The sequence below is a fragment of the Pelodiscus sinensis genome, chromosome 5 (genome assembly GCF_049634645.1).
Source record: "Pelodiscus sinensis isolate JC-2024 chromosome 5, ASM4963464v1, whole genome shotgun sequence".
Lineage (NCBI taxonomy): Eukaryota > Metazoa > Chordata > Testudines > Trionychidae > Pelodiscus > Pelodiscus sinensis.
The window spans coordinates 101666079-101954436 of record NC_134715.1 but is presented as its reverse complement, the minus strand read 5'-3'; the positions used below and the strand labels follow the sequence as shown (position 1 = coordinate 101954436).

The 288358-nt window shown below is 42.2% G+C and overlaps 5 protein-coding genes and 1 long non-coding RNA gene across 13 annotated transcripts in view; 4 read left to right on the top strand and 2 right to left on the bottom strand.

Moving 5' to 3' along the window:
* SEPSECS (Sep (O-phosphoserine) tRNA:Sec (selenocysteine) tRNA synthase) overlaps positions 1-38149 on the bottom strand; it is a 42045-nt gene extending 3896 nt beyond the window's left edge. For 2 of the 3 annotated variants that reach the window (XR_012904351.1, XM_075930628.1), the window contains exons 1-10: positions 38016-38149; positions 27406-27560; positions 23797-23915; positions 23548-23706; positions 22018-22171; positions 15651-15753; positions 13575-13704; positions 13349-13440; positions 2671-2764; positions 1464-1554 (exon numbers count right to left, since the gene is read on the bottom strand). Coding sequence is in view for 2 of the 3 variants with exons in the window: in XM_075930628.1 (XP_075786743.1) it covers positions 1464-1554; positions 2671-2764; positions 13349-13440; positions 13575-13704; positions 15651-15753; positions 22018-22171; positions 23548-23706; positions 23797-23915; positions 27406-27560; positions 38016-38129 (1211 nt within the window). In the remaining variant the exon portion in view is untranslated. Of the gene's footprint in view, positions 1-1463; positions 1555-2670; positions 2765-13348; positions 13441-13574; positions 13705-15650; positions 15754-22017; positions 22172-23547; positions 23707-23796; positions 23916-27405; positions 27561-37713; positions 37996-38015 lie in introns of those variants that run through there. The other variant, XM_075930629.1, reaches the window with a different exon arrangement.
* Positions 38039-84643, top strand: PI4K2B (phosphatidylinositol 4-kinase type 2 beta). 2 transcript variants are annotated; one of them, XM_075930632.1, is made up of 10 exons: positions 38039-38176; positions 51688-51836; positions 59290-59490; positions 61241-61372; positions 65211-65364; positions 70420-70487; positions 71316-71415; positions 73057-73190; positions 74458-74517; positions 82896-84643. In XM_075930632.1, the coding sequence occupies exons 1-10, from the start codon at positions 38128-38130 to the stop codon at positions 83067-83069; spliced, it is 1221 nt and encodes a 406-aa protein (XP_075786747.1). In that variant the 5' UTR covers positions 38039-38127; the 3' UTR covers positions 83070-84643. The 2 variants fall into 2 exon arrangements, with proteins under 2 accessions (XP_075786747.1, XP_075786746.1); XM_075930631.1 differs by lacking the exon at positions 38039-38176 and adding an exon at positions 43827-44515.
* A 9653-nt stretch (positions 84644-94296) lies between these two features.
* Positions 94297-113434, top strand: ZCCHC4 (zinc finger CCHC-type containing 4). Of its 3 annotated transcripts, none has more exons than XM_075930625.1 (13): positions 94298-94529; positions 95722-95840; positions 97059-97141; positions 98021-98296; positions 98893-98973; positions 99274-99346; positions 100659-100809; positions 104205-104305; positions 106694-106815; positions 107098-107173; positions 109114-109165; positions 109531-109675; positions 113046-113434. In XM_075930625.1, the coding sequence occupies exons 1-13, from the start codon at positions 94433-94435 to the stop codon at positions 113170-113172; spliced, it is 1503 nt and encodes a 500-aa protein (XP_075786740.1). In that variant the 5' UTR covers positions 94298-94432; the 3' UTR covers positions 113173-113434. The 3 variants fall into 3 exon arrangements, with proteins under 3 accessions (XP_075786741.1, XP_075786740.1, XP_075786742.1); XM_075930627.1 differs by lacking the exon at positions 94298-94529 and adding an exon at positions 94685-94807; XM_075930626.1 differs by lacking the exon at positions 98893-98973 and having other exon boundaries at positions 94297-94529.
* Positions 113435-116177: 2743 nt separating this feature from the next.
* ANAPC4 (anaphase promoting complex subunit 4) lies at positions 116178-153280 on the top strand. 2 transcript variants are annotated; one of them, XM_075930624.1, is made up of 28 exons: positions 116178-116428; positions 120224-120329; positions 125108-125240; positions 127075-127149; positions 127291-127317; positions 127404-127448; positions 128318-128402; positions 129324-129434; positions 130319-130402; positions 130898-130984; positions 131889-131953; positions 132044-132086; positions 132184-132260; positions 132751-132851; positions 132925-132976; positions 136158-136213; positions 137287-137333; positions 142568-142624; positions 143043-143099; positions 143767-143860; positions 144866-144963; positions 145468-145529; positions 145622-145660; positions 145733-145834; positions 146471-146548; positions 148902-149072; positions 150406-150529; positions 151645-153280. In XM_075930624.1, the coding sequence occupies exons 1-28, from the start codon at positions 116321-116323 to the stop codon at positions 151861-151863; spliced, it is 2403 nt and encodes an 800-aa protein (XP_075786739.1). In that variant the 5' UTR covers positions 116178-116320; the 3' UTR covers positions 151864-153280. The 2 variants fall into 2 exon arrangements, with proteins under 2 accessions (XP_075786739.1, XP_075786738.1); XM_075930623.1 differs by having other exon boundaries at positions 137287-137336.
* A 7318-nt stretch (positions 153281-160598) lies between these two features.
* Positions 160599-198656, bottom strand: LOC142829474 (uncharacterized). The gene is made up of 3 exons (XR_012903898.1): positions 198533-198656; positions 170779-170833; positions 160599-161008 (listed from the first exon to the last, which is right to left on the bottom strand). It is a non-coding gene; the product is annotated as an uncharacterized LOC142829474 (long non-coding RNA).
* Positions 198657-199964: 1308 nt separating this feature from the next.
* SLC34A2 (solute carrier family 34 member 2) lies at positions 199965-252920 on the top strand. 2 transcript variants are annotated; one of them, XM_025179010.2, is made up of 13 exons: positions 199965-199986; positions 227155-227263; positions 227373-227507; positions 228096-228224; positions 230188-230331; positions 232399-232510; positions 236054-236249; positions 236895-236990; positions 240009-240129; positions 240835-241002; positions 246752-246868; positions 246952-247076; positions 249179-252920. In XM_025179010.2, exons 2-13 carry the CDS (start codon positions 227158-227160, stop codon positions 249758-249760), a joined length of 2031 nt encoding a protein of 676 aa, XP_025034795.1. In that variant the 5' UTR covers positions 199965-199986; positions 227155-227157; the 3' UTR covers positions 249761-252920. The 2 variants fall into 2 exon arrangements, with proteins under 2 accessions (XP_025034795.1, XP_006138230.1); XM_006138168.4 differs by lacking the exon at positions 199965-199986 and adding an exon at positions 214928-215053.
* Positions 252921-288358: the final 35438 nt, after the last annotated feature.

Sequence of the window (288358 nt, the reverse complement as noted above, 5' to 3'; positions counted from 1 at the left end):
AATAAGATTTTTTTTCACGCTACAAAAAGCAACAAATAACATTACAGATAATACAGTAAAACTCCATTAGTCTGGCATCCAATGCTCCGGCACTCCTGATGGTCTGGCACCATCAGGAACCCGGAAGTGCTCGGGGCAGCCTGACAATTGGAGCTGCTCTGCACCCAGCTTCCCCGATTCAGCCGCTGCTGAAACTGACCAGCAGCTGAATCGGGGATGTCAGGGGCAGAGCAGCTGGGGTGCTGCCGGGTTGGTCCAGTAGCGCCGCCACCGCTCGGGGCTGCGGGACCAACCCGGCAGCACCTCGGCTGCTCTGTCCCAGGCATCCCCAAGAGCAGCTGGGGTGCTGCTGGGTTTGTCTTGCAGCACCGAGGGGCAGTGCTATGGAACCAACCCGGTAGCACCCCAGCTGCTCTGCCGCAGGTATCCCCGATTCAACCACTGCTGAAACTGACCAGCAGCGGCTGAATCAGGGACGCCTGGGGCAGAGCCGGACTATCGGAAGGGAGGGCTATGAGAGGCCTGGGGTGGCATTCCCCCCACCCCAGATCCCTCATAGCATCCCCTTCTGATAGTCCGGCATATTTGATAATCCGGCACCCCCTGGGTCCTAAAGGTGCCGGATAATCGGAAGTTTACTGTAATGTGTTTCCCAGGTATCTGGCACAAAATGAGTTTATAAAATACAGCTGAAGTCATACAGTAATGTCTTCCACAACTAGTGAAAGATGTATTATTATGGAGATATTTAAGAGTAGGTTGGATAGACATCTATCAGGTATGATCTAGACAGTGCTTGGCCCTGCTAAGAAGGCAGGAAACTGAACTCAATGACCTTTCAAGGTTCTTCCAATTCTATGATTCTAAGATTATTGATTTGCACAGTGGTATCTCAGCTACAAGGCCCTAATTAGGAATCAGGACCACGTTATGCTAAGCACCACTGCCACACAACAAAAAACAATGAAGAATTTAGGGCAAGGACATTTTTAAGATTAGTGCTATTAGGTGCTACAGCAAACAGAGAGGTAGCACAATGTAACATAGTAATCAGCATAATAATCAGTGGTCATATCATAGTATACCAATTGTCTAGCCAACATCTAGTATTCTTCAGGGATTCTAATAGTGGCAAGTTTTAAGGAGAAGTTTGACAGTCATTATGTAGTTAGTGGTTCAACAGATTTTTACAGGGAGTTCCTTGCATGCATAAGGACACATGGGAGAAAGAAAAAAAAAAAAAAAAAAAAAAAAAAACAGGAAAACAACTTGTGGGAAAGCTTAACTAATGGACAGCATCAGAATGAAGGATGCATTCTCTAACTCTTTACAACATGCTTCAGATGTGCACCAGAGATACCTGTGAACACATACCTTGGTTAGTTTGCAAAGTCCTAAGAAACCTAACAGTACAGCAAGTTTTAATGAATATGAGAAATGCTTAAAATCTCTCAGATGCTCACCTTGCTCCTGAAACTTGTCTTGTGAAAAGCATAGATCCAAGCTGAGTGACAGTCATGTCACTGTGTTTATCTAGGTTTTCTAGTGTCATAGCTGAAAACATAAATAAGCTGTTTCAATCACTGTAACAAAGCTTGTTGGTTACCAGAAAAGACCCATTGTAAGTTTTTATCTAACAGCGACCCAAGTATTTGGATTAAAACTAAGATGAACGTTCCTGAAAATATATTTAATTCAATTCAATTCAATTTTCCCCTAAATATATCCCTTCATTATCTGATTAGACTGTTTATACAGTTGAGATATTGTGTGGGGGAGAAGTTCCAGTTTTCTATGTTCAGCCGAGTTACTGCTTACAATGAAAACCTTAAGCAAATAAAGAGTCTCAATAACAGACCATTTTACTGAAGTTCAGCACCAACCAGTTGTGGATGAAATAATTATTTTAAATAGTATAAAATAAATGATAACTTATTTATAATGTAGTATTAAATGCTAACATGTCAATCTTTTTTACCCTCATGATCAAATGAAGCATATTTTAATTAGAAGCAGTTGGGTGTACACAGAGACTATCTACACACACACAGAGAGGGCACGGAGTCACTAATGCACTACTTCACTTTTAGGCAGATGTAATTTCACTGATTTCAGTGGACTCGTATTGGCATGAGATTAATGGAACGGATAAGTGAACCATATATAACAGCAATGGGCAAGCAAGGCTAGTGAGTGAGCCGCATGAGTGGCCCACCTTCATTTCAGTCAGCTGCAACATTATTGTAACAAGACAGTCTTCTGGGATAGGGTAATTTTGCTAAGTGCACTTAAATACCTACAATTTGCTGTATGTGCTGATTGAACTGTAGCAGCGCTTTGATTGGATAATGAGGGAATGCACAACTCTTCCAGTCAATGTTGTGTGCAATCAGAACGCATCTCAGATTCTCTGTTCTGCCTTTACATGCATGTCACTTTAGAAATAAGTGTGTGGGGGGGGGGGAACTACTCAAACAGAAACCAGCAGAACTTGGCAATCTTGCACATGGGTAATGGTAACCAAAATATCTTAAGGGCCACACACAGAACCCTAACTGACTGCATGCGGCCCTCCAACTGATATACAAGTTCATCTTGTGTGTGAAAGCATATTGAAAATATAGAAGATTTCAGAAGTGCTGGCTTATTTGAAAGCTGAATAGTAATTACCTAAGGAAATAGGGTTGTGTGGTGTGACTAACAGCCTCTCATTGTAGACTTCTGCTAGCTTCTTCAGCTGACTTGAAAGGTAGGAAAACATTTCCTGGGGGAGAAAAAAAAAGCAATTTTCAACCAATTTTCTTTTTTCTCCGTTGAATAGTTAAATATCATTTTCAGAAAGTTGTCAGCCTCCAGAATATATCATCGGTCCTTAGTTCATGTTTTAAGTAAGGATGTTAAAATGCAGGTAATTGTGTAAATGTGAACAGCTGAAAAAAACCCTCAGTGGTTACATGTACTTGCAGCCAGTTCCCTGGGAACCAGTGTGTGCCACTCCTGGGAAGCTGACTGCCACCTCACACTTCTGCTTCTGTATCAGAGGCAGCAGCGCAGGGTAGCAGCCAGCTTCCCAGGAGCAGGGCAGAAGCTTGCATGTAACCATGAATGTTAACTGATAAGCCCAGGTTTATTGGTTAATGGTTTACAGTTACATGTTCACATGCCTAGTTTTAAGCATCAGCTATTTATTTGAGTTAACGGATCAGACCCTACCCTTGAGCTGTGTCTGGAAGCCCCTTGCTGTGTAGATCTCTCTCCATATGGGGGAAGGCAGGGAAGAGTGCTCAGTTGCCTCCATATCATTGTTTTACCTTCCTGACCAGATGAAGCAACTCCATCTGGGCCAACTTTGGTTCTGAAGAATTTACACAGAAAAGGTGATCTATCCTTGAGGAGATGATTGTAGAAAGGCCCCTCCTAGGACCGTACTGTGCAAAGAGGCACTTCCAAACACAGCAGACCACCTGTACTCCCACATCATCTCTGATCTAAACTGCTCACCACCACAGGGCAGTCACTGCCAAAAAGCCAGTGAGCTAGAGAGAAGCTGCCAAGGCTAATGCTGGTGCAGGATTGCAGCCAGTTTGCTATGTTTTTGGGCAAGAGATTTACTATAGTTCAGAAAAACCTGTTCTCCCCAACAAGATGCTGTGGGGGAAATTGTCTCAAGGAAATCCTTGCAGAAATAACACACAAAGCCATTTTCTATGGTCTTTACCAGGGCAGGGGACAAACTGGATCAGTGACAACAATGCAGCTAGAAAGTTGAGATATTTTTCCTCAATGTATCTTTTGTATTTCTTGGCAAATACTATATTTTACGTTTATTTAATGTCCAGCCTCCTGAAGGAGCTCGGAACACTTCAAATGTACAGAACACATAGCACCACTGGAACTGGGGATGGCAACCAATCAGTGCATAACTCTAGATGTCAACAAGATGGGGTGAGGAAACGAGAGGAAAATTTTGGCCCCACTACACCAGGACAAACCTCTATTCTTACAAAAGTCTTATGGGATCCTTCATATCCAGACAGGATTATAGCTGGCTACTCAAAATATAAGAAGCCGAACCTTCTGAGAAACATGATAATATCTTTGAGCACAAATTCTATTAATAAAGAATCCACTTTTCAAAAATGTGACCCTACATGATACCATGGAAAACAGAGGAACGTTAACATTCCTTTTGTTCATCTTTTTAGCTTCCCAACACAACACTAAAAGAAGCACATTTTGTTCCCATCGATGTCTGACAAGAAAACATCCTTGTTTCTTACCAGCTGAAACAGTTTTGTGATGAGTCAGACTATTTCTACTGGTTAGCATCAAAGATTTGAGTGCAAAAAGACTATTGCAACATTAACTGTTAACCAATCAGAACAGATGTCAATCTTTTTTTTTAATTGATTTAAAGGTAAATAGTTGGTAGGAATCCAGTTGTCCAAAGTGAGGTGAACACCGTTTTACTTTCCCTGATGCTTGCACTGTTTAATCTGGAACAGTTTTAGTGTAGGAAAAAAGTGCAGTTTGGTATCTGTCAGTAGAGAGCTACAACTGCCACCAGCTCCTAGAAGAATACCTCTTTTTCTGCCTACGGACAATAGGTCAGCATATGACCTGCCTTTACATTAAGCAAGAGAGTACTGGTATGGGTATGAATGTATTTTGTGCCATACATTACATTCTCCTCCACAGTCAGCTATGCTATACAATGCAGATAGTTCCCCTTCCATGTCCTCCTTCTGGGACAAGTAACTGGTCATAGTGCAGCTGCTGCTCAAGCTTTTTAGACATCATAGATGGGTGCCAAAACAAAAGTTCAGATGTAATTTCATCAGATAATCCCTTTATTAAAAAGAAAGCCAGAAGCAGAGATGCCTACATGAATTGCCTAGCTTTACTGGCTAATGCATATACGGCATCATGAGAGCACATCTTACAGCTGCTTCAGGTCTTCACCAGCTAAACAATTCAGTGTTAGTTATGCCTTCCTTACACGTCAGCATAGAACATATATGGATAAGACTTACAACAAACACCACTCTTCCCAACACTCCCAATGTACTCTTGAGTTATCATTTTCAACACTTCACATAGCATCAGAGGTGTGTGGGAGTGCCGATGGCAAATAGGTTTTAAGTTTGGTAACCTCATTCCTGGTTGTCAAGTATCAGCTCATTTCCCCTCCTGACTACAAAGATTTTGTTGATCATTCACTTCAGTACAACTGCCCACTTGCTACTCATGTTCATCACTTTAGAATCCTCATCAATTTTAGGACCTGAGAAAGAATCTTCCTTGCTACAGACAACATCATCAGAATCCTCCATGAGTGGACCATCATCCTTCCCTCTGATATGTACCTCTTTGACTGGAACCACTTAGATCTGGTGAACTGAAGATAACTTTTTAGGTAGCATCTCAGATTTTACAGAACAAACTGGGTCAGTGAGCAGTTCTGAGAAATGTGAACACCTTTTCCTGGGCCACTACAATTAACTGAATTGCAACCTCCGTCTTACAGAAATCAAGTGAAAATGGCTCTTCTGAGCGGACCCCTGAATCACGTGAGGAATTCAATTCAGATACACAGAAATAGTGTCAAGGGCACCCACCTAAATGAATCAAGCTACCTTTAAGTTCACTGACCACTACAACATGAAGCTTTTGAGATATCTAGTTACAGCAAAATAAACAAACTTGCAAGAAGCTACTATGGACAGTGAGGAGGAATAGAAACTTGTGGCATACCACTCCTGCTTTGCACTAGCACTTTGAAATCAAACCCAACACTTCTTTGGTTTGAAGACAACAGTTTGCACATTTTGCAGTTGGCTTTAATTATAATATCTTCTTAGAAGCTTAAAAGTAATATTTGTTCTCACAGCCAGGTACTTTTTTTTTTGCTCATATTAGAAGACAAAAGCTATATTCATTTGCTATTCTCTTTCTTGTCACAATAAGCATCACTAATGTGCTCATTTATAATATCTGTATTATTGCCATAATCTGGTTTGTTAATTACGTTGTACTCCCTCTACTAGCTATTTAATTCTGCAGCAGCATACAATACTATTGCAGGGGAATGTATTTACAATGGCTATTCTTAGAATACATTTTATTAAGGAGACTGGTGATGGAAGAAAGTTATATTAGAACAATTAAGACATTTCCCAACAATTTAACACTGTAAGCATGTCTCCTTTGGGGACTTCTCTATAGTGTAGTACATTTGAAAAAGTCCTTAACTTCCAATTTATGTAATTGGGTTCTTAACCTAGCTATTCAGAAGAGTAAATTTTCCTCATTTATTATTAGATATCTACACCATTAAATTAGTCCAGAATTGCTACTTGCATGTGAAGGGACTGGATGAAACAAGGGAGAATGAAAAGGTAGGAAAGGAAACCTGAGTACATGCATTTTCATAAAACTGACTTTAAACCTCTGTATACAGATTTAAATGATTTCCGGTCTGTGTAAAATAGCATGCTCTGCACCTTAGAATTTTTATTTTCCATTTAACTACATCTAGATAATCTATAAAAAGTTAGCCTTTTCAGATTTAGCAATTTTTTTGGGGGGGAGGGGGAGGGAAGGGGAGGAAGGGTGTCACATCTATAGTTGACCTCTATTATAAAACCGCTTTCTGCTGCGTGGAAAATTTATAAGTACCCTAAATAAATATATACAATGAGCTCCTATTTAAAAGAAATGTAGCTGAATACAATTGATTTTTTATGTGATAGCCACTATAACTCAGTTTTTAAAAGACTTATCATACTAAAATGTGTATTGAACTACCTACACAGTAAATGTCAGCTAAATTGCTATGGGGAAAACGAGAGAATGAAAATGTGAAATAACCATACCACAAAACTTTAGCTAGCTATTAATGTAAATGTTATATGAAAATGTGCTGCACTTCCTCTGGCATTCTAGTTTGATTTCTAAACCCTAAAACAAAGAAATATAAGGGAAAACGGGAAATTCAGTTAATCCTAGGGGCTGCATATATTGAAAGTGCCAAATGACATGGTCATGATAGACATAATGGCAAGCTTCACAGAAGTATACAAAACAATCAAGAAACTTATTTTTGCTTACAACTTCAAATCAGTGTTGTTCTGGAGCCAGTTTTGGTAACGTGAATAAAAGGGGCAAGTTTCTCATCTGCTATTAGTACAGCTCCACTGAAATCAGATCTGGCTTGAGGTTTCATATTAGTTAGATCACAAAATGTGAAGAAGTGATACAAAAATCCAGATTATGAATATCATAGGAAAGTCTTTAAAAATGGGATTTATGGTTTCTATTAATAAATCCATCTACTACAATATATACAGTTCAATGCAGATATTCATACTACATGACACCCCCCCATTTTTGGGAGGAAAATTATTTTAGTGGCCATGAATAATTTTGGAATCTTCACATTTTAATGCAGAATTTTTATCTAGAAATAGGTTCTCATGAGTAGCTGAATCATACGACATATTTTTAGTCTACAAGTCTAGTTTTGAGAAGCAATACCAGACTCAAAGGTCTTTTCATCTCTCATGACACAGTGGGTTTAAAAATTATTTGCACTAGATTATGGTAATACTTACAGGTTCCACTGTGCTGGGCCCTGTACTCATCTCTCTCTCTCTCTCTCTCTCTCTCTCCCCCCTTCCCTTCTCCCACAAAAAAAATTATTGTGGGACAACAGAGTGATGTTATCATATCGCTCTGTGTCCCGCTGCCCCTCTGCCCTCAGCCACATGGCCCACTCCCCCGATCCCATCATGCATCCCCTTGGCAGAAACCCTGCACCCACAGCTACCTAACATACCCCTTTGGCCAAGATCCCGCACTCCCAACCTGCTCACTCATACTCCCCCCCCCCCCCCCAAGCTGAGACTCCACACCTCCAGCCCTCTCACTCACCACCCTGCCAAGACCTCACATCCCCAGCCCCCCTCACACATCCCTTCCACTGAGACCCTGCACCCTCAGCCTGCTCCTGCACCCTCCCCCCAGCCAGACACCTACCCCCAGAGAGATGGGGAGTGGCAAGTGTAGCAAGTAGGGGGCACAGCCCCCTAGTACAACATTAAAGATGGTTCACTTCATGTCCCATATTAGCTAACAATTTGGAGATAATGCATCTGGTTACACCCATTACACCTCTACCCTGACTAGACCCCCCCTCCCACTCCTATTTCAGAACGTGCAAAGTGCTTCTCAGAAGATAGCTTCACAACTATCTTCTGCAGTGCCTCTCTGGTAAGATACAGAGATTTTAGAGCCCTTATTCTGTCCTTTTTACCTGGCATAATGAAGTTGGGACTGTATAAAAATCTCATCCTAAGACAGTAGTTCTCAAACTTTTGGGCCCGCAGGCCACCCCACTCAACACAGACCTTTCCATGGACAGCCAGCCAACCACCCATGATGACAAAATGGGTATAGGAGGGGTGGGGGTTTGGGGTCTGGCGAGGAGGTAGGGTGCAGCAGTTGGCTGAGGGTGGGGGGTTTGGGAGGCAGGGAGGGTGCAGCAGTACAGTAGAAGGTCTTGTACAGTACAGTAGTAGGCAGAGTCTTGGCTGGAGTGGGGTACGTGAGGGTAATGGGTGTGCAGGGTCTGAACATGAGAGGGGCACTTACCTGGCTCTGTGTCTCCTGCCACTCCAGCACCCCCTAACTCCACTTCCACTAGCCAGAATCATGGCCAATGGGAGCAGTGAGGAAAGCCTTCAGGTGAGCAATTTCCTGTCTTGTCTCCACCTGCAAGCCAGATCCAGCCTACAAGTCTTGTCCCTCCCCCATCCCACCTGTAGCAAGAAGCCAGCATTGGCACTCCATCCTCATGGCTGGGGGGCTGGACAGGCTGTAAACACATATCAAGTGCCCATACTTGGGCCAATCAATATAAAATGCACGAGGCAACATTTGCCATTAGGTGTTAAGTGTGATGATGGAGGTGACAGTATTAGAAGAGGGGAAAAACTGTTTTCATTCCTTCTTTAGAGACAGCAAAATAATGGCAAAGGTGTCTGTGACCAGTTTTTCCCTCCCAGACACATCCACTACCTTTGTCTCTTAAAGATACATCAAACACTCATGTTCATCTTCTACCAACCTCAGCCACTTGCATCTTCTGCTATATATTGTAGAAAACTTGCATCTTTCTCTGTGTGCCCATCTGAGAGTCCATTTGTTCAAGAACAACTCCTACATGGTAAGAGCTAGGACTACCAAATTTCATATGCAGCTTCCTCTTATCAAAATTTAAAGCTGACTTGGGCAATGCCAGGTAGTCTTGTAGTTCTAGATATGTGCACCCTTAGAGTAAATTTATACTGCAATTAGACATTGGCAACTGGCCTGTGACAGCTGACTCAGGCTAAAGGGCTCAAGCGAGCTAAGGAGCTATTTAGCTGTGGTGTAGATGTTTGGACTCAGGCTGCAGCCTCAGCTCTGGGACCCTGCCATGCTGTGACATCCTATTGCTCAGGTGTCAGACTGACAGAATAGCTACAAGGCAATTAAACAGCCCCTTAGCCTGAGCTCTGTGAATCAGCTGGCACAGGCCACAATAGGTTTTCAGTTGTACTGCAAATATACCCTCACTGCTTTATCCCTGGTAACACAACTACTCCCTCGATATTGCCCTGAACCTCTGGGCCTGCCTATTCCATGCATACTCTTTTCTCTGCAACCAGGTACCCATGTACCTTTTGAGATGGGTCTCTCCAGTGAAAGGCAGAAACTGAGCAGTCTAGCTCTTGCTTCTTTCTACTGCAAAAGATTATCCTCCCTCATTTAAAAATACGGGTTCTTTGTTTTAAGCTGAGATCAAATAACCTGAAGCAACATTTTAGATGAATACGGATAAGGCAAGAAAAGAAAAAAAAAAAAAAAAAACTTTGACTTTTTTTTTATAGCCTCACTTCTTTTTTGAGTAGATGTAGGCAGCACCAATATAGAAAGAAGTATTCAATGTCAAGCTATAAATAGCTCCTACAGAGAGTATAATAGCTCTGCCTCTGCAGAGCACAGACAATAAACTATCGCTGTTAGAGTTATACAGTTCAGGAACAAGCACATTTAAACAAAAAGGGTTCTTATTTCCACCACAAATCCAATAAAAAAAATATTTACACCACACATAAAGTATGTTTATAGCATATAGCCACATTTTGAATAAAAAGACCTGCCTACTGAATCAAGTTGTAAATATCTAATGTTTTATTCACTTTAGAAGCCTAGTTCCAGGAAAATAATGTCATTACTTATATAACTTGCACACAAAAGGGCGTAGATCCAGAAAATAATTTAGATATCTATGTCTTTAGGTTTTACATCCACAATTTAGTTTGTCAGAATTCCTAAACTGTCATCTAAATTCCTAACAATAAGGTTCCCATTGTACCTCAAGTCCCCTTGGTACCTAAAATGTGTCTAAATCTTATGTCTGGAATCTAGCTCATGTCTAAGCGATGGAGGGATCCTCAAAGAAATGATTACCTTCCTTCAATTGTTCTCTGAGATGTGTTGCTCATGGCCAAACCAAGTACGTATGCATGTGCCGCAGGCATAGTGGTCAGAAGTTTCTTCCCCTATCAGTACCTGTTGGCTGGCTGTGGAGTCCCCTGGAGTGACGCTGCTATGACTCTGTACATAGATCACTGCTGACACTCTCTCCCCGCTCCCCCGCCCCGCCAGTTCCTTCTTGCCCAAAGACTCTGACACAGGAGAGGCGGGTGGGTCTTGGAACAGACATAAGGTAATCGTTTCTTGTTTTTCTTCAAATGATTGCTCCTGTTCATTTCAAGCAGGTGACAGCCAAGCAGTTATCTGGTGCAGGAGTCAGAGTTGCTGACTAAAGCACTGCTCTTTCAAAAGCGGCATCATCTCTGGCATGCAAAAGGATAGCTTAGTGAGAGATAAACGTATGAACAGAGGACCAACTTGCCATGCTGCAAATATCCTGGATCAATACATGGGTCAGAATGAGATGGAAAGTGCTTGCGCCCAAGCAGAGTGGGCAGTCAGCAGAGGAGCTGGGATCTTGGCAAGATCATAACAGGTCCTAATGCCAGAGATGTCATTGTGTAAGAAAACTACATGATTAACCAATAAGCCTAGGCTTATCATTTAATCTTGTTGACTACCCGCATTCCCACGGCAAGGGGTGGGGAGCGGGAGTGAGAGCTGGTGCTCATGAAGAGTTGGTTTAAAGTCGGCTCTCCAGGAGCACCGGATCCACCTGCCCCCCAACCCCACCACTGCACTGCATACCAGCTATGAGATGGAGTGACTCCAAGTTGGGATGCTGAAGGCAATTGTGATCCTGTGTGAGCAAATTTGGAAAGAGGTAAAGGGAGGGCCATGTCCGCTGATAAGACTATTAGAGTGGAAAAACAGTGCTGCTTGGACAGTTCATTAGACTTCAGATAAAAGCCTGGAGACCTGTAGCCAGAAGCTTTTGCATATCACAATACCCACAGACATTGTGCAAGGAGATCCTTGATATAACCTTACCCTCGTCCAGAATTGTTGTAAATTCTGAGCAAGAGTCAGTTGGCAAGAGCTCTTTAAAGCTTCCCAGAGAAGCCCAGGAATTAAAATTGTTTCAGCTAAGGACCACCTGTTGATTGGAAATTCTCAACTGGAGACCCCACGATAAACTGATCTTTTGACTAAAGAGATTCAGGGGGGGAGGGGAGAGGGATTGGTGGTGGGGGTTTTTCGCGCGCATTTTTTGACTTGGGCATTTGCCTCTACCTTTCTCTCACATTTGTTGCATCCACCACAAGAGTACTGGGTTGTTGGTGTGTGTAAAAATCCTCGTGTCCCTTAGAGGTAACAAAATATTTCTTCTCCACACCTCTTTGCAGTGTGAGCAGTGGAGGCTGGGGTCTGCCACAGACATTTTGCCATACTAAAATTGTCCAGATAAATGAAAAAAAGCTATCCTAAAAGGGTTCTCTGGGGCAAGAATGTAAACCATGGGGTCAAGATCTTCAACGACTGCCTCTGCATATAGGCCCAAATTGTGAGCCACCCTCCTAAGCCGGACCTGGTGCACTCTATTATCCATAAAAGGTAATGAGTTACATGAACCTGCCACAGACTCATCAGGAAAATAGAAAGATGATGCCCCAATCGGTTCTAGGTCCTCCTGCCCCTTGAGTTCCTGCAAGGCATCCATATCACAAAGGTAGGTGCTGTTTGTGATATTGGGTTGCCCACTGGATGTGGTACCATGCTGCATTTCAAACATGGTGCTGGGTAGCTCTCTCATCGTGCCGGGCCTCAAACCAGTCTCAGTGCCCGGATGGGATGGAGGTACCCTGGTCATAAAGGATGATGTTGGACACCTCCTAATACCACAGACACAGATTGCCACCCCAGACCCCTCAGAGCCCCCCCTTCCGATAGTCCGGCTCTGCCCCAGGCGTCCCTGATTCAGCCGCTGCTGGTCAGTTTCAGCATCAGCTGAATCAGGACACCTGGGGCAGAGCAGCTGAGGGGCTGCCAAGTTGGTCCCACAGCGCCAAGGAGCGGCGCTACTGGACCAACCCGGCAACATCCCAACTGCTCTACCCCAGGCGTCCCCAAGTCAGCCGCTGCTGAAACTGATCAGAGGCTGACTCCAGGAAGCCAGAGGCAGAGTTGCTCTGCCCCCGGCTTCCTGGAGTCAGCTGCTGGTCAGTTTCAACAGTGGCTGAATCCAGATGCCTGGGACAGAGCAGCTGGGGCGCTGCCGGTTTGGTCTGGTAGCGCCAACCCTTGGCGCTGCGAGACCAACCTGGCAGCACCCCAGCTGCTCTGTCCCAGGTGTCCCCAAGTCAGCCACTGCTGAAACTGATCGGGGGCTGATTCCAGGAAGCCTGAGGCAGAGCAGCTCTGCCTCAGGCTTCCTGGAGTCAGTCACTGGTCAGTTTCAGCAGCGGCTGAATCGGGGACAGCTGGGGTGTTGCCCGGTTGGTCCCGCAGCCCCGAGGAGCAGCGTTACAGAACCTACCCAGCAGCACTCCAGCTGCTCTGCCCCCGGCTTCCCCGATTCAGCCGTTGGTCAGTTGGTCCGGCTGCCCGGAGCACTTCCGGGTTCCTAATGGTGCCGGACCATCAGATGCTGGACCATCGGAGTTCTACTGTAGTAGTCAAATCTATTTATAAACAATGAGGTATGTGGTTCCTGAAATACAGTAAAGGATTTCATATTAATTATCTACTTTGGGATCCAGTGATAAACAGGTAAACTGTGTATACTTAAATATGAATGCTCCTGGGCTGAACTGTGTAATTTCACTGTAATTACAATGAAAAAGAAACGCTCTGTGTCAAAGCTTACCTTTCTCTCTTTTAGTAGCTGTCTGTAGCCACTTTCTCCCAGGGACAGTAGCGTAATGAGGACATCTAAGGAAGGAGATGCTGACGCTCTTCCTGAAACAACGGTATACAGGATTATTTTACACAATCCATATAAATGTAAGAGACAGAGAGTGAATAAAGAGAAGTAGATATTTGAGTTCTTTGTAGTTATTTCACCAAGATGAATCAATGTATGAATTATTTACCTGGATACATCTTGCTGATATCCTGGATGAAGGAATCATCAAAGCCAGCAATGACAGCACCACCTACTGGAACCATAAAATTTTTGTCCAAGCTCTGGATGAAAGCATCTATTCTACCTACTCGGGCCCCCTAAAAAAAAAAAAAAAAAAAAAAAAAAAATCAACAAATATACAACTGCCCCACACAGACACACTAGGAACAAATATTTGACAGCTTTCTGTTGTGTTATGTGTAAAAGCAGTTGACAGGGAATTTCATTAATAAAACTCACCAAGAACACAACAGAGCTAAAATGTGAGTTAAAATGGTTACAGCTGCTTTTCTTAGTAGTGTTTGCTAAGGAACTGTAGCAATGCAACCATTTTACTCCTTGTTCATTCATCTGTAACTCTACTATTAATCCCCCTTTCACAACAAATTAAAATACTGAACCAAGTTGAAGTTCTTACATGCAGTGGTACATTTTCAAAGTACAACATGGATTTTAACTATGTAGCTCCATAAAAGTCAGTCACCGACAATATTTCAGAAGTTTACCAAATTGAGTCTCAATTGAGGATTATATTTTATATAAAAATGCTCATGGCGTAGGTATGTTTGAGAAAAACACTTCTCTCTCTCTCTCTCTCTCTCTCTCTCTATATATATATATCTAATCTATATCTATAAAAATTCCCATTAAAACCCAGTGGATGATTGTGGGAGAATACTCAAATACTATCCTTACCAAGATTTCAGTAAGGGTACTTCTAAATTACATCTCTCTTTCGAAAGAGGGATGTAAATTAGACATCGAAATTGCAAATAAAGCCGGGATTTGAATTTCTCATGCTTCATTTGCATAATCGTGCCATGGCATCTTTTTCGAAAAACACTATTTTGAAAGTGAAACCGCGGTCTGCATGGGGGTCTTTCGAAAAGAAAAGCCTTTTTCAAAAGATCCTGTACTCCTGAAAAAATGAGGCCTACAGGGAAATCAGACATAGGTTTTCCATCCTCATTTCTCAAGTGTGTTTTGCCAAAGGCTTTCAGCCACTCAGGAGCATATAGCAGCCATAATCTCACTTTAATTGTTCTTCTTATTAAAAATATGCTTGTGAAGATTAAACAAATTAATTTAATTAAAAGGTTACCATCAACCTGAAATTACCCACTTTTTAAAAAAAAAGTAGTTTCAGGCATTAGACTCAGACTAAGATTCCTTCTCTGTGCCTATGATTTTAAAAAACAAAATAAAAAACACACACATAAAAAATCCCCAGGAATTGTAAAATGTTTTCCTCTATGTATTGATATCTAAGACATCGATAGGAAAAGGGGAAATACAGAAAGTGCTGTCAGATGTACAAAATTAAACATGCTGAAAGATGTATTTTTCTCTAATCTCTTTCAGTTGTAGCCATTTTAGAAGTTATTTGTAACAGCCAGGAAATCATTTCTCAGAAAGATTTTAATTGACAGCATCCCAGTTGAAAATGAAGAATTTCCACACACTTCAAGTGAATGGAATGTTGCCAAAATATCCGAAGACCTCAGAAGTCTGTTCAATCTACACTTCTGAAGGTGCTGCTGACAAATACAAGAGTTTTAACTGCTTTTTTGATTTGTCATTTATACTCGGATGTCCATTTCATATTTTTTGCCAATTAAAAAATCCCAAGTGATTTGTGGAAAAATTATTGTTCTAGATGTTTTCAATGTTACTTGTGTGTTTCTCAATTTGTAGGGTGAAGAATAATCAGGAGCTGATGAAAGTTGTTGCTTTAAGCCCCTAATTAAGAGAAACAATGGGGAGCCAAAATAACCCTTTATTTTAGACCAAACAGGATTTTCTTGTAAAGATTACTGGAGACCAATTCTGCTCACTTTGGCTCAACAATTTTGATAGAGGGGGAATCAACTCTTTAAAAAAAAATACTCCCTGTTCTTTGAATTTGCTCACACACTCAAAATTACCTGGACATTTGACAGAATGTGCCCCCGTTGTGCAATTTGTAGTTCTATATAATTGAATTTTCAAAAGGATAAAATAATTAATATTTAAAAATGTCTCATTTGAAATACAAGCCTCATACCTGCTGGATGAGATGCATACATTTTGAAGACTGAACTCCATATGCATTGTTTACTATGTGAGGAATGTCATAATTAGCACATATCACAGCCAGTTCTTCCAGTCTACAAAACATAAAAGTGCAAATTAGGAAAACACTAATAACTCAACACAGTAAAATTATGGTACAAGTCTGGCAATTTAAAGACTAGTTAGTGCAATAAGGCCAAAATGAGGACAAGTGAAGGAAAGGGAAACTTCTTCACCATTACGTTAGAGTACACTGCAGCTGGGACTGTGCCCCCTACTCCTCTGGGTAGACAGATACATGTTAGCTCTCCTTGAGTTAATGCACTACAAATACTGGTGTAGACATCAGAGCATGAGCCGTGGTACAGATTAGCTGCTAGTGTACAGGCCCACCTAATTCAGTCCCAATTCAGATGGCTAACCTGTGCTGCAAAGTCAATACTGCTATTCTTAGAAAACTCTCTCAAGGAGAGGTAGTATGTCTCTGTCTACCCAGGCTGGAAGGAATGTTCCCAGATGAAAGACACACTTTAGTATTACACCTGTGACTTTAGTTAAATGGAAGCATTTATTTTGTGGTAATCTAATATTCTCAGTTACCTATTCCCACTCTTACCTTTAGGGCTGAGCTCAAATTTTTCATACCTAACTTCAGTCCTGAAAAACTTTTTGGTAAATAGCATTCCCCAGTAAACTTGCAGGCTGCTAATTTTTTAAAGCATATTTCTGCATACTTTTTTTTTTTTAATTATTGCACTGAGCCCGCAAAAGGATTTGACTGATGTTTCAAAATATGTGGGGAGAAACAAAATGTTTAAAGATATTAGAAACAGCAAAGAACAGGGAACCTTTAGGTTTCCGGTTCAAACTAACCCAGCTGGGAAAGGACTAAAGTTGTTACCATCTGATAGCTCTTGAGAGGCTATGTACAATGAATATGTACAATGGGTTGGTAGTCTCAATAGAAACCCTAAGTACAGTAAAACTCCATTAGCCCGGCATCTAATGCTCCGAGACTCCTGATGGTCTGGCACCATCAGGAACCCAGAAGTGCTGGGGCAGCTGGACAGGCTTCCCCCATTCAGCTGCTGCTGAAACTGACCAGCAGCTGAATCGGGGAAGCAGGGAGCAGAGCAGCTGGGGTGCTGCCGGGTCGGTCTCGTAGCACTGCCCCTCGGGGCTGCGGGACCAACCCAGCAGCACCCCAGCTGCTCTTGGGACGCCTGGGGCAGAGCAGCTGGAGTGCTGCCAGGTTGGTCTCGCAGCGCCGAGGGGCGGCGCTACAAGACCAGCCCCGTAGCACCCCAGCTGCTTTGCCCCAGGCGTAGGGATTCAGCTGCTGCTGAAACTGACCAGCAGCGTCAGTTTCACCAGCAGGCTGAATCCGGACGCCTGGGGCAGAGCAGCTGGGGTGCTGCGGGGCTGGTCTTGTAGCGCCGCCCCTCGGCACTGCGGGACCAACCCGGCAGGACCCCAGCTGCTCTGCCCCAGGGGTCCCCAAGTCAGCCGCTGCTGAAACAGATCAGCGGCTGATTCCAGGAAGCTCTGGGCAGAGCAGCTCTGCCCAGGGCTTCCTGGAATCAGCCGCTGATCTGTTTCAGCAGCGGCTGAATCGGGGACCCCTGGGGCAGAGCAGCTGGGGTCCTGCCGGGTTGGTCCCGCAGCCCCGAGGGGCAGCGCTACAGTACCAACCGGGCAGTACCCCAGCTGCTCTGTCCCAGGCGTCCCCAAGAGCAGCTGGAGTGCTGCTGGGTTGGTGCCGTAGCGCCGCCCCTCAGCACTGCGGGACCAACCCGGCAGCACCCCAGCTGCTCTATTGCAGGCATCCCCGATTCAGCTGCTGCTGAAACTGACCAGCAGCAGCTGAATCAGGGACGCCTGGGGCAGAGCTGGACTATCATAAGGCTGGGGCTATGAGGGGCCTGGGTGGCATCCCCTCCCACCCCACTCCAGACCCCTCATAGCCCCCCCTTCTGATAGTCCGGCATATTTGATAATCCAGCACCCTCTGGGTCCTAAAGGTGCCGGATTATCGGAAGTTTACTGTAACTATATTACAAAACCACCAGTACCTCTGACAACAATTGGAGCTCATTTGTATTCTAGGCAGCAGCCCAGGAGTAAACTGGCATGGAGGAAATTATATCCTCTTGATAATAGAAGAAATATGAACAGATCTATGAGGAGAATTGTGCATTACTGCTGCTCATACTACACATACTCTGTGGGAAACAGACTTTGGGCTCCCATTGCTCTAGTCTGACAACTGTGATGAACCACATTATTTTATCTTATAGTTGGCTGCCTGTACATAAACCTAAATTAACAATGTGTTTTGGAACCTGCTGAGTGGTTTGTACAATTTTAAAGCAAATAGCTCAGAAAAACAAATACAGTTGAACATAAATTACTGCATCTTCAGCTGACCACAATATAATAACCAAAGAAAGATGCAGTTGTGGGGTTGATGCTTAAGGCCCTTAATATAGACAAGTATGTTCTTAAGTCTATTGACTTAAGTGCTTCCCCAAAAAGGAACCTAAGAGAAGATGGCCATACCAGTTTGAATATACTTGATCCTAGTAATAGTCTAAAGGCACATGAAATTGGTCATAGTACCATATTTGGATAGTTGACATGTCTCTGTTTGGGTCTTCTACCATCCTGATTTTATTTTACTCATTACCAATAATAGGTCTTCCCTTTACAGTAAGTTGAATCCTCTACTCTTCTCTCTGAAGGAACTATTCTGGACAAAATCTTTTGCTTTCATCTCTCAGATAAACTGTTACTAACAAAAGAGATTTTTCTTAGGCTTAATATATAGCTCTATTGTTGCTGAATGCAAAGATCCATGGATTAGCACTTTGCTGGAATGGATTTGTCACAAACCAGATAAAGTTTCATTTAGCACACAGGCTGTCATGCTGCAATGAATTCCATGTGGGTGGAACTCTGGGCCCCACTGAAGTCTATAAAGCTCTGCATAGATCTAAGGGTTCACGCTACAGAGCTCACTAAAGGCTCCAAGCCTTCTGTATGTTTTAAGATCTATACTGTTAGTACATTAGAAAATGGTTCCCAATTATTCTGATATCTCTCTACAATACCTTGATTCCCCCTACCTCCAATTTGTGAACATTTCTTATATTCTTGAAAATATACTCTTTGTAAAGTTGTATGCTAAATCCAATTTAATGCAATGGTAAAATTGATGTTCCACAGAAATTCAGAGTCTCAAGCAACTACAATCTCTCTTTGCTTCATGTCTGCGTGAATATAAAACTGTAACAGATTAAGCTAGTATTTTAAATAAACATGACATTCCTTTGTACAGTCCACACACACATCCCTTCTGGGTGTAGTGTATTGTCCATCTAGGGGCACTGAGACCACTTACAGCGAGAATAATGAGTCTGCACTACAGCCTTAGCTATGAGGCTATGGCCCTAGTTTCAGCATTTCTCCAGAGCTGGAGCTGTGGGCCACATCACGGGCAGTACCTCCTCTGGTGGCCCTGGCTGGGACCAGAGCCTGAGCTATGTGGTGGGCAGCTGCTCCTCTAGTGGCCCCAGCTGGGGCTAGAGCCGGAGCCACATCATGGGGAGCCAGCAGCTACTCAACCAGCCCTGGCTGGGGTCAGAGCTGGAGCTGCGCTGGGGTGGGAGTTGATCCTTCCAGGCTAGAGCATCTCTGCCTGTGATGAGCCAAGCCCCACAGAGCTGGAGCAGCCCGCTGGTTGACAATAAGGGTGATGTTAACCATTCACATGCCAATTTTGAATAGGAATATAATAGTTGGGGTTTATTATTTTATACTGATTTTGTGTATTTACACACGCATGCATACATGCGCTAAGTTGGCTTTTGTTTTTAAGCCACCCAAGTGGTGGCCTTTTTTGAGCTTTTAAGTAAGAAATTTTTTTACATTTATTTTATAGGAATACCTATCATTTTAAATTTTTATTTTATGATAATTTGTAGTTTTAGTTGCTTTATTATTGACAAAGGGATATAGGGTGTTTCTTTTGGGTTTCTCTTTTTATTTTCACTTATTTTATGTTTAATATTAATCACTTAAGGAAAATAAAAGTTAAACTTTGTGAAAGCATCCGGACATCGAAGAGTTAACTAACGAAGTTAAGGCTGTCAGTAGATGCTTGCTGCCAGATAAAGAGTAGCTGTCAGTTTTGCAACCTTGAATAAAATATCTGAATGTATTGTTAGTGGAATTTTTAAAAAGCTGATTATATATATATATATAAATTTTTAAGTATTTTTTTGAAAATGTGAGGTCCCTTGCTATATTTATTATGCGATACTAAATGTTTTCAAATTTCTTGGCCTACCTTTTTCTAGCTGAAGTTTTTAACTTTTATTTTTAAAATGATTTTAGACTTTCAAGGAGCTTTGGGGGGCATGTATGGAAATTTCAAGTTATGAACAAATGACTCATTTAAGTTGATTACATTTCTAAACTGCTATTCATTTTCATATTGAAGCTTTGACCAAGGTTGGTTTTCTTTCCAGCTGAGATCTCTTTTGGCCTGGGCTTTGATAACTTCTGTATTTTAGCAATGTTTAGCGCCATCTTTTCCTTCCATATTTCAGCTATCTGATCTTAACTAAATTTTTTATTGTTAAACAATTTAAACAGGATTGTTCTTGTACCTGCTGCAACCATCACAATTCACTATAGTTCATTATTTACAGGCTCATTTGTTAGGAAGCACCCGTTTCCTTCAGAATGACTGTAGGGCCTTCCGTGTTGTGTGTGGTTACAAATCACATAATGCAGGAGTGGTCAATAAGCAGATTGTGGAACAAAGACAGTACATGGGCACTTAGGGTCATTCATAATAATAAAGATGCATGGGTGAAAGTATTGATTTAACAGCTCTCTTTATTCTTTGTGACTGGGAAAGGGCTGTTTAGTATTCTTTCACTCATGGATGGAAAATCTTAGGAAACACTGTTCATAACCCTCTCTATCTCTAGTATGCACTAATGCACCACCATCTTATATTTTATTTCCAAGTCATAAGTGACAGAACATTACCATGTATGCAAAGGTGAGACAGTGTGAATTTCCAGACATCAAAGTAATCTATTAAAAATAGATATACATGATGCAGTAAAGAAAACTGCAACGGCAGGTTGACTTCATAAACTTGGTATAATTCCAAGCCAAAATAATTCTTATGCTGAAGTTAATGTACTGTAAGGTTTTTGAAAACATAACAATAAATATTATTACACCTATACTTTAAACAAATTTTACTGAGAACACAAATGAGCCCTCAAATATACAACTGCATGCTGGCAAAACTTAGTATTTGGGGTTTATCATGTATTTCCATATTACAGACACTATTTACATTCACAAAAGCAGGTTTTCTAAGTAATTACCACCATCTCAGCCTGAAAATTTGTCTCCTAATACTAAGTGCATTTAGCCAACTCAATCCAATTTCTAGTTTCCAGAATTGGAGTTTTCAAAGATTTCATAGTGCAGACCACATCTTAATATAGTGTCTCAAAGACTGCATTATCTACCATACTTGATTGTGTGGTTCATCTCCCTTGTCAGTAGTGATTGAGTAACATCTCTGTGGCAATTACAGCAATAACTTTACATGGAAATGTAATATTAGGAAAGAATGTAATGTATGTTAAGCTTATTTGAAAGTGATTTAACAGCTGGGAACAAAGAGCCAGCATCATGAGATCAGCCAGTAAGTGCTCAAACCAAGATAAGCTAAACCAGAACGAATTCCTTTTTATATCAATGCAGTATATCTACATTTCGGAATTGCAATGCTACAGCTACATTAATGTATTTACAGCGGCATTTGCAAAGTGGACAAACACCATAACTTGGGCTATCCAAAAGTGACAAATGAGAAAAAGTCATCTGTGAATAGTGGACTAAAGGAGACAGCAGAACAGACAACTGAAAATGTGACTTGTAACTTAGTAGGGCAGCTCCATTATGATTCCACAGAAGATCACTGTTACCCACTTCTGTGGAATCACAGAAAAACTGCTGGCTACAATTACATTTATATCACCAAAAGCAATAACAAAGTATTATGCTCAGCCAAGTAAGAAAAAGAAGATCTGCCCTATTTCCTGTCCCTCCTTTTCTGCTTCTCTTGATATGCTGTTCTGCAGGAGCACTGTTTCCATCCTCCTGCTCCCTGACCTCCAGGAATAAACTAGAAGTAAACTTTAACTGTGGAATCTATTCAGCTTCATGAACTATTGGTGTAATTAAGAAATTTTAGGACAATGAGCATAAACGTGAAGGTTATTAAAACCTTGGTAATAGCTATCATGCATTACATGAGGATTATTTACCTTTCAGGTACCCTGGGAGCAAAGCAAGATGTAGTAGAATGAACACAGAGAACATTTTCAGCCCCAAGATCCTGGATTTTAGCCTCCACCGCCTTTATGTCTGTGCGCAGCTCATCACCTTCTAATACATTCTCTATCACCACTGGCTCAAAACCTAACCCAGCCAACAAAAATAAGACAGTGTGTATTAAGCAGTAATTGTACACATCTATATCTTCAGGCTAGATGCATGCTTTTTGGCTCTGACTTAATTTCAGACAATTTTCTATTTCTACTCATTTGTTCTGGTAAGAGACTACTTTCATAGGCTTGGAAACATTAAAAACGCTGGTGCATAAATGATTTTGTTATATAGTTAATGTAACAGACAACTTCACTGGTGCCCACTACTCTCTGGAGATCTTGGGCTAGGTAGGAGCTAGTGCCCTTTGCAAATTGAACAACATAGTAGCAACAACTTCAATGAAATCTCCCTTAATAAAACAGATACATTCAGAGAGAAGAGATTACTTTTTTAAATATTCAGGACAAGACAGACAGTTAAAAGGAAATCAGACAAAAGGACTTCCTTTCAAGGTTCCAAACTTCTAGGCTACATCTAGACTGGCATGATTTTCCGCAAATGCTTTTAACGGAAAAGTTTTTCTGTTAAAAGCATTTGCGGAAAGGAGCATCTAGATTGGCATGGACGCTTTTGCGCAAAACCACTTTTCGCAGAAAAGCATCTGTGCCAATCTAGATGCCGTTTTGCGCAAGAAAGCCCCGATCGCCATTTTTGCCTTTGGGGCTTTTTTGCGCAAAACAGTTTTTAGCTGTCTACACTGGCCCTCTTGCGCAAAAAGCATTTGCGCAAGAGGGCTTTTTCCCGAGCGGGAGCAGTATAGTATTTGCGGAAGAAAAAAGTAATTTAAACAACTATCTACATGCAAAATGAGAATTAAAACGTTATTTTCTATTATGGAAGGAAGTCATAGAATTTGTATTTTTTAAAATTAATTATAAATTATTTAAATTCCATCCATACCAAGTTGCCAGTTTAGCAATCCATTTCACATATTAATTTCCATCTATGCAAAGAAGTTTATACTGAACTCTCATAAAGCCTGACCCCATTGCAATCATTCAGAATTTTTCCACTGAATTCTAAGGATGTAAGATCGAGTTGATCATGCTAAATTCTTGAATTTCCACTCTGCAATGGAAGCATCAACATCTTCCCTTCTTGGACTAACAACATGCGTGAGCTCTGCAATGTTGGAATGGATGAAGTGAACCCTGTCCACAAGAACATGGACTAGACAAACCATCATATTTCAACGACTTTGTCACTGTTGTCCTAAACTGGTTTCAGACTGCTGAGATAGATACAGTCATTTACCCTAATTGCTAATACCTAGATATCCAATACTTTCATTGTTTCGGTGACATCCATCTTATGTAAATCACTGAAGTTTCGAACAGCTCAGTCAGTTTTAAGCCTGTGTAGTTAGAATGCTACACTGTATGGTAAATGCACCTTCTTCCCCTTACCTGCAGTTATCATAGATTTAAAGCAGGATTTCTGGTCTATGCGTGGCCAAATAATATACTTTGCCTTTGGTCTCTTGTGCCGCAATGTTAAGAAACACAGTGTTAGACTCATGCCAGTTGCCATAGGAACCACAAAGCAACTGGTCACTGTCCGGACACCTGTATGTAAAAAACAAATCAGGTAGTAGCATTAAGTAATTTTTAACTGACATATACACCCCATAAGAAAAATATCAGGTTCACACCTACCAGCCAGTTTTAGAATGTCCAAAACTATTGAATTAGTAAGCTTGTTCAAAAGGCTAGAACCAGCAGCTTTAGGCTGCACAGCAGAAATATCACCTGACCTTCCAATTCCGTGGATTAACCTTAACAAAAGAAGTTGAAAATATATATTAAGAATTTTTCAAGTCTTATAGCGGTATTTCTTGTTTTTTGAAGAGCATCTGGTTTTACAAAATGTCTTATCCGATGCGACACTAGAAATCAGATAATTATAATATTAACATGAAGCTGACTGAAATATTTCACTTCTGTACAATAAAGACATAAAAAATAACAGCTTATTAAAACAGTAACAGACAAGGACTATAATAGTGATTTATTTATTTACCAGGTAGACTTCCTGGAAGAAAGGGATATGAAATGTCAGCAGTGCTCTATGTCCCTCAGATTATGCTACAAATGACACTTTGCACACACAGCAGCCCTATTTTTGAAGAATAAAAAAGTAGTACTGTATTATACAATATAATATAGATCCACGGGATTTTACAGATGGTGTGTCTGATAAACATTTCACAACTGTAAATAAGTGGTTTCATATGCTTCGTTAAAAATAAATTTTAAAGCATTTATAATAATACATGCTCTGTTTCCCTCCACATCTTGTTTCTACCCACTCCGCATTTTACGATCTCCTCCTACTCAATCTATGGAGTCCTATCTTTCTTTGCATTCTTGCATCTTCCTGGCACTACTCAAATTACATGTATAAAAATGGAATATTATTTAGCACATTTCAGGCTTGAAGGATCACATAACTCTATGAATTACACACTTACAGAAATAACTTCACCCACTGGTGAAATGCAGCAGCTGCATAAGAAAGCTCAGCAACAGCATTCACCTGCTGATTATTTTAATACCATTTTTGTCTTGGGTACAGTGAGAAATATAGCCATATGCATCTGCTTGCTGAAAAGGTAACAGAGCACTTTTAGAATGGTTTTATATCTTAAGCTTTTTTCTCCCACTTACAGTGTAAAGACAGGAATACTTAATTGGTTTGACCATGAAAGAAGTTTGCTTGTAACCCTCACTTTACAGTTACAAAAATGCTGTGCTCCCCTGCTATGCCCTCAACAGATCACCCTTCTCAGTCTATATGTTCCTTATTTCTCTTTCCTCGTCTGGATCTCTACATAATGTGCTCTCTCAGCCCATTTGTTTTGTGTTTAATATGGCTGAGGAAAAAAAAAAAGATTACTCTTAAACCACTGCCTGATGTTTCCCCAAGTCTTTTATTTAATTGGCAGGAGAATGGGGATGGAACAAAGAACTTGTTAGTACAGGGATGGGGAACCTTTTTTGGGTTAGAGGCCACTGACCTATAGAAAAATCAGTCAGGAGAGGGTCAGTGGGGACTGCAGTGCCAGTGCAGGCTCCCCAGTACTGAGGGGTGGAACCCTTAGCCCTGGGAGCCAGATCCAGGCAAGCTGGAGACCGCATCTAGTCCCCGGGCCTTAGGTTCCCCACCCCGTCTTAGCAAAATTCCTTCTCTCTCCCATTACTGAAGCTAGTAGGAATCAAGTGGCACATAAGGCGACAGAGCTGTCCCAGCTCAGCAGCAGTTAAGTGACATCCTCTGCTCTGTCACCTGCAATATATTTAGCTCCTAGACTACCACACTCTTTTAGGGAAGCCAAGTAGCAGCACTTTTTGGAAGGAGAAAGAAGCTCTGAGATGCCCCATATCTCATAGCTCAATCAAACCAGAGACTGACTACCGAATTGAGGATGGAATGGGCGAAAAGATAGCCATGATACCTCCAGGTTTGCTCTCCATTAGAACTATTCTTCCTCAAGAACTGCAGAGGCTTTTGAAAATTGCTGGTTTCCTATGATCATGCAATAAATTTAAAGAACTTCAATTTAGAAGTAATAGTGCGGGAAAATACTATATCTAGTTGCAACCGCAAAAAGGAATTTAGTTCCTTGGTTTTATTTGGAAGTCTCATTATAAAATTGGATTGGACAAACTCAGCTTATTTTGTGAAAGTGAAATTTACTAGAATACTGGTCTCCAATATGTCCTCCTGCCAACTCTTCAGAGATGGGGATTCCAGTAAATTTTATTCTGCTGACATTACACATGACATAACAATAGAACACAAATAATTGGCATAAGCTAGCAACCCAAACCAGTGGAACTAGATAAAGCAATATCCACAATGTCTCAAAAATTCAATATTCAAAGCAGCCATCAAATCTCACAAGACTCAGGCCTTCAAACTATTAAAAGCCCTCCTGTCCCATAACTCTCCCTCCTTTGAAGTAATCAATATTAAGTGACTTGGTTTATGGTCATGTCAATTAATCTCTGTCATGAGTAAATAATTACAATACAGGCAGTCCCCGACTTACGTCGGATCCGCACTTACGAACGGGGCCTTCTCGCCCCGGAGCTTGCAGGCAGCGGTCCCGCCACCTCGACCTCCGGGGCGAGAAAAGCTGCTCCCGGTGCCCCTGGTCTGCTGGGGACCATCTCCAGCAGACCAGGGGCACCGGGAGCAAAGCCACAGCCCCGGCGGGTTCCCGCGCCTCTGAGGCTTTGCCAGAGCAAAGTGTGCCCCCCCGCAGCAGACCAGGCTTTTGTTGTGGATCCTGGGGCAGAGCAGCTGGGGCGCTGCCGGTTGGTCCCGCAGCGCCGCTCTGGGCACTACTGGACCAACCCGGCAGCACCCAGCTGCTCTGCCCCAGGCATCCTGATTCAGCCGCTGCTGGTCAGTTTCAGCAGCGGCTGACTTGGGGACGCCTGGGGCAGAGCAGCTGGGGTGCTGCTGGGTTGGTCCAGTAGCGCCGAGGAGCGGTGCTACTGGAGCAACCCAGCAGCACCCCAGCTGCTCTGCCCCAGGCGTCCCCAAGTCAGCCGCTGCTGAAACTGATCAGCGGCTGATTCCAGGAAGCCCGGGGCAGAGCAACTCTGCCTCGGGCTTCCTGTAGTCAGCGCTGGTCAGTTTCAGCAGCAGCTGACTTGGGGACGCTTGGGGTTCTTAAGTTGAATTTGTATGTAAGTCAGAACTGGCGGTCAGTTTCAGCAGTGGCTGAATCTGGACGCCAGTTCCGACTTACATACAGATTCAATTTAAGAACAAACCTACAGTCCCTATCTTGTATGTAACCCGGGGACTGCCTGTAATCAATATGCCAATATTAGGATGCCAGGGATCTTTTCTAATTAGTTACAACATATTTAAAAGAAATTTTTTAAGCAATATACAAATGAGTTAATGCTGTACTCTATAAACTGAACTTTAAAGGACAAGAAACACAGAAGTTATTTTTTAACGAGGGAAGTTTCTTCTCCTTGCTTTGTCATTTAACCAAATCAAAATTTTGCATTTCTAACAATCACAATTTCCTTAAGAGCAAAATTGTGTGAACACAGTAAAAGAGGAGATGATGCTAACAAAAAAAAAAAACTTTTATAAAACTTTGCTAATGAAACTGATGTAATTGTCTGAAATGAAATTTTGATTTTCTGCTATTTTCAAACTTTGATAACAAAACATGTTGTAAATGGCTTATTTTAATCATTAATAATAAAAGAGTAGAATGAAAATTGTGCCAGACTTACCTGTAATGCCTCCGGGCAACCAGTCCTGATGCCACTCTTCCTTCCCTCTCACCCACACCACAGTTGCCCAGAAAATTATTGCTGTCCATAATAGCAAGCTCATGGAGAAAGAGTTCAATGGTGCTTTCATCCCATCCATCTTCAGGACACTTGCCCTTCAAAAGCAATTATAATAATAATAATAATAATAATAATAATAATAATAAAATACTGCCTAGACGCTGATAATTAAAAAGATTTAAGTAGATTTCTTTATTAATTTTAGTATCTTCTTTAGTGCACTGAGCATATTCAAAGCATTAAAGAAATCTTGTAGTCTCATCTTCCTTGTATATAAAATTGAAACATTTAATAATAAAAGTCAATTAATAGATAGAGCCCTACATGGATACAAATGTCTGTGGATAGACATCGGGATCTGTAGGGTTCTACTCCTAAGAGACACTTGTGAGTAGAGCCCTACGGCCCCAGGGCTCTATTTATCTACAGCTAGGCACTGAGACCCACAGATCTGTAAGCGGGTGTACTCCCAAGAGATAGATATTTGTATCTCGGAGGGCTCTACTATGGGGTCGACTCCCAAGGAGTAGACATTTGTATCCATGCAGAGCTTTTATTAATAACTCCTGTATTCACTGCAATTTAATATTAATGTTCCAGAAAGAAAACATTTAAGATGCATGTCTCAAAGTATAGCATTTTAGGATGCATAAACAGGAGGATCAAACAGCAGTTAGTAAGTTTCTTATGCCCTATGAAGGATATACAAGATGCTTGGTGTACTACATGCAGTTCTAGTTCATTAGGACAATAATACCAATTACGAGACATGAAAAAGATCAAGTAAAAGACGACTAGGGTAACAGAGTAAAGAAACTAATAATGTTTTCCTATGTATTTTTTCCTCTGCTTTGTTACTGTTAAAAAAACCACACACACACACACACACACACACACACACACACACACACACACACACACACACACACACACACACACACACACACACACACTAAAGCAAGGGAAACTGGGTCCTTATGCAGGGTAAACAGTCAGACTGACTAAAAATCTGCTACCAGATGTTCTTTGTGTAGTATATTCACCTTTATAAAGTGCTTACAGATCCTCAGATGAAAAGCACTCTTAAGACACAAGCATTACTACACTGCAACAAATATTGATGTAACACCTATTTTCTTTATTCAGTATGTTTTTAAACATTAAAAGGGAAACTATCTTCCCCTAATCTCCTTCAATAATCTTATTTGTCACAATAGTAGGGAAAAAACATAGACAAATGATAGTGTCCATTTAACTGGTCAAAAAATTAGGTCTGTACACATGAGGAAAGAATAAGGGTGGCACCTCAATATTCAATAGGGACACTCAATTCTAATGATTATTTTTATTCTGTAATATTCTGAAACTAATCAAAATCAAGAGTAATGAGTCATAACACATACTTATACCATATATTGTACAAGAGTAATTTCATTTCAATTATAAAGAATACTTCATAGCATGTTATGTAATGTACAGGGCTTGAAAAATTCATTCAAATAATTTGCCATGGCAGATGGAGAGTTTTCACTGGCAAATATGGGGCCAAAGCCATTAATTTTTGCAGAACCTAATCTTTCTTTTAAGGCTTGGTCTACACTACATGGTAGGTTGACAAAAGGCAGCATGTATCAACCTAGCTGTGGATATGTCTTCACTTAATTTGGCTCCTACTAATAAGAGCCCTGCTATGATGATTTAATACCCCTACCTATCCAAACAACAAAGTCATGGTCAATGTTATCAGGTTGATATCATGAAAGTGTAAGACATGACATTTAGTCATTACTTATGTAGACTACGACTGACCTCCTGCAACTGTCCTACAACACCCCAAACTGACTGTTCTAGTGACCATTGTGAACTCTGCTGCCCAGATATCAGGTAAACAGGAAGTCCTCCACTCCCTCTTTAAAAATCTGCAAAATTCTGAAATTCCTTTTCCTGTGGCCCAGCCTGAAAAGCACCACTAGTACTATGCTGTTGAGTGTAACTGTCCAGCTGACTATGCCAGCTACACATTCCAGATATACTCCCGCCTGGAAAAAACAGGAGACATTGGAGCTACGCATGCACAGCATTTTCTCCATACAGGCCCAGGAGGTCCAGTTAAGAATGTTAAATTACAGGTAATCAGCTATTTGAGTAGTCGATGGAATTTCCATTGACTACTCGATTAGTCAGTAAGGTGGGGAAACTACACAGCTGCAGTGGGGTTAGCTCCAGGCCTGGGAGCTAACCCTGCTAAGGCTCTGACTTTTAAATGTATTAAAAGCCTCCAGGCTCTTAATACCTTTAAAAAGCAAAGGTGCGGGGGATGGGGGAGGGAGGAGAGGAGGGGACCAGAAGAGAGATGGGACAGTTGATTCCTGGAAGCACTTAATACATTTAAAAAGCAGAAGCCCAGCATCTGGGACTGGGCACGAGCTGACTGACAATCAGTTGATTCCTGGCTCGTGCCCATCCCCCATTACACTTTTGCCCTCTCCTTGCTCCCAAGATGCTGCTGGGGGGGGGGGGGGGAGGGGGGAACCGTCTTCTAAGCCACCTCCTGCTCTCCCCCTTGCTGCCTCTCTCTGATAGAGGCAGGAAGTGGTGGGGGAGGGGAGGGAATGACTACTTGAGTCACTCTTCGTCTATCCAATAAGCATATGCTTATCGGGTAATCAACTAGTCGCTTACATCCCTAGCTTCAATCCAGCGGTAGAAATGTGGACATCTATGAGAAATAATCAGCAATACCACATGAATGCCAAAGAGCTGTGACAGGCATAGCAGAAGGCCACAAAAGCCAATGATCCTGTACCAAGCAGAAGATCTACCATTTTTACAAAGAGCTATATACCCGAAACACCACAACCACCACTACCAACCCTGTGGGTTCTCCCAAGAAGTCCAAGTCACAGACCCATGCCAAGAACAGCGAGCAGGAGAAAAACAGACAAGGAAGAAGACAACAAATGTTGGATATAGAATACCAGGAAATCCAGTTGTACGGCAAGTCCAGTCATTCCTGACAGTTGAGAATAGGTGAGCCTGATGCAGGGGAAGGAACCTCTGCAAGTATGCAGTTTGTTTTGAAATTACAGAGACGGAACCTGCAAAATAGAGGACTCATCTGTTGATTCACTCTTTTCCCCTTGTGCTAGAAGAGGCAATGAAGCAACCAAGAGATGCGGAGTTGCTATCTGCTTTTCACTCCTCTCTGGAGTTAGGCAGAGGGAGCTACATGAAGCAGTTTATTACTAAGCACCAGGATGTCTCATTAATTACAGACCTGGATGACACTTTCATGGAGGTACTCTGAAATCCTCAACCAAAGGTTTCTGGGAAGGACTGTCTTATTTCTTTCACCATGGTAGGACACTTTTGCATGCCACTCAGTGATTATTTCAGCAGGCACCATCAGAGTACACAGGCTAACAGCATGTGGGCTTGGGCAGCAAAAGGACACCAGCAGCAGCTGTGCCCTCTCTGCTTCTGTTATCCTCAGGAATGAGATACTGGCTAAAATCACCACCACCTATGCAGACTGGTGGCAGTATTCAGTTCCACTGCATTCTACTACAGGAATAATGCAAGCAAGCTATTCCTCAACTCCTGAAGGACCATATTCACTATGGGCTGGTGGCTGTGACAGGTGTTGTGCTCAATCAATCCCAAGCAGAAGTGAGAATCTATTGCTTACAACTTCTGGGGAACACGAGGAGTGAGTTCGGCATCTTATGTTTTGATTTCCATAATGAATACACTGACAATGGAATCTCTGTATGTTGTACATGCAGCTGATGCCATTGCAGCCTTTCTCTGCCTTCACAGAATGCCTGAGCCAGATAAGGAGAAAGAAGAGGACTTGGGATGACATGTTTCAGGAGATCTTGCAAGCAAGCACAGCTTTAGAGAACTAGCAAGGGCCTGGATGATCACTCTTGCAGGCAGTGTGGAGGGGAGAAAGACACAAGAAAAGAGGGAAATGAAACAGAAAATGCTTGCACTTCTCGGACAGCAAAACAGATGCTGCCAACTCTGGTGCATCTGAAGTTTCAACAATCTTGTGCTTACTTCCCTCTGCAGGCCACAGAGATCGACCTATACTCTCCTTCAACATTTCATGTGACATCAGGGGTCAGCATAGTACCCTTACCGCTTTACCTGAGGAGACAGTAAAGGAAATCACAGCTTTATACATTCTTATCTGTGAAAGCCACAGTTGGTTTCTGAATGCAATGTATATCTGAAATGGAAGTAACTGTTTTACTTCATAAGTTTTGTTTTCTTACATTTTAAATATTTTTTTAAATTGTTTGTTTCTTGTTACAGAATGAAATTCTATTTTTGGAATAAAATTAATATTTATTAGTTCAGAGAATAAATATGGTATCTGGTACTGAGCAGGTGTGAGAGCAACCAATTCCCCATTATTTACTATGTCTCAGAACCTATATCATCATTCACAAACAATATTAACAGGTGCATTGACAACGTTATGTTGTTACGCACATAGTAATTACTGCAAGATTCATTCGGGGACTGCAAATGAGCAAAGCTAGATAGAAAACACTATAGCAACACATGCTACTGTGGCTCACTCTTAACATGTTCTTTCAAAGTCTTTCTAAGCCATACAGGTCTATGTTGAGCAGCTCTAATAGCCCTGTAGCTGGCTATTCAAACTCGGCAGATAACTGCTTCACTTCTGCCCCCCACCCCGATGGAAACTTCCCCTCCTTTGTTTTATAGATATTATACAGGACACAGCAGGCAGTTTTAACCATTGGGCTATTTTTCTCCCTGAGGCCCAAATGTATAAGTAAATAATGCTAGTGGTCCTTCAGACAACCAAAGGAACATTCAACTGTCATTCTGCACTTGCTAGGCTTGTAGTTGAAGCCTTCTTTGGTGCTGTCAAGATGTCCAGTGAAAAGCTTCATGAGCCATGGGAGCAACGTGTAGGCTGGATCACTTAGGATCATTACTGGCATTTCAAAATTCCCAGTGATAATTGCCAGTTGTGAAATAAAGTCCCTGCAGCTTTCTTAACAGTCCTGTGCCTTCCCTGACCAACCTACTGATGTCAGAAGCTTCAGGGGGAAGCCGAGTTAGTCAGTTACAGAAAAAAAAAGCAAATGGTCTGGTAGCACTTTATAGACTAACAAAACATGTAGATGGTATCATGAGCATTGAAAGCTCATGATACCATCTACATGTTTTGTTAGTCTATAAACTGCTACCAGACCATTTGTTGTTTTTCGTCCTACTGATATCAGTAAAGCATTCTCAGTGAGCCATCAACTTGAAAAGTAGCCCTTTCTGTCAATATACTCTGTGGCAAGGTAGTCTGGTGCTAAAAATAAGAACGTGTGTGCAATCTTTTGTCCCACCACAGTTTGAGGACCCCACTGCTGCAAAATATTTCACTATATCCTGCACACTGCAGAGTCAGTCATGCATAGCAAGATGTGGATTAATGCACCTGTACACTTGCATGACAACAGCCCCTGTGGTGGATTTCCCAACTTCAAACTCATTTCTGGCATTTCAAATTTTCACAGTGCAATTGCTACTCCTCAACTATCACTGCAGCTCTCATTTTGGCATACTTATATTGGAAGGCTGAGAGAGCTCAGCACACAGATCCAGGGACATGACCTTGTGCATCCCAAAGTTCTGCAGCTCCTGTTCATCACACCATCCTTCCATAACAATGCAATCGCACTTGTCAGTATTTCTCAGGCCCCAAACCAACACTTCATTTCCAGCTGCACCATGCACCACCAACAATCTTGAATTGCTTCTATGTCCTACAGCAATCTAGCTTCCCAGGAGTCCATGTTCCCTATGGCTCCTCTTGCAGCTCTGAAAATACTGCAGAATCACATGTCCTGTGCTTGTCATACTTATGACAAGAATTCAGAGATGCACAGATTCCATGCTTCTGTCAGAGATGGCGGACAACAAGAAGGGCGTGACAGGATGAGGTCACAGGGTGCTTCCCAGAGTGCTGAGAAGGCCACTGCCACTCACCTTCCTGCTCTCTGGGGCTTCTCACCACCTGGTCCTGCTAGGCCAGCTCTGCTGGTCTCCCCCAGCCAAAGCTCCAAGCTCAGAGCAGTGCTCCCCCTGACAAGCAGGGGGAGCACTGATTCAAAGAGAGTGCAGTTTAGGGCTCAGCTTCCTGCAATACCACTCCCCAAATGGGATCAGAACCACAAATGAATTATTTAGGTAAGTCCCCTTTAACAATGAAAGGGGGAAATGTACACACTGATTGTTCCCCAGATAATAATTATTTACACTGGGCTTGATAGAGTATACAAGTGATTTTATTCAGTATAAGCAGTAGGATTTAAGTAGTAATAAGTGAAAACAGGCAAAGCAAAGTAGATTACAAACTCAAAATAACAGAAAACGCTTAGCTACTGCTACACTAAAACTTCAGTAAAAACTTATTACAAACTCACCCTAAAACTGTTTCCTTCCCAGCCAAGCCTTCCAGACCAGGGAAGTCTCCTTTTCCCTGGGGTCTGTGGTTCCCACCCTTGGGTGTGAAAAGACCAAACACTTCTATGTTCCTATTGTTTTTAAAGATTACCCTATTATTGCATGGGGAGTCACATAGTCAGTACCTACCAACCACAGCTAAGACTTAAAGACAAAAGACATATGATTGCCCAGACACTGAGGTCTCCCAGCACTGAAATCACCCTTATGGCTTTCCATGTACACATTTAAAATCATAAAGTATTCCTCTAATTATACACACAAGAATGATACATACACCAAAATAAGATAAACAGATTCAGCAGATTAAGACATGAAGATTAATAAGTTACATGAAGTAATTTGCTCAAAGCACCTGTGAGTTATGCCCATTTATGTCCATAAGTCCATTTCAGAAAGCATGGGGGAGGGAGATCCGTCACAGAAGGTGTCACACACAGGTTTGTGTAATTTTGAAAAGAAGGCACAAAAATTATGGGATGCAGATCAAATTATGGCCTGGAGAACACACATTATGGGACGTTGACTTCATGCTCCTCGTCAGCCCTCTATGATTTGTTTTCGTCCTGTCAGGCTAAGAACTTCACAAAAAAACCTGCATGGAATGGTGACGAGTTGCACAATTGGAAACTGACCCAGTAAACTACCAATAGGAGATGAAGGGGAGGTACTTGTGGGTGTGGGTCACAAACAGATATGAGACGAGACCAACTGCCCCCCTCTTTCCTAAGCGGTGCACAGTGAGATGCTAGCAGCAGCCAGCTGCTTCTGGAAGGTGTTTGGGACCGTGGCATGCAGGCAGCCTGCCTGAGACCTGCTGCACCACTGGCTGAGAGCCACCTGTGGTAAGCACTTCATGGACAGAGCATGCATCCCAATCTCTTACCCAGGTCAGAATCTCCTCTTGCACCCAAACTCCCTTCCCAGATCCCACACCACCTCCCTTAGTATAGTAGAAATGTGCAGCGTGTGACAATTTACTAAAATTTGTGGAGTGGCAACACTGCAAATATTATGGTCCAACCCGACCTACCTACTAAAAGCAGAGATTTTATAGTTGCAATCTGCCAAATATAAACTGACAAAGTGCTGTCTTCCTTAGGGCTTGTCAGACCCTGATAAACTCCATCTATAAAAGGATGCCCTATTTCTTAATCCATATCTGTAAACAAGCCCTTTAATCTACCGAGTATACCTGAGGCTCACAACTTCACCAAGCAACACAAGATTTAAATTAAAAAGCTCTGGTCAGTTTCACAATTGATTCTCAGACCCTATGGACAATAGTGTAACTATCACAAACCATGTATCAGGCTGAATCTTGTGGAAGCCATGAGCACCAGCAAGCTCACTGGAGTTATTCAGAATAAGCAGAGAGAAGGGACTTGAGAGACACTATTTCAACTTCATTTTAGGTCCCTCTTGGGAACCTCTCTCAATAGCAGCAAGAAAATTCAGAAATGGGAGAAGGGTAGAAGGGAAGACCCAATCTTTACAGTCACTGTGGCTGTGTCTAGACTAGACAGTTTTTCCAGAAAATCAGCCACTTTTCCAGAAAAACTTGCCAGCTGTCTACACTGGCCCCTTGAATTTCCGCAAAAGCACTGACTTCCTACTGTAAGAAATCAGTGCTTTTTGCGGAAATACTATGCTGCTCCCATTCGGGCAAAAGTGCCTTTTGCGCAAAAGGGCCAGTTTAGACAGTTGAGACTTGTTTAGCGCAAAAAAGCCCCGATTGCAAAAATGGCGATTGGGGCTTTTTTGCGCAAAAGCGCGTCTAGATTGGCCACAGACGCTTTTCCACAAAAAGTGCTTTTGCGGAAAAGCGTACGTGCCAATCTAGACGCTCTTTTCCGAAAATACTTTTAACAGAAAACTTCTCCGTTAAAAGCATTTCCAGAAAATCATGCCAGTCTAGACGTAGCCTGTGAGTGATCTGAAAGGGAGGAGAAAAAGTTCCTTCTTGTTTCCAAGAGTTTGGGGCTGGCCACAGCAGATATCAAATGCTTGGAAGAGGCTGAGCCACCCCAAACAGCTTTGCATGACCTCACCCACACCATGCCCCTCATCCAGCTCCTCAGTGCTCTTCTCCTCCAAGGCCAAAACCTTGGCTGAGGATAATGGGAGATGGTCTGTGGCCACGCACTGCACCTGGCACTGGGGGAAGTGCCATGCTATCCACCCTCTCTCCAGGGATGGCAAGGGCATACATCCTAGCCTCCAAGCCTGCTGCGTGCACTCCTCAAGCAGGGAGGCAATGCCACCTATTCAGGGCTCTCAGCAGGCCTGGCAGGGGGGGAAGCAGGCTCCAGCAGGAGGAATAGGGCCTCAGGCCAACCTCCTTGAGCCCAGAGCTCACCTGCTAAAAGCAAAATGGTGTTTCAATTTTATCAAACCCATTTTTTTTTTTTAAAAAAAAGGTTAGTCTGAAATAGGGAGCCCTCAAGTAGGAACTAGTGACAACAAACCAATAAAAATCTGAGAAGCAGATAGAGGCTATACTTTTCATATGGCACTTTAGTCTAAAACATATGCATTGGGCATTCCATTTGTCTTTCGTACCTCTTGCTTGTAAGTATAATTTGTTTCAAGTGGTCATACTAGATTTTGCAAAAATTAAGTGAGTCTACACTAGAAGTGCTACTGCAGCATACCTGCATTGCTGTAGTGGGGAGCATTAGACCACATCTACACTACAAAGTTATGTCGGTCTGTTATTCATCCCATGTGTTTGCACACATTGGCAGTACACCTCCTCACCAGGAGTGTTTATAGTGATTGTACTGTCAGCAGAGGGCATTTTGGGACAGTACCTGGAGACCAGTAATAGCTGACATAAGAAACACAGTGTTTGCACTGACACTGCCTTGACCTAATAACATTCACTGTGATTTTAAGCCACTGAGAGAGGTGGTATTACTAAATCAGCAGGTAGAGGTATATCACATCAGTAGGATCCACTTTTAAGTGAAAACATTTCCCCAGCTTCGTCAATATAAAGCATCTTACATCCACCTAACTACCACAATGGAAAAGTTTCTTCTATCACTGTAATTAATACACCTCTCAGAGGAATTCTTCAGTTGATCTACCTGTGTCTACATTGGGACTTGTTAGTTTAACTAGGTGTTTTAGGGTAGTGAATTTTTCACACCACTGAGCAATGCAATTAGATCAGCCTTCCTCTAGCATAGACAAGCCTATGGTAATAGGAGGGCCCCAGCAAAGCTCTCTGCTAAGAAGCAAAAGTGGCGAGGAGTCCTGTGGCACTTTATAGACTAACTGAAGTGGGTCTTTGCCCACGAAAGCTTATGCTCCAACACTTCAGTTAGTCTATGAGGTGCCACAGGACTCCTCGCTGCTTTTGCAGATTCAGACTAACACAGCTACCCCTCTGATACTAAGAAGCAGGAAGACAAACCTCTAACTTGCCTGGGGTATATACGAGTTAAGTTCAAAATACACAATACTGGAGCAAGATTAGGTGCTTTGTTATTTTGGGGAGACATATCAATATTTCCAGCATGTCTCTTCAGATCTGATTAGATGGATACAAAGGTTCCTTCCGGCCACAAAAATCAATACATCTTCCCTAAGGCCTTGTATGTTCTTTACAAAGGGGCACATACACATCACACAGGAACAGGTGAAAGGCGCTGAGTGCAATGACGAGGCAGCTGCTGCACAGCTGCTGCACTACGCCAAGTTGCTTATAATCGCATCGATTCCTCCAGTTTCCAAGCCCACCTGTCTTCTGGAGCGACACTTAGCCTGCAGGGTCTTTAGGGCAGAGCTGGCTGCTTGTTTCGTGCAGTACAACCGCGTGGCCGGGCTCCTATGCTCTGCGGGGCAGGCTGTGGCTCAGGGAAGGAAAGAGCAGTGCCACACGCTCTCCTCGGGGACGCAGGGAGCTTTGGATGGGCTCCCTCCCAAGGCCCGGCCCCGAGCAGGGAGGCGCGGCTGCCACAGCTCCAATCAGTGCGCGGGGAGGAAAGGAAGGGTGCGCGCTCTCACCCCGCCCAGAGCCGCGGGATAGGAACGACCGTTACCTGCTCCAGCAACGCCCGCAGGCGCAGCTCGTGCGCGCGCCGACCCTGCGCCCCCTGCCGCATGTAGGCCGCGTTCACCAGCCTCTCGCTAGCTCCGAAATTCTCAACGTTCATGTCGAAAGGCGTGGGCGGAGAAACCGACACACACGCTCGCACCCCAGGTTTGTTCGCCTACCGCCACTGCGCAGGCGCAACTCCCTCGAACAAGGGTCGCGACACCACGTGAAACGACTCGCTCAATTCAGCAAAAGCGTGTGCGCGTGCGCGCGGGCAACGCGTGGCCTCTCCCGCGCCCTCTGGGGGTGGTTTAGGGTGCAGCGCTCTTCTCCTGACGTGGCGAGTGTTCTATTCGCGTGCCTCGCGAGGGCGCTGCTGCTGCCGCCTCCTCAGCTGAGCCGACCTGTACGCAGCCCAACCGCCTTAGACCGCCGACTGCAGCCAGGTTCTCCATGCGGAGGTGAGGCGGGGCCCGCCCCACGCGGAAACGCGAGGGCCAGCTCAGCTGCACGCCACGCCGCGTCCTGGCCTGAGTCCAGCCCGACTGACCGAGCGCCGCGTGCGGCGGGGCACAGGGCTGTAGCGTTACGTGAAAACTGCTGGAATCATTCGTGTTCAGCTCCGCTCTCTTTAGTATCTCTAGTCTCTGTAGCTGTCCGCTCAGTCGCGGTGGGCAGTTTTATTCATCAGATTTAGTCACTCTTCGGTTTGAGTCTGAAGCAGATATTTTAAGTGGTTAATTGATTTGAAATAACGAACCAGTTAGTAGGAACATATTTCAGGCTGGGGATTGCTTGCCAGCCCTTCACTGTTTTTGAGTATTGGACATATAGAATTCGCTGGGTGTTTGTGTCCTGCCCGACTTTATAAGCAGGAGGAGAGCCTGCGCAATGTACTGGGCGCTTTCATTCTGGCAGGTGGAGGTTGGAAGGATTAAAAGAAAAGAGAGGAGTTAGGAGAGCTGGAATTTTAGGAGTAACTTCAATCTGTCTCCGGAAAACATTTTCTAGTTCAGAATGTTCTGCTGCTTATTTTTATGCAAAAGAAATAAAGGATTGATTGGTCCCTGAGCTAATAACGCTGTTTACTTTTGAGCAAATGTAACTTACTTATTTAAAACTTACTTTTTGAAGTCTTATCTGTTTTTCCACTCTAGGTTTCATGTTTATATGGTTACATGGGAAACCTACATTGTGACCTCTCTGAACCTATTGAACTGTAGCTTTAATCAGCTTAATTTGTGATGTGGTTGGTGAAGTAAGGGTAAATGTATTTGAATTATTGTTGGCTCACAGTTTACTGCTAATACATTGCTCAAACAGGCTGACGAATATAGAAGAAAGCCATTCTAAAAGAGCTTTCCCCAATAATCAAAATATTTGTGTTAAATGTGGAATATGGTGCTACACTGGATTAATTTTGTTTTCATACAAATAAGGGACATGTATTTATGTTGCTGATCTTTATTTAAAAGTAGCACAAGAGGGCGCCCACCTAAAGCTAAAACACTGAATGTGAACAAGCTAGACTGGGGCTTACCTCTGTTTGTATTTACCGTCTTTTATATTTCCTTTGTTTTAGGGCTCAGACAGCACTGTAAGAGTTACATTATAAATCAGGCAGCAAGAAACATAAATATTTCAGGCTTCACATTCAAATTGATGGAAAAAACATGAAAAAATTGAAATAATCCAAACTTTTCAGCATTTTAAAAAACACAATCCAGAAACATGAGCTAATAATTTGAATTCAATAAGAATAGCTTGTAAATACTATTTGAAATATACTTAATTTATCAGTATGGATATGTTATAGAAACTATAGGTGTTTGAGGCCTGTACCATTGATCATTGTGTGAGCGTGGGTGCTGTTTAGGTTAGGCATATATGAGCAAACCATAGAACTCCAATTACATAAATAGAAAATCCAAACAGTATTAACGTTTTCATGAAATGGGGATTAGAAAGTGAGATATAAAGATGTTTCTTGTTCAGACTGTCCTCCATTATTGGAAGAAAGAAATCCCAAACTTGTTGGGATCTTCTGTAAGGATGTTAAGGAGTAGTCCACTATCCGATAAGCATTTGCTTATCGGATAGTCGAGTCAACTAGCTGATACCACCTCCCCTCCCTTTCTGCCTCTGTCAGATAGAGGTAGCAAAGGGTGGGAAGAGGGGGTACTTCAAAGCAGCGGCGCTGCATGTACCCGAGCTGCAGTAGCACTGCTGCTTTGAAATGCAATGGCAGAAGTTCCTGTCTAGTAGTCGATGGAAATTCCATCGACTAGTCAACTAGTAAATTACTTGATATTTAACATCGTTAATCTTCTGTAGGAGGTTCTGTCTCTCCAATGCTACAGGACATAATTGAGAGCTAATACTGTTTCATGGTTAACTCCTCTATGTGGACAGAAGTGATTGGTGCCAGCTGGAAGGGGGTGCTGAAAAGATGTGGGAGAACAACATGTAGAGGCATCCCATTTAGCAATTAAAATGTTGGTGGCAGTATAGGGGACCTGTATGTCTCCTGCGTGCTACCACAACTCACCTATGTATGTGAAGATGAATTAGACCTGATTATTGACTGTACAGAGTGGGTGGAAATTTTCTGCCATTCTGGTTTGGTAGCTTTTTTATACCCACTCTGCACAGAGTATGCAACACTGTAAAATCAGGCCAGGTACCTTTTGTCTCCATGTAATTGTTTACACTAGGTATAAACTTTGTCTTATGTTCATTTTCAGCAAAAACAAAAAGTGTAATGAACATGTAAACAAATTCTACGAGATTATAGATATTAATAGCTATATAAGCAAATGATACACAAGGGGGTTCCAAAGTCCATGGCCAGCAGTTAAGCTGCCACCAAACAAGTATCCTTCACTTTAGTTGAATAGAGAATTGACTTACTTACACTGTTAATGAGGAGAGAAGTGGGTTGTATCCACAAAAGCTCATGTTACCATTTACATGTTTTGTTAGTCTTTAAGGTGCTAGACTAATAGTTGTTGTTCCAGTTTTTTCCAGTTACAGCAGTGGGCTCCAACCTTTTTAACAACAAGATCACTTTTTCAATTTAAGTGCAATGTAAGATCTACCTCAAACCAATACCCTGTCCCACTTCCTTCCCACCCCTTCTTTAAGGCCCTGCCCCCACTCCACCCTTTCTCCGAGGCCTCACACTGTCACTCCATCCCCCTTCCTCCACCATCCTCACTCATTTTCACCAGGCTGGGATAGGGGGTTGGGGCGCAGGTTCTGGTCTTGAGCCAAGGGTTTGGAGTGTGGGAGGGGCTCCGGTCTTATCTCAGGATGGGGAATTGGGATCCAGGAGGGGTTTCAAGGCGCAAACTCTGGGAACGAGTTTGGGTACCGGAAGACTCATGTCTGAAGCAGGAGATTGTTGGGGACAGGAGGAGGTTCAGGGCTGGGATAAGGATTCAGGAAGCAGGCTCTGGCTGGACACTGTTTAACTGAGACTGCTTTCGGGTGGTGAAGCAGTGGGGTTAAGGCAGGCTTACTCCTACCCTGGCCCTGCCCCACTCCTGAAAGCAGACGGCATGTACAGCAATAGCTCCATGGCATCTTGTGCTGCCCCTCATCCACAGACACTGAGCCCACAGCTTCTACTGGCCACAGTTTCTCAATACTGATCAATGGGGGCTGCAGGAGTGGTGTCTGCAGGCAAGGACAGTGTGTGGAGAGCCCCTGCAATGCCTCTCTCAGGAGATGCAGGGACATGCAGCCCCTTTCAGGAGCAGCAATTACCACAGGGATAATGACTCCAGCCACACCAGGTTAGGCATTTTAGAACTCACTAATCAAAGAATTGCATTTAAGCGTAAGAGAGAAATGAAAATGATTAAATGAGCAGACCAGTCATAAACCCAAAATGACCCACTTTGCAAACAGTAAAAGGAGTAACAACAATCCATATATGTGTTGGGTTGTGAGATGAGAGGGAAGAAAAATTGTGTGTTTGTGAAAATGACAGACACACACAGTGTGGAGATAGGGGAAGGAAGGACACTCTGACATCAGTGATAGAAATGTAGCCGTGTTAGTCTGGGGTAGCTGAAGCAAAATGCAGGACAATGTAGCACTTTAAAGACTAACAAGATGGTTTATTAGATGATGAGCTTTCGTGGGCCAGACCCACTTCCTCAGATCAAATAATGAAAGAAAATAGTCACAACCATATATACCAAAGGATACAATTAAAAAAAAATGAACACACATGAAAAGGACAAATCACATTACAGAACAGAAGGGGGATGTGGGAGGGGGGGAAGGAAGGTGAATGCCAGTGAGTTAGTGATAGAAATGTAGCCGTGTTAGTCTGACATCAGTGCCCCTTCTCCCGCCCATACATTGTACAGCAAGCAGGAGGCTCCCAAGGGGGCGGCTCCAAGGCAGAGGGCAGGAGCAGCATGACAGTTGGTGGAGGGGCAACTGAAGTGACGGCGCTTGATAGATTTCTGGTCAAACCAGTGAAGATCACTTGTCAGAGGCTCCAAAATCTACCGGTAGATCCTGACTTATTGGTTAGTCTGTAACTCAGCAGTCACCAACTCAGTTACCCTTCTGAAACAAGAGGAGAGAACAGTTTGGGATTCAGGAACAAAACAAAATATAGTAGAACTCCAATTGTCCGGCACACCCAATAGTCCGGCACCAACTAGAACCTGGAAGTGCTCTAGCCAGCTGGACAATGGGAGCTGCTACATGCTGCTGCCACTGCTGAAACTGACCAGCAGCGGACTTGGGGAAATGGTGCAGAGCAGCTACGGTGCTGCCCGGTTGGTCCCACAGCACCGCCCCTCACCCCTGTGCTCGGTGCCCAGCAGAACCCCAGCTGCTCTGCTCCGTGCTGCTTCCCCAAGACCGTCGCTGCCGAAACTGATGAGCGGCGGACTTGGGGAAGCTGCGAGCAGAGCAGCTAGGGTGCTGCCTGGTTGGTCCCGCAGCGCTGCTCAGGTGAGGGGCGGCGCTCTGGGACCAACTTGGCAGAACCCTAGCTGCTCTGCCCTGCCACTTCCCCAAGTTGCTGCTGCCACTTGCAGCCCCAGCTGGCCTGTTGCTGGCTGCTGCGCGGGGGGGCGGGGGGGGTTCCCCTGCCTTCCTACAAAACGGTGGAGGGTTCGGCCCACACCATGCTGTTCCCTGCCGACCCCCCTCCTAGGCCTGTCACAGCCCCTCTGCCGGAGTACCTCCTGATACTCTGACATATCCGATAATCTGGCACGTCCTGGATCCCAAAGGTGCCGGATTATCGGAAGTCTACTGTAGTGGAATGTTTCTGTCATCTGAAGAAATGGGTTGTGCCCATGAAAGCTCATGATATTAACATGTTTTGTTGGTCTTTAGGGTGCTACTAAGGTTCTATCTGTTGTTGTTTTTTCTGTTGAAATAGTCAGCAATTAAATAAGTGTTTGTGAAACAGTTCACACTTATTTATTGTCTCAGACTCTGCAAATTGACATCTGACAATAACATCAATTACAATCATTTTATGTACAGTATTGAACATTTTCTTCCCCACCACGAAATCTACAAACTTTTAAAAAATAAACCTTTGATTCTAGGGTGTTGTTTTGCATCAAGAGGTCGATGCTGTTTGTAGGAATTTCATGTCTACATTTCACGAAATGTAGACAGCCCAGGTCTGTAGATTGCTCCCTATCTTCCTGGATGTATTTTTTTGTATGCTGGGGGGGGGGGATGTATTTTTGTCTTACTGGGATGGAGTTCATGCATTGTCTCTAAAATTCACTTTCGAAGCAAGAGAATAAATGTGCACAGAAAGGTATTGTCACGTTCCCAACAGCGATAGGGCGGAGAACCCCCGTGCGTGGATCGGCCCTTGCTCGTGCAGCTCCCTTGGGAACGCAGAACTTCCTGCTGATGTGTGTGCGCTCGGGAGTTGCCGTTTGAAGAATAGAGTCTCTCCCTAGATAGGCTCAGGCTGAAGGGACAAGGTTGGGAGGGGTTCCGCGGCCGAGTCTTTCCCTACTGCACCCTATATTCCTGTAACTGGCCCTTTAAGGGCTCGCGAGGTAGCCTATGTGCTTCTGCCGTGGTACGCATGTGCAGTGAGGATTGCCGAAAGGTGGCGCCGCGGACCCCGTCAGGTTCCTGAGTCCCGGTTGCTGCCTGCGCAATGCGTCCCCCCGGCGGCGTGTGAGCCCCTCGGAGGCTCGCAGGATCTTGCCCAGCCCGCCGAGCGGGGAATGGCGGAGCCGGGCCCTGAGGAGCCCGACGAGCGGCTGTTGCTGCTTTCGGAACCGGCGGTGCAGGATGGCTCCCCCGAGCGGGGGCTCCGTGGCGTGAAGGCAGCTCCTGGCGGGGCCGTGAGGCTCGGTGGGGCCCCGGGGCTCGAGAAAGAGGACGAGGATGTAGACTCGGAGGGGGACGGAGAGGAAGAGCCGCTGCTGGGAGCATCTGTCGCCCGCCGAAACCGGACAGCTGGGACTTCCTGGGACAGGGAGACTCGTATCGCTGCAGGTACAAGCAATCCTGTCCGCACGCACCCCCCGTCCCGGTGGACTGTTCTCCCCACCACTATGCCCTCGGCTTTTACTCTGTATTCCCTAATGGGAACGGGGGGAACACTCCCCCTGTTCCTCAGTTCATGCCTGTTTGGGTTGTTGATCCCTTGTCTTAGCATTTATCCAGTTCACTTTCTCTTTTTTATTTCGAGGTGCTGGCTAGTTAGGGTAGGAGCCGTAAAAGGGGGGGGGAGAGAGAGAGAGAGAGTGTGTGTGTTTTCTCACAATTCTCCTGTGTGTATGCGCACACAGACAGGTTGTCCTAACATCGTGTAAAACAAGTTTGCTCTACTTCCTTTTGCCTGCAGGTTGTGGAGGAGGAATTACTTCGTTTAAATACATTTGTTTTAGAAAGGGAGCCAGGATCAAAATATCGGGAGCTGTTACTAGAACCAGGTCAAAGTTATAATTATGTGATCTGAAGAGGCAGGGGGTTGGGTGTGCTATGACTATGAGATCATCGTAAAGCTATTTTTGCTACTTGCAAGAGGTGCCTAGCCTAATGCCTGTTTCTTCATGGGTCTGCTACAGTAGGAGCAGTGACCGTCCCTTCCCTGGTAGTTTGTTTGAAGGATACCTCTATAGATGAGAGAGCGTAATTGAGTCTCTACATGTGTGGGTCAATTATATAAAAAACTAGTTTCAGTCATTGTTAGTCTAGAAAGGTGAGAGAATATATTGCAACATAATTATTTGGGACTACAGGCAGTCCCCGACTTATGCGGATCCAACTTATGTCGGATCCGCACTTATGAACGGGGCTTTTCTCGCCCTGGAGCTCACGGGCGGCGGGTCGCCACCCATGTCCTCCGGGGCGAGAAAAGCTTCTCCCGGTCTCCCTGGTCTGCTGGGGGGGTCCAGCGGCTTTGCTGGACCCTCCCCCAGCAGACCAGGGAGACAGGAGCAAAGCCGCAAGGACAGTGGGGTCCCCTCCCAGCAGACCAGGCTTTTGTTGCAGGGCGCCTTGGACAGAGCAGCTGGGGTGCTGCCAGGTTGCTCCTGTGGGAACCTACTGGGCAGTGCCCCAGCTGTTCTGTCCCAGGCTCCAGATTCAGCAGCTGTTGAAACTGATCAGGCTGATTCCAGGAAGCTGGGGGCAGAGCAACTCTGCCTCCCTGTTCCTGTAGTCAGCCCCTGGTCAGTTTCAGTGGCAGCAGCTGAATCTGGAGCCAGTTCCGACTTACATACAAATTCAACTTAAGAACAAACCTATAGTCCCTATCTTGTACGTAACCCGGGGACTGCCTGTATCTTCTTCTGAACAGTACTGCAAGGAAGGCTGCTATAACTAACTTAACTTAATCAAACTCCTTGTCTCCATATGCAAGGATCTATGTGAGGTCACTTTCATGTATGTTAGGGTGACCATATTTCCCCATGCCAAATAGGGAACACCAAGGTAGGGACTGCTGCCCTGCAGCGAAGGATGAGAGGTGGCACTTGGGGCTTCAGCCCTGCAACTGGGGAGTGAGTGGTGGCACTCAGTGCTCCAGCCCCATGGAGGAAGGAGAGGCGTCAGTGGCTGAAGCTCTGAATGTTAGTGTTCCTTCTGGGGATGGTACCCTTTCAGAAATGGTGTGCCAAGATTTAACTTCTTCATGGATCTGTATGCTGGTGGGAGGAGGAGTAAGGGGGGAGTAGGGGCAAATTGGGTATGGTGACTGTATTTTCTGAACCAGCTGCAGCTAGGGAGAATGGTTTAATGTAAATTATTCAACAGATTAAGTATTTTAACTTTCTTATGTTTATCAAACTTCATTTTAAATAAAGTAAAATATTATGTCCAACACAAAAGGTTTCAATGTTTTCTTTATTTACAGCAGGTGTGGGGAATCTTTTTTGGGTTTGGGGTCACTGACCTGTAGAAAAATCAGTTGGGGACCACACAAATGAGAAGCAAAAAAACCTGCAAAAACCTCCAACCCTCACTGGTGTGGCCCCTGACTGAGACACCTCACTCTTCTGGCACTCCAACCCCCCTCACATCTTCCCCCTCTTCCAGCCTCATTCCCCTCAACCCCATGATTGTTCCCCCCGTAGCCTAATCCCCCTGCATCGCCCAATCCCCCCTCAGTGCAATCTCTGCCCCCACAGCCTGATCCCCTGCATCACCCTATCTCCCTGCAGTGCATCCCCTGCTCCTTCCCATCCTCCTCCCTCCCCCCCCCAGGCCGCCATATCCCTGTGCCCCCAGTACACTCACCAGCAGGGCAGCAGTACTGGGACAAGGAGCGGGGAGCAGAGTCTCTTTCCTGCCCAGTCCTTTGTCTGCAGGCTGTGGTTCAGGGGCTGAGGCAGGCAGAGCCCAGGGCTGCCCAGGGTTGGCTCTAGCCAGGCTGGGCCCAGTGGGGTGCTGAGGAAGGGGCTCCCCAATCCTTCACACATCTGCAGGGAGCAGCCCAAGCCTGGCACACCATGTGTTCCAGCTGCCCAGCCCCAAGTCTGCAGAGCAGGCCCAGCCCTGTCCCCCTCCTGAAGCAAATAACCCTGTAGCTGGGAGAGGGGGACTTTACCCTTAGCTCCCAGGAGGTTCATGCCAAGGCTGGGAAGAGGCAGCCCCAGGGACGCGCGCATGCCTCTCCTGCTCCAGCAGGAAGCCAGAGCTGTGGCTCCAGAGTGCAGCTGTGCGCTGAGGCTGGAGCGATAGCATGAGCTCCCTGCTGCATGGAGAGGAGGGGCAGTGCTGAGCTTCTGCCTGTGTGCCTCAGGAAGCTGTGCTGGGAGGTTGTCGACCCCTAGAATCCTGCTGAGTGCTGGCGGTTCCTCCCCACTACCAGCTGCAGAGGAAATACGGGACAATATGCCCATTTAAAAAAAAAAAAGTCTGGATGCTGGGAACAGCCCTTAAAATACAGGACTGTCCTGGTAAAAATAGGACGGATGGTCCTTCTAATGTATGTACATCTCCAGTCTCATGTTTTCTTGCTTTCTGTTTTCCTCTTTTTCTCTTAACAGGTTTTCTCATCTTTTTCAAGTCTGGATTCACACTTGTTGTCATGGTGCATCTAGTGATTGGAATTGTGTACCATTCCTGACAACATGGCAAAGCTTTCTCATTGTTCTACTTGAGACTTGATTGTTCAAGGAATTGTTATGTAGCATGTATAAAATATTCCAAAACACAGTGCTGGGATCCCCAGGGTACAACCTAGAACTGTGGGACTACTTTACACCTTAACATTCCAACTTAAGCTGTTTCTCTCTGTGCTGTGCCAGTGACAGCTACCCCCTCCAGATGTTGTAATTAGGGATGTAAATATCTCTTAAAATGGTAAACAGGTTAAACCAATAAACTTATACCAAATAATTGTTGGCAGGCCAGCGCCCCGCCTGCCCAGAAGAGCCAGGCTGCTGTGATGCAGATGGGGCTCCTAGCCGGCCAGCTAGACTCAGCCAGGGCTACTTTGGTCTGGCATGGCTGTCTGTCCAGCTGGTTACCTGGTAAGCATTGTGGTAAGCCTAATGCTCACTGGGTAACTAGTTAACCTTTTACATCTCTGGTTACAATCGTTAAGCCATCAACATGTGGAGCCCCAAGCCCAGTTAAATTGCATGAGTCAGTCACAAACTATACAGAAAATGGCACCAGTCAATTACCTCAACAATATATAGTCTCACTGCACAAGACTTGGACAGTGCAAGCTCATTAATTAGTTTGCCACTTCCACAAAGGATAGTGTTTATGCAACAGCCCTTGTTAACCTAAGCTGAGATTTCCCGAGTATTTCAACCAAAACCACAATTTGAGGATGTAATAGTGTAGTCGATTAACAGATAAACCAATAAGCAAAAGTTTATAGGTTAATGCTATAGACTACATGCATTCCCCTCCTCCCCCAGTCAGTACATTTTTTAGCAGGGTGGCCAGCAGGCTGGATCCAGGACCTACTCCTGGAGCAGCTCTCCATTTAAAGTGTATTAGAAGGCAGGCAGCCTGGCTCAATTCTGGCTCGCGCTGGGTCCAGGAGCTCAAAATGCCCCCACTTCGCGGACAGGGTCTGCTGCCTCTGTCAGATGCAACAGCGCTGGGTGAGTGGCAGCTGGTCTGCAAGGGAAGCTGTTTTTTAAACTGGTTCCCCTTGCAGATCAGTTCCCGCCTGGCACCCCATGCCTTGTATAGAGGCAGCGGTGTGGAGTGGCAGGCAGCTCCTCGGGAGTGGAGCTGGCGCACATTGGCTGCTGACCCCACTCCTGGGGACTAGAGAGTAGTCGAATAACCAATAGGAATTCATGAGGTTAACTGACTATTCAATTAACTGATATTTAACATCCCTACCACAATTCTAGATAAAATATTAAACAGATTTATTAACTATTGAAAGATAGTTATATAAGTAGCAGGCATTGAGATCAAAGTTGGTTACATAAGAAATAATTCTACTTTCTTAAGTAAAGTTTGAATCTCACCCCACTAGATGTTTCAGGCAATTTACACAGGCTGGATTACCTTCCTAGAATAGGATTAGTCTACCTTCCTAAACTGGGACTCTGTTTGAAAACAAAATTTTAACTATCTCCTAAGCGTTGACATGGGGCAGGAGAGAGGCCAAGTGATGATATCACTGTCCTTCTTTTGTACTTTCTCCCATCTGCCTTGAAGATCCTTGCTGTGAGGTTGGGTTTGTTTAGCCCTCATTAGGTTTGTATAATCTTTGGATCCTTCTTTATGGGCAATTAGTATATGTCTGGCTAGTCCTGTTATAACTCTCTCTTGTCAAAAAGTCTCAGGAGTGGCTGTGTTAATCTGTAACTTTAAAAACAATTAATAGTCCTATGGCATCTTAGAGACTAACAAATATACAGGATCATGAGTTTTTGTGGTTAAAACCCACTTCATTTGATCCTATATATATCCTATATATTTGTTAGTCCAGTGGCATCTTAGAGACTACTCTGTCTTCTTCTCAGTTACTCGGTTGTTCCACTAGCTGTGTGCGTTCTTCACTTCATGCTATATTGTAGTTACAGACCTTCTATAAAGGTCCTATACACTTCAAACAAATGGTTTCTCATGCAGCCTTCATCACTACCCCATCTAAGCAACACAAAAGTAATGTTACTAACATCTATCAAATGTCACTCATTCTTTCAACCTCCCCCTCTCCTTTTCCAAAGGGAGCAATGGAGTTGCTGAGTACTGTCCTCATTCTGGAATTTTCTATGGTGTTAGATATTCTGAGTACAAACCATTGAATGCCTTGAAGATAAGGATTAGATTTTTGCACTTAATATGTACAGTAATGTAATACACACCCCACATTCTTTGTAATCACGTTATAATACAAAATCTTAACTCTTTAATAATATCCATGTCTTTATATACATCTGTGCACCAGCGAACTGAATGGTGTGACATCTCCCATGATGAAAGAAATAAGGGAGAGAATCAGAATATAGCGGGGAGACAAAAAGAGGGAGGAGAAGCAATGTTCCCTTTATATTTTTTTCCATCCACGTACAGAATAAGTGATGTTATGCACACCAAGGCATGTGCAGTAGAAACACATGTTGTTGGCTGTGGGCGCTGTGCTAATCAGTTGGGTGGTCAACCAAATGCTCAGCTTACCTACTCTTCAATGTTCCCTGTATGTGGAGGACAAGGAATTAAAACAAAGCTGCAAAAATGGCTATCTTAGATATACAGACCTTTTGAGAGAAAATAGGGGCCTAGTATATTGTATTTGCCCCCTTCCCTTTCATCCCAGTTTAGAGACATCCTCTTATTTCTTCTTCTTTCATCATCAGTTAGTTAGTTGAGCTTACCGCACTTATCAGAAACAAGGAGGTACTTGTATTCTGGAATCAGTGTCCTCATATGGAGCTATTCAGGAAAAACCTGAATGACTCCATGGACAGACCAGCCTTAACTTTTGCATGAGAATTCCTAATTTTGTTCTCTAGCTGTAAGAGTTTTGTGTATGCAAAATATCATCTTAGCCAAAAGTTTAAAAATAATTCTGGAGAACTTGCCAGATATTTTAGCTTTCCAAGCTTTTGATTTAAGCAGATTTCAAAATGTGTTAATTTCCAAACAAGTGCTAAATCATGGAAACTATTTTGTTCACACTTTCACAGAGCTGTAATTTGTGTTAATTTGTATGCAAAAGTTAAGTGATTGCTTTAAAGATTGCATGTTAACAAGCATTCAGAACTTGATTGGTTGTTAATGCTGGTTGGAAATTATCTGCTTAATAGATACCTCATGAACAACACTATCATATTATAGTTTGAGACAGATTTTAAAATTTAAGAAATAAGTATATTAAGCAAAGTTGTTAAATAGACAATATCCTTGAATTTTCAGTGCTGCCTGAAATACTTTACTCGTTTAGTTTGATCCAGCTTACGTAGATGAACAAATGTTAGTAAAAATGATCAAAAAAAGCTTTTGTAGTCTACTCACGTGAAATTCCCTCCCTAGAAATAAGTTCACAAGGATAAAAGTAACATGAGTTGTTTGCACATTTAAATTTATTTTTATTTGTATTCCCTTGTATTTATTCTGGATTAGAATTGGCAAACATTTTTACTAGTATTGAACTCCGATAACTTGATACAAACTAGGCGTAGTGTAATTTTTTAAACAATATATACTTGGTGAAATCAATAGCTAAACTCCCACTGACATCAGTGGGAGCAACATTTCACATTTAGTCTCCAGTGAATGCTAGAGCCTTTTGCTTATTAAAGGAGCAAGTGCTGGTACAAGTTGAACCTGTCTAGTCTGTCACCCTCAGGACCTGACCAGTGCTGAGCCAGAGTATTTGCAGAGCCATGGGAGGTCAACATTGTCTAGCAGCGTTACCAACAACACTTCCACTGCTTACTGGGCTTTTAGAAGACATATAAGGATAAATTAGAACTAAATAACGGCACAGAATGCTGAGAGCCAGAACTGGTGGCTGTAAGCAAACTATAGCATCATGGGAAACTTGGTCATACTCATGGTAAGTGGACAGTGGCTAACTAAAATCATGCCAGACCATGGATGTTGCCGGACCAGAGTGTGCTGGACTAGAGAGGTTCAACCTGTGTAATTTTTTCCTGATCAACATCTGTTGTGTGAACAGTGTCAAATACAGTTCAGTAAGTTTTAGAGGCACTTTTTTTTTTTTTTTTTGGGTTTAGGAAATGCTGCAGAGATGAACTTGTTTTTGGATGATCCAGAATTTGCAGAAATTGTGCTGAGAACAGAACAAGCTGTAGAGTGTGGAGTCTTTCCAGAAAGAATTTCCCAAGGATCTAGTGGGAGCTATTTTGTCAAGGATCCAAAGGGAGTAAGTATATTATTTATCTATCACACACAGTAAATACAACTTGTTTTATTTGAAAAGGTGGATGAAATTGACTTTATCTATGGTTGTTACCCAAACCAGTTGCTCCCTTAAATAAATGGTACCATGTTGTTTTGTTTTATTTTATTTTATTTTATTTTATTTTATTTTATTTTATTTTATTTTATTTTAGTTCATTAAGAGCACAGATGGGGAAATCATTTTGACCAGGTAGCTTGCCTTGTTACTACATCTTACAAAACAAGATAAGCTGAAGATAATTCTTTATTCTGTGTGGTGGAATTTATTCAGACACACTGAATGGCTGCTGCTAATCAAAAGTATATGGGAAATACGTTCTCTGTTGTTATTTGAAAACATGTCAAGGATTCTTACCTTGTGCAAAACTATGATGATCTTTTCTTTCTGTAAGAGGACATCATAAACTTCATAACATTAAAAAACTTGAATGTATTGAAATATTTGATAGCACACTATTTTAAATATCTTTACAGAGGTCTTTCAAGTTTCTCTCTTATTAAAAGATTTTTAAGGATTTTTCTGCTTCCATGCTGATATTTTGAGACTATTCTGCTTCTTACATTTTAGTTTTATTTCTGCCTCTCTTGTTAAATTGTATCTATATGGATAAACAGAAGAAGTGGTCTAAGTAAAAAGGATAACATTCAATAAGGACAAATGCGAAGTTCTTCATTTATGAAGGAACAATCAGTTGCACACATGCAAAATGGGAAATAACTGGGTAGAAAGGAGTACTGAGGAAAGGGACACTAACTCACAGGTATCACAAGCTAAGTGTGTTCATTAGGCATGTCAATGTGTAGACTACATGTTTAACCGATAACCTTAATCTTATTGGTTAATCCTGTCAACTATGCATATCACCCCCCCACGTCCTCCCACATACCTTGCTGCCTCTGTATCAGCTTTTAAGCTTGTTCCCCACAAGCACCAGATCTGGCTGCTCTCTCTCCTCTTCAGCGCTGCTGTCTCTGATAGAGAGGCAGCAGCACAGCGGGTGGGGGGGGGCCACGTGAGAGCTGATATTAGCAAGAGGCCAGCTTTTAAGATGGCTCACCATGCATGCTGGCTCTGCGGACCTGCCTGCCACCCCCCTCCGTGTTGCTGCGTCTATCAGAAGCAGCAGAAAAGGGGGGAGGGCAGGGGAGGCTGTTGTGGAGCAGCCTCTATCCACGGTGGGCCTGGACTCGTGCATTTTAACATCACTATCACAAAACCTCATACCTTTCGTTCCTAGTACAACATGTATTTTTTTTCAATCTCATGTTTTTAATATAAATACCTATTAAGTGTGTGCATATTTTTTTAAAGACATACTAAAACAAAATAACACAGTGCACACAAGTTGCCCACCAACCCCCATTGCAGAGAGGAGGATGAGAAAATGGTCTACACTTGACAGATGTTAGTTATGACACTTACTTTACTTCTGAAAGGTAGTCAGTTACTGTAGTGAAGAAGGTGGTATGAAAACTTCTCTAGAAAAGAGATTGGTATGGACTGATGCATTTAGAAAATTCATCCAACTTCTGACACCAATCTCCTGAACATTGCGATTACCAACAGAACAATTCCTTAAATAACTATCTGATTGTATTTCATATTACTATGATTTAGCTGATCATCAATCTAAACAATTTATTTTGAATGCCTTGATTTTCAGTTGGGTTTGCATAGGGTGTTTTGGGAGGGGGCAGGGTTGAAGGAGATCATTCTCTACATGCTGAATATTGTGCTTGATATGCATGTCCTATTAGGAGTCAAATATTCACTCCTTATTTATACACTACTGACATTTGGCCTTGTTGCCACTGCATTTTGGATCTTTGTACTTTCACGCTTTTGGAAAAATTCTTAGTCTGTTTTGGATTTTAGGAAGGTGGTCATGCACATATGACATGATTAAAGAAAGGGTTTAGCAAGAATTATTACATTTGGCTTACAGTTTAGCCTTGTTCTCCCTGCAGTCTTTGTTGGTCAGTTGAGGGTTCAGTCCAGATCCATCGTATCTGTTGCTGTGCTTCTTGAACCCCTTAGACACTCCTTTGTCAACTATTCCTGCCCCTTTCTTTTAGGCTGGCTTTGAAAAAGAATTTAGGTTTGACATTTCAGTGTTATATCAGCTCACACCAAACTAGTTTTGGATTAGGGATGTGAATAGTCAATTAACCAATAAGTCTAGTCTTATTGATTAAAGTAGACTACGTGCATTCTCCACCACCCCTTGCTGCCTCTATATCGGAGGCAGCAAGGGAGTACAGGAGCTGGTTCCCCTCAGCACTGTCTCTGCAGTGCTGCTCGTTTCCCCATGCTGCTGCCTCTATCAGAGGCTGCAGCACTGTGACGGGAGTAGGGGAGGCTGTCATGAAGCAGCCTCTGCCTGTGGTGAGCCCAGGCTTGCTGCAGGCAGAGTCTGCTCCGCATCCTGCATATAGGGGCTGCTGCCAGAGCAGCCTCTCTTTGCAGCCAGCCCCAGCCACTGTGGTCAGGGGCTGCTTCATGGCAGGGACCCCCTCCAGACAGTGCTTTGTGGACCTGGCAAGAGCTGGGGCTCAGCAAGCCCAACTCAGTCCTGGCTTGTCAGGTACAGGAGCTACCCCCACTGCAGTTTAAATGTAGTAGGAGCTGGGTGGGCGGGTACATTTACTGCAGAGCTGGTAGGTCCCAGACCCAGCATGAGCTGGTACTGAGCTAATTACTCACTTCCTGACATCCCTATTTTAGAAGTTTTCTCCCATTCCTCTGCAGGTAGGGAAAGTCCTCTATTGCTTGTGTTGGGAAATAGGTAGTGAGAGTATCTTGTTTCTTCATTCTGCGTTTTAAAGTATTTAACAGTCTTACAATTGTATTATTGCCTTGATTACCTAGAATCCTAGAATATAGAGAAATTGAAAATTGTGGATTTTTGCCTCTATTTCCTTAGCTTTTTTTTATTTGAGGTGACATGATAGTCTGTTATAATGCTGTTAGTTTATAGTCTTTTGTAATACCTATGGGTAATAAACATAGGAATGGCCACACTAAGTCAGAACAAAGGTCCGTATCCTATTTTGCAGCAGTGGCCAATGCCAGGTGCTCCGGAGGGAATGAACAGAATAGGCAGTCATCAAGTGATCCGTTCCCAGCAGTCTTTCCTGGGTTGCTGCCTCTGATAGAGGCAGTAGCGTGGAGAGGTCAGGCGGCACTGGCTTCTGCTTCCTGTCCCCTCTCCCCTAACGGGAGCAGGAAATGTGAGTAGTCAGCTAGATTAACCTATAGGCCTAGGCTTATAGGTTAATTGTATAGTCGCCTACTTGTTTCCCTCCTAAGGTAAATGAGCTCAACTCTTATTTTAAAAGGGTCTTTTTCAAAAATATTTCAGAAAATAGTGTAGAGTTCTGACGGATAAATGGAAACTTGCATTTTCTCATCATACATTAGGTATCTCAGTTCTCTGAACTCATAGTAAGTGTCCCACTTCTTTGATTTAGAGCCTCTAAACTCTCTCTCACTATTTCACTGATTTTCCTCAGCATCTCCATTACCCTATACAGGCAATCCCTGGGTTACGTACAAGATAGGGACTATAGGTTTGTTCTTAAGTTGAATCTGTATGTAAGTCGGAACTGGCTCCAGATTCAGCCGCTGCTGCTGAAACTGACCAGGGGCTGACTACAGAAAGCTGGAGGCAGAATTGCTCTGCCCCCAGCTTCCTGGAATCAGCCACTGATCAGTTTCAACAGCGGCTGAATCTCAAGCCTGGGACAGAACAGCTGGGCTGCCAGGTAGGTCCCTGCAGGACCAACCCGGCAGCACCCCAGCTGCTCTACCCCAGGGTCCACAACAAAAGCCTGGTATGCTGGGGGGGGGGGCACACTAGCTGCGCGCCCCCCCCCCAGCAGACCAGGGACAAGGGGAGCAAAGCCGCAGCGGCGGCGGCCTGCCACGCCTCTGAGGCTTTGCTAGAGCAAAGCCTCAGAGGCGCGGGACCCCTCCGCCTCCCCAGCTTTGCTCCAGGTGTCCCTGGTCTGCTGGGGACCGTCTCCAGCAGACCAAGGACACCGGGAGCAAAGCCACAGCGGCGGCAGAGTCCCGGAGGTCGAGGTGGCCGGACCGCTGCGCTCTGGGCGGTCCCGCTGCCTGCGAGCTCCGGGGCGAGAGAGCCCCGTTCGTAAGTGCGGATCCGACATAAGTCGGATCTGCGTAAGTCGGGGACTGCCTGTATATTGTTCTGGTTGTTAAAAAGTAATTTTGCATTGAAAATAAGGAACATTGTTAAAATCGCAGGTATGTTTACATCAAGTATAATTTGTTTTGTTGCAGTTGGGGAGAGAATGTGTTTTTAACTGAAAATTGAGAATTAATATATTTCTGTATGAAGTTAGCTTCAGTTAGATGAGATTTTACTGATTTATAACTATTGTTGCACTGAGGGATGCTTAAGCCTAAATTTGCGATCTGATTACTACTAATTAATTAATTAAACCTCAGTGGAAGTTGCAGATACTACCAAACCTCATCTATCATAGGTGTTTGTTGATTAACATACCACGGAGAAATAAAAACGTTACGCAGTTTAAAGGGGCCAAACCATATATTGTAAAAATTTAAAAGGTACAACAAGGAAATAGGTAAACACTCTTAATATCCCAACCCAAGAATCAAAAGGAGGATAGAAAAGTACCCCACAAACACTAGGTATTACACAGACAATAATTACAATTCCAGTCGTCGACGATGGACGGTGATGCACCTGTCTCTCAAGCCTTTGGCTAATTAAAGCCTCTAGCGAGAGACTAGGAGGCGATACCTCGCAGCGATGTCCTCTGCGGTGCTCTCGACCTCAAGCCTTAGGCTCCTTCCAAGCCCTTGCGAAGGAACAGAGAGGCGGTCCCTCATAGACCCTGGGGACGGGTGTGATGCAGGCAGGTGGTGAAGTCCTCCTCCGGGGCCTTCCGCTCCTGGACGCAGGATTCACTGCTGGTAAGTTGCCTGGCGCTGTCTTCAGGTGGATTCCGCTCTTCAGCTGGAACCGGCGATAGACGAGCTACTCCTGTACCCAGACTGGATACGTAAAATCCCTATCTAAACTAACACGACGCCTCCCGTTGCGATATAATACCCCGGCCGCTTGAGCATAGAACCGATGCACTATACTAATGGACAGACTCGATGACGAACCTCTAACTAACCTAGCTACCTATAGACATGGACAGGGGATAGGGTGGAACGCTGCAGAAACGAACGAGCAGAGAGTGAACAAGCGGGAAAGGTGAACCAGAACTTAAGTAGTCTCTCTCCATGAATATTTATGAGCTGTAGCTTTAAACTCATTGGACCTTGTTTGGGTAAACAAAGGTCTCTGATTGGATGCCTGAATAAACAGCTTCTTACTGTCTGGGGTGAGTGTACTGTGTGCAGCAGCACATGGTGACATGTGCAGCTACTTGCGTGCCGTGTGCAACAGCACATGGTGACGTGTGCAGTAGAAGCTAGAACTATCTATGTAACTATTCATGACAGTTGTTACATATTCAGCGTCACTGCTCATGCATATTAATGAGAAGGCGGGGACCCCGTTACACTACCTAATGCTAGTTATTTTGTTGGGGTTCTCTTTTTTCAGTCTTGTTGAACCAGCGGTTGCTTGGAGAAATGAATTAGCCAGGGGAAGTTCAGGCTATTTAAGAGGTCCAGAGGGTCCTGAGCCAAATTCAGCTTTTGAGACCTCTAGTCAAAGTAAAAATAAAAAATGACGACACTGATCCAGAGATAGCTGCTAGTCGTGGTTTGTTTATATAATCAGCTGATCTGAGAACACATTAATCACGGTCTATCTTCGTGCCATAAGAACTTATATATTTTTATTAATATTTATGAATATTTTTAACTCTTTAATGTGACAATCTATATCGATTACCAAAAAAAAGGTGTTTTTTTTTTTTTTAATCAAATCACATCTCTTATTTGCTTAAATTTGCAGTTTGAAGCTGAAAGTGTCATATTTGGTCTGATAGGATGTGCATAAAAACAAGTTGCAAAACTTATCAAAAGCAAAAAAAATTAACAAGTGTCTAAATTTGAGGCCTCTTTTGACCTTGAGGCCCAGGTCAAATGGCCCTGTTGATGATCTTTGACTAAAAGGATAAACCAGCTGAGTATTGGAGTGGATAGTGTCTCAACTACCAGGAGGATATTAATAGATAGATATTAATTCAGAAATACTTGTGGGAAAATTCTCTCAGATAACATCAGTTAAGATTTATCATAATCTTATGTTTTTGATTAGTGTTGTGTGTGACTGTATAGAGAAGAGGTCCCTAAACTGTGGAGTTTGACCCTGTAGGGGAACACAGAGAAACAACTAGGATGGTGCAGCAGGGCCTGGGCCAGTCCTCACGGGGGTGGGAGTTCACCCAGCCCTATTCTGTTCCAGCTCTGCTCTGGCTGTGGTTCTGACACCACCTCCCAGTCTTGGTCCCAGACCATCTACTTCCTGCCCTACCCCTTTTGCAGCCACAGCCTTGGTTCCCTTATCCCCTCTTTGCTCCAGCTTGGGGCAGGGACAAGAGGAGGTGTGACTGAAAAGTTTGGAGACCACTGGTAGAGAGAAAATGAAGACTTGGTCTATGCTTCCTGAACCTTACTGTGGTCAGTATACTAGTTTACCTGAAACCAAGCTTGGAGACATAATTCATCAGATGAATATTTCTATCAGGAATCTTCAAAGTAATCCCTAAGATGACTTAACAAGGATGATTTTAAGATGGTTGTGTCCCTTTAATGTAAATGACTTAATGGTTTGAGGTGGTGTATGCTATGAGAAACTGAGTCTGAAGCAGGTGTACAAGGTAATACAGCTTTTTAAAGAGATGCAAACAAATTTAAAAAACATTCTTTTATATTCTGTCACTAAAAACCTAAAAATCTCTCTAAGTTTAAAGGAAATGTTTTCAGTTTAAGTGGATTAGACAGCTCTTTCATGTGCCATTTTCTTTAGTATAGTTGTCTTTTTGTGAATTTTTCATGAGTTTTGTAGTAAACATCTTAAATAAGAGAATTTGAATACTACTTTTAAGTAATTTTTGAGGTTGACTATATTTCTCCTTTTAATATAAATAAAATTCAAGCACATGTCCATCTTAACATATATGTGAATAATAGTTTTATTTTGAATAATATGTTAGACAGCATTTCAGTTTTACTAGTAAACTTGTGAGTTGACATTACCATTTTAACTTATTGTTCAACTCCCTGTTTAGATTAAAATGAACAAATATATAACGCAGAATGTTATCAGTGATGGCAAACTGTTTTCCAAATCTATAAATCTTAAAATGTAAGTTGTGAATTTTTAAATAACACTGTTGACTAACTTTAACTCTTAAAATTGTGTGAGTACATGGTACTTAACTTGGCATTTTTTTTTTCTTAGAAAACTATTGGAGTGTTCAAACCAAAATCTGAAGAGCCTTATGGTCATCTGAATCCAAAATGGACCAAATACTTTCACAAGATCTGTTGTCCTTGCTGCTTTGGCAGAGGCTGCCTTGTTCCTAATCAGGGATACCTTTCTGAAACTGGTGCCTTTCTTGTGGACACCAAACTAGGATTAGGAGTTGTACCTAAAACTAAGGTAAAAAAGTTGTGTGTGCAAAAAACAAAAGATACAGTATTGGAATGTAAAATCAATGAGTATTTTATCTCTAATGTATGTGAGAGAGAAACTAATATTAGAGAAAAAATTTTAATATGTATTGCATGCACCAATGGAAAAGGGATAGATAGAAACTGAATGGGAAGAGGAATAAATTGTGTTTAACCACTCTAGCATGCTCCTTGGCAGAAACTGTAACTAAACCAAGGCATCCTGAGAAAGGGAACCTACATTTCTTTAGCTGTTAAACCCACCAGCAAAGTACACGCCTCATCCCGTTCCAGTGGTTGGTCCACATAGGAAATAATGCCCACTCTTGCTACCAGTTGTACCTACTCAGGTCATGAGGTCTGCACTGTGGATCATCTTGCTGATGATCAGTGTGGGAGATCATTATGATTTTGCATGATCACATTTTTTTAGTTAAAAAACAGACTAGGAAAGTGCATAAAAACACTAATGTTATTTTAAGGTTGCAAATTCAAGCACTCAGAAATTAAAGATTGGCCTTGCAGCTTTAATTCATCCCCTTTTGCAAATGCATTGAGAGATGGTCTTTAATTATATGATCATACTACTTTTTCTTCAAAACCACTTCCTAATTCAGTTCTGTAAAATACTACCGTCTCTGAAAATGTAGTGCCTAGATTTCTAAAGTTTGGCACCCAAAATTAATGGCCATTTTGGACAATTTTGGCATTAATCCATGGATGGGCAAAATACAGCCCACCCAGCAAATTTGTCTGGCTGGCTCAGCTAATTATCTGATTAGCAGAACTTAACAGCAACATGTGTTCAGCAGCCTCTCTCCTTACCTTGCTCTGTCCTCCAGCCAAGCTGCTTGCAGAACTTTCTTCCTAGCTGTGTGAAGGTGGGAGATGAACAGGAAAAGGGAGTGCTCCCAGTCTCTGTGGCACCTACACAAATCTGTGTTGAAATCTGTCTCTCTCACATTCTCTCTCTTTCTTGACCCCAGTCTTGCTACTTCTGCCAGATGCCCCTTCCTGTATAGTCGCCTGGAGCTGGCCCCTGATGCCTTACCAACCCCTTGAAAAATTATTTCCCATCCCTACATTAATCTCCCCAAGTCTACATTCCCCAGCCATAAAATGGGTTACCACCACCTACTTTCATGGCAGTATTATACAGACATAGTCATTAATGTTTGTGAAGCATTCAGACACTCATGAAGGCACCATAGAAATGCCCATGAGAAACTACCAATTTTGTATGCAGTACAGGGTCTGGATGGTGAGCATAAATAAGATCTGGGGGAGAGACATTGAATTAGAGGATGAAAATTTTTCAATAATTATACATTCATTGAATGAAGCAGAGGTCATGGGAGGAAAAACAGTATAGAATTATATTAGATCAGCATAATTTGGCCTCCTTTGACATGTGCATAAGGTTAGTAACTTTAATTTATCTCCAGATTATCAAGTGCTTAACTTTGCAACTTAAATATTCTTTTAATGTAGCTCTTTAAATATAACAGCAATGCAAAGTATTTATTTTAAAATGGAGGGCTGGTTCTAAGTACTGTCCTCTACTATTTCCTGGCCTGTGTATACTTTTAAATTTTCCATCCTCTCTAATGTTGCATATGTGTAACTGTTGTTAAATATGGTTATTTGGCATATTTGATTTTTAGAAAAACCTTATTGTAGATCTGCAATTGAAGTGACTATCCAAGTTAAAATATGGCTCAACATTGCTTATTTTTAAGGTTGTCTGGCTTGTCAGTGAGACCTTTAACTACAGCACAATAGATCGTGCCAAATCAAGAGGGAAAAAATACGCTTTAGAAAAAGTCCCAAAAGTTGGGAAAAAATTCCATCGAATAGGACTGCCTCCTAAGGTAAGTGCTTTTGAAAAGTTTTACATGATACTATTTTGTTAATGCATTATCCATTCAAGATACTTACTTTGCTAAATCTAAAAGAGGACATTAATAAGTAGTTTAAGCCACAGAAGATGACCGCTTCTGTTCTTTTGCTGTGCCCAGCATTGTGAACCCAGGTCCAGGCCAAACCACCTTTGCGTTCACACATCAATTGAGCTAACTCACGGTCTCATGATCTTTTAGGGTTGGAGGGTTTGAGCCCATATTAAGCTAAGATGTAGGGTCCAAGAAATAGTCTTTTGCTAGGTGCATGCAGCCCAGTTTTGACTCAGGTTCCAGAAGTATCAGTTCCTGAATGCAGAGGAGCAGAACTGGAGACAGCCAGGGCAGAGGCCAAAAGTGACATTATTAGCTAGCTATTCTTGTCTACTCATGGCTGCATGGAGCATGCCAAGAGCAGGGAGCAAAGTGGGAATCAGTTCCTGATTGCCAGGATATTGGGATTCATCCCTCCCCTGCCTGTGTTGACCCAGGAACCCCAATGTTTCCCCTCACTGAAGGTGAGCTGTTTGATCCATGTTCTGTTGTCGGGCCCTCCAGTGCCCTAGCTGTGGCTGTGTGTGTGGGGATACCCAGGAATACACACTCTCAAGGTGGCAAATGGGTTTCAGACCCAGAACTTCTACACAATCTCCTGTGATAGTGGCTTTGGTTTCTCTTTGCTGCTGTGCAGAATTTTCCCAGGACAGAGGGCAAAGCTGATAGTGGGAAGCAGCTCTTGGGCTGCCAGGATATTTGTAGGTCATCCCTTCCCCGGAAGTGCCGAGCCACACTCCATCTACCTTCAGGGTAGCTGCTTAGTCCCTGCTCTACTCTCTGGCCCTTGGTCCCAGGCACTGCCTTCCCTGGGTTACATGTTCAGGCACACTCAGGTAGCATACACTGTGATGGCATTGAGTGGGAGCCAGCCCCAAATCTTGCCTGCAGCATCCTGGGGATCCCTTATTCCTATATCTTAGGGTGCAACAGAGAAGAGGATAAGGGATCTACACGGGGTGATGGAGCACACTGTATCCCAAGCTTTGGGTATGCATTCACCACTCTGCAGTGAGCAGCAGCCAGATTAGAGGGCAGAGAGGTATGTTTTTCCTCTGACATTTACATTTTATGTCAAACTTCCAAGCAAACAAAAGGAAAAAAAAATCAACCAAATGAAAATACTTTAATTGGACTGCTTATTGTAAATATTAAGAATTGCACATTTTATATTCATCATTTATAGCGCTAAAGACCAGTGTCCTAATTATCCTCAGAACAGGTGCACATATGGGCATTTTCCTGCCAATGTGACTCAGCCTAGAGGTTGGGAGCATAGTTCTCAGATTAGATGGTAGTTCAGGATAAAGGCTTCTCAAATTGCACTCATTCTATTGGGATAGCCATCAAAGGAACTAATTATGAAGATTGTGTACTCCTTATGGCACCATAATCAATAGCACCACAACAGTTAACAATTAGGAAACAAAGTGGAGTGTTCCTAAACAGTAGTTTTCCTACAGTGCTCCGTATTCCTAGGGCTACACTCCCAATATGGGGAAGGGAGAAGAAGGTGGAGTGCAAGGCACTTTGAATATATTCACTTTGACTTGGGTGCACAGCAGTGTGAATGCCAGAGCCTTGGGTACAGACAGAAGTCAGAACATTTTTAGCCTAGGGCTACAATACAGTAGATGCTAGGGATGTGAAAGTATAATTGTGTACATGGTTAACCCATGAGTCTGGGTTCATTGGTTAATGTTCACGGTTACATGCAGAAACACCCCTCTTACACCTCACCCCGCACTGCTGCCACTGTGTCAGACAGCAGCGCAGAGGGGGCAGGCAGGGACTGGTATGTGTGGGGAGCTGCCCTGTGCCCCATCCTCCCTCTGTATAACTACTGAAATTTTTAGCAGTTACATGTTAACTTGAATAAATGCATTTTAACATGCCTAGTAGATACTCAAGGCCAGGGTTCCCTGACACTCATCAACTGACTTGAGTCCCACTGATGCTAGGCTTACATCGCTGTGTAGATATACCCTTATTCAGCAGAAGAGCTGCCAGGCTTGGGGTAGATATAAGCAAACTTCTGTCCATACAGCATATCGTATTTTAGCCCTTTATTTAAATGTCTCTTATGAGTTGATGGTACTGCATCATTTTACATCTACATGTTCTACCAAAAGTATTCTAAAATGTACTGCTTCCACTCTGTATGGGTTGTTGACATGTTGTTTCTTCTAGGGTTTTTTCTCCCACTTTTGTAATCTATTTTCCATTCAGTATCCCTTCTTCATTGTGTAATAATTGCATTATCTTTTCTCCACCTTTCTTCTGGTGGGTGTTCTCATCCAACTATTTTGTGTCATTCCTTTCCTCTCTTGGATTCCCCTTGTCTACATAATCCCACCTTAATTTTATTTTCTATAATCTTCTTTCTGCCCAATCAAAACCTCACATACTACTTCCTCACCCATAAATCATACTCATGCTGTTCTTGAATCCCCAGAATCTTACAACAGTGCGCTCTCACAAATCAAGCAAATACACTCACTCACTCTCCTCCGTTGTCTGCTCACATGTAAGCTACCTACGACAATGCTCCAGATGACATTTGTTACACATACATTTCTCAGAAAATGTATCCACCTATATGCATGCATAGCAATATGCAGCCTGTCCTTCTGAATACAAGCACAGCTTCTTTCTTCTGCATGTTTTTTGGGTGTGTGTGTGTGTGTGTGTGTGTGTGTGTGTGTGTGTGTGTGTGTGTGTGTGTGTGTACACGTACACACACACACACACACACAGCCTTCTTTCAGAGTTTTCTTCTTCCTCAGATATAATTGTGGAAATGATTTTTGGGGTCATGAAAAAATACGTAAAAAAGTGTGGTGGTATTGCTGCCAGTTCTCTGATTCAGACATGAAAGGAGCATATTTGTGAGTGTCACTTGTTCTCCAGTAACTTTAGTGTTTTGGATGAGTTTATCATGAAACACTAAGCCAGGTGTCACTCATGTTCACTTTGAGAAGAACAGCAGCTTTGGGAGTGTCTACAGCTACTTAAACTTTTTTGTTGCTCTAAACACGGACTATAACTGCGAACACTCAACCCACTGAACTGTGTTGTGTTTGGTAAATATAGAGCAAATTATTTAGCAGAAGCAGAAAACATGTTTTGACTGAAATAGAGCTGGGACATTTCAGAGATCGAAAAATAAGTTTTCAGAATTTACCAAGATCGTTCCATATAGAAAATGTCTGGTCTAGAAATCAGGATCTACACATACAGTCACTTCAGTTGCTTCCATAATGTCTTCTCTTTTGCTTTGAAACATGTCTGTTTTCCTTTTGCTATCTCTTGTACGGCTCCTGAAGTTGTTCCAGATTGACAATATTGGATTGCTTTTAAGTTTTACCATTATAATAATTTAAGTTGTTGTTTTTCTTTCAGTAAATATAATTTATCAATATGCTTGGTATGTTTTGTGTTTGAGTATTCAAGTATTCTGTTCTGACCTACTGCTTACCAACCTAAGCCTCGAGTGCTATTCTGGTATAATATTCCAATTATAAAAAAATCTGAAGTTGGAAAGAGTTCATTTGTATTTGAACTTATAAAATGTGGTTATTTAAAATCTGGAGCATGGGACTATTTTGTAGATTTAACACTTTCTATGGCTTACTCCAGGTAGTGCTGCCAAACACTTCTTGTGTTCAGAACTCAAAAGGACATTGTCATTTTTTTCAGTTGACTTTTAAACTTCATCTGTTTGACATTTTCTAAATTCAGGTTCTTAAAATTTCAGGTTGGCTCCTTCCAGCTGTTCGTTGAAGGATATAAGGAAGCTGAGCATTGGCTCAGGAAATTTGAAACCGATCCTTTACCTGAGAATACTAGGAAACAATTTCAGTCACAGTTTGAGAGATTGGTTGTTTTAGATTATGTCATCAGAAACACAGGTATTTAATATACTGTCCCTCTGTTGATATCTGCTTGCTTATTTGAATCTGAAATTGAGTGAAAGTAGCATTCTAATATATTTCACAAATCTGAAACTCATTTGCGGATCAACTTGTGAAATCTGTAGTAGCTACAAAAGTGAGGTCTTTGAAATTTATCAAGTATCCTAGTAGCCATTTATGCAATTTTTGGTTTTTTATAAGGCACACCAAAGGGTAGAGCAATACTTAGCTATTCAAGCACGCAACTCTACCAGGGATTAGCCTTTTGATATGATTTGGGGACATTTGGTCTCTGGTTTCTCCTCGATTACTGGCAGAAGGAAGGCTTCCAGGACCTGTGCTCTTAAGTTCCCCTTCCCAAATCCTAGTCAAGTTGTGAGAGGCACACTGCGGTTTCGAGACCACTTAACTCAGAAGAGGAGCAACATCTGCTACCAGATCTTTTTGCTAGGTGGAAAAAGACAGCAATCTAGTTGCACATCTCTTCAGAACTGGTCCTTTTTGGCATGAGCAAGTGCTGGAGGAGGACTATGAATTTGTCTCTCATCATCTCCTGCTGAGCAAACATTTTTCTTTGTACAGGTTGAACCTCTCTAGTCTGGCACCCTCAGAACCAGTGCTGAATATTTTGAATATTTTGAACAGTGCCGAACCAGAGTATTTGCCGAACCATGGGAGGTCAATATTGTCTAGAGCATTACCAACATTTCTGCTGCTTACTGTGCTTTTAGAAGACATTTACAGATAAATGAAAGCTAAGTAACAGCACAGAATACTGAAAGCCAGGACTTATGGCTATAAACAAACTTTATGGGACCGCAGGAATCTTGGCCACACTCAGGATAAATGGACATCCGGATAACTAAAATTATACCAGACCATGGATGTTGCCATACCAGTGTGTGCCAGAATTGAAAAGTTCAACCTGTAGCTAGAGGCTAATGTTCTGTTGCAGGCTATGCAGGTGTCCAGTTTCCTCATGAGCATGAAGATAGTTGGTATGTACATTTCCTCCAGTGCTTTGCCAGTAGAGGCTTGCTTCCTTTTGCTCTTCTACTGGTATTACCACTGCAATTTCCTTTTCCCTTCCTCCCCTATTAGGGATGTAACAGACTCAAAGAAAGCCTGTTGAGAATATATATCACTTTAAACTCCCTGAAAGAAAAAAGTATGAAGATAAGGATATCATTGTGGTTTTTGGTCACTGTTATGGTTTGGCAGGCAATTTCCAAGCTCAATCCCAGTGTGTTCAAACATTTATGGATTTTCATGGTCTGTTTCATATTACTTTAAAGAGAACAAATTAAAAATAGAACATGCAATGTAGCATCCACACAACCAAATTATGTTCAAAACTACCAATTTTGGAACAGCAAAAGGTTCTAAGTTTGGATATTTATGGAAAACCTACGAAGGCTTTAAGTACACCAGCTCTGTCCCCACACAATCCCTTTCTACCCAGCACATTTTACAACATGCTGTTGTGTCTTCCTGGTAGAGAATGGTTACTCCTGGGGGAATTGTGCACCATATTGTAAATATTTTGAATATTTGGGGTGGGGGGAGGGATAGCTCAGTGGTTTGAGCATTGGCCTGCTAAACCCAAGTTTGTGAGTTGAATCCTTGAGGGGGGCCACTTAAGGATCTGGGGCAAATCTGTCAGGGATGGTCCTTGGTCCTGTTGTAAGGGCAGGGGACTGGACTCAATGACCTCTAAAGGTCCCCTCCAGTTCTATGAGATGGTATATCTCCATATATTTTGTCAAAATAAAACAATATAATCATTCCAGTTACAATTATTTTGGTAATTTGTTTAAAAATGCCTGTCAGCGAGTATGTCTGTAACAAAACAGACAACAAAAAAGACTCGGGAAATGTTTTTTTCACAAATAGATTCCTTACTAGGCATATTAATAGCATTTTGAGTAATAATTCATTTAAAGTAAATAAAGAAACCTATTTCTTGCACCCCTCAGAAGCAGTGTAAAGATTGAGGGAGTTGGGCCAATGGAGGAGTGCCAGCCGACGGTCAGGGCAGTGTGTGCGTGTGTGTTACACCCAAGTCTTCAACTGCTGAGACACAAAGTCTCGTTGCAGCGGGCAGCCTAGGAGGCTGGAGGGCACCCTGAAAAGTAGTTTAACGTCCGTGACTTTACTGCTAGGACCGAGGTCCCGTCGCAGAGGGTAGCCAAACAGGCTAACAGACGCCCCAGTGTGTACAGGAAGAGCTTATTACGCTTCAGATTTTAGCTGCTAGAATTTCATAATTCCTTTGCAGCGGGCAGCCTCGGGGAGACTGAGAAGCGCCCCAACTGAATTTTGTCACCTGGGTGTGACACAAATTCAAACGCCCAAGCTCTTCCTATACTATGTGTGTACTATACGCCTAAGACTTTAACTGCTGAGACCGGGGTCCCTTGCAGTGGGCAACCTGGAAGAGGTTGAAAGGCGCCCCAATAAGTGTACAGGGAGAGCTTATTACGCTTCAGATTTCAGCTGCTAGAATTTCATAATTCCTTCGCAGCGGGCAGCCTCGGGGAGACTGAGAAGCGCCCCAACTGAATTTTGCCACCTGGGTGTGACACAAATCCAAACGCCCAAGCTCTCCCTATATCTGTCCCTTTATGACCGGCTGAAGTTCTTTTGTTTGTGTTCGGTTCGGGTACAGCAGCACGGGTTCAAGTCAGAAGCTTGACACGCACTGGCTTATTTATAGGAGAAAGAAAGAGAAAAGAAATAAAGAAACTTGGTTTAGTGTATATAGATATATATATTTTATAAGTGAATGAGGGCACCCCACTTGTTCCCAAAGTTTATAGCTAAATCACCTTACCAAGGGTGATTTACAATAGAAATGAAGCAGTTTGACTTTAAGAAAACTATAATAAAGTAACTAACTTACAACAGAGAGACAATTAGAGTGTACACATAAAGAAAACACATTGCAGGTACAATTCTCACCCCTGTGTTCCAGACTTGGCGTGGCCAGCATCTTTCTCTCAATCCCTCGGGAAGAAGTAGGGCGAGGTTGGGCGTCCCACGGACCTCGGGAGACAATCAATACCTGCCAGCAGGTGTAGGTGATTGGAGCTCAAATTGGGTGGGCAACTCAACCCTCTTTATACCCCTTGGGTCACATGGGCTTCTTCCTGGTCTCAAGTGGCCAATCAGGAAAAATGGCTTTGAATGCCAAGTTTCCCACGAAGGGTGCAAAGCATAATTCACACCTGGGAAGATGCAGACAATGGGCACCTCTGGTATGTGATGGGCGAAGATTCCTCTCCCGAGACAGTGCAGGCGTGTCAATTACTGATACTAGCCATCACGGCGACGGGAGGCCTCCCAGTCGTCAGCTAGCCCATTTACTGTCTGGTTTCTGTTTATGGTAGAGTCAGGGACAGGCACCACACCTGCGTTCCCAGGGCATCAAAGGCTGACTGCCTTTCTCTTGCTCTCTGGGGGGGGAAAAACAAGATGGGGCTCGTGGAAAAACAAGATGGGGTTTTTGTGTCTGGCTACAAGGAGCTGCAGGAGAGGGAAGTAATTACTGGGAAGGAGTCTGAGTGTGAACCTGGAGGGCTGTTTTGGTTGTTTAATTTTTTAGCGGAGAGAAGGATTAGTTAAGGATTCATGGAGTCTCCTCCATGTGGACTGTTGTTAATCCCCACCCTTTTTCATTCAGTCACACACTTCTGCCCTTGTCCCTGTGTGTCCCTTACCCCTTCTCAACCACCCTCACTCTCCCCATCCTCATGTAGGCCTGTACCTCCGTTCCCATTCAGCCCCTATCTCAGTGTTGTCACCCTACTAGCGCCCGTGACTCCCTTTGTGCCCTGCTGTGTACTCTCTTTCCCTCCTCCTGCCAGTATCCTTTGCTGCCTCCATCTGGCCTTATGGGTAGAGTGTTGAGGAAGGAAACCTCTCACCTCTCTCTATGACTGGCTGCTCCATCCAGCCCATGAGCTAGCTGTCCTCTCTTCTCATGCCACATAATCCCTGGTGGGTGAAAGATATAACTGCAGCTTTCCTTTGCCTCCCCATCAGAATCAATTATTTTGTGGCAGTGAGGGAGTGAATCTGTAGGGATGTTAATTCTGTGCTTACACAGTGATGCAGAATTTTCTCAGGAGATCTTTCCTCATTGTGTGCTTAGCTAAATATGGCTATGTCTACACTCGCGGCTTCTTGTGCAAGTATGGCCGTTCTTGTGCAAGAATCCTCAGAGTGTCCACACTGCCCGTCCTCTCTTGTGCAAGGAAATTTACAGTACGGCATGGTAAGAGAGGGCTTCTTGCGCAAGAGCTACACTTTTTTTAAGAGGTGTAAGCCCTCTTGCACAGGAGCTCTTGCGCAAGAGGGCAGTGTGGATGCTCGGCAGGGATTTATTGTGCAAGAAAGTCATATGGCTAAAATGGCCATCAGAGCTTTCTTTCCCAAGAGAGTGTCCACACTGCCATGGGTGCTCTTGCGCAAAAGCACAGCTCGCACATGGCAGTGTGGACATTTTCTTGTGCAAGACTTCTTGCACAAGAACCCTTGCGCAAGATGTGCTTGCGCAAGAAGCCACCAGTGTAGACATAGCCCATGGGTTATAGAAGATGGCTCCTTTCCCCACCAGTAGCCCAGAGCCATATTTCTGCCACTCCTACTGACACTTTTTCCCTTCAGCCTTGATTGGAGAGAACACCCATGATATAGCCATCTTACTCCCAGAAAACAGGCTCAAATGCATTCTGCTGACTTTCCTGATATTACATGGTTTGCTCAGTCTGGGAAGCTAAGCTGAACTAGTAGTGCATAACTCAACACAATATTTGAATTAATAACATGAAAAATGTACATCTTTCCAGTTAATCTGATATTAGCTTTTTCACAAACTCTGAAACAAGTGTTTTTTGATAGAAAACATTTTTGTGATATTTTCCCTTGTTCTTCTAACATGTATCTTTGTTTTACAATAAAAACTAATTGTTTTACAATATTATTTTAAGATCTGGTAAGTGTAAAAGACTTGCAAGTTCTCACAGGAATTTTTGTTTTCCTTTTTTTAAGATAGGGGCAATGATAACTGGTTGGTTAGATATGAAAAGCAAGAGGCTGATATTGATCTTTCAGATAAGGTAAGACTCTTTTTCAAAACAAGTAATTTCACTCCTAAAACTTGAGCAGTTTAGCTGAAAAGCTGATGCACAATGCCTTCACATGGAATGTAATAGTGTATTCCTGGTGAAGTATGTGGATGCATCCTTGTCAAATATTACAGACTGCCATATATACGTCAACGAATGGACTTCATGTGTAACTAAACAAGTGGAAGCAACATTTTGCAGTTCGTGTACTATAACAAAAAAGCTGCGTGCTCACATATAAATGCAATAGATTAGCTCAGTGTTTCCCAATTGGTGCCCCGGGGTTCTGTGAAACGAAAGTAAGGGTTCCGCAAGAACGTGGCATTGCCCTGCCCCCTCTTAAAGAGACAGTATTTTGCAGGGTTTTTTGCTCAATCAATTCTTTTTTTTTTTTTTTTTGCTTGCCAAATTTTACCCTGGGAACTTATTTTAAGCTGAAAAGGGTTCTGTGGCCAAATAAAATTGGGAAACACTCGGTTAGCTACTTCATTGATATGCTCTGCTCATCTAATACTTAATACTTGGTTTTGTTGATTTAAGTGAGATCCTTCAGGCTGTCTTGATATAGCTGATCTTGATTATTTATGCTGTCCATAAAGGTGAATAAGTGACTCCAAACCTTATGCACCTGACTTTTGGCCTTATTTTGAGTATACCCACTTACTGCCTTGACTTTTGTTGTTGTTGTTTAGTGTAAAGCACTTGTAGTGCTGTTTCTAAACCAGCTATATTTAAAAAACTGTAATGCAGTTTACTGCGTAGTTGTGTATACTGTATGCATATTTCAGTTGCTACTAACTTGAAAATGTCTTATCCTAGGATATCCAATGGACTGCTAGTAAAGAACCTGTTGTTCAAATTGCAGCAATTGATAATGGCTTAGCTTTTCCCTTTAAACATCCTGATGAGTGGAGAGCATGTGAGTATTGAGTTCTTTAATATTTAGTTTTAGGAAATCACTGTCTTTGGACTGTAATCCTAGTCTACTTTCACCACAGTAACTTTTGTTTTTATTAAACAATGGTGAATTTTTTTCCCTAAGAAGATAAGCAAAGATAGAGTGTGGCCTTTTACTGTGTTTTTTGGAATGTATTTATGCTTTGTTTGTAGTTCGGATGTGTTGTTTTTTCATCCCACTACAAGTGAGTGGTTACTAATATGATGCATCAATATTAATACATACTTACATAATTGGGGTTAGAAGAACTTGAGGGATGCATCTTTCATGCACACTTTCTGCTTGCTGTCAGAATTTCTTAAGTGCTAAGATTCCTAGATTATTTCTATAAATGGGAATGGCCCTATTTCTTCCTATTACAAAACCAAGCTAGTCTTCATTCTTTTGTAATGCTTATTGAAATTAGTAGACAAATACAAAGTGACACAACTTCAGTCTTATTTTGTTGTACAGAGGCTGGTGTAATATTTACCTGGGATAGTTTTGAAAAAACTTAAGTACAGTGGATGCTGGTTAATACCAACCCCAATCTTAGATTTTGTTTAAAAGCAACATTTTGCTAAGAGTTGATCCCTAATGGGATTTGGCTCTGGCTTTAGGTATGCTGCTTATTAACATTTTCCTGAAGGAAGGCTCTGGCTGCAGTCAGGGAAGTGGGATGTACCAGGGTCTGGCTGCAGGCTGGTGTGTGAGCATGCCCCCAAACTTCCTTCCTTAGCTGCAGCCCTACAAACCTGCCTCCTGTTTTTAGGCAAATTTCAAGCAATGTAACTCTTTGCTGAGAACTGAGATAATGCTAAGTGGAAACCCACTGTATTGTAATACTAAAATTAAGGAGCATTACTATATTTCAGTTCAGTATACATTTTATTAATCTCAACACATAAGATTCTACAGGTTGGACAAGATTGGTGCACTGCTACATGTAGGACTTGAATGTATTTCTGTGTGCTTCAAAGCCTTAGCTCTGGAGTGCAGAGCTGCTTTTTAAATAAATATGTAACTTACATAAATTTCATCTTCTGTTCTTTCACAGATGATAGCAAGGTCTTTTCTCAGTTCTAGAGTTAATATTTTTTATTTTTCAAACTATTTTTAAGAAAATATTTTAGTAAATTAAGATTGACCTTTTCTTAAAAAGGTAGTAGATTTGATTTAAACATATATTCTGGAAGTAGTGTTATTTGATCATAGACAATATTTCAGTCTAAGACAAACTATATAACTGATGGGTAGAGAGAGAAGTCAAGACTATTTTATTTTGGAATAAGTAACATTTTTAATTTTTATTTATTTTCATAAATATTTGTTGATGATACTCTAATTATATTTTTAAACATCTTCCGTTTTCCCTGAAAAACTAACGCTCTTATGCCCCTCTAATTTAATTTGTACTTTGCGGGAAAACACAGTAAATATCATAGTGGCAAACAAATTTGGGAATATGATATAAGTGAATAGCCTTTGGTAACTTTTGAGTGACAACTTAGTATTTTGATACCTAATAGCAAGTTATTTCCTAAGATTTCTGCCCACAGCAGATCATTTCATTCTAACTTCTACCTGTTAATTAATCAAGAAATTAAACTGTTTTCCCATTAGATCCATTTCATTGGGCTTGGCTTTCTCAAGCAAAAGTTCCTTTTTCCCAGGAAACCAGAGATTTGATTCTCCCTCGTATTTCTGACATGAACTTTGTACAGGATCTTTGTGAAGATCTTTATGAACTATTCAAGGTGAATAAGAATTCATTTTTAATTGAAAAGGGCTAGCTATCTAGTATATGTGGAAGGAAAACTTAATTGTTAAAAGTTAATTTAGAAACTTGTAGTATTTATTTATTTCACAGTATATTGTACTATTTATACTTCACCTCTAATGGTAAGATGGCAAAGGGGGGTACATAGACACAGCAGTGATACATTCTTCTCTGTAAATGTATGCCCTGTACTTTGCATGAAATATTAGAAATTGATGGTAATCAACTTGATTGATGGGTAAGAGCCTCCTTTCTTACACTTAAATTTTATTCCATCAATTAAAAACACTAACCTAATAACTAAAACCTTCCTTTAAATCCATTTGCCACTTTAGATGCCTGGCAGCATGCACTTCAAATAAACAGTAATAACTTGATAAAATTAACTTAATGTAATAAGTTGTTAGTCCAGCTGCTACATATTTAAAATACTTCAATGTACATGTGCCTTGAAAGTGATAGAAAAGCCTATAGGTCTCCATTATTGAATAGAATTCAAGACAGAGATTGTCAGCTTTATTTTAAGATATTAAAATTATGTGTTGTCATGAAAACACTCCTTTTATACTCTGTTTATTTGAAGCATTGCACACAACTATAGTTTTGGTAAAGGGGACATAAACAAAGTCTAGTCTTGATGAATGTTCCAAATGACCATACGGAGGAAGGGCATTTAGCCCAGTGCATAACCTGCTTTTCTAAAAATGCAGTTCTGATTGGAAAAGTATGGTCCTGACACACATTCTTTAATATAATTTTGTTTGACTTAAAATGATTGTAGTGTTTTAAATCAAAATTGGCACTAACTAGCTCCCATTGTGCCAGAAATGAAAGGATTTACAGCCCTTTTTCTCACATATGTAGTTTCTGCACATTGAGTTTGAGTAACATTTGTGGGAAGGGGGTTTTAAGCTTGCACTATTACTGCTCATGCTGTTCCTTTTATATCTTAAAGGGTACTGTCAACAAAAATATTTCACTTAAAACTAAAACTTTACTTTTTGAAATTCTTTAACACTGATAGTGTCCAAGTCCAATCTCGCCTCTTTCATGGGCTCTACACTTAATTTTATAATTGCTTTTGTACATGGTATTTCCTTTCTGGTTATGGTTTGTTTCCATCATAAACTTTAGAATTGTACATAAGATCAGTTATATTCTTAGAATAAGATTGTGTTTCCAAATGCATCTAAGAATGGTTAAATGTTTTGAAAGTAACTGCTGTGTGTTTATTTTTAATAAAGACAGATAAAGGATTTGACAAGGCTACTTTTGAAAACCAAATGTCAGTGATGAGGGGACAGGTATGGCTGATTTTTAAATTGCTTATGACCCATTTAAAAAAAGACCATTTAGTGATATATTTAAGATTGTTGCTGTATTTCTTAAGTTGTCTTATTTTTCAGCTATACTAAAACTAACTGCTGTTAAATTGAAAGGGACTTATGGGTAATTAATATATCTGAAAAACCTAGCCAAATGGCCATGAAGATTTAACTTACTATTTCATTCATAGAGGGTGTTACAATTCATTAGGATAGAAATGAGGCAGCAGGGACGTTTATATTGATGTTGGTCTTTGTGTTTTGCAGATCAAGAAATTATATTTCTGATGCTATTAATGTAGCATTTCTAACAAACTTGAATAATTCAAAATCAAATCTCAGTAAAAGGGTTTTGTGAACTTTCAACAAAATATAGTGTGCAACATCTATGCATTTTATAAATGTGAGTCTGTTTGTTAAAGAACTCCTCCTAATTAGTAAGAGTTGGGACCACCAGATTTGTTGTGCAGCTTCCTCTTATCCTAACTTAAAGCAAGGTCAGGCTTTAGTTGTGCCAGGAAAATGGGAAATATTGGGAATGGGGCTATTCTACAGTGGTTCACAAACTTTTTTTATACCATGGACCAGTAAACCCATTCACAGACTTTTGGTGGACTCGTAACATTTTATTTGGGTATTTAGTATGCAAATAACAAATATGCAGATGTGTAGATAAAATGTTACCGGTTCACCAAAAGCCCTGGCCCCCAAGGCTGCTGTGAACAGCCAACTTCAGCCGGGGCATTTGCCACATGGAGGGCAGCTGCTGCAGCTGAAGCCTGCTATTTGCGGTGGCTCTGGGGACCAGAGCTGGGGTACACCCTGGACTCTGAGCCCCTCCAGTGCCAACCCTAACGTCTAGAACTCCCCCACCCCTCCACTACCCACCAGCGCCAGCCACTGACCCCAGAGTCCCCTACACCCAACCCCCCGTGCCAGTTCCCCATTCCAAATGCCTCAGTGCCCCTTAAAGCCCCCCAGCACCACACCCCAGTGCCAGCCTGCTGTTTCCAGAACCCCAATGAACCCAACCCTCCCAGAGCTCCTAGTGCCAGGCCCTAGTCCCCAATATTAACCCATCCCCAGAGCCCCCCTCCCCCCAGTGCCAGCCCTGTCCCCAGAGCCCTCCCATTACTAGCCTTGCCTCCAGAACCTCCCTGTGCCAGCTCCCCACCCTGGATGCCCCTCTGCCCCCTACTGTCAGCCCCCCACCCATTACAGCTCCCATTACTAGCCCTGTCCCCAGAGTCCCCCAGTATTAGCTTCACGCCCAGAGCCCCTCAGTACCAGCCCTCCCCCTCAGTGCCCCCCAGCACTAGCCTCACCCCCAAGTCCCCAGTGCCTGTGCTGCCTCCCAGCCACTACCTGAGTGCTGCTTCGTGGGCCACGGTTGCTCTAAGCCGTGCTCTGCGTGGCCCTCCTGCTGTGCAGCAAACTGCTCGTCCGTGTTGTGGAGGAGACCTGGTCCCTGCATGGTGCTGGTTGGCTAAGACGCAGGACAGGACACGCCTCTCCCAACAGCCGTGGCAGGAAGGGATATGTTGGGTAGTGTACTACCGAGGCCCAGCAGCCAGTGGTTTGTAGCCCGGCATAAGTCCGCGGACCAGAGGTTAGGACCACTGTTCTATAACAATGAAAGGGAGGAGGGAAGGACGCAATATTGACAATGGCCACTGGGAAAGCTATATTTCAGAATGATCAGTGGGAGCAGCCGCACCACCAAGAGAGTGGTCGGATGAGGCTTGCCATCTTGCCTGTCACCAGACCAGGTAAGGAGCCTCCTTTTCCCAAGCCCTTCTCTCCCTCCACCCTGGTCCTTGGCTAACAGTTTAGCAGTTTAGAGGGTAATAGTTTGCTTGCTTACTAGATCATTGGTCGGGGTCACCAGTGTCGTCAGTCAGGCATTTCCAATGGGTTCCTGACAGGTCTTCTGTTCCATCAATAATGATAAACTTTTGGCTGTTTTCATGCTCCCCTGTTTACTGTGTCAACCATGCACAACTAGTCAACATGACAGACTCCGAAAAAGCCCCCCAAAAGCACAAAATCAAATAAGGATCAAAAGCACCAGGCACGGTTTATTGCCAAGTGAAGTACAGTAATTGTTGTCAGCAAACAAACTCACCGCTGAGCCACTACGCATTTGTACTCCATGACAATGAAATAGTTCAGTCAGTACTATGAATCCAGTATTGACCCTGCAGCTAAACAAAGACAGTTCTTTGGGGTACACTTGCATACTCAGGTTCAGACAACTTACACATCACTCCTGACATATCCGGTTGCAACCCTCTGTTGCCTAGTTATCACCTCTTACCGCACAAAAGGGGGAATTCAGTTACTATTCATCATGCTGTCAATTTCTACCCGGTCCTGAACCTGGGTTGGTATGTATATTATCTGTGGAAAGGTAATTGGCACCAAGGTGTTTCTTAACTAAATGTTCTATTGCAATCCCTCTGAAATGTGCCTAAAGCCTGTGCCTAGTACCTGCTAGGTATAAGTGTGTGTATAATATCCCTGTTCTTGCCAGCTTGTGTTAGCAGGCCCTGCCTCTTGCTCACAGCTTAACTCTGCTTTAGATTAACAGAGTCTTGGCCATTGCTGTCTAGGCCTCATACCCGGCCTATAATATGTGGGCTTATGTTTCAGTGCCTCCTCTTACTACAGGAGGGTTGGGGTGGAGGGAGAGGAAGGAACATCCTGCCAGATGGGACCTCTCACTTTTGCACCCCCCAATGTTCCCAGCCTTCTGTACCCCCTATATCCTCAACACCTTGTCCTGACTCCTGCACCCCCCCACACTGCCAGTCCCCCACCCTGAAGAACTCAGCAAGTTCTTCTAGTTTATTAATAAACTGTATTTAGAGAAACTGGCATACAACAAATATCAGCAATTGCTAAACTGAATTTAAGATTGCAGTTAACTTGAGATAAATATGAATGCTGAGGAAACATCACCTGGCCATAATGGTGTTTATTTCTCAAAAAACAGTTTTGTGAAATAGCGCGTCCTAAGTGTGCATGAAACCAGTAGGAATTCCTTACAATCATTCTTTGTATGTTTACACCTTGGGATTTGCAAATTGAAATGCACTTAAAGTATAGAATTCTGTGTAGTTTTATTGAGACGGAATTCTGATCAAAATGCATACTTTTTAATATGATGTTTACATAGTGAATTATTCCAGTTTAGCAGTTTATGTAAATACAGATATCTACTTTCCAGAATTATACATGAAATATCAAAAGAATACATTTCTTTCTACCTGTCTTGCACATCTCTGAAGTGCTAGACAATCTACTCACTTGGCTCGCTTCTCTAGCACGTAACACACAAGTTGTTCTCCTTATGCATCAATTGTTAGTCGGTGGGATCACTTAGGTGATTATTTTTAATATACAATGATCCTCTGAGGCTGAAAGTCCCATCACCGTAACATCAGAATATTACACTTTATACTAGCTGTTTAAGATTTCCAACTTAAAATAGCAACTTCAGTGGAAGTGCTAGGCTGTGTGCTAATTAATGTATGAATTAAACACAGATTTGGTTTGACAGAAATGTCTTATCAACCTTTCTTAGGAGATTTACAAGTTGGGAGGTTAAGTATGTTACATCTATGTACAGGCAGTCCCCGAGTTACGCGGATCCGACTTGTGTTGGATCCGCAGTTACGAACGGTGTTTGCTGCCCGTCTCCCTGGTCTGTCCCGCTGCCGGCGTCCTCAGAGGCTTTGCTCCCCGTCTCCCTGGTCTGCTTGTCTCCAGCAGACCAGGGAGATGGGGAGCAAAGCTGCGGAGCACACGGGCAGCGAACAGCCCAGACGCACTACGGCTGTCCCGCTGCCGGCGTATTCCACGGCTTTGCTCCACGTCTCCCTGGTCTGCTGGAGACCAGCAGACCAGGGAGACGGGGAGCAAAGCGGAGCAAAGCCGCGGAGCACGCGGGCAGCAGGACAGCCGTGGCGCGTCTGGGCTGTCCCGCTGCCCCCGTGCTCCGCAGCTTTGCTCCGGATGCCTGTGGTACAGCAGCTGGGGCGCTGCCGGTTGGTCTGGTAGCGCCGCTCTGGGCGCTACTGGACCAACCCGGCAGCACCCCAGCTGCTCTGCCCCAGGCGTCCTGATTCAGCCACTGCTGGTCAGTTTCAGAAGAGGCTGAATCAGGACGCCTGGGGCAGAGCAGCTTGGGTGCTGCTGGGTTGGTCCAGTAGCGCCGAGGAGCTGACCAGCGCTGAGTTGCTCTGCCCCGGGCTTCCTGGAATCAGCTGCTGATCAGTTTCAGCAGCAGCTGACTTGGGGATGCCTGGGGTTCTTAAGTTGAATCTGTATGTAAGAACTGGCGTCCAGATTCAGCCTGTTGAAACTGATCAGCGGCTGATTCCAGGAAGCCCGGGGCAGAGCAACGCTGCCTCGGGCTTCCTGTAGTCAGCCGCTGGTCAGTTTCAGTAGCGGCTGAATCTGGATGCCAGTTCCGACTTACATACAGATTCAACTTAAGAACAAATCTACAGTCCCTATCTTGTACGTAACCCGGGGACTGCCTGTAGTTACCTTTGACATGTGTGAAGCATTTGACTTAGCATTGTACAAATTGTGTTTAAAAAGGGGCAAAGCATTATAAACCTAGAAAACACAATGAATGGATTTAGAACTGGCTCACTGATAGATTTCAAAATAATTGTCATTAGGGAATCATCATTGGATGGAGGTGCTTTTGGTGGGTTTTTTTGCAGCAATCAGTGATGGACCCAGGGCTATTCAGCATTTTTGTCAATGATCTGAAAGTAAATATTAAGCCACTGGTCATTAAAATTTATGGATGACACAGACTGGAGGAAAAAGCTGGATTGCTTGATATAGTGGGCCCAATCAAACAAAATGGTTTTAATACAGCCTAGTGCAAAGTAGTAGGAATGAGGAATGCAGACCAAATCTACAGAAAGGGGGGCTGGTATTCTGGAAACCATGATTCTGAAAAGTTTTTGGGGTCATTGTGGATAAACAACTGAATGTACTTTCCTATGCAGTGCTATTGCAAAAAAGGCTAATGTGATTGTTGGAGGTATAAGGTGGAAGTTTTACCCCTATACAAGGCATTGGTGAGCTATAATGAGACATTGTATTCAATTCCGTAGTCAGCATTTTTAAAAGAATGTTGGAAAAATTGGAGCAGGTACAGCAGAGCCATAACAGTGATTGAAACTTGAGAAAACAGCCTTGTATTGAGACTTAAACAGAACAGATAGAACTCTATCAATAAGAAAAATAAGATGATTTGATTGGAGTGTAAATACCTTCATAGGAGGAAGAGAAAGAGCCCCTAAATCCAGCAAAGGAGGACATAATCGATGCCCTTTGTTAGATTCATAAGAACCAATTACTTGAATTTGAAGCCAATTTTAAATTAGAAATAGTTTATATTTTCTTAACAAAGTGAGAGTGATTAGTCACTGGAACAAACCACCAAGAGAAATGATAGATTCTTTATCCCTTGATGTCTTTAAATCAGTGGTCCCCAACCTTTAGAGGCTCCCGGGCACCCGGGGCCGTGCGTCCAGGGGCATGCAAGGGACGGGGATGCCCTTGCACCCGGCGCCGGGGCTGGGGCCGTCCGAGCGCCTTGTGCCATGGGCCCCGGTGCTGGTCTGTGTCGCGCGCCTGGGGCCGGCACCTCTCGTGCGCCGCACGCTGGGGGCAGGGCCGGCCCAGGTTGTCGGTAGGCGCGCACAAATGCCCCGGTGGGCGCCATGGTGCCCGTGGGCACCGCGTTGGGGACCACTGTTTTAAATCAAGACTTGGATGACTTTCTGTAAGAGGGATGAGGCACAATACTGGAATAGCTGGGTTAAGTTTACAGCCTCTCTCCGAGTTACAAACGAGTTATGGACCAAACACTTGGCCGTAACTCGAGCTGTTCGTAACTCGGACCCCATTGAGTTACACGCGACCGCGCTGTTCGTAAGTGCGGGTCGTGTTCGTAACTCGGGGACTGCACTTACGACCGCTCCATGGGAGCTTTGGTCGTAAGAGCGAACGGTCGTAACTCGACTGTTCTTAACTCGGGGAGCAGCTGTAATTGGCTGTGATATATAGGAGGCCAGAGGGGGTGATCTAATGGTCCCTTCTAGCCTTAAGATCTTATTAAATTTGATTTCCTTGTGCTCTTGATTTGAGCCTGAAGAGTGTAGAAGTTATGAATGTTAATTTTTGTGATAGCATTGTTCAGGGTTAATCCGACCCCTTTTCACACAAGTCCCTGGCACTGATACCGCTTTCCTGCTTTCCAAGTCAAGTATAGACCTGGTAAATTAAGTAGCTCTTTCTGGAAAAAAAAATTCCAGTAAAAGCATATTTCTCAAAATAAACTATTAAGCCTAGATTCTGAAAGAAATTGTGAATGAAGTTTGGCGTGCAGCCATATGAAAGTCGCATTCCCTTCTTCACAAAGTTATCACTAGGAAGTATTCAGCAAGCACCAAAATCATTCCAGTGAGTAACCTCTTCATGACATGGAGGTAACTTGCCACTAAGAATAGGTTATTTAAACAGAAGAGTTCTGCAAAACCTTTAATTTAGAATCAGTAATAATTTTAGAAAGCCTTTTTTAAAAACAGAGATTTAGCTAAGATTTTACTGTTAAATACCATAGTCTCGAGAATTGTTAAACCCTTTTGTACCGTAATTCCACATTTAACACTTGCCCACTTAACACGTTTTCGCGGTAGCACTCTTTTTCTTTTTTTTTTTTTTTCTTTTTTTTTGGGGGGGGAGAACGTTTTTGAATTACATGACTGTCTCCAGAATAACACGATTTCCCCTGTCAGCCTGTTGCTGGGGGCTGCGCGGGGCTTCCCCCACCTCCCTGAAAAGCAGCGGATGGTTTGCCGCTCACCGCGCCGTTCCCTGTTGACTCTCCCTCACTGAACGCCTTGCCCCCTCTCCTCTACCCTCGCTCGTAGGCTGGCGGCTGGGTTTTCCCAGCCAGCCCATCGCTGGTGGCTGTGCAGGGCTTCCCCCACCTCCCTGCAAAGCGGCGGAGGGTTCGCCATTCGTCGTGCATTTCCCCAGCGACACCTTCCCTCTCGCTAGATGCAGGCAGGTCCCGGCGGACCTGTCAAAGGGGCATGCTCTCAACCCAGTCCCCGTTTTAACATGTTTTCACTTAACACGATCATTTTCTGAAACATATCTATAGTGTTAAATGAGGAATTACTGTATTTCAAGCAATTTTCTGTAGTTATTTCAAGAATTACACCAAAATGTCTGTTGATTCACAGGAGACACAAACTAAGTAGGCCTAGCAGTTACTATCTGCATAAAGAGACATTATTTTCCCTTAAATCATGTATTGTTCAAAGATCCATGTAACTAAAAATTTAGACACTTCTCTTTGTAAAGGCTATAATATCACTAAAGTTAGTGATCCCCTAAAACTTTCCATCTTACACAATTTTTTTTCTATTTCCATTATATTTCAGGGGCAACGAGGGTTCATGAAAGACATGAGGGAATAACTAGGATAACTGCTATTCGGATGGGTCATTAATTTAGCCTGTAATCATTTGCTTGTGATGTGAGAGTTATTTCATAGCTAAAATCTTAGCTGGCAAACTTCTAAGCTAAGAGAATGTTGATGGCTCTCCTATGTGTTAAGATATGGATTTCTTTGGAGATATGCTGGACTGTGTAGACTTGAAAGCATTTCTATATTAATAGCTCATTCTAGTAGTTCAGAAAACTTGCTTTACGAGATATATTTAATACAGTGTTTCGTGCGTATACTCTCAAGGGAAGAGATTAATGCAGGGCTACTCAACACGTGGGCCGCATGCAACCTGTGGTGTGTGTTTGCAGCCCACGGTATGGTTTGGGTTTATGCGGGGCTCAACACATGGCCTGCAGGTGGGATTCTTTTGCACATGGCCTCCACTGGGAACACATGACAGAACAACAAGGCATCTCCCAGACAGGGTGAGCACTGAAAGATGAAAGTGGACAGGCTGGCTAGAACAGATAGGTACAGATAGGGCATTTCTAGCCCCCAGGGAGGTGGTGCCAGGAATACTCAGGCATTGTGTGAAAGAAGCTATCTGCATATATATTTGCTTGTATATGCAACCATACTTAAGTTGAGACCCTCGGTGACTATAGTTTTGGCCCCTGGGGCTTCCCAAGTTGAGTAGCCCTGGATTAATGGAACATTCAGCTGCTGAATACGGTCTCATGTTTTTGAACTGCAAGTAAAATAATGAAATTCTTTTTAGGAAAAAGCTAAGAGTAGCATCTAAACAAACAAGCTGAACAATGAAATTTGATGGGGGTACCACTTACTTTATTTTGTTTTATTTCTGCAGATACTAAACCTTACTCAGGCATTAAAAGATGGAAGGAGTCCAATTCAGCTAGTACAGATGCCACGCGTGGTTGTGGAGCGAAGTAGTACTGGAAGTCAGGGCCGAATTGTTCATCTGAATAATGCATTCACACAGACCTTTCATAGCAGGAAACCTTTCTTTTCCTCCTGGTAGCAACATAAGAGAAAAGTGAATGTCTGTGATTTAGTAAGTTCCTTTACGTAAAAGGCTCTGCAATAATGTAATTCTGCTATATACTGAGGGCTCTGACTGCCAAAACCTCAAACTTAACTTGAAAATTTAAAGATTTAAGAATTGTATTTTGAATGTAATCAAAAGTTTACAATTTTTGTGTCAAAATTGTGAATCCTTATGTCAGGGAATGAGAAGAATTTGTCTATACTGTATTTTTATAGGCTGAATTCATACTAAAGGGAAAACTTAAAGTTTACATATGCTAAAAGACTACTTTTGAATACAACATAGAAAAAGTAATTATTGTTGGATATAAATGTGAAAACATATAGTTATAAACATTCTTTTTATATATGCTTTAAAAAGGAAGCACAGCATGTTACCTTTTCTTTGTTAAAAATGCTATTCAGTGTTACTGCTTAGTGCTTACAGATGTCATAAATTATTCCATAGGTTTTCATAGCCTAGTGAGCTGGAAAATATTAAAATAAAATGGTCATGCATTTAAAAAGTGCATTAATTGCAATTTTTGAAACTTGAAAAATATTCCAAAGGTTTTTTGCAATGGGGTCCAAAAAAGCACATCTTAACATAATCAGAATTAGGGCAGATTTTTGCCCTCACACGTGCATAATTCATTTGTCCTCAGTGGAAGATATGTGCATAAAACTGGGTGAAATTTGGTCTTTAACATTTTAAAGATCATTTGCATATTTAAGTAACTTATGGGAAATTGTCCATGACACGTTACTATAGAGGTAGCATTGACGTACTTGTATAATTCCATCATGACAACAGACTACTGCATAGTTTTATTTAGAATTGAAGGGATAATTGTATGCCACTTTGAATGGAATATATTAACTGACACCAAAGTAGTTCCTACCATTGTTGATTGATAAAAACACTGGAGTATTCATTGTTGAGCCACCCCATTTGCAACATTTCAACCTAAACACTCCATTATTTCCATGGACAAACAAAAGCAGAAAATAGATTACAATATGCAGAGTATGGCAAACACTGTCATTGGATTCCTTGCAATTCTGTGTCTGCCACTTAATTTTTTATTTTGAAGTTACACAGCTTTTAAAAAAAACTCATCTTCCACATCAGTGGCTTATGTAATATAGTAGATGATTTTTATGTCATTGGTGTACTTGAAGGTTAGGACGAGGAGTGGAGGAAGAAAACTTAGTTACAAATATTATTGCTTTTAGGAAGCCTATGGTTTTCAAGTATTTCAGACTTTGCTGTATTTTATAATCCCAAGCAATATTATTAATTCAACAAAATCCTTGTGTATTGTTTTATATAATTTTGGGGTGATGTACATACCGTAGCATGTCCGAAATTCACTTGATTTACTAAAATGTCTAAACCTTAAATGTATAACTTACTGGACTGTGGGCTTTCAAATAAGATTGAGGAAGCCACCTTTATAAGGTTCAAAGGCTTCAGTTTTTATCTGAACAATTTCTTAAATTTTAAAGTATATTTAAGATATTGGGCATACATTCTTAAAACAATAAATGCCAGTCTGACATGGACAATTTTTTGCTTCATGTGTCTTATTTCTTAAGTAGGAAGAGGCTCTTAATTGAATCTTATGTAAAGTCTGCATCCAAAGCACTTTCTATATACAAAATGTTTGTGCTTGTAGGATATTATTAGAAATTTTCAAAATTACACATAACAGGAAAGAGGACAACAAAAACACTTGCAGTGTCATTAGTACTAAACTAGCAAACTTGCATTTGTTTCTAATGAGCACTGGATATATTAGATAGTAACTTTATTTTTGTGCACTTTTCTCTGTTAAGGTTAAACAAGTTTGTACATGCAATGGGTGTATATTGTAATGCTCTCAGGTGTAGTGAGCATTTAGCTGCATTTAATGCCAGAAGTGTGCTATGTGCTTTACTGGCAAAGTCCAAATGCCTACCCTGAAAAGCTTAGTGCAAGTGGACAACTTACAGACAGAGAAGTGGAAGCAAGAGTATAACAATTTTTTGTTTTCAAATTTCCATTTCTTTTAACACTAGCCTTTCGTCCTTTGCTTCTTCTCATTTTAGTAAACTGATGTCAAGTACTATGTATATAAAATTGGCCACATCTTAAGTTTATTATTGTTCTCAAAACTGTGCACGGGTGGGAAAAGTACTCAGTTACTTGAGTAAAAGTACAAAAGTTTACCTACGGTCCACAACTCAGACCCCTCCAACGCATTCTACACAATCTACAACCCATCTTGGAAAATGATCCCTAACTCTGAGGCCTTAGGAGAAAAACCTATTCTTGCTTACAGACAACCCCCTAACCTGAAACACATTCTTTCTGATAACTGTGTGTGACAGACCGGGCCGTGTCTGGGCACAGCTGAGGGCGTCCGCTCAGGGCGAATTGCTCGAATCTGGGGCTCCTTACAGCCCCCAGACTGGTGACCTCTCCAAACAGGCCACAAACCAGTCCCACAGAGCGCTTCAGCAGCCTGCCTGAAGCCTCATGAGCGAAACCCCTCCGACACCCCAGCAATAACCGTGCCCCACATGGCCCCGGACCTCATACACAGGTGGGGGGTCCTAGCACCCAATCCCACCTACCCAGAACAAGTTCTGTCCGGTTCCAGGAAACCAGCCACAGATCTCTGGTCAATTTATCCTTTGGATCTTACCCACAAATCACGCTGGGCCAATCCTTTAGAATCTAAAACTAAAGGTTTATTATCACAAGAAAGAAAAGCATGAGAGTAAGGTTGTTAAAGAATAGTACATTACATGCACCGAATCTCCCAGTTCTCGATGCAGGCTCTAGCAGAGATGTTACAGCTGCTGGTTTAAAAGTTCTTGTTGCACATCCTAGCATCAGGATGGGTTCACAGGTCTTCCAGGCTCTTCGATCCCTGCAATGCTGCCTCTGGGATGAAGTGCTGAGCTGAGAACAAAATGGCATCGACCACATGGCCTCTTTATACCTCCTTCCTGGCCTCTTCTTGTATGCAGCAGGTCACCTGGTCAGAGGCCAATCTGTGTTTCCTGCTGGCTGCTCTCAGGTGACAGCCCCCATTCTTTGGGTGTGTCTTTGGCCCATCAAGTGCCATTGTCCCACAGGGCCTGGCTAATCAGCCTGTCCATAGCAATGCTTAACCACATTCAGAGAAATATTCAGCTTCCACACAGATTACAGATTCCTACCTACACACACAGACATTATACACTCACATAAATAGCGTACATAAGATCAGCAAACAATAAGCTCCCATTCAATACCCCACATGGCTCCCTTTTATACCAATTTCTGGGGCCAACACCCCTACCTAGGGGTGCAGCAGCGATCTGGCTGCTTCCCTCTAATTCGGTAATGTGACACCGTGCCACACAACCACATCATAAGCCTCCAGGAACTCAGCCGTGCAACCAAAAAAGATGCCAACTCTGCCCACATATCTACACTGACTAATTCATCACTGGAGCAAACAGCATAAGCCACAGAATCAAAGGGTCATTTGACTGCACATCCAGTAATTTGATCTATGCCATCAAATGCCAGAAGTGCCCCACTGCTATATATATATTGGACAAACTGGACTGTCTTTGCGGGAAAGTATCAATGAACACAAATCGGATATACGTAAAGGAAACACATAAAAGCCAGCTGGTGCACATTTCTGCTTACCTAACCATACTTTAACAGACCTGCAGGTGGCTGTCTTGTCACAGGCCAGCTCCACAAGCCAAATACATAGGGAAGGATTAGAATCTTACTTCATCCACAAATTCAGTTCACATGCTAATGGACTCAATTGTGATATGGGCTGGCTAGGACACTACCTACTTCATAACCACTGAAGGTGCTAACAGCTCTGCTAAGTATCTCCAGATACTTGATGCTCTGTCTCACACTCCTTCCTTTTTTCTTTTTTTTTCTTTTTCTCCCCCTTCTCCTATTTATTTCGAATTTTCATATCTCCTACTCATACCTCCGGTCATCTGAAGAAGTGGGCTGTGCCCACGAAAGCCCATGATACCATCTACATGTTTTGTTAGTCTATAAAGTGCTACCTGAACATTTGTTGTTTTCTTCTGGAAAAGAAAACTACTTGAGTTAAAAGTACAAAAGTATCACATCTTAATTGTACTCAAGTATGTATATACACACATGCACAGTTGCCAGATGGTTTAAACAAAAATACCAGACACACTAGACATTACATAACAATCTACATTACAATATTTCCGTCAGTAATCATTAAATTCTTTAGAAAATACCGGACATTTATATTTTCTCATTAATATTTTCTCAATTTGTTTCCCAAACAAAAAGCTCAAATACTGGACGGTCGCATTCAAAACCAGACACCTGGCACCCTATACACACACACACGTTTATATACTCGTGCACACACACTCTCTGTCTCTCCTGGAAAACAGTAGATCAGGAGTGGGGAACCTTTTTTGGGTTGGGAGCCACTAACCTACAGAAAAATCAGTTGGGGGCCACAAGGCAACTCCCAAAAACAAACAGAAACCCCTCACTAATGTGGCCCTGAAATCTGGCCAATGGGAGCAGCAGGGAAACTCTCCCACGACCAGTTTCCAGCACCACATTCCCCCAGTCAGGGGAAGAGTGCAGCTCCGTGCTGCTTCTCCCACACATGCCAGATCCAGCCCGCAAGGCCCAGGGTTTCCCACTCCTGCATATAGGGCCTGCCTTATGGAAAATGGCACCCTGGGTGAACTTGCGTTTTGATGCCCCTGCCTCCCTACTCCAGGCATGGTGCTCCCCCAATTTCTCTTGGAAGCTTCTCAGTCCCTTGTTCCCCTGAGTACAGGGCCATTGTCTCTTCCCCCTTGCAAAGGGGTTGTACTAGTCCTCCTTGGTCAAGCCTTTCCTTTAACAGCTTCATTGAGAATGGATTATTTTAGCTTAAATCAGAGGTGGGGAGCCTAAGGCCCGGGGGCCAGATGTGGCCCCCAGCTTGCTTGGATCTGGCCCCCAAAACTCAGGGCTTCTCCATAGCATTGGGGAGCCCGTGATGGTGCTCCAACCTCCTGTCATCCCTCCATGGGACTTAAGCACACAAAATCTACTAGCCTAGGCCCCCCAAGGCTCTAGTGTGTGCGGGGAGTGCCTTTCTTATGCTCAGTTGGAGGCCACATCAGTGAGGGTTCTGTTTGGTTTCTTTTGCTTTTCACTTACATGCAGCCCCTGATCAATTTTTTTTTTTTTTTTTTCCCTGTGGGTCCACGGCCCCTGATCCAAAAAAAGTTCCCCAACCCTGGATTAAATATTCTCTCCAAGATATAACACACAAAAGGCAGGCTGCTGTTTTTGAATCACATCAGACTGTGAAATGTAACTGTGGGTAAAAAAACCTGAGTGGGTGTCTCACCTTTCAGTGGGTTCTCTGAAGAAGCACTGGCAGCTCCCTTGCAGCAGCAGCAGCATTTGCCCTTAATGCCTGGTGTTTTGCCTGCAGCTCATGGCAAGCTTCATGCTGTCAGATGGGGGCTGCATCTTACCCATGGCAAGCCCACACCCATGCAGCCCTCTGACCACTCCTGACTCACCAGGGGTGCCAGTTCAGGTTGTGGTGGAGCTGGGAAAGGCAACTTTAACTGTGATTCCAAAGGATACTTAGGCACCTGAAATCTCTAAGGTTTTGTGTGGGTGTGGGTGTGGGTGTGGGTGTGTGTGTGTTTGGGGAGGGGGTGCAACTTAGAAATTAGCTGATTTCACAGTCCTGAAATATTACCATCAGTAATAATTAAATTATTTACAGAAAGCAAGAAAAATTCTGCTTGAGAATGTTAGTTAAAATTCAATTATATAAACTTCTGAGCTGGGCTTGTTATAAATGAATGAGTGAATGAATAGTTAAATCAACAAATCATGTCTGGTATTAGGATATTGATTTTGAATATCTTGGCATGCAATAGTGGTTTTTGCTGCAGTCATATTGATGCCTGGATGAGAGCCAGAAAGCGAGTGAAGGATGTTAAATATTGATTAACTTGCTAGTTGATAGGCACTTCCGCTTTCCTCCTTTGAAATGTACAAGAACCCCAGTGGGGGCTCTTGCACATTCCAAAGTTGGAGCTCTTGAGTGCAGCCTGGGGCCAGTGAGAAGTCCCACTGACTCTGGGCTCCATGCAGGCGGTTCCACTTTGAAATGCACAGCCCCCAGCGGGGACTCTTGTCAATTTCAAAGTGGAAGCGCCCGCCTGGAGCCTGGGATCAGCAGGGGACTCCCCAGTTGATCCTGGGTTCCGTGCAGCATTTTCGATTTTTTTTTCAGAAGAGCAGATGTGGTTTTTTTGGCATTCCTGTAAAACTTGTTTTACAAGGAAGAAAGGATGTTCCAAAAAAGGTTTTTTTTTTTCTGACATTTGGCCTAGTATAAATGGGCCAAATGTTGGAAAAGCCTCTTCCAAAAAAAAGTGGAAAAAGCTACGCAATTTGCGGTTCGCAAGTTCTGTAACTTTTTCCGGAATAACTGTGTAGTCTAGACATAGCCCCACTGTGACTCATTTCCCTAGGGGGCACATAGGAGAGTTGATTTCAGCAATACTCATCTGCTTTGCACCCACCCATCCACCTGCCTTGCATTGAGGAAGCCCCCTCATCCATCCCAAAAAAGTGAGCAAAACGTCTGAGCCAGCCAGGGAAGCAGGAGGACAGGACCAACTGTTGATGGTAGGGGACCTTTAAATTGTGCCCTCCTTCCAACAATTCAAGTATTAAACCGCACCTCCCCAGCCTGTAGCTCAGTCTTCCTGCTTAGTTCCTCTATGGGGCTCTTAGGCTGTCTCTAGACTGGCCAGTTTTTCCAGAAAATCAGCCGCTTTTCCGGAAAAACTTGCCAGCTGTCTACACTCGCTGCTTGAATTTCCACAAAAGCACTGACTTCCTACTGTAAGAAATCAGTGCTTTTTGCGGAAATACTGTGCTGCTCCCGTTCGGGCAAAAATCCCTTTTGCGCAAAACTTTTGCGCAAAAGGGCCAGTATAGACAGCTGAGATTTGTTTTGCACAAAAGCGCGTCTATATTGGCCATGGATGCTTTTCCTCAAAAAGTGCTTTTGCGGAAAAGCGTCTGTGCCAATCTAGATGCTCTTTTCCAAAAATGCTTTTAACGGAAAACTTTTCCGTTAAAAGCATTTCTGGAAAATCACGCCAGTCTAGACGTAGCCTTAGAGAGAAAGAGGAAGAAAAGGAGGAGGGGCGGGTGGACCCAGACCTGCTCCACACTAACACACACCCAGATGGCAGGGTTGCTCCAAACCCCAGCCACCCAGCACAGAGAGAAGCTGTGCACGTGCACGCACGCACACAGTTCTTGAATCCACAGCAAACTCAGCCGCCCACCCTGAACATCTTCCAGCCCAGCCTCACAAGCCTCTCACCACGGGGCTTTTACAGTGGGCTCTCTGTCCCACGGAGAATGGGGAGCTCCCCCTCGGCATTCACCTTGCTGCTGCTCCCACCACAGCAGAGGATTTATCTTGAGACGAGTAAGTGCTTCTGCCCTTTGCTGAGCTGGCTGCTGGGTTTCCCCTCCTAATTAGCTGGCCGGCCCCATGTAAGGTCACATGAGACTATTCATATGTGCCCCCATCAGCACATCACTTTGGGCAGCCGCCCTGGTTGCTCAGGTCTAGGGCTGGCAATGCCTGCATACATACTGTTTGTGAATGAAAAGGTGTTGATGCAGCTATTAAAAGGCTTCTTCATTGGGTGAGTCATTGTGTTTGACTATTTTTTTAATTGTCACTGTATGATGATTGGATGCTTGCATGTACAGCTGTGATTTAGCAAATCAGAATGCTGGCTTGCACTACTGTCAGTGGGTTGATGAAAGTAGTAACTAAGCACTTCTGGAAATAGTAGTGGAATAAAAAGTACAATATTTTAAAAAAAACTACTTCAGTAAAAGTCGAAGTACTGTATCGCAAAAATAAATTACTTGAGTAAAGTACAAATACCGAAAAAATGTATGAGTAGTGTCATGAAGTATTTCTACTTATTTACTTTCCACCTCTGAAACTATGCCAAGAGTTTATTCTCTAACTTGACAATACCAATAAAGTAGTGAGGAAAAGGATACAAACTGAAGGTATTAAATATTTCCTTTCTATTTTCTCATTTTCAAACATTTGAATCTATCCACTTATCTTCATACCTTATCTTAGGCTGCCACTCAAGCATAGAATTGCAAATAGCCTCCCTTCATTCCATCCCTTCAGAACTTTTCTTAGATGAAGACTTTTATATGAACTCCGTCCATTTCTTCCCTAAGGGTATGTCTACACTACCTCAAGTTTTGTCGAAAAAACAGCCATTTTTCTGACAAAACTCTGAACGTCCACACTGCAATTGTGTTCTTCTGCAAGAAAATCAAAAGAACAGAGGTTTTTTCCAGCATTGGTAATCCTCATTCTATGAGGAAGAAGCCTTTTTGTGAAAGAGCTCTTTCACAAAAAGGCGCGTGTATTCAGGGCCGAGAGAGCTCTTTTGGAAGAAGAGGAAAAAGCACAGGTGCCTTTGTGGCCATTCCGTCCATAGCAATCACAGCTTAAATGCGATATAGCACCCATTCAGTCTGGATGCTCTCTTTCGAAAAAGCAGATCGCTTTTTTAATGCACTTTTGCAGGGTGGACGCTCTCAGAAGAAATTTTTTTGGAAGATCTCTTCCAGAAAAGCTTCTTCGGAAAGAAGCGTGTAGTCTAGATGTAGCTCAAGTCATCTGTCCTGAAACACTGAAGCCCAATCCAGGAGACTGAAATAAGAATAGGTATTCTGAAAGGCTACGTCTACACTGGCCCCTTTTCCGGAAGGGGCATGTAAATTTCACCAGTCGTCGTAGGGAAATCCGCGGGGGATTTAAATATTTAAATATCCCCCGCGGCATTTAAATAAAAATGTCCGCCGCTTTTTTCTGGCTTTTAAAAAAGCCGGAAAAGAGCGTCTACACTGGCCCCGATCCTCCGGAAAAAGCGCCCTTTTCCGGAGGCTCTTATTCCTACTTTGAAGTAGGCGCTTTTTCCGGAGGATCGGGGCCAGTGTAGACGCTCTTTTCCGGCTTTTTTAAAAGCCGGAAAAAAGCGGCGGACATTTTTATTTAAATGCCGCGGGGGATATTTAAATCCCCCGCAGATTTCCCTACGACGACTGGTGAAATTTACATGCCCCTTCCGGAAAAGGGGCCAGTGTAGACGTAGCCAAAATGTTTACATTATTTAGTTATTTATTAAATATGTAACTATCTACATTAATAGTAAGCACCACTAAGAAGAAAACAGTGAGTTCTGTTTCTAAAATTGTTCTGCAAGTTATTAAAACAAAAAACCAAGCACTGCCATTGTTTCCCCTTCTGTTAAGTGTCTCAGTATAAACTCATTTTGCCGCTCCTCTTCTTGCCATTAGTCTCCTGCCAATGAACAGTAAGGAGCAAACAGGAATTCCTCTTGGCTGAATTTATAATTGTGAAAATAAGTGCAGGCAGCTTAACTCTAACTAATTGTATTATTTTAAAAACATTGATGTTTATTTTTACCTGATTATTTCCCTTTCAGTGTTCTGTACCCATATGTTGTCCAAGATAGCATGTACTTGGCATACGTACTGCCTCTGCACAACAAAGAAAACCCCATAGCTGCCCTGCACCAGCTAACTCTCAGACTTCCAGGCTTGGGCTGTAGAGCTGTTCCACTGACATATACATCTCCAGGCTCAGACTGAAACAGATTGTAAGACCCCCACAATGTCCAAAAGCATTCAAGTCTACACAGCAATGAAACAGCCCCAAAGCATAAGTTCCAGGAGCCAGAGTGCACTGCCATTATTTTTCTTTGCTCTGTAGATTTATACTTAATGACAAAGGAAGAGAGTAAGATTTTCCACTTTGTCTTTTTTCTATGCTGTTTTAGTAGACAGTGACTCTCCAAATTTTCTGCATTGTGTAATACTTGAGAGAGAGCAGCTGTCTTGTGGACTCCCAAGCACTTCACTTTTATCATGGGGTGATACATCTGTCACCCACTAGTTTAGAATCAGTACTAAGAAGAAATAGTCTGAGTCAGCAGAGCATTCTGTGATGGTTAATTTTATGTGTTTGTCTTCCAGCTGATAGTCTCCACCTGGCAGTTGAGACACCAGCTAGATTCTCTTGTCCATGTTTAATAACAAAGGTTATACACCCTAAATTCTGCTCCATTTGACATCTGCGCATCTCACTTATTCAGTGGGGTTGTATAAATGTACTTGAGCACACTCTCAACCATTTTGATTGAGAAAAATTGAATGAAGTTCATTCACTCTCATCTGTGTTTAATTTTGTAGGAAAAATAAGCATTCACAGGAGTAAAAATATGTGTGTAGTTGAAGTTGGAAAACAACTTTTGTGTATAAGGATCAGCTGAGCAAGTAAACTTTCCCTGTGGAGAAGTCATATTTCAGACTCGTCCCACCTGTGCAAAACTATCCCATATAAGTCAGTGTGCATGCAAAATGTACTTTAAAGGGTAACTTTTTAAACAGTACAAACAATATGCAAATATGGATGCAGTACTCAAAGAACAGAGTTAGAGCAAAAAATTGGATAAAGGCTATTACAATACAGTTCCAGCTAAACTAGTTCCTATTGCAGTCATAGGCTTCCCCTATGTCACACCTATGTTTGAAAAGCCTGATTTGGCTGGGGTGAAGGAAGAGAAGTGTGACCGTGAGAACCAAGGGGCAGCTCTTGTACAACAACAAAACCAAGGACCAGCTGGACTCTTATCAGGCAGCCCTGCCCTATGATGTAGGACTAGGTTTGAGGCATCCCACCTGTGGTGGGAGAGGCCATGCCCGTGAGGCTCCCCGAGTTGCCTTTCCCTGCCTCCATCAAGGAGGTCATGTTTTTTAAAGACTTGCAAGATTTAAAGAAGCTTCAGGGGGTAGCAGTCTGTACAGGATAAACTGAAAAACAACCACTGGTCGGGTAGCACTTTACAGACTAACAAAACATGTAGATGGTATCATGAGCTGCTTGTGGGCACAGCCCATTTCTTCAGATTAAGTTTTCAAAATGGGGGCTGGGGCTGAGGGGAAAGGAAGAGAAGAAAGGGAGGGGACTGCAGTGGGTAAAACGCTCCAATTGTCTTTCACCTAGGGCTGCAAATCCCAGGTGCTACCCACCTGCGGCAGGCGCTCCTCCGGCCGCCGGAGGGCGCTGCAGCCGCCACACGCAGCGTGGGCTTTGCGTGGGTTCTCTTGCCCCCGGGAGATCGCCAACAGCGGTGCACGCGAAGGCTGTCGGGACGGTGGCAGGGCAGCGGGAGCCGCGGCCTGTGGTTGGCATGGAGGGTGCAGCGGCGGTGGCAGCTGAGAGGAGCCCGGGCGTAGCGGTGCTGCTGGGCCAGGAGTCCGCCCGCCCCGCTCCCTGCTGCCCACACGGTGAGGCGGGGGTCGCGCTGAGCCCGACGGGCTGGCTGGAGGGGAACGGGGGAGGAGAGGAAAGGAAATGGGGGGGCTGGTGGGGGGGGTCAGAGAGAGAAGAGGCGGGGCTAGTTGCAGGGGGCATGTGGGGAAGATGCCTCGGGGAGGACAGCAAAGGGCCTGGTTGCAAGGGAGCCGAGGGCGGCCCAGATTGATGGGCAGAGAGACTAGGGGCCGGGAAGGGGGTGGAGAGACATGGGGCTGATTGGAGCAGAGCGGTGCTGCAGGCAGCACGAGTGAGGATGAAGCTGTTTTGAGTTTTCTTTTGGCAGATTTTTGGCTTTTGTTTCTTGTGCAGTGTTTTTCCTCCTCCACCAAATTGTTCCTTTGCACTTGCGGTTAGCAGAGTTAGGGCACCTGCTGGGATTTGATAACTGAAGTCTGATTTGTGGCAAATGTTGTGTATTTAAATAGTGTTGTTTTTCTGTGCTTCACATTAACGGATCTGTGTATTAGTATGCTCCAAAGTTGCTGTGGTTTTTTACGGCATGTTCTTCTCATGGAAAAAGTCCAGATGAGCCCGGTAGTATAAAAAATTCTTGAGATTGGGCTGCTCTTCAAGTGCAACATATTTATATTGTTTATACTTTTGAAAAAGTTATCCTTTAAACTGCCCTTTTCCTGCTCATTGACTTATGCATATGGATAGGATGGTTTTTTCCCCACACTATTTTAAAATATACACTCCCCCTCCAACTCAGAATTCAAATATTAGGCCCATATGTAGAGGTTCTGCATTAATTGAATTAAAACAGGAAAAAAGTGGAGATGCATGGGAAAATGGAATTTCTCTTGAGTTATTTGCAGCACTAGTACCTGAAATGCATAAATAAATTACTTTTATTTGATCATGAGTCTATTTAAAAGCACAAAGATTCATGTCAAACACACTTTATGCATTTGCTTCAATGTCTAGTCATTGCAATTAATTCATGTGCTTTTATTACTGTCTCTGATTATCCAGCATGTATTTCTGGGCGGAGAACAAGCACGAGACATTTCAGGTCAAAATATTTCAGGAGAAAGTTTACAGATGCTGGAAATATGGCCTCAAAATGAAAGTGGGATTTCTGCCATAAATATATCTAGTGTTGTAGCAAAGGGCATTTTTTTATTTGAATATACTGATCTCAGCCCATTTCTTTTTTAGGTCCCACACTTCTATTTGTAAAGATTAGCCAAGGTAAAGAAGAGGGAAGAAGATTTTATGCTTGTTCAGCATGTAGAGATAGAAAAGACTGTAATTTTTTTCAATGGGAAAATGAGAAGGTAAGAAAATACTATTTAAGATATGGCAAATGTTACATTTCTTTTGATATTGGAACTCAAGATTTCCTTTAGAGAAGCAATATTTACTGTTTCTAAAGTGGTGCAAATTGTTGGACAGAGAATGGGCTAAATGATAAAATACCCCTGTAGTTCTGGGGATACAGTTTCAAATAGGATTTGCTTTCAAAGAACGTATAGCTGAGGTTAAATGTCGCTCTGTATGAATATTACAAAACTCAACACAGTTTGTTGCATCCTTTCCTAATTTGTATGTCTGCTCAGTCAATTTAAAAAGAATTTTAACTTAAGATTGATGAGTGCTGGTGGACTCAGAGGAGACAGATAGCTTAAAACTCACTTCTTGGGGGTGGGGGAAGGGATGATATTGGCGTAGAAGTTTAATAGTCAGATTCTTACACCTTAATCTGCTATTGAAAACCGGCTGTTTGGAAGTGATGAACAGTTGTCTGTCTTGAAAATTGTGTGTGATGGCTATTCCCTGGATTGTGTTGATTGACGTGATGTTGCTTGTGGATAGATATGTCAAGACAGACATTATACATATTTTATAAAGCCACTATTACAGGATTCTTGGTTCCCAGTCCATTAAACTTTACTGCCTTCCATTGTGTCCTTTAAGTAAACTAATATTGTGACTTCTTTGTAGCTGTTCTGCAGCTACATTAAAAAGGTTAACTAAAATCTGATGGGAAGCGTGAATTTCTCATAAGAATAAAATAAAGATTTCTAAATACTTGGGAAGGGCCAGTCATACCTTCAGGACAGTTGGAGGACTTCGATCCCCAACTCTTGAAGTCAATGGCTAAATTCCCATTGTCCTCAGTGACAGGACCAGGTTTACAGGGATTAGCATTCCAATTACACTGCGTTATCCTTTAGCAGTGAACATTTTCTATTTTCTTCTCCTGGTTTTCTTTATTGTAGAAGCATGAAGAGAATTGGCTTTTATCAATTCATAGGATGTTTGAATTCTTTCAGGAAATCATCTTTTCAGTATGTCAGATGCTGCCATGATCTCTCCAGGCATTGTGGGAATCCTTCTGAGTGGTTGGATCTCTTGCAGAAACAGTCAGGTGCTGAAGAGGAAATGTGAAGTCTTCTGGGAATCCATATTTTGTTCAATAGAGACGTGTGAAACTTTCATATGGCATAGTTAGGTTCATATCTCTCCTTTTGCATTTTTTTTTATATATACAGGTGTCAGAAGCTAGACTTTTGGCACGCAAAGAAGTTAACAGAAATTGTCGACCATCTTTGTCGCACAGACAGAACATGGAAAGGTATTGTTACTATGTGAATTTGCATTAGTGAATTTGTCCATGTTAGTTTAGGTACATCAGCTGTGCTAATTATCCCTCCATTATGCTAATTAAAAATATGAACATTACAGACAAGATTTTGGAAAATACGTACCAGTCAACTATGAAGACAAATTATATGAAATGTTTCCTTAAAATATGATCTCATCCAGGCAGGGATTGTATCTTTATATGAGTCGGCATTGCCTACCAGATTGTGGGCACTAAGGTAATAAATAGGTCAGCTCTAGCAGGAGTTAAAATTGAGTGGTGAATGCAGTTAGTTGAGCATATTGGCCTTCATTCTTATATTTTCTAAATAAGCTTGATAGCACAACCCAAAGGAAATATGCACTGCCAAATATTTTATAAGGGTCTTGCTTGTCATCCTACTGCAGAGTTTTTGGAAGAAGTTTTTGCCCCAGTCCGAGGGTATTGCTGACCTATAACTGACTCTTCAAACACAGTGTTGCTGCTACAAGTCAGATGGTCCCAATGCATTCAGTTACTAAGATCCTTTGAACCATTTCTACTAAAATCACAATCTTCTACTATTTGAGTTAAAGGAGTTGCTCTTTAACTGGAAGCAAAAATTGGCATTTCTCTATGTAGACCAGCTTCTGGTGAGATTTGCAACACACTTAACCCTCATGCTGCACTCTTCTCTTGTCAAATGAGGCTTTTCCCAAGCATGCTGCTGAACGTTTTTTTCTTAACCATTGATTGAGGTGCAGAACCTTTGAAATAGTGCTAATACAGTATGTTGTTTACACTGTTATAAAATACCTGGAATAATTTCATGCCTTAATTCAGTGGTTTGGTTTTGTAAAATTGGTTCCTTGTTTTATTTTGTATTTCAAGGTATAAAGAATTTGTTCTGTTGCCGTTATCAAAAAGGAAGTTTTGTCAAGAATGCCAGAAGTTGCTATTGCCAATGGAGTGGGACAAACACTCTGACCATCAGGTACTTCATGATCTCTCTGTTGCCCATTTACAAAGGCCCAGTCAACTTTTGTGTCCACTGGAGAATAAGAAGACAAATGCTCAGTATCTGTTTGCAGATAGAAGTTGTCAGTTTTTGCTGGACCTTATCATTGCATTAGGATTCAGAAGAGTGCTCTGTGTTGGCACACCAAGGTATGGTAACATCAATATATCTTGAAAGAAATGCTTGTTATTAATTTGCTTAGTCTTTTTACTTACATTCAGTGTAAGTAAAGGGTTCTCTCCTTCAGAATGTGACATTAAAATGCCTTCGTGACCTTTGGTTTAAGGTATTTTCAGAGCAGTTCATGAAGTCTTTTTGATCTTATGAAGATGCAGATAGAGAAGTCCTTATAAATATTATAGTGAAGCACCGGCAGCCATCTTTCATTAGAAAGTAGGGTTTTGCTGTCTTTTCTGGTAATGGCACTGAAGTGCACTTGGTTTTCCCCTTCTCACAAAAAAACCCCTTTTTTATTTTTTTGTTTTTAAAAAAATGTTAGAATTAAAAATTCATCTGATAGGTTCCACAATATCCACTGCTTTATTATCACTGATACTGAGTTTTCAGTTAATGAGATGCTTCTTTCTAACTTCAATTATTAGTGAAATTGAAAGACAGATTACACTGAAATCTCCCAAATTATGCTCTTTCATCTGAAAAATAAGTTTTCTGTAGAAAATAATTGGTGATTGTTTTCGAAAACACTCATGATATATGTTAAGCAGCTTTGCTTTAATTACTTCAGGCTTCATGAATTGATCAGATTAAAAGCGTCACAAGAACAGGAGTCCGATGTTAAAAGCCTTCTGCTAGATATTGATTTCAGGTAGGTTTTGCTATGTGTCTGTATGGGGAACTTAGGCAAACTTTTTTCTGTGTGGTCTATTAATTTTTAATTTTGTGCTTTTTAACTCGGGGCCAGGACCCATGAAGTATATTTGTTTTTCAGTTAGCTCAGTGTTTGACCAATATAAGTAAGTACTTTTCTTCTGCACTCAGCCTGCCAAGATAACTCATAATTAAGCAGTAATGGCCTCGTGCTCACAAGTTTTCATCCTAAATCTTCTTATTAACATGTAGAAATTTATGTATATGTATTATGTTACATTCAAAACTTACTTTACAGGTATTCACAGTTTTATACAGAGGAAGAGTTCTGCCACTATAATATGTTTAACCATTATTTCTTTGGTGGAGAGGTAAGGGCCAATCAAATTCCCTGAACGTTTTTTTCAAAGCTATGTATATTGTTCATGTAGAATTTTGTCCAAATTATTGATGTGGTCAAAAATATTACAAAATAGTTACCATAATGTCATGACCAGAAAACTCTACTTCATATCAAAGAATAGTAGTGTCTCATTATACAGAAGCATACCCCGTGCCTATTTTAATTAATACTATTTAAATAATTGTAGTTACTTTTTCTTTAAATACTTATTTTTTTGTTTAAAAGAAATAGTTTTAGTACAGGTTATTTTCTTACATAAGCAAAGAAAGGAAGAAAAAGCATAAATGGGCAATATAAAGGAATGAAACATAGTTAAGAATATGCTGGATTAGAACAGTGGTCCAGCATCTTGTCTTGACAGTGGTCAGAACCACATGTTTCAGAGGAAGGTGCAAGAAATCTTGTAATGGACAATAGTCCATCCACAGGAAAAGTTCCTTCTTAACTTCCCCATATAGTTAGTAATTTACACTCTGTTACTGGTGTGCTCAGTGATCATAGTTCAGCTGTACCTTATCTTTCTGTTTGTACTTGTTCTAGCTCTGAGAAGTGACTGTAAAAACAGCCACACCCTTTTCAGCAGGTTATTTCCTTGGAATCTTCAGAGAGCTATCTGCTGACTACTGCTTTTTTATTCCTGTTAGTCTTGCAGATCTAACACAGTGAAGAGGGAACAAGCTTCCTACTTATGAATCTCTAATATAAAGATTTATTAGAGTCCTGCTGAAGACAGTGTGGTTACATTGGTTCACTGAGAGCAGGATTTAATACAGATGTGCAAGATTAAAATATCTCAGCTTGGCTCTCTGAAATGAAGACAAATACACAGTGCTTACAAAGTTAGAAAAACAGCTTTTTACTGGTATACTAAGCACTTTTGGTCTGGAAATCATTGAAAAGAAACATGCAATCCTACCATGTCTTATTTATGGTCACTTTCAGGAGTAGAACCATACTGTAGTAGAGGGATGGGAAAATACCAGCCATTGGACTGGATCCTGTCCCCCAGGGTTAGCCTCTGGTGGGCCGCTGCCACTAAATGTACTCGTGCCTCTGTAGTTATGGGCGATTTTAGCTCCCATTGGCTGCAGGTTACTGTTCCTGGCCAATGGGAGCTGTGAGAAGCGGTGTCCCAGTCTGTGCTGCTTTTGGTAACTCCCATTGGCTGGAAATGGCAATCTACAAATCTACTGCTAATTACTAAAAATATAAATGGCCAATGCTGTCATTTAATCTTGCTGAGCTCTTTTTTCTGGGAAGGTAACTTGTATCTCTTGTAGGCTGCACATGAAATCTGTAGAAAATTCTTGCATCAAGAGAAAGGTGAAGGAGTCATATTAGTGACTGATCCCCCATTTGGAGGTTTGGTGGAGCCCTTGGCTTTTAGTTTTAAAAAGCTAATTGCAGCATGGAGAGAGGTACAAGGGGAAGGTATGTATTGCAAGCAAATAAGATGGCGTTGATAACTTTATCAACCTGTAATAATAAATTACTGGTTTAAACTGTAACTTACTCTTGAGTGGATGCACACAAATTTTGTAAAATCATAGAATTGGAAGGGACCATGAGAGGTCATGAAGTCTAGTCCCCTGTCCTTATGGCAGGGCCAAGTACCATTTATACTGGGTGGGGAATCATTTTTGGGTTGGGGGCTGATGACCCATGTCATAAGAACATAACAACATAAGAACGGCCGTACTGGGTCAGACCAAAGGTCCATCTAGCCCAGTATCCTGTCTACCGACAGTGGCCAACACCAGGTGCCCCAGAGAGGGTGGACCGAAGACAGTGATCAAGCGATTTGTCTCCTGCCATCCCTCTCCAGCCTCTGACAGACAGAGGCCAAGGACACCATTTTATCCCCTGGTTAATAGCCTTTTATGGACCTAACCTCCATGAAATTATCTAGCTTCTCTTTAAACTCTGTTATAGTCCTAGCCTTCACTGCCTCCTCTGGCAAGGAGTTCCACAGGTTGACTACACGCTGTGTGAAGAAGAACTTTCTTTTATTAGTTTTAAACCTGCTACCCATTAATTTCATTTGGTGTCCTCTAGTTCTTCTATTTAGAGAACTAATAAATAACTTTTCTTTATCAGCCCTCTCCACACCACTCATGATTTTATATACCTCTATCATATCCCCCCTCAGTCTCCTCTTTTCTAAACTGAAAAGTCCCAGTCGCTTTAACCTCTCCTCATATGGGACCCGTTCCAAACCCCTAATCATTTTAGTTGCCCTTTTCTGAACCCTTTCCAAGGCCAAAATATCTTTTTTGAGGTGAGGAGACCACATCTGTACACAGTATTCCAGATGTGGGCGTACCATAGTTTTATACAGGGGCAGTAAGATATTCTGTCTCTTATTTTCTATCCCTTTCCTAATAATTCCTAGCATCCTATTTGCCTTTTTGACCGCCGCTGCACACTGTGTGGAAGTTTTCAGAGAACTGGCCACGATAACTCCAAGATCTCTTTCCTGAGAGATCAAAAACCAGTTGGGGGCTGCACATAAATGAGGAGTAGAAAAGAAAAAAAAAAAAAACACCCAAAACTCTCACGGAGATGCTCCCCGACTGAGAGAGGGAAAAAACATTCTCCATATTCCTCTTGCACACCAGAGGCTTGGAGGAGAGGGGGAGAGCAGGCTAGTAAATTTTGTAGGCTCCAGCCCTGCGAGGGGACAGCAGGAGAGTTGGGACAGCAGCATGGGCTTCCCAATGCTGAATGGAGCCCTGAGCCTTGGGAGCTGGATCCAGGCAAGCCAGGGGCTGAATCTGGCCCCCGGGTCTTAGGTTCTCCACCCCTGATCTAGATCATACCTATGGCTATCTAACCTGCTCTTAAATATCTCCAGTGATGATGATTCCACATCCTCTGAAGGCAATTTATTCCTGTATTTAACCACCCTGACAGTTAGGAAGTTTTTCCTAATGTCCAACCTAAAACTCTCTTGCTGCAATTTAAATCTGTTGCTCCTTGACCTATCATTAGAGATCAAGGAGAACAATTTTACTCCTTCCTCCTTGTAACACCCCCTATTTCCAGATAGAGGTGAGAGATACCATTCCTACCTATTCTGGCCAATAGCCATTGATGGACCTAACCTCCATGAATCTATCTAGCTCATTTTTGAACCATTAAAAGTCCTAGTCTTCACAACATCCTCTGGCAAGGAGTTCCAGAGGTTGTTTTAAACCTGTTGCCTATTAATTTAATGTGGTGACCCTTAGTTCTTATATTGTGGGAATAAGTAAATAACTTTTCCTCATTCTTGAGTGGCGTGGAAAAAATGATTTTATAGACCTCTACCATATCCCCCCTTTGTCTCCTCTTTTCTAAGCTGAAAAGTCCTAGTCTTTTTAATCTCTCTTCATATCGTGCCTGTTCCAAACCACTAATAAGTTTTGTTGCTTTTTCTGAACCTTTTCCAATGCCAATATATCTTTGAGATAAGGCGACCACATTTGTAGGCAGCATTCATGATATGGGCGTACCAGGGTTTTCTGTGGAGACAATAAGATATTTTCTGTTTTGTGTTCTATTTCTTTTTTAATTATTCCTAACATTCTGTTTGCTTTTTTGACTGCTGTTGCACACTAAGTGAATGTTTTCAGAGAACTATCCACAATGACTCCAAGATCTCTCTCTTGAGTAGTTGTTGCTAAATTAGTTTCCATTATATTGTATGTATAGTTGGGATTATTTTTTCCAATGTACATTACTTTACATTTATTGACATTAAAATTTCATTTGCTGTTTTGTTGCCCAATCATTTAGTTTGGTGAGATCTTTTTAAAGCTTTGCCCAGTCTGTTTTGGGTCTTTTTATCTTGAGCAGTTTGTCATCTACAACTTTTGCCACCTCACTGTTTGTTCCTTTCTCTAGGTCAGGTGTGGGCAATAATTTTTTGCCAGGGGCCACTTCAAAAATTACTGAAGTGGCCCTTGGCTGTGCCAGAAGGGGCGGGGCCTCAAGCGGAAGGGGCAGCACTGGGATACTTCCAGGTTCCCCCTCCCCAGACCATGATTGGTCGGGGAGTGTCTTTGCCTGCCCACCCGCCCCCTCCTTCTGCTTAGGTGCCCATGCCCCTGGCTGAAGGAGACTTCCCATGCTCCCCCAGGCCAATTAGGGCCTGGGGACGGGGGAGCATGCAAAGTTTCCTCTGCTCTGTCCCTGCCCTGCACTGCGCTTAAAAGCACCACGTGCTTCTGGCACTTCTAAGTGCTGCTTGCTCCTCACAGGGCGGGGCCAGGGCGGAGGAAACTGCGTGCTCCCCCGCCCCAAGGCCCTGATTGGCCTGGGGGTGGAGGAGTGCACGAAACCTCCTCCAGTTCTGTCGGGAGCACCTGGCACTTCCAAGCACCACATGCTCCTGGCAAGGTGGAGGAAATATTGCGTGCCTTTCCAGGTCCTAATTGGCCTGGGGGCAGGGGAGTGGCAGGGCCTCCACGAGCTGGATCCACCCATTTGGTGGGCCAGATCTGGCCTGGAGAGGCCCTTTTGCTCACCCCTGCTTTAGATCAGTTATAAATATGTTGAAAAGGATTGGTTCCAGGACAGATCCTTGGCTGACCCCAATAATTACCTCTCTCCACTCTGAAAACTTACCATTTATTCCTACCCTTTGTTTCCTGTCTTTTAACCAGTTATCAGCCCATGAAAGGACCTTCCCTCTTCTCCCATGACAACTTACTTAAGAGTGCTCTTAATGGAATTGGTTCCATATGAGCTATTGCTGTGCGCATAATATTTGCTTTGAGTGCATACATTCTTTGTTTCCTTTATTTAACAAAAAAATATATCTGGATCTGTTTATTTTATTATAGATCACAGCAGCAAAGATTTACCAATTTTTTGGATATTTCCATACTTCTTTGAGTCTCGCATTCTTGAATTTTTTCCAGGCTTTAGTATGATGGATTACCAGGTATGACCAAATATAATTTATGTTCTTAATTTACATTACATGTATAAGAAATTTAAAATGAGCTGGATTGGTGATAATCAGAATACTTATGGGCAGAAGTCAGTTCAAAGCTTTAGACTTGCCCAAATGGGGATATTCAGGAAAGTTAATCTGAATTAGCATTTTAAGTGTAGACGTATCCTTTGTTATGACAGCTCTGTTTCAGCACTTCAATGTAGACGCTTACTACAGTGATGGAAGTAGTTCTGTCACTATAGTTAATCTCCCCAAGAAATGATAGTTAGGTCAACAGAACAATTCTTCCTTTGACCTAGCATTGCCAACACCATGCTTTTTAAGAAAGCATAGCTATATGTCTAAATGTGGATTTTTCAGACCCCTAAGGAATGTAAGTTTTCAGCGTAGACTAGCCCTAAGGCCTGAATTTAAAGTGGGATAGTGAAACTGAATTAAACCTATGTGGATATTCCAATTTAGAATTAAAGTAGCCTTAATTCATTTTAGACTGTCCAAAGTAAATATTGCTTCTTTAATTCTGAATAAGTGTATCTGAACAGGAATTTAATGCAGGTTAGCTACTTCATTATAAGGTCCCACCTTTAGTGAAATTGGATTAATTTTTCTATAGTCTGTTCTATCCTACCAACCTCTGTCAGTATAACTGTGTTGCTCAGGAGTGTGAAAAATCTGCACCCCTGAGCGACATAGTAATACCAATCTAACCTCCACCCCATATAGACAGCACTATGGCAGAAGAAGCTCTCCCACTGACAACATAGCTACTGATTTTCGGGGAGGTGGATTAACTGTACTGATGAGAGAGCTCTCCCCTTTGACTTAAAGTGTATTCATAAAAGCACTACAGTGGCGCATCTGTGGAACTGCAACATTTTAAGTGTAGACTTGCCCTGAATGTCCCTTTGAAGACAAGCTCTTTGATTAACTCAAACAGCTGTCATAAATAAATTAATCCCAAATAGACTGCTTACTTTCCCTTAGTGTGGAATTTCTCTTACAAATCTTCACCTGCTCAGTGGGTAACTTTAAATCCTGGACCAATGAAAAGCGGAAAATCTATTTCTCACAACCCATCAAGGCTAAAAATAGGATCTCTGTACCATTGGAAACGTTCTTTTTTATATTCTGTACTAAAATTGAATTATGCATATACTTTTTTTACACTATTGTGTAAAATGACTTAGTCCTAACAATATTGTATTTCTATGGTACTCATCAGTATATAACCTGTATAACACCGTTGATACATAAAATTGTGGGTAGAGATCTCCTTACTTACTGAATTAAGGCAGTTTCCTCATAACAAGATCTGTGTAATTTTTTTTTTTAATTGCTTCTGCATTGCGTTATGGCATATTTGTTTGAGGAAATATTTAAATGAGCTGTACAATACACTTTTAAGATGGAAAAAATACATTCTGCGCTTGATCTCTTGTAGAAATTTGATCCATGATTGTGGTCTGTTGTGAAATTATGACATTGACTGCCGAGAGCCCATGAGAAACAGTGATAAACTGGTTTCCAGCCTGTTTTAGCTTTTTAGTTCAACAGTCTGAGGAGAGAAATGACAATTTTTTAAAAATTGTGTATTAATATAAATATAGTGGTTACTAATTAAAGCAGTTGGGAAACTGGCATACATTTTTGATGAACTGGATTTTACCCATGAAAGCTCATGATATAATGTATTTGTTAGTCCCTAAGGTGCCATAGGACTGCTCGTTATTTTTGGTTCTGTACTTCTAATAGTGTCCAAGGTAGAGTTGTTGGTGTAAATGTGTAATAGCTAGACTATTTTAGCTACACATTTACATGTGGTGGGGAAGGCGGGAGCTGGCTTTTAAATCAGCTTCCCCAGCCCCGGCTTCCTCCTGCTGTCCCCTTCATGCTGCTGCCGTTGTGGGAGACAGCAGTGGGAAGGTGACTCAGAGGGAGCTGATACGTGTGGGGAGCCGGCTTCAATGTCGGCTTCTCACGTGTACCATCTCGCGCCCACTCCCCCACCCTCCACACTGCTACTCCTCTATCAGCAGCAGTAGTGGATTATTTTAACAAAGGAGATGCACCTATCTCCTCCGTGGCAACTATAAAATAATCTTAGCTCTGCAGTGCAGATGGGGAAAGAAAAGATGATGCACTAGATTGTTAGGAAATCCTCTTCCACAGTTGCCCCAGTAGTATAATCAGACTAATTAGTAATCATCTAATTTTGCTACTTGGTTTGTATTGGGGATGGAGTCTAACAAACTTTTTTGTGTTGTCAAAATGGAATAAACATGTTAAATGTCATCGTCACCGCTCATTTAGCATAGGACTCGGTAAGAAATGTAAAGATATTTAATTTGTTCGTCCTGTGCTTTTATTCTCTAGGTAGACTATGATAATCATGCTCTTTATAAACATGGAAGGACAGGCCGTAAACAGTCTCCTGTTCGCATATTCACCAACATTTCCCCCAGCATGATTGTACTTCCTGTGGAAGAGGGTTACAGGTGAGGTGTAAAAGGATATGCTTGCAGTGTGTGTGTGTGTGTGTGTGTGTGTGTGTGTGTGTATATATATATATATATATATATATATATATATATATATATGCGCTCAAGTGACTGCATCCACTATTTTTTTTAAGAAAAACCTAGTTGATTATTCCAGAGCTCAAAATATAGCAAACTAAATTTGCATCCATAATGTAACTTTATTTGTTGAATTGAAAATCCACTCATAAAGTTCTTTGAGCAAACAGCAGGCCAATGCTTTTGTAACTGCTTTTTCAGGTTTTGCTCTGTGTGTCAGCGATATGTTAGTTCAGGGAACCAACATTGTGATATCTGCAATTCATGTACATCAAAAGTAAGTTCCTCTTTCTGGAATGGTATTTTAGCAATTGTAAAGTGATGTTTGTGTTGTTACAAATCTCTTCTGCTATTAATATTAAAAGTGTATCTTTTGTGGCAGAGAGCTCAATATGGGAGTCTTTTGATTGATTTAAACCAGTGTTTCCCAAACTAAAAAAATGCCACGCTAAGGCCCAGTTGCTGAGAGGGGAGCAGAGCAGGGCTGGCTGGGAGGAGGTGTGTGTGTGGAGGGGGGGGGGGCCCAGAACCAGCTGCAGGGAAGCAGGGTTAGGGGTCACGGGGCTGTCCAGCAGAGATCTGGGTGGGCGGCCGAAGCAGGGTTAGGGGTAGCAGGGCTGTCCCATGGAGATCTGGGCAGGTGGGCGGCAAAAGCAGGGTTGGGGGTAGCGGGGCTGTCGGGCGGAGATCTGGGCGGGTGGGCAGGCAGTGGAAGCAGGGTTAGAGGTAGTGGGGCTGTCCGGCAGAGATCAAGGAGGGCGGCGCGGCAGAACCAGGGCTGAACTGGGTGCGGGGGGGGGGCGCTGGCCGGGGGAGATTGGGAGGAGGAGGATTGGAGAACCACCCTCTGGAAGCAGGGCTGGATGGGGGCAGCGGGCTGGGTGGGAGTGGGGCACTGGAAGGGGGAGATGGGGAGGACGGGAGAACCAGCTGCCGGAAGTAGGGCTAGATGGAGGCAGCGGGGCTGGTGGGGGGGTCGTCGGGGGAGCGGGGCTGACTGGGGCAGATCGGTGGGGGGTGGGGGTGAACTGGCCACCAGAAGCAGGGCTGGACAGGGGCAGTAGGGCTGGACTGGGGAGATTGTGGGGGTGGGGAGAGGAGAGGGGGAGCGGGTACATGCCACAGGAGTGAGTCTGGCCCCGTGGATTCCATTTCTCTCCCCCCCCCCCCCCCCTCCCCCCCCCCAAATACCCTCCCTCGAGTAGTTGTAGTTGTGAACTGCCTGGCTGGTAGACACTAACACAGCGTTAGCACATCTACCAGCCAGGCAGTTCGCAGCTACGGACTGATGCACCTAATTATAATAAAACTTACCTAATTATATAAAATGTCCAGTATTTTCTGTCCAGTATTTTCTCAATTTGTTTCCCAGACAGAAGCCTCAAATACCAGACTATGGGGGACAAAACTGGACACCTTGCAACCATATCCTTCCTTGTACCCTCCCTCCTAGCCAAATACCCTACCCCCCAATCTGCTCCTGCAGTGCCCATGCAGTGCCAGGTCCCCCAAGACCTGGCCCAGGCTGGGCAGAGGATGCAGCCAGGTGAAACACTGAAAATTTAGTGTTTCATCTTACATCTTTCAAAATTCCATCTTACAGTCCATTTATCCAATCCATATTCCCTTAACTTGCTGGTAAGAATATTGTGGGTGACTGTATCAAAAGCTTTGCTAACGCTGGCACTGGGAGCTTTAGGAGGACCAGAAACAACTTAGTTGAATATTCATCAGTTGCTTAATTAATATGCAGATGACTGTTACCAGTCCTCCAAAAGCTGGTGAATGGATTTACTGGTCCCTGTGTCAAAAAGTTTGGGAACCCCTGATTTAAACTATGGATCAGTCCCTGTAGAATTTTCTGTGTCCATTACCTCATTGATTTCGGCTGGACAAAGGATACCTGAAGTCTATACATCTGCCCATCAACAGCATGTTGTCATGTTCCATTTTTTTCTCTGCTTGGAAAGGTGGAAAAATATGCTGCCCTTTATGGCACCTCAGTTCTGCTAACAGCTGCCAAAAGAAATCATGGATCCTGAGCATCTGTGTATGCTACTTGTGCACATACATATTCCATATATTTGAAATATTTCAATGTTGTATGCCAGGAAGTTGAGGAGCACAGTACAGTTTAAAAATGATACTGCATATAGTGAAAATATTTTATTAGTAACATTTTAAAATATTTGTTTAAAATTACCAACTTTTTTATAGGATGGAAGACGATGGAATCATTGCTTTCTTTGCAAAAAATGCGTAAAGCCTTGTAAGTACAGAACAATATTTTTCAAGTAATAGAAGTTGACTTACTATATATTTCTGTCCAAAAAAGTCAAAATAAAAAATAGAAATAAAAGTAATAAACTATAAGACATTCATGATTCAGTGCAAAAGTACCCAGTTTCCACAAAATTCAGCTTGTGTGGATGGATTTCACCTGCATGAAAATGTCTTTGTTGCTGAATCAAGGCACAGTTAATTCCTTCAATTAGTTATAGAAAAACTTAAAATAGTTTGATTCTTGCTTCTTGTAGAATCATGATTAAATCTTTATAAGATTTCTCAGCTGAATTCTCTAAACATATTGATGCATCTTTTCAAAATCATAAGTTCCCATTACTTACTTTTCAGCTTGGATTCACTGCAACACTTGCAATCGCTGTGCTCTGCCAGGTCACACTTGTGACAGAGCTAAAACTAGTTGCTTTATTTGTGATGAAGCAGGTCACAAACGCAGCACCTGCCCTAATCTCTCTGTGGCTGAAAGAGCTTGCCAGTAAGTATAACACTGCATATGAATATTTATTTGAAAAACCTCTCAGTTGTGGGATATGATTATTATTTCATGAGAATGATTTGATAGAAGTAGAGAGAAAGTTGTTCAGTAAATTCAGATTGTGATAATCAATAAGTTGAAGTTTTTATTTGAGCTAAGGGTGCAATTTCCAGCTCAAGGAGACACATTTGTGCTAACTTTTATTGAATTAGTACACTAAAACTGTGTCCATTGGAGATGTTAGGCAAGTATTTGGGACAGTTAGCTGCATTCTGCACTAGCTTGATCAGAGTTAGCGTATGCCTCCAAGCTGGGCATCGCATCTCCAGTTCAAAGTGTGGACACGACCTTCGAAGAAACAGGAGCTCCTTGACTTGTGCAGGATCTGGGAGCTCAGCACCCTCCTCCACTCCGATAGAGGCTGTTGCCTCTGTATCAGAGGCAGCAGCACGGGGGACCTGATTTTTAAACTTTCTCCCTTCATGGACCAGCTCCTGCCTGGAGTGGCAAAGGGCTCCCCAGGAATGGGGCCAGAGCATACTGGCTGCTGGCGCCACCCCCAGGGACTACAGAATAGTCAAGTAACTGAAAAGAATTCATGAGGTTAATCGACTATTCAGTTAACCAATATTTAACATCCCTAATGTGGAACACACTAATAAAAACAATTTTAAATAGGTGTCTGGTAGTTTGTGGGAGTGTTTTGAAAAAGGTCTTTTTGAAAAAGATCTGCACACTGAGCATATTTCAGACACATGCCCCTCTCCAAGATAGTACATTAATATGCCCATCATTGTCCATCATTGAAGGGTCTCTCAGACCGGACGACTTTCTGAATCTGAAAACGTAAAGGTAACTATTGAAAGAGAAGGGGAAAGATTTGAGTTTGTCAACAGAATTAACTAACCCAAGGTAGAACGAACACTAAATATCAATAATAAAAGATACAGCTATGAGGATATTGTTTCAGCTCTCTGTCATGGGTGTTAAGGAGGAACTGAGCAGCAGTTGGATCTATGCTGCTTTTATGCTCTTGAGCTATGTCTAGACTACTAGCCTCTTTTGAAAGAGGCTTTCGAAAAAGCCTCTTTTGAAAGAGTGTCTAGATTGCAACCACTTCTTTAGAAAAAGCGAGTTGCTTTTTTGTAAGAGAGCACCCAGGCAGTCTGGATGCTTTCTTTCGAAAAAGACCTGTTAGCATTCAAGAACACCTTTTTTCAAAAGAGCACTTAAGAAAAAAGGCGTTCTTCCTCATAAGATGAGGTTTACCACGGTCGAAAAAATGCCACGTTCTTTTGATTTTTAATTTAGAAAGAACGTAGCACCAGTCTAGATGCAGGGGAAGTTTTTTTTTTTTTTTTTTTTTTAAAAAGGCCACTCTTTTCAAAAAAAATAAAAAATCCTGTAGTCTAGACACACTCTTGGGTGAGGGATTCTAACTGTCCGGTGGTCATCAGTATACAGAATGAGATTTTTGTGTACATGGGAGTTCATATTCCTCTAGATACGCATTTTCCACATGGATGCCACTTCAAGAACCACAATTACTATGAGGTTTTTTGAAGCTAAATTCATTCATTTTTGTCTGAAGCAGAAGAATCAGGATGACCAAAATAACGTACTCTAGTTGAGTAAGGCATGTGTATCTCTTGGCATATGAGAGTGTGTTTTAAGCATTCTTTTTCATAGATGAGATGGCAGAAATTGTGGTTCTGTGGCCTCTGTGATAGAGCCAAAAACTATACTCGCATTTGTGTCCATAACACATTGCAAGCTCATATTTGATTTGCTCTTACAGGTTGCACCTCTGTAAACCGGGACTCTGTGGTCTGGCAACCACAGATGTTCCAGGATCAGGGAGTCCTAATGTGCTTTGGTGGGGGAGAAGCCTGGCATGTGGCCCGGCTGGGCTCTGCCTGGGGGAGCTGGGAAGCCCCGTGGGGTGGCAAGGCATAGGGTCGACAGCAAGGGAGCCAGAAATGGCCTCCCCTGGTCCTGCAAAATCCTTCATCTGGGACTAGTCAGGTCCCGAGAGTGCTGGACCAAGGATGTCCAACCTGTATCGCTGCTAGGCATAGCCCACCATTTCTGTTTTCCAAAAATTTTAATTGTGGAGTAATACATAGCCAAAATGTAGAGAGAGCTTTATTCATATTTATCCCTACCATATTTCTCAAAGTAGTAAAATCTGCATGAAAATGACTGACCTTACTTTTACATGAAACTTTGTTTGCTTCCAGTTTTGGTGAGATCAAATATATATATCTTTCTGGACTATTGTAGTTCATGCAGACCGTAGTTTACTACTGTATTGTCAATATGTTTCTCCTGATATAAATTATTGGATTAACATGGGCTTAAACACCTGCAAATGTATGTTGTGGTTAGTACAAGACTCTATAGTTATTAATTGATAACCTATTACATAGATAGCATTACCATAACAGATGGAAAAAAATACTTGTTAATTATTTAGGTTTTAAATCCTGTGTTCCATACAGATTCTTATGTTTGTACAATTTCTTCAATAGTAAATTGGGCAGTGCAATTGTTGAACATGTAATGTCAACAATCACCATGTTTTATATTTGAGGTGATCAGATGTATACTTTTAAAAGTTTTAAAAGCATTTGAGTCTAAAATTACAATACTGAGTAAAGATACATCTATAGGTGTAAAATAAATTTAACCCCATGTCAATGTTGAAGTAAAAGTAGATTGTAATATCTCTGCAGAGATAATATTACAATCTTGCAAGTCGAATTTCAAAGGGTATGTCTACACTACCCTCCTAGTTCGAACTAGGAGGGTAATGTATGCATACTGCACTTGCTAATGAAGCCCGGGATTTGAATTTCCCGGGCTTCATTAGCATAAGCGGGGAGCCGCCATTTTTAAATCCCCGCTGCTTCGAACCCCGTGCAGCGCGGCTACACGGGGCTCGAACTAGGTAGTTTGGACTAGGGTGCCTATTCCGAACTACCGGTACACCTCGTTTCACGAGGAGTAACGGTAGTTCGGCATAGGACCCTAGTCCGAACTACCTAGTTCGAGCCCCGTGTAGCCGCGCTACATGGGGTTCGAAGCAGCGGGGATTTAAAAATGGCGGCTCCCCGCTTATGCTAATGAAGCCCGGGAAATTCAAATCCCAGGCTTCATTAGCAAGTGCGGTATGCCTACATTACCCCGCTAGTTCGAACTAGCGGGGTAGTGTAGACATACCCAAAGAAATTTACTTTAAGAGCTGTTGTTCTGACTATATTTGAGATTTTAGTCATAGACAAGTCCTTGTATTTGTGTTTACTACAATGTACAATTCACTATAGCTCTGATAACATGTAATATGTTTGTCTATTCCCTTGTTTTCCAGAGCTGACAGAAAGCGGAGGCTAAAGAAGAACAAGATAAAAATGGATAATGTTAAAAGACCATCTGTGAAGCATGCTACGTTCCCACGGAAAAAAATAAAGAAAAAGAAAAACACTCTTGCTTGTTAATACTCAAGTTACCTAAAACTGTGAATGATTTTACAGCCAATTTTTGCTTCCATTTGCTGTAAATGTTAATATGATATTTTAGATAAAGCCGGTTTGAATTAAAAATGTCTGCTTCTTGTAATATTACCTCAGAACTTTGGCAGTAGGAGAAAACTGCTATCCAAGCTGCTCTTTCCATTTGTGAATATGTTCAAGTGTGATATCTAAAACAGCTTATATACTAGTCTAAACCATGACTGCACTAAAAGACAAAATGGAATAATATTGTACAGGACTTGTAAATTATTGGGACAAGGTTTTTAATAGCTTTTAATTAACTTGATATTGACCTGCATTTTTCTCCTTGATATTGACCTGCATTTCCACCTGGCTCTTTTGCTTTCCAAACACCATCTACCATGCCCATGTAATGGATGGCAAGTCAGCCTTTTGTTCTTTATCTACTGGTATGTTGGTTGTTTCGTGGCAGTAATGGAAACCCGTGTATTATTTCTTCTAGATAACTAGATACATGTAGTTTTTAAACTTTTATCCACAGTTGAGACATTATACAATGCAGAGACAACAAAAATGCAGAGGCTGTTCCCCTCCAACTATCCAGTATTTTTAGCATATCAGTGGTAAACTGGACAGTTTATAGATTTAAGGTCAGAAGGGACCATTGCAATCATTTTGTTTGACCTCACTATTACTGGCCATCCAACTTCTCCAAAATAATTCCTAGACAAGTGCCCCTTGTTATGTGTCAAGTATGGGATTTTTTTAATAATTAAACTTAACTGTATAATTTCATTTACTAGTGAGGAGCAGTCTGCAGTTCAAAGAAACGCATATAAATTATTTTTGATGCTGCGGTAAACATGAATATAGAAAATTCAAAGGAAATGAGCAATGCAATGGAATTAAACTTTCTATAACTATATTGGTTCCATTCAAGTAATTGTTCTCTACCTAGTAGGGATATTAGATACACCAAATATTATCAGCTACACGGTTATTCAGTAGTCCCCGGCAGTGGCGCCAAGAGCCAGTGTGCTCCTAGACCCACTTCCGGGGAGACCCCTGTCACCCTTCAATGCTGCATCTGGTGGCAGGCAGGAGCCAGTCCACAAGGACAGCCAATTAAAAACCAGCTTCTGCTTGCCACCCTGTGCTGCTGCCTCTGATAGTGACAGCAGCAGCCCCTGTCCATGGGGGCCCCAAGTTCCCTGTGGACAGAGGCTGCGCCGGCATTCCACAGAGCAGCCTCTGTCTGCAGTGAGTTTAGGTCTGCCATGGACAGAGGCTGCTCCACAGCAGCATGCTCTGCCCACGGTGAGCCTGGGTCCACCACTCCTCTGCGCTGCTGCCTTTGGGGGCAGGTGGACCAGCTCCTCCCTGAGTGCCGCCTCCCCCCCTGCTCCCTCACAGAGGCAGGAGGAAAGGGGGACAGGCAGCACCACAGAGCTCACTTAAAAGCCAGCTTCCCATGTGCAGTGGTTCCCACCTTCTCCCCTACCCCACACACCCTATGCTGTGCCTCTCTATCAGAGGCAGCAGTGCAGGGAGGAGGCCAGCTGCTCCATGGGATCCAGTGCCCATAGGGAGATGGCTTAAAAACCAGCTCTTGTGTCCCCACACCTTTGCTGCCTCTGTCTCAGAGACAGTGGGGGGGAATGTGTGTAGTTGATAGAATTAACTGACAAACCTAGGCTTATTCGTTAATTGTGTAGACGATAGAGATGTAAGCAAGTAGTCAGCTACTCACTTTTCCCACCCCCCCGCAAGGTGGGAAAGGTTCGAGCTTTAATTCGAGCTACCTAGTCTGTGCCGCATGTACCCGTGGGCAGGTAGTTCAAACTATGGGGCATTTAAACATGGCGGCACCCAGGAATGTGCAAATGAAGCCTGGGATATTTAAATCCCGGGCTTCATTTGCAAGTTTGAATGCCTCCATTAGCCACCCTAGTTTGAACTAGGGTGGCAGTGTAGACATACCCTAAGCGAGCACCTGCGGTCACACTCTGATGCATTTGAGCAATATTTCCCAAATTCAAAAGATCTGAGGGTTGGGAAAGAATGGATCCATAGTCCATTTCTTCCTGCCAACAAGGTGTCATCCTTGCCATTGCTGCAAAAGGATCAATTAGTTGATTGAGCTGGCATGTGACAGAGGACTTAAAAGTTTAATTAATTCATCTTCATCTTCCATCCTTCTGGATTAAAACAAAGGATAAATACCCAGAACTCAGCACCCTAGCCCTCAAGGCTTTGCTGCCATTTCCATCTTCATACTTCTGTGAAACACATTTCTCTGGAATGACTGCTACCGAGACCAGACATTGGAATAGGCTTGACGTGAGAAACACACTGGCTGTGTCTAGATGGGCAAGTCTTTCTGCAAAATCATCTGCTTTTGCGGAAAAACGTGTCAGCTGTCTACACGGGCGGCTTGAATTTCCCTGTCAAGTATAAGGCCTCAATTTGGCTAGTGCTCCCAGACTCCTCACCACCCTTCCTCCCCTCCCCCACTGCTGCCCCAGGCTATTGCCTCCAGGCCCTCTACCTTCCACCTCCCTGCAGGCAGGGTAGCCTCAGTCTTCCAAGCTGGTCCGGCAACTATGCAGCTGCAGACTTTCTGGACCTGGAGCTCCAAAAGACCCATAAGCATGCATGGGCTTCACTGTCAGAGCTGACTCCCAGCTACCTTTCCCTTTCCCCCTTAAAGGTACAGAGGGATTTTCGAACAACTACCCAGGCACCTCAACTCACCCTCATTAGTAACCGCCCCTCGCCGCGCCCGGGAAGGCTGGGGCCGGTGTACCGGGACCCCGAGGGGCAGCGCTGTGGAGCTGCAGCATCTCCCTGCTGCACGCGTTGGGCCGCAGAGGGAATTCCGCGGGGCAGTCCCTTGTGTTTCCCGCCACACGTGAGCTGCGGGGCGCGGCGGCGGCGCAGTGACGAGGCGGGGGCCGCCCCGGAAGGCGGGAGAGCCGGGCGGAGCCGCTTCTCGCGGGGCTGTCGCTGTGCTGCGTGCGGCTGGACGGGCTGTGGGCTCCGGGCGCGGAGCGGGCAGCGGGATGGGGCGCGACGTGGGAAGGGCTTAAGGGGGACGGGGAGGTGAGGGAAGGAGCCCGGCCCGAGCCTGCCGGTGCAGGAGCCCCCCGCCATGCCCGCTTTCCGGCAGGTCGGGGAGAAGCAGCTTCCCCAGGAAATCATCTTCATGGCCTGGTCTCCCAAGAGGGACCTCATCGCCCTTGCCAACAAAGTGGGGGAGGTAAGACGGGGCCGGGGTAACGGGGCAGCTGCAGGGCCCGGCTCAGCGAGCTGGAAACGGCGTGTAAGAAAGGCACCTCCTCCGACAGCGCTGCTGCGCTCCGCCGCTGGGGGAGCGGGGTTCCCTGGCTGACCGCCCCTCTTCGCCCGCAGCCCTGCTGCCTGCTCCCTCCTCCAGTAGTGCCTCAGGGTTCGCCAGAGGCGGCTTCGCTCTCCCTGCCCCTGCAGCAGCGCTCTCCCTGCGGCTCCCGGGGAAAGAACTCCGGCCAGCTGGGCAGTGCTGTGGGGAGGCTAGCACTGGGGGAGGCTAGCACTGGGCTCTCTCCACCCTCCCTTGTCATTATTGACAGCCAAACGGGCCTCCTTATTCTACACGCCATCTTCAGCCACAGGAATAGTGCACCATAGCATGTGTGAGGGTTTTTTAAGCCTTCACATGAGAATGACTTAGTATCTTGGGTTTACCGTGTTGGCATTCCCAGTGCTGTACAGCTAAGTTAGCCGAGAATTCTGTTCTTTCATGCTGTCTGCATCTGTGCAGGAAAGACCTTGGTTTGTTGTAGCTGCTTAGTGTGTTGCAAAGGCAGAATTTAGTGGGATAGTGCTGTGAAGAATCTGGCACTGTGCTAGAACATGCTGTATTTTAAACAGTGAGCAGACCTGTGTCACCCTAAAGACTAGCAAATATATCATGAGCTTTTGTGGGTAGATCCCACTTCAGATGAGTTGGAGTGGAAATGACAGAATCCAGAGTATATAAACAGGAAAAGCAGTGTTAATAACGGTAATTGAGTCAGGCTGGATCTGTCCCATTCATAGTCAGTATTCTGTCTATTCCTCAAGATCCATAAATCTGGAAATCCTGGATGTTTCATCATCTCATGCAATAGCACCCTTAAACAGGATAATCTGGCTACATTGACTCTTTCCTCACGCTGCATGCTACCAGCACTCCTATCTATCTTTGAGACACCACTGACTTCCTGAAGAAACTACAGAACATCGGTAATCTTCCTGAAAACACTATCCTGGCCACTATGGGTGTAGAAACTCTTTATATTGGTATTCCATACGAGAACAGACTACAAACTGTCAGGAACACTCTGATGATGCCACAATACACCTGGTGGCTGAGCTATGTGACTTTGTCCTCACCCACAACTGTTTCTGATTTGGGAACAGTTTATACCTTCAAGTCAGTGGCACTGCTGTGGGTACTCGCATGGCCTACAATATGCCAGCATTTTCATGACTGCCTAGAACAATGTTTCCTCAGCTCCCATCCCTTGCCACCTGTCCTCTGTTTATATTACACTGATAACATTTTCATCATATGGACCTTTGGGAAGGAGACCTTTGACGAATTCCACAGGGATTTCAATAATTTCCACCCCACTATCAACTTCAGCCTGGACCAGCCTACACAAGAGATCCACTTTCTTTACACTACAATACAAATAAATGATGTTCACATAAACACCACCCTATACTGGAAACCTACTGACTGCTATTCTTACCTACATTCTTCTAGCTTCCATCCAGGACACATCACACAATCTGTTATCTGCAGCCAAGCCCTAAGGGTACATCTAGACTACATGCCTCTGGCGACAGAGGCATGTAGATTAGGGTACCGGACATAGTAAAATGAAGCGGCGATTTAAATAATCGCCGCTTCATTTTACTATGTCCGGTACCCTAATCTACATGCCTCTGTCGCCAGAGGCATGTAGTCTAGACGTACCCTTAGATACAATCAGATCTGCTCCAATCCCACAGACAAACACCTACAAGATATTTATGAAGCATTTTGAAAATTTAAATACCCACCTTGAGAAGTGAGGAAACGTTGATAGAGCCAGACTAGTACCCGGAAGCCACCTTCTTCAAGACAGGCCCAACAAAGAAAATAACACCACCACTGGACATCATCTATATCCCCTAGCTTAGCACGCCCCAGCATTTCATTGATAATCTTTAATCTGTACTGGAAAATGACCCCTCACAGATCTTGGGAGGTAGGCTGATCCTTACCTGGGGGTGATATAGGTGATAAGACAGTCCCCCTCCCAACCTTAAGTAAATACCAACCGCCATACTCCTCATCACAGATACACTCACCTAGGAACCTACACCTGCAACAAACCCCGTTGCCACCTTTGTGCACATAGGGATACAAGTGACACCATCGCAGGACCTAACCACGTAAGCCACAACATCAGGGGCTCATACAATTGCACATCGTCTAATATAATATATGACATCAAGTGCCATCAATGCCTCTTTGCCATGTATATTGGCCAAAGCAGACAGTCTCTGCCACAACAGATTAATGGACATAAATCCGGGAATGGTAGCACACATAATCCTGTAGGGGAACATATTAACCTCCCTGGACATAAAAGCTCATGATATATTGGTTAGTCTAAGGTGACACAGGACTGTTCATTGTTTTGAAAGTTACAGACTAACACAGATACTTTGCTGCTGTATCTGAGTATCGTTTTCAGTCTTTGATGACTTTGGGGAGCATCCTATTTTCCTAAAGTGCTTTAAAAATTGTTTGCTTTTAATTGTCAGTATTGATTTTCTTCCTGTGTTGTGTTCTCGCACAATTCTGATATTCTTCAGATGTGTTCTGGAAAAGGGAGATTGTTTAAATGTTTAGCCTGTCACCACAAGATTCTGTATTCATCTTGACATTTTTCATGTTCAGATCATTGGGAGGAAAGAGCAAAAAAGCAATAATTGCTGCTGGAGATGGAGTGGGGATATTGTCTCTGTTTTTACTATAAATGTAGTCCTTTGTCCACAATATAATGGTTTTTATATATTGGGCTAAAATACTTTTGTGATAGGAGACATTTTTCCTTACCTTGTCCTTTTTATTTTGCTTAGCAATCTAAGTAAATGGTAATTCCCAGGAGATAGCCTGCTTTTTGTGACTTAACAAGTGTGTAAAATTAATTTATATTTAAAATAATTTTAAAACCAATAAAAGCATTGAAAACTGGTTAGTGATGCAGAAGCTGGAACAACATAATGTAGATCTCAGTTTGTTTCTTGAAGTAATGTAATTCAGAGCTTCTCTTGCCAGTTTGCCATATGCCTTTCCTCATCTTATGGCAGTGCTATCTGCAGATGACTGGTGGGAGGGAGTGTGTGTTCCATCAGAGAAGGGTTTTTTTAATATCTCTGCTCATGCACACGCTCTCTTGCTTTCTCTCTTTTTGTCTGTTTCTGTTTTTCTTAATTCCCTTTCCTTCTCTACAACGTGTTCTTTTTTGTTAAAAAGCTCTTTACGTATCATTGGACCTCTGCGAGGAGGGGAGGAAGATCCACACACTAAGTCTAAGATTTCCCCACTTCCATTTGAAATTACTTAGGTGACCTACAAATGAAAAAAGATTGAAAATCACTGCTTTACACTTCAGTTTCCTCTTGAAGAGCCTTGACTGTGCATGGGAAGATCAACGGCAATGCTTCCACAATACAGATACTATTTGTGGTGGGAAAGCCTCCCTAAATACCATATTATAATTATTATTCCTATTAGTCAGACTGATTGTAGACTTCTCTCTCAGCCTAAAACCTCTTTTCATTGCTTGTAGTAGACAGTGTGCCCAAGAATAATGTATGCGTAAAATGATTGTTTTCTTTATATGAATAGCTTTAGAACTGACTTTCCAAATATGGGTTTTAAGCCTAATAAAAGCATCTTTAGTGGCTGATTTATAAAATATTGTTATAGGGGAAGATGTTAAATTTTCCTACATGTAATCTATCTGCTTTTCAGGTTTTACTTCACCGACTTGCAAACTTTCAACGAGTTTGGAGTTTGCCACCAAATGAAAATACAGGGAAAGAAGTTACAGCCCTCGCTTGGAGACCAGATGGCAAAAGTAATATTAAATACATGATGCTTTTTGCTGCAATAAAAATGGTGTTGGAAACCAATAGATACTTTTAGTAAACACAACATTACCTAACTTGAAAAGAAAATTCCCACTACACAATGTTAAGAAAAGGGTAGCGTAATTTTATTTAGCAAATAAAATAAGTGGGAAAGTTATTCCTCTGATGAATGATGTGATCTATAAAGGATGGCTACTTTTATAGTGACACTGAAGTGACAGGTGACATTTAAAATAAGATTGCAATTATGGGAATATTATTTTTCAGATTGCATGACAATATTCAACTCTTAATAGTGCAGAGATGTTTCATATCAATCATCCATGTGCATATGAGCAGAATCTCTTATTATATTACACATTGGGAATGAATTAGTTCAAAAAATGAATGTACGGTAGTCATATAAGTTCTGATCCAAATGTTTCAGTACTTGAATCAAATAGGGATGTGTTCTTGTGAGAATCTTAGAATTATATTATGTTGCAATAAAATATATTTGTTAAATAAACACTGTGTTTCAAATATATTTTGGCACCAAATTTTCTAAGACTTGTGTTCATGGTTAGCATATTTTTTCTCCCATGAGTAACAGTAAGCTAAGTATGGATCTAGGTTAAATATCATAGAATCATAGATCATAGAATACTAGGACTGGAAGGGACCTCGAGAGGTCATCGAGTCCAGTCCCCTGCCCTCATGGCAGGACCAAATACCCATTGCCCATTGCTTCTTGTTCTGTCCTCAGAGGCCAAGATGAACAAGTTTTCTCCCACCTCCTTATGACACCCTTTTAGATACTTGAAAATTGTTATCATGTCCCCCCTCAATCTTCTCTTTTCTAGACTAAACAAACCCAATTCTTTCAGCCTTCCTTCATAGGTCATGTTCTCTAGACCTTTAATCGTTCTTGTTGCTCTTCTGTGGACTCTCTCCAATTTCTCCACATCTTTCTTGAAATGCAGTGCCCAGAACTGGACACAATACTCCAACTGAGGCCTAACTAGCACAGAGTAGAGCAGAAGAACGACTTCTCGTGTCTTGCTTACAATATACCGGTTAATGCATCCCAGAATCATGTTTGCTTTCTTTGCAACAGCATCACACTGCTGACTCATATTCAGCTTGTGGTCCACTATAACCCCTAGTTATATACAGATCCCTTTCTGCTGTACTCCTTCCTAGAAAGTCGCTTTCCATTCTGTATGTGTGAAACTGATTGTTCCTTCCTAAGTGGAGCACTTTGCATTTGTCTTTATTAAACGTCATCCTGTTTACCTCAGACCATTTCTCCAATTTGTCCAGATCATTTTGAATTATGACCCTATCCTCCAGAGCAGTTGCAACCCTTCTCAGCTTGGTATCATCTGCAAACTTAATAAGTGTACTTTCTATGCCAATATCTAAATCATTGATGAAGATATTGAACAGAGCCGGTCCCAAAACAGACCCCTGCAGATCCCCACTTGTTATACCTTTACACCAGGATTGTGAACCATTAATAACTACTCTCTGAGTATGGTTATCCAGCCTGTTATGCACCCACCTTATAGTAGCTCCATCTAAGTTGTATTTGCCTAGTTTATTGATAAGAATATCATGTGAGACCGTATCAAACGCCTTACTAAGTCTAGGTATACCACATCCACTGCTTCTCCCTTATCCACAAGACTTGTTATCCTATCAAAGAAAGCTAGCAGATTGGTTTGACATGATTTGTTCTTTACAGATCCATGCTGGATGTTCCCTGTCACCATGCTACCTTCCAAGTGTTTACCGATGATTTCCTTAATTACTTGCTCCATTATCTTCCCTGGCACAGAAGTTAAATTAACTGGTCTGTAGTTTCATGGGTTGTTCTTATTTCCCTTTTTATAAATGGGCACTATATTTGCCCCTTTTCAGTCTTCTGGAATCTCTCCTGTCTCCCATGATTTTCCAAAGATGATAGCTAGAGGCTCAGATACCTCCTCTATCAGATCCTTGAGTATTCTAGAATGCATTTCATCAGGCATCTAACTTTTCTAGGTGATTTTTAACTTGTTCTTTTTTTATTTTATCTTTTAAACCTACCCCCTTCCCACTAGCATTCACTATGTTAGGCGTTCCTTCAGACTTCTCGGTGAAGACCGAAACAAAGAAGTCATTAAGCATCTCTGCTATTTCCAAGTTTCCTGTTACTGTTTCTCCCTCCTCACTGACCAGTGGGCCTACCCTGTCCTTGGTCTTCCTCTTGCTTCTAATGTATTTATAAAAAGTCTTCTTGTTTCCCTTTATTCCCTTTATTCCTTGTTTGCCTATATTCATTCTTTGTAATTTGTCCTACTTTCCATTTTTTATAGGACTCCTTTTTTATTTTAGATCATGCAAGATCTCGTGGTTAAGCCAAGGCGGTCTTTTGCCGTATTTTCTATCTTTCCGACACAGCGGAATAGCTTGCTTTTGGGCCCTTAATAATGTCCCTTTGAAAAACTGCCAACTCTCCTCAGCTGTTTTTCCCCTCAGTCTTGATTCCCATGGGACCTTACCTATCAGTTCTCTGAGCTTACCAAAATCCGCCTTCCTGAAATCCATTGTCTCTATTTTGCTGTTCTCCCTTCTACACTTCCTTAGAATTATGAACTCTGTGATTTCATGATCACTTTCACCCAAGCTGCCTTCCACTTTCAAATTCTCAACCAGTTCCTCCCTATTTGTTAGGACCAAATCTAGAACAGCTTTCCCCGGGTAGCTTTTTCAACCTTCTGAAATAAAAAATTATCTCCAGTGCAGTCCAAGAACTTATTGGATAGTCTGTGCCCCGCTGTGTTATTTTCCCAATATATATCTGGATAGTTGAAGTCCCCCATCACCACCAAATCTTGGGCTTTGGATGATATTGTTAGTTGTTTAAAAAAAGCCTCATCGACTTCTTCCACCTGGGTAGGTGGCCTTTAATCCCTTTTAGCCTAGCCCAGAGACTCTCAACACTCCTGTCTCCTATGTCCATCTCCACCTCACTCCAAGTGTGTTCATTTTTAATATATAAGGCAACACCTCCTCCCTTTTTTCCCTGTCTATCCTTCCTGAGCAAGCTGTACCCTTCTATACAAATATTCCAATCGTGTATTATAAGTTTCTGTGATGCCAACAGTGTCATAATTGTACTTATTTATTAGCACTTCCAGTTCTTCCTGCTTATTACCCTTACTTCTCGCATTTTTATATAGGCATCTAAGATACTGATTTGAACTTGCCTCCCAATTTTGCCCTGACCCTCCTTTCTTTCTGCCATTATAGCCCATGCTCCCTCCCATTTCCGACCCATGTCCCAGGTCTCCATGATCTCCACTTACCTGTGGGCTTTGCTCACCTGTCCCTGTCGAACCTAGTTTAAAGCCCTCCTCACTAGGTTAGCCAGTCTGTGTCCAAATAGGGTCTTCCCCCTCCTCCAAAGGTGAACGCCATTTCTGCCTTGCAGTCCTTCCTGGAATAGCATCCTGTGGTCGAGGAAGCCAAAGCCCTCCTGGCAACAACATCTTTGCAGCCAGGCATTCACCTCCAGGATGCACCTGTCCCTGCCTGGGCCCCTGCCTTTGTCAGGAAGGATCGAAGAGAATACCACCTGCGCTCCAGACTCCTTCACCCGTACTCCCAGAGCCCTGTAGTCACTCTTGATCAGCTCAGTGTCACACCTCGTGGTATCATTTGTGCCCACATGGATGAGCAGCATGGGGTAGTAGTCAGAGGGCCAGCTAATCCTCAACAATGCCTCCATAACATCCCGGCAGGCAGCATACCTCCCGAGATGAAATGTCAGGGCGACAGATGGGCACCTCCATCCCCCTCAGAAGAGAGTTTCCGACAACCACTACCCTACATTTTCTATTTGCAGTGGTGGCAGCAGACCTCCCAGCCTTGGGGGTACGAGGCTTCTCCTTCTCTGTTGTAGGGGATGATTCCTTATCTCCTGTATAAAGAAGAGCATAACGGTTTCCTAGTACCATGGCGGGAGGGTTCGGAGCAGGGGTGGAGCAGTTCCTGCTGCAAGAAGTAACCAGCTGCCAGTGTCCACCCTGAGCCGTCTCCTCCTCCACCAGCGGTGTGCTCGCAGTCCTGTGTAGTGGGACAGCTACCTCAGCTGTCTCCTCATGAACACGGTCCAGGAATTGCTCATGGATTTGGGTGCTCTTCAACCTAGCCACCTCCTCCTGTAGCTCTCCCACCTGCTGCCTAAGAGATTCCACCAGCAAGCACCTTTCACATTGGATGATCTCCCTAGCCTGGATATCAGTAAGTGGGAATTGCAAGTTACAGGCCCTGCAAAACCACACCAGGATCTGGGTAGAGGCATCCATGCTCAGGTGCTCTGTCTGGCTACAGGCGAAGGTGGAGGAGACAGAAGCAGTGCTGGCCCAGGTGTTGCTGGTCTTCCCGACCATAGTAGGCCTTCCTCTCAAACTCCCTTGTCTGCAGCCCTCTGTCTGCTTTCGCTCCCTGGTCAAAATATGTGCAAGTCTTTGCAGGATCAGATCATTTGTCGCATGTGATTCAATATGCCATTTTAAAATAAGAAGGTTGACTTCAAGTCTGCTTTTTAGTAAGATGATTTAAAAATAGAATATAAAGTAATGGGTTTTTTAAGTACTACAAGTAGAAAGAGAAAATTGTACATAGTATTTGGAGTCAATGACTGAAGAATTTTTACATTTCCTACCTTGTCATATACTTGAAGTAGGTACAATGTTTTATGTGTTGATTGTTTCACATTATTCTGTTACTTCTCTAGTTTTGGCTTTTGGCCTAGCTGATACCAAACGTGTTATCCTGTGTGATGTAGAAAAACCTGAAAGCTTACACTCTTTCTCAGTGGATGCTCCTATTACTTACATGCATTGGATGGAAGTAACTGAAGAAAGCAGGTAGAGCTCTAAAACTTTCTAATTAAATAGTGGAATATACTAGTTAAGCAAAAAACAAAAGAAAAAAACCCTCAACCTAGTAATTTTGTCACACAGCTCAGTCATTAAATAAATCCCCTTTTTTGTTTCTAGTGTAGGTTTTTTACATATTACAGGTATTGATAATAGTGCTGTTCTAGTGCTATAAATTTGATATTTTTGTTTTCTAGTTATAAGAGCAAGAGCATCCATTTATTAATTTATAGGTTATTATAACTTATTTATTTACATATATGAACTAGTATTGACTTGCATAATTGCTGCTTAATTACATAATGGTTCTGCTTTATTAATATCAAACTTATTGCTTTAATCTGCTTCTTTATGCCTGGACAATGGAAGGCGATAAAATATTTTACTCACATTTTCAAAAAGTTTAGTGATTTATTTTTAATTACTTGATTGAAGGCCCAGAGCTTTTGGAAGTGATATCTTCATTATGTTTATATCTCAAGACTCCAGATTGCCCTCACTGTCTGCAAGGGATGTGCCATTAATTGTAAATTGTGCTTCCATTCACTGTATGACAATTGAGTAGATCTGATATGTGCCCTCCATTGTTCCACATGCCATAGGGGATTTCTGTGTCCTCACAAACTCTTCTTCACTGGCTGTATTAAAACCCCAAGACATTCATTATATACAAATTTTGTTTAAAAGGCATTAAGGTTAGGTAAATTCCTAGGTTACCCATTCCTTTCTGAACCAGCAAGGAAATCTTTTAGCCAAGGATTAATGCCCTCATGGCCCATTTCCACACTAGGCATCTTTATATGTAACTTCCTGCAAAATATGTTGTGGGTGTCCTAAGTGTCTCCTTAAAGTATAACACATACTTTTAATTGCAACCTCATGCTTCAACCATAAACACATAACATATTGGACACTTATGGATATATATTAACCTGAAATGAGTTTGTAAAAAAGGCTTTGCTTTACACTGATGAGTCTTTTTGTTGACTTCAATGGGCTTTGGATGTGGCCTATCGACTAATGATAGGAAGTATTTAACACATTTTAGGGCACAAGAAGTCTTTTTGTGTGCGTGTCTGTTTATACACTGTCTAGCACTGTGAGGTCCTGTGCTCCAGATTTTCCTTATTGCTGTAATACAAATAATAATGATGGAAGATTTGAGATGCAAACCACTGAACCACCAGATATAAAACTGTTCTTTCCCTTCTATGTGGGAAACACAAAGCAAGTGGAGAGGATATCAAAACAAAAGAGATCACTCGTTAGTTATCTTGTATTGACATGATTGCATTTTTAAAAGTCTGTATTTAGAAAACAAAGGATATGCTTGTGACATTAACAACTCTTTTAACACATGTGATATGTTAAGTCCACATTACTACCTAGCATTTATATACAGGCAGTCCCCGGGTTACATGGATCCAACTTACATCGGATCCCTACTTACAAACAGGGTGAGGCAACCCCGCACTAGCTGCTTCCCCCCAGCAGACTAGGGAGACGCGAAGCTAGCGCCCCCTCCCCCCCCCAGCAGACCAGGGAGACGCGGAGCGGCTTTTCTCAGCAGACACCTCAGCTTGAGAATAGAAGACTGAGGGAAGTGAGGTGTGGGAGAATAAAACTGAGCTCTGGAGAAATGTTTGGCTAGAGTTTCCCCTACGATATGTACCAGTTCCGACTTACATACAAATTCAACTTAAGAACAAACCTACAGTCCCTATCTTGTACGTAACCCGGGGACTGCCTGTATAATATATTTAGATTTTTGTAAGTCTGGCAGCAAAGGCAAAGACATTCTTAATCAGTGTTACTTTTTCAGTGTTCTCACTTCATTTTATAATGCTGAGGATGAGTCAAATCTTCTCCTGCCGAAATTACCTGCATTGCCAAAAAAGTAGGTGTTAAATTTCCTAATTTGTTATTTGTCATTTTTCGGGTTTTTACGTTTAATAGTACACAACTGTATTGACATAAATGAGAAGATATTTTTATTGAAAATACTTATTTCTCAAACTTTATTTTGACTTCAATTTAGCTACAGTACTACTGCAAAAATTTTTAGGTAAGAACTGATAACTTTATGTGTCTTTTTACATTCATGCTTATGATTGTGCATGGGTTACCATAATCACATTTTTATATTTTTAGTGAAGAAAAATCAGATGAGATTATGAAGCTCTTGGGAGATATAAGGTAAGTATTGTTCTTTGAAATCTTAAAATAATGGCAACTTTGGATATAAAATAATATGTAACTTTTTTTCTTAATGTTATCTACAAAAGTGGTGTCTCTTGTCAGTTATAAAAGGTAAAGAAGGATTTAATGAAATCAAGTCTTTTTTTTCTGGAGGAGTCCTTTAAGGAGTATAGAAATATTCAGCTCCATCATAGATTCCTTACTCCAAAGAGTTTACAATACAAATGGATAGACAAAGGATGGGAGAGGAAACCTAGGCATAGAAGGATGAAGTGAGTTGGCCAAAGTTTCACAGCAAGTTAGCATTACAGATAAGAATAAATACCAGTCTCTCAGGCCCAGTCCAGCCCATCTGTTGCTGTTGTAGCACCATAGAAGAAGTACCAATAATATTTATTTTCGGTTTTCGTTGCATTTAAAATTGAGTGGAGAAATGCCATTGTGTAACGATTGACCTATTCAGAGTTAAATTAGAGTAAAAGTTGCTGAATATAAAAGAAGTTTTAAAAGAGTAAATATGTTGTCTACCCTTTAGAAAGAAGAAATAGGATGTGTATATAAATCATGTTTATATATCTATACTAATGGCATTGGAGTAAGTAACCTTTTATAGAGCTTTTCATTTCTCTTATTAAACAATATTTTAACATTGTATTTAAGAATTTTGTGTTTTAATGTTAATTATTGTTCATCAAAGTCTGTAGTATGAAGATTACTTTTTAAATATTCTAAGAATAGGTATCCATATGAAATAGAAACAGCCAACTAGTGATTTACAGACTAGGCTTGTCAGAATCCAGTCAAAATGGATTTTTTTCCCTCCAATTTGGACAATTCACTGAGTAATTTCTGTGTCTTGTTATCAGGCTAAATGCCCTTGTCCTGGGAGGCAGTTCTGGATTCATTGAGATTTATGCTTATGGAATGTACAAAATTGCTACAGTAACAGAGGTAAGTGTGGGTTTTTTTATTTTTTTATTTTTAACTTTCTGTATAATTTCTTCCCTTAAAATAAACTTTATTAGTTAAACAAAGTTTTTAATTCACCTTTGGGAGTCTGGAGTAGGGATATTAGATAGCGTGTAATTGAATAGTCATGTAACCACATCAAATTTTAGCGGTTACACAACTATTCAATAATTCCTGGGGACAGGACTGGCAGCCAATGTGCTCCTGGCCCCACTCCCAGGGAGCCCTCTGTCACCCCATGCTGCTGCCTCTCTATCCAGCTCCCCACGCAGACCAGCTCTTTCCTGCTGCCCTGCATTGCTGCCTCTCATACAGAGGCAGCAGCATGGGATGGCAGCAGTCGTTGTCAATGGGAGATCCAAGCTCCCAGCAGACAGGGGCAGCCTTTCCTATTCCCTGCCCCTGGGGTGGAGGACGCTGCTTCAGGGAGCCAGTGCAGGGGGGGAATGTGTGTAGTCGACAAATTTAACTGACAAGCCTAGGCTTATCAGTTAATGGAGTATTTGTTTACAGGTTGACATCCCTAGTGTGTTGTATTGCAACTTCAACAGTTCAATATTATGATTCTTAAAATCCAAAGAAAGGGATAGTTCTGTGTTTGTTTTAATTAATATTCTGTCAGGAAAAAAATAAAATCTTGTATCATTCAAAACAAGTTCATTATCTAATACTGATCATCCAAAACAAAATAGTAAGCACACTTCCCCCCCCCCCCCCCCCTCCATAGCTGAGACTTTTCTTTCAGTTGATATTTACACAGAAATAGAATGCAGTTTCTGTTTGAAATAAGGACATATATTTAGTTCAAAGTTAATGGATCAGTGTAATAATATATCTACTTGTTACCTGTTGGGCTATTGAGAAAATGAAATGCTTTAAAGCCTTTATATTGGACTCTTGCAGGTAGCAGGTTCTTGCCTTGGATTATGCTTGTCTAGTGACTTGAAATCACTGTCAGTCATTACTGAGGTGCAAGTTTCTCCAGATAGTGAACCAGAGATAACATATTTCCAGGTGAGTAAAATGGAGTCATCAAGAGCAAAATAGTGGTGTTTTCTACAACTATTTATTTTTGCTACTTCTATCAAACAATTATAATATATTGCCCTCATTTCTGTTTACGTAATGAAAAAAATATTTCTACATTCTCTCCAAAGGTCATGTCATATTTAATTTTTTTGAAATTTTCTTGTTGACTCTAATTGTTATAATATGTGATTGACGGTGATGAAACTCTGAAGTGTTTGCGTTTTTTGAACAGCAGCCATATTCTAAAGACTTTTTATATATACTGTCTTCCCTCTACTAAATTAACAACTAAAAGTTTCACTATTTGCTAATATAGTGAGTGAGATTACCAAACCTTTCTATATTGACACAATTTAACAATACTACACTTAAGACCTCAATTGCTGTGTCTATTACATTGCTTCTACCTCAGTCAACACACACGCATGCACACAAAACCTAATATCAAATTTTTCAGATGTATAAAAGGATTGATGTAGACAGAGCTTCTTTTGTTTAAAAAAAAAAAAATGCCAGTACTAGCATTTTGTCAACCAAGAAAAAAAAAAAAGGCAACGGTCCCTCTTTAATTGCCGTCTGTCCCGAGTGGGCCTCCGTCTGGTGCAGAGCAGCTGCTCACTTGAGGGGCTGGCTGGGTCCTGTTTCGGAGGAAAGCAGCAAGTGCTCAAAAAGTGACGGTATGCCATACTGGTGCGAACCGTCACAAAAAATGCAATCACTTGTTGTGTTAAATTTAAAAGAGGGAAAACTTGAAATGGAGAATGGGCTTGTGTAGATTTTGCTTTAGTGCACATGATCAAGTCTACTTTTACAGAAAGTAAAAAGACCATTCATTTGATTATAACTGTTTCTTCCCTTTAATATTACAGCTGGACACCAGTCTGCTATCAGTTTATTTACCTGAGGTAACTCGAATGGCCAGGAAATTTACTCATATTTCAACTCTCCTACAGGTACATTTACATTGTTACAACTTTTTTTTAATGCCACAGTTATTAGAGGCATTTATTTGGATTGGATTATTTAACCCTATTAGGGTACGTCTACACTGCAGCACTATTTCAAGATACTTTTGGTATCTCGACATAGCTATTCCATTCCTTGACAGTGCGCCTGTTACTTCAAAATAAATTTTGGAATAATTGGTGTGCTCATCTGACATCCCCGTAAACCTTTCTCCACGAGGATTAAGGCGCATTTCGGAATAGCAGTTTATTTCAAAATTTGGCGCTTACGAAATAAGCTATTTCAAAATTGACTCGAAATAAGCTATGCACTTTGAGCTAAGAGTAGACACACCCTTAGTATAAAACACTCACTAAGGTATTTAAGTTGATTTTTAAGTTAATAGAGCACAGCTTTAGAAATGTAAAGAGAAGATTCTTATGAGAATATATTTAGTCTGAATATGAAAAAATTCACTGCACTAATTTAAATTTGCATTGCAGTATATAAAGTTGTCATTGACATGTATGTGCGAAGCATGGGAAGAAATATTGATGCAGATGGACTCACGTCTAACCAAATTTGTACAGGTATTGTGTATAAGCATTTATTTGGAGAAGGTAGAGAATGAATAGCTTCTTATTTATATTATATTATTTCATATCTCAGTTCTGTTTCTTTCATGTGTAATGAGCAGCTATCACAGGATTCAGAGGGAAGCTATAGTCCATTAGTAATTAATGTTTGCCTGGTGCTTTGAAGTTGAAAAAGCATTGTTTGAGGGCTCAGTAGTATTATCCTGTGACATTCTAGTCCAGTGATGACTATTGTTAAGTTTTATTATTTTAATGTATTCATGTTAATGCAGTAGCAATGGCTGTCCACTAGTATAAATATTGGCTGATTGCTTTCTTATTAGATTTGTGTTTTCTAACCCACTGAATATGCTTGTGTTAGAAACTGACTGGCCCCTCCATGAAAGTGTACAACTTGAGCAATATGTTTACACTCTTAATTTCTGAGTGGCTCAAGTTGAATTCTTTTTTTATAAGCAAATAATTTCCTAGCACAGATTCCAATTATCATAACTATTGATCTGCAGAATCTGCACCTTGGTTCATCTCAACTGGCTTTACGTCAAGTAGGAAAAAGTATAGTAGAGTATGTGCAAGTGAGCTATTTATTAAATACTGCTGGAGTGGCTTACATTTTGTAAGTATTTGAAACACACATTTTAAAAATGATTTGGTACCATAGATTCTTAATTAATAAAAATAATGTTCAAAACTCTTATCATTAATGGTATATATGTGAAAGTAGTGAACTTTTTTCCTATTTTAATCATTGAGTTTGCAGTGATCAAGAGTTTCTCTTCTGCGTTCAATGATGTATTTTGTTTCTCTGTATTTTAAATTAGGTATTTAAAATTCTAATGTTGCAAATTGGTAATTAAATAAAAATCATCAGTTTATTTTAGTAATTTATGATTAACAGGAAAAGAACACAACCACTTCTGTACAGGATGAGTTTATGCAGCTGCTCTTGTGGGGCAAAGCAAGGTAAGTGCTGGGGGTTTTATATTTTAGTTTCAACTTTTAAATGTGCATTTAGATTAAAGGAAAACACTTATTTTAATTTTTGTCACTTAGCCTTGAACTTCAAGCACTTTTAATGAACCAACTAACAGTAAAGGTATGATGATATTTACTATATTTAAATGGTCTATTTTAGTATTTTTCATAAGTGTCTTATTAATATACTGTAATAAAGTATGTCTCTTTTCTATCAGGGTTTAAAAAAGCTTGGTCAGTCCATAGAGTCTTCCTACTCCAGTATACAAAAATTAGTCATAAGTCACTTGCAGAGGTATGTCATAGGGTTTGTACAAATCTTAATGAATTACACAAATAAATGTATTAGTAAGTATTTGTTGGAAAGAAACTGAGACCAATAAAAACATAATCACTTCTTGCCACGATCCTACAAAGTTTAGTTTTATTATTTTGTGACATCAGAAAACTATAAAATGTAGTTTGAACATTAACTTTTGTCTCCCTAAAGCACTGAAAGGGAATAAATATTTGATTGATATAACTTATTAGCACTAGAAAAGCTATAGGAAATGTGCTGTATCTGATGTTTAAGAGCTGTGGGGCTCTGATTTAAAAAATAGTGGTAATACATTTGTACAGAATGCTTGCTCTCTGTAAAATGAGGATAGCGATAGATTTGAAAGATCTTTACAAAGTAAGCATGAGAAAGTGATTTATGAGTAAGAAATTATTCATGTATAAAATGCTTGTCAGTTAAACAATGAGTCTCCACTTAATTGAGAAATTGTCCTTCTTTGTAATAGTGGTTCTGAGGCACTGTTGTACCATTTGAGTGAATTGAAAGGAATGGCATCATGGAAACAAAAATATGAGTCTCTTGGATTGGATGCAGCAGGAATTGAAGGTACAGTAATTGGCTCACTACTTATCCCGCTAATGTTACTTTTGAAAATTAAAAATGATTGTTCTATTTGCAGATGCTATTACAGCAGTGGGCTCCTTCATCTTGAAAGCAAATGAGCTTCTTCAGTAAGTATTTATTTGGAGAGTTGCAACATAATTTTATTTTCAAATATAAGAATGTAATGCGTAGCTAAACTGAATGTTAGAAAAATCTTCAGCGTCATTTTATGTATAAGAAGAATCCACTGCAGCAACTGTACTATCATCTTCTTTTAGTGTTGCCAGGTGTCGGTTTTTTGCCCGGACGGTCCGTTATTCGTGGCCCCTAGCCGATTAAAAAAAAACAGAAAATACTGGATGGGAGGAGTGCAGGGATTTTTTTTTTTTTTTTTTTTTTGCTTAACAACTTTGGTTGGTCTCCTGTTTTGTTGTTGTTGTTGTTTCCCTCAACCAGTTTTTTTCCTGCCATGTTTGGGATTTTTTGTGAAAGCATCTGGCAACCCAATCTTCTTTATTAAAAACATAATTGAAATGATCAAGTGGAGATAGTGGAGTGATGAATAGGGGAACCAAAGTGGATCATAGCAAAAATAGTAGTATAACTGGTACAATTAAGGCATTTTATTCTATGGTGTGAGTATCAATTTTGTAGACACTAGTATCCTTTGGAAAAAACAGCATGTGATCTTGTAATTGGAGACTACCAGGCTTAGTCTACACTGTAGGGTTTTTGCGTAAAAGTGCGTACAGACTTCAAAGCACATCGCAAAAGTAATGTGCTTTTGCACAAGAGAGTGTCCATACTGCATGGACACTCCTGCGCAAGAAAGCTCTGATGGCCATTCACAGCCTGTGCTTTTTCTGATAGGGGTTTCTTGCGCAAAAACCCCTCCGAAGCATCCACACCTGTCTTTTTGTGCAAGAGCTGTAGCGTAAAAAAGAATTATTCCTCGTGGGGAGAGAATTAACTCTACTGGCAAAAGCCCTCTGTTCTGTCAATTTACTTGTGCAAAAATGCACTTGAGATGTAGAGACACTGCTGGTTTTTGTGCAAAAACCTTGTAGTGTAGACATAGCCTCAGAGTGTACATGCACAAGAGGCTAAATTGCAGTTACATAGACAACCTTTGTTCTAGCATTTCCTGTCTTTTAAAGGCTTGATTTTGCAACCTTAATAATGGTTAACATGAATCTTTTAACCTAGCTAAATTTGTGGGTAATATTTTATATTGTTTAGTCCACAGTTCATTTTTCAACAAAATTTAGTTCTCTTAATGTAATGTAATTTCTAAAGAGCAGAGTAGTTTTAAACTTAGGTATATAGTCCCTGTTAATTTTCCTTTCACATAGTTTGTGTATGTGCAATTTCCTAGGTTATTTAAAAAACTGAAAAAAGGAGAAATTCCATTAGGTAGCATCATGTTGATACCCACATGGGTCATCAGCAGGTTTGCAACCTTTAGCTCCTCTGCCACTTGAGGTAATGGATTAACAGCAATAGTATGTATGTATGGACTGTATGTTTAATATGTATTAGGGATGTTAAAATGTGGTTAATTAAGTAAACGTGTAGCTGCTGAAAATTTTAAGTTACATTGTTACATATGGGGTAGGCTGTCAGCTCCCCGGGAGCCGGTCATGGCGATCCAGCGAGCCTGTCCCTGCACTGCTGCCTCTGATACAGAGGCAGCAGCATGGGGGTGAGGAGGCAGCTCCTCTGGAGCCAGCTCCCCGTGCATACTGGGAGCCTGCCTGTAACCATGACAGTTAACCAGTGAGCCCAGGTTTATTGGTTAACCATGTACATGGTTATACTTTCATATACCTAGTATGTGTGGGAGCAGAGTGTCAGGCAGGAGCCAGCTGCCACCTTGCGCTGCTGCTTCTGATAAAGCCAGCTCCCTGTGCACTTTGGCTCCCAGGGAATTGGCTGTTGCCCTTATGTGTAACTGCTTAACTGCTGAAATTTGCAGCAGCTAAAATGGTTAGCCAGTTACACTCATTGGATATGGAAGGCTGAGTGGGAGGATTCTCGAAGTATGGAGTGAGGCTTGGCAGGGGGATCCAGATACAGGGTGTTTGATGAACATGGGAACAGCTCCCCTTACCATGACTGCTCCCCTTGCTGCTCAGGGGTTACGGGTGCAGGAAGCAGGATGCTGAGCTTTCTGGAGCTGGGGGAGGTTTCTGGAGTAGGTTCGACCCAGCCCTGGCCGCTTCTTGTAGGGGAATTCCGTTTCTCCCCCTTACCTCCAGTCCAGCTGGGACTAACAGCTGATCCTGGTTCAGAGTAGGAACCACCAACTGGGATATCCCAAGCCTCATGATAATTTACTTTTCCATCAGCTGTCCTGGGTGCCTGAAATGATATACGTACACTGCTAGGGAGGGGTGTCTGACTATTCTTGCTGGTTCCCTTTACTTCCCTTTCAGAAAGTTACTTTTCTGTGGGGAAACAGAACTGTGTGTGGGGGGACAATTTCTGCACACATGCAGTAGCCAGAATTCCCCCAAGAATAGCATTTGAATCAAATGCTTCCTTCTCCACACTGTTCAAATGTTGATAGGAGGATTGTTGAGAGCACAGCGAGATAAATTTCCCTACTTTCAGCTCCAGTACTTTGCTCTGAGCTGCTAGGAGCAGGAATTACAAAAAATTCTAACTTCACCCCTATAGCCTGGAAGAAGTATGCTCCACTGCCCTGTGGGGTTAGTACATGTACAGACCTATTGTCTGTAGGAGTTTTGAGGCATTGTACATTCACAGTGAGGATGAAATCTTCAGAGATTTTAGTTAGGGTTTAGCAAATCTCTACAGAGCATTTGTGAGCCGTGATCCTTCTCCCCCAAAAAAGTCTAATAATTTGGAAAAATACGGGGTGAATTCTCATGCAGACAGAAAAAGGCACACCCCAGCCACAAGTATCCATCCTTCTTCCAAATGTCAAGTCCCTGATCTTGAATGTAGCGGTGCTCCAGCACATCAAAGAAAATGTCAGCAGCATCTTTTAAACTGATAAATGTATTTTTCCCAAACATTGCTCTTCAAAATGTGTGAACCAATTTGGCTGAAATTATCCAAAACAATTCAGCCTGAGGCAGACATCTAGCATGGAAAAATTCAACTTAAACTTTTAAAGTTTGGCAAAGTTATAAACACCTGAAAGCAATCTTGTAATGGGAAGTGCAAGACCAACGTAATGAAAGGCATTAGTACCATCTCCACCTACAGCACAGTTAGGACTTCCACATAGTCTTGCATCTTTTATTAGATCAAGTCTTTTACTATTTTTATTTTTTTATATAGAGTTATAGACAGTAGTATGAAAAACTTCAAAGCATTTTTCCGATGGTTGTATGTGGGTAAGTGTAATTATATTTTAAATGTCTCATATGTGCTTTATATTTTAATTATTCTCTTTGGAATTGTCATAGCATATTAGGATTAGTGTAAAAATATGTGGCTGTGGCTTAATTTGTGGAATTGGCTTCTAACAAATGTAGTTATGCAGTATTATAAGCTCCTTGATATCTTCACAAAAATTAAATGATGAAAAGAGCCAGTATTGTATTTATATATTGGCAAAAAATAGATTGACTAAATCCAGTTGTGGAGCTGGTATTATGACTTTTTATTTATTTCTATCCTGGAAATTCATGTGCGTTAAAGTGACTTTTTTCCTTTAGGGGGAGGGAGAAATCTCTGGCTATGATTTATCTCCTGTTTATTAACAGTTGCATCACTTGACCCCTCTAAGGCTGTGTCCAGACTCCATGCCTCCGTCGACGGAGGCATGTAGATTAGCGAGATCGGAAGAGGGAAATGAAGCCGCGATTAAAATAATCGCGGCTTCATTTAAATTTAAATGGCTGCCCCGATCTGCCGATCAGCTGTTTGTCGGCAGATCGGGAGAGTCTGGACGCGATGCCCCGAAAAAGAAGCCTTTCTTCATCGACACAGGTAAGCCTCGTGAAACCAGGTTTACCTGTGTCGATGAAGAAAGGCTTCTTTGTCGGGGCATCGCGTCCAGACTCTCCCGATCTGCCGACAAACAGCTGATCGGCAGATCGGGGCAGCCATTTAAATTTAAATGAAGCCGCGATTATTTTAATCGCGGCTTCATTTCCCTCTTCCGATCTCGCTAATCTACATGCCTCCGTCGACGGAGGCATGGAGTCTGGACACAGCCTAAGTGAAGAATAGTCATTTATTTGAGAAATCATTTGCTCCCCTGATTTCAAAATCTATATTAGTATTGAATCATGCTAATAAATAAAATCCAGGAAACTTGCGTGATTCCTTGTTCTTTGTGCTAGTCAATATTTCAATATGCTAGAGTAAACTTTCCTGCTCTGTCATCTGTATCTTAATATTTTACCTTAGGAAAATTTTAATTGTATTGAAAATATGTTTTGCTCTTATAATTTTCCCCTAGCCATGCTAAGGATGTCAGAAGATCATGTTCTTCCAGAGCTGAACAAGGTAGTAGTAACTTCTTCCTTGTCAGATGTTTTTTATAATATTTCAGTGTTAATCATAGAATCATAGAATCATAGGCCTGGAAGGGACCTCGAGAGGTCATCGAGTCCAGCCCCCCGCCCTCAAGGCAGGACCCAGCTCCGTCTACACCATCCCTGACAGATGTCTATCTAACCTGTTCTTAAATATCTCCAGAGAGGGAGATTCCACCACCTCCCTTGGCAATTTATCCCTGCAAGGTGCATGGAAATTTTTTAAAGACACCATAATAGAGACCCAACTTAAATGTAAACTCCAAATTAAAAAAAACATGGCAAGAGACCTAAAAAAGTCACCGTGGTTTAACTACCATGTAAAAGAAGCAGTGAGGGACAAAAAGGCATCTTTTAAGAAGTGGAAGTCCAATCCTAGTGAGATAAAGAGAAAGGAACATAAACACTGTCAAATCAAGTGTAAAAATGTAATAAGAAAAGCAAAAAAAAAAAAAAAAATTTGAGGAACAGCTAGCCAAAAACTCAAAAAGAAATAACAAAATGTTTTTTAAGTACATTAGAAGCAGGAAGCCTGCTAAAAAACCTGTGGGTCCCCTAGACTATCGAGATATAAAAGGAGCAATGAAGGACGATAAAGCCATTGCAGAGAAACTAAATGATTTCTTTGCTTCGGTCTTCACGGCTGAGGATATTAGGGAGATTCCCAAATCTGCGCCATCTTTTGTGGGTGATGAATCTGAGGAACTGTCCCGGATTGAAGTGTCATTAGAGGAGGTTTTGGAACAAACAGAAAAATTTAATGTTAACAAATCTCCTGGACCGGATGGCATTCATCCAAGGGTTCTAAAAGAACTCGAATGGGAAATTGCTGAACTATTATCTGTGGTTCGTAACCTGTCCTTTAAATCGGCTTCCGTATCTGATGACTGGAAGGTAGCTAATATGACACTTATATTTAAAAAGGGCTCTAGAGGCGATCCTGGCAATTACAGACTGGTAAGTCTAACTTCAGTACCAGGCAAATTAGTCGAAATAATAGTAAAGAATAAAATTGTCAGGCACATAGAAGAACATAATTTGTTGGACAAAAGTCAACATGGTTTCTGTAAAGGGAAATCATGTCTTACTAATCTATTAGAGTTCTTTGAAGGGGTTAACAAACATGCAGACAAGGGGTAGATATAGTATACTTAGATTTTCAGAAAGCCTTTGACAAGGTCCCTCACCAAAGGCTCTTGTGTAAATTACATTGCCATGGGATAAGAGGGAAGGTCCTTTCTTGGATTGAGAACTGGTTAAAAGACAGGAAACAAAGGGTAGGAATAAATGGTAAATTTTCAGAATTGAGAGGGGTAACTAGTGGTGTCCCCCAAGGGTCAGTCCTGGGACCAGTCCTGTTCAACTTATTCATAAATGATCTGGAGAAAGGGGTAAGCAGTGAGGTGGTAAAGTTTGTGGATGATACTAAACTGTTTAAGATAGTCAAGACAGAAGCAGACTGTGAAGAACTTCAAAAAGATCTCACCAAACTGAGTGATTGGGTAACAAAATGGCAAATGAAATTTAATGTGGATAAGTGTAAAGTAATGTACGTTGGAAAAAAATAACCCCAACTATACGTATAGTATGATGGGGTCTAATTTGGCTATGACAAATCAGGAAAGAGATCTTGGAATTATCATGATAGTTCTCTGAAAACTTCTACACAGTGTGCAGCAGCGGTCAAAAAGGCAAATAGAATGCTAGGAATTATTAGGAAAGGGATAGAAAATAAGACACAGAATATCTTACTGTCCCTGTATAAAACTATGGTACGCATACATCTTGAATACTGTGTACAGATGTGGTCTCCTCACCTCAAAAAAGATATTTTGGCCTTGGAAAGGGTTCAGAAAAGGGCAACTAAAATGATTAGGGGTTTGGAACGGGTCCCATATGAAGAGAGGTTAAAATGACTGGGACTTTTCAGTTTAGAAAAGAGGAGACTGAGAGGGGATATGATAGAGGTATATAAAATCATGAGTGGTGTGGAGAGGACGAATAAAGAAAAGTTATTTATTATTTTCCATAATAGAAGAACTAGAGGACACCAAATGAAATTCATGGGTAGCAGGTTTAAAACTAATAAAAGCAAGTTCTTCTTCACACAGTGTGTAGTCAACCTGTGGAACTCCTTGCCAGAGGAGGCTGTGAAGGCTAGGACTATAACAGTTTAAAGAGAAGCTAGCTAATTTCATGGAGGTTAGGTCCATAAAAGGCTATTAGTCAGGGCATAGAAATGGTGTCCCTGGCCTCTGTTTGTCACAGGCTGGAGAGGGATGGCAGGAGACAAATAGCTTGCCTCTTTGATGGCAGGAGTCATGTTATTGACTCATTCAATTTGTGATCCAGTATAATCCCCATATCCGTTTCATCAGTGCTGTTGCCCAGCCAAATATTTGCCATTTTGAAGTTTCTATTTGATTTTTGTTCCTTAGAATAGTACCATGCTGTCCTACACGCTAGCCTCTAGCCACGTGTTGCTCTTTGGCCGGTTGAGTATGGCTAGTTTGCTCTAACAAACTGGCTAGTACTTTGCATTGAATTTGGTACTTTATTGAATTTCATCTTGTTGATTTCAAATCAGTTTTCTTAATTAAGCTTTTAAATTCTAATCCTGTCCATTGATGTACTTGCATCTCTTCCCATCTTAGTGTCATCTGCAAATTTAAGTCATTAATAAAAATATTGAATAATATTACATCATAGGACAGACACCAGGTACGTGACCCCATTAGACAGTGATCCTGATAACTGCTGTTTGATTACAGTCTTTCAAACAGTAGTACACCCAACTTACAGTAATTTTATCTAGATCACATTTTTCTGGTTTGTTGTTGAGATTGTCATATTGGAATGTGCTTCTAATGTGTATATATAGAACCTCTTTAGATTGCCTTTTATGGTCCTCACAAGGTACAGTTCATTTTGTTCTTACATACTTGAGCTAGTTTTTTTTTTAACTTAACTGTACTAAAATCAAAGAAAGAAAATAGGTAGGTTTGGCTTGGTTTGTTCTTGACGAATACACAAATGCTATAACTTATTAGCCTATTATCCTCTTATTTGCTTACAAATTGAGTATATTAATTTAATTCCAGTATATTTCCAAATATTAAAGTTGGGCTGACTGATCTATAATTCCTCTGGTTCTTTTTGTTACCCTTTAGACAGTGATGTTTGCCCTTCATTAGTTCTCTGCGATGTTACCCATCTTCTCATGAATAGTTCTGGGATTTTTCAGTTACAGATTGAACCTCCCAAAACTGGGACTCTCTTGTCCGTCAACATCCATGGTGCAGTAGGACCACAGATGTTCCTGGATGTGGGAGTCTTGGCTGGGAACCCCAGTGGCAAGAGGGCCGTTGGCTCAGAGTTCAGCGGGCCTGGACCTGGGACAGGGGCCAGAATCCCAGTAGTGCAGCCAAGGACGTGGCAGCCCAAGTAGTAGAGCCAGGGACACAGCAGCTGTGGCAGTCCCAGTAGAAGGACCGGGGTCACAGAAGCTGCAGCAGCCTGGTAACGGGGCTGGAGATGCTGCAGCCCTGATAGCGGGACCGGGGATGCAGCATTCCAGGCTGCTGGGGCCTCAGCAGCATGGCAGCCCGGTGGGGTGAGTAGGGCTGGCAATGGGCAGGGGAGGTGGGCTGGGGAGCCAGTAGCCGGGGATCTTCTCTGGTCCAGCAAGTTCCTTCTTTCAAGACCGGTCAGGTCCTGAGGATGTTGGATCAGAGAGGTCCAACCTGTAGTGTAAGTACTCTAGGGGGAATTTCATCAGAACCTGCTGACTTAAATACAGTTAACATAGCTACGTGTTTTGCCTTTTCTTTCCCTTTTGGGCTTGTGTTCCTTTCTCCTGGTTTAATATTAATTGTGTCGTGTCTTGTCATGATTTACCTTTTTGTGAAGACTGAAGCAAAATTTGCATTAAACACTTCAGTCTTCTTGATGCTGTCCACTATTACTTGTCCTTATCCACTAAGTAGAGGACATACGCTTTCTTTCCTCTTGATCCTAATATATGTATAGAATCTCTTTGGATTGCCTTTTATATCCTTTGCAAGGTACAACTAATTTTGTCTTTACATACTTTTGTCTTTCACTTCTTTGTAGGAATCTTTTTTTGATTTGCAGGTCATTAAAGCTCTTGAGGAAGTAATATTGACCTCCTTTTCTTTTCTTTTCTTTTCTTTTCTTTTCTTTTCTTTTCTTTTCTTTTCTTTTCTTTTCTTTTCTTTTCTTTTCTTTTCTTTTCTTTTCTTTTCTTTTCTTTTCTTTTCTTTTTTACATCAGGCTTGTTTTCTGTCGAATCTTTAATATTTTCCCTTTGGGACAGCTTTTAGCTCTCCTCAACTCTTTTTCCCTCTGATTTTTCATTTTATGAGTTCATTAAAATTTGTGTTTTTAAGTCAATTTTTTTTCTTACTTGCTGTTCACTTCTTCCTTTTTTAAGAATCACAAAATCTATTATTTCATGATCACTTTCACTCAAAGTGTTTTCAAGTTCACAACCATTTTCTCCTTGTTAGTCAGAATCAGGTCTAAAAACATCCTCCACCTACTGAAAGAAAAATTGTCCCCAATATGTTTCAATAACTTATTGGACACTTCGATTTGTGTTATTACTTGTAAAACAGACGCCTGGCTAGTTGAAATCTCCTATTATATCATGTCCTAGGTTTCGATATTTCTGTGGGTGTTTTTTTTTCTTCTAGAATTGCATTACCTAAAACCACCTCCTTATTTTTTGTTCTGTAAGAGACCCCTATAATGACATTGCCCTGTTCTTTTTACTCCTTTTATCGTCACCCACAGGCTTTCAATTGGTCTACCTCTCGCTCATGTGGACTTGATAACAAGTGTATATTCCTAATGTAGAATACAAAATTGTCTCCCTTGTTCCTATGTGTACCCTTTCTGAGAAAACTATGCCTATATGTACCAGTGCTCCATTTAAGAGATTTATCCCTCCAAGTTTCTGTGATGCCAGTTATGTACTTTAGTTTATGAACTAATACTCTTTCAATTATGTATAGACATCTGAAATGGTAAGCAAAGTCCCCCATTTTGCCTTCTTGTTGCTCTTACGAGCCCCCTGTAATTTTCCCTTTTTCTCCTCCAACATATAGCTGTTAAATTTGTTACAATCCATATACGTTTGAATTATAGTTATTTTATAATATTTTCCCTTTTTATTTCCAATAGATGACTCAAAAAGATATCACATTTGTTGCTGACTTTCTTACTGAACACTTCAATGAGGTAAGGTATTTTAAGTTTACTGAGTGCTTTATGTATGATCCTAATTTGATCTTGTTTCAGGCAGCTAAACTGGAAAGGCTGGTTAAACATCCTTCTTTTTTTAAAGTATCAGAGGGGTAGCCGTGTTAGTCTGAATCTGCAAAAGCGTCGAGGAGTCCTGTGGCACCTTATAGACTAACTGAAGTGTAGGAGCATAAGCTTTCGTGGGCAAAGACCCACTTCATCAGATGCATCTGACGAAGTGGGTCTTTGCCCACGAAAGCTTATGCTCCTACACTTCAGTTAGTCTATAAGGTGCCACAGGACTCCTCGTTTCTTTTTTTAAAGGGTTTCTATATGAAAAGTCATCTAATTCCCCTTATCTCAAGTATTGTCAGTCAATATTTTGTGTTGAAAATTTGTTTTATGTTTTGTTCAGGCACCAGAGCTCTACAATCGTAAAGGAAAATACTTCAACGTGGAGAGAGTTGGTCAGGTAAAGTATCAGGCTATATATTGAGATAAGAAAGACAAGATATATGGACAAGACCCAGCTGGGGAAAGAGGGACAGGAGAACAAACAATACAGTTTTAAGATTATGTGGTTACTAAAGAGCATTCCTTTTAACTCCCTTCTAACTGTTCAGCACACACAGAGCCATTAAGAGTGGATGATATTATTTTACCTCCCTGACTATTAGGAAAGGTCAAATTAAAAAGAATATTAATTGATTTAATATCTTATAAACTATTTTCCTCATATGTGTGGTGTATTTTTTTAAAAAGGGGGAATACTTGAAACTAATGATGGAATGAAGCTGCAATCTGTTTGCTTTATCAAATCAAGGAGCCACTATTATTTATTTCTAAAATTACAGTTTCAAAAAGAAAAAGTTTATAACTAACTCTGATAAAACATTCCAATTTGTTTCGATAAAGCAGCATTTTGAGTAATCTGTTATAACCTGATTTAAAATGGGCAATAAAATATTTTCCAAAGACCTGGGAAGAAGGCCCCAAACCTGGAGTATTTATTTAAAAAAATCAATTAGATGAAGGAATACGTGTCATAATATCTTCACTTAACTGAAAGTCCTTTGGTGCATGTGTCAAATTTATCTTGTTTTTAAATGTTTACTGCATGGATCTGTCATTTCTTCCAGTACTTGAAAGATGAAGATGATGACCTTGTATCCCCACCTAACACAGAGGGGAACCAGTGGTTTAACTTTCTTCAAAATAGCACACATCTTAAAGGTATTACATGCTGCTGTTATACTATGAATCAAAGATACATGTGTAGATTTGAATTACACCCAAAGAATCTCAATGGTGTAGAAACAAACATATAGATCTCAATGCTCTATAAAGTTGTCTCGCTGAAGTTCCCTACTCAATCTAGAATAAAATCACAGTTTTTTGCAAAAAAAAATTTCTCGGATATTATGGTATCCCTCTCCCTTTTATGTTCTTCTCTGCATCTTGTAAATTAAACAGCAAATAGTTGATGCTTATAATAATTGTTTTTGACTGCATCTTGGTGGTCTGAAACTCTCCTTTAATACATGTATGATAGACTATCTTGTAGACTCTTTCTGCCTGTTCACAGTCACGTAGCTTTCTTATGGCAACTATTGCAATTGTTTGTGATGAAATAGGCCTGGAAAGTTGTGTAATATAATTTAGGTATATTTTCATTTGATTTAGTGGCTGGAAATAGCCTGCACAATGTAACCGGCCAGCATACTGCCACCAGCAGAGAGCACTGCATCACATTTTGAGATTGATTGTATGAAACAGTTTCTTGTTAATTTCACAAGTCAGCAAGTATTTGTATATATGCTTGCCTTGTTTTATGCATAGAAATGTAAGCATGATGGATCTAGGAATGTTATAAGATGTTTTGTGATTTATGCTATATTTCTAGTTTATAGTAGTTTATTTTACCTTCAAATTCAGTATTTATTCTTAGGTCAGTAAAATCTTTGAAGAGAAATGAATTAGATAGACTTTAGAAGATAATTAATAACAATCTTAAAAGGGTGTGCATGAAATGTATCATGTGTCAAAGCATGGAAATTCAAGATGAAAATATTTCCATTGTACCCAGACATTGTACCCAGACAGTAGATTTGCTAGGAGAAAAGAAACATTTTTGGTATAGCAGGATACTCCATGATGTATGTATTCCTAGCAAACTCACTTAACTGTATCTTTACAAATAATTGTATTTTTCACCAAAACCTAATTATTTGTTTGCAGAAAGTCCACTGCTATTTCCCTATTATCCTCAGAAATCACTGCATTTTGTCAAAAGGCGAATGGAGGGGATTATTGATCAGTGTTTACAAAAACCAGCTGTAAGTCCTGTTTGTTACAAACTGTATGTATTTGGGGCCAGCAATTACTGTTGTTTTGATCTTTAGAGTAAATTTAGTACTCATTGAAGGTTCACATGACATGCCCTCAGGGTTGCCTTCTCCTACTTAGCCATAAGCAAGGTACTACATGGATGGCAGCTTTCCCTTCCAGAGTGTCTCAAGCCTGTCATGGGACTGAGAATAAAGTTAAATCTCCCTGCCTCTTCTGTTCTATGCCTCTCCTGAGCATCACACACACAACCAGTATCCTTTTCTAAATTAAATTCCTTTTATCTTTCAGGAAACAGTACAGTTGTTTAAATAAATAATTTTTTAAAAGCATGTCACATGATACTAGGTTTTGTGACAAGTACATTTATTCAAAGGAACTGGGCTGAATCAGTCTACTTCAGACAGGTTGTGATTATTTTTTAAAATATAGGGAGGTGTGAGTAACTGAATCAGTCTTTCTACGTTTTAGAATGTTTTAATGGTGTGTTTCAGGATGTGATTGGAAAATCAGTGCATCAAGCAGTTTGCATGCCTCTGTACAAAGGCTCTAAAAGGTATAATTTTTTTCAAGATTATGTTTAGAGTTAATTAGCACAAAATTATTGTTATTATTACTGCCTAACTTTTTTTTATTTTTCTGTTTTAGTGAGGACTCTACACCTCGATTATTTAAATTACCCTTTATGTAAGTATACTATTCTTCTTAATGCAGTCCATTTACCATGTTTTATAGTCTAATTTTTTTTTTGTATTTTAGGTGGAATAACAAATCCTCCAACTTACATTATGTTCTCTTCACCATGTTAGAAAGCTGTGTTTCTAAAATTTACATTTTGAGGCAACACACAGATGTTTCCAGGTAAGAAATGGACTGGGAGTTAAAAAGTTTTCACTTTAAGGCCTAATTTTGCAGGAAAATGTATCTAGATCTAGTTCCAAGCTTAGGACCTTGCTCTATCAAGTCTTCATTGCTGGATTGAGTTATTTTACTTTTCCATGACTGTGTGCTTCTTTATTCAAAAGAAAATGTGTCAGGTATTCTCTGCTGCTTCCTTTCAGTGAGCAGGAATAGTACTATTAAGTGAGTTCTTCATCTTTCTTTATAAACATTCATTTTGGTCATCTCCTCATATCTTGTGATAAACTTTGTATAGTTGTCACTTTGTATATCTGTAAAAATGGGATGATGATTTCATGTTACAGACAGGCTATAATGCTCTTAATTTCATAGAGTAAATCGTGCTGTGCCAGTGGTCAGTAGTTCCTGATGCCAAGATCTGCAGCACAATTCTGTAGCTTCAGTTATTTCATCCATATTGTATTTTTTCACACCCCATCATACTTGAGAATAGACACAACGTATAGACTGCTTATCTGTTCGCATCTAAATTGACTTTGCACTCTGTTCCAGAACTTGGTGTAAATCTTTGTATTCTGATATTTTGTCATGGAACTTTAAGGACAAGTAACATAGTTGGTTTTCTCCCTCCTTTAGGTCTGCTAATAATGGTCTGCTTGCTGTTGATTTTGGAAACTTCTTGAATAGCAGTATAAATGAAAGCTCAGATACAAGGTTAGTACATCTGGGAAACAGGGTAATTAGTAATTTGTCAGATTATGTTTCTTCAGCTATTTACACTTAAGCAACTTGCAGGAACAGGGTTTTTGTGAGCAGGCATCCTCATTGATCTTAATGAAGTAACAGGATTTTGGCCAGGTGGTTTACTTTATGCTTGAATTCAACTTCAAATAATCTGTCATAATTTTCTAGATGGAAAAAAATTAGTCTAGTTCTGAAACTGCTGTTGCCTAAGCATGAAATGCTGACACTTAAAAAACAGTGATCCCAAATAAGATCTTAGAAAGTAATAATAATATGACCATAAGGAGCTGAGAGATATTTTGCTGGTGGTGGAGGCAGCACGTGACACCTCACTCTCGAAGTGCAGAGAGCCACATGGAACAGAGTGGTCTGGGACTGTTGGCAGGCAGGGAAGCCTACTTGAAAGTGCTGCTGGCTGGGAGCTGCTTAGGTAAGCATCTCCTGACCAGAAATGCCTCTACCACCCCACCCCTTCCATACCCTAATTCCCTCCCAGACCCTGCACTTCCTCCTACACCCTTTCCCTAGGTCAGAATCCTTTCCTGCACCCATGCCCCCTCCTGGACCCTGCACCCCAATCCCCTGCTCCCAGGTCACAACCTCCTCCTTCAATCAAACTCCCTCTCAGACCCCATATCTGTACTCCAGTCTCCTACCCCAAGCTCCGTTCTGCACCCAGCCTCTGTATCAGACTCCACACCTCTTCCCTAGAAAAGTGCAGCCCTTGACTATTTACCAAAATCTTGAAGTGGCCGCCTATCAAAAATTATTGCCTTCCCTTGATCTAGACTATGCCTGACAGATGTTTGTCTAACCTGCTCTTAAAAATCTCCAATGATTGAGATTCCACAACTTCCGTATGTAGTTTTTTTCAGGGGTTAATCACCTTGTCAGGAAGTTTTTCCTAATGTCCAACCTAAGGATGTTAAGTATCGGGTAATTGACTAATCGAATAGTCGATGCATTTTTGCATCGACTATTCGATTAGTCGACAGGGCACTTGGCCTTTGAAGTGTAGCAACACCCAAGGCAAAAGCGCCAAAGCCCGGGGTCGGCTGGGGACTCCCCAGCTGATCCTGGGCTCCAAGCAGGGCTTCCACTTTGAAATGCTGCAAGGAGCCTGACACCAGACTCCCACGGCATTCAAAGCGGCAGCGCTGCACTCCCCAGCTGACCCTGGGATCCATGTAGTGCTGCCACTTTGAAGTAGCCCTGTCTTTTCCCTCCTCCCATTGCCGCCTCTGTCTGATAGAGGCAGCAAGGGGGGATGGGGTGGGAAACAACTAGTTGACTATCCTGTCGACTCTCCGATAAGCATTTGCTTATGGGATAGTCGACTAGTCCTTCACATCCCTAGTCCAACCTAAACCTCCTTTGTTGCAATTTAAGCCCAATGCTCCTTGTCCTATCATCAGGAATTAAGAAGAATATTTTTTCTCCCTCCCCTTTTTAACAGCCTTTTAGATACTTGAAAGCTATTATCATGTCCCCTCCCCTCTCAGTGTTCTTTTTTCCAGACTAAACAAACCCAGTTCTTTCAGTTTTTCCTCATGTGTCATATTTTCTAGATCTTAATCAGTGTTCTTGCTCTTTTTTTGGACCTTTTCCAATTTGTCCGTATTTTTCCTGAAATGTGGTACCCAGAACTGGACACAACCCAGTTGAGTTTTAATCAGCACAGGGTAGAATGGAAGAGTTACTTCTTGTGTCTTGCTTGTTGATGTTTGCTTTTTTGCAATAGTGTCACACTTTTGACTCATATTTAACTTGTCATCCCCTATGACTGCTAGGTGTCTTTCTGCAGTACTTCTTGCTAGATAGTTATTTCCCATTTTGTATGTGTGCAACTGAGTGTTCCTTCCCAAGTGGAGTACCTTTGACATTGTACTTAATTTAATTTTATCCTATTTCATCCTCAGAGCATTTCTCTAGTTGGTCTAAATCATTTTGAATTATAATCTATCCTCTAAAGCACTAGGCAACCCTTCCAGTGTGATATCATCCACAAACTTTGTAAGTGTATGGTCTATGCCATTATTTAAATCACTGATGAAGATATTGAACAGAACCAGTCCCCAAACTGATCTTTTCAGAACCCCACTCAGTATGCCCTTCCAGAATGACTACATATCTTTATGATCAATTGTCCATTTCCAGGTTAAGAACATTTCATTTTTGGGCTGAGCCAAAACTTGGATCCATATTATGAAGGATAAATATTGATAACTTTAAGATCTTTCAATATATATTCATTCAGCTTTTTCATTTAATTTTTGTAAAGCTTGATGGAATACAACTAAACAGAGCATCTGTTTTGATATAGCTTCTATGGTTGTGTTGATGCCCATTTTTATGATGATGAAACTATAACCGTGATTCTTAAAGAGAATGCTGAACAAGAAGGGAAAGAGAGAATATTGGCTCAGTTGCCTTTATCTTCAGTGTACATTGACGAGGACGAAGAAAGGGAATTCAGCTGGAATTCTAGTAAAAGGTAGGAAAACATGACTCTGAAAATTAAGAGCTGAAAAGTATATTATATAAGTATCTGATCTGTTTAGTTGTACTTAATACATGTGTATTTAAAAGAGAAAAAATAATGTTTCTTCCTCAGAAGAAAGGAGATGATGTTCACAGTTAATTACAACTTCCGAATCTAATGTTTGTGCATATTTGAGATTGCATGCCACTTATTATAATAAAAGTTTGCATCTCTTTTTTTAATAAATGGGAGAGCCAATTTTGAGAATATATTTAGGAAATACAAACGTGCTTCTGTTTAAGAGGATTTGAGCCGTGCCACTCATGAGGTACGAGAGGCTTGGATAAACAGAGTGAATGCACAAATACAGTGGCACTGAGAGTGATAGGGTAAAGAAAAATTGAGGTAATATTTCTTCCTCATACTCACAGATACAACTACTGGGAGAATTATCACTATCTGTTGAAAGAACAGAAATACCTTATCCTTGGAAGGAAAGAAAGCAGAATCAGTGTCTTCCCATATTTATTTATACTGGCATAATGGTTTCAGAGTGAGAAGAATGATTTTTGGGTACACTGTAAAAAAAGTAAATCTAGTAACAGAAAACTAGATTAATCCATCTTAAGTGTGTATAAGACTGTTGTTTGTGGGGTACCAGTTGTTCTGTGGCACCTTAGGGTACATCTACACAACAGGATTATTTCGGAATAACTGGCAATATTCTGAAATAACATAGTGAATGTCTACACTGCAACCCTTTATTTCAAAATAATGTCGAGCTGGAGGACTTCTTACTCCAACTCATGGTAACCCTCATTTCATGAGGAGTAGTGGAAGTCAAAGAAAGCTGAATTACGGTAAGCTATTTCGAATTGAAGTTGCATAGCTTAATTCGACTTTAGCCCTGCTGTGTAGACATACCCTTAGAGACTAACAAAAATATACACTATATATATTTTTGTTAATCTCTAAGGACATGTCTGCTTATTTTGAAATAACAAAGTGAGCATCCACACTACCAAGCCTGTTATTTTGAAATAATGGGCTTGTTATTTTGAAATGATAAGTCCTGCTTGTGAAGAGGAATAAGCTTGTTTCGAAATAGTTATTTCAGGAGTTATTATTTTAGAATAACTCGTTTAGAAATAACCTGGTAGTGTAGACATAGCCTAAGGTGCCACAGAACTACACATTGTTTTCAAAGTAACATACTAACACGGCCACCTTTCTGAGTCTTGTGGTGTAGTAAAACTTATTTCTGTCATTTTTGTCTGAGTTTACTTAGTGATAGAGTTGTTGCTTACACACACAAATATTGAATTTCTGTTTTTATTACATCTAGACTGGATGAGCAATCTGATGATATTCCTACACGTACTGTCTTTTTGGAGAGTCAGTGGAGAGTACTGGAAAATATGAAAGCTCAGTATGTTGCTGTGAATGGCATTCGGAAAGTTTCTTGTGTGGTAAGTAATATGTTTACAGTCTAGCATCTAAATCATTAAAGGAAATAGTTTGCTGATGCAGTGACTGAAGAGATTGCTGTTCAAAATCTGTTACTCTTCGTAGAGATGTCGATGTGTAATTGACTACATAATTAACTGATAAATCTGAGCTTAGCGGGTAATCCTGTCAACTACATGCACTCCCCCTCCCTGATTTGCTGCCTCTGTATCAGAGGCAGCGAGAGAGGAAGGTGGTGCCTGTGAGGAGCCGGCTTTTAAGTTGGCTTCCTAGGAGCACCAGAACCCATGGAGCTGCTGGCCTCCTTCATCCTCGCACTGCTGCTTCTGATAGGGGGCAAGTGGGAGCTGGTACGCATGGGAAGCTGGCTCCCCATGTATTTCAGCTCCCACAGAGCCATCTGCTCCCCACCCTCACCCTTGCTGCCTGCCACAGAGGCAGCATTACGGGGGAAGGCAGGTGCTGGTGCTTGGGTGGAGCCGGCTTAAAAGCCAGCTCCACTAGGTGGGAGTACAATGAAGGCTGTCTCAGAGCAGCTTGAGCCTACCACGGTCAGGGGCTGCTGCTGCCCCACACCAATGCCTCGGGAGGCAGCAGTGTGGTGTAGCAGCGTGGTGTAGCCAGAAGTGCACTGCCTGCCAACCCTGCCCCAGGGAACTATCAAATAGTTGTGTAACCACTAAAATTTGATGCAGTTACACAATTATTCAATTACATGGTATCTAACATTCCTAACTCTTAGGTACTTAATTTGTTTTGTAAAAAAAAATAAAAAATCCTTATATCTTGTGTGTCTACAAGATCCCTAGGAAAAAAGGAAGAGAAAACCTGCATCTCTTCTCTATAATAAATATAATTTATTATAATAAAATTTAAATGTTTTGCTTTCTTATGTGTAGAGAAATTGGAACAAGGTAATTTAGTCAGATTTACCTTATTCAAAATCTGTGTTAGCAGTAAAGTAGGTTGTTGCTAATTTATTACTTTATTTAACTTCATTTAAGGGAATATCAAGGGTTTGGTAAAGACTGGTTTTTAAAGGTATTAATGAACATTTTCAAATCAGGGGTTTTTTTTTGTTAATTTTATTAATGAAAACGTCTAAATATTTTGATAGCTAAGTTCGAATCTCCGTCATGTCAGAGTATTTGAGATGGATGTAGAAGATGATGGAGAGGCAGAGGAGGAGGAGGAGGAAGAGGAAGAAGCAACTCAGATTGTGGGTGGTGAACATGAAGAGCAGAATCAGTCTGCAATTAACCATGATAGCATGTGTGGTGCCTCTGCTGAGCCGGCAGAAAAAACAGAAGAACATAAATCAAGCCTGGATCCTTGACGTGATACTTGATATTTGTGCCTTCTCTATAATGAAGAAAGGAGAAGAGACTAAAAACAAACTTCAAGCCATTGATACTTTATTCTGACCTTTACTAAATATTATGTTAATGTTATGGATGTTGTAGAATGTCACACACAGCCTAAGACAAAACCTTTTCTTTGCTCCAGTGAATGTTTACTGAATGTTTTTTTCTGTTACAGTTAGTTTGTAACAAGCATAACAGTTTCTCACTGGAGTGTTGCATTATTGAGTATGTGAGGGCAATGGGGTGGCAGGGAGGAACAAGTGGAGTTTTAAAGGGTTGTAACCAGTCTGTGTAGCTGAAAAATTTATCTACCTGTGAATACATTATAGGGGACACATTTTCAGCTGTATACTTAATGTTTATGTCCATTTGAGAGGTATGAACATTGTGTCCTTGAAGCCATAGTTTACATATATATTTGGCTAACACACAGATCTGCAGACTTATATAGGGATGGGTATTTGACTGTCTAGGTTTAGCTAGAGTACATTTCAGAAGTTCAGTTCATATAGGTTGGACCTCCCTGGCCCAGCTCCCTGGGCTCTGATCTTCAGGCTGCGGAAACAACCACGGATGTTGCTGGACCAGACAGCCCTGGACCACAGAGGTTCAAACTGTACTTTTACAGACATTCTTTAAAAAAGCCTGCCCAGCCAGCCCATAAAAGTTGTTATACCCTAACTATGTGTCTGTTACATTACATGCAACAGAAATATATTTCAGTCTGTGGTGTGGTGTGTGAAACAATTTTTGAATATTTTCCCTATATATTTTATGATGGAAAATTATATTATTACAGAGAATATATTTTTCTATTCTGATGTGTTGTGCGTCTCATGTATGCTTTCAGTTTTGCTATATTCAGCTCCTTTACTAATTTATGTTGGAGGAGTGTTATGGAACTCAATGTGAAAGCTGGAAACTTGTTCATAATCTGAAAATGTTTGCCTGTTGCTGACTGGTTGGACTTCTTCCTAAATGCAGCTTAGTTCTTTGAATTAACAGTGATGCTAAACACATAATGCTATAAAATTGTACGAGTGAATGTGTAACTTGAGTTGGAGAAGTTAATCTCTTATGCATGTGCTCAACACTTTTTTTTAAAAAAAATAAAAACTACTGTAAATGGAGAAGTCTTTATAAATTGCCTTTTTTGATATTGTGTTGCTGTCTCTAATGCTAGTGAGTGATTTTAGGAATGATCATTTCCTACTTATCAGTATGTAATTTGATTTTTTTAACTTTATTGGAAGAATAATTTTTCTAATGCAAGTTTTTATCTTTTTTGCTGGCGGAAAGAAATTTGTAAATGTAAAATATGGTTTGAGAGGTTTCACGTCGTCAGAAATTTTTGAGAAAAGAAAAGTGTGTTTTTGCAAACTCAAAAGATACAGACACATCATTAAGCATTGTGAAATTATATGAACAGCATGTGCTCCTCTAATTCAGACTCTTATTTTGTATGTTGTGACTACAAGGTGCCTATTCCTCTGCTCTCAAAAGTGTCTATGCTAATATAATTTTAAAAATTCTAGCCCTTATTGCAGAACAAAACCTGAAAATATAAACCTAATGCTTGCTCAGATTAGATGTTTCACAGTATTTTTTTTTTCTAAAAAGCATGAATTAGCCATGGTCCTCCAATGAGGCCTTGCTACTGAGTCAAAGCCTTGTCACCCACACAGTCGGTGGTAGTAGGTCACCTATCTTTTGTTGGTTCTTCTGCCCAATCTGTGGATGTAATAATTGCTTAAGCTTCCCCTGCTGTCACTTGAGGGGAGCTCTCTTGCAACTCAAGTGGGCCATCAGCATCAAGCGCTAACTCCTCTAATGAGCTGATTTCTGTTCACAAGAACTACAATATCATTGCTACCTCATGCACATAAGAGCTGTTGTAGTAGTTCTCCACGAAAGGACATCCAGAAGAAAGACTGAATCTTCATCTCTTGTCATTGGGACTCTCCTTGGAGTCAGCATAGTTAAATCTCCTGAGAGACCTCTGGCCCACGTAATTTATGCTATGATGTTATTGAGGCCTGCCTCTTTAAAAGAAAACCAGGTCTGTTGGCATTCTCCCCACCTCCAGGTGGTACCACACACAGGTAGCAGCTTCTGTTGGGATCCCAGATAGCCCTGCAGTGATGGCAGCATTGTTCTGTCTGAAGTGAGGAGTCAGTGTGATGGGGCCAAAGGCACTGAGGCAAGAGGCAGTAACCACAGCAGCCACCTTCTGGGGGGACATGATAGCAGTTTTCAGGTATCTAAAAGGGTGTCATAAGGAGGAGGGAGAAAACTTGTTCATCTTGGCCTCTGGGGATAGAACAAGAAGCAATGGGCTTAAACTGCAGCAAGGGAGGTTTAGGTTGGACATTAGGAAAAAGTTCCTAACGGTCAGGGTAGTCAAACACGGGAATAAATTGCCCAGGGAGGTTGTGGAATCCCCATCTCTGGAGATATTTAAGAGTAGGTTAGATAAGTGTCTATCAGGGATGGTCTAGACAGTATTTGGTCCTGCCATGAGGGCAGGGGACTGGACTCGACCTCTCGAAGTCCCTTCCAGTCTTAGTATTCTATGATTCTAGCCTGTGCCCTTGCATTTTGCAGCAGAATGGTGGCAACTAGCAGCAGTGGCAACAAGGAACCCAGCCTTGCAGTTAGAGGAAGCTGAGGTAGGTGAGGGACAGCCTGGGAAGTACCTGCTGAGGGGCATTTCATTTGATTTTGGGGGTTGATTTGTTTGTGAAGGGCTTTTTGATGGAAGGAGAAAGTGCCAAATCTGACGGAGTGGGAGGATTTATAAGAGAGGTTATGGTGGAAGTGGGCGGTCAGTATATATGTAAGGGGAGAAGAGTGATGGGCTACAGCACAAATTTTTTATGTGCTCTACTGAAATGTTTGTACTGAAAGCACCTACCTAATTAGAAGTTGTTGGAGATGGATAGAGGAGCAATAAGGGTAGCCAATGAGGCAATAGCCAGGTATTTGGCATTTGAGAAAATACTTGGAGTATTGACACTGTAGACAGAGCTGTAGCCTTTTGGCAAATGGGAAGGACTGGAGTTCCTCTCTTCTTACAGGCATGGTCTATATGGCAATGGCTCTCAACCTTTTCAGATTACTGTACTCCTGTGAGGAGTCTGATTTCTCTTATGTACCTCCAAGTTAAACCTCACTTAAACTAAATCCTTATAGAATCAGACATAAAAATACACAATTATTGCAGCTCAACGTAACTAACAAATTTCATTCTCATTTTTACCACATAATTAATAAATCAACTGGAATATTTCAATATGTATGAATCCTCTGAAAACCTGCAGTTGTATTAATGTAATTAGATGCATATAAAATCTCATTAAACAGTTTTAACATTATTGATGACTGAATTCTAATTAGTTCTTTTTCATTTCTTGTCCTAAATAGTGGTGTAGTTTTGCTGTGTTATTGTTAAAATGTACTATGTTTCTCTCCAGATGTGGTTTCTTCATAGATTCATGGTTTTTAAGACCAGAAGGGACCATTATGATAATCCTAGCTTAATCTGTATAACACAGGCTATAGAGCAGGTCATTGAGGATATGTCTACAATACAGAGTTATTTTGAAATTGTTACCTGTCCCTGGACCAGCCAAGGAAATAACCCACACAAAGGGTGAGCTGAAGCAGCACTGAAGTTAGTTTATTAATACAGATTCTTAAGAGTAAGATGATACTTACACATGGGGCTCGCCGAGCCATGGCGAGCCCCACTCACCAGCCGCAGTGTTCGGCGATCTGCACATGCACAGATCATTCTGCGCATGCGCAGATCGCCTGAACTCGGCCCTTCCGGGTTGTAATCTACTCACCACAGGTGTAATCTACACAGGTGAGTAGATTACATAGATTGTCAAGCCCTGCTCACACACATACATCACATTCATACTGGCAGTTGAAAGTAGGCTGCAGACCTGGCATAGATAATTTTCAATTTCATAGGTAGCTCGAGCTGGCCAAGCATCAGCTTTCCGGAGACCGATCACGAGGCTTATGGCTATTCCTGGAGTCCTTAGGATCTGCAGGAGGACTACTGCCTCTGATTCAGTCCCAGTTTTCACATGCTGTTACATCCCTTCCAAAAGGAGAAGGTGACAAGCTGGCCGCTTGTCAGCTAATTATCTGTTTGCAGGGTCTTTGTCTGCCTTAAAAGGTCACAGATCCTAAAACTGCCTCTTTGGTTGGGTATTTCTCATTCACACCTCACATACATTCCACAGGTCTCATACATGTTCAAAAGTCTAAAATAAATCCAGTTTCATTGCCTTGAATAACAAGCCATTGCATTGTCTAACATACTAAAGATAACATACCGAGGGCACGATTTAAAACAAAGCCTAACATAAATTGAAACTAAGAAAGCCAAGGTCCGGGAAGAGGGAGAAGCAGAGTAGTATGTCTGGTAAGCTAGACACCCATGAAGAGGAGGGAGAGGAATCGTGTCCAACTGGTTTCAGAAATAACTCCCATTATTTCAAAATAACAAGGTGAGCATCCACACAGCAAGCCCATTATTTTGAAATAATTTCAAAATAACGGGCTTGTTATTTTGAAATAATAACCCCTCATTTTATGAGGAATAATGCCTATTTTGAAATTGCTTTTCCAAAAGAGCGTGAGTGTAGACGCTCAGCTGTACTTATTCCAAAATAATTGGCTTCTCACAGCTGCCCTGGTGGCCACCCTCTCCACAACCGTCAAAACTCTATTGTTTCCTTTCTGCAGGATTTAAAGCTGCAGGCAGAAGCAAAAGGGCTAGCGGCATCTGATAGCCATGTGCCACACAGCAGCACTCTGCACTGCCTGCATTGTTGCCATGGGCAGACCTGAGTGCTCCTTCCAAGCCCCCCATGGCTGCAAGCATGCCGGCAGCCACCTCTGAAGTCCCTGGCAAGGGGCAAAAGAGGACCCCGTTCTGGACTGGTGTGGAGATCCTGGATCTCAGAGGTATGGGGTGAGTAGTCCAACCTCCAGGATCTTCGTAACAGGTACAGGAATGTGTACGGCTGGAGAGCCATCAGCCAGGCCCTGAAGGGCCACACACACACTAGACCAGGTGCTCATAAAAATTAAAAACTGCGTCAGGTCTACAACCAAGCTAGGGAACGAATTTCCCGCTCTGGAGTAGCACCCCAGACCTGCTGGTTCTACTCCCAGCTGTATGCCATTCTACAAGGGGGGCTAGTCACCACCACCTCTTGTCGTGGACTCCAGCCTGGCCACGCCCATCCTTAGCCTCCAGGAGGTCAGGGCTATGGATCAGGAAAACGAGAAGGAGGAGGAAAAGGAGGACCAGGACACCAAGCCCAAAAACCAGGATGTGGTCATCAGCCTGGAGCTGGTACCCTCCTCCTAAGATGTCTCCCACATCTTGGAGGATGCTAGGGAAGGCACTTCAGGTGAGTTCCATTACTTTCTCTATGCATATGTGGGGCAGGTGATGGGCTGTGAGGGGCTGCACATTCCTTGCTCTACCTTCTAAGATGGGGCTAGCACAACAGCCTGTGCACAAGGCTGCACACGGAACACTAGTCCGGAGCACCCAGCCCCCTGAAGCTGGCTCACAAGAACCTGTCGCTCCTTCTCACAAGATTCCTGCACAGGCCTGCCTAACTCCCAACTCTCGGTGGGACACCTTCTCACCACAAGCCACCCCTCAGGAGGCTAGGGTCATGGACACACACAGCAGTGCCACAAATGGCACAGGGTCATGCATGCATTCTTGGGCAGTATACACTCCCAGTCAAGCATGGTGATGCGGAGGAGACCTATCCCTTGCCTGGGAACCTGCTGGGGGAGAAAGAGGAGGGGACCCCAGTACCAGCAGCAACGGCGTCTGCCACTTACATACGCCTCTCCCAACACCCTTCCCCCTCGCAGTGGTCAGGGATAGAAGTTTTCTCTCGGCGGGACACTACCACTGCTGGACTCAGCATGTGTGGGGAATGGAAGGAAACTGAGTTGACCCATTCTCCCCTCCTACCTGCAGGCTCCTGGTCTGGCTGGCAACTTCCAATGCCTGATTGTCCCCATGACTTGGGGGTAGCAAGGCTCCCCTGGGATGTTCATGCCTCTGCAGGAAAGTGCCCACTGTCTAGGCCGTATATGGCCTTGCTTGAAGCACATCACCATCATCTGAACCAAGACCTTTGGTGTTGGCTCAGAGATTAAGGCTACACTTCATATACAATGTCTCCTGGGACAACTGCCCTTGTAACTTTTCTTCATAGCTGGGCCAGCTGCAAGTGGAGTGCATGCAACCCCTCCCATGCCATCTTCCCGATCCTACGAGACCCGCATGCCAGGTGCCGGTGACCCCACAAAACCTGGTATGGGAACACCTTGAGTGTCTCCATTCCTTGAACAGGAATTTCAAGGAGGAGCATCAGGAGTGCTGGGCTGACTGGGAGCTGAGGAGGATGATCTGGGAGCAGCTGTCCTACCAGGATGAGGCCATGTGCTCCTCGAACACAGCTGCCATGGTGAGTCTGGTTATGGCTATCAACTGGTCCACCAGCCATGCCCCCTGCACCCACCATCCCCCAGCCTCCCAGCATAAGCACCTGCACCCGCTCCCACTCCCCCCAAGTCCCTCCAGAACCCACCTCTGCCCCCACCCTCTTGGCTTCTCCTCCTAGCCCCCTCCCTGCCCCAGGTTGCCGAGCAGTGCACATGAGACAGTGGGCCCTCTTGGGCAGCGGAGGCATCCCGACACACCTGTAGCAGGTGCCAGTCCCAGCCTTATCCCTGAGCCCCTCCTCCCCTTCCCAGGGGCTTTCACAATCCCTTCCCAGTTATACATTCCCCAAGTAAAAATGACTGAGTTAATTGTTTCAAAACAAAATGTCTGGTTTATTGTATCTGTGGGGGGTGAGGGAGGAAAGACACACAGAGGCAATGCAGAGGCCCCTTGTGGGGAGGCCTGGGGGAGAGTCTCATGGCTGGTCTTGTCTGAAACTCTCCCTTCAGCTCCTGAATGTGCACAGCTCCCTGATGGGCTTGCCAGATGGCAGCGATGCACAGCTCAACCTCTGCCCTTCATCCTGGCAGGGAAGTCTCCCCCTTGTTCTTCCATACGCTGCAGTCCGACATCACCTGGGGGATTTCTGGTTGCTGAGGTCCTGGCAGGTGACGAGACACCAGAACCTCCCCTTCAAGTGACCAAAGGCACCCTCCCTAACCATACAACACTTGCTGAGCCTGGTGTTGAAGGTCTCCTTCGTGGGGTCCAGGTGTCCTGTGTAGGGCTTCATAAGCCAGGGGAGCAAGGGATAGGCTGTGTTGCCCACAATGCACATAGGCATGTCCACTTCCCCGACCCTGATGTTGTGATTGGGGATAAATGTGCCAGTGTGTGACAGACTGGCACAGTGAAATCCATAGACTTCAACAGAGAAAAGGATTATAAAAGCAGTGTGCATTGCTATGGAACTTTGGGTTTGTCTTGCCACCAACTCCGGGAGAGCATCAGGTCGCGAGCGACAAAGCCCGGCTCCCCCTCTGTGATCAATCTGGCTGGCCACTAGACTGATCCAGAGTCTGGACTAGTAACTATAACATCGTCTGGTGGGACTGTGTGTATGGTATTTGTGTGTGTGAGTGACTGAAAAACATATGCTACTGCTGTATACTCAATAGATATGGCGTACTGCCTTTTTTCCAATAAAAGATCTCGCATGCTTTGTTTAAGCATAATATTTTTGGTGGAGAATGCGGTGCCTCCAAAAAATGTTATGTTTAAACCCAAAGTTCCATAGCAAAGCACCCTGCTTTTATCATCCTTTTCTCTGTTGAAGTCTATAGATTTCACTGTGCCAGTCTGTGTCCAGTGTATTATCTTTTTGATGTTAATCATTCCCAAAATATCTCCAAGAGGCTCATCCTGTAATCAATTGTCTTTTGGGGGTGATAGCTCCACTTTAGAGTCGTCAATCTGCTAATCTGATCAGTCCTTGATCATGGGTATGCACTGATGGTTCTTCTGACGTCAACGAGTCTATCTTCACCCATGCTTCGCCCCTCCTTTCTTGGCCATTTGGCCATGAGGATAACCCTTGCACCTTTATCTCAACACATACATAACACTTTCACATAAACAATCTTTACAAGGACCTTCAAAGAAAAGCATAAACAGCAGTATCTCATATTGGGCTATTGGGCAAAGCAAAAGACATTGTAAATCAAACAATTAAGACTCCAGCCTTCAGCATTCCTCTAATCTCATTAACATATACACAATACCAAACCCTACCTCTTTACTTACTAAACTTTAAAATAAAGAAATGTATATTTAACTAAAGGGCTTAATTAATAAAATGTTAAATGTGTTACTGTATATTACTACATTATTAAACCTAAAATGCAAATATAAAAAGATATAAAACTCTTACTTCTCTGGAAGAGGCTGGAGTTCCTGAACACACAGGCATTCCCAGACTGCCCAACATACATGCCCATCAACTGGCCACAGTAGTCCATGAGGACTTGTGGGACCATGGAAAAGTATCCTTTCCTCTTGAGATAGTTGGAGGCCCGGTGGTCTAGTGGTCTCGCCCCTCAGCCCCACTCCCCACAGTTAGGGAAGCCCTAACTTCCCTAATTCCCCTCCGCCCCACAGTTAGGGAAGCCCTTGGTGGCAAAGCCAGCAATGATGGGCTCCACATCACCCAGAGTGATGATCCTTCACTGCAGGATGACATTGATGGTCTTTGCCACCTACAGAATCATAGAAGCAGAGAATCACAGGGTTGCCAGAGCCTTCAAGAGTTTCTCGAGTCCAAGCCCCTTCTCAGACCAGGAGCAACCCCGAGAATCCTATCCCTGGCAGAGCTTTGTGAAGTTGGGACTGAAAAACCCCTAAGGAGGGAGATTTCACCCCCTCTCTAGGGAGTCCCATTTCAGTAGTTCACCATCCTCCTAGGACAAAGGTAAGAATCATACCTGCACGAACCTGGCCCTGATGGTCTATCTCGCCATTCCAAACTGGTTCTCCACAGAGCGGTAGCTGTCTGACATGGCAAGCTTCCATCGGGTGATGGCAACACACTTCTGGAGGGGGATGGCAGGTTTCATCCAGGTGTCCTGTCATTGGAGAGCAGGGGTGAGCCATTTACAGAGCTCCAGGAAGGTGTCCTTCCACATGCAGAAGTTCTGGAGCTACTGCTGGTTGTCCCACCACCTCATGACAATGTGGTCCCACCAGTCGGAACTGGTCTCCCATTGCCAGAAGTGACAGTGCATGGTGTGCAGAGGAGGGTGGAGGGGTATGTGGTGCATGAGGAGTGCCCAGGCCTATGTCAGTAGGTCCCCCATTCTAGGCTGGTCATCGTTCTACAGCACCACGTGGGCAGCCTGCATAGACTGAGTCAAGAGTTGCAGCAGATAGTATAAGAGCCGAAGACTGCTGTGTAGCAAGTCTAGCTCCATGGTGGAAATCCATTGGTGTATGCAAGGGCAACCAGAGCATGCAGTGTGAGTTCGCTGTCCCTCAAAAAGTCAAGCAATGGAGAAGAGTCTGAGGCGTGGCTGTACAGGGGAGCCCTTTTACGCACCAGCCTCAGATAACCTCAGGAAGCAGCTATAGGAAGTGACTGCTGTCCTGGTGCTCTGCCCAAAGTGCATCTGGGAGGCTTTAAATGCGAGCTCCAATCCGTGTGAATGCACTGTTTTGATATAATTCTGCCATATTTTGATGGGAATTTGTAGTGTGCATGCACTATTTTGAAATAGCTATTTCAGGAGTTATTATTTTGAAATAGCTTATTTCAAAATAAGAGCGTAGTGTAGCCATAGCTTTAGAAAAAACATCTTTTAGAAGGACACACTGAATTATGGCCAGAAAAGGTCTGTGAAACCTTAGATCAGTTTTGGAGAGGCTATCAAATAAAATTGGAGAACAGAAACTTGAGGCACTACTTATTAATGATGTGTTTGATGGAACCCCTGTGCGAGAAAAAGAAATAGTTAAGGGTTAGTTTTTAGGTTTTGCTATTGTTAGTATCAAAAGTGTTGTTGCATTGGTTAAATAGAAACAAATCAGAAATCCGTACAGGCTAAATTCAAACTCTGTTATATATAGCACGCAGAAAGGATAGAAGGGTGTAACTGAAAGCAGAATTTGGCTTTAAATCCCTACTCTCTTTACAACAGCAATCTTTGGTCTCATCTCAGGATTCACAACAAGTGACTAACTCATCTGTCAAACTCACGATAGAAGAGTCCATCATCATTCTTATGAAAACTGTCTAATGTCCACAGATTGATTTAGCTGTGCCTGACTAGTTTATCAATCTTGGTTTTTACTGATATCTTTCAGAGACACGTACAACTTGCAGTTACATGGAGTCAAGGACACAACAACAACAACAACAACAACGTAAAACAGAAGAAAATCATTTGCTGATCTCTATGTTTACATAATGTACTGCGTCAATGACCAGACTGCAATAAAAATACAGTAATAAAACATGAGCACATGTTTTACAATTAAAAAGTTGCTACCATGTTTAAAATGGTAGATTAATACTGCAATATAACAATTAAAGCTTTCAGTTTCCAAGTACACATTTCACTTCCAATGCTCCCAAGTTCCAGCTAAGGCTGTATGCCAGCCTACATGAGTTAATGGAACCTGCGCAACTAACTTGATTTAATAGCTGAGCTTTCACTTTTCTCTTCTTCACCTCTCCCTCCCACCCCCCAGATTGTCTTTTCTTTCACAAGAGACCCCCTTAATACTGTTATTTGCATGACAATAGCACCCAAAACATGTTGGATCTTGTACAAATAGGAACACTCAGGGTATGTCTACAATGCTTAAAATGTTACAAAGGCACAGCTATGCCACTGCAGTGCTTCAGAGTAAACACTCATTGAACTGATGGGATAAACTTCCTTCACTGAAGTTTATCCCTCTCCCTACGAGGTGGTACCTAGGCCACCAGAGGAATTTATTCTTTGATCTAGCACTGTCTACACTGAGAGGTAGGTCAGTGCAGGTACATCTGTCAGGGGTGTTGATTTACCATGAGACACATATTTATGCAATTTTAAATTCTCCAGCATGGACCAGCTCACAGTGCCCTGAAAAGATTACTATCTAAAGAACAAAAATACATAAAGGCTGGTGGCAAGTGACATAACATGCAAACAAAGCACACAAATCTGCAAATAGGCATGCCATTGAGTAACTTATTCATGCAGTTTGTTTTGCTTCCTTTAATGTGGATTAATCATGTGAATAGAGTTGCTAGTTACATTCAACCCTCACTATTCGCCCTGAATTTTACCTTTCTTTCATGTTTATTTGGCCTCTATTTAGCTGCCTTTCTTTTCAACCACATTGTGAATGAATTCCTAAACCTGCTTCATGTACTTCCCCTACCAAAAGTCAAACTTACATCCTTGCAAAATAGCTCACTGAGCTATGCAATCACTAAAGCTATGAAGGGGAAGCTGTGGCCATTAGCAACTTCTGGCTTTGCTGTCTCTTGTCTTTAGGGAAAGCGCATCCCTTTTAAGATCCCAGAAGTTGTAACAAGGCTCATGCTGCACCTGTTTTACTTGGGTAGAGAAAATCTCCCATAGGATTAATATTCCATTGGCCTGATTAGTGGTGCGGAGTGAGAAAAGGCAACAGATTTAATTCAACCATATGCAATTGTATCTTTGTCTCTACTATGTTCAAGTCCAGTTGTTTCTGCTGACAAGAGCACACAAAAGTTCCTTTTGCTTTGCCAGCAGGGGTTGCTATAAGAGCAGCATAGAGAAGTTTGATGCTCTTATCCCATCTGTTTATATGTTTGTTGCAGCAGACAGGATGACTGAATTTTCTTTCACTCTAGTAATTCCCAAAGCAGTATGCAGTGTTATTCGGAACCAATTGTGGATATGCCCCAAAGTCTTTTTGATTGTAAAGTTTCCTCACTAAGTACAACAGTCTCAAACATGCTAACATTCAGACTTGCAGAAGATTTAGCCACAAAGAGATATTATCTTAAATGTTGTGGTTAAATCCCTGTAACTCTAAATATTTAGAAGTTAGCATGTTATGTTTAAACCCAAAGATAGTATGCTGGATTTTTTTACTTTAAAAAAATGTTCTATAACATAACTGTGTGTATTTATTTTTATAATTAGGCCTTTTAAAACCTTGTTTTGCATGCATCCTCTTAAAATGCATAGGGAAGAATAGGCCCTCCAAATTCTAATTAGGTGTAAATTACACGCCATTTCCCCCTCTGTCATCTATTTTCTGACCCATATACATCTGGTGTTTAACTTCTGTGGAAATTGCACCCATTTACAGCTGCATTAAGTCCCATATAATAATTATATATCCCCTTAGTTCTAGACAAGCAAATAATTGTACATAATTCTTGTAGGGCCAATACTCTCCACAGAAAATTATGGATGAAGAGGACTGCCTAAAATTGATCTTGAACAGTTAATCTTTGTCTAGGAAGATGAAGAATATGTCGTTTCATCTTGTTTTAAAAAAAAATCAACATAGTTGTGTCAACTCTCAAAACAGGAGCATCATTCCTAAAAGTACCACACGTGACTGTGATCACACGATAGATTATAGACCTAGTTGAAAATATATTAATTGACAAATGGATAATAGTACATCTGTAAGGAAAAGAATATCCAGAACAGATTTTTTGGTTTGTTGGCAATTTTGAAAAGTAAAAACTCATATCTGGTCAGACTACAAATAAAAGTTTTGGGTGAATAAAAAAAAAATCAAGAAATTGTTTTGGATGGAATGAAATGTATTGCTCAATCTGAAACAGAATGTTTAATTTCCCTTTTGAGCATTTTATTATTATTTTTATTTTAAAAAAATGAAACTAAAGGAAATGTCTTACAATCATTTTGAACCAAAACACTGAAACATTTCATTTTACAAGTGGCAAAATAAACTGCTTAGTTTTTCTTCTGAATATTTTAGAGTTTTACTGAAATAAAGTCTGACTTTATGCAGTTTTAATCTGCATAAAGTCAGATTTAGTGCCACTGAATTTGCATTGAAAAAGTTTCACTCGATTTTATATACAAGGCTATACAGAGGAATAACATGTGGGCTTCTTACTGCATCCCAATGTTTTGCATTCATGCTCCATATCTTTACAACATCCTATCTACAATCACAAGGGTTCTGCTTTCTGGAATATTTACCATTTTTCATCTTATTCTCATTTTATCATCTTATCATTGAGAAAACCTGCTATTTGTGCTGGTTTGAAAAATATTAATATTATTTTAATGCCATGATATGATATATGAAATCCCTCCTATCTTTTAAAGTCATTTCCTTCTCCTCATGTTTACAGTAGTCTTTGGCATTCTTGGGGAAGGAAGACTGCCACTTTTTCTGCAAATGTACATAACTTTGTACTCTACTTCAGGCTCTATCACCCACAAGTTAGAGTCCCATGTTTCTCTCTCTTGAACACCCATCAGTGACCACTCTCCTAGTTCAAAGGTTATACTCAAACTACCTAGAACAGTGGCCTCCAACCTTTTTAAGCACAAGATCACTTTTTGAATTTAAGTCAGTCCAGGATCTGCCTCAAACCCAAGTATCCCTTCTCCACCCCTTCGCTGAGGCCCCACCCTCCTTCCTTTGTGAAGATGGGAGTATACGAGAGGGGGACAGAGACATCAGTGCCTCCATGCTTCTGTCTCCCCCGACCCTGCACAACAAGCAGGAAGCTACCAGGGGCAGCTCTGAGGCTCTGGGCAGGAGCAACATGGCAGTGAAGGGAGGGGCAGCTGAAGTGCCAGGGCTTGATAGCCTCCCAGCCAAACCAGTCAGGATCACCTGTCAGAGGCTCCAAGATTTACTGGTAGTTCCCGATCTACTGGCTGGTGACCACTGACCTAGAATGAAAGGATATTTTACTGGAAACTTTGTTGAAAAACAGGAATTATTATAAAGGCGCAGCCTGTCTGCTAGACATTAGAGTCCGAGTTATGATCCCAAGTGCACTAACAGCCTGCGCAGGCACCCTGGGGGGGCCTGCTCCATGCTCTGGAAGGGGAGTGACCTCAGGTGAAAGCCATCCTTCAGTGCCGCCTTGAGTGTGCCACACCGGCCCCATGCCCCAAGCCTTTGGAGCTGCTTGGGGCACACTGTGTGGTGCTTTGGTGGTGATTTAGAAGGCCCAATAGCAGTCGCAGTGGCCAAGAGCCCCAGGCCCCTTTTAGTCATTAGGCAACTTAGCTCCAGAAATAATATAAAACTTACCTACAAAATATCAATTATTATTTTTTAAATATTTATACAGCATATAGAATAAATGTTGGATATACTTGACCACTAAGAAGAGTTCAGCATTCCTTAAAATATAAATAGGTTATGGATCCTTGGGATGCAAATAATAGTAGCCTCATAGACATTTTACTAATGTTTGTGTGTGTGTGTATCGATATACACACTTACATGAATATAAAGTCTGATAAACCAAGCTGATGAGACTTGTAACAGACTAGTTTAATTAGTAATTTCAGTATTCAAACCAACTAAACTACAGACTTGCTTTTTTCTCTCTTTTTTCCTTCATTCATCTCATGATTATATATTAAAAAATATCAGCAGTAATGTTGAGCGATGGTGTCAGAGTAAGAAGTGTCCCCACATAAATAAATGAATAAAAAGTCAAACAACCAACATTATCAACTGAAAATGGTAGAGCATATACAGTAAGAATTATTTCTAGGTATTTAGAGCAATAGATACGTTTTAGACCTCTTTATTGTCGCTGATACAAAAGTCCAATGTAAACCACAGTGCCATTTTCATATTAAACAAGTTAACTTTAAGGTGGCATTTTAAATGCACTGAGTTGTTATTTTTGCCTAAATTTCCTCAATGTCTATGACCAACTCTACAGATAAAAAAAAGAACTATCTAAATCAGTATGGGTATGTCTACACTAGCCTCCTAGTTCGAACTAGGGAAGCTAATGTAGGCATTCTGCCCCAAAATATTTACCTAAACCCTACATTTTGAGATTCAACAATTTCCATAAAAAAAAAGAGTTATTTTTTTTTTCAGACAATTTTCTACTAAATTTTGTATGTTAGTGACAATGACTTGTTACTAATCATAAGTGGAAACATATATATATAGAGAGAAAAATTAAATGATAATCTGTAGCATATTTTAAAAATTTGGTCTGCGCTGGACATATCAAAAGTCTGAACTTTCATTTGCTCAAAAAGGCAGTCCAAAAAGGCAGTCCATGAAGTTAATCTGAAGTTCAATGTGAAAGAGCTTCACTTTCTTTTCAGTTCAAAGATTAGCTATAAAAAGTTGGACCTGCTCCAAGTTCTTAAGTTAGCATTTATCATATCAGTGAGTGCCAATATTAACATTCACTCTATAACTGCTCAATAAACTGACAAATCTGCTAGTGGAAAGAAAGCATCATGGAATCAGATATACTGTTTATGAGCCAGTGCCTAACTGAAATGCATTATGTTTTCCTTTCTTTCTTTTACTGGTAATGGGGACCCAGAAAGTACTGTGGACACAGCTTAAGTCTGATTAAATTTTTTTTTTGTCTCATCCAAAAGGTGGCATGGCAGCAATTTTGTGCATCCTTTCATTATTCTGGCTCAGAGGACAGTAAATAGTATCCTCTGTTAAACATATTGAAATGTATAAGTTGGCTGGAGGAGGCCATCATATTTCTTTCTGATTTTTTACCTGCTGTTGGTATATGTGAAGACTAAGATTGGAAGAAAACATATTTTTTTCTATTTTTCCACTTACTTAATTTTTGTGCATTTGACAATATGGTACTTTGCAGATTGTTTTACTGTTTCCCCTTTATAATCTGTAGTTTCCAGTGTTTGTGTGTGGGGATATTTCACATGTCAGCCAGGGAAATAGAGGAGGATAATAACATTGTAAAACTATTACAACTAGAATCTGAACTTGGGGTCAAGAGTAGAGCCTGTGACTCGCTGGGTAATTATGGATGTTTTGGTTTACTGGCAATTCTGAAAAATCCAAAGACGTTTTGCTTTTGGTTGAACTGCAGATGAATTTATTTTCAAAATGTTCACTGATTTGAAAAATAGAAAAAAAGTAATGCTGGATTGAATTAAATATTATGATTTGATTAACAAATTTTAGATTTCAGGCATATTGATAAAATCAAAGCAAAAGCAAAACGAAATTCACATAATTCTTTATTATTTACCCGAAATGTGGCAGACTTTAGTGCATGCCCAGTCTAATGACTATTTATTTATTAAAAAAAATGGAGAGGCTGAGAAAATCCTGAACCAGAATATTCCATGTACAGTGGCGAGAGCATACTCTTGCAATCTAGAAAGCCCGTTAGTTCCAATCCCTTCCCCCAAAAAGCAAGGTGGAAATTGAATCTGGATCTTCTATGCTTTAGGGGAGTACGTAATCACTACAATATTTTTGCTTTCGTTGACGTGTTTTGTGAATCTAGTCCTCCTTTGCTTTTGTCAAAGTTCCCAAAATGTAAGTGAAAAATTTTGAGTTGGGTTGAAATGAAAATTTTTATTTTATATTGTATATTAATAAAACTTTTTTTCGATGTTGAAACCATTGGGTGAACTTGATACAAACCAGTGAATAGTTTTGGTTTGATCAAAACTGATTTTTTCAGCAAATAAATTATTATTGATTTTAATAATGATCTAGTATGTCTTTAATGAGTGCTAAATCAGTGCTGTTCATCCAATACACACACTATTACCACAGTTAAACCCTGAATGGGTGTGAACTGCAAATCTTTTGTTCTCTGCAAATGACAAAATATTTATACAGCTGCTATTAAATACAGTTTGTTAATTATCCAAGTACAGTAACTGCATTGCTGTATTCTTGGTACTATAAGTTATTTATTTACTAGCCTGCAGTTAATTGGTTTACCTTAACCAACCTTATAGCTGAGCTTCATGGAATGTTTTACCATTAGGTGCAGCTCTATGCTTTCAATAAAATGCTTATTTTTTCCTCTCCTAGATGACTTTTTTTTTGTCTCAGAGTTATCAATGCTGAGTACAAGGGTCTTGCTCAGCTCCCCTGGATGATTAATCCACTTATTTAACTTGTTTATTTTAATGTATCCATCCTCTATTCATAACATTATGTAAGGATTTTGATGTTACTAATCAATTATACAGATTATGATCAAAGTGCCATATGACAGTAATAGCAGTCAGTATGATTCCATTAGTTCTGACTTATTTTTAGGATTTAATAATGCACTATTATTCTCTAAGCTCCCTGATAAGCTGTTGGTCCATTCTGGGCTCCACAGTCCATTTATCATTGAGGAAATCCCATTACTCCATCATGGAATTGGCCAGAACCTCCTTCACTCCTTCAGGACCCTCTGAATACAGGACAGAAGAAGCATTGCTGACATGGAGACTGGTGATGTAGATCTCCCTCAATGACCAGGAGCAGATTCAGCCTAATTGGCAATCCCAAGCCCAGATCTAGTTCTGATGGTGTCTGAGCACTGTTGGGTCACTGACCAACTTTTGTACAGCTTCTAGGAGCTAGTGACATTCCTGGGTCAGACAAACAAGGATTGAAGTGTCTGGTACGGAAGCAATCAACACCATGGCAACAGGCATCCAAACATTTGGCACGGAAGCCAATAAACATTCTTTGACTGTCAGCATTGACGTTGACAGTGTGCTTGACAAGATCATCCATCCTGCCAAAAATAGAGTCTTCACCCCTTGAACCTCCCTTCACTGGTCCCTATGCAGTTCATGGAACCAGGATATAGATCAGTATCAGAACAGACTGAGTCTTCATTGTTGTCCTCTGCAAAGAACTGTCTGTTCTGACATTGGCCTTGACACTAGAAAACTAAAGAAATCTGTTTCCTCCTCACCTCTGATGGAGGAAGCATTTTCTTTCCTCCTCAAGCTTGATGGAGCGTGTCAATGTGTTACTAAGCTGCTTCTGTCAGTCCTTGGGCCCTTGCAACTATAGCCTGTTTGAAAAGGCATTTAGACATTACTCCCAAAGAAAGGACAAGTACTCATGTGGTACCCTTTGAGGCTTGTACTTTCCTTTCAGAATCCCATGCAGTCCCAGCTCTTTGAGCACTTTGTGCTGCAACTGCTCTGCAGGAACCTATTGCAAGGTCCCTAATAAACTCAGTAAAGGGAGCAAGCAGGAGAACTTGCAGGAGACAGAAACCTGAGATGTCCCAAGAATGATCTTGTCCACTTCACTGAAGGAGGCCATGATCTTAATTGTTCTAATCCAGCCTGATGACTATCAGATATTCAAGAAACTTCTTGAAAATCCCAGTTGAGAGAGTGCAAGAGAAGTCACATACATTTCTCAGCAACATTTGCTTGTTGGTCACTATTCGATTGGCAATGCTTGGCTTATTGAAATGTCCAGAGAGTTTTGGCAGACATCTGCCTCTATAATGGTTACATCTAAAAAAGCTGGCAGGTGCTATAAAGTCCCTTTCAAGGGTTTTGAGGATTTCTTCAGCTGCCTGGCATTAGGCTTTCTGGTCATAGGCATGTCCAAGAGAAGACCACAAATAACCTGGCCTAAAGCATCTACCAAAGAGAAGGAATCAGAAACAATTTGCACCTCTGTGGCCAAAAATTGTATTCCCTAGTGAGTCTACAAATGTACATTACAAATTACCAAGTACTCCTGGCCAAATCTGACTTCCTGAATTGGGACCCTGTTTCTCAATGTGCTGACAATGCTAAAAGAAAAAAAACCCAGAGAGATCAAATTCCTGATACAAAAGGGACAGTTGGATGTATGTTCCTCACTGCAGGCTATATTTAAAATCTCCGAAATAGTGACTCACGTTATGGCTCCTGTGATAATGATGCAGGATCTCCTGATTGCACTTCTTGGGAACACTGAGGGAGAATCACACAACAATCAAGAACCTCTTGTTTGAGGATTGCAACTTTTATAAAAACACTGAACATTGAAAGACTCAGAGTTACCTTGTGTCCCTGGACATGTATATACTGGCTTCCAAAAGGAGAAAATACAAGTCTCAGCATTATTAGTGATAGAGGCAATTGTGATGGGTTTGGTCACAGAGATCCCATTGACACTGTCACTTGATGTGCCAGTCATAACCCCCTGGGCACATGGTGCAAGTGGCAATTCCTTAAAGCAGCATGTAATCTTAGATGCTGATATTTGGCTGTCCGAGAGCATCTGCTCTCCTCTATGGTGGTGGTGAACCCTCAGGAGTGACCCGTCATCTCCCAGATACTTGATCAGCTGGAGAGGCTGCAGCCAGACCCAAGGGGCAAGGCCACTATCCAGATCTGAGCCTGGGGCCCTGCATGGCTGCAGCAGGGCCAGGACTGTGTGTGGAGTCTGGAACTGCTTTTAACATCGAGCTGGAGGTTAAAGGCAAAACAAGGTCTGTGGGGCGAAGTCCTGCCAGTTTCCAGCTGGCACTTGCCATCTGCTTCAGGACCATGCTGGGCAGCCATGCTGCTGCCAGGAACTCAGCCAGCATTGGCCTGGCCCCGCTGAGAGCACATGCCCTGAGCCCCAGGGTGCCCCCTACCAAGAGCACCTTTCCCCAGGTTTTGGTGTCCTGTCCTAGAGCTCCACTTGGCTGGGGAGGCAAAAGGGGTGAACATTTTACCTGCCTCCAGCACTTATGGCATCAGCATTTCCTTGGCTCTGGAGGGGCATGCTGCCGTCTGCCCATCAGCCTGAGCTGGGGGTGTACCCTGGGTCTGCTGCTGGATTCTACACTGCCCCCTTGATTCACAGATGCTGCTGCTGCCTTCTTGGGTTGCCTATTTCCCACCTCCTACTGAGCTCAGCCTGTGCCTCCTGCCACATGGGATCAGTCTGGGTTTTCTGTCCAATAAAATGTGTGTAGAGAGAGAGAGAAAAAAAAAGAGATGCTCCTGCAGAGCACAGCACACCGCCCACCACTCAAGCTGCAGCAGCTCGCACTCCACAGGCTGGCTCTAGCAGCAGAGCAGCAGCAGCAATAGCTGCCCATGAGGAGAGGAAGGGCAGCACTTCTTCCCCATGAGCCTGATTGTGCAATGAGGCTTGGGGCTTTTCTCCACCTCTTGCCCCAGTGGGAAGCCAGTGAGGGAGGACAAGTCTGCAGCACCAGCACGGGCTCCCTGCTGCAGGGGGCAAGAAGGAGGGGCTGAGCTCCAGCCACAGACCACCTGCAAGGCAGTCATGGAGCCCCCCTTGCTGACTTGGGTGTCCATGGGGGGCGGGGCATTGCATTCACAGCCTTCCCACACTACCTGAATACAGGCTGGTATGCCAAGCAGCATCACATAGATATGCTGGTTGTGATACTCCAGGAATCTCTTTCTTCATTAAGTTGCTGGAAGGACGCTCTACACATCTCACTTTTTGCCAACATGATACTGGTGTCATGAGTGTTCACAGTAGGATGGGGAGCTCATCTGGGCTATCTTGGGACCTAACACTTCTGTTCTTCCCAGGAGATGAATCTTCACAAAAATATTGTGGAGCTTGGTGTGCCTGACTTTCCTCCAGACGTGTTGAGGTGCACAGTACAGGTGCTCATGAACAACATCACAGTAATGTATTGTATTAACAAAGAAAGAGGAGTTTGCTCACTGCTGCTATGCCAGGAAGTAATCTATTGTTGGGAATGTTTTTTTACTCATTGTACCTCTCTTTGTGTCACACCAGATACCCTGCACCTTCCCAACAATGGCTAGATTTCACAAGGTTTCCTGTTCATAGTTTCCTGTCAGTCGGAGGATCTCCACCCTCCTGGGACTCAACATAGTTTTAACAAGTGCTTCAAATGCTTGGCTTTCTGTTCTTTGTACCACTGCTTAACCTCAGTCATATAGGAGAGATTCAGGCCCGTGTGGTGTGGCTACCTCATACAGTTTTCCACAAAAATAAATTACTTTAAAACTTCACCTTTATGAAACTGGCATCTGTTTTTGCAAAGAAACTGGAATTTATGGCCTCAACTACAGGAAGCCAGAGAGTATGCAGAATGTATATGTAGCCCCAGCCAATACTGCTACTCGAAAAGATTCTGATCTTATGTCCATGAGTGCATATGCACCAGAAATAGAATACATGAGGACAACCCAGCATGAAGAATCACAGGTGCTGCAGCAAAAATACCCATTCAGTTCAGGTCTATGGACCACTTATTTGTGGATCATCAACCAGACAACTGGTCACAATGCTTGTTTTCTTCCCTTTTCCAGATGATAGTAAGCATTAAAGATAGCCAAAAAAGACATCAAATACTTTTCCATCTTAACAATTGCTGTAATTGTCAAAGAGTTTGGATGGCCAATGTGATCCTAGTGGGATAAGATGGACAACCTCGGTATTAAGTTGTAAATCACACTCTGAAAAGAGTATCAGGGGAGTGTGGGGTTAAGAGGCCTGTCATAGTTTGGAGAAACAAGAAGGGGGAACGTATTGGCTGATTGTAGCCTGAGGAAGCAAAGCGATACTGGCAATCAATGTTTTTTACACAGAATATAACACATTGTAAAGTTTTCTAAGTTTGAGAACTTCTTAGTCTAAAGCTGAAGAAACAATCTTATCTCTTCATTGAGCACGTTTACATTGTGTTTGCAGATACACTGCACTAGCCAAAGTCCTCTGCCAGCATGTCCTGGGCCCAGTAACACTGACACAGGGATAGTCTCTTTTAGTTAGTCTAAAGTCCTCATTGCAACCCTCGTAGGGATATTTTGGCCCTCGGCCAAATGAAATTTGACTGCTAATCTTTATGGCTGGTAACCACACAATCAAAGTTTACAATAATAGTGATAATGGACATCCCTGTCTAGTGCAGCTAAAAAGATTGAGAACAGGAAGCAGTAATTCTTAAGAGCTAATGATATCCAAAAGAAAGGCCTAGAGAGCTCCAATACAGTGGGAAAGCAACCTGAAAAGTCAAGTTTGTTTAGCGTATTAATAAAAAAAGCATTTTAACAAAAGCATAAATTATACTTATAAAGAAGTTTAATTGCAAAAGCTACCAGCCTATCTCCTTTATCTGTTTTAGTTGTAAGAGCTGTGCCAAAGTCCTTGCAGCTAGGTTGGAACTGAGCCAGGATATAAACCATGATAAATTCAGATTTTTTCCATTTGAACTTAGAAGAAACAAATTTAGTTTAGTGATAGAAATGTAGCCGTGTTAGTCTGGTGTAGCTGAAACAAAATACAGGACTATGTAGCACTTTAAAGACTAACAAGATGGTTTATTAGATGATGAGCTTTCATGGGCCAGACCCACTTCCTCAGATCTGAGGAATTCCTATTTGATCTGAGGAAGTGGGTCTGGCCCACGAAAGCTCATCATCTAATAAACCATCTTGTTAGTCTTTAAAGTGCTACATAGTCCTGTATTTTGTTTCAAATTTAGTTTGTGAGTTAATAGGACCTAAATGCTGTTTTCCTAGGTAGTAAAAGGGCATTTGATTCTTTGGACAGCCTGATGTATGCACCAGGAGCACTGAGAAGAGATTTGTTGGTACAAAAAAGATTTAACTTCCTACAGGGATAATCTCTAAAAGACACCCTGAAACAAAATCTGCTCAAAACAAACATCTTGACTTAACTTTTGAGCAGCTTGAGATCGATTGTATCACATGATATCCTGCTATAGAAGTGGTTGTCCACAACTTTGAGGACAATTGTGTCGAGCAGCTGATTAAGCACAGTACGAGGTATGGGAGCAACATTTAGCACAATCAACACAGCTAGGCAAATGCCTCTGTGGCCAGTGCAGTAAATTTTGTTCTTCCTGATTCGGTGTGTGGAATCATGTTAAGACATATTAATACAAATGATGACTGTCTGTGTCATCCTTAAAATAGAACATCATCATATTTATGATGGTATAAAAATGGATGCTGATAATCTCCCATAAAAGATTAGTTTGTAAAAGCAAAGTTTTCAGAAGCTTCTCAAAATCTTGTCATACTCACAGGGTGCAATCCACTGGAGATGGGGTTGAAAATATGATGAGTCCATGTTTATGTTGCCATGCTATATCTGGACAGTTTAGTGGTAAAGTTATGCGGAAATTCAATACTTCCTATTTGTTTCCAATCTAAGATACTTGGGTCATGGAATGTCTCTTATTTTGTAAAGAGCTTAACACACTTTAGACTATGTATAAAGAGTAAGCACATATGCAGTTCAATTAAACCCTTTTTAAACTCAGCAGTTACTTAACTTTTCTTTGGATTCTTAGGGTAGGAATTTCAAAAGCATCTAAGAATGTTTGTGCACAACTCCCACAGAAAGTCACCTATTGAATTACTAGCATTAACTCAGTTTTACTATGATTGTGCTGCTTCCACAGTATATCATATGTGTAAAATAGGATATGTTTAAGAGTTCTGATGTCAAAAGCTTGATGGGGGGGGGGATATTTTCAGTGTAGTCACACCCAGCTGGAACTACATTTGCTCGTGCAAATGACACCAAGATCAGATATTGTGCAATGTGGACCCTGCTAAAACTGAACAGCTTGAATTTCTCCAGTGTATGCTGTTCCTGTCACAATCCTGTTTATCCACTATTCTCCTCTCCCGAAAGATGCAGTGTAGTCCAATCCTCTGACTCCCCATGGGACTTTATCTGAGGAGTGGCTACACCTCTGTCCTTTGCTTGTGTGACTCCAAAACCTTACTGATTAAAATTGTCTAGACTGGAATAGGGACCACTGGATCTCTAATTAATTGTTGCTCAAAATGCAATTTTGATCAACTGAAAAGACACAAAACACCTCTCAGTGGGTGGTTGAACTGATATGACCTATTGTGTAAATACAAGAGTGGTGGCTAGCAAGAGTCTATCCACACCATTCCCCTTCTTTATTCTTCTCCATTCTGTGGCCCTCATCTGTCTGAAATAGTGAACTTCATTCCTTTAGGCTTTGTCTACACTGCAGGGTTTTTGTGCAAGAAGCTTGTTGCGGAAGAGATCTTTCGCAAAAACTTATTGTGCAAAAGCACATCCACACGTCAAAAGCACATTGCAAAAGCGATTTGCTTTTGCACAAGAGAGCATCCACACTGCATGGAAACTCTTGCACAAAAAAGTTCTGATTGTCACCTGTGCTTTTTCTGATAGGCTCTTTCTGTGCAAGAAACCCCTGTTGAGCATCCACACACACCTTTTTGCGCAAGAACTCTTGCGCAAAAAGGAATTATGCCTCGTACAGGAAGGTATTCCTGCATCGCAAAAAGCCTTCTGTTCTTTCACTTGACTGTAGATTTTCTTGCACAAAAACGCACTTGAGGTGTGGATGCTCTGTGGGATTTTGTGCAAAAATGGCTGGTTTTGCACAAAAACCCTGTAGTGTAGACATAGCCTTAGAGTTCATCAACACCGCTTCCTGTACTTGCCAGATGGTTCACTGAAGTGCCAAGCAAATTCTTCCCTCACTTCCGCCTAAGAATAGAGTATGCTTTCTCAGAAGTATTCCTGCCCTCTACCACCTCAGAGATGACTGTCTAAGCTTTGGATACAAATAAGATATTTTTTTAAATAAAACCCAAGACATTACAAAAGAGCTAAGATTAAATAAGGGTTGAAATCAGATTCTTGTAGCCACCTCCCTTCACTGAACTTTGCAGGTACAATAAGAGGCAGGTCCAAATCCCTTTCTGATTTTGGTTTTGCAGAATCAATACCTGATGGATAATTCGCAAAGCCAAAACAACCACCATTGATTTTTGCCCATCTCTAGCTATCTCAAAGTTGGTCTTAACTTTGAATTTTTTGTTTTCATTCAGATGTTGTCAATATTTGGGAATGCATCCAATAGTTGATAGTGAAAACACCATGGTACTGTAATGTGAATGCAAGTTCCTTCCTTATTCTTAGGCCTATCACTTTAATAAGCTATATAACTATTACAGCTGGTTCCATAATCTAGCCCTGTGGATTTTTAGAATTTATGGTAATTATATTAAATTATTTTCTGATAACCCTGTTTTGAAATATAATCTTACTGAAGTGGATAACTAGTTTCAAAGCTATTACAGTCCTTGAAATATAATTTTATGGCATTAAGCCAAACTACTGTTGGTTATATCAGATTTCACAAACTAAATATGATTCTTTGAGTCAGGAGTTGCATGGGGAATTTCCAAAGAAAAAAACATGGGTGCTGAAGGGAGTGGTGCTGGTGATTCAATAGGTGGCATTCTGCCTTATGAGAATTCACTAAAATAAGGCTTTAGCAGATATTGTTGGATTCTGTGCTGCTATAGGTATCTGATTTTGGAGAAGTGAAAATGAGATTTTGACTACTTGTAGTTATTAAAGAACCTGTATAATTTTTTGTTAAACTTGGTGTCCTTGCCAAATTCCAGTTTGGATAATTAATAATAATTTTGCACACATCCAGCAACATCTGATACTCAAAATGCTGCACAGATGCTAATTAGTTTGTCTTTGCAATAGTCTGTGAGTTTGGGAAGTATTATTATGTCAGTATTACAAGTTGGTAAACAACTGTGGTGTGACCTGGATTAACCGTAGTATATGCAAACTTCCTTGTTCCTACTCTTCTCTCTGCTCTTTGAATTATGGTGATGGTCTCATCTGTACTCTGGATTTACAGCCACTGATGGGTCATTACCAATATAGCGGCTGTGGGGAAATCTCTAGTAACTCCTGCTTAACGCTGATTATTTTACTGGTGCAGATAGCAGCTTTTCTTTTATGTACTAAGGGATTGCACCCATATAGCTACTCCAATGTCTGCAGTTGGGGTAGTTCTCCAATATATGCAAGTCTTAAAGGGCCTGTTGAGATTTCTGCCTAATCCTGTTGATGTCTGGAGTATGGAGAGGTGGAAAATGTTCCTGCAGAATTCTGGACTATCCAAGAACGGTGTTGTTGCTGACCAAGCATCCGCTGCAAACATCTTTTGAGGGATGTGCTGATGCAGAGACAAAGTTAATGTTACTTTAGATCTGAGCCGTTCACTGCCATGTGCATGTAAAATGCTGCAGGTTTTCTCTCACCTGAATCTGCAGGACTGATACAAAGGTGATGACAGTATAGATGGCAGAAAGCATGAAAGCAGAAGGGATGATGGAGCTCAAAGAATTTGAGTCTTCCAGTGACATGTCAGATTAGCAGAATTTCTTAGCATTCAATAGGATGTCTGTGAACAAATCAAAACTATGGATAAGTAAAGAAGCTCAGTGTAATTGTATGTACTTCTTCTTACTTGCATATTGGACTCCCATTAGCAAATTATCTCAAATATTTGAAGAGATACTCTCTCACTGTTAGGTCCCAAACATGACCTGTTTTGGAAGCTCTCCCACATTCTTTCAATTGCCAGCACCCTCTTGTTTTAGAACTATTTTCTGTAGGTCTAAATTGAAAACACAAATATATAACTTCCTGTGTGGCAGAGTGTAAACAGATTGCCCTTTTACTAGTACTACTGTATAGGCAATAGTGCAGTAGTCACCAGTTTTTCAACAGACTATTTTTCATAGTAATTTTACTTTGAATCATTGCATTGTTTCCGCCTTAAACTGTGCATTAATTTTAATTTTCCTTGTTTTGTATTCAGTGCTCTTCACAATTTCCTCTTGACTGTATCTCAAGCCTGCTTTCTTGTTATGAGTCCTCTTTGCTTTTCCAGTGGTTAAACTTACTGTTTCCTTCTCTCAGTTTTATCTCTGCTCATTCTACAATGCCACTTGTGTATCTGACATCCTCTTCATCCCAGTTAGCCAAATCACCATTTTCTTCATTAAATTCCCTTCAAAAATTTTTTTTAAGAAGTGAGCTTATAATTTAAAATGAAAAACGCAACATCAGATGCATCCCACCATTTCTCATCCTATGTTTGCTAGGTCTATTTTTCAAATAGAGATATCTTCATTTTGTGTGTTGTACAACATTAAACACATTGTTAGTGCTAAACAAATAATTCTGCTCAACTCAAAATATCATTACAATATTGCCAGGACACTTCCACTTCTTGCCACTTCCCCAAACTAACCCTATAATGAAATGATTTCAGATGACAGAGTACTGTAATTGGATTGTCTGGGATAAATTCTGTATTGCACAATTTTGTGATTCCTCTTGTTTGAGTTAGAACTCATGAACTGAGACTGAATTTGAGATACAGTTCTCTGCAACTTTCCCCCCTCCTCCTCACTTTTCTCTTTGCATTTAAAATCACATCTTAAAGCTGCTCTTTCTCTCTCCCTCGGACACTACTGTTAGTGGAATAATATTACATTTGTTATTCCATTGGCCACTCAGCACTATTCTTGCATTGGGGCTGCTAGTTATCATTCTACTCTGACTTGTCTGTCTATTGATACTTGTTTTCAAGACTATGGTCTTCTGTGCCCTTGTCTCACACTGAGGTTTTTTTAAAGGATGCTCTGTGACTGAATAAAATATAATGAAAAGTTTCTGGTTTATGAGAATGATAATACACTTTAGGGTCTGTTCGTATCATGTAAAATGTTAGTGTTATGTGAAAAAATTCTTAGACTTGTATGGAGAAAGCATGAACTTTTTGATCTTGCATCATACTTTTCATATAAACAACATACCGTAGGTGGTTGTTTTGAATATAGAAGTTGTGTAAGGCCAATGACTGTGTCTTTTACGAGACAAGGAGTGTGGCCATGTGTGAGTCAGTCTTAGTCTCAGCCAGGGTTTGAGAGTGCACTGCAAGAGAAGAGAGCTGAAAGTTGGCAACTCTACAACACTCACTGCTGCCAGAAACAGATGAGAAAATATAAAGATATAATGAGATGAGGGACAGGATCATGCTGTCATGTGACCCAATGGCAAAACTCCCACTGACTCCCATGGGAACAGTATTAGGCTGTACACTCTTTGGGGTAAGGTTAGTCCTGAAGGGCATGGCTACACTGCAGGGCAAAAGTCGAATTAAGAAACACAACTTCAGGTACGTCAATTGCATAGCTGAAGTAGAAATAGCTTAATTCAGCTTTTGAGCTGTCTACTCAGCAGGAAGTCAAAGGAAGAACACTCTTCCTTTGATTTCCCTTACTCCTCATAAAATGAAGGTTACAGAAGTCAGAGTAAGAAGTCTGCCATCTCAAAATTATTTCAAAATAACAGGTTGCTATGTAGCTGCACTCTTTGTTATTTCAAAATAACATCAGTTATTCCAAAATTACACTGCTGTATAGATGTACCCTTAATTGTGTTTGCACAATGCCCATCACAAGGGGGCTCTGATCCCTGACTGGGGCCCTACAATAACAATAGCATAGGAGCTTGTTTTTAGTATCCTTCTCCTTACATTCCTTTAAATTCACAGATGCTCTTTGTTTTGTAACAGAGTGCAGACTAGTAGATACACTGTGCTGTATTAGTCTCCTTTGTTAGAATTTGAAAATATAAATTCTTGTATGGAATGCCAAGTGAGTTCAATGGGAGTTTCGCATGCAGAGATCTAATTTCCATCTTATTCAGGCATATTCTTAATCCCTCGTAAAACACTGCTGCACATACATACATTAAGGGATACAATACTGCTTCTACCGTTTGTGAGCCTTAAAAATAAAATGGAAAATATTATATCTATAAAAATGGCCAAAAACTCCATAGCAATACTATTGTATGGGCTGTTGTTTTCTGTGATATGGCTGTGATACTTCACAGATCTTTTTAAAGGGTTAAGGAAAGGTTAAGGAAAGGTTTGCCAAAATCTTTTGAGTCTGACATATATGAAGACTAATAAAACAGAAGGTAACAACAGTATTTGTTTAAAGTAAAGGTTTGTTAAAAGGAAAGGTTTGCCAAAATCTTTTGAGTCTGACATATATGAAGACTAATAAAACAGAAGGTAACAACAGTCTTTGTTTAAAGTAAATTTCTTCTGTAAACAGCAACAATTGCAACAAATTGAAAATCAAGAATGATTGAAATACATTTGTATTTTTGTTTCTGTTTTGGTCTTCTTATATCTTTAAGCTACATTCATACACTTGGGCCATAACCTTAGTTAACCTCTATTAAATACTGCAATATTGTACACTCAAGTTCCAAAATGCTATAGTTTACAGTAGTGCTAGTTCAGTGTTTTGGACCATGACTGTATTAATTTTTTAGCAAAGAAGGGCCTAGAACACCTTGGACATATAAGGGTGCATCTATACTCCATTGTAGCTGAAAATAAGATACCCAATTTGTGTAGCTCAAATTGTGTATCTTATTTCAATATTATTTAGAAATAGTTTATTTAGTAATTTGGCACTATCTACACAGTGCCAGATTTTGAAATAAGATGCTATTCCAAACGTCCTTTACTCCCCATGAAATGAGGTTACAGGAACGTCAAAATAGCAAGCCTGAAATAATGGGCTTGCTGTTAAGACACAGGATAGCTATTTTGGGATACTTTGGGATACTCCTGCGATGAGGTTTACCTGGGTGGTCGACAAATACCTTTGATGTCGCCACCCGTATGTCCAGACTATCGCGCTGAGCCGACAAACAGCTGATTAGCTGTTTGTCGGCTCAGCGCGGAAGCCATGTAAATTTAAATGAAGCGGCGATTATTTAAATCGCCGCTTCATTTTATTATGTCTGGTAGCCTAATCTACATGCCTCTGGCGACAGAGGCATGTAGTCTAGACGTACCCTTAGTGTCCTTTTTAAAGCTGTAAAGGATATTTCTGAAAATCTAGAGGGAAAATATTTAGCTAGAATAAATTTTGTGGTGGAGCCAAAAAATCTGACACTGCCTCTTTGGGTTGTTTTGAACCCAAACTGATTTTTTTCCCCTCAGGAAATGAAGAACCAAAACAACTTTATCCAGTTTGAGCAAAATGTTTTAAATGTCTTTTTGAAATGATGCTTTTGAAATGACATGTTGACTGGAAGTGTCTCAATGTATCCAAAATAAAAGTCAGGGTTTGCTTGAGTGAAACAATTCATGAATGAATTTGGTGCCACTAAAATGATTTTTTAGGTGAATATATTATTTGCCAGTTCTTTTTGTCAACTTTAGACTTATAACAGGAAAAATAACTGCATTTTTTTCTGACTTTAAAATGTTGATTTTGTCCACAAAAGCATGTGCCCACATTTGAACACATAAGTAATTTCATTCTAACTTGGCAAAACACTTAAGCTTGCACTTAAGTGTATGAGTAGTTCCATTGATAAATGATTTTTGGAATTGGTGTTTGGTGATTTGATAGTGACATCTACAGTAGGCTGTACCTCAGATTGAATAAATCTGTAGTCTTTTAAAAATAATTTAAAAAATCAGTCACTTTTATTTCCAGTATTTTGTTTCTTTTCTTTATGAGAGTTTGTGGAATAAAACAGGGAAAAGATTATTTTTCATAGTACCAATCTAACCAGCAGAAAAATTAATATGGGTGCTGCATGAGGTTTCCAAAGCACTGCAAAAGAGTGACTATTTTTTCAGAGTTAAGATTCTTATAGTTTTATTTTAGCAAAAGCAGAAAGCAAGTTGGAGACATTCAGAACTATGGATGGAAATAAAACTGACAACCTAGGTACCTAATATCTATTGCTATATGAAATATATCTATATCTCTCTCTCTATATATAGTAGTAGTAGTAGTAATATGAGCTTCTTCAGCTGTGCGTGGGTTTTGCCCATGAAAACTCATGATACTGTACAGGCAGTCCCCGAATTACGAACGGGTTAAGTTCTGAACACCTGGTCGTAACTCGATTTGGTCATAAGTTGGAAATACCCTTAAACCCACTGCCCGCGCTATTCGAAAAACTTGATGTATATGGTTCTCAACTCGAAAAGATTATAATGTGGTTAATGAGAGGTTTTTTGTAAGTACAGATGGTTGTAAGCTGGTGTGTCCATAAGTCGGGGAGTGGCTGTATATATATTTGTTAGTCTCTAAGGGTACATCTACATTGCAATGCTATTTTGGGATACCAGAGTATCCTGAAATAGATATCCTGCATCTTCACAGCAAGCATGTTATTTTGGGCTCGCTATTCTGACGTCCATGTAAACCTCATTCACCGAGGAGTAAGGGATGTTTCAGAATAGCGCTTTATTTTCAAATTTGGTGCTGCATAGATAGCACCAAATTACAAAATAAACTATTTCAAAATAGCATCAAAATAAGATACCATTTCAAAATAGCATCAAAATTTGCATAGCTCAAATTGCATATCTTATTTTGAGTTATAGTACAGTGTAGACACACCCTAAGGTAGGTGCCACAAAACTACTTTTTGTTTTTAAAGTTACAGAGTAATATGCCTTCCCCTTTGAGACTATTGCTACATAGACATTATCTGCATTATGGTGAAAGAATTTCTGATTCAGATGTTTCAGCGCTCGCTGTACTGATCATTTCCTGTTGAGACACAATATTGCTGTATTGCTTTGAGTCATTTAAGAAAGTAACAATGCAAGTAATTATTTTTGTTACTGGATATTCAAAAGTGTTCCAGTGTTTGGTTGGAAACTTATGTTTTGGTCTGTAATGTAAAGAATCAAAAATATCTTCAACTTCAAGTATATCAGATGAATTTAGATGATAAAGAGAAAATCCATTTTTCTAAATGCTTTCTAAGGAACTCAAGGAGGGGTTGTTGTTCCCTGACACAATTTCTTCCTGAGTTACACTGCTCTCACTGCAGCCAACATACCTTATGTTACAGTCACAGTTTACAGGTTAAGATAAATAAGTTAAATAATTTAGATCCATACCTCCACACTTCGGAATATAAGCTATTCACTTGCAGGGGAATCAGGAAAGAACCATTCTCTGCACAGGACACAGGTCATGAGGCTAGCTGAATTTTAGAAAGTGCTGTATTTCTAGGTCATAGGCCAATACTGAGAAAAGACAACAAAGTAGTTTGTAGAAATTCTATTAGAGTAGATGGGGGGGGGGGGGGTTTTCTGTGATAAATTTCAATAGAAATAAAAGTGATTTTTTCTTGAAAATTTTCAAGATTTCATTAAAAAAATAATAGTAATAATGAAAACCAACATATTTTCTTTGGCAAAATCTAATTTTTTTCAGTTTTGGGGTTTTAATTTTTTGACAAAAGCCTGAAAAATACTGAAAATTGACATTTCTGGTGAAATTTCACTTCCAACAAAAAACATCAGAATATTTTTGACTAGCTCTAAATTCCATTTTTCATTGAACCTTCAAGTCAACAGGTCATAGAAAAGTGAAAAGAGCGTGGTTTTGTGCGTGTGTGTGTGTGTGTGTTCAGGAAGATTAGTCAGTGACAGTGGGTAGCATCTTCATTTGGTTTGAAACCATATTGATTATTATGATTGACACCACAGATTTAAAGAAGAGAAATAATTATATTAAGAAGAGTACTAAACCTCCTAAAGAGGAATCTGAAATTTTGGATTTGATAAATAAGTGAATCCACTCAAGACAAAAGTTAAGTAAATCTGATCATGTGATATTAAAGTGACTCATCTAGCTGTATAATTTATTCAATAGTAATTCTTATTTAAGATTGTTTATGTAAAAAAAGATGGCAGAGGAAAGGATATATATTCTGTTTTTTAAAAAAATCAATATTCTAATAAAGTGTTAGAGGAAACTGACACATTTTATAATGCTTTACTATTGTCACATGACAATATTGAGTGTTGAATGGTTCAATATTTATAATTTTTCCGAACATGCATTTGGTTACAAATTCAGTGTGTAATTATAATGGGAGGACAATGGAGAGGTGTAGGAAATGGAGAAGTGTGAGAAAACATCACAGTGTAATTATTTATCATGTACTATATATAGTGCCAAGCCTGTGCTAGACAAAGCAGATTTTACAATTCAAGGCACATGCCAACACAATACAATACTGAGCAAACCCAGTATGGGGTGGGATTTTTAGAGATATAATGTTTCATGGAACAGGCATGTCCTTAGAAGATTTTAAAGGAAGCAATGGTGCTATTAATTAGAAGGCTGTTCCTAATGTAGTGGGTAGAATAAAAGGAAGCCCAAACTTGGGAGTGGACAAAAGTGTCAAAGGGAAAAATAGAGACTAGATTGGGCAGAGCATATGGAGTCAATGGTAGTTACAGGAGGAAATGGGAAAGAGACGTAGGTGGGGAAAGAGTTATGCAGAGCCTAGAATGTGAAACCTTGTGCCTTGAGAATGGGAGCTAGTGAAGGAACACAAGAATGACAAAGACTTGACAGACTTAGTGTCACAGTTTTCTGCACCACAGAAGATTAAGTATTTCTACAAAGTTTTGATAAAATACACCAAGGCCAGCTGAGCTCTTGGATTTGTTCTCACATGGATTTGGTAATGGACATTTATTAACACTGATAGACAAGGATATATGGATACAATGCTAAAATTAAAATTCACAGCCTGGTTTTTGTTTAAAACTTGATACAAGCAACAAGGGAGGGAAGAAGCAGGCTTACACAATATAAATGCATGTGTGAATATCAAGGTAGTTAGGCTTCTTGTTTGCTTATTTTATATATTTATGATTTAGTACCAAAGTATCAGCACTGAAAGACTAATAACAAGAAATAGGATCTGAAAAGGAATTTTAGGTTATATGGAAGAATTGATAAGGAAATTCATACCAGGTTCATTTTATTCCAGGCTCATTTAGGGGCTGCCTTTGAAAATTTAACATTTGACCTACAAGAAGAGAGAAGCACCCAAGTATTCTCTTCTGAGTTTAGGATACGTCTCTTAAAAAACATTCTCCAGAGAAAGACCAATAATTGAAAAATGGTTCATGTCAGCTATTTTTCCAATTCTTTCATGTGTGCCTTCCATGAATACCAAATCTTTCTGAGGATGTTGTATATAGCTATGGGATTTTTTTTCCTGGATTATTTTTTCAACATGACAGTAACAAAATGTCAATAAAAAGCATTAGACCTTTTCTTACAATAGCCTCACTGGGCAGGAGAATCAACAAACTTCTGTTCTTAGTCAAGATTGGTATACACTGGTGAGTAACTATATGGAATTCAGTAGAGGGAATTGTATGTGTAAGGGTATGTCTACACTGCAGTGTTTTTCCAGAAAAACAGCTGTTTTCCCGGAAAAACTACACTTACATCCACACTGTTACTGTGTTCTTTCGACAAAAAGTCGAAAGAACAGAGGGGGTTTTCCAATGGTGGTAAACCGCTTTCTACAAAGAAGAAGCCTTTTTCTGAAAGAGCTCTTTTGGAAAAAGGTGAGTGTGGATGCGGAAGAGGGTTTTTTGGTTTTTTTTGTGGGTTTTTTTTGAAAGTAGAGGCCTCCAGGAAATAACACAGGTGCTCTGGTAGACATTCCGTCCAAACTTATCACAACTGTATAGTTCCTGTCTCCTGCCAGCTCTTAAAGATGCAGGCACCCTGGACAAACCTTGTGGCAGGAAGCCACAGACATTGACACCCATGGCCCAGCCACAAGCCCCCTGAGACTCCCCTGGCCCTCACAGGGAGCAGCATCAGGGCTGCCAGGACCCTGCCAGGAGTAGCAAGGGGCATGTGCTCTCCTGGTCCAGAGCAGAGATCCTGTCCCTCCTCAAGCTGTGGGTGGAGAAGGAGACCCTGCAGGATCTCCAAAATGCTGATATCTATGGGTGCATGACCGAGGCCCTGGCAAAGCGGGGACACCTCCCGGACCTTAGAACAGGTCTGGAGTAAAGTCAAAGAACTCCGCCAGGGCTATGCCAGAGCCAGGGAGTACTCCTGCCCCTATTACCAGGAGCTCCACCAGATCCTGGGGATTGGGGAAGATCTCTTCTGGAAAAGCTTCTTTCAAAAGATGCTTGCAGTCTAGTCATAACCTAAATGTTCGCTGTTTAAAAAAATGTGAGGATGTACCTCTCTTGGGAAGACTCTCAGCTCTAGAAAAGGAGATAATCAGCAATACTTTTATTCAGATAAAAGGAAATTGGCAAGTAGGCATAAAATCTTTTGTTTTTTATTTATGCATTATTGAATAGGTGTGTAATGTTTTCCTAGACCCTAAAGATAAAAAATGACAATAGTAGCTGAATGCCAATCAGTGTGAAAGAATTTTTGTTGAAAGAATATCCAATGCAAATCAAATCTGAAGATAGTGAAAGATCTGTTCTTGAAGTGGTATGAATAAGTATTGTTTTTTAAGGAGTATTAAATCAGTGTCAAATGAACTATCCCTAATTATAATCAGCACTAGAAAAACATAAACTAGACTAAATCTGACCTCTTTTGGCTTCTCCTAGCATAGCTGCTGCACCCCAACACTAATACATCTAATTAGGAATTATTTTGGAGCAATTTTATGATTCATGTTATACAGAAGGTCAGACTAGATGTACCCAATGGTTCCCTTCAGATCTGGAATCTATTAATCTATTGCTCTGTTAGCAAGTGTGCACAGAGTGTCTTCAATACTTCACTCATGAAGATAAGGAAATACTCTTGAGATGATCTGTGCTATTGCTTCTCTATCAGTCTAAGATTTTTTTTACTGCACTCCTCACAATAAGAAGTTAAGAGACCTAATGTTGGTGTGATAATTGTTACACAGGAATGGAGAAGCAAAAATATTATTTTTGTTTTGAACAGGATTGAAGGGAAGATTTGAAGAACAAGTTAGAGAGTGAAAGAGGCAAATTTTGATTTGTGCGTAATATTGATAATGGTGAGTGGGAGAGAGAGAAAAGTCTTATCTAGACAGGAAAGCTGTGACCTGGGACCTGTTTTTAAAAAGTATTTAATGATCTAAAAATTCAAATGAATTCACAGTGAGATTTTTAGATATGCCTTGGTGTGAGCAAGGTGCCTATGTGCTTTTGAAAAATCATACTACGAGCCTGCTTGAATCTTATGGCGCCCACATATCTTTAAAAATGTGGCTATGGGATCTAACTAATGGCTTTACAGCCTTGTATTCAATAAAGTTGTTCTTAAAAATCTGTAATTTTCACCAGGTATCACACTGAAGGCCACCTTATCAATTGTGTGATACTGCCAGCTTTGTCAGCTGACATTAACATAGAAGTCGAGTTACTGTATGAATGTACACAGATGGACTGTGTTTGGGTTAGGGGTATGCACATACCAGTATGTTCCAGAGTCTGCTAATTATTGTTGTACACATGAGTAAATTCAGTGCAATTGCATTAACTTCAGTGGAGTTACTGCAGAATTACTAGGTTGTATCTTAGATCAGAAACTAGTGCCACGTTTGTATGTTTGTCTGGTAAGGGTCATGGATAATTCCTTTGATTACCTCTTGATTTTGATAGTTCCCAGTTACAACATAATATTGTATGACTTTATTTATAGTCTTGATTGTTGGAATGCTCTCTTTCCAGTTTCTAAACCTGCATGGGTATGGCCACACAGAATGTGGACCACCAAAGTCACATGAAAGCAATTCCATAATATGATCTAAGAGGATTTATATAAATCATTTCAGAAGTGAAAAGAGAAATGAGACAGTATTGGCAATTAGTACAAATTAAGGGAAAGGATTAGTTTGCTTGCCATAATCATATTTTTAGCTATTGTAATTAGTTTGGAAAATGGTTTTCCTAATCAGTTTTCGAGATTCTTCACGTTAGCGCATTTTCAGTCACATTCCATTTAATTATCTGTAATACAGTTATATGTAACTTTTCCCCTACATTTTGCAGTAGCTAGTAGTATGACCAAAATGTCTAGTTTATACCAAAATTGTGAAATTAATTTTGAATATATATACTGTAATACTTTTAGAAGAATATTTAGAGAATAGATTGATTTTCGCATGCCAACAATGTCTAATCTAGTTTCCTCCTTGCCTTTTAACCTTAATCATCTAGGACCTAAATTATCTATCTATAATAATCCCACTGTGCATGCATTTGAATCTTTAGACTGTTAAATACTTTTAAAATTCATGCCCTGTATCATAGCTTCCCTGTCTAAATGCCTCCCCCTCCCACAGTTTTCAATGTTAAACACAAATCAAACTTTGCCTCTCCACTCACTAACTTGCTCTTCAGACCTATCCACCCGTCCCATTTAAAAACAGAAATAATATTCCTGCCTCTCCTTCTTTGTGTAACAATTTATATCAGGATTAAGTCTCTTAACTTATTATGGTGAGGAATTCAGGAAAAAAATCTTAGACTTATAGAGAAGTGACAGATTCAACACAGACCATCTTAGAGTATTATGACTTTAGGTGAATTATTTAGTTAACTTTAATTAATTGTGATCTTTGGTTTTCAGATGGCAGCAAGAAACTGCACCCTCTACTTTATTTTATTTGAGCATCACTGAGAGATAAAAACATGTGGTGATTATGAGTGAGTTACTTCATCTGTCTGAAGTTCTTAAGGACAACAAAGGTTTTATCCAGTCAGATGGGTAGTATATGTGCATTTCAATGACATTGCTGGCCTACAATTAGTTGCAGTTTAATACTTTACACTTTCCTAGAACTGAGCACTTTGCTAACATGACATTTGCAAGTTTCACAATATCCCATGTGAGGTGGGAAACATTATCACAAATTTACCAATGAGGAAATCAAGATTTATAGATTAAGCAAATTGCTCAAGATTATGCAGCAAACTCATGTCTGAAACAGGGTGAACAGACAGGACTCTTACCCTCCTACTCTAAATTAACTACAAGGTGCATTCTTCCACTGGTAATGACTGAAAAACACTTGATAGTTGATATGTCTCCCAACCATCCAGCTTTTCCAAAAATGCTAATTCCCATCAATAGTCCCACTAATCTATGTGTGCTGATGGAATAAACCTCCCCTATCCAGTGCAACCAGGCACTCCTCTGTCTGACAAAACCAGTTTGTCCTTAGCTGGCTTCTCTTCTGTTTGACAGGGCCAATTCCCTTTCCGCCTACCTCACAGGTTTCACCTGTTCTATTTCCTCCTACAGCCTGCATAGGTAGTAATGGATTCCACAGATTAGATTTGGGATCAGCTGAATGAGGCCACAAAGCCCTTGTTTCTCTATTAGAAATTAATGTTCAGCCACTGCTTTGACACATCAGGGATTGAATTTTTAAAAGTGCCAGACTGTCTGTACTCCGCTGCAACTGAATCTAGTGTATGGGACAACATGTGCTGGGAACAATAAGTAGGATTCACTTACTTTAAGAAATATTATAATTGATTATTCATTAAACTCCAACTAGTGTGCTTAGCATTGAACAAGCATAAATATACAGTTTGTCATGCCAGGAGACTGTAATATAATTCACAGTAAATATATCAGCAGGACACATTTGTTTGTTAAGGCATAGGATTGCAAAAAGTTATCTCAACACATATAATCTCAAACTCTATAGTTTGGAATGTAATATTCCCTCCATTAGCCACTGGTAGAGATACTAACGTGATTGTTTATCTATACTGCTGCAGCCTACTTAATAATGGAAAATTCTCTCTCAACATTTTTTTATTCACTTGAATTTAGTTTTATTCATCTGCTTTTTTTTATCAACAGCAAGATCAAGAAATTCAGTTAATACAACATTCACATTCAGGCCAGACTCAGTTCACATTAACTATTTGATCTTCACAAAACCTCCAAGAGATGTGGAAATGGCATTATTCACAATTTTACAAATGGGGGCTTGAGGCACAGAAATTAAGGTAAAATGTTTTTACTAATGTCAGGTGCCCAATTTGTAATGATTAAGACCTCCACTTGAACTACAAATTTATGCTTTATTTTTCCAATGAGGTACAGCCTCTTCTATCTACCTACTGATTAGGGGATTCTGTGGGCGATGTGCAGAAGCCATGGAATGAGTGCTTTGATCAATTAAAAAAAGAGGCAAAACAAACAAACAAACAACAAAACCCCCAGCGTATTCTTTCTGCAACTTAAGCTCTTATTTAAAATCTAAATAGTTAGCTATTAGGAGATAATAATGGCAGTGTGATGACCTCTGCCAACAATTACCCTTATTCTCTTTAGAGGTATTAGAAGATTTAGTACCCATGTACCTATATGAAAATAAAAGTAAAATAAAATCAAGATTTTTAAGACTAAAGATTTCAAGCCTTTAATGATTGGAAGATGTCCCTTATAAGGGCAATGTTAATTAAAAAAAGAGGTGTTTTCTTCTAAAGTACTTTTGTTTATTTACTGTTCAAACATTCCTTTATCTATACTGTGTGCAAGAATGAGCTGAAAAAAGTTTAGCTGAGATGAAATGCAGATTAATTTTGTGAAATCCAACTACTGTTAGTTGCTGCACGGAGGAAGAATCCTCAAAAAAAAAAAAAAACCCACCCAAAAAATAACAATCCCTCTCCCACAAATGCCACCATCCCATAACCAACCAAGCAAAAAGCCTTGATAATGAAATTAGTTTTCTACTTACAATATATGAAATTAAAAATGAGATTACTTCATTTTGTTCACTCCAGTATTAGGGAAGAAACTAGTTTCAATCCTTGTCTAATTTATACAGTCTAAAGGTGTAAACAAGATGACCATCACATATTAGGATGGACATTAGAAAAAACTTCCTAACTGTCAAGGTGGTTAAACACTAAAATAAATCACCTAGGGAGGTTGTGGAATCTCCATCTCCGGAGATATTTAAGAGCAGGTTAGACAGACATCTATCAGGGATGGTCTAGAAATGGTGTTTGGTCCTTCTGTGAGGGCAGGGGACTGGACTCGATGGCCTCTCAAGGTCCCTTCCAGTTCTAGTGTTCTATGATTCTATGATCAGCAATGTCTTCGGACTTCAAATGGATTAATTGATTCATATAATTAAAGGATATAATTTTTGTTATATTTCATATAACATATTTTTAATAGATGGATGGTAGGTTACATTTTCACCTTTTAAAAAATGAAAATTCAAAGTAGCTCAATTCCAGAAAGATTATTTTTATTGTTTGCTTTGTTTCAGGTGACACAATAAGTAATAAAAGAATCAGCAACCATAATGTTTTGGTTTAAAAGATAAAGCATAATGGACAATAGACACAGGTCTGGAAGCCAAAGGTACTATGTTCTTTTCCCAGCTCTGCTACTGCCTTTCTCTGAAGCTTTGCTCAAGTCACTTAAACTCTCTCTGCCTTATTTTTCCTATCTGTTAGCTGGAAATAATAATGCTTGTGATAGATGTGGCAATTTCCTGCAGAATATCCTGATAAAAATTAAGTTTAAATATCTTTGGATTCCATTGTATTAAATGAAAAGATCATGTATTATTTTGGCCCTGGATGATCAAAGTACTATATTGAAGGACGTGGCAGACAAGAATTGGACAATATATGCGAAGAGGATTTCCTAGGAAATATCTGGGGGAAATTAATGAAAATTCTTTCCTCTCTTCCCCCAATTATGCAAAAAACCCAGCCTTTTTTAAACTATAGCCAGAAGGATCATTGTCTGCTGATCACCTGTTCCTGGAATCTGTAGATCAAAGGCCCAAGTTAGATAAAGAAACAGGCTGAGTTCCCCCAGCCTATATGCTCATTCTGAGGCTAAGCCTGTTGTGAACTTGTAAGCACAGAAACACCCATTGGTGAGGTTTGAAGAACTGACTCCTAACAAAGCCTTTTCAGGAATAGAGGGGGTGATCTCTGGTAGGGGTATAAGCATGTGCATATGTTTGAATTAATTCATGTTTTCACTGTAATGCTTTCACATTAAGAACAAATGTGATTGCTTAGCAAAAGTTGCATGGTAACATATCTATGAGTAATTACACTGTTTATAGCTTCTGGAGACAGAGCAAAGTGCAGATGCTCAGCTGTAGGCAGTCTGGCTTAAGGGGAATAATACAGTATATGCAGGGTCTAGGGAACCGTATTGTACAAAAAACAGTCATGTGAGAGAGATGTGGATATCTAGGAAAGGGGATCTCTGGGGAGCCAAAAGCCCCAAGTGGGTATCCCTAAAGGGACAAAGAAGAGGGAATATAAGCACAGTTGCCTGAACTATGACAATGTTTACTACCTTTGTAAAGTGATTTAAGATCTATGGATAGAAAGTGTTGGGATATGTAAGAATTAGTAGGGGTCTGGAAAGGCAATAGTGGTAGGGATCTGGCCAGTGTAGGCATTGTCCCTTGAACATGTTTTTTTCTCCTTTGTCCTCGCAGCCTGGAAATATAGATAAAGGGTCTGGCCAAAGCAAGTATTGTCCTTTCTGATGTATAAACATGCTCTTCTCTTTTCCTTCGTTCTTGCAGCCTAGAAATATAGATAACCATGCAGTTGCACTGAACAGTGTCTTCTTTATTTGTCTCTTGCTTATTCTCACTTTCTCTGTAAAAATACTTTCAGGGTCACATCCTTTGTAAACTCTGTAATCTGCTGATTCGGGAAGTATGTAATGTAGAAAAGTGCTGATTGGATGGAAAATCCTGTAAACTGTAAACAGGGGCGGGTATAATAATATTCATCACCTGCTTGCTTGTATTTATCGTATAGGAGTTAAAATCCTAAATAAGGATTTAGTAGAAGTAGTGATAGACATGTGAATTAACATACTAAAATGGATAAAAGGAGAGTAACTGGTACCAAATCATTGCTCACTTGGAATGTTGTGTTGGGGCTCTAAGGTGGAACGAGTAGCTGCAGTAAAGAGATTTGTTTTTTACTCCATCCACTCCTGTGTCTCGTGTTTCTTCTCTAATATCTAGCATCACAAACAGGATTTACAAATCATGATTGTTGGTTAGATTCTAAACCCTTACATATTTACACTACATTTTTGTATATGCCTATACATACACACACAGAGACAAATTAGATTGTCTCTTTGCCTGGATTATTTACTGACATTTATTTGGAAAGGGCCCATTTTCCCATCAGAGTGGCTGCAAAGACAACAAGAATTATTTTCTTATAACAGTTTCCCTCTATAGCATTTATACAACATTCAACTGCTCAATTCCCTCCAGACTCTTCAGAGTTAACTTCTCACTCTTTCTCGTTAAGTCATTTGCTTAGCTCCGAAAATGACACTTCTAATACGCACACAATCACCATACCAAGTTACCAACATTCACAGGGATCTGAACTCCCTTTGCCTGTCTTCTTTTCCTTACTCCTCTCGCTATGCCCTCCCTCAGCCAGTTTTTACAGTTCATCTGTGGCATGCCGCTTGTCTAGGTCTGATCCTTTTTTCTTGCTGAATGGTCCCCTTCCTTGCACACAGGCATGTTCCACTACAATTTAGCAAGGAGAGTGGTCTTCTCAATTAGCTCCTGGTTCCTTTTCTTTAAAAAATTCAAATGTCCTATGTTTGCGTACCTCTCTTTGAAGAGACTGAGTGAGGGGGAAAGGAATTTTGCTTAAAGGTGTCTGCTTGACCCTTCCGAACCCTTCTCTGACATAAGGTGATTAAAAATTGTCCAAATTGTACAATTCTCATCCATTCTGGCTGCCAATACACTCTGATGGTTAACAGTACCCTGCTCTTCAGCAATTTGCTACAGAGTTTCTACTTTAGTTCTAAGCTTAATAACTTCCTCCCTCAAGCCAGACAGACTCTCACACAGAGCCTGCACCAGCACAGCCTTCTCTTTCTCCTGAGAAATTTTGAGTGCAAGAGGATTCTACCCACCCCTGGGTGACCAGCTAGATGTTCCCCCAAGGGACACTCCTAAGGTCCCCCCCATTTCCCCACCAATTTGTTAATAAAATCCCTAATAGGTGTTGTGGTAAAGGGCCAGCCAGACTTACTCATGCAATCCATTGAGATGTGGCGATCAGGCACGACTCTCCCTGGGATTCTGTGTGGGGATACCCTATTGGATTTTGATGGTCTCAAGAACCAGTGTCAAGTCAATGGGATTACGTTGAGAAAGTTTCCATTCAATGTGAGTAAGGATATCACAATCAAGATTTACACTTACTCTTCTCTGCCACAATGCATTAGTTTGTACCTGGATTGATGTTAGGTAAAGGCACAACTAGATTTTAAAAATGTTGCCAAGGCGTAGGCACCTAAATCCATGTTTAGGCACCTAAGTAAGATTTAGTTTTCACATGGTAAGCACCCACAGATAAATTCAAGCTGTGGATGCCTACAGTTCTGAAAACAATCAAGCAACTTACTTTAGGCACTCAAACTTGATAAATGTATCCTAACATTTTTTGCATGTATCTGGATTAGAATAAAGACAGTTTGTGTAAAGCTTTTTCTCAGGTAGCTGTTTGCTGAATTGTTAGATGGAAAGCTACTCCCTTTTAGTTGCAATAGGAAAGTGATTGTGGTGACGTTAACAGGCGATGCGAGTGTGTTATGGAGGGGAGAAACAAATTTATGATCAGTGACCTGAGGATTAGGAATCCTGCATGCTATTATTCAAGGCCGAGTCACAGATTAACAGGGTGACCTAGATTAAAAGCATAATAATACTTACCTATCACACAAGCCTGTTATGGTTCTTCATTATGTTATATAGGCATAGGCATAGATCCCCTCATTAGCACTGCACTTAACATTTTGAATATTACCAAACACATATGGCAGGGTTCTCAAACTTCATAGCACCACCTCCCCCTTCTGACAACAAAAATCACCACATGATTCAAAAGCCTGAGCTCCACTACCCCAGACCCCCTCCTACCCACCAAAACTAAAGCCCAAGGTTCTTCAGCCCCAGGGAAAGGACCTATAACTTAAGCCCTGACACCCAGGGCTAAAGCACTCAGGCTTTGGCATCAGCCCTGGGTGTTGAGGCTCGGACTCGGGCTCGGGCTTTGGCTCTGGGTGATGGGGCACAGGCTTCTGCCCCAGGCCTCAGCAAGTATAAGTTGGCCCTGGTGATTTCATTAAAAAGGGGCCCTTACCCACTTTGGGGTCCAGACCCACAGTTCTAGGGATGGGATAATTTTTCCCCATGTGCTCTGTATTCTATATGTCTTTCTTTTAGAATATAAACATTTAGGGACAAGATTGCCTTTATTTTATTGTTGTACAGAGATAAGAATATAGCTGGCGTTAAAATACTAAATAATAGTAATGATTATACGATGAAGGAACATTAAGAGATAACTTGGGACCTTGAACTTTGGATATGTGGTTTTTCAAGTTTGCACGTTACTTGGTCATTTGTATTTGCCATTGTTTGTTTTTATTTTGTAATAAAATGAGCCCTGAATACATTTTGACTTGAGGTGACTTCTTTTTAATAAATAAAGTCTGAAAGACTGTTTAATTATTCTATTTAAACTGAAAAAAATGAAGGAAAGCCTTAGGTGTATGTATTGTTCACAAGGGACCTTTTAAAAAGAATGTTGCAACTTTTTAAGGCTGAAAATAATCTAGGTTTCTGTCAACAGATGATACCAGGAGAGATCTCAGTCTCTTTAAGCCTTCTGTGGTTTATCTACTACCCAAATGGAGATCAGTTAGCCCCTCACAAACTGTAACAAAAATAATAAAATTCAAGTTCTAGATGTAAACTAAAAATGTAGTCCTGACTGACCATATTCAAATTGTTACCCTATTATTTTGGAGAGATCATCTATTACTACATTGCTTTTGTCTGGTTTATATATTTACTTAGAAGACTTACCTGGCATTTCTGGGTCCTTAACTCAAATAATTTTTTTGTTTTTCTCTAGTTAAATCATTGTTCTGGGGTGGGGCTAGGGATATGGGGTTCAGTATACAGGGTGCCCCAGAGATAGGGGACAATCCCAGCCCTCTCTCACTGCAGCAGCTTGGGGTTAGGTGAGACGAGCCTGTCCATGGCTGATGCTGCTGCAGCAGCTCAGAGGAAGGGTGCATGTCCAGACAGACAGACAAACTCTCTCAAATATGGTAGATAGCTGTCCCTTTCTCCACTCCTGCCACCTGCTGCCCCAATGCACTAATAGTGGTCCCGATCCCCATCTCTGGCCCTTTGTTGCTCCCCCTTCCCTTGATCATTATACAGTTTAACTGTTCCTGCTAGCATAGCCTTCCTTTTCTGTTTTAAGAGAAATATTCACATTCTAGGCACATCCCATTGTCCTGGCACAACCAAACCTTTACCTTGCTTTAAGTTATGATAAGAGAAAGCTGCGTACCAAAGTTGGTGAACCCAGCTCTTACTGCTTAAGAGGAGTTCTTGAACAAACAGGCAGATGGACAGCCAGCCAGACACACTCACAGACAAACTCAAATATACAGTAGATTGGTAATACTAACTTCTTCAGCACCCACTGCCAAGGTATCTAGAAGCCTTAATTAGGCAGGACAAAATCCAAATAAGAGAAAAACAAAAACTCTTAGTCGAAAACAAATGAATAAAAATGTTTTTTAATTTATTCACTACAGTTGGGCTTGAGGGAAGGTATTACCTGAGTGTTACAAAGCTATTCTGTGTATCAGAAGAGGCTGGTCAGAATCATGGAAAAGGAAAGGGATAATCTACAGAAGTCTTGTTCGGGAGTGAATATTTGATGCATTATTTTGAACGAAGGAATGCATTAATTACAGTCTAATGTGGGTTGAAAAATAAACAGGGACATTTGTTTTCTTCACAGCATTGGCTGGTGTAAAGCCAAGCTACTCAGAGAGAATTGTAGATTCCTTGCAGATTATTGGTGCTATGAGGAAGAAAGGTGAGAAATATAGAACATGGAGAGATTTCAGATCCCAGTTATGAAAATCAACCTTGCCCCAAAGTTCAAGCCTATCTCCCTGGAAAGCCATACAGCTAAAAACCTACTGAAAACCTCGCAGGGAAGTCTCCTGTAGCAAGCAAGCTGCATGCTGCAAGACATAGTTCCTAAATCCTTAAATAACCTCTTATTAGATCGTGGGCTATGAGACCTACTTCCAGAGTTGTATCTTCCCTGTTTGTTGTTGTTGTTGTTGTTGTTTTGTTTTGTTTTTAAGAATGTGAACTCTTTGGTGATGGGACTTTCTTTATCATCTTTACTGTACAGGGAAAGAAAATTGTTGGTGCAGAAAATAAATATTTATAAGAATAATGAACATTAAGGCTATGCTTGAGGCAGTCTACAGCGTATACATAATGCATATTACACTAACATGGGTATAAATAGCCATGTGGATAGTAAGGCACAACTTAGGAATAAAAACATGCCAGAGCCTTTGGGTATGTATCCTATACAGCTCTCTGCATGCCCAAATAGTGCTATGCTGCTATTTTTACTAGAGTAGATCCTGCTGCCTCAGCAAAAGACTCGGGTTGTAAGTGCCCACAGGTCTCAAATGCAGGCTCAGTGATTTCTAGGCAGCTCACCAGAACCACTAGGGGAATGCCTAGACTACATGCCTGTGTCGGCAGAGGCATGTAAAATAGGCTACCCCACAAAGTCAATGAAACGGGGATTTAAATATCCCCGGCTTCATTAAAATAAAAATAGCCCCATGCTGTGCCAGCTCAGCTGATCGTTGGCACAGAGCGCGAGTCAAGACGCGGATTGGTCGACAGAGGAAGCCTTTGTTGACCGCTCCCTTAAGGCTTGTGAAATGAGGGGGGTGCAGGGTCTGGCAGGGAGCTGTGACCTGGAGGAGGTGGGGAGAGGGGATAAAGAGGGTATTAAAAATCATAGGCATCTGAAATCCAGAAATGTAAAAAAAGTTGTAAAATACAAAAATTCAGACTCATCATACCTCAGAAAATTCAACTTGCCATCAGCTCTGTGACTGCTCTTCACAATCATAAAATGACCATACATCTGCCAACCAGACATCTTCAGCATGTTACAAAACTGTGTTCCTTCAGGACAGAAGTGCTAGAAAACATAAGATATACATTTCCCCTATAACCTACTTGAAAAATATAGCTCCTGCAGCAAAGCCATACCAGCATTATTGTGTCCTTACTATTTCTGCACTTCCCCATGTATGTCTGGGGGTACATTCTATGGTTCTGTGTGTTGAGATGCTCTGGGATTCTTTCCCAGACAGTTGTGTCAATTACAGGAAAACTTGTTTGTCCTTTGGGAAGAATTGTGGGAAGGGCATTATAGGATTGTCAGTATTTAAGTGATTTTTATCCACATCCTCTCTATAAAGTAATTGGATTCCAGCCCATATGACAGAGGTATCCAGGTTCTAAGCCATACTTTAGCCAGGAAACCAGCCTATGCTTTAAGACCCCACAAACCTGAGTTAGAGGTTTTACTTTGTGGATAGTATGGGAGTTTGGGCTAAAATACAGATGAGACCTTGGATTAACCATGGAGTGAAATCAAACCATTATAGTATTTAGTCATTTATGTCTTATTTAGGATCTGATTTAATGCCCATGGAAGTCAATAGGAAAATTCTCGTTTACTTTAGTGGACTTTGCATCAGGCTGTAAGGGAACCTTAAACAGCCATAATAGTTGGTCATGCCAAGACATTTAGATGACAAAAGCAAAATGCAAACAAAGGGCCAATTAAATCTGTTTAAGGGCTTGTTTACCTGGAAAATTGACCAGACTAGTTATTCCAGACTAACTTCCTATGTGCATAATCCTACACTTCAAACCCTACATAAGTTTTAAAATATACATAATGATGCAATACAGTGTTACCCTGGCGTGTGGAATATGAAAATAACCTTAAAAAGATTAGCAGAGGAAGAGGAGGCTATAGAGAATTTTATTGGACTTGTCATTTAGAAACAATTCAGGGCAGATTCTCCAATAAACTGATAGAAGATTTGTATTTAGTGGATCAATCAGATCAAAGTTTGGGGATCAAGGATAGTTCAGAAAATCTTTGTGTTTTACATAATTTGAAAATAACCTAAAATGGCACAGTTTTGCAGACTCTGTAGGTCCTTCGTTACACATCGGCAATAACAGATACTCTGTTTAAATCTTAATATATGCCACAACACACTTGTTGCCTTCAGGTAAAAATTGTCCTGCCAGTACAAGTTAACAAGTAATTCTTGTCTGCTGAGCTGCATCAATAGATGGGTGATCCATTGCTGTGAATGTAGTTAACTGACATTTTCATGGGACAGTCTATTTCTGTGGTTTTTCTAGTGTTAATGACAACTCTAATGGAATGTTCCAACCTTTCCAAAAATAGATTCTTCTTAAGGTCATGATCCTGTAAACTCTTAAACAGGTATGTAACTTTACTTACATTAAGCTAATTAGGACTTCTGCAAATAAATGTATACTGATGGATAAATATTTGCAGAGTCAGGTCTTGAGTTTGGCTTTTGAAAAAGGTTGGTGATTAGAAATCAAACCAGCCCTTTGTTTAGGAAAATTAAGGTTGTAAGGATATAATTTCCTGAGCATGGAAATTATTTTGTAACCAGAATTATGTTACACTTACACATTTCACAATGGCAGAGTTGTGTGATGACCCCCCACAAAGCATTGTTCTAGGGCTGTATTTACAGTAAGATTTAAATAGATGTGACCGTTACTGGCTGACAGCAGAAACACAAACACATAATGTATCTCTTAAAATCAATTGCTGTTACTCAGGGTCTAATAACAATAGCTGACTTTCAACATACAGGGTTTTATAAACCTGTACATCTGTGGACAAGTTTGTGCCAACATATATGCTGAGTGGTATGAAAGGTCCTGATTCTATATTTATGCACGCTTATGCTTTCATTTGCATCAGTGTAATTGTAAATGTGAACAAAAATACTCATGCATAAATGTTTACAGGATTGGGCCCTTACTTTGGCAGGAAGTCCCATTGACATTAGTGCCATTGATTTTAATAATGGAAAAGGTATTTCACTGACATGCTAATGGTCACATTCTGCTCTTAGATACACACATGCAACTACCACAAAAGTTAATGAGAGCGCTGTTTTCAGGAAATTATTACATTAGCAGAGAAAGGGAGAAAGGCTTTAGAATAAGATCGCTACCTACTATCCCTAAATGTTGCTGACTGTGTATGCCTCAGGCAGAGAACAAGGCATTGTGAAGCGCTCCAAATTACAGTGTATGAGCTGACAGAACCCTCCAGTGGTATGGATCAGCGTAAGTGTCAAACATAAAAGTTTAGTTCAGCCTGTCAAATACTTTCTCTGCTTGTGGACATGAAGAGAGTGGATTGCCCTAAATTATTCTATTTATAAGGCTAATTAGTTGTCAGATATGATTGCCAGAAAACTGCTATTAATGAAACCCGCTTGAGCAGGAGCAGTTAAAGTGTGAATGTCCTGGAGCTGAACAGATAGAACCTTGGTCCAGATGTTTATACCTAGGACATACATCTACACTGCACACTTATTTGGGAATAAGCTATTCTGGAAGAAATACTCAGAAATAGCTTATTTCAAAAAAGCACGTCTATACTACAAAGAAGCCTTGAAATTAGTCTGAGGGAGGCTTACCTAATGTGCAGAGCTCGACAATCTATTGAATCTACTCACCCATGATGAGTAGATTTCAGCCCGGTGCCCCGTTTACCGGCGGCGTGCACATGCGCAATGCGGCTCTTGCGCACACACAGTGCTGGGCTGGCAAGCGGCTTTCTCCGCGGTTCGTCTAGCCCTGCTAATGTGGACGTGCTATCTCAATTTAGAGTCCCAGGAGGCACTGGGGAGTAATTATTTTGAATGGCCTTGGGGAGGAGCTATTTCGAAATAGCAGAAGTGGAGCATCCACACTACAGCTATTTCAAAATAGCTATTTCAGAATAGGTGTTATTCCTCATGAAGTGAGGTTTACAGAAGTCAGAATAAGCTGTCCGTGATTTCAAAATGACAGAATTGCTGTGTAGATGCTTATATTATTATTTTGAAATGATGGCTGTTATTCTGAAGTAACACTGCTCTGTAGACACAACCATGTAGATAAGTAATACACTTTACAGGAAGCACAAAGCTCAGGGTCTTTGATAGTGTGTGTGTTTATAAGAGAGAGAGAGAGAATGGATTCTAATCTGTAGGCTACGTTTACACTGCAGGCTTCTTGTTCAAGAACTGTTTTGCATAAGCCCCTGTCCACAATGCCATGTGCTTTTGTGCAAGAGATGCGCTTTTGTGCAAGAGTGTCCATGGCAGTGTGGACGCTCTCTTGCGCAAGAAAGCTCTGATGGCCATTTTAGCCATAGGGCTTCTTGCGCAAGAAACTCTTGTTGCCCGTTCACACTGACTTCTTGAGCAAGAGCTCTTGCGCAAGAGGGCTTATTCCTCATGGGGAGAGGAATAACTCTTGCACAAGAAGCCCTCTCTTCTGATGCTTTACTGTAAATTTACTTGCGCAAGAACACACGTGCAGTGTAGACACTCTGCAAGTTTTTGTGCAAGAACAGCTGTTCTTGCATAAAAAGCCTGCAGTGTAGGCATAGCCTTATTGTTCCCACAGGGAAGTCTCTGCTTCAAATACTGTGGGAGGAAAAAAAGAGCAAAGATGGGGTGATAACACATTAACAAAGCTAGGGTGATAACACACAAAATTTCACTTTAGGTCATCCAATTCTGGGGCTCTATCTACTGCCAGAATCTTGGGTTTTTGCTGAAGTTCTTCACTATCTATCTAAGACGATGTATCTACTATTCATAATTTTAGGGAGTTCTGCACTGACAATGAGATGAATCTACTCTGTGTGATCAAAGTTGTGTCCTAACTGTGAGGTTTTAAAGCTTCAGAATCTTTATTGTTATGGTGAAATTATTGTGCCATTGGACTTAAGAATGGCTAACATAGTTCTTGCCTACTTTTTGCAAGATTGCTCACATAATTGTCATGCTGGAAAAACTCCACCACTTGGGGCTAAGTCAAAGTGATCTATTTTTGTCTTTAAGGTAAAGAGAAGGGTATTTTAGATCTGCACAACCACATTAAGTTTCAGAATATGGACCTGTCTACCCTGGTTTAACGGTTGTAATATTAACTGTTCAAAGTAATTCATCTCTTTCTCTAGATTCAGGTGAATAAACAATTGGAATGTCTGTTTCCCTGCCAAGTAGGCAATCAGAATACCATAGGGCATGTCTGCACTTGAAGCTTGTTGCAGGTTTTGTGTAGCCACATTAAGCGATCCACAACTATTGGGTGAGCAGTTTGTATTCACCATATTGCTACTCTTCATTTACAGTACTTTTGGTTTGTATTATTGCAGCCAGACAGACTGCAAAGCTTTGAAATAAGTGTTCAACTTCTATCCAGATATCCCATGGTGCATTGCTCCATTGATGTACTGTGTGTATTCAGGGTTGTTGCTTTTTTGTTTTTTATTTTGCACTGTGCATTGTAAGAAACTTCTGAAATTTGGGGAGGGTTGGGATCAAGCTAAATGATTCATATGATTCTTCTCCTTTCTTGCCATCAACCATCTTTTTTAGGAGGTGCTGTCACTCAGGTCATATGGCTGAGTAATATACAGGAGGTTATTAAATGGTTTACATGGTTGGAGTTCCCTAGTTGTCTTGAGGCCAGTGATGGGACACAAACCTATTTTTTGCCCTTCCATACCAAGTGTCAGTGTACATCAACAGAAAGGTCATTTTACCATGGTGTTTCAAGGTTTGCTTGATCATACTGGAAAGATCCATTGTGCCAGGATCTTTAGAAAATTTAAACTGTTTTCTGCAATGAGAATAGGAACATTTACTCCAATGGTGACTGTGAGCACTGTTGGTATTGCCGTTCTTCCAGTCATTCTGGCTTATGAGAGATAGAAATTAGCTATTTAACTATATCCTGACTATTTGTAGAATGATATTGGAATGGGCATTTGGAACATTAAGGCTATGTCTACATCACAGAGTTTTTGCGGAAAACCAGCAGTTTTTCTACAAAAACTCACGGCGTATCCATACCTCAAGCACGTTTTTGCGCAAGAGAATCAAAAGAACAGAGGGGTTTTTGCACAAAAAGAGAAAAGAGGAAAAAGCACAGGTACCCTAGTGGCCATTCTGTGAATAGCAATCAGAGCTTACTTTCAAGAGAGCGTCTGGATGCTCTCTTTCGCAAAAGCCCATCGCTTTTTCGATGTGCTTTTGCAGTATGGGCGCGCTCTTGCACAAAAAGTTTTTGCAGAAGATCTCTTCTGATAAAAGTGTCTTGCACAAGAAGTCTGCAGTCTAGACATAGACTAAGAGGTAAATGAAGGAGCTTGTTGTTGGGGTTGAAGGAAGATGAGATCTGCATCTTGTGATAACTGCTTGCTGTGTTTTACAAGAGCAAAGGGAGAAAGCTTTGCAGTTGTATGGGGGAGAAAGTAGACAGATTTGCTGAATGTTTTGAACTGCCAGAAGGGTGACCTCTATAAAATGTTATAACTACTCAGGGGCACAGAGTCAGCAATACATTATGCTCCTAACCTGAGTGTTGGGGCTGCATGTGACCAATGCATTGCTTTTGTATAAAGCTTTAATCATGATCACCTCACAGCCTCATTTGTGTGTAGCAATGCAAAGATTTTATTAAGTTTCATGTGTGCATTTTATTACACTTTATGTGAGGATTTAAGTAGAGCAAATGTGTGGATTCTATGAGAATAAAGCTGGGCATTTCAGTGAAATATATAAAACTCAAAATCATAAATGCAAAAGGTATTTTCAGTGATTTTTATGAATAACAGTGAACACACCAAGTTCAGGGTATAAAATAGTGAAAACACACACACAATTCTGTACAAAGTTAAACTATTTAAAAGTAATAATAATAATTTTAAAAGTTGCATGCAGACAAGTTTGCAGTTTCAAACAAAGCCCTGTGCTTCATTGTTTGACTTTGCATCATCCCCAGAAGCTGTGTCTGTGATGTGCTAGCAATTTTCCAGATCATTGAGGAACTCAACTCCTCTGCCCCATGGTTACCACAAAGAGAAAAGGATCCAATTTGTAGTCTTCATGTCATGATCAAATGTTGCTTTTCTTTCTCTCTCTTTTTTTTTTTTTAATTCCAGGAGAAAATATGAAAAAGACAGAAGGGAAAAAGAGGAGAGTGAGTAATGGTGATGAAGAGAAGAAATATGTTGGGTTGTTTTAGACTGCAGGCTTCTTTTGAAAGAAGCTTTTCTGGAAGAGATCTTCTGAAAAAACTTCTTCCGAAAGAGAGCGTAAGTGCATCGAAAAAACGATCTGCTTTTTTGAAAGATAGAGTCCACACTGAATGGATGCGATCTCACATTTAAGCTGTGATTACTATGAATGGAGTGGCCACCAGGGCACCCGTGCTTTTTCCTCTTCTCTCTACTTTCGAAAGAACTTCCTCTTCCCCATCCACACACTTTACTTTTTCCAAAAGAGCTCTTTCAGAAAAAGGCTTCTTCCTCATAGGAAAAGGCTTACCAATGTTGAAAGACCCTCCCCCCTCTGTTCTTTCAATTTTTTTCAAAAGAACACAATTGCAGTGTGGACATAAATGAAGATTTTTGGAAAAATGGCTGTTTTTCTGAAAAATCTCTGTAGCATAGACATACCCTCTGTCTTTGAAAATGCTGCTCTCCTCAGAGAATCTCATGGCAAACAATAATCTATTAGGCTATGTCTACACTATAGCCCTTTGCGCAAAAACATACGCAAATGAAGCAACACATGAAATATCGCCACACCTCATTTGCATAATTAATGAGGCTCTGTTTTTGCGCAAAAAATCCCTCTTGCGCAAGAGGCGTTTTTCCTCTTTTTTTCAGGTCACTCATCAATATAGCTTTCCGCAGTGCTCACTGCCCCCACTAGCCACTGTGAGTATCATGTCCCTCCTCTCTGCCCCTTTCTTTTTCATGTTATGGGAATCAGTTCTATTACCAGCACTTCCCAGTTTCCTGGCACAACCAAACCCTGACCTTTTGCTAAGTTAGGAGAAGAAGAAGCTGCATACCAAATTTTGCGGCCCTAGCTGTTACCATTTAAGAGGAGTTCCCGAAAAAATGGGCTTGCAGGCAGATAGAAAGAAAAATGGATTTACAGGTAGATAAAAACACTCTGAGATAGATAGATAGATAGATAGATAGATAGATAGATAGATAGATAGATAGATAGATAGATAGATAGATAGATAGATAGATAGATAGATAGATAGATAGATAACTGAAGCATTTTAATATAATTCGTGTGAAAAAAGAATTATACAAAATGTAATTGCTTTGCAGTGTAATATCTAGGGTTGCCAACAGTGTATTTCAAAAATAAGGGACTGTTTTCTTAGTACTCATGCCCTAACCATCCTCTGAATATTATTATTGTTACTATATGGGAAGAGATTCCAGATGACTGGAAAAGGGCAAATATAGTGTCCATCTGTAAAAAGGGGAATAAGGACAACTCAGGGAATTACAGATTAATCATCTTAACTTCTGTACCGGGAAAGATAATGGAGCAAATAATCAGGGAATCCATTTGCAAACATCTAGAAGATAATAAGGTGATAAGTAACAGTCAGCACAATTTGTAAAGAACAAACCCTGTCAAACCAACCTGATAGCTTTCTTTGATAGGATAATAAGCCTTGTGGTTAAGGGGAAATCGTAGATGTGGTATATCTAGACTTACCATTCCCAGAGTGTGGTAATTAATGGCTCACTGTCATGCTGGAAGGTCATAATGAGTGGGTTTTTGCAGAGATCAGTTTTGGGACTGGTTCTCTTATATATCTTCATCAATGATTTGGATAATGGCATAGAGAATACACTTATAAATTTTGCAGATGATATCACGGTGGGAGGAGTTGCAAGTGCTTTGGAAAATAGGAGTATAATTCAAAATGATCTCGACAAACTGGAGAAATGTTCTGAGGTAAATAGGATGAAATTCAATAAGGACAAATGCAAAGTACTCCACTTAGGAATCATAGAATCATAGGGCTGGAAAAAATCTCAGGAGGTCATCGAGTCCAGCCCTCTGCCCAAAGCAGGACCAATCCCAAATAAATCATCCCAGCCAAGGCTTTGTCAAGCCGAGACTTAAAAACCTCTAGAGATGGAGATTCCACCAACTTCCTAGGTAACCCATTCCAGTTCTTCACCATCTGCCTGGTGAGATAGTTTTTCATAATATCCAGTCTAGACCTCCCCCACTGTAACTTGAGACCATTACTACTTGTTCTGCCATCCATCATTACTGAAAACATTTAAGGAAAGCTACATTTAAGGAAAGATGTGGACAAATTGGAGAAAGTCCAGAAAAGACCTTGATTAAAACCTGACATATGAGGAAAGATTAAAAGAATTGGGTTTGCTTAGTCTGGAAAAGAGAAAACTGATAGGGGACATGATAACAGCTTTTGAGTATCTAAAAGGTTGTTTACAAGGAAGAGGGAGATTGTTTTCCTTAACTCCAAATGAAAGGACAAAGATCAATGGGCTTAAACTGAAGCAAGGGAGGGTTAGGCTGGACATCAGGAAAAATTTCCTGACTGTCAGGGTGGAATATACTTGTCAGGGCTGGTCTGGATGGTGCTTGATTCTGCCATGAGTGTAGAGGACAGGACCTGATGATCTCTCAAGGTTCCTTCCAGTTCTATTACTCTATTTTTATCATCATTATTAATAATAATGATAATAAGCAGTACTTACCTACATTTGCCAGGGGTATTTCTTGTTGCTTTTTTGCAGCACTCAAAAACTCACATTGTACAGAGATGAAATAATAGGGATGTCCTATGTAACAAAGGACTGTTGGCAACTCAAATAACACACTGCTGTGTGATATGATGCAGATACAAGGCCAGTAGGTTATGTAGCCTTTACATAATTTACGTAGTCTTAAATTAGCCTTAGGAAGTCTCCTTTGTTATTTTCTGAATACAATATAAACTTACTGGGCCAAATACTACTCTGTGTACTCTTGCAACCCAATCCTGCTAACAGTAAAGTTATGTGGGAAACTAAAACTAGAATATTGCCCTGTTACGAATGATAACATCAAAGACAAATTTCCACTTACTAAAAGAAAAATAAGTTGAATATTCAAGTACAAAGACTACAGCATTAAGAATCTACTCTCACAAGCATATACATACTGAAGTGGAAATCTCAGATAGTCTACCAAAGACAAAAATTAGGTCTAAATATTATTTCCCAGTTCATACTGACGAGTATGTGATTACAGAATTTGACACTTATCAACCTTAATTTAATGTAATTTTCTTTTAGAGCATAAAAAGTTGTATAAATATAATTGAAAAGTATTTTGTATTTAAACGAAACAGGCAATTCAGGATTAAACCTTACCCTAAAAACTGTACTATAGATGTCAAGAAAGAACACTATTTCTCGTTTTTCCATGGCTGACAATAGCTGGCTCTGCACCAAATAACATTTATATCATTATCTATATTGCAATCAGCATGCACTCTTTTTTCTGTAGCCAACAGTTTTGTTTAAGATTGGCAGCTGTGGTGGCTGGAGGAAAGGAGGACATTTTGGTTCAGATGTGTGCACTTTTCAAACATAAGTCAGTGGCAGCAATTTTTCAGAACAAGTTTCAATGGATGTTGTTTCCAAGGACTCTGGAATCTACCGTATTTTCCGGCGTATAAGACGACTTTTTATACTAAAAAACATCCCCCAAAAATTGGGGGTCGTCTTATACGCCGGGTATAAACATACTGTAGCTTCAGCTACTGTGACGGGGTGCCCCCATCCCTGGGTGCGCCCGCGGACGACCCCGGCATTGGGGGGAGGAGAGCAGGAGCCGGCTCGCTCCCCCGGCGGTGCGGCGCGTGCGCCCAAGTCTGCCTGCTGTGTTTAAAAGGCGGCCGGACCAGCTGGTCAGGGGTGGAAGCGGCGGAGAGCATGGGGCCAGCCGGGGCGTCCCAGGGAGTGACCGCAGACGCCAGCTGGAGGAGGATTGCGGCGGGCACGGCTGGGAGCAGGGAGGCAGCCAGGGGGCCTTCCGGGGACAACTGCAGATGCCGGCCGAGGGAGGAGGCCGGAAGAAACCCCGAGCAGCGGCGGCGGGGGCAAGCGGGGAGCACAGAGCTGGCACGAGAGGCAGGCACCGCGGCAGGGCGACCCGGGGTGCCAAGGTGGCAGAGATGGCCCGAGAGGTCACGAGGTGGCGGAGGACGGTGACGCAAGGGGAAGAGAGTTCCAGACCCCCGGACGTGCACTGGACTCGGAGGCGAGGTGGCCCGAGACACTGGCTCTTGGAGCAACACTTCCAACAGACCCAAAGGGGCCGTGAGTAGCCCCCCTGACGGGCACCGGTTCCTCCCTATCCCAGATTACGGGGACTCTCCCCCAACCGGGGAAGTGGATGGCTTGTTGGGCGGTAGGTTGGTCTCTCCCAGATAAATGGGCGTAGACCGCAACCTAAACCCCCCTTTGCAAGCAAGCCTAGAGCAAAGCTAGGGAGTGGGGCCTCTGTGCAGTCAACACGAGGACCCGTCCCCACACGGGTTTGGGGGGGGAAGGGGGAGGCGGGCTATTACAACCTTTGCCAATCCGAGCAGGCTTTGTATGCATTAATAGAATACACCGCTTGCCGGGATTGGCTCAGCGCGGTTGTAACGAGCGAGCCCGTCCGGCTCCCCGCTGTCTCTGCTTCCCCCCCTTTTGCGTAGTCCCCCTCACCCCTTGTGCTACCCCACTTCCCTCTTTCCTGTGCTGCGTGCCTCTCCTTCCGTGTTCCGTGCCTCCTTCCTCTGTTGTTCTCTCCTCCTCCCCTATTCTTCCCTCCTCCTCCTCCTCTGCTCCTTCCTCCTCCGTTCGCTCTCTGTCTCGTTCCTTCCTCCTCCTTGCTCCTCCGTCCTCCGTCCTCCCCCTATCTTTCCCTGTTCCCCTTTTTAAATCCCCCGCCGGCATCCGGTCCTGGTGACGTAAGGCTCCTCCCCCGCCGTGCGTCCGGGTCCGATGACGTCAGACGCCGCGTGGTCAGGCTCCGCCCCCGCCTCACGTGGACGTCCTGGCGTCGCCCCGCCCCCGCTGCGCCGCCCGTTATCCGGGCTGCGGCAGAGGAGCAGGCCCTGCAGGGTTGCCGCACTCCCTGGGTGGCACCCAGGAGAGCCAGCGCGATCGCAGGCTGAGTGCGGGGCGGGCCACCGGGTGGGGTGTGGGGGCGGCGCGACCCGTCACAGCGGTACATACAGTATCAGCACAGGGATGTTCTGTATAGGGGGGTAGTCTTATACGGCGAGTATAAGACAAAACCTATGTTTTACCTGGAAAATTAGGGGGTTGTCTTATACACCCAGTTGTCTTATACACCGGAAAATACGGTAACAACATCCTCAACAATGAGCCACATGGCTCTCCGTTAAAGAAAGTCACATCAGCTTTACCTCATTTATGTAATACATAACAATTCTATTGGGGTAATATCTTGACCAGTATAATCAAATAATATTACTAATGACAGATACAAGTGTTGTGCTGCTCTGATGACTTTGTTGCCAATTTTTAGATAGCTTTAAAAAGTTTTATTTTAACTGTATATGATCTACATTTTTCTATTGGAATGTATTTGCCCGTGTTCAGAAATAAATATTATCCCTTGGAGATAGTTGCATTTATACTTGTCTGCTCTCACTGCAGTCCTGGATATCACTAATTTGTTTGAGGATGTTGTAAGAGTGCTTGTAGCATTTTGTGACATGCCTGCACGTTAGATGTATTTCTCAACTATTTTATAGGCTCCCGGTGAAAATAACAGTGTCTTGACAGAGTTCATAACTCACATAACTTACTGGCAGCCTGTAAATGATCCATTGTTTAAGGTGGGTTCCCTACACAAATACAGAAGGACTTCAGATGAGGTTTGTTCCAAGTAATTTGAATTGTGAGTAACTAACTTCTGCTGAACAGCTAACAGACCTTGTGGCAGTTCAAATGAAACAGAAAATCACATCCATGGATGAATTTGTTAACTCTTCCCTTGCCAGATAATTTTTTTCTCATCTCCTTTTTATATAAGGTCAGTTGATCCAGAAAATGGCATCTGCTTCTAAGTAAACCTTAGATGACAAAAATTAAGAAAATGTGTTACTTGCCATCAATATTACCAGTAACTTTCAGGCAGTAGTGAAAGTAACTTAACATTTTTTACCGGAAGTGTCCTATTGCAACCTGGGTCTCTGCCAGTTCTTTACATAGCTCCCTGATGGCTTTTGCTGCAGTTCAGCCAGCTCTTGCCAGAGCTGAGCACCAGGGTGCACCCGCTTACTTTCACCTCTGCATTCCAGGTCTCTCCCTGTTCTTTATGTCTCATCTCCATTTCCCATCAGACCTTGATAGGACTCTGGGCTCTAGTCTCAGCTGCCATGGGGACATTTCAGCTGGGTCTGCTCTCCTGTTTCTCACAGAGAGAAAGAGGTTGCTGGTTCAAATAACAAATACCTTGATCCTTCACTATTGAGAGGAAAAGGGAATGCAACAGGGTCAGCCACCTCCTCATGGCCATAGGTCACATGCCACACCCTGTATCTGTTTTTTCCCTTCTGGACCCCTGAAGAACTGCACAGCCCACAGTGTTTGAAACAAAATTTCCCATTCAGAGTGTGGGTCTAGTTAATTTAATGTTGTGCAGTATCCAATGGCCGTAAGTCCTTCCCTCTTGACTAAGGGATCCCTACACTCCTTCTGGGCTGTTCCTGTCCCTGGTTCCTTTAATTCACCTTTCATTAGTTCCACTTTGGCTGACAACGAAGTCAGTCACAGAACTCAGTGATCTCTCTTGCCTGGTATTCCAACAAAAACACTACGGCTACGTCTACACTGGTCCCTTTTCCGGAAGGGGCATGTTAATTTCACCTATCGTAGTAGGGAAATCCGCGGGGGATTTAAATATCCCCCGCGGCATTTAACTAAAAATGTCCGCCGCTTTTTTCCGGCTTTTAACAAAGCCGGAAAAGAGCGTCTACACTGGCCCCGATCCTCCGGAAAAAGCGCCCTTTTCCGAAGGCTCTTATTCCTTCAAACTTCAAAGTAGGAATAAGAGCCTCCGGAAAAGGGCGCTTTTTCCGGAGGATCGGGGCCAGTGTAGACGCTCTTTTCCGGCTTTGTTAAAAGCCGGAAAAAAGCGGCGGACATTTTTATTTAAATGCCGCGGGGGATATTTAAATCCCCCGCGGATTTCCCTACTACGATAGGTGAAATTAACATGCCCCTTCCGGAAAAGGGGCCAGTGTAGACGTAGCCTACATTTTTACACCATTTTTAAAATGAATTCAGCCCTTTTTCTCCCAAAGGCCTGTCTCCCTCCACTAATTCAGCCACCATGCTCAGGTTTCCTGGCAGGAGCTCAGTATTCTTCAAAACTCCCCTGATTTCAGAAAATTGACTGCAAGAGCCTTTCTCGCTCTCTGCAATTCCCTGAACTTCCCCAGATACTCCCACTGCCTTCTGGATCTTTGTAGGAACATTTCTCCTTCATTGGGCCTCATTAAGGCTACTAATACAATGCAGATGGGCTGGAGGAGCTCCCTTTTAAGGTACGTCTACACAGCACTGGAAAAGAGTCTTGCAGTTGACAGATTCATGCTAGCAGGATTTGTGTTAGCAGGCTAACTACTTGTGTAGATATGTACCTACCGACCGCTATACTTACCTGCATGCCTCCAGTTTCCATCCCGGACACACCACACGATCCATTGTTTACAGCCAAGCACTGAGGTACAACCGCATATGCTCCAACCCCTCAGACAGAGACCTACACCTACAAGACTTAACATGCATCTGACGAAGTGGGTCTTTGCCCACGAAAGCTTATGCTCCTACACTTCAGTTAGTCTATAAGGTGCCACAGGACTCCTCATTACTTGTGTAGATGTTGGATTGATATTTGGGCTTGGCTGAAGCTTGGGTTCTGATGTCCATCCCTGGCCCCCGGCTTCAGAGCCCAAGGTCCAGCCCAGACAGAAATGTCCATATTGATATTTTTAGTGAGCTAGTATGAGTCCTGCTAACATAAGTCTGTTATTCTGAGCTGTGAGACTTGCTCCCAGCAGCTCTGTGGACATATTGTGAAAGGCCCAGTTTGCCCCATGATGAAGAGTTACAGCCCCTCTGCTCACAAAGTATCATTCTTGGGCCCTAAACACAGGCTGAAATAAGTGTTGTCCCAGTCCCCAGACCACCTACAGTGATCAGCTCCTTTTCCTAAAGCCATGGTGTTCAATACACTAGCCACTAGCTACATGTGGCTATTTGTCCAGTTGAGTATAGCTAGTTGGCGTGAACAATGTGGCTATTGGTCCAGTTGAGTGTGGCTAGTTTGCCATAGCAGTAGCCACTATGGCTATGTCTACACTACCAGGTTATTTCGAATTAAGTTATTTTGAAATAATAACTCCTGAAATAACTATTTTCCAATAAGCTTGTTCCTCTTCACAAGCAGGAGTTATTATTTTGAAATAACAAGCCCATTATTTCGAAATAACAGGCTTGGTAGCATGGACGCTCATCTTGTTATTTGGAAATAAAGGGAGTTATTTCAAAATAACTCCCCAGTATAAAATGCCTTATAGTGGTTACTGCTTCAGAATTGGTTGGAGAGCAGAGGTATTGGGTTCTGGAACAGCACAGTACTAGCCTAGAAGGATTCACCTTCCTAAAATCTGAAAAGGCTGGAATGCTCTACTATAGGGACATTCTGTGTTTGACAACTAGAACAATGTATCATAACTAAAAAACAGTTGTTGGAAAAATAGGCATATATCTGGTTGAACATTCCCCATGTGTTTGAATTCTGCATATCTAATAAGTTTCTCAATACCAGAACTGGGTTTTACAGTTTTTATATATTCACAGCTCACAAAACACAAGAGTCTTCCTATTTTAAGATGTTCTAATATGAGTTGCTCCTTAAGAGGGGAATCAATTAAAATAAATTTGTATGTAAAATTAAAGTGCAGTTCTACTAGGACAAGTGACTATAACAATGGAATTGTGGGTTTCCAGGTATGTTTTCTGTCATTTATTTCTATTTCAAGTGTTTTCAGTTTTACAAGTAAAAAAAAGTAGTTTTAATAATCAACTTAGCAAGCTCCAGATGGGATCTGAGATCAAAGCTGGGTGCATCATAATCAGTAATAAAGGTTATTAGGCTTTTGGTTACACCTATGCAGCTCCCTTGTCTTCAAATTATATGCTTACTCACCCCTGTGCCACCCCAATGCCTGCTTAGTATGGCATAAGTTCAACTGTTTAGAATTTAGTAAATAGTTCTGTTGGTCATGTACAAGAAGAATAAGGTTCCAGCTCATACCTTACCTGTGTTGTCTCGGTGGGCTTACAGGAATTAAAAGCAACAATAACTTGTTTTGTCACCAAACTATTTTTGTCAGGAGTTATGCCCTACATGCATATAGGAAGCAGATCTCTTGGGTAAGATGTTGCTTCACATAATCCCTTGTCCTAGTGAAGTTGCTCTTAAGAGTGAGTAAAGCAAAATATAATTGCAATATTTGATGGTCCCTGGTCAGTACCCAGATTCCCTATAAACCCAGTCCTGTATTGTGTCTCTTTGTCTGAGTCATCTGTTTGTATAGATCATGAATCTTTTATATTGTACTAAGCATATTCATACCTGTCCTACTTTCTAGACTTTGGGATACAGTTACCAGGAGCAGTCTCACATCTTTAAATCTCTGTAAGAATGAGAACCACACCACCAGTGGCGAAAATGCTAATGATCACTGTAGCTTCTCGTTAATTGGAAACACTGACACTGATAAGAATGAAAATGACTCCTTTGTTCTGAAAGGGATTCTTACAGGTTTCCTAATGAGCCTGTTTTTTTTATCTGATTCTCCTTCACTTCTCTTCTTTAGACAGATCAATAGGCAGATGAAACAGATAGCTAGAAAAATGAATAGGTAGATAAACAGACTGATAGCAGTACCATATCCCAATCAGAATCTTTTTGTTAAACTTCTGATATCACAAAATATTTTTGGAAAATTCTTATTGGAAAAATTACTGAATTATATGGTGCCCAGCAATTTGTCAGAGTGGAACAAAGAGCTTCACAACATTCACAGGACTATGTGAGCTACACTTGTTTAATGCTGATGAGACGACATTTCCTAGAATATGATGAGTATGAAACAATTTGAAGTTTAGTAGTGTTGGTTACTGCCCTGCTGGAAAGAGCTGATTGAGATCATTAAATTGCAGGTAGGCAGTGCCTCCAGAGTGTAAGGTAGGAATGTGAGTGTGCGGTGATGACAGCAGACTTTGCTCAATACCTGCGTCTATATATATTGTAGGTTTCAGTAGATACCTGGCTGATCCCTTCACTCCATAGTCTGGGAAGAAAGAAGTGGTAAGTAAAAGCCACCCAGACAAACTCTCCATTTAAAAAAAAACTTCACATTAGTTTGCAAGTCAGAGTCTCCACAAATTTCTTTTGCAGCTCATATGAAATAACAGCAACTAGAGCTTATAAAGGAAAGTGAAAATGCACAATGTAGTATAATTCAGTTCTTAAAATGTTCAGCTTCTATCTTTTAATTTGTGCTTATAATATTTTAAAACAGATGATAGAAATGTCTATTGTGTCATAATAAATATTTTTAGAAAGAAACTATATTTTTATTGCTGAATCATAAAAAGGAATTAAAAGTTACTTTAATGGTGGTAAAAAGTAAGAATTAATTCAGCTACCTGTAGCCTGGGGAAATTATGGTCTTAACCCTTTATTTGATGAGTTTTTAAAATACAGATCAGTGAAGAGTAGTATCAAACATCGGGGAGGAAAGTGTAGAATGTAATCAATAAAACATTATTTAAATATATTCCTTTGTGTTTCATTTTATTAGTATAATAGTGTAATGTTTATGTGCAACACTGTTTCAGTATTAGGCAATTTGTCAAGGATACATTGTTTTAAGGTAATTCAGTTTCATACACTGAGGTAAAAGGAGTACATTAGTCTAATATAGTTAGCTGAATTAATGTGACAGGAAACAGACGTCCACAGATATCAGAGGAACTTTTATTAAAGAGGCTCTTCTATTAGATCAGTAAGCCTTTTAGTATTGCTACTTTTTCCTTTCTTGAGATTCTTTACTATGCGCTTCACGTTAAGTTCTGGTAGGTGCCTGTTATAATTTCACTGTTTATTATTGAGTATCTTTCCTTTTTATTTTTAAGAATTGTAACTTGTTTTATTTAGATATCTTTCTGCCAGGTAGTTCACTGAAACATTTTATGTAGTATTAATTGTAAGCAGCATCTTGTGAACTGTTTGTTCATGAGCTGATGGATTATAACCAAGGATTTTCTTTATTTCTACATTGGCTTAGAAATTCATTTTATTTTTTATCTCATGTTATCCATGATTTCATTTTGACATGCTTTAGATTCTATTTTGTGAGGCAACCAGATGCCTAAGGGCTCAATATAAATGAAAAAATATATCGTGATGTAGCATCCACTCTAAACCTTACTGTTTTTCTTCTATGATGGGTTGTTTAGAACTTTTATTTTTTGGCTAGATTCGGATCACTTTATTCATGCCAATAGTCTCACTGAAGTAATTGTTGCTAAATCAAAGAAAAAACTTATCCCTAGCAAGTGTGAGTCATTGTTTGCATGTATTTAAATTATTACCTGTTCTATCATGGTTATGAGAATAAGGCAGCAGTGTGACGAACTCTTGGACCAGATCCACAGCAGATGTGAATGGGTATAGTTCCAGTGAAGTTAATGGAGCTACATCGATTTACACTGTCTGACAAACTGGCCCCCTTTGTCTTTACAAGTCTTAAGTTTATCTCTAGTTATGCATTTTAAATAAATATCCAATATTTATTCTGAATTACTGCTGAGAAGAGTCAATAGATACTTGGTACTAAGATGTTTAGGTGACGAAATAGTATTGATCACATAGAGTTGACTATCAAACTAGAGGTAAAAATGACATTTTTAAAATGAAATCTCTACAGCATGGTGAATGACTATAAAGTATTGTGTGTATATAGAAAAATAAAAAGAGGATACTTAGTAGAATGCATGAATAGCTTATATTGAACAGATTTTTTGTATCTTACCTTAGAAAAGGTATGAAAGATCTAGAAAGAATTTGCTTTTATGATAGTCCAGCTGCTCATTGTATTTATTAATGGTTATATATGAACTTATTAGTACTTTCTGCACAGAGAAAACACCTTCCATCCATTCCAGTCTGTCCCCCCCCCCCCCCCCCATCTCTAGCATTCCACCTCAATTTTACTCCATCCAGTTCCCCTGTAATTTTTACTTCTCTAAACCTTACTGTTTCCGAGTACTTGTTTCAAGCACAACTTGCCCTTTCACTGAACTGTCATGGATGGAAAGGTACAAACAATACTTTATAGACACATGGCAATTAGCAGTTTGTATCTCCTTATGTTAAATCCAGCAAAAGAAATAGACTTGCAACTGCTTTTAATATAAAATTGAAAATTGAAATTGAAATTGGAAGTGATTTAATGAGACACTTGGGATTGTAATACCAGGTAATTTCATGGTGCCTAGAATTGCTCAAGGTATTTACCAAAGAGTTGAACTGTTGTGAATGTGGCATTGTAAGTTTCCATGCAAACTGTGGGCTCACCCTTTGCTGAAATATGCCAATGGGCCGTTCGTATTTCAATGTTAGTTTAAAATATTCCACTTTTTCTTCTGATGTTCTTTAAGGAAGTCACTGTCTAAATTTATATTTGGGAAACAATTAGAACACAGCGGGCACTGCATCGTAACTCGAAATAAGATACGCAATTTGAGCTACGCAAATTGTGTATCTTATTTCTATGCTATTTCAAAATAGCTTATTTTGTCATTTGGCACTGTCTACACAGCACCAAATTTCGAAATAAAACACTATTCCAAAATGTCCTTTACTTCTCGCAGAGTGAGGTTTACAGGGACATCAAAATAGCGAGCCCAAAATAATGGGCTTCCTGAGAAGACACGGGTTAGCTGTTTCGGTGTCCCGAAATAGCGCTGCAGTGTAGACATAGCCTCAGAAGCAAGGGTTACAACTACAGGATCCTATACTTATGACTTGTGAGGATACATTGCAATATTCACTGAGACGGATGTAATCACATCTTGCATACGTATTATATTTCATATCTTTGAAATACTCCTGTCAGATAGCATGCAAAGAATCTTTTGTCATTCTTCTTTAAAAAAGAAATCATTTCCATTTCAGTGCTTGCAACATTTTAGGTGGGAGCCTCTCAAATAGCTTTGAAAATCATGAATAAAGTACATTATTATGTTAAGGACTATGTAGTTAATTCTCCATTGCCTTACATTTTGTGTAGGCATTTATATCTGTACAGAGCAGATATAAACAGGTGTGTCTAGACTACCTAGTTTTGTCGACAAAAGTGGACTTTTGTCGACAAAACTATACCAGTGTCTACACTATCGCGGAGTTCTGTCGACATAACGTCGACAGAACTCCGCGGTTTTGTCGACGCTGGTATACCTCATTTTACGAGGCATAACACTTTCTGTCGACAGAAGGTGTTATTGCCTGTAACACTGCGTCCAGACTACGGAGTTCTGTCGACAAAGCGGCTTGCTTTGTCGACAGAACTCCATGTGTCTGGACGCAAATTGTCGACGGAAGTTTTGTCGACAGTATCTGTCGACAAAACTTCCGTCGACAAAACGCGGTAGTCTAGACGTACCCTCACTTTGCATAGGTGTAGATAACATAAGGGGTAAGAAAATGAATATGAGGTGATGTGGCACCAGGTTTCACCTTTTCTGCAGTGTCCATTTTTTCTTTGAAATATTGTTTCCAAAGTTTTAGTGTTTCTCCTTGGGGAAGATAGTAAAATTGGAAGTGAATATTGCAGTGATAATCCATTTACATTCTGCACCAGAGAGAAGATCTTTATTAAATCAACTGTGGGTAGCTGGGGAGCCAGAATTATGTTAATCAGCCTGTCTCGTGGCTGCACGTTACTTGCTCAGACATTCACTGTTTCACATAGGAAGGGGTTGGGGATTGGGGAAGCAGACATCTTTTGGTGAGACTTAAGTCCAGCCTCTACATGGTTCTACTTTCAGAGACACTTGATAATGTCAGGCAGTCAGGGTTGGATGCTACTGTGATGTCCTCTGTGAAACAGAGCTGCTGAGGGAAGTTACTTCTAGGAATTAGGATATTATAGGGCATTAGATTGTATTCAGCAACTTGGACATTGACAAGACTTCAAATTAAATATTTTTTAAGCATATATTTAGCTATATTGCATCTCTCGTCCCCTGCCATCCTCTCCCTTCCTCTCTCCCACCCCTATGTGCACAGTGTGCTTCATGATAACGAAATAAATAATATAAAAAAGCAATAATAAAAATAAATGACATCTTGTGGAACACTGATCACCATAGTGTTGTGACGAATCCTCATTATGAAACTTCCTTCTGCCAAACTCTTGCGCTTAGAAGATTTTTTGCTTAGTGGGATGAAGGAGGCTGTTTACCAGGTGGAGTTTTCAAGCCCTTTTGCCTCTGGTGATAACACCAGTCTCATTTTCATTTTACCTCAGTAATAAGGGAGGTCTGAAATCTTAAGTTCCACTTTGAATATGGATGTAGCAGAACAGTTCTGCATGTATTTTGTAAGCGATAAGACATGACCTGCTGTGTGGTAAAACTGCCAGTCCAGCCCTAAAACTGGATTTTGGACATCTTTTTTTATATTTGCATTTGGGTTTTAGAGGATTGCTACTGCTAAGCAATTTGTCCCAAGCTGTTTTAATACTGAACATATACTAATGCAACTTGTCCAACAGGGCCGGGTTGTTCTGATATGCGTGAGACTATGAGAATGGCTCCAGGCAAACGGAAATACATTGTTGAAACAAGCAAGAGTGTTTTTTCCTGCTGTATAAAGATCATTCTCGTGTGCTCTCTAAGTTGCTGTGTCTACACTACTATTAAAACTTGACTAATAGCAGTTGTGTAAAGGCACTGGTGTGGCTATCAGAATATTCTATAATTTTCCTGATCTGTGGAAGGAGGAAGATGTTTTCTTTATGAGTGTCATGATATTATACTTAAGAAAGAGGTGACTGATCATTCTGTCTGTGGCTTTCTGCCTCAGCCATGGTTGAACAGAAATAGCCACTGGAGGAGGGTCTGGAACCTGACTCTCCTTCCTCCCACATGAGTGCCCTAGCTACTGGCTGTCAGGACATTCTCACTCGCTCTCTGGCCCAATGATCATTTAATTATTTACACAAAGTGAATAGCTTCAACAAGAGCATTTGTATGACACCTACCCCTGAGCCCAGTGGTTCATGTGCTCACCAGGAAGGTAGGGGACTTGAGAACAAGCCCCTGCTCCAGATCAGATAGAGTGGAGACTTGGACACAGTTCTCCTGCATACTTGATGATACTCTAATCACTGGCATATTGAATAGAAAGAGGGAAGGTGCAACACCACCCCCTTCTTTTATGTTGGCCCAGGTCTGGCCCTACAGGCAAGATAGGTTGGGGAAAACCTAGTCTGAAACTCCTTCCAGGGCTTATATGTGAGATGGGAATCAGGGCAGAGGTGGCTTTACACACGTCCACAAGCAGAAAAATACGCAACCCAAGGAACTATACTGGCAGACATGGAGGCAGCTAAAGAAATATAGGTACCTACACGGTTAGAGGGCAATTCTGCAGAGGTTTAAAGGATTTGATTTCTGGATTTAGGCATTTAAATCCCCTTATAGATCTATCCCTGAATTGTGTAACTGTTCCGGGCAGGTTTATATAATACAGAACTTAGAATTCCAATGCTCTCCAAAGCTTTCTTTGTGTTAATACTCTCATTAGTGTTACCACAGGTGGAGCTGAATTGATGGTAGCAGCTAAGTGATATTTTAGCACAAGGCTACTCCAGGGGCCACAATGATACTCACAGCACAGCACATGCCGAGGGCTGCAACTTAAGTGTGATTGCATATACACGCAAATATATATGCAAATAGCTTCTTTCACACTGATGGTCATGAATACAAAGCACTTCCCACAATGCCCTGGCACTCCCAGCACCTTCTCTTTGGAGGTTAGAAATGCCAACACCCTGTACCCACCTCTTCCAACCAGCCCGTCCACTTGCGTCTTTCAAGGCTCATCCTGCCTAGGAGATGCCTCGCCATTGTGGAGAGTGTTCCCAGTGGAGGCCATGTCCAAAGGATCCCACCTGCAGGCTGCATGTTGAGCCCCATGTAAACCCAAACTGCACCCCGGGCTGCAAACAAATGGGCCGTGGGCCTCATGCGGTCCACGGCCCACGTGTTGAGTAGCCCTGTTTTAGCACATATTTTCCCCACACACAGTCTTTTGGGAACTTCCTGGAGTGACCTTTCTTTGCAAAGGGCTTGCTCAAAGGAAAGCCTGAAACATTAGCCAGATTTAGCCATGTTTTTTGCCAGAAAGGCTCTATCGCACTTCTTTTTTTATAGCCATGCTAGAATTGCAACTGACCAGCACTTAAATTGTGCCAGGGATTGCCAGGGCTGAGCATTGGCATCTATAGGCTTCGCTATGCGTGGTCCTGGCACCTCTAGGCTTCCTGCCTCAGTTATTAACATAAAAGAATTGCTTGAGCCTCAGCACTTAATTGCTTGATCTCTAGTCAAATTTACGGGTCTGAGGGATGTTTCAGTTCGATGTAGAAATCAGTGAAGACTGTCATTCTCTTTGATACAGTGTTGTTTATTTACAAGGAATAGACAAAATATTCCTTCTCTGATTGTAGGAGGAACCAAGAACAAAAGAAGTTCCTTAGCTATTGCCTCCAGCCTCTTTAGCCAACACATTGGAATGCTTCTCTCTAGCTTTCCCCCGTCACACCATGCTCACAGGTTATTTCTTGGCTTTCTTGCTTCTTGCCCGTTTTTCTTTCTCTGATCTTGTGTGTTCTTTGTGTATGTATACACCGGGGATGGGCAATAGTTTTTGACTGGGAGCCACTTCAGAAATGTTTGAAGTGGCCCTGGGCTGCCCTGGAAGGGGTGGGGCCTCAGGAAGAAGGGGCGGGGCCAGGACACTTCCATGCTTCCTGCCCACAAACCCTGATGGTCTGTGGGGTGGGAAAGTGTGTGAAGCCTGTACCCGCACCCTTCCAGAGGGAACCGCCAGCTGTTCTGAACAGCTGGCAGTTCCTTCTAGGCACCCACACTCCTGGTGGTGGGAGGAGACTTCGTGCGCTCCCCCCATCCTCAGGTCAATCAGGGCCTGAAGGCGAGGAGAGCACACAAAATCTGCCTCCTCCCGGCAAGGGAGACCTCTACTTAAGAGTTACCCCCCAGCTGAGCAGCAGCTAGCAGTTGAGTCTAAGTGCCGAGCTCCTTGCAGAACAGGAGGAGACTTTGTGTGCTCTCCCTGTCCCTGGGCCAATCAGGGCTTGAGGGTGAGGGGAGTGTGTGAAGTCTCCTCCCGTCCTGCCGCTGTCCTGAAAGGAGCATGCAGTGCTTCTAAGCACCGCATACTCTTTGTGGGGCAGGGGCAGGGTGGGAGGAGACTTCACGCTCTTCCTCCCCACCCTCAAGCCCTGGTTGCCCTGGAGGTAGGGAAAGCACGAAGTCTCTTGCTGCCTGCCCTCTGGTGCATGGTGCTTAGAGCCAAACGCCAGGATTGACTCTAAGCGTCGCATACTCCCCTGCCCCTAGGCTCTGATTGGCCTAGGGTCGGGGAGCAGCAGCACCTCAGTGGGCCAGATCAACCCATGGAGGCCCTTTTGCCCACCCCTGATCTACACTGTGGGACAAGGTTGAATTAAGATATACAACTTCAGCTACATTAATTGTGTAACTGAAATTGAAGTACCTTAACTCGGCTTTTGGCACTGTCTACACTGCAGGAAGTCAAACGGAGAACACTCTCCCTTTCACTTCCCTTACTCCTCATGGAAGCAGGACTACTGGCATTGATTGGAGTGCCCCTTTCAATTCAAATTAGCTTTCTTAACTAGATGCTAATTGGAACCCTAGAAGATTGACAGTGGCAGCTTCGATCATTCTCTGTAGTGTTGACGTATCCTTTGTGTTCTCTTCTGCTCCCTCTCCATTCTTCTGCATGTTTGTATGTACACACACACACAGAGTTACAATACTCCTGCGGAATACCCTTGGCCACATGGTACTAATTTTTGGGCAGACTTTATTAGTCTTTGTTTGTAACTGTCTCCCATAACAGAGATTCATCCAGTTCAGAACACTTCTCAGCTCCATTTCACTCATCCTCCTAAAATGATGATACCTAATAACCTATCTCAAACAGAAAGAAAATAAATCATTTAACAGTATACAAACGATACATAAAAATGATCATTCTAGGCCAAAGGTCCATCTAGCCCAGTATGCTGTCTTCTGACAGTGGTCAGGTGCCCTAGAACAAATGAATAGAACAGGAAATCATCAAGTGATCCCTCCCCTGCCACCTATTCCCAGCTTCTTACGAACAGAGGCTACGGGTGCCTTTCCTACACATCCTGGCTAATACTTATTGATGGACCTATCCTGCATGATTTAATCTAGTTCTTTTTTGAATCCTGTTAAAATTCTGGTCTTCACAACTTCCTCTGGCAAGGAGTTCCACAGGTTGACTGTTCAGTATGTGAAGAAATACCTCCTTTTGTTTGCTTTAAATCTTCTACCTGATAATTTCATCTAGAGCAGTTTAGTAATAAATGCAAATTTTGCCTCCTCACTGTTTGCCCCATTCTCCAGATCATTTATGAATATGTTGAATAGGTTTGATCCCAGTACAGACCACTATGGGACACCACTAGTTACCTCTTTGCATTTTCAAAACTGATTATTTATTCCTACCCTTTGTTTCCTACCTTTTAATCAGTTATCAGTCCATGAGAGGACCGTCTAAGATATTTAAATAATCCTTTACAAGATAAACTATTTACATAATCCTTGAGATGGACCCTAAACAGTGCTGTCCAAATATAAGAGGTAATGTATAGGATGCAGTTGAGTCCCAGGAATAAACACAAAATTACAGTGTCTTTCTGTCAGAATAGGTTCACAACATCAACATAAAATAATTTTATTCCCACACAAATTTCATTTGGGGCTTTTTTTCCCCCCTGGATTTCTCACACACTGAAAGGTGTGTCTGTTGTTTCTGTAGAACTCCTGGCTGTGACAGTCCCTGCCCATTCAGTCTGGGTGTGGGACTCATTACTGTTTCAGCATTCCCAGCCTCAACATCCACAATGATATTCTTCAATTTGGAGAGCCACAATGCTGAAATCCTGTCCCCTGTTACTGCCTTAGATGGTCCTTCAGGATAACTTTGGGTTTAATCCTGGGACTCAACTATATCCTTTTTGCCACTATTTTTATTTGGGATAGTACAGTATAGGGTCCATCCCAAGGTTTATCCAGCTTAGGGGTCCTATGCTTCTTTCTCCTAGATCAGGTTCTCACTTTCTTAAAGTTTCTCCATATGCCATGATGTTACAGAGGCTTTTCATTTTTATTAGAGGCTATCACCACATTTTCCCCAGTAAAAGTGTGACCTTCATCAGTTTTGAATTCCATGACCTTTGTTCTGTTTCAGGAACTCTGTAAAAGAGGTTTGCTGGGATCAGTACCTCTTGCCCAAGTATGAAGTACTCTCATTGCTGTTTTAGATGCTGGGATGTGCTGGTCCCAGTCCCTTTGGTGGTGAGCTGCCTTCAAAGTCCTATTGACCTTTCCACCATCCTGTCAGATTGTGAGTGCGCTTTTGTGGATGCCAAGAATCTCACAAACCGTGCTGAAACACTTTGGATTTCAAGTTTTCCTTTGCTTTATAACTCACTCAGGGTCTCAAATCTGATGAATACCTGCACTCAGAGCACTGCTGCTATCACATTCTCTTTATAATTTCATTGGCTATACCTCAGGTCATTTTTTGAAGTCATCTATAGTTACCAGCAAATATTGATTGACAGCCTCTATCATAGGCAACAGCATAAGAGTCTCAATGACAGTGCTCTTCACTGGTGCTCCCACAAGATCCCCTTGCATAGGGACTCTTCTTTGTAAAGCAAGCACCATATTTCCTGAACCAACTCTTTGTGTTCTCCCTTGATTTTACCAGATAGAAATTTTCTTTTGGCTTGGCCAACGTTATGCCAATCTAAAATGTCCAGCAGTACTGTATTAAGATCATGACACACTGAAAAAGGAGGTTCTGATGTTATATCTGGTATAAACAGCTGTGTCCATCACCTGCTGTTTTCTTCCACCTTCTATAAATATAAATATTTCCTCTTTAAATTCTAAGCTTTCCCTGTGATAAGAAGCTTTTACCATGTTATTGTGTGTGGGAGGAGACCCCACATCAGGGTAGCTGTGTTTGCTGGTGCGTTTATAATTACATGCTATCATGCAATCAAAATCTATTTGGACGTTTTTGTTAGTTTTGGGTTCCAAGCTCATCCCAAGGACACTGGGCACCTCTGCAAATTAGAGGAAGAGAAGCAGACCAGTTCCAATGAACAACTAATTCCTTGCTTTCCTGCTTAGAGCAGTGTTTTCTTCTAACAAGGCTGTTTGGACAAGGCATCAACATGACTATATCTATGGCCACGCCACTGTACAGTTATGAAATCTAAGCACTGCAGTTTTCCATCCTGACAAATGGTCCCTAAGAATTCCTGGATCTAAAGAGCCATTGCGGGGAAGCATTGATTTGTCCTTACTGTTAACTTCCTTCCCGTCAAATAGTGAATAAAACATTATGAGGATTCCACCACCACAAAAGTTCCTTTTGGTTGGCACCATAATTTCTCTCTGAGAAACTTAGATTTTTACTATAATAAATTACCATCCACTCAAGTCCTTTGTGGTTTTTGTGCCAATATTTTCCTCAAAACATAAGCACTGGCATCTAGATTGTGTCCAGTATGAAAGGGATATTGAAATATGTGTCAGCCAAGCCAGGCATCATCACAAGAGCTTTTTTCACTTATGAAAATGTTACATCACACTCTGCTGACCACTGAAATGGTTTCCTTTTCTCACCCAATCTATACACTGGTTTTGCAATATTTGGATAGCTTTTTTAGCTTGTCTGATCTAATAACCATTATGTTTGCATGTGTGTCAACAGTGTCTATACATATCACATATTGTAATATGCACTCAGTAGCCAAACTCTTATTACTGCTATTTGAGTCTGGGCTATTAAACTCAACCTCTAGGGCTGATCTTTGTACCTCTCTAAGTTTTGCTCCTTCAACCTGGTGCACCTCTTTTACTAGACATTTAGACATGCTGTCTTTGCCTGCCTTACATTTATAATAATTCTTTTTGTGGGCAGTTTTGTCACAGTTACCAGATTTAACTGATCTACTTTTGGATTATGTAAAGCCATTTTTATTATTTTTCTAGTCATTCAGTACTTTCATGTGACAAATGTTAATTCCCTCTTTCATCGCACATATAGGATACAGAGCTGTACTTACAGGGTTCATGGTGATCAGTTTCCATCTTCCTCACAATTTGTGAAACTTCCTTTCCTTTTTCAGGCCTTGTTTTAAATCCCACTGGCCATTTTTTATTTCTGAAAGCATGCCCATTAGTTATTCCATCTTGGTTCAGGAGAAATACCAGCTCACAGTTATTCTCCTTGGAAACTGGATCCCATGGCTGACACCAATGTTACCACTTTCCGAGCCACATAGCTAGTCAAATTTGGGGGGCCTGAGGATTTTCCAGTTGAAAGTAATAATTGATGAAGTCTGGTATTCCCTTTTAACCTACCTTGTTGATTTACAAGCAATTATTAGTTCTATTTCTCCAAATTCAGGAGGAACCTAGAACAAAAGGAGTAATTTCTTATCTTACAGCTCCAAGCCTCCTTAGCCAAGAGATCCAAAAGCTCCCTCTCAAGCTTTACCCAGGGTTACACCATTCTCACAGGCTACTGCTTGGCTTTCTTGCTTTTTGCACTGCCTCACCCTGTTCTTATGTGCTTTTCGTTTCTGTATTTTCTACCATCCCTCACCTTCCCTTATCTCCTCCAGACACAATACCCCGTGGAACCAATTATTCCCCTTGTTTTAATTTCTGGGCAGACTCAGTTAAACTTTGTTTAAGGACTGACTACTTAACTGTCTCTTACAACGCTCTTAAATGTCAGACATGTTCACACATCAGCTTAAACAAGGCTTTAATTGAAATCATAACACGCCTAATGTAGCTCATAACAATGTAGTTCATATTGGCCTAAGTTTCACAAGTAAAGCTACAATATGATTTCACAAAGAAAAAGCATTAATTTATAAAGGTTGATAAAGAGCAGAGGATGAACTGTTTTTTCTCAGTTGTTTTTAGAGATAATCTTCTCTCTTGTCATGCCCTGAAAAGTGTTTTCCTCAGACTCTAATGTTAATCAATGTGTTTTCTTAATGTCAGATCATGGCTCCTTGGCCTGAGTTGGAAAACTCTCAACCCAATAACTATACTGACGACTCCTCCAAGAAAAACAAGGCCATGTCTGAAAAAGATGGAGAAAATCACAAAGGTAAGTATCTCCTCCCATATAATTTACATGGCTATAAAAACCTTATAGTTGTGCTAGGGGAGAAAGATGGCAAGCAACTGATTTGATTTGTTTGTGTTTATTTCAATAGACAGTGTGGATTCACTTCAAAGTAAAGGTGGACTTCAGCCTGCACATTCCAACATTGCCTTGATAGATGATCCAGGGCAAGAAGAAGATCCTTGGAGTATGCCAGTGTTACAGGACACTGGGGTCAAGTGGTCAGGTAACAATCTGTCAATTAACAACTTATTTACCTGTCCTTATTTCTTCTCGTTTTCTGCTCTCTGTAGCTTAACAAATTCTTCTCAAATGCTAGTTTCTCAAGAAATGCATTCAAGATCCTCCCCTTAGGCATGCAGATTTTTAAATGTTGGCATTGACCACTCAGCTTCAGTTTCCCCATTGGAAAAATGGGACTACAATATTTCCTCAGATTTTGTGGGTGTTGAGGTTATGATACAGTTTGCCCATCTTTCTAAAGTAACTGAGAGCTGTGAGATTAAATCTGTCAAGTAGTATCTCCAGTCTTTCATTAACCCCACTACATGTGGTAAAATCCTACAAGTGAACAGTAAAAAAAAGGATGAATTTCAAACTTCACTGAGTCCATATAAAAAAAGCTTTTATGTGCAGTGATGCTGTAGTTAAATTTTTATTAACAAGAGCATTCCTTTGGGTTTATCATCCACAGATCTTAGAACATTGTCCTTGACACCATGGACTATGGAAGACTTCCTGGAAGTGCCAAACTGTTCAAAAAGAAGTGCTAAATACATATTTAACATATAACATTTTCTCTTATGTTTTGCAGATATGGATAACAAAGGAAAAATATGCTCTGTACTCACAGGGATAGCAAAGTTTATTATCCTGCTTGGACTACTCTACTTCTTTGTGTGCTCCTTGGATATATTGAGCTCTGCCTTCCAGTTGGTAGGAGGTATGAAAACTCTTTTGAAGCATCCAGCTAGGTTTTGGGTGGGCTGTTGAATCTAATTTGATTCAAAATAAAGTAACTAATCAAAGAATATCAACATTGAGAATTGATTTCATTTAAATATACAGAGGAAGGCCTCTGTGATTAAATGTTGATCTCTCTTTGTTTGCAGGATGCCTTTGTTTCCAGAATTGCTGAGTGGTGTTGACATTAGAGATTAGTGATCCCAGTTTATTTTGGAAGCCTCTTTTATTTTAGTGGCTGTTAAATACACAGGTGTACTTGTGTATCTTTAATATGTGAAAGCTTTTATACTGGGTAAAAACTTAAAAACTGGATGCTTATTGCAGGTTCTCACAATCCCATATTTTGTGTGTTCCACACTTAGGTAACTGCTGCCGCCATCCAGCTTTGCATATAGAAATGTTATATTATGTCACCCTTTCTCTGTACCCTTATTCCTAGGAGCACAGCTCACTGATAAATACAGTAGGTTCTTTCTCAAAGCCAATCAGGAAAATCCGGTCACCACAGTTCCACTCCAGAGTTGGCTAACGAAGTCTTACTTTATTACTTCCAAGTGAACCCATGAATGATCTAATTTCTGCTTCATCTAGCTGTGCCCTTTATCTTCTCAAGTTTTAAGAAAATCTTATTACAGATCCCAGTTCAGATTTCTTTCTCGGAAGCTGCAAGGTCCTATGTCCTCCTAACTTGGTCTCCATGTCACCTTCCTGGTAGTCTGGACTCCTAGGGTATGTCTAGACTACATGCCTCTGGCGACAGAGGCATGTACACTAGGCTACCCGGCATAGGAAAATGAAGCGGCAATTTAAATAATCGACGCTTCATTTAAATTGAAATGGCTGCCGCGCTGAGGCGATCAGCTGTTTGTCGGCTCAGCGCAGTAGCCTGGATGCTCCGCAGTTGACATCAAAGGCATTTGTTGACCTCCCCAGTAAACCTCATCCCACGAGGCATACCAGCGAGGTCGACAACTGCCTTTGATGTCGACCATGGAGCGTCCAGACTACCGCACTGAGCTGACAAACAGCTGATTGGCTCGGCGCGGCAGCCATTTAAATTTAAATGAAGTGTCGATTATTTAATTTGCTGTTTCATTTTCCTATGACGGGTAGCCTAGTGTACATCCCTCTGTCGCCTGAGGCATATAGTCTAGACTTACTCCTAGAGTTCATAATGGACTAGTCTCTGTTGTCATGAGAGTACATTGCTGGCACCTTAAACCAGGTCCCAGAAAAATAAGTCCACTTCCAGTCAACCAATTTCCACTTTCTCTTTCACCACTCCCCTCTCAGTTGCAGGCATTTGAATGGTAGCTCTTAGGTTAATAGTTGAAAATGGTTGCTTTTATTTTTCTCCCACTTCACACCATTATTGATATCCAATTCTGTCATTCATTTGATAAAGAATAAAACCACTCAGACAGAAAAAAGCTTACACAAGTGAATGCCCATATTGGGCCATGCTGAAAGTAAGACAAAATATAGAAGGATTTGGACCTATCACTTCTGTACCCATTTCTGTGCCTCAGAGAGCTGTTTTCTTTGAAGATCGACTAACACTATCTATATCTATGTATAATGATCATAATGGTCCTTTCTAACCTAGATTATAAAAAACTATGAATTCTTTTCCTCGGGGATTCCTTCTGCAAACAAACAAGCAAACAAACAAACAACAGTTTTGGTCCTTCCCTCTGACAAAGTGGACTAGATACAGTTCTCTCTAGGGCCCCTCTCTGTTGCTGTTTTTTCAGTGAACCTAAGGAAAAGGGGGAGAATGTAAGGTGTTTCCTAATAATTCAAATAGCTAGAGACTGTATAGTATATGAACTTGGATTTCTGGGTTAAATCACCTTTAGACTGAGAGGCATTGCTGCATGTGTATGGTTTTTATGATCTTTCACAAACTGCTGTCTCACTAAAATAATTCCTTTTCACAGGTAAAGCGGCAGGGGACATTTTTCGAGATGGTTCTGTGCTGTCAAACCCTGTTGCTGGTTTGGTGATTGGAGTTCTGGTAACTGTCATGGTACAAAGCTCTAGTACTTCCTCATCCATTATAGTCAGCATGGTGTCTTCTACATGTAAGTCTGTCTTCACAGTGCATTTCACCTTCAGACCCTTTATATTCACCACCTCCAAAAACAGAAACATTGGAAATGAGGAAAGGGCAGGAAAACAGCCTCACAGTTATTTCATACCTGCATTCTGCTTCAAAGGCATTTTAACATCAGACTTGAAAGAGAAACCTCTGAACTGTGATTCTTGCTTAAATTTGACACTTTACGCCGGGGTCTTAACAAAGAAGCTAATTATCTTACCCATTACAAAGATAGCTTTCCCAATTATCACCTCTAATATCATTAGCTCACAGATATTTACCTCCCCCCCATCCCTCCTCTGTTCTGAAATTTGATTTGTCTTTTTTATATGTGTTCACTTTTTTTTTATTGTATCCCTTTAGTATATATGGTCATGCCTATTTTCTTCCACAATTTGATCTGAGGAAGTGGGTCTGGCCCATGAAAGCTCATCACCTAATAAACCAACTTGTTAGTCTTTAAAGTGCTACATAGTCCTGTTTTTTGTTTCAGCTAGACTAGACGAACATGGCTACATCTCTATAATTATTTCATACTGATACTAAATAAGAAATTGACAGACATTCAAAATGGACATATTACACAGAAAACCAGCTATTCCCTAGTACAGTGTTCCCCAACACGGTGCCAACGGGCGCCATGGCGCCCGCGGGGGCATTCGTGTGCGCCCGCCAAGTGCTCGGGGCTGGCCTGGCCCTGGGCACGTGGCGCATGCATGGTGCTGGAGCCGGCCCCGGGCGCATGGCGCACGGTGAGCGCCAGCCCCGGGAGCGCTGCGAATTTGCCACTCGCGCTCTGGACGCGCGGCACTTGGAGGAGGCGCCGGCCCCAGGCGCGTGGCACTTGGGGGGGAGCTTTGGCCCCAGGCTCGTGGCACTTGGGGGGGAGCTCCGGCCTCAGGCGCGCGGTGCTTGGAGGGGGGGGCACGCGGCACTTGGGGGAGCACTGGCCCCTGGCGCGTGGCACTTGGGGGGGGATACCGGCCCCGGGTGCGCGGCCCTTGGGGGGGCCATGCCCCCGGGCGCGCGGCTCTTGGAGGTGGCCCCACCCCCAGGCGCATGGATATGGGGGGGCCCCACCCCCTGGCACCCGGCGGGCGAACAGCCATGCCCCCTGGCACCCGGCAACCTCCAAAGGTTGGGGACCACTGCCCTAGTAAACTCTATTTGGCACACTGACGCTTAAGTTACATCTAGACTGCAGGCTTCTTTTGGAAGAAGCTTTTCCGGAAAAGATCTTTTGGAAAAAACGTTTCCAAAAGAATGCATCCACACTGCCAAAACTCATAAAAAAAGTGATCTGCTTTTTCAAAAGATAGCATCAACACTGAATGGACACTATCTCACATTTAAACTGTGATTACTATGGACAGAGTGGCCACTAGGGCACCAGTGCTTTTTCCTCTTTCCTCTTCTTCCAAAAGAACTCCCTCTTTCCCACCCACACATTCCTTTTTTTTGTAAGAGCTCTTTCGGAAAAAGTCTCCTTTCTTGTAGAAAGAGGATTACCAATGCCGGAAAAACCCCTCTGTTCTTTTGATTTTCTTTCGAAAGAATGCAATTGCAGTGTGGACATACTTGAAGTTTTTCGGAAACAGCCATTTTTCTGAAAAAACTCTGGAGGGTAGACATACCCTTAATGTGTTCACTTGAGCAGCACTTGCGTACTGCATTCTAACAGCAAAGTTATTGTAACTGATTTCCTTCTGTGACTTAGTTCTGTGGTATCTGCATGTAGGATAATGCATAGGATAAGACACTTTATCACAGTCTATTACTTTTATATCTTGTGGAAGTGGCAGAAAACCAGTATGCTGCAGATGTAGAACATGACCTTTGAGTAATTATATTAATCAGTTAGTACATTCTCAAGGTGCTTTGATAAAATAAACTTGTTTATATTATACAGTTACTTACTTTACAGGACAAATCCTGATTTCACTGAAGTCAATGGCAAACATCGCCTTGATTTCAGTTAAAGTATGATTAGGTCAAATGTATGTTTGCCAAGGATTTGATTTTTTCCTAATGCTCCTTTTTTGCTTTATAGTGCTGACTGTAAAGGCTGCTATTCCTATCATAATGGGGGCAAACATTGGTACCTCCGTCACAAACACAATTGTGGCACTTATGCAAGCTGGAGACAGGAATGAATTTAGAAGGTATTGTGTGTTAGTCCTTAAGAGCCTATTTTCAATGTCTCTGGTAGGCTTTCTTTTATGTTATCATCACAGTAGCCACTTTACAGTTTAATTGTCCAGAGGGCTGTGTTATAATTTGGAAAGGTGAAAGCACATTTCTAAAGCTACATTGAATGAGGAGTTATTGTGCAGTTTCAGTTGTATAATTTGCTATAAACTAATTAAAATAAGTTTACATTTAGTCCACAGCCATGAAAAAATATATGCAATCCTGCCTCACTTAAATCCAGGGAAATTTTGTGATTGACCTCAATAGGCTCCCTCCTGCTTAGTCATCATATATAATTACTTGGCAATTCTGTAGCTTTCTGCTTCATAAAGCTGTCAGCTTTGGTAGTACAGTAAGTTCCATGCTGCCTTTGTTCATGAGCTCTATGCCACTACAAAGTACAGTACAACCTAGACTTAATGTAGTCTAATTGAAAATACATCTGAAAAGATGCATAGTGGTTCTAAGAAATTCTACTCTTGCTTAAAAGAACCCTCATTTTTAAAGATAAGGAATGTCACTGGAACTAGCAGAATCTTTCTAATCAGTGGAATTTGAAGAGTGCCTGTTTTTTATTCATATTTCACCATATCTCTGTAACAGGCAAAGAAAAACTTTGCAGAGAAGAGGTTAATGTTACACAAAATAAAATGACGAAGGGTCCTGTGGCACCTTATAGACTAACAGATTTATTGGAGCATAAGCTTTCCTGGGCAAAGACCCACTTTGTCAGATGCATGTAGTGGAAATTCCAGGGGCAGGTATAAATACAGGCATAAGAAAAGAGTACCAATCAAGAGTAAGGCAGGAGATCAGGAGGTCAATTCAGTCAGGGAGGGCCCACTTCTAGCAGCTCATGTGGAGGTGTGTACACCAAGGGTACGTCTAAACTACATGGCTCTGGTAAACCTCATCCCACGAGGGTTAGGTTTTTGTACATTACCATTCCTGATATCTGATCGTATTTTCCCTACATAAAAGAATAAACGGACACAAATCAGATATCAGGAATGGTAATGTACAAAAACCTGTAGGAGGACACGTCAATCTCCTGGACACACAGTAGCAGATTTAAAGGTAGCCATCCTGCAACAAAAAAACTTCAAGACCAGACTTCAAAGAAAAACTGCTGAGCTACAGTTCATCTGAAAATTTGACACCATCTGTTTAGGATTAAACAAAGACTGTGAATGGATAGCCAAATACAAAAGCAGTTTCTCCTCTCTTGGTGTTCACATCTCCACATGAGTTGCTAGAAGTGGGCCTCATCCGCCCTGACTGAATTGAACTCCTTATCTCCAACCTTACTCTTGATTGGTACTCTTTTCTTATCCCTGTATAGTTATACCTGCCCTTGGAATTTCCACTACATGCATCTGACGAAGTGGGTCTTTGCCCACGAAAGCTTATGCTTCAATAAATCTGTTAGTCTATAAGGTGCCACAGGACTCCTCATCACTTTTGCAGATCCAGACTAACATGGATACCCCTCTGATATGAAATAAAATGTTTTCCATTTGTTGTTTACTCTCAATATGATTTTTCCGAACATCTGTCAATTCCACAGTAGGTAAGAATAGGGTAAGATTGGGAAGCGGAACACTCTAACAACTGACTATATCCATTACCAGTTTCTGAATTACTAACTTGACACTACAAAGGTACATTGCTAGCTTACTAATAGAGGGTAGTAAAAATGGAATGGGAGTGAGACTTTGCAACCTTGTCAACATAACAACAAATATGTGCATGTAACCAGATGTGTGAACTAAATTTAACTGAAACATAGTGTGTTTGTTGTCCCTCTGAAGCTTATCAATCTTTATCAATAACATACAAATTATGTGCCAATTTTTTTGTTAGAACTAAATAATGCATAGAAGGGAGTTATTTTAATTACTAAGGTAAAAAGAAAAAAGTTGCTTTGTAATATAATTATTAATAATCATATCTATCTATTTATAACTTGCATTGTTCACATCATGCTTGTGGGGGCTGAAATGCATCAATACAGTCATATTTCAAATAAAAAATGGCAAGTGTCTACTAGCAGTTAAAATAATACTATGTGACTGCATGTCATTTCCATAGTCCAGTTCAAATGTTCCAACTTCCACAAGTACTGTATACTCAAGTAATGTTGCAAAGCTAATGTATCAAAAATTGGCATTTTGAAGACGTTTCCTTGGCTCACAGCATTAGGTTTTTAGTTTAAGGAACTACATGTTAAAACATATATAGACAAACTGAAGAGAATTAAAAAGCGAATAAGTGAGATTTGGAAAAGACGACTGTGAAAAGAAAGAACTGTGAATCTTCAGTCTGCAGAAAAGAAAGCTGGAAGGGAGATCTACAGTACAGGCAGTCCCCGGGTTACGTACAAGATAGGGACTGTAGGTTTGTTCTTAAGTTGAATCTGTATGTAAGTCGGAACTGGTACATATTGTAGCGGAAACTCTAGCCAAACATTTCTCCAGAGGTCTGTTTTATTCTCCCACACCTCACTTCCCTCAGTCCTTTATTCTCAAGCTGAGGTGTCTGCTGAGAAAAGCCACTCCGCATCTCCCTGGTCTGCTGGGGGGAAGCAGCTAGTGCAGGGTTGCCTCACCCCGTTTGTAAGTAGGGATCCGATGTAAGTTGGATCCATGTAACCCGGGGACTGCCTGTAATTGTTTACAAATATGTACAAGGTTGCTATAAAGAGGATAGAGATAAATAATTCATGCTAGTCAGTGAGGATGTGAGGCAGAGGGAATGTTTTAGCTGCAGCAAGAAAAAGTCAGGTTAAATATTAGGGGAAAACTATATAACTACAGTTAGTGATGGAACAAGCTAATGGAGATTATATCATGGCTTTCACTGGAAATAGCTCAGTCAAGACATGACACCTCTCTTTGTAGGATAATTGCTTTATTTGTCTGATGTTTTAATCTCACTGGGCCAGTTTGTCAATTGGATGTAAGGTTCTATGCACCATGGCTATGTCTACACTGCCGGCGGGGGGCGGGGGGCGGAGAGGCGGGGGTTTCGGCAGAAGGTATGTAAATTGTGCTCTCATTTGCATATCTTCTACTGATCTTTTTTGTGGAAGAGGTTTTGCTGATGAAAAGCCCAGTGTAGATGGGGCCATTTGTTGTAAAAAAAACACCCCTTTTTCGCAAGATCCTGTAAACCTCATTTTTTGAGGAATAAGGGATTTTGTTAAAAAGGGTTTGTTTCCAACAAATGGCCCCATCTACACTGGGCTGTTTTGCAAAAAGGGTGAGCAGAAGATATGCAAATGAGAGTGTGATTTGCATATCTTCTGCCAACTCCTCCCCCCCTTCTCCCCCCCCCCCCCCCCCGGCAGTGTAGATATAGCCTGTGAGACAGGATGGCAGCCTGTGGCCCTAAAAAATGAAATTATTCCTGCTTCAGTGCAGGCTCCTTTCTATACCATACAATTAGGTCCCTTATCTATGCTATACATGTGTTACTCAAAAAGCAAATCATCTTTTTTGCATCTCTTTTTGCAGGGCTTTTGCTGGAGCTACAGTTCATGATTTCTTTAACTGGCTCTCAGTGTTTGTGTTGCTGCCCCTTGAAGTAGTGTCTGGTTATCTTTATCGCCTTACTAATGTTATAGTTGAATCCTTTAATCTTGAGAGTGGTGAAGATGCCCCTGAGCTGCTAAAAGTCATCACAGATCCTTTTACAAAGCTTATCATCCAGGTAAGCTCTCACTTTAATGAGGCCACTTGCTTGATTCATCTTCAGTTTGCCAAACTACTCTAAAGCTGCTGGGCTGTCTGTTAGTATTACTGCATTCATTACAGAAACACTCATTTGTTTTTTTAAAATTTTTGGCTCACATTTCATGAAATCTTATGTATTAGATTCATGTTTCAAGTTTCTAAATATTGTTTTTAATTGTCAGTTTAATGCTGATGCCCCAGCCAGGCACTCAGAGGGTTGCTTAGGGGCTAGAGGATTGGTGGAAAACAGAATGAACAGGGAGATTGAAACATGGAAAAGCTGATTTTATAGTAAATCAACTATGTGCATTTGTTTAAGTGAGGGATAGCTGCTTGATGATTTAGGCAGGTACATCACGCAAAAAATGCATGTTTCAAGTTTTTATAAATATATACAAAGGAAAAAGGAAGATTATTTTCTTAGTTGCTAAACCCCTGTTTATATTTCTTGTTGGGCAGAAGTTCAGAACACCTTCAAGATCATGTTTGCTTTACTCATGTTAGCAGACCTATTGATTTCAGTGGGGCTACTTGGAGGAGTTAGTTGAGCAGGCTTGGCTCTAACTTTGCAGTTCCAAACTACAGACTGGAATTACTCCTCTATTTGTTTCTTTCTTTTTAGCTTGATAAATCAGTAATAAATGCAATTGCTACAAATGAGGAAGGAGCAAAAAACAAATCCCTGATAAAGACTTGGTGCAAAACTAAAACGAATGTGGTAAGTGTTGCGTTAAAATGGCTTTGGTGCTCTTAAGGAAGGATATTGACATCTAACTATAACTCCTTTGTTCAGAAGGAAATAGTGTGACAGTATTATAAATACATCCCAGCACAAAAGGATATTTTTCTATTACTACTAATGTTATTTACAGTAGTTGGGCAGAGTATTCTAGTATATACAGTTTGTGAATTTTGAAATTAGTTTTATTTGTTGCATAAAAAAAATTAACACAATTTAGTACCCTTTTACTTTTACTGTAGTCAAAGGAGATGTACTGTACCAAGTCTGAATTAGACCTCATTTGTCTTACATTGAACAATGCTGTACACTTTTTGAAAAGGAGGTCTCATGTCATATATTATTGGTGCTTTTCTGACAACTTCTAATAACTGTATCAAAGCTTTTAGCGATGTCTTGCAACCTGACAGCTGTGTCCCCTTCCTAAAGTTAGCCAGTGGACTTGTGACTTTAAATCCTTGTGCGAAACTGAATGGGTGTCACCTGTCCACCTCCTTGGCAGCTCCACAGCTTTGGGAACCAGTGGTTTTGACAGCATTTCTTCTGAACAGAATAGTGCCCTGCAGATCAGCATTTGTTACCTTCTAGATTGTTTCTGCCAAATGATCATTGCTGATATGTGACTTAACTTGCTGCAGATTGAATTTACAAGGATTGTATTTGGCAACATTATGCAGTCTCAGTAGACAGGCCAAATATTTAATTGCTATGGGGACAGGTCAGGGTCGAGGTATATTGGTAGGGCAGAGTGGGAAGCTTATACTGCCCCTGCCCATATAGAGCCTGTTCTGTCGAGAAATATAAAATATCACTCAGCACGGCTATCAATTTACCATCTTTCACCAGTACAAAAAGTGCTAAAAATAGTTCTTAAGATATGAATCATGTAGTATAATCCACATACCTACTGGGTGTGGTTCACTGTCCCATCTAGTGATACTTAGACCACTTAAAGAGAGCAAGAATGAGTTTGCTCTTTGACCTTAGCTGAGAGGCAGCTGGCTTTTTGCTCAAGCTGTAAAGGTTCATACACCAAACTCCAGAGGTTCCATTTTCGATTCTATCTGTCGGCATGACACCAGATTCTGTGTAGTCCCTTCTGCACAGCATGACCTCTGTCATAAAAATCAATAGGTCATATTTCCCCTTTGATTTTTGTATACAAGTCCCTTTTATTTCAAGGAATATGACCCAGTATAAGTTTGCTTGATCTGATTCTTCCAGCCTTAATTCCTTTGAGAAATACCTTAGTAGGTTTCAATGAGACTACTTTCAGAATTAGGTACTCAGTGTGAGTAAGAGGAGCAGGTCCTGGTCCATTAAAAAGGTGACCACGCACACCTCTCTAGACATATATTCTAAAGGCTAGATGTAAAAATATTGGAATCAGGTCCTACAAAAGCAGCATATTGCTTGGCTCTAATATTAAATGCTATTAGTGGCTGTTTTAGATGCCATTAAGAGGTTGTGTGGTAATAATACTATAAGTAACATTTGGCAATAAATGGGCAGTAATTGCTGCTGAATTTGCAGGAGATTCATAAAACCATGTAAGATTTCCTACTTTATTTGCCATATCCCCTGGTTTCAGAGATTTCTGTGAATCCTAGACAATTAGTTCTGTTGTGTTTATTAAATTGTAAGCTTACTCTGGTGTTTCTGATGTCATATGAAGGAAAGGAAAGGAGATGAGAATGTGTAGAATGCCTACAGCATTGTCATTCCAAAATATTGTTCAACTGGAAAATTGAAACAATGTTAGAAAATGGTTTCAATAGGCCCCTATTAAGCATAGACACAGACAACCTGGCACCAGGTGTGAGGGCAACAAAGTAAGAGATAACAGAAAAGGAAAAACTTGTCAGTGGGCTGATGACAGTCACAATGTTAATGGCTCAGAGAGCTGGAGTTCAAAGTCTAACTGGTTGGTAACCACTTTCTTGGGCTGTACAGTTCAGCAAACAATCTACTCCAGAGTTCCTTTCTCTGTTGAGGATTTAAAGACCCCCTTTTATATCGCACTGTTTCTCTGTGAACTGAAGAGTCAGGGTCTGTGTGTGTCAGCCAGCATGAATGAAGAATCTTATTTGCATCCTCTTGAGTGGAGTTTGGTCTCCTCTTTGCCTTGAGGCAACTGCTTTGAAATAGCAGAACATGGCTGGCTTGGCAAATCACAGCTAGCACAGCAAGAGTCTGGTTTGGTCACTTCCCTCCTCATGGGGGAGGTTATGTTTGGTGAACAGATGAGGGGTCAGTACAGGTCCCCACCAATATTCCCTCTACTTTTTTCTATCCATGTGCAGATTTTTTCCATCCATATGCAGAATACATTTTATGTGTACTAAGGCATGTGCAAATGTGCACCACCAGTAGAAACAAAAAGCCTAGATGTGGGCGCGCTGCTAATCAGGTGAGCAGCATTTGAATCTCTCCTGAGTGGCTGCACAAGTGCCCAGCTTACAGGAAACACTGGTCAACACTGAGGGTAATTAGCTCTTCTATAGCACTTTTCATTATACCAAAGTGCTTTACAAAGGACATCAGTCACATTCTCTCCATTTTACAGATGGGAAAGCTGAGTCACAGGGCAGTGATGTGACTTGCCCAAGCACCCAACAAGAACAGGTAGTGATAGAAGCAGGTGTCCTGAGTCGTAGTCAAGTGTTCTACCCACTAGGCAGCACTGCCTCCATTAATTTCAGTTAAAGACTCACACAGGAGATAAGTTTCTTTGATTAAAAGAACAGTGAGATGGATAGGAATTGGCAAGGAATTCCACTGTCTCCATGGAATGAAACCTCAGCCTTTTTCCAAAATATAAGCAAATCTGCCTCCTCATTGGTGGGATGTATTAGCTATAGAGTGAAGTTAGCCCTGTTCACCCCTCTTCATTTATTACAGGAATGCTTTGTTGCAGTTTTTGAAAACCCATACATGTTAGTTTTAATGCAAAGGAGGTAGTTGCTTGAATTGTCTGTTTTGTATGGCAATATCTAGACGCTGCAGAATGTCACAGTTCCGGCCTCAGAAAACTGCACATCTCCTGCCTTTTGCTGGACTGATGGAAATTTGACCTGGACCATCAAAAATGTGTCTCTCTCAGAAAATATTAAAAAATGTAAGTGAATTGCCACTTATTTGTGAGTTATGATTTGAGATACACTTTACACACTTATTTTGTGTAAAGTGAATATCATTTTACAATGAAGTTTGACTGCTGCATACATTCAGACCAGCTTCTCTGGAGTTACTGACCAATTTCCTTTTGGTAGCATCACATCATGCAGATCCTACAGGTCTGTAGCTAAAAGTCCTAAAATCAGAAGGTAGCCTACGTCATGTCACCTCTTAGTAGTTCAGTGATGTGGTCAGATGTTTACTTTACAAGAATTGTTTCATGGATATTTGTATTAATCATTTTTATTAGCATGTGAATACCACTTGTCAGAGAAGGGGGGAGACATTCATCCTTCCATGAACAACAGACTAAGATTTGTTCTTCCCTTTGCATAACACTCCTTTGCACAAAGTTGTATGGAGGAACACTACCCTTACATAGGCATGTTTCCATCTCTGTCTGCTCCTTTGTGTGGGGATGCTATATATCTTATAGCCCTGTGCATAGACAATCCAGACACCCCTCTAGAACATCATACTGGGCAGCCTTGATGCAAGGATTTTCTTTTTTTGTGCTACCTCTGTCTTGCAGAGCAGTATGTACATTTGGTGCCATTGCATCTGACTATTAATGGAAGAATAGTAGTATGGCATAGTGAGAGAAATAAAATGCTAGTCTGACTTTGACTTTCTTTTTCCCTTTCAGGCCACCATCTTTTTGCAGAAACAAATCTTGCTGATCTTGCTGTCGGTCTCATACTGCTTGCAGCGTCACTGATAATTTTGTGCACCTGTTTGGTCCTGATAGTTAAGTTATTAAATTCTGTGCTTAAAGGACAAGTGGCCTCAGTTATCAAGAAGACGCTCAATACTGGTAACTATATGTTAGCAATAAGCACATTTATTGATACTTTGCACAGTCTGATCCAAAGCGATGGCATGTGTAAAGCAACATGAAACTGATATTCTAGAATAATATTAATCTTGTCAGTCTCAGAGGAGTAGCCATGTTAATCTGTAACTTTAAAAACAACAAGTAGCCCTGTGGCACCTTAGGGTATGTCTACACTAGCCCCCTCGTTCGAACTAGGGAGGCTAAGGTAGGCATTCGAAGTTGCAAATCAAGCCCGGGATTTAAATATCCCACGCTTGAGTTGCATCTTCCCGGCCGGTCGCCATTTTTGAAATTTACAAGTCCGGACTAACTGCCCGCGTCTAACCAGTAATCGAACTACCCGTTAAACCTCATTCCAGGAGGAATAACAGGTAGTTTGAACTAGGGCTTTATTTTGAACTACCAGGTCCCTGCCACATATAGATGCAGGCAGTTAGTCCGGACTTGTAAATTTAAAAAATGGCGCCCGGCAAGGAAGATGCAAATCAAGCATGGGATATTTAAATCCCGGGCTTGATTTGCAATTTCGAATACCTACGTTAGCCTCCTTAGTTCGAACTAGTGGGCTAGTGTAGACATACTCTTAGAGACTAACAAAAATATATAGGATCATGTGCTTTTGTGTGTAAACCCAACTTCATCAAACTCCAACTCATCTGATGAAGGGGGCGTTTATCCACAAAAGCTCATGATTCTATATATTTTTGTTAGTCTCCAAGGTGCCACAGGACTACTCATTATCTTCTCAATGTGTTTCTTTAATTTCTTTTTATAAATCAGTGAGTGAATGTTTCACCTCTGAAGTGTGGCTGATTAAGCTGTAGAAACCAAAGTCCAGACTCTGTTTTTGGTGTCTTGTATAATCATTAGCTGTTACGTGTGTGTGTGGGGTAGACTCATGTCCTCAGGGCCCATATGTGGAGCAGCGTGCGCAAATCCTTCATCAGTTTTGAGACAAAGGGAATGCCCTGATTTGTCAAGATCTCCTTGGGTATCTCTACCCTCGGGAAGATCTGGACTAACTCCCTCGCTATGGTCTTTGAATGTATATTCTGCAAGGGCATGGCCTTCGGATATTGGGTGGCATAATCTAGCACTATTGATATGCTCCAGTGCCCTTGAGCTGATTTCTCCGGTGGGCCAACTTGGTCCATACTGATGCACTCAAAGGGGACCTCAATAATAGACAGGGGCACTAGTGGGGCTCTCATGTGTTGCCAAGGCCCATGGAGCTGGCACTCAGGGCAGGCGGTGCAATACCACTGAACTTCCATGTACACCCCAGGCCAATAGAACCTTTGTAAGATCCGGTCCAGGGTTTCTCAACTCCTAAGTGTCCCCCAAAATATATCTGTGGGCCAGGTCCAGCATGGCTCTCCAGTGTTTCTAGGACACCAGGAGTTATTCCACTACTGGTTCCTGGCCTGGCATTACTTGGAATAGCAGATCCCCCTTGATGATGTAATACGGCTTAGGGCTCTTGGTCCTTCCTTCTACTGGGACACCATTTTCCTCAGCTACCTCCCTGTGTTTATTTTGATATATTGGGTCATTGGCCTGGTCCTGCCCAAAATTTCTGAGGGAGGACTCTGCCTGAGCTCAGGGGGGCCTTCAGCCTCTTTGTCCCAGGGGGCCCTGCTAAGCTGGGTCTGGGTCCAACCTTGGGATTACCTACCTCCTGTGCCACCCCTCTATTGGTTGGCTCAGCCTGCTCCTGCAGCCAGGGACTGTCTTAAGTTCTGGGCCAGGAATCATGCGCCCAGTTTCTTGGCTGTCCTCCACTCCCACCTCATCTTCCAGGGATTCCCAGGCTCAGTGAACAGGTCCTGGGAAAACTTGTGGATGACCAGGAGTGGGCTCTCTGCACTCCCCTCATCCCTAGGAAGTAAGTCGCTAAACCTGGGGAAGTCCCGCCTAATCACGACTGGATATGGGATCCTTGGAACCACCCCCACTGCCACCCTTGTGAAGCTCCCCTGCATTTCTGTCTGCAGGGGGACGACAGGGTAATAGCTGACATCTCCATGCACATAAGATATCCCTGTGTGCTTGGCACAGGACTACTGGCCCTGCCCCATCAGCTGCCCTGAGACCAACATGACGGAACTCCCAGAGTCCACCAATGCCATGGTTTCTTTGCTGCTCATTTTAACAGGCCAGGTATACTGATGTAGGGTGGGGAGGGGCTGTTGCTACACCTACCAGGTTGATCAGGCCACAGGGGGCTCTCAGGTGCTCAAGGTCACACAGCATGGGTTCTTCCACAGTCGGACATTGTGCCACTATATGTCCTAGCTCCCCACATGTGTAGCATCAATACCTGGTGTAGGGCATACCTGTATTTCTTGGGCTACTGGGTCTTACCCCCTGGCCTTCCTTCCCCCAGTCCTCAAGTCCCTTCATGGCCTCTGGCTGCTCTTCCATCTCCTTCCTCCCCTGCCAAGTTCTATGAGAAGTTTTGGGGACGTGGGCCCTTGGAGTGTGGGCGGCTCTCTTACTCCTCCAGATTTCTTCCCCAAGGGATCGTGAGAGACCTTTAGCTGTCAATTGTCTCTCTACGAAGGCTACATCTCATCATATGAAGAAGGGTCATTCTGGCTGACCCATACTCACAGGTTGGGTGGCTGGCCCCTCCTGCGGTCCAGGACAATGATTTCCATGATCTTCTCTGGGACGTGGGTCTTGGGCCACGTGGATCAGGTGACCTTGGTGTTCGGCCCTCCCAGTACCTCCACTTGTGGAACCTCTGGGCTCTGACTGAAGTTGTCACTCCAGACCTGGCTAAGATCTTTTCCTTCAGTGGGGGTATTCAGCAGCCACTTCTTTCCACATATTGAAATAGGCCTTTTAGGCCTCACCACACAGAAATGGAGCCAGAATGCTGGCCCACAGGGTTTGGGGCCAGCCTTCCCTCAGAGCTGTCCTCTGAAAAGCCAGGAGGTATGCCTCCACATTGTCCTCCCCTGTCATCTTCTGGAGGTAACTACTGGCCTGCAGATACTGAGTTCCATCTTGGCCATGCACTTGGGTGGTCAGAGCCTTCAGCTACATTATCACTCCTGCAAGATGGCCTGGTCCTAGGCAGCCGGGCTCATCAGCAGCTGGTTACTTTCTGGGTGGACAGCTGAACCCTGGTAGCTTCCTGCTGCACTGTGGTGGTTTGTATGAATGCCTTCACCATGTCCTCCATCTTGTTTTTCTACCCTTCTGCCAGGGCAGCTTAGCCTGCCCTATGAGGGTCCACTGCAAAGTCTCAAGGCAGTGTATCGATCCCACTCTTAATATCATGTGTGTTAGGGTTGGTCCCCACTCCTGGGTCCCAGACCACTTGTCAATCCACTATCCCACAGGGTAGATATTGCAGACCAGGCCCCACCTGCCCTTTTGGGATTGAGCTTCTGTTCTCCAGCTAAAACAGTGGGGCAGATGCCCCTTGGTCAGCCTGGGCTGGACAACCTGGCCTCTCCAGCTACCAGCTGGAGTCTCAGGCTACTTGGGGAGAGGAACCCAAATGCTCCCTGTCAGAGCCCCTCACCTTCCCCTGTGGTCTCTGGCAATGCTGGTATTGTCTTTCTCAGCTTCTCTCACTCTCTTTAGTGATTACAAGTTCCTTTCCCTACAGTTGAGGCTTTTAAAACAGTCCCATTACAGCCTCAAATGAAATCAGATGGCCCTCACATGATTTATAGCAGTCCTGCCCTTGATAATTCTGAGTTAGCTGTTCCTGGCTGCCCTGAATTAGGCTGTGGTTAATTAGGAGAGAGTTTTCTGCTTTTTTTTAGAGTTGCTTCTCTCCCCTTCTTATCTAGCCCTCCAGTCTGACCTCATCTATCTATCTATCTATCTTCTCAGTAGCTATCACTGACCCGCTGACTACTTGCTTTGGCATGGGACCTGTACCTCATCTTACTGTTAGAACTAGCTAAAAAAAGGACATTTTTGGTGATTTCCCTTCCCTCCCCACTTACTACCATTCATTCCCTTGCCTGGCTATACCTCTCTAACCCTTGCTAAGATATCGCAGCCAAAAGAAGCAGCCTCTCACTTGACTGAGCAGCCAGGTTCAATCTCTATGACCACCTATCTCATTAAAGAGCCAGCTGCTTTTCTAGCAGAGTCACTTTAAGCTAGGACATTTGCCAAGGTGTAGCTTTTGCCACTCTCACGTTTTGCTTCCTAGATTGCTATTGGGGGGCTTTTGGCAGTGGGATGCAGCCCAGACAGTAATGGCGCTCTGCATGGGGAGAAAGTTAAACAAACAGGACTTGCTACTGGCCATTCCTTCCTCTGGGGCACAGGACACCAGAGGCTCAGAAAAAAATAGTCACCTTTACATCTAGTTTGGAACCTATCAGTTTCCTGGGTTTCTTATTTCATCTTCCCAACAGATTATACCCTGATTGGCAATGCTCCAGGCTTCAGGGAAACATGGCACATAATCTCTCTAATTTAGGGATTCTAAGCAAGGGGATTTTAGGATGATCAGGTAGTCGAATTGACTACTTGCATCCACCCCTCTCCTTGCTGCCTCTGTTTCAGAGGCAGCAAGGAGTGGTGGGGAGAAGCAGGAGCCGGAGCTGGAGAGAGCTAGCTTAAAAGCAGAGCCCTCTAGCACATCTCTGCAGTGCTGCCTGCTCCCCCCTCTTGCTGCTACCTCAATCAGAGGCAGTAGTGTGGGGGGGGAGGGGGGGGAGGCACCAGGGGAGGATGCCACTAAGCAGCCTCTGCCCATGGTGGGCCAAGGCTCGTTGGGGACAGAGGCTTCCCCCCATGAATGGGGTCTTCTGCCAGCTGGGCAGGCAGCCCAGCTCAGTCCTTTTTTGTGATGGGACCAAACTCCACTGAGGCTCTACAATTTAAAAGGCAGCAGAAGTTGGACAGTCTCCCCTCCTCCCCTGGCTCCTACTACATTTTAAATTGCAAAGCCACAGCAGGGTTTGGTCCTGGATCCAGTGTGAGCAGGGACTGAGCTGGGCTGCCTGCCTGCCCAGCTCCTACCACATTAAGGCAGGCAGCCCAGCTCAGCCCCTGCTCGCACTGGGTTCTGGACCAAACCACACTGTAGCTCTGCAATTTAAAATGTACTTGGAGCCAGGGGGAAACTGCCTGGCTCCTACTGCCTTTTAAATTGCAGAGCCACAGCAGGGTTTGGTCCTGGCAAGAGCCAGGACTGAGCCACTTGCCTTCCTCTATCAACTAATAAGTAGTCAATAAAAATTCTGTAGATTAGTAAATTAACCTAATTTTAACATCCCTACTCTAATTAGGATATTTAGGTCTATATTTTCAAAAGTTATAAGCAATTTTGGGATGCCCAACTTCAGACACATTAAAGAGACCTAATTTTTCACAGGATGAGTTATCAAGGGTTTTTGAAAACCCTGGCTGAAGGTGTCTGAAGGTGCCAAAATTGAGGCAACTGAAATTTGGAAACCTTAGGCCTTGTTGTTTCAGCTTATAACTTGAAAAACACCTATATATTCTAGCATTCATCTCCATGGACATGCTTTTATTATTATGTGCATTGTGGTAGTACCTAAGAGCCCAATCAAAGACTAGGCCCTTGCTTTCCTAGGTGCTGTACAAACACAGGACAAAAAAGGGTCTTTGCCCCAAAATAGCTTTCACATTGACTAAATAATATAATAATATTTTCACAGCTGCATTACATACAGCATAAAATATTGTGCAACTCTAAAAAGCATGCCCTCCCTTCTTTATTTTTCAGATTTCCCATATCCTTTTTCTTGGATAACTGGATACCTGGCTATGCTTGTTGGAGCTGGCATGACCTTTATTGTTCAAAGCAGCTCTGTTTTCACATCTGCTATTACACCACTGGTTGGTAAGTTCTTTGGTCTTTTATTTTTAAAGCCTCCTATTTTGTATTTTTCAGTCCAAATATTCAGTCCTATTTTCTTCTTCTAGGTATTGGTGTTATAAGCATCGAACGTGCTTACCCTCTTACATTAGGGTCTAACATTGGTACGACCACGACTGCTATACTTGCTGCTTTAGCAAGTCCAGGCAGTACATTAAAATATTCATTACAGGTTAGTATAAATCATGCTTATTATTATTTACAGACTGAGGAACTTTGCCATAGTACATTAATGAGTAAGGAGGATTTCGGGTGAATGATTCTTGTATACAAATATCCCATATGTCCTTTCAAACCTGAGGTTTTCAGGTAATTAAGGGTCATTCATCAATCTCAAATACTTAGGCCAGAGCAAAACGATACATTAAATGTTCACAGATTTCTGTTGTATAATGAAGACTTTGGCTTTCCTGAGATTGGCTTGATATTGTTATGGGGTAAAATTTTCTGAAACAAGAGTCTAAAGTGAGGCTCAGAAGTCAGAATGTAGACACCTAACCTAATGATCTGTTTTAACACAGAACATAAAGTACCTCCCATTGACGCTAGTATTGGCTCAGCCCTTGTGAAAAGCAAGCTGCTGATTTTAGGAGCCTAGATTAGGGAATCCATGTTTTAAAAATGGCAAATAACTTTCAGGTACATGGTGATGAATTTATGATCAAGGGGGAAAACAGTAATGAAGTCTTCTCTGTAACCAGCATCAATGCATTTCAATAGTTCTGATAAACTGAATGGTTAATTGGCATATATGTAAAACAGGGAAATAACTACAGTAGTCATTTTATTGCCTCTACACAAGATAAAGCAGGTGCAATCTCAAGCTGGGCTAAGTCCAGCTGAGCAGATCTTATGTTAAATAGTCATTTTATAACATCCTGTAAAAAACAAAACCATGTTTTTAAATTTTAGCTTTAATCAAGTAACAATTACAGAAGGGAAATGAGATAAGGGCAAGAGAACTACAGAGTTGGCCGGCAGATACTGGGCTTATTTTGCTCAAGCTCCTTCTTGAGGCTTTAGAAAGCTGGTCATAGGGTTTGAAGCCAGAAGGATCATAGGGTTTGAAGCCACCAGATCATCTAGGCCATGCCTACACTCAAGCTGCTAGATCAGCTGTGTTGCTATAGCAGTGCAGCATAGACACATAGGCTTTGTCTAGACTGGCAAGTTTTTCCGCAAAATCATTTGATTTTGCGGAAAAACTTGCCAGCTGTCTACACTGGCCGCTTGAATTTCCGGAAAAGCACTGACGAGCTCCTGTAAAATCATCAGTACTTTCCCAGAAATACTATGCTGCTCCCGTTCGGGCAAAAGTCTTTTTCCGAAAGACTTTTGCGTGAAAGGGCCAGTGTAGACAGCACAGTACTGTTTTCTGAAAAAAAGCGAAAATGGCGATCGGGGCTTTTTTGCGGAAAACCACGTCTAGATTGGCCACGGACGCTTTTCCGCAAAAAGTGCTTTTGTGGAAAAGCATCCTGCCAATCTAGACGTGCTTTTCTGAAAATGCTTTGAATGGAAAACTTTTCTGTGAAAAGCATTTTCAGAAATTCATGCCAGTCTAGATGTAGCCATAGGGTGTGTCTAGACTACATGGCTGTCAACCGAGCCATGTAAAGTAGTTTACTAGACATAGTCAATGAAGCGGGGATTTAAATAATCCCTACTTCATTAACATAAAAATGGTTGCCGCACTGTGCCAACAATCAGCTGATCCGGCACAGCGTGGCAGTCTAGATGCAGTGCGGTTGACAAGGGAAGCCTTTGTCGACCGCTCTGGTAAACCTTGTTTCACAAGGCATATCGGAGAGGTCGACAAAGGCTTCCCCTGTCGATCGATCCGTGTCTCACTGAGCATGTGGATGTGCTGACCACTGTACAGTTTTACTGACCTGACCCCATACTCCTGATGTAGGTTCCTTGGTTTCACCCAGAATATTGCTAGTGTGAGAATAAGGAATCAGATTCTTAGACCAAGTAACTTAGTTGTCTTATTTGCTGCCACATCAAAAATACACAGATGTCTGCATATTTTCTAAACATTAAACTGATTCATTATTATTAATTATGTAGTACCCAAAGTGTTCACAGTGCTTCCCAGAACACAGACAAAATCTTATAAACTAAATGTAATCCTAAGTGTGACAACAGAGTAAGAGGGGAGTAAGGGAAGGCAGAATGCAGATTTATGAGGAAGATTGCAGGTTTTTTGATATTTAGGACACAGTATTTAAAGGCACTCTAACTAACTGCTCAAAATGTTCTTGATTTCAGATTGCTTTGTGTCACTTTTTTTTCAATATTTCTGGAATTATTCTGTGGTACCCGATACCTTTCACCCGGGTACCAATCCGCCTTGCAAAGAGCTTGGGGAACATAACAGCCAAGTACAGATGGTTTGCTATTTTTTATCTGATCATTTGCTTTTTCCTGATCCCATTGGCTGTGTTTGGTTTGTCAGTAGCTGGCTGGCAGGTCCTCCTGGGAGTTTGTGGTCCCATCCTACTCGTGTTGATTGCAGTGATTGTGATTAACGTTCTGCAGTCCAAACGGCCAAATATATTGCCTGCAAAGCTCCAAAACTGGGATTTCCTTCCCAGGTGGATGCACTCCTTGAAGCCATGGGATAACGTAGTAACTTCTGTACTCTCCTTTTGTGGGAGATACTTCTTCTGCAACAAGTGCTGCAAATGCTGCAAAGTCAACACCGAAGATGTTGTGATGAAAGACAAGCAGGAAAAGGCTATGGAAGTTTATGAGAACAGAGTTGAATTGTCTGATGAAGAAAATGGTATTAAAAAGACACAACTGGCAGGTGATTCTGAGAAAACCTTCTCCGACAACACAGCCTTCTAGTAGGGGATCATTCTGTAGTAGCAAAGATACAGTATAAGACAATCAATTTCTTGAAAATCAACTTGGGCAGTACACTGAGGAATGAATAAAAACTCAGGTTCTTGTATCCAGCAGTATACTACTCATCCAGGAATGCAGCAGAACAAATTTTACAGGGTTCCCAGAAAGTCTAAGATCAAGTAAAAAGCTAAGGATGAACATGAATTCAAGGCCAACGGTACCAAACAAATAAATGTTGATATACTGTCTGATTAACAGAAAGGCTCCAATGAGTTGAGAGACATATGGACTTTAAAAAAATCCACTCTGTAATGTGCAGAACATTCTTCCTGAATTTCAGGGATATTAAACCAAACTCAGCTTATGAAATCACAAAGTTTCTGGAAGAATAAAAAAAAAACCAGAAGAATGAAAATGTTTTCATGTATTCATTTCCTGTATTCATTTCCTGTAATGTTAGAAAGCTTGGTTGCTGTATTTTGTGACTTCTAGCTGAAGGCTAAAATTTAAATATTTTAAATTACTGGTGCACTTGCCTTTTCAAAGTGTGAATTGGTTATGGATTGGCTTCCTACTGAAGAGCTTGCAGGAAACTCTGCTAAACCACAAAATAGCCTTTCAAAATAGCAGAAAAGTTTGTTATTCAAGCAATAAAAGCAAGGAGATTTGAGATTCAGCATTATGTCTACTGCAAGGTTTATGATAAGATCACACCTTTTAAAATAAGTCTGTTAATACCTACTGTAGAGAAAATGTGTGTTAACTGTGCCACTCACAGCATGGCCTACTTAGTTGAAATTAGCATAATGTCTGGAGTGAATTTATACCATCAGTATTATATGTGTGCATCTTTGGAATCCAAATCTCTAATAAAAACCCATAGGTAAAGTAATCATACAGCACATGCTGGGAAGCCCCTTGTCCTCACTCTGTGTTGGTGTTAATGTTTTAATAAGTGCCCATATAGACTAGTCCACATCACGGACTGACAAATTTCAGCATTTCAGACTGAGCCATTTCTGAATGCTTCAAACTCTTCAAAACATAGTGCACTTTTGTTGGCTTTATGTAATTTAAAAATGACCAAATCATGGGAGAGGTAGTGGGTGAGGACTGGAATGTATGAAAGTTGACAATTGTGAGGGGTGTAAAACTATGCTAATTTTTAGTGTCTATAACTGAGTTATAGAAGAGACTTATAATGGAAATACTGACAAGACCCTTCAGTGTAGCATAGCTACTCATTGCTGCTAAAATAGATTTACTGCTGAACAAGTTTGTTATTGTCTTAATGTTATGTAATTTAATAGGCAGAACTCAGTTATAATGTAAATATGTACATTTTGGGGGAGAAAAGTTTAAATTGACATGCTTATAAGCTGTGTAAAGTCTCATTTTTCATATTATATTAAATTTTATTCAGACTGAGTTTTTCATTTTTTCTGTTACTGAGAGCCAATGACAAGATGCTAAGCATGGTTTCAGTTTGTATCTGTTAGCCCAGATGGGATTTTCAAAAAGACTCACTGTAGGCCTAACTCTGCTCCACTTGATCTGAGGAAGTGGGTCTGGCCCACGAAAGCTCCTCACCTAATACACCATCTTGTTAATCTTTAAAGTGCTACATAGTTCTGTGTTTTGTTTCAGCTAGACCAGACTAACACGGCTGCATCTCTATCACTATTCTCGATGTCAATAAGAGAGCTCAGAATTACAGCCAGCCATCCTTTTTAGCCTATTCCTCTTTCTGTTTACTTGATGTTAATGTTTAACTTTGTTGTTTTTGAACAACTCTTCTCATATGTACAAGATCTTTAGTCTGCCTCTCACATTTCTAATGTGCCCTCACATGGCTTTATATTGCTGGTTTGCATTTCCTACTCTCAGCTTTGAGACTCATTAAATAATATCTGGATGTTCTTGTGAAATGCTGTCATATTTTTCATTGACTAACTTTAAAATAGAAGTTTCCTTCTTCCCCTTATTCAGTTAACAGGGTGGCTATTTGTTTTCTAGTTTTCAATAAAGGTTTAAACAAGCCCTCTAACAAAACATCAGGGTAAGTTAGGGAAAGCAGTTGCTACAAAGGTACTGAAGGAATTATGTTTAGGCATATCAGGGCATGTCTACACAGCAGAACTTAACTCGAAATAAACTATGCAAATTGAGCATGTCAAATTGAGCTATGTCAATTGTGTAGCTTATTTTGAAATAGCTTATTTTGAGTTTTGGTGATGTCTGCACTGCACTTATTTCGAAACAGAGCACTCTTCCTCCAACTTCCCTTATTCCTCACAAAATGAGGGTTTACAAGAGTCGGAGTAAGAAGTCCTCCAGCATGACAGTATTTCGACATTATGTTGAAATAACTGCTGGTTGTGTAGATGCGGACTATGTTATTTCAAAATAATTTTGCTGTGTAGACATAGCTTCTTCAGTGTTCTAGGTTCCTTTGTTGCAACTATTCTTCTGACCTACATTCAGTTCATGTTTATCCTTCTTCATTCTTTATACTTTGGCTTACATTGTGCCTTAATTTTTAGGCTGGAATGAAAACAAATAAAAAATGAGAGCTCATATCTCAACACATTCATCTCTAGACTCTAATAATTGCTATTTACACTTAATTTATAGTTGTTCTAGTGTACAGCACTTTCATGAGTTATATTGTAAATGTCTTTATGTGACTGAGTTGTTTACATTATGTATTTGAAAACTATGCAATGTTTATCTATAATGTAAAAAGGACATACTGTATATTTTGTAACATAGCTTTTAAAATTTATATTTGTAACTATGTATACTTCATACTGTGGAGGCAGGTTAGTGGTTCCATTGTTTAAGTTACATTGTGATTTGCTGCAGGAGACGAGTCCTTAAAAGAAAGATTAAGGTGTAGCTAAATATCTTCATATTATTGTACAAGGGTGTTGAATTCTATTTTTCTATCCAGTTGTAAATTTTCTGTGAAGAGTAACTGTTGAGGCAGTGTTTCTAAAAATCATTTTTAAAAATTGTACAAAATTAGAGAACCCTTTGGAATTCTGTACCATTAGTGGAATATATGAACAGTGTATGACTTTGTACCCTGGCATGAATGTTCTTGCTCTACTAGAGTGCAGTGCTTTGATTAAAAAAATAAAGGGACGTTTAAAATATATACATTTTCTTAGATGTATTGATTGCCAATGGATAAATAGTTGAGAGTCAAAGAGCTCTACTTTGAAACAGCACAGTGTAAAGAATATGAGGTTGTACACCAGCATAGGGACAACAAAGGAAATCTTAAGAGAAATAGGCACCAACACAGATTTTCGTAGAAGTGAACATGCTGCATATGAGGCTTATAATAACATTCAAAGAAATCATAGACTCATGGACATGTAGGGCTGGAATGAACCATGAGATATCATCTAGTCCAGCCCCCAGTGCTGAGACCACACCAAGTTAAGTCTAGAACATCCCTGACAAGTGCTTGTGCTATCTATTCTTAAAAACCTTCAATGCTGGGGATTCCACAATCTCCTTTGGAAACATATTCTATAGCTTAACTACTCTAAGAAAGTTTTTCCCAAGATCTAACCTAAAATCTCCCTTGTTGTAGATCAAACCTAGTACTTCTTGTACCATCAGTGGACCTGGAGAACAGCTGAACTAGTGTTCCCTATAAGCTGTGTGCTAGTGCAACCACTCAAGAGAGATTCTAATGCCACCCAGCTGATTAGCAGAGCTCCCACAGCTAGGTTTTTTTTGTTTCTACTGATGGTGCACATTTGCATATGCCTTGGTGAATATAAAATTTTATTCTGCATGTGGACGGAAAAGATTTGAGGGAACATTGCTGATCCCCATCCCCTTTATAGTAGGCCTCTGCATATTGGACACTGTTATTTGATACCCCTCTCAGTTTTCTGTTCTCAAGAGTAAATAGGCCCAGTTCCTTTTAACCTTTCCTCATGTCAGGTTTTCTAACCCTTATTATTTTTATTGCTTTCTGATCTCTCTAATTTGTCCACTTCTTTCTTGAAGTGTGTTGCCCAATCGCACCCAGTACTCCAACTGAGGCCACTCCAATGTCAAGTAGAGTGGGACAATTACTTCCTCTGTCTTACATATGACACTCCTGTTAATACATCCCAGAATGATATTAGTTTTTTTTGCAACTGTAACACATTATTGACTCATATTCAATTTTTGATCCACTATTGGTCTCTGATCCTTTTTCAGCAGTGCTACCACCTGGCCAGTTATTCTCTGTTGTAGATGTGCATCTAATTTTTTCCTTCCTAAGTAAAGTATGTTACACTTGTCTTGTATGGGAATGTCATTTCCTGGCAAGTTTCTGTGGGCTAGATATAGGCTATATCTACACTGTGAATTGTTGCACAAGAAGATATGCAAATAAAGCGCAGTGATGAATATTGCTGCACCTCATTTGCATACCCAATGAGCTGCCATTTTGCCGAAGGGGCTTTTGCGCAAAAAGGAGCTGTCTATACTGCTCCTCCTTGTGCAAAAAACTCCTCTTGCACAGGAGCCGTTCTTCCTGAAAATAAGCAGCAGAATGTCTCTTGCACAAGAGGGGGGTTTTGCACAAGAAGGAGCAGTGTGGACAGCTCCTTCTTGCGCAAAAGCCCCTTATGCAAAAATGGCGATTCATTAGGTATGCAAATCACCGCACCTCATTTGCATATCTTCTTGCACAACAATGCGCAGTGTAGACATAGCCATAGTGAAAAGTAAAAATGGAAGAGCAAAGGGAAGACTTATCATAACGGTCTTGATGCTTTCTGGATTATTGTAACTAATCCCACAGGCTGTGTCTAGACTGGCAAATTTTTCCGCGGAAAAACTTGCCAGCTGTCTACACTGGCCGCTTGAATTTCCGCAAGAACACTGACAATCTCATGTAAGAAATCAGTGCGTCTTGCAGAAATACTATGCTGCTCCTGTTCGGGCAAAAGTCCTTTTGCGCAAAAGCTTTTGTGCAAAAGGGCCAGTGTAGACAGCTCAGATTTGTTTTGCTCAAAAAAGCCCCGATCGGGAAAATGGCGATCGGGGCTTTTTTGCGCAAAAGCGCGTCTAGATTGGCCACGGATGCTTTTGCGCAAAAGTGATTTTAAGCATTTGCAGAAAATCATGCCAGTCTAGACATAGCCACAGTGTTAGGTCTCTGCTATCTTTTCCCCCCAAAGGGAGATATATGCCAAACAGAATGTGTAGGAGACACTGGCTTCTCTTTTCTCCAGCTAAGGACCTAAATAATGTGTGTCTATAACTGGGCATTGTGACAGGGTGTTTGCCCTGCACTGGCCCTTTAAGGGCAAAAACCACAGCCCTGAGTGAGGGCTGAGAGTGCAGCCCCAGCTGAGGCAGTGCTGCAAATGAGGGCCCAGCCCATAAAGAAGGACTCCTGCAGGGTAAGGGGGAACTGATTGCTGCTTTGGAGACAGAGCAGTAGGGACCGGATTGCTAGGGAAGTAGGAGGCTTCCTGGAGACAGGACAGGACAGGACAGGACAGGGGAGGCTCTGGCTAACCAAGCTCCCAGGCTGCAAGGCCTGAAGCTATTGGGGCTGCAAGAGGCAGCCATGGTAGGCAGGGGCAGTGGGTCCACACCCCTTTGCCAGTGATGAACGGCCATTACAGACTGCAGTTTGCCCCTGAGGCAGGGGCTAGATGAAGACTGACAGTGGATCCCTGAGACAAGGTGGCTACAGGGGAACTGGGTGTTCCCTGGGAGAAAAACTGGGTGTTCCTTTGGAAGGGAGGACCCTGAATTGTGCAGTTGGATAAACAACACCCCCCGGAAGGGGGTGCAGAGAGACTGGAGTGGGCACTGCTGGAGGGCAGTGTCCTGAAGAAGATGGCTTGGTCAAAGAGAAACACCGGGAGAAACACCAGTTAAAGGGAGGCGTCCAGCCAGCCAAACAAGCTAATTCCCAGAACTGCTGGCTGGATGCCTCCCTCTAGCTGGAGGCACCATGGTGTTGAGTCGGTCCCATGACAGGCATGCATCTCTGTTTTGCTCTTTCAGATTGAATGGGGTATGTAGAAGTTAAAATGAAAAATTAAAGAAGAACATAGACATATTTTAGAGAATTAACATATGTAAATTACAGCATTCTATCAGATTAAAATACCAGCACAGCAACATTTCTTTTTTGAAAGTGGATAAATGTGTAGCACCAAATGAAAAACATTCCTTCAGAAATTAAAACAGACATCTAAGACACTTGGTTTACAATTTTTACCATCTGTGAAAACAGAACTATTGAAGCTCAGTGTGCCATTGTCATGCCTTATACCCGACTCCCCATCCCTCATGAATTGATCATAGAATACTAGAACTGGAAGGGACCTCGAGAGGTCATTGAGTCCAGTTCCGTGCCCTCATGGCAGGACCAAATTGAAGCGCAGCAGTGAAAACCTGGATTGTGACTGGAGCGGGGTGCTTTGTTGGGTCAGCAAGAATAACAGTCTGGGCCTTTCTCTTTGTTCAAAGTGTCCCTAATCACTGTTTGTAGTAACCCCTAGACCTGTCATCCTGCTCTGGTCTGGGATAGGGATGTTAAGTTTAGTTTAATCAACTAATTGACTAGTTGATGGCTTTTCCATCAACTGACTGATTAGTTGGTAAATGGGGGAGATGCAGCGGGGTTAGCTCCTGGTCCTGGCAGATTCTTAATACATTTAAAAGGCTGGAGCATAGGAGAAAAGTGTGGGACAAGCTGGGACAGCTGATTCCTGGCTCGCAGCAGGTCCCCCCTGCTGTGCACCAGCCTTAAATGTAAAAATGCTGGAGCACTCCAGGGGGACCTAAGTGAGCTGGGAATCAGCTGTCCTGCATCATGCTGGGTCTCCTTTGCTGCTGCCCCCGCTGTGCTTCTGCTTTTTAAATGTATTAAAAGCCAGCAGTCTCTCAATACATTTAAAAAGCCCAGGTGCAGCATCTGGGACTGAGCACGAGCTGAGAATCAGTAGATTCCTAGCTCTTGCCCAGTCCTCACTAACGCCTGCCTCCCCTACCCCATCATGGAGATGGTGCTGGGGGGAACTGGCTTTTAAGATGGCTCCCCCATCACCAGCTCCTGCTTCCCCTCTTGCTGCCACTAATAAAGGCAAAAAAGGGGGGAGGAGGAGTGACTAGTTGAGGGACTAGTCAATTATTGGATAAGCTTTTGCTTATCGGATAGTCAACTAGTCACTTATATCCCTAGGCTATGTCTAGACTGGCATGATTTCCGGAAATGCTTTTAACGGAAAACTTTTCCGTTAAAAGCATTTTCGGAACAGAGCGTCTAGATTGGCACGGACACTTTTCCCCAAAAGCACTTTTTGCAGAAAAGCATCCGTGCCAATCTAGACGCGCTTTTCCGCAAAAAAGCCCCAATCGCCATTTTTGCGATCGGGGCTTTTTTGCGTAAAACAAATCTGAGCTGTCTACACTGGCCCTTTTGCGCAAAAAGACTTTTGCCCGAACAGGAGCAGCATAGTATTTCTGCAAGAACACTGACAATCTTACATGAGATCGTCAGTGCTTTTGTGGAAATTCAAGTGGCCAGTGTAGACAGCTGGCAAGTTTTTCCGGAAAAGCAGCTGATTTTCTGGAAAAACTGGCCAGTCTAGACACAGCCCCAGTGTGGGAGAGGGAACTTGGGCTCTCCCTGTCTAGCAAGTCCGTACCCTGGGCCCTGCAAATGAAACATCATGTACCGGCCTAAGTTTGGCCACGCTACTTGCTCACTTTGTTCTAGGCCATTTCTTATCACTGCTGCATCTCAGTCTGGGGCCTGAGTGTAATACCTTAGTCTTTACTTACAAACCCATCTAGGGCCGATGCCTTCTATCTGCTCAAATCCTAGGCTACAGTTCCTTCTCCCTCCGGAGCTATATCTACACTGGCATGATTTTGCACAAAAACTCATTTGCGGAAGAGTTCTTGTGCAAAAACTCTTCCAGAAGAGAGCGTCTACACTGGCATGTGCTTTTGAGCAAGAGCATCCATGCCAGTGTAGACGCTCTCTTGCACAAGAAAGCTCTGATGGCCATTTTAACCATAGGGCTTTCTTGCACAACAAATTCATGTTGCCTGTCTACACTGGCCTCTTGTGTTGACTTGACTTCAGAATTCATAGGTAATGCTTGTCTGTGGCATAGTTAGCTACGGTATCTGAAAGACAAGATTGTCATTTTCTTTTCTGTGTACTTCTCCTTCAAAGGTAGAGAGGTTTCTTGTCCTCTTCTGAGGCAGCCATTTTGTGTCACTTGTCATTATGCTCTCTCTCTTGATGAAATGCATGGCTGTTTTACTTGGATTCCAGGAGCTACAGATCTGTAAATTAACATATTGCAGGTGCTAACTCCATTTTCAGCTCCCTTTTGGCAGCCTGTGTCAAGCCCTCTGAAATTAGAGGAAAAAATGAATTGAAGCAGCCCCAGAAACTATCAATCATAATTAATTGCTGTTTAAACAATCCGCTTTTTCCAGTAGTTTTCATTCAACAAGATCTCTCCAGGCTTAGAATAGCACATAATCAAGCACCTCAGATTCCAGGTGTGTTGATTGACAGAGAATGCTGGGATTTTTTAAAGTGACCACTTGTATTTTGGGCCTTATCATCCTGCATTATCATTCATTGTACCCAAGCATCTATTATTAATAGTTTTAGTCAAGATAGAACATCCACAGTAGAGCTACTGTGAAAATCCACAGCAACTCAAAGTAGCTTTCTTATAAATATTTCTTTGACATTGCCACAGTATTTGGTTATTGTACGGAACAAAATCATGGCATGCTCACTCACAGGATTTAGATGATCCTTACTGGGAAAAGAGGCATGCACCCCAGATCAAGTTCCAGCAGATCTTTTCCCCCAAAATTATTGTCACAAATGAAACTTTTAAAGCCCAAGTCTCCTCATTTCAGCCACTGCAGCATCCGTGAAAATCAATGGGAGGCAGCGTGCGTGCATATCAGAAGACAGAATTAAGTCACGAGTGGATAAACTACCCTCAATTCAAATTCCTCTACTAGGAATGGTAAAAATCATTGCAATTAAATGGTTGTAAAAGAGGCCAGTATGACCTTTGTTCCATTGCCAGTGAAAGCCGAATAGCATAATAACATCATAATCACATTTCCAGTGTCATCAACAAATTAAAGTGGTGAGTCCTACTGTAAATGAGGCCATGAACTACAATAATCTTTCTGTTTAGTAGACAAAAGGAACCCTCATAAAATCAGAGCTTCTAAGGCCACTTGCTGAGCTGCGATGTACTAACAACAACATTTCCCTCTGAGGGGATGTCAGCACAGCAGAATGCACCCATATCTCAGCTCCTTTGCGGGCAGATCTGTGCTTGCCAAGCATGTGTCTGAGTATCCACGCTGAGAATTACAGATGATCACACCTGTTGCTGCAAATCTCTAGTGCTGCAGGTACACGAGCTTGATCCAGGGGGGGCATATCCCAGGGCTCCTAACACTTCACTAGCTTGAGTTACCCTGGCATTTGGTTTGCAGTGTATTGCAGAGGATTTGTCTGTCCCATCTAGACAGGGCCAGATTTACTCTTCTGTGGGCCCCAGGGTTATTAGATTTTGTGGAGCCCATCTATACAAGTCTTTTCCCTAATTTAAAACAAAATTATCACTATTATGGCATTGAGGTTATTAATACTAGACTAAACTTTTCTTTCCATCTGTGGTTACATTTCAGTCTTAAAATACGTAGACTACACTTAAACAGCATACTTCTTACCTTAGAACAGCTGTTATATTAGTTTCTTTCTGGGTGAAGGAGGAAGTTCTGACCTGGGACACGGGTAGGGGTGCACGAGTGGGGTGTGAGGTGTAGGCGCTTACCACAGGTGGCTCATGGCTGGCAGAGCAGCAAGGGTCAGGCAGGCTGTTTGCATGCCATGGACCCATGCCACTCCCGGAAGCAGCTGGTTGCTGGGATGTCTCTGCGTGCCCCTGGAGGGTGATGGGCATCACGTTTCCATGTGCTGCCCATGCCTGCAAGCGCCGGCCCCACAACTGCCATTGGCCGGGAGTCAGCCAGTGGGGAGCTATGGGGATGGTGGTGTGGGTGGGGGCGGCATACAGAGCTGCCTCCTCCCCTGCCAGAGACCACAGAGATGTGCCAGGAGCCAGCTGCTTCTGGGATGGGCATGAGGCCACAACATGCCTGAGCCCTGCTGCACCACTGGACTTTTAGTGGCCCTGTGGTTTACTTTTGCAGGGTCCTGCTTAGCCTGGGACCCTGGACTGCACATCCTAAAATCCCTGTATTAATCCAGCCCTGCTCTGGGCCTTTTTGTGGAGGTGTTCTTAATCCACCAGCACAACCAGCTGGTCCATTGGTGGCTCTGTACACTCCTTGCTTCTGTCTATTCCAGCCAGGGCCATGTCATGGGCCCAACGCTGTTTGTGAATTGCTGTAGGAGCAGGGTACAGCTAGCGGTTCTGAGAGAAGTTAGATGACATTACAGCCGCAGTTTTGCCCCTCAGACAGTAGCAGTAGATCGCAGAGGACAGTTCATTCATGGCAGACGGGAGATGCCAGATGCATATTGCAATCACTGTGCATTCCCGACATGTAAACCAGCCCTTCAGGTACAGGAGAACTAGCACAGCACGGTGGAAGCACATCATCATGTGGACCTAGGATGATTAGCAGTGACTCCAGAACTTCCACAAGAAGCAGCAGATCTTCACAGAACTTGTGTGGGAAACTCGCCAAACCATTCAGTGCCAAGACACACAATGGAGGGAGGCCTTCATACTACCCCAGAAGCAGGCTGCTATTGCCATCTGGATGCTGGCTCCCAAACTGCTATAGTTCCATATCTCGCGAGTTGGGGTGGCAAGCCAACCTTTGGGGCTGTAGTAATGGATTAATTGTGAGGCAATTAATACTGCGGTGAACATTGCTAATGTGTCTGGGAAAAGATTCAGCTTCCCCAGGGCTGGAGCTGGCATTAGCTAAAGTTAGGGATGATAAGGCAGCTGCTGAAGGCAGGGTGGTGGTCACAACACTACTGAAGTTTGACCCAGACTCCCTTCCATACGGAACAGAATTTCTCCCCACGCCCAATAAGAAGTGTCTCAATTAACACCATTGCTGTTTGTGACCTGGAAATAATTAGACAGTGCTGCCTGCCAGAACCTCCCTGGGGGAAGGTAGGCTTGATGCAAGACTTCTGGTGTGAGTTGCCTCCCAGGGCTTGCCTATTGCTGCTGTATAAGACTGTTGGAAGTGGCGCCCTGCCCGAAGGGAGAGAGAGCCAAATAAAAACCATTTTTCTTTTGCACCTGAATGGGGATACGGCAATGGTTTGCTGCAAACCCAGGCATGACACTGCTACACACACTGAAATAGAAACACCCTGTATCAGGCCCTAACAATATTGATACAAATTCATATATTAATTATAGAACAGATTTTTCCCCCCATCCTTCAAAGATCCTGATAAAAAGTGGATAACTGGTGGCCCTGATATAATTGTTTCATATCATATTGGACCTGATCTACGTGCACAATGTGTTGGACCAAATTCCACTCACTCTCACTAGCACCAGCCTAGACAGTAAGTTTATGACTTAACGCTGGTTTTTCCTTGACCTTCTGTGGTGCTGAATCATCAGATTATCTGAAAAATAATCTTATCCAGTGGTGCAGTTAATGAAGAGCAAATAATTTATGAGAATCATGAGGCATGTGCCGAAGGATACACTGAAATGACTATTTTGTGCTACATGGGGAGAGCGTTTCCTTTCCAGTACAATTGCAACACAAAAAGGGGAACACAAGGCAGGTAGGAGTCATGCACTCATTTACTTCCAGTTGATTTATTTGGGTCCTGTGGAAATGTCTGACATGGTTTGTCTACATTACAGAATTTTGTTGGAAAAATGGCCATTTTTCTGACACAACTTGAGGAGCATCCATACTGCAATTGCATTCTTCTGCAAGACAATCAAAAGAACAGAGGGGTTTTTCCAGCATTGGTAATCCTCATTCTACAAGGAAGAAGACTTTTTGCAAAAGCGCTCTTTCGCAAAAAGGTGTGTGTAGACAGGGAAGAGGGAGTTCTTTCCGAAGAAGAGGAAAGAGGAAAACGCACAGGTGCCCTTGTGGCCATTCCATTCATAGCAATCACAGCTTTCAGTCTGGATGCTCTCTTTCCAAAAAGCAGATCATTTTTCCAATGCACTTTGGCAGTGTGGATGCTGTCTTTGGGAAGAAGTTTTTTTGGAAGATCTCTTCTGAAAAAAACTTCTTCTGAAAGAAGCCTGTAGTCTAGACGTAGCCTGAGTGGTAGCTCTGTAGGATGTCTGACCTTCCACAGTCACGTTCTAAGGATTTTTATTGAAATCTTAGCAGTATCTGTCCCAGGTACTATTATTATTTACTATAATTTACTATTATTATCACAGCAGATAAGGGAGGCTTGGCAGTGGAATTCCTTCTCTGTATATAGTGCATCTTAGTCCAAGCCCACTGTCAATCAGTAGAAAGATTCCCAGCAATTACAATAGGCTCTGGAAGATGACACATAGGGAGGCCCATTCAAGTGACAAATACTGAAACGCCCTGACTGTTGTTATGAGAATCCAGAGGAGATTGCTAAGTGTCCTCTTTTGCAACCAGCTACAGCACTGCACACTGCAGGAATTAGAAAAAGGGTGTTGCTTGGGGTTTATGGGGCACATTTTCAGAGGTGTGTCTGTATCTGAGTTTGGCACAACATGTTTGTGAGATGTGAACAAGCAATCTTGGGCAACACTTGTACAGCTCACACAATTCATGGTGCTTTAAGAACATAAGAATGGCCATACTGGGTCAGACTAAAGGTCTGTCTAGCCCAGTATCCTATCTGCCGACAGTGGCCAATACCAGACTCCCCAGAAGGAGGGAACACAACAGGTAATCATCATGTGATCCCTCTCCAGTCATCCATTTCCAGACAAACAGATTCTAGGGACACCATTCCTACCCATTCTGGCTAATAGCCATTGATGGACCTAACATCCATGAATCTATCTAGCTCTTTTTTTAACCCTGTTAAAGTCCTAGTCTTCACAACATCCTCTGGCAAGGAGTTCCACAGGTTGACTGTGCGCTGAGTGGGAAAAAAACTTCCTATTGTTTGTTTAAACCTGCTGCCTATTAATTTCATTTCATAACCCTCTAGTTCTTATAGTGTGGAAATAACTTTAACTTATTCACTTTCTCTACACCAGACATGATTTTATAGACCTCTATCATATCCCCTCTTACTCTCCTCTTTTTGAAGCTGAAAAGTCCAAGTCTTTTTAATCTCTCTGCATGTGGGACCCTTTTCAAACCGCTCATCATTTTTGTTGCCCTTTTCTGAACCTTTTCCAATGCCAATATAGCTTTTTTGAGATGAGGTGACCATATCTGTTTGCTGTATTCCAGATGTGGGCATTCTATGGTTTTTATATAGAATCAGTAAGATATTATGTGTCTTATTCTCCATCCCTTTTTTAATTATTTCTAACATTTTATTTGCTTTTTTGACTGCTGTTGCACACTGAGTGGATGTTTTCAGAGAACTGTCCACAATGATTCCAAGATCTCTGTCTTGAGTAGTTGTAGCTAAATTAGTCCCCATCATATTGTATGTGTAGTTGGGATAACTTTCTCCAATGTGCATTACTTTACATTTATCAACATTAAATTTCATTTGCCATTTTGTTGCCCAGTCACATAGTTTGGTGAGATCTTTTTGAAGCTCTTCAGTCTGCTTTGGTCTTAACTATCTTGAGTAGTTTGGTATCATCTGCAAATGTTGCCACTTTACTGTTTACCCCTTTCTCCAGATCATTTATAAATAAGTTGAATAGAATTGTTCCCAGGACAGATCTATGAGAGACCCTCTAGTTACCTCTCTCCATTCCGAAAACTTACTATTTATTCCTTCCCTATGTTTCCTGTCTTTTAACCAGTTATCAGTCCATGAAAGGACAGTCCCTCTTATCCCATGACAACTTACGAGCCTTTGGTGAGGGACCTTGTCAAAGGCTTTCTGGAAATATAAGTATAATATACCCACTAGATCCTCCTTGTCCACATGTTTGTTAATCCCCTCAAAGAATGCTAGTAGATTAGTAAGGCATGATTTCCCTTTACAGAAACCATACTGACTACCACTCAACAAATTATGTTCATCTGTGTGTCTGACAATTTTATTCATTACTATAGTTTCAACTAATTTGCATGGTACTGATATTAGACTTACCAGTCTGTAATTGCCAGGATCATCTCTAGAGCCCTTTTTAAATATTGGTGTCACATTAGTTATCCACCAGTATTAGGTACGGATTTAAAAGGTAGATTACAAATCACAGTTATTAGTTCCGCAATTTCCCTTTTGAGTTCTTTCAGAACTCTTGAGTTGAATGCCATCTGGTCTTGGTGACTTGTTCCAAAATCTCCTCTGACACGTCTATCTGGGACAATTCCTCAGATTTGTCACCTAAAAAGAATGGCTCAGGTTTGGGAATCTCCCCAATATCCTCAGCCGTGAAGACTGAAGCAAAGAATTCATTTAGTTTCCCCACAATGACTTAATCATCTTTGAGTGATCCTTTAGCATCTAGATTATCCAAGGGCCCCACTGGCTGTTTAGCAGGCTTCCTGCTTTTGATGTACTGAAAAAACATTTTACTATTACTTTTTGAGTTTTTGGCTAGCTGTTCTTCAAACTCCTTTTTGGCTTTCTTATTATATTTTTACACTTAATTTGACAAAATGTATGCTTCTTTTCTATTTTCCTCACTAGGATTTGACTTCCAATTTTTTAAAAGATGTCTTTTTCTCTCGCACTGCTTCTTTTACTTGGTTGTTTATCCACAGTGGCACTTTTTTCTCTTACTGTGTTTTTTAATTTTAGGTATACATTTAAGTTGGGCCTCAATTATGGTGTCTTTGAAAAGTTTCCATACAGTTTGCAGAGATATTACTTTTGTCACTGTACCTTTTAAATTCTGTTTAACTAACCTCCTCATTTTTGTATCGTTCCCCTTTCTAAAATTAAATGCCACAGCGTTGGGCTGCTGAGGTGTTTCCCCCATCATAGGGATGGTAAATTTTATTACATTATGGTCACAGTTTCAAGAGGTACTATTATATTTACTCTTGGACAAGATCCTCCACTCCATTTAGGCCTAATTCAAGAATTGCCTCTTTCATTGTGGGTCCCAGAACCAGGTGTTCCAAGAAGCAGTCATTTAAGGTGTCAAGAAATTTTATCTCTGCATCCCATCCTGAGGTGATGTGTACCCAGTCAATATGGGGATGGTTGAAATCCCCTGCTATTATTGAGTTTTTTATTTTGATAGTCTCTCTAATCTCCCTTAGCATTGCATAGTCACTATCACAGTCCTGATCACAGGTGGTCGATAGTATATCCTTACTGCTATATTCTTATTATTGGAGCATGGAATTACTATCCATAGAGAGTCTATGGAACTTTTTGGCTCATTTAAGATTTTTACTTCATTAGAGTATACATTTTCTTTCACGTTGTTGCCAGGCACGCTGCTGACTCGGCCTGCGTGACTGTGCCCACGGCCTGCTATGGACACCCCTTCCGTTGGGGATGGATAAGGGCGCTAGCGTTACGGCCGTTTTTCCCATCCACCGTAGTCTTCAATTGCCACTCTTTCCAACTTGATCTCACAGTGACATGCTCGTCACCTCCATGGGCGGGAGGGGAAAGGGGGTCCTGGGCCCGCCCTCGCTCACAGGCCCCAGCCCAGGGCCCTAAGAACTCGGATCCTCTCAGATCTGGTCCGACTGGCGGGGCATTATGCCAAAACTCACCAGCCCACCAACCATTCCGGGGTCTGCCCTGGGCTACTTCCTTTCCCCTCGGGAGTCCCCTACCTCGAAGCTCACCTTCCCTCTTGCAGACAGGGTTGCTGGGGGAGAGGAGTGACAATCACTGGCCACGGCTGGCACCTTACTCCCTATCCCAGCCCCTCTCCTTGCTCTGCTGGGCAACCACGCTTTTAAATGCCACGACCCTCTCGTTCCCCCATCACGGGTGGGAGCCATGGTGGCGGCTCGCACCAGCCCCGCCCACGCTGATGTCGTCCCCTGATGTCTGTGGTCCAGGACAACACGCCGCCTCTGCCTTCCCCCGGGGGCGTGGCCTCTCCTCACTCCCTCCACCCGTCTTGGTCCGCCCCTGACGTCGCATAGCATGATGTCAGCACGGGGCGACGGCCGAGCGGTGTGGGAGCAACCAGCACACAGCCGAGCCTCCCTGCCACTGCGGCCAAACAGCACCTGCCCGGCTGTGAAAAAGGTGCGGTGCGAGTGTGCCTCATCACACACGTATAGTGCCACTCCCCCATCAGCATGACCTGTTCTGTCCTTCTGATATATTTTGTACCCTGGTATGACAATCCACTTGATTGTCCTCATTCCATCAAGTTTCTGTGACGCCTATTATATCAATATGCTCCTTTAAAATGAGGCGCTCTAGATCACCCATCTTATTTTTTATTTGAACTGCAAAATATTCAGAATGATGCATTCTTTCAGTGTCAGCACCCTACCACTTTATTATCTTGAAATCAGTTCTTCTTGACATACGTGCAAAGTGTCTCAAGGGGCACATGACCAGGGTTCATCACCAAATTTGGCATGTTGGTTGTATCATTAACTTCCATGGCTTGTGTCAGCCGACAGTTAGGGCAGGGTATGTGTGTTCCTATACTTGTCCCTTATGACCGGCTGAAGTTCTTTTAAATTGTGCTTGGTTCTGTTACAGCAACTGAAGGAGTCAGGTTAAAACTTAAACAGTTACAGGTTTATTAAAGAAGCTTATAAATCATATGGTTACAATGGCTATTGCTCTCTTTCTTAACTGCTAGCAAATATAGATCTTAAAAATGGATACAAAGAAGATAACGATAGAAAAATAGAAATAATAGTCCCAAGTAACAACTTAATCTTTAAAGAACTCTAAGTCTATGTGTACACTTAAGACAGAGGACCACATCCAGGTACAATTTTTACCCCCTTCTGTGCCTCTCGACTCCAGCGTGTCAGGCCAGGGCCGGTCCCTCAGTTCCTAGGAAAGACGAAAATACGAGGTGAGCGTCCCCGTGGAACCTCGGGAGGTCAAACACCTAACCCAACCAGCAGGTAGAGGGTAGATTGACACTCAAAGTGAGTGTGCTGCCGGACCCATCTTTATACCCATGGGGTCACGTATTTCTCTTTCTTATCTGTGATGCCAAATGGTGCTGGTCTGTCTTTTGTGAGACCAGTTCTTACAAGGGAGTTGTGAACTTAATTTACACTTGTAAGAGAGAGGACTAAATTGGAAGTACTGGAGATTCTTTTCTTAGTGGGAGATTCCTTTCCCAGGGATGGCTGTGTGTGATTGTATCAACATGGGTGCCAGCTGAGGCAGTTCTCGCAGCCTCGAGGCCAGCTTATTGCCTTAACCACTCTTTCCTCATATCTATGTTTTCAGCTTCTCAGGATCAGATGAGCCAGCATAGACTATGCTGATTTTATTGCTCCTTCTCTGCCCTGTATGCTTCAGGAACCTTAGAGAGGCAAATAAGATGGATGAGATGGGGAGGGGGGGTCTGTCTGGCTACAGCTTGGGCCAGGCAATGACAGGGATTGTGATGTGAACGCTGATCCATGCCCTCCTTGAAATCAATTTCAGGCACATACTTAAAATTAAAACTCTCCTCTTGCCTCTTCCCCTGTTTTCCAGACACAGCGCTGCCAACTTCGCTATGATTTCATATATGATTTTCTAAACAAATGGCTCATTTTCTTTACTTTTTCTTGAAGGTGCAAGTTCTTACCCTGTCTCTAGTTTCCCCTCAAAGAGCCTGAGCCAACTTCCATTGAAGAGAATGGAAAGCTTCCCATTTACTTCCATGAGATTTGGAACGAACCCTAAATTCACAGGAATCTCCTTGTTCCACTGCTTTGTCTAAGCTAACTTTATGTGTTGACTTTAAACTTCCTGAGATGAGTTCACAGCAAAGAGAGAGAGTGTTTCCAGATAAACCTAGCACAAAAGAGCAAGGCCGGAATGCTGAAAGCATAATGGTTAAATAGAGATATAAGCCTTTTCTTTTTTACACATGACTATTGTTTCTGGTAGCCAGTCTGAATCTGTTTGATTGGAGCTGCAAGGAGCCTTTTTTGTTCGTTTCTATGGTAAGAGTATTTTTGCGTTGAAGCAGACGTATTTGAGACCTTATTTATTTGGGGCTGCAGGAGACTTTGCTCTGGCAAACAGTAAGATAAGAAGTCTAGAAGTCAAGTATATGTTGGGCTTTTTCTGTCTTGGTTTTATTGCCTGTTTTTTCCAGGGTATGTTTCATAAAATACTATCTACAAATGAATATAACTAAATCCATCAAGTTTTATAGTCTGTCACTGAACACCTTGTGAATGTCACGATGGTCACTAGAGCAAGATGCATCACCTGCCCTTGTAAACCACATATGCTAAGAACTTATACCTTGATAGCAACTTCCATCTGAGGCTCTCCATGTATATACATTTGTTTTTGCCCTTCATATGAAACTGTCATATTCTTTTTTTTCCATACATCTCAACTTGCCAGGCTTCAAAGGTGAGATGCAGTATATGAAAAACACTCAACAGAAGGGCACAGAAAAAATTATGAGCCTAGGAAACTTACAAAGACATGGGATTCAGTTCTTTAGTGGAAATGATTTTGTGTTATCTCTGTTCCATGATTCTGTATTTCAGAGATGGAATAATTCACAATTACAAAAGAATGAGAGAATATTAGAGTTGTTTTTTTTTTAACATGGGAAGGTTCAAGGAAGGTCCATCTGCTTGGTAATTCTGTGGCTGTCTGAGTGAACTAACTGAGCACCTACAGCTAAGGTAGCGGCGTCTCTCAAAATGAAGGGTGTTGTTGATGGAGATGTGGTAGAGATGTATTTCTCACCCATCCATCCTGTGCTAGCACCAGAGAAGTGAACTGAAAGTCAAAAGCTAAATTCCATTTGTCACAGCATCCATGTCTGCTGCCTGGTTGAATCAATACTCACCTGCTTGCTCCATGCACTTTCATGTTGCAAGTATGAGAGGGAGAGAGTTTAATGAGGAAACCCACAGCAAAGCTGTCCACAAATACTATGCTGACGCTGACACAGACTGATTCCTGAGCTCTGGGCTACATCATAAACTTACACTGGTATAAGTACATCATTCGGTTTGTCTTCAGCTCTCCTTTACCCCCTCTTCAGCCTGGGCTCAAAATTCTTCCCCCCCCCCACCCCTCCACCCTGGGATAAGGACTCCACAACTCTCCTTGGGGCCTGTATAGTGGAACCTACATTTGTGCTCTTTGATGTGCCCAGCCTGGGAATCATAACCAACCAATAGGCTGCCTGTTCCCCCCCCCCCCCCCCCCGAGCCAGCAGCTGGTCTAGGGGTGGGCAGCATGGCCACCTGACTGCTCAGCTGCTCAAGGTTTTTTGGGGTTTTGTTTTGTTTTTTGGCCAGATTGATTTTTATTGATTGCTCAGGAGTGAGGAGTGGGAGGCTGGAAACATTTTCCACTCTGCCCAGCCAAATGGCTTGGGCTGCTCTGCTTTTTCTTTCCCAGGGCCTTTTCCTACATTTGCTGCCCTCTTACTCTTCTCTGGCATACTGATTCCCAGGCTCCTCTCTGCTCCCTCCCAGTGTCACCTTCAGGTGTCTTTATAGCTCTCCATTCTGGGCTCAAACGTCTCGTTGGGATAGGGCAACAGACAGCAGCCTCCTACTTGGCTCTCCTATTTCCCAGCATGTCTGGCTCAAGTCACTAACTCATTGTCACATGGTTTACTTATTGCCTCCACTTGGGAAAATGAACTGAGCCCCAATATAGGTGATGCTTTAACCATCTGGGGCAACCCTAAGGATCTGCATGTCTGGAAACAGCAATGGAAATGAAACCAGCCTCCTCAGTGACATCAGATAATAAATTAATGTATTTTTAAAAGTATTAGGTGCATTCAGTCTTCTGGAGAACAAAATGGCTGGGGAGTGTAATTAAACATTTATGTCCTTTGGGAACTGAAATGAAAGTAACTTTATTTTTGCAACTGCCATCATATCTCTGGCCTCATCTGTCAAAGTAAACACTGGTGTCTTGCTTCCCCAGTGTACCCCTGCTGCTTTGCAGGCCTCAGGCAGTACAAAGCAGCACGAAAGCCAGCTTGACAGGATGCTGGAGGAGCCTTAGCTGGTGCTGAACTCCTGTATGGTTCCTACATCTCCACCCCTCCAGCTGCCAGTGATGGGGGCTTACCCAGGGTATCCCTATACTCCAACAACCCCCAGAGAAAGGACTGTGTGGGCCAGTGAGCCTGTTTTGGGTAAGTTAAGCAGAACACTTCTAGCTGGAACTGAAGGGTGGGGCCTGAACGTTAATTTCTTATTTTTATGTTTGATCATTTACTCCAACAACCTGAGCTAAACCTTTCCCAAACATATTTTTCTACTGGAAAGTCCAGAGACCACTGTAAAACACCAGTGTTTTGGATACATTACAAATAAAACAAAGCTGTGTGCTGAGAAACTATTGTAACAAAGGATTTTACATGCTGGAGTACCATAGCATGCTATGCATTTTATTACCTGACTGTTTTGTCTTTTGCAGCATATGATATATTGGATTAAAGCAATAAAATGGGGTCTATAATCACAAGGATAATAACAATAAAAAATATTGTATTATGCTATGTGTAAATGTAGGTAGCAGGAGATACTGAGGTCAATTTAGTAACAAAACACAATTTTCTTTTGTTTTGTAAATAACCATAGTTGCATTTCCAGGGAGGAAAACTTCAAGAGCCCCTAAATTATTTAAGAACAGGAGTCCCATTTTCCAAAGAGTCAATGAACACGTTTAAATCTGTTTAGATGCTGAAAGCTACGGTGTGTGAGTCTCACTGAGGTTTATGCATGAGTTAGGCACTGAGTTGCTTGGTGGTTTCAGGTCTCAGACAGTTTGGGGCATGTCCATGGCAAACATTTAGGTGTCTAATGGTGGAAGTCTGGTTGTCAAAGGAATTTAGGCACCTACAAGTTTAGTTGGCAATTGAGCAGTGTTTTGTGACTCTAGTAGTTTATAAACATTGGACCCACATGCCTAAAGGGGCAGCTAGTTGCCTATGGGTATGTCTAGACTGCAGACTTTTTTCAGAAGACTGTCTGGAAGAGATCTTCCAAAAAAACTTCTTCGAAAGAAAGCATCCACACTGCAAAAGCGCATTGAAAAAGTGATCTGCTTTTTCGAAAGATAGCATCCATTTAGTGTGAATGCTATCTCGCATTTAATCAGTGATTACTATGGACAGAGTGGCCACCAGGGCACCTGTGCTTTTTCCTCTTTCCTCTTCTTTCAGAAGAACTCCCTCTTCCCCGTCCACATACACTCCTTTTTGCAAAAGAGCTCTTTTGGAAAAAGGCTTCTTCCTCATAGAAAAAGGTTTACCAATGCCAGAAACCCCCCTTTGTTCACAATTGAAGTACACAATTGCAGTATGGATGAAACTGGAGGGTTTTTTCCAAAAAAGCTTTGCAGTGTAAACATACCCTCAGGATAAGCCCAGAGCCAGTGGGACTTGAATCAGCTACCTCATGTTAGGGAACCCTGGACTTGGGCATCTACAGGCAGTCCCTGGGTTACGTATAAGATAGGGACTGTAGGTTTGTTCTTAAGTTGAATCTGTATGTAAGTCGGAACTGGCGTCCAGATTCAGCCGCTGCTGAAACTGACCAGCGGCTGACTACAGGAAGCCCGAGGCAGAGTTGCTCTGCTCTGGGCTTCCTGGAATCAGCCGCTGATCAGTTTCAACAGGCTGAATCTGGACGCTAGTTCTGACTTACATACAGATTCAACTTAAGAACCCCAGGCGTCCCCAAGTCAGCTGCTGCTGAAACTGATCAGCGGCTGATTCCAGGAAGCCCGGGGCAGAGCAACTCTGCCTCAGGCTTCCTGTAGTCAGCGCTGGTCAGTTTCAGCAGCGGCTGACTTGGGGACGCCTGGGGCAGAGCAGCTGGGGTGCTGCTGGGTTGCTCCAGTAGCGCGGCTCCTCGGCACTATTGGACCAACCCAGCAGCACCCAAGCTGCTCTGCCCCAGGCGTCCTGATTCAGCCGCTGCTGAAACTGACCAGCAGTGGCTGAATCAGGACGCCTGGGGCAGAGCAGCTGGGGTGCTGCCGGGTTGGTCCCGTAGCGCCCAGAGCGGCGCTACGGGACCAACCGGCAGCGCCCCAGCTGCTGTACCACAGGCGTCCAGAGCAAAGCCGCGGAGCACGGGGGCAGCAGGACAGCCCAGACGCGCCGCGGCTGTCCTGCTGCTGGCATGTTCCGCGGCTTTGCTCCCCGTCTCCCTGGTCTGCTGGAGACCAACAGAGCAGGGAGACGGGGAGCAAAGTGGAGCAAAGCCGCGGAGCATGCCGGCAGCGGGATAGCCGCGGCGCGTCTGGGCTGTCCCGCTGCCCCCGTGCTCCGCGGCTTTACTCTGCTCTGCTCCCTGTCTCCCTGCTCTGTTGGTCTCCAGGAGACCAGGGAGACGGGAAGCAAAGCCTCTGAGGATGCCGGCAGCGGGACAGCCGCGGCGCGTCTGGGCTGTCTGCTGCCCGCGTGCTCCCCGGCTTTGCTCCCCGTCTTCCTGGTCTGGGGAAACATGGAGCAAAGCCGCAGAGCACGCGGGCAGCGGACAGCCCAAACGCGCCGCGGCTGTCCCGCTGCCGGCATCCTCAGAGGCTTTGCTTCCCGTCTCCCTGGTCTGCTGGTCTCCAGCAGACCAGGGAGACGGGCAGCAAACCCCGTTTGTAACTGCGGATCCGACATAAGTCGGATCCGCGTAACTCGGGGACTGCCTATATAGTGAATTTTAATTCTAGGTTAAGGCTATTCAAACCAGTACTTGAACCTAGGGCTCTGGCATCCACATAGCAATATGCTGACCATAGTCAAAATAACTATAGCCTTGTCTCTAGATCTTTACCCCTGAAATGTGGCTTCTCTAGCCCTACAATTGTACTGCCCCATGGGAAAACATTACTGCTTGCTCTGCATGTTACTAGGAAGCTGCTCGCTTTGCACAAGGGTTGATGGTTCAGTGGTGCTGGAACAATTATTAGGGGCAGATGCTGAGCTGTGCGGCTCCACTCCTTACCCTCTCCATGCTCTTCATCACCCCAGGCTGGGGCCATAGCTGAGGGTGGCTGCAGAGTCCTGAGTGTGGGAATGATGATCAGAGCCTTGGGTCCAGAAGAGGAGCTCGTGGGTGGCAGCAGGCCCCTGGCAACCAGGAACCCAGGGCTGAGAGTGGAGCCTGTGGGACTAGTGGCCAGGACCCCCACTGGCAGTGGGGTCAGTGGCTGGCACCCTCTGGAGCTGATATCTGGGACCCCAGGTGGCAGTGGGCTCCTGGGCCCAGATTGGTGTGTGGGGCACTACATCTGGAGGGTGCTACAGCATCCCCCACACCCCTACTTCTCATGCCTATGGATGGGTTCACTCCCCCTTGCAAATCCAGGAGACTTTCTGACACTTGCAAAGGCAAAGGATGGTTCCATTTTCAATAGGGTAGATTGCAGAGAGAACTAAGGAAGTTCTCACATGGAATTTTGTAAGGCTTTCAGCTGACTTCCAAGACCTAAGTCAATTGGGGCTGTGTCTACACTGCTAAGAAAATAGGCCTTGGACCATGGGTTCCAGCTTACTTTGACTTGCACTCTGCAGCCCTGCATGGTCCTGGGATCCTGAGTCTACACTCTGGGTTAGTGCAATTGCAGTGTAGACATAAGGGGGAGTGAAGCTTGATCCTAGGCTCAAGCATGGGCTTACACTGCAGTTCGGACATATTCTTCGTCCTCCTTGTGAATCTAGCTCCACGGGTTATAGTCAGCTGTAGATTATTAAAACACAACTGGCTGTGTCTACACTGGCACCCTTTTCCATAAAAGGGATGCTAATGAGACAATTCGGAATTGCAAATTCCGCGGGGGATTTAAATATCCCCCACGACATTTGCATGAACATGGCTGCTGCTTTTTTCCGGCTCGGGGTTTTGCCGGAGAAAAGCGCCAGTCTAGACGGGATCTTGCGGAAAATACGCCCTTTTCTGGAAGATCCCTTATTCCTACTTTCAAGGAATATTCCTACTTGAAAGTAGGAATAAGGGATCTTCCAGAAAAAGGTTTATTTTCCGCCAGATCCCGTCTAGACTGATGCTTTTCTCCGGCAAAACCCCGAGTCGGAAAAAAGCGGCAGCCATGTTCATGCAAATGTCGCGGGGGATATTTAAATCCCCCGTGGAATTTGCAATTCCGAAGTGTCTCATTAGCATCCCTTTTACGGAAAAGGGTGCCAGTGTAGACACAGCCAACTGAGTATTACCCTGCTGTGAAAAACAACATAGAAATCTCCAGATAATCACAGTGAAAATACAGACCGAAAATTTGCCCTTTGACTGCCATATACAAATATCTACAAATCTGGCCTTGGTTGAATATGGAAAAAAAAATTTAAACGTATTATTCCTTTGGTCAGCTTCGGCAGGCCAGATTAATGATTCATCAGGAAGACTATTAATACAGCCATGCAGTCACGTCAACATCTGTACCATTGGACAAAATTTGCCTGGGGTACATTTCAGTGTATTCACACATTCCTAGCATATCATTAAGCTATTCCTATTAGAGATGATCACGCTGATGATCATGTTTGTCATTTATAACTCCACACAGACCCAGACTCAATCTGTGAGGATGCTCTGACACTCAGGGAAAAAGTGTGTTCTTACCAGATTACATTTGGTAATTGCCATGCTAAAATCCACCCAAAGACAAAGCATATGCAAATGTTGGCATACTGAAGTAAAAACTGCAGTAGCTTGTCTCCACGGCTGTGTCCAGACTCAGGGTTTTTTTCTAAAAAAGTAGCCTTTTTTCGAAAAAACTTCACCTGCGTCTAGACTGCAGCTGCGTTCTTTCGAAATTAAATCGAAAGAACGCGGCTTTTCTTTCGACGGCGGTAAACCTCATTGCATGAGGAAGAACGCCTTTTTAGCCGGAGATCCGTCGAAAATAAGTGTGTGTGGATGCGGGGAGGCCATTTTTTCGAAAATAATGGCCTCCAGGAAGAAGCCCTGGTGGACAATCTGGGGCATGCCTTGCATGTCTCTGGTTCCTGTCTGCAGCCATTCCTTAAAGGGACAGGCACCCTCACAGCCACTTGTGGCAGCAGAGCAGCCAGAGCACACGGCTATTTAAGTGCAGCATGTCCCAGCCCCAAGACCCTCCTGGCCCTTCTAGCGAGCCTTCTGGGGACCCAACCAGGGGCTCCAAACGCCGGGCACCGTCATGGTCTGGGCCAGAGCTCAAGACCCTTCTCCACGGGGATAGCGGGCCGCAGGTGGGTTGCAGAGCAGGGGCGAGCCAGGTACACAGCTCCTGGAAAGTGGTCATTTGCATCCGGAAGTTGCGTAGCCACTCTTGGTCATCCCAGAGCTCCATAACGAGCCGGTCCCACCAGTCAGAGCTGGTGTCAAGCCTCCAAACACGCCTGTCCACAAAGAAGTTTGGAGGCAAGGGCAGTGGGGCTGCATGATGGACGATCCCTTCGTACCTCTGGTCTGGGTCCAAATGGGGAAGTAGCCTCATGACTGTGTCATGCAGATGCAGCAACACTTGCAATATGATGGCGTGGGGCCATCGCCTGCCCGGGGCAGCTCTGGCTCCATGCCGAAAAAACGGGTCTAAAACAGAAAAACCTCCAAACAAAAAACCTGCTGGGGTGTCCTAGGAAGCTGAGCACTCCAAACCAGCACTGCAATGCCTTGCTTACCTCCGAGAGGGACAGCAAAGGCAGCTGCAGAAGCAGAGCAACGGGTGTTGAGGGGCGTCCCTTTAACCACGCGTCTCTGCAAAGGGCAGGCAGCAGCACCCGGAAGGAAATGCTGCCCCCATGCCCTGGCAGAAGCGGTTCCGGGTGGCTTTTAATTTCAAAAGAGCGTCCAGTAGTCAGGACACTCTTTTTCGAAAAAGCGGATCGATTTTCCGATCCACGTATTGTAGTCTAGACGCGCTTTTTCAAAAGAGGCTTGCAGTCTAGACATAGCCCACTAGACTAGCTATCTCAGTGTAAAACACACTTGTTTTGCAGTGAAGCTATAGAGACTGAACTTCCCATTCATACTTAAAAGACTGGAAATGGAAGATGGACAATGAGCCATACTGCATTGCCCTCCTTGGGGACTTGGCCTTGCTAGGAAAAGAAGTGTAGTGAAGACAAAGCAATCCTAGTGAAGACAAAGCAGCTGTAATTGTAACTTGTGCTGGCTGGTGAAGGAAAACCATATGCTTCCCTTCCCTATGCTTCCCTGTATTTACCTTCACCAACTAATGTAGGCTGAAATTCTAACAGCTTTGTCTTCACTGGGTCTGTATCATGGGTGAGTTAATATGGGTGAGAAATACATCTTTTTTGCCTAGCGAAGACCTAACCAAGGCTCTGTTGATTAGCACTGTGGAAAGGTCAGCCAGAACTGTGCAGAACTAAGCCTATAGGTCACTAACCTCCCATGCACTGGATCAATGGGGGCACAAATTGTGCCCCCAAATTTGTGTTTCTCCATCCCTCTCTGTGCCAATAACTCCCATTGCCACAAATCTCAAACCAAATCCTAATGCTGCTTCTTACCTTGAGCAGGGTTCAAATCCCGCAGATGGCTGAAACAACTTCATTCAGTTCCCTGAGCTCATGTGCTGTAAACTGAATTGCAAGCCTCTTCCCATTTACATCTCTACGGGTATGTCTAGACTGCATCCCTCTGTCAGCAGAGGGATGCAGATTAGGTAGGTTGACATTGCAAATGAAGCGGGGATTTAAATATTCCACACTTAATTTGCATAAAATGGCCGCCATTTTTGCCGACTCACCACTTTGTCTGCAAAAAGAGGCAGTCCAGAGGGGGATCTTTCGAGAAAGAAAACCTTTTTAGACATATCCCTTATACCTCCTGCAAGGAGGTTTACAGGATCTGTCGAAAAAGGCTTTCTTTCTCGATAGATCCCCCTCTAGACTGCTTCTTTTTGCCAACAAAGTGCTGAGTCAGCAAAATCAGTGGCCATTTTTATGCAAATTAAGTACGGGATATTTAAATCCTCACATCATTTGAAATGTTGACCTGCCTAATCTGTATCCCTCTGCCAACAGAGGGATGCAGTCTAGACATACCCTAAGAGTACGTCTTCACGATAGCAAAAGAGTGTATGATTGGCGCCCACAGTAGCATAGCTTGGGATGTGAGCAGCCACACTGCAAAGCCATTGGCACTGCATGAGCACTTTTGGAGGCATATCCTATAGTTCTTTGTGCTGCCATAAAATGAGCCACTCTATGATTTTTGATTCATTGCTCCTGAATAGTGGTACTTGTCTGGCCTTTGGAACATGGAGTGGGGGGAGAGGAGAATCATGGGACGGGATCAGATGATTAGCTGTGCTCAAGTTGTTCAGCCTGAACTTTCACTGCAAAACAGGTGAGTTCCCAGGCAGATTAAAATGACACCTGAGCTCCAGCCTCTACTACAGCCAGAGCAGCCTAGGTTTGAAACACTAGCAGACCTGTGTGTGGATGGAAGAGGGGTTGATGCAACACTTTCATTAACTCTGCAGTAGAGACATACCCTATCCAAAATACAGCAACTAAATGTCTTGGTTTGGATGTCCTAGGGCTGCATTTCATAACTCTAGCACAGCTCTAGATGTATATAATCCAGCTCTGTCAGACAAAGCATTGAAGGAATTCGGCTATGATTTGCCAGTAAATGCAGTCAAAGGACAGTTTATGCATATCTTGTCAGTTTTGTTATTTGGACATGCTTTTTCAATATAGTCTCACATCTTGCACATTCAGATAATTGTGGGATTAACTAATATAGGTATCTATGATGGAAGTTAGGTGCCTAAACATCTGTTTTTAACTCAAAGTCATTTATGCCCACGCTTGGTTGCATGGGCTGTTGGTGCAGCTAGGGCTGGAGGATCCAGGTCCCCAGCCCCACCTACAGAGCCACCCCCTCTGATGCGGTCCCGCCCCCACCATAGGCAGGGAAGGAGGTGGGACAGCACACCCCAGCCTCCCCAGTCCCAAGCACCAGGGAGAGAGGAGGCCATGCAGCTCTAGCCTCCCTGGTCTGGAGTACTGGGGAGGGAGGATGGTACATGGCTCCAGCCTCCCAGCCCTGGAGCACAGGGAGGGCAGGTGCTGGGGGCAGGAACACTTTGCCCGCAGAACGCTTACAGCAGGTATTTTGGGGGCGGAGTGTGGGCAAGGCCATGCCTAGTGGTTTGGGACGTCAGATACCCATGCTCAGCTGCAAAAATTGCAACTGCAATATGGAGACTGTTTTTTAACAAAGCATACTCTTTAATATTACTCTAATGTGTGACAAGAAAGTCAAACACATCATAGCTGAATAATAATGATTAGTTTGGAAGACAGAAAAAGCTTAGTCTTGCTAGTAAGCTAAGCTCTACCTCTCCTGCTAACTAGGTTTAAACATAGGATGGATAATAAACTTGATTTTATTGGCCTCATAATTATGCACCCTTATTTTTATTACTATATTCCATTCAATGGTATGCTGTGTGAAGCATTTTTCAGCTCTAGTATCTATGCATGTACGTCATACATTGTCATAACTTGATCTTCTGACAGATGCAGATATTTATTGCAGTAATTTCTGCATATATTTGATAAAGTTACAAGAAAGGCCACATAAAACTATGGGTATGATAAAAGGACAGTTTATGCAGCTTTCCTGTTTGCTGGGTCTTTTCCTTCTCTTTTAAGCTGTCATTCGGGAGACCCCCTGTTCACCTCAGAGGAAACAGCGAGGAGCACTCGTAGCCTGGATGCTGATGAGTGATGGCTGGGAAGGTGGATGAGCGATAAAGGAAGTGGACATGAACAAACCAGTGACAAGATTGGGAAGAGGAAAGTGAGGACAAGAGCAGGGTTAGAAGACAGACTGGAGAGTTCAGGTGTTTTGGCTAAACAATGAAGATAAAGAGATAAAAGAGCCAAATTTATAAAGGTGCAGACAGACAACTAGCAGGCTTTACAAAGTACCTTTACAGTGTCAGAATCTAGGTCCCATTAACAGGCTAGGCAAGTTAGGCATCTTACTGAAGTGCTTTTGAAAATCCTATTAGATTTACTAGGGGGGCATAGGAGCAGTGCCTGATGCATAGGTAGGGTTGCCAGGTGTCCAGTTTTGAACCGGAGTGTCCAGTATTTGAGCTTTCTGTTCGGGAAACAAATTGAGAAAATATAAATCTCTGGTATTTTCTAAATAAGATATAATGTAGATTGTGATGTAGTGTCAAGTGTCTCTGGTATTTCTGTTGAAGCCATAGGCACCTTGCCATTAAGGGGAATTCGTAACCAAGGTAGTTATTGGCTCCCCATCCAGGGAGAGACGGTTGTCTGTCAAAGGAATTCACAGAAGCCAGCACACTAAATGGGGAGCCACTTAAACTATCAAATACTCTGTATCCTTCTCCTCAGCTTTTCCTAAGGCCCACCCAACACTCAAAGGGAGTTAGGCCACCTGATATTAGGTGCCCACTCAGGTTACTCTTTTCTCAAGCTAAAGCAAAGAATCTGTGATGAAGAAGTTACTCACCCTGTGAAGTAACAATTGTTCTTCGAGATGTGCCCCGTGGGTGCTCCACTCCTGGTGTCGGGTCCCGTAACGGCACCACGAATCGGAGAGCTATCAGAGCCATGGTCTGCCGGACCGCGCATGCGTGGCTGCCTTTGGCGGCATTCACGCCTTTGATCTATTGCGCATGGTCTGGCCCCGCTCAGTTCCTCTCACCCGCTATCTGAAACAAGAAACATAGAATTCCGGCGCGGGGAGGAAGGGTGGGTCGTGGAGCACCCACGGGGAACATCTCGAAGAACAATCGTTACTTCACAGGGTGAGTAACTTCTTCTTCTTCGAGTGGCCCCGTGGGTGCTCCACTCCTGGTGACTTTGGAGTAGTACCCAAACATTTGAGGGCTCCAGAATTAAGGTTTTTGGGTACGAGAAAGAACTGCCGTAGCCACTGAGAAATCAGCAGCAAATTGATTTACTACAGCGTAGTGCCTCATAAAAGTAGAATGGGAGGAACATGTTGCTGCTTTGTAGATGTCTCGAAATGGGACACCTCTTAAAAAGGCTGTTGTAGTGGCTACTGCTCTAGTAGAATGGGCCCTAAGTGGGCACGAAAGAGGTTTATTACGTATGGAGTAGCAGGTGGTAATATATGAGACTATTAGTCTTGCAATTTGCTGGGAAGTTAAGGGTTGTCCCTTGGATCGGTCCGCTAGTGACACTATTAGACGGTCCAATTTTCTGAACTGTCACGTTCGTTCGATGTAAAACGCTAGTGTCCTCCTTACATCCAGCATGTGTAATACTGCGTCTTGCCATTAAGTATGAGGTTTGGGGTAGAAACAGGGAATAACAACTGGCTCATTGATGTGAAAATCTGAACAAACTTTCGGAATAAACGCTGGATGAGATCTCAACATCACGGACTCTTTAGTAAAGACTGTGTAGGGTGGTGATGACATGAATGCTGCTATCTCGCTCACTCTGCGAGTTGATGTAAGGGCAAGCAGAAACAGAAGTTTAGTGGTAAGAAGTTGTAATGATATTGGCGCCAAGGATTCAAAGGGGGGGTGAGTCAATGAGTCCAGAACAAGGTCCAGGTCCCAGGAAGGTGGTGGCGGTCATCGTGGTGGATTGAGGTTTGTGAGTCCTTTCAGGAACCTCTTTGTGGTGGGGTGAGCAAACAAGGAGAACCCCTCCTCCACACGATGAAATGCACTAATAGCCTCTAAATGCACTCACAAGGAGGCTATTGCAAGGCCTGTGTCGTGAAGATGTAGAACATAATCAAATATCTGGGATACATTTTTCATGTGGGGATCCATATTATTACTGTCACACCAGGCTTAAAATCTAGTCCATTTGGCTAGATAAGTTGCACGAGTGGAATCCTTCCTGCTGTGCATTAATACTTGTTTGACTCTTTGTGAACATGACTGTTCGGCAGAGTTGAACCAACTAGTATCCATGCCATGAGGTGCAAGGTTTTGGGTTTCAGATGACACAGGGAACCGTTGCCTTGAGTCAAGAGGTTCGGGAGAAGAGGAAAGATGTACGGTGTTCTGACGGACATCTGGTGGAGTATTGAGTTCCAGGGCTGATGCGCCCACGCTGGGGCTATGAGGATTACTCGAGCCTTTTCTATGCTGATCTTTTCCAGAATCTTGGGTACTAGGACGACCGGGGAAAAGGTTAACAGCAATTACGTTCCCCAGTGACAGAGAAAGGAATCTCCTAGAGAGTGGCATTCTATCCCCCCTGGAACAATAATAGGGGCACTTGATATTGAGCGAAGTTGCAAACAGGTCTATCATAGGAAAACCCCATCGAGTAAATATACAATGCAGAATGTCTGTGTGAATTTCCCATTCATGATCTTGGGGGAAACACCCGCTGAGTGAGTCCTCAATAGAGTTGTGGATGCCCAGTAGATAAGAGGCTGTCAACACGGTGTTGTTGCGGATACACCAGTTCCACAAACGGATTGTTTCCATACAGAGGGATCAGAATCAAGCACCTCCCTGTCTGTTCATGTAGTACATGGTGGCAATATTGTCCATGAGGATTCTGGTAGTCGTGTTTCTTATATGGGACTAAAAGTGTTGGCACACGTGTCATACTGCTCTTAACTCGAGCACGTTGATATGTAACAGCATCTCCCGCGTGGACCAGCGACCTTGGACTGTCAAGTTGTCCCTATGCGCTCCCCAACTGGTAAGAGATGCATCTGTTGTTATTTGTTTTGACGGTTATGGGCGCTGTTGCGGGTGATGGAAGGGAATGCCCACCATAAGGTTGTGTGGCTTGGTCCACCACTGCAGAGATTGTAGCACATGTGGCGGTAGCACCACAACTTTGTGGACGCTGTCTCTTGCCATAGTATAAACTGTGGCCAACCAGTGCTGGAGGTAGCGAAAATGCAACCTTGCGTTTTGGACTACAGTAGTTGAAGCAGCCATGTGTCCCATTAATTGTAAGCAAATGCGAACTGGAAGCGTAGGAGCATGTGTCAGCGTGTGTACTAGGTCTTGGATGGCACTGAAACGTTCGGTGGGTAAGTAGGCGCGTGCTGTCTTTGAATTGAGTCTTGCCCCTATAAAAATCAAGTCCTGAATTGGCTCTGGTGAAGACTTCTACGAATTTATGAGGAGACCCAGAGAAGCTAGGGTTCGAGAGGTTATTGCTACCATTTGTCTCGCCTCTGCGCATGTTTGGCCTCTGACGAGGCAGTTGTCCAAGTAGGGAAAAATTGTTACTCCTACTCCACGCAAGTGGGCTGCCTCTACTGCTAGGGTTTTGGTGAAGACCCTGGTTGCACATGCCAGACCAAACGGCAGTACCCTGTACTGAAAATGCTCTTCCCCTAGTTGGAAACGGAGAAAACGCCTGTGTGCCACATGGATTGTGATGTGGAAGTAGGCGTCCTGCAGGTCGAGGACTGCAAACCAGTCTCCCTTGTTCAATGACGGAATGATAGTATTTAAGGTCACCATCCTGAAGCGATTTTTCCAGAGGTAGCGATTTAACTTGCGTAGGTCTAAAATAGGTCTCCATCCTCCTGTCTTTTTTGGGATGAGGAAGTATCGGGAATAGAATCCTTTTTCCTAATACTGTTTTGGCACCTTCTCTATTGCGCCGATGGTCAGAAGGTGCTGAACTTCTTGTTTCAATGGGTGCTCGTGAGAGGGGTCCCTGAAAAGGGACGGGGGAGGTGGGATAGTTGGGGGAATGGAGACGAAGGGGATGGAGAGACCAGACAGTACTACTTCCAGTACCCACTTGTCTGAGGTGATATTGGACCAATGGTGATGGTATGGCTTCAGCTGATGGTGAAAAGAGTGGACTAGGTTTTGGCGTACATTGAATATGAGAGTCGTGCTTGCATCCTCGACATGGAAGTCAAATTTGTTGCTTTGCTGCAGGTTGGTTGGACCAACTGCTTGCCTGAGGTCATTTGCGTTGAGGATGCTGACGGAAGCGCTGGTTTTCCTGGGCGTGTATTAGTTGTTTATTAAACATGTAGTCATACCTCTGTTGATAGGGGTAGTAACGTTTGCGCCTATAAGGAGGTGTGTACATCCCTAATGTACGTAAAGTGGTGCGGGAGTCCTCTCCAGAACGGAGAACCTCGTCAGTATTGGCTGCAAAAAGTTTGTTCTTATTGAAGGGTAGATCTTCAACTTTATTTTGAAGGTCTCGCGGGGTGCCTGCAGAAGACAACCAGGAAGAGCGTCTCACAGCGACTCCCGTAGCTGTAGCTCATGCGGCTGTGTCTGCTACATCCATGGCCATCTGTAAAGTGGTATTACAGGACACATATCCCTCCTGGACTATGGCCTTCAATAAGGGTTTCTTAGTATCTGGAAGGTGTTGTAGTAACTCAGCAAACTTCGAATAGTTGTCAAAATTGTGGTTTGCAAGATGGGCCATATAATTTGCAATACGTAATAACAACATAGCAGAAAAGTAAACTTTCCTGCTGAAGATATCTAATTTTTTATTTTCTTTATCTGGCAATGTGTTCTTATATTGAGGTGCTTTAGCTCTGTGTTGCGCCACGTCAACTACATGGATGATTGAACAGGAAATCCAAACCTTTAGCGGGCACAAAATATTTCCTGTCAACCTTTTTACTTGTTGGTGCAACCGATGTAGGGGTCTGCCATATTTCATCTGCAACTTCCATAATTGCTTCATCAATGGGGAAGGGTGATCTTTACTCGCTGTTGTTTTTGAAAATTCTTGAAGAGACAATGTTGCTTAATGGGAATGTCTGCTAATTGTATTTGTTGTGTGTTTGCCACTCTTTTGAACAGGTCCTGAAACTGTTTCAGGTCATCCGGTGGAGAACTGTCACCAGGAATCATTGCCTCATCCGGGGAAGAAGAGGAACACTCAGTTGGGGAAATGCCTGGGTGAAGATCTTCTGCTTCGGACAATTGGCCTTCTTCTGGTTCTGATTGTTCGTAATGGACGGTTGGACTTTTCGACGGAGGTGGCTAATGTGTCTGCTGTGAGTGCTCGGGTAAGTATTGCACACTGCGTGATCGGTGTGAACATGAAGACCCCTTGTAAGATAAAGCAGTGTGCCCATGGTGGAGATGATTATAGTCAGCCGTATAGTAGTGCCTACAATATTCTTCTGAACGTGCTGGGGAAGAGTATCGTGAAGATCGTGCACTGCGGACATAGTAGACACGCCTGGGTGATAGTCTAGATCCGTGGTCCCCAACCCGGTGCCCGCGGGCGCCATGGCGCCCGCCGGGCCCTTTACATGCGCCCGCAGAGCAATCTGGGCTGGCCCCGCCCCCGGGCGTGCGGCAGGTGCCAGCCCTGGGCGCATGGCCGGCCCCGGCCCCGGGTGCGCTGCGCGTGCTGGTGCCGACCCTGAACCCCGCCCCCAGGTGCGCCGCACATGCCCTTGCCGGCCCTGGCGCTGGCCCTGGCTTTGGCCCTGCCCCCAGGGGCGCCGCGCTGAACCTGGGCAGCCCCTGCCCGGGATCGCGACACATGCCGGTGCCGACCTCGGGCGTGCGGCGCATGCTTGGCCCCGCCCCCAGTCACGTGGCCTGTGAGCGGCCTCGCCCCCGTACGCGCAGCGCGTGAGTGGCTCCGCCCCCAGGCGCCCGGCAGCCCCAAAACGTTGGGGACCACTGGTCTAGATGATCTACAGCTTGGTGACCGCCTGGATGAGCGAGAGCGCGACAGAGTGCACCACGCTTCTATATAGACGGTGTCTCTATAGGTGGGTCGTCTGTGTGTTTGAAAGATAGGAGAGGCACTGTAGTCTAGGTGCCGTCGGTGCCTTGGTGGAGAAGGAGATGGCCCTGGAGAAAAGGTAGGAGATGGAGACAATGCCTTGTAAGTTTCCTTTGCTAAGGCTTTGCTAGGCAGTGAAGCTTTGTCAATTTCATAAGCCATTGGAGAGTTTGGGGCTGAGCGTGGCTACGGTGCTGAGGAGACTCCACACGGGGGCAGTGTTGAGGGTGCCGATGATGCACCCGGTGCCGGTATAATGTGCGGTGCCGGTGGAGCAGGAGGTGCAGGCAGAGAGGCTTGAGCATTCGGTGCCGGAGGAGCTAAGCCCCCCTCAGCCAGCACCGCTTGAGCAGCCGTTAGCGGTGCCGGCTTTCGTGCTGCTGCTGGAGCCGATGCGGCTCGGACTGTCGGCTCCAGCTCAGGCGATCTCTTTGCCCTGAAAGCCAGTTGATGCCATGGGATAGGAGCTCCAGATGATTTTTCAAGGCATCTTGCCTTGCTGGTAGGCGGGAAGGATCGTGCTGGGGACGCCTTAGTTTTCTTAGTTACGGTCGTCCCAGGAGACGTTGCCCACCACTTATGCTTCTCTGTCTGCAAGGCAGGAATGGCATCAGGCTCCAGAGCCTTTCCAAACATGATCATTTTGAGATGCATGTCTCGGTCCTTCCGTGCCCTTGTGGTTAATTTGGTACAATGGGTGCATTTTTGGGAGACATGTGTCTCACCCAAGCACCTAATGCAGGAATCATGTCCGTCAGAAGCTGGCATGGCTTCCCAACAGATGGAGCACTTTTTAAAACCTGGGGGCGCAGGCATTGCTGAGTGTATCCGGGAGAAATTGATCAACTGTTCTCTCACTGCCGTCTGTCCTCCGCTTTCTTTTCCTTTTTGGTGTTGCGGCTAGCCGCAATGGCTCGTCCGAACTTGTGAGGAAATTTTGATATATATATATACACATACAAAATGAAACTGATGAAGAAAGAAGTAACTGATGAACAGCTCTGAACTATTTACAATTGTTAAGAAGCCCGTGGCAGGAGTTGACTAAAATGAAAGAGACAGAAAGGGAGCTCCGTCCGTGACTGGGGGCGGATGAGAGGAACTGAGTAGGGCTGGACCGTGCGCAATAGATCAACGGCGCGAACGCTGCCAAAAGCAGCCGCACATGCGCGGTCCAGCAGACCACGGCTCTGATAGCTTTCCAATTCGCAGCGCCAGGACGGGACCCAACACCAGGAGTGGAGCATCCACAGGGCCACTCGAAGAAGAAGCCCCTTTTACCAGCGAGCGCAGTGGTTAGCACATTCACCCCAGGATGGGGGAGACCTGGGCAGAGGTGCCAGAATACAGGGAGCCAAGAAACCATGGCCCTCCCATTTTTGAATGAGGATGGGCAGGTCTGGTTCATCCATTGCCTGGACCCCTATCTCTCTTCTTCCCACCAAGGCCCTGCCCAAGCCATCAGCTGGAGCCTAACCGAGATAAGAGTGTCTGAGGAGCCAATGCAGTGGTGGGAAGCCAGGACCCTTCACATGTGGACCCTCCCCCTGTCCAGAGTGCGGGAAGCCCCCAAAGCAGTCCCTGAATTGTGTCCCCATCCCCTGGTCCTCTTCCCAGGCAGATGGAGGGTCCACAGCTTCCCATCGCTACTGGGTGGCTTATACCTATGGCATGGCTGCATCTCTGGCTCCCTACGCCCTGCCCCTAGGCCAGGCTGGAAGTTGATTGGGATAAAAGGCACATGGCAACTGTGGGATCTGCTGATCTTCCACCTGCCTAAGGTAGAGTGTCCAGGGGGTGGGAATATGAGCCAGGGGGTGCTCTTGGGCTCCCCAGTCCAGGCAAGTGAAAGGGTTTGGGCTCCCCAGACCAGCTCCAGTTTGAGGGGGGCAGGGCCTCAGGGAAAAAAGAGGGGTGAGGGAAAGGCCTTCCTCCCCCCCCCCCCCCCCACACACACTTTTAGGAAGAATCTGTCCTCACTGTGTCTGGATTCCACTCCCTGTTCCATTGAATATTGGAGGCTAAAGCTGCTGCTGAACATGTCAACCAGATCAGGCCCAGCAGGCTGGGGCTTAGATGTGAGTTAAGCACTGAGCTAAGTTGACGGCAGGACTGAGGGTGGGGGCATGTGCACCAGCAGAAATGTAGGTCCCAAGGAACTTTGCTGGCAAAAGCATAGATGCCTGGGTGATGTAGGCAGCAGTTGCAGGGGAGTACTGAGGATGCAAATTTTGGATTCAGGCACCAAAAGCGGAACATTCCCCATTGTCATCTGTTCCTAGGTGCATAGCTCCACAAAAACACACTTTCAAAATCACAATATATGTACAGCCCTACTTCGTATTGTTGAATGGTACTTTGTTCAGTGTAGGAGCTGATCCACAATTGGTGTAAATTGTCACAGTCGTTCCTTTAGAACGCAAGTCTTACGGGGATTGCTCTGTGTCTTCTCACATGCTTATAAAATGGTCTGGACATCAACAGTACCACAAAAATCGTAAGAAATGTTTCCTATTGTGGGGGGGTATATCAACCCCGCACTGAGAAGCAGGGAGTTGCTTTGGTCCAGATGGCTGAAATGGCCCCACCCCCATAGCCCTGCTGGGCATGCTCCCAGGGGAGGAAGGATATAAAAGCCTCTGGAGACACTCAGTTGGGGAGGACTGCAAAAGAAGGAGGAGGAAGCATGGAGGGAACACCAGATCCAGGGGAATGAAGGCGTCCAGAGTTTCCAGCAGCAGCTGTGGCCAGGGAGATTGTCTGAAGGGACAATACCCTTGAGCAACACAACGAGAGAGAGTGCTGAGCCAGAGACGGTAGGAAGTAGCCCTGGGTGGGAAATTGTTCTCCAGGTGCTCAGCATGTTATGGTAGGAGTCCCTGCTGAACAGGCAGTGGATTGATCCACCACCAGCAGGGCCCTGGGCTGGGACCCAGTTGAGTGGGAGGGCCTGGGTCCCCCTACCTCCCCATCTCTCATCCAATCAGTGCAATAGGTGTGTGGGGACTCCCCTAAGGACTAGCCCTCTGGGCCATATTGTCTCTGATAGAGGTGACCTACCTCTGAACTAGGCCTCTGAGTTGTATTGTCCCTAAAAGACAGGACTCACCAGTGGAGTAGGCCTTGGGGCCATATTGTTGCTAACGGACTGGTATGTGGATGCAGGCCGCTAGGCTGGGGTAACTCTGAGTGGGGGGACAGGGGCCTTAAGGTTTGGCTTTGGAGTAAGGATGAGCCCTGCCCTTAAAGGGGCTAGACCCGAGGGGCCTCCTGGGATAAGGCACCCCTCAATACCTCTATATGAACTTTCTATAATGTCAAATATAAACATATAAAAGTGTTAGCATGGTTGGGACTAGTTTTATGTATGCTTATGTGTAGCTACACTCTAATACACATGCAGAATTGTATACTTAATGTTCATCACTATACAAATTAAGAGATAACACAGTCCAGGGGCTAGGCCCACTAAGAACACCTGAATCCATATTTGTCCTGCCACCAACTCACCCTGTGACCCTTGCTAATTCACATGACTGAATTTTCAGCATGTCCACTAATTTGAGGTCTCTGATTTGAGATATTTGTGGCACATTTTGCAGAGATGGTGAGC

What these genes read in the sequence shown, in the direction of transcription:
- ANAPC4 (XM_075930623.1), top strand. Translation starts at nt 116,321, where the DNA reads ATGCCCGCTTTCCGGCAGGTCGGGGAGAAGCAGCTTCCCCAGGAAATC. An exon ending in TTGGAGACCAGATGGCAAAA is followed by an intron (nt 120,330 to 125,107) that starts GTAATATTAAAT and finishes TTACTTCTCTAG; the next exon opens with TTTTGGCTTTTGGCCTAGCT. An exon ending in AGCTGGAATTCTAGTAAAAG is followed by an intron (nt 149,073 to 150,405) that starts GTAGGAAAACAT and finishes TATTACATCTAG; the next exon opens with ACTGGATGAGCAATCTGATG.
- SLC34A2 (XM_025179010.2), top strand. Translation starts at nt 227,158, where the DNA reads ATGGCTCCTTGGCCTGAGTTGGAAAACTCTCAACCCAATAACTATACT. An exon ending in AGATGGAGAAAATCACAAAG is followed by an intron (nt 227,264 to 227,372) that starts GTAAGTATCTCC and finishes TTATTTCAATAG; the next exon opens with ACAGTGTGGATTCACTTCAA. An exon ending in TGCCTTCCAGTTGGTAGGAG is followed by an intron (nt 228,225 to 230,187) that starts GTATGAAAACTC and finishes TCCTTTTCACAG; the next exon opens with GTAAAGCGGCAGGGGACATT.
- ZCCHC4 (XM_075930625.1), top strand. Translation starts at nt 94,433, where the DNA reads ATGGAGGGTGCAGCGGCGGTGGCAGCTGAGAGGAGCCCGGGCGTAGCG. An exon ending in CGCTCCCTGCTGCCCACACG is followed by an intron (nt 94,530 to 95,721) that starts GTGAGGCGGGGG and finishes TTTCTTTTTTAG; the next exon opens with GTCCCACACTTCTATTTGTA. An exon ending in TTCAATGGGAAAATGAGAAG is followed by an intron (nt 95,841 to 97,058) that starts GTAAGAAAATAC and finishes TTATATATACAG; the next exon opens with GTGTCAGAAGCTAGACTTTT.
- PI4K2B (XM_075930631.1), top strand. Translation starts at nt 44,242, where the DNA reads ATGGCGGAGCCGGGCCCTGAGGAGCCCGACGAGCGGCTGTTGCTGCTT. An exon ending in ATATTGATCTTTCAGATAAG is followed by an intron (nt 70,488 to 71,315) that starts GTAAGACTCTTT and finishes GTCTTATCCTAG; the next exon opens with GATATCCAATGGACTGCTAG. An exon ending in TCCTGATGAGTGGAGAGCAT is followed by an intron (nt 71,416 to 73,056) that starts GTGAGTATTGAG and finishes TTTTCCCATTAG; the next exon opens with ATCCATTTCATTGGGCTTGG.